Raw genomic sequence first — 288,358 nt, 5'->3', positions numbered from 1 at the left:
ATATCAAACTTATTGGATCAATTGTCGCGAGTTGAGTTAGGTGTGAGGTTACGTAATCACATTGGGAAACTCCTTAGGTTTGTTTAGTCTTCCGCTATGTTATCTAAGCTTTAGATAACTCTAATGTTTCTTAATGTTGTGTCTATTTTTAACACTCTTAATTATTAATTTAAAAAAAATATATTTACACTCCATTTGAGTGTTTTTAACTTAAACCCTTCGGGGTTTCCTAGTGGGGCATTACACTATAGTTGTGATGCTTGAAATCTTATTATTTTGGCCAAAGAAAGGAATCCTATTGAATGCAAGTGGGTATTTAAAAGTAAATTTGGAGTAGATGGTTGATTAGAGTGGTTCAAGGCTAGAGTGGTAGCCAAGGGATGCTCACAAAGAGTGGGAGTATATTTTGGTGAAATTTTATCTCTTGTTGCTAAATTGACTTCTATCAGATTCCTATTATCTATTCCCACTACCTATGATTTTGAGATAGATAAAATGGATGTTAAAACCAATTTATTGCATTAGGATCTTGAGGAGGAAATTTATATATGACAGCCTGATGGTTTTATGGTATAAGGAAAAGAACAATTGGTTTGTAGATATGGAGGTCTTTTTATGGTTTGAAATAGTCATCTAGGATATGATACCATAATTTTGATCCTTTTGCATTGACTTTGAGCTATAGGAGGAGTGATGAGGATCAGTATGTTTATTTAAATTTATTGATGATCAGATGCTAATTATTATCTTGTATGTTGATGACATGTTATTTATTAGCAACCACAAGGTGATGATTAGAGAGATCAAGGCTCAAATTTGGAACATTTAGTGTCATAAATTATAACCCCCTACAATTTCACACACTTTTTTGGGATATTTATTTAGTGTGCATCTTTTTGGGTATTTTTGAGCCTATTTTGGCCTCATCATATCCAAATTATCACCATATGCTCATGAGGTTACCTAATCCAATGTTGTGGGCATGTGCATTCTGCAACCACCTTGCTTTGGTCCCTTTCTGGTTGAACTATGGTGCCTAGCACCTTAGTCCTAGTGGACTATTGCATCTAGAGCCTTATTCCATCCAAAAAGGGACCAAATTTGAACCTTTCAGTTTATTGGTTCCCCAATTTGTGATTCAATCCTGATATTTTGATATGACTACTGGAAGTTGGCTTAAAAGTGAAAATACCTTGAGAACCTTATATAAAGACATCATTTCTAATTCATTTACACATCTAGCAATTTCATTCAAAAACACTCTGTTGGTTAACAAATTTATCACCTAACTCTATATTATCATGCCCACAGAGGTGACAAATGTAACCATAGTTGAACCAGCCTCTAACAAATATTTATTGACTGATTCCGTGCTTATTTTAAAAGGTGGCAACTACCTTCATCATATATTCAAAAAATAATATTTGAATCAAGATTTATTTTAACCATAAAGTAAATTAAGGAAATTCTTTTAACCATAAAAATTTGAAAGGTACACGTGCAACATGAATCAAAATTTTTAACTTTTCAAACTTTTAAAGAAGTAAAATAATCACCACAAAAGAACCATTCATAGATAATCCTTTTTTCAGTGATAGGAACAACCAAAATAGTCACTATCCCAATATCATATAATCTACTGATGAAATATTTAACATAAGAAAAATAAATCCATATACCATAATTCAAAGATTATGAATACTTGGAATCCAACAGTGTCTTTTCTATATTGAGATTAACCAAAAAAATAGAAAACGCTTGAAAATAACATAAGTCTCTTTTTTCTCTTATGAGAAAAAAAAGTTTTCCCAAAAGATCCTAAACTTAGTCTGCATCCAACTATTAAAGAATATAAAAGTAACGGTTTCTTGAAGACAACCATTTTAAAACCAAGTCTTTAAAAATGTCATGAGAGCCAATATTAAGGAAGCAATTAAAATTTTATAAATTAAACAACTTCTCCATCTCCAACATTCTTGTCCTCAATCACCTCCACCTCTTGTTGATCTTGTGCCACCTCTCGTACCTTGATTCTTTTCCGATACTCTCGATATCTGGTGACAATTGTAGTGATGTTTTTGCTCCCTGATGTAGTGGTGATCTGTAGCCTTGGTTTCCATTTTGGAAGCATATTATTTTCTTTGGCAAGTCCATCAATCTTAGCTTCAAATGGCATTGCATAAGTTTGCAAATTACTCAACTTCCTTGTAATGCCCGCCAAAATACCCTAGAGAAAATAAGCATCTAACATAATAAATGGAGATAATTTTTTTTTTTTTAAATATCAACTAATGTAACACTTAGCATCATCTTCTAATTACATTCATTAACTAATTAACCATTATAAACATGCATCATAGCACATTGATTAAATTATGCAAGCGGAAATAAACATAACAATATTAACTTCTCCCTGGGGTACTTCAACGTCATTACTTAATTAACTACCATAATGACATCCTACTCACATGATAATCTCATCTAATAATAATCAACCTTTAATCTCATGTATCACATTCATTTACTAACCATGAGATATGAAACCTACTATATTAATTACCAATTATGATATGCAAGCTAATGTACCATTCACTAGCATGATACTTTTTCTCTTTCAATGCATGACTAATACCCTTAATCCTAAGTTCATTTTATACACCAAATCCAAATGTGTTTTAACCCATCGTTTCTTATCTACATGCTCTTTATCCATTTTGATGATAGTGCGTTACTAATTAACGACATTTTCAATCCTTTCCTAACTAATTACCTGTGCTATACATGCATTTAAATTCTAACATGATCATTCCTTCATCTTGAATCCTAAATACATTAATGGAAGTATCTTAATTCTTTCCTTTAACCTTATATCCTATGCATACTTCCTAACTTCCAATACAACCACATGAGCAACATCTTATCTACATGATATCAGTAATTATCCACAATTCTTACATCATATGCATTCCATTTTCTTAAGGCCTTTTCACATATAAGTCTACTTCTAGATAATAACCATGTAATCTAACTAGTATATTAATAAAATGAAGCCAGTCTATTACAAATATAATTTCCATTACAAATTCTAAGTATGTGAAGGTCATATGTATTCATTATACAAGAACATTACCATAAATCTCCTGGTCACATTCATACAAATCATGTCATAATCCTAAGGTATCAACTACATTACAATTACATTTACGATCATATGAATAATACATCATGAACATGGCTCTTCCTAAACATCTACATTCCTTGCATGATAATACATTGCATAAATCCAAGATATCCATTACATAAATTTGCTACAAGAAACATCCAAAAATGCTGAAGAATCCATATCCACGCATGAATAATCCATAAGAATATCGCAATGGTTGAAAAACACCAACCACATGACCATGTGGAACCAAAGGAACCACCCCTCATGCTAGGAGATGAGAGAAGGTCCCAACACACACTCTAGAACCAAGCTGGCACCTAACAACCAAAGTGACAAACTGTACAAGGACTCTCAAAAAAAGACCAGCCACAAACATTCACAAGAAGAAATTGTTAGGACCAATATGGAAAGCTAATGTACTGAGAGGAGAGGGGTGAATCAGTACTTCGAATCCTTTTATCAACAATATCTTCACTGTTATGCATAAACCACAAACTGCTGTAACATAACATAAAGCTAAAACAAATAAATAACAATCATACATGATTCATTCCATAACACATACAGTTTGGTTACATAGAAACTCTTGGTTAGAGAGAAAAACTGTGGTAGGGATGGCACCCACAACTTCACTACTGCAATAATAAAGGTTGCTCAATTAGAGCTACATGTTCAGCTATTTCTGATAGCTTACCCTATTAGGAGTATCAAGATCATTAGATCTACCTTGCTAAAGGATTTTACAACACTTATTCTAATTGTTGCACCTGGTTAAAGGCTTTACAATTTATAGACTTTGTTAGAGTCTATTACCTTGTTAAAGGTTTCTCTTACAACTTCAAAATATTACAATAAATTTTGTACAAATATCTGCAACTTTACATCTGGAATGTTATAGCAGATTCTATGTGCTCAAAATGAGATTACCTTGGTTATAGCATACCTTGATAACCCATAAAGTAACTCGGTAAACCCTTCTATTTACTCTGTTCTTTGACTGTTCTCTGAAATCCTTCTCGGTGACCTCTGTGTCTCTGACAGTCGCATTACTCAGTGATTCCTTATTTGTCACATGTGTCTTGCTTCACACACATTCATCTCTTCTTTTTTCATATATTTTGATCCTCAATTCATGTTGTATAAATAGATATCTTATGTTGGTGATCAAGTTCATTGCTTCGATCTTAAAGACATGATTTATCGAATGAATAACCATACAAAATATTTCATTGGATGGATGACCTCAAAATCATACAAAATATTTAAGTGCAATTTCCAATGTGATAACGGTTCTATGTTCCTCGATCTTGTAACATGTTTTCCCATGTGTGTCTAGATTCAATGAATCTAGTAACACGATTCACTCGATGTATATCAACTCGGTATATCATTGTTTTTGCTCGGTAGACATGGAATGTTACTCGATAGACAACTCGGTGAATACTGGGCTCTGTGACTACTTTCTTCTATAACCGACTGCTCTATGCATACCGACTGAATGTTTCGGTAGTAGTAACCGACTAGAGTATATAGAATGACTTTGGATATAAAACTAATGGTAACTATAATAAGTAGTAACAATCTCCCCTTTTGACATTAGTTGAGATGTTTGACAAAATGACTTTCAAAGTCGTAACTCAAAAATCTATATACTTACAAAATTTTGACAAAACTGACAACATATACTTTTGTCAATGAAATAGTATATTCAGATATACTACTCTTATCAATATACTTTACAAAACTCTGATTTTGCATGCTCGGTGATCAATATTCTATACTAGGTTCTGTTTGGTGATCATTGCTTGGTATACTCCCCTTGTATACTACATTCCCTCGTATACTTTGATACGATACTCACTCCCCCTTTTTGACAAACATCAAAACTTAGTTACCATTTGGTGGTGGCAACTGGTCAAAAATGGATTTGTACTTCATTTTGGCATCGGCGAGAGTGACAGAGAGGGCATCCTTAACACTATCCATAAGTGAATTCTGAGCTGTAATGTTAGCTAACAGTGAAATTAGTCCATCTAAGGTGCTTCCCTCTTGCTGAGTGGATAGGGAGGTAGCTTTGTTGATCTGTTCTTGGACAGATGAAAGATGAGGAATGAATAATGTTTGAAGTGTCATTATGTCCATCCTTATCTTGTGCTCTTCATTCCTGAGTTCCAATTGTTGAGCCATGAGCTTTTGTAACTTTGTATAAAAATTTTGAATGGAATTTGGCTCAGTGGTCAACTTATTTGAGAGATCGATGATCTCTCTGTCAATCACTTCAGTGACTACTTTCTTCTATAACCGACTGCTCTGTGCATACCGACTGAATGTTTCGGTAGTAGTAACCGACTAGAGTATATAGAATGACTTTGGATATAAAACTAATGGCAACTATAATAAGTAGTTACAATCTCCCCTTTTGACATTAGTTGAGATGTTTAACAAAACGACTTTCAAAGCCATAACTCAAAAATCTATATACTTACAAATTTTGACAAAACTGACAACATATACTTTTGTCAATGAAATACTATATTCAGATATACTCCCCTTATCAATATACTTTACAAAACTCTGATTTTGCATGCTCGGTGATCAATATTTTGTACTGGGTTTTGTTTGGTGATCACTGCTCGGTATACTCCCCCTGTATACTACATTCCCCTGTATACTTTGATATGATACTCACTCTCCCTTTTTGAGAAACATCAAAACTTAGTTACCATTTGGTGGTGGCAACTAGTCAAAAATGGATTTGTACTTCATTCTGGCATCGGCAAGAGCGGCAAAGAGGGCATCCTTAACACTGTCCATAAGTGAATTCTGAGCTGTAATGTCAGCTTATAGTGAAATTAGTCCATCTAAGGTGCTTCCCTCTTGCTGAGTGGATAGGGAGGTGGCTTTCTTGATCTGTTCTTGGACGGATGAAAGATGAGGAATGAATAAGTTTGAATTGTCATTATGTCCATCCTTATCTTGTGCTCTTCATTCCTGAGTTCCAATTGTTGAGCCATGAGCTTTTGTAACTTTGTATAAAAATTTTGAATGGAATTTGGCTCAGTGGTCAACTTATTTGAGAGATCAGTGATCTCTCTCTCAATCACTTCTGTTTTGTTTTTGATATCTTTAATGAATAAAGAAAATGTACAGAGTTTCTGAAATAAATAAAGAATGTGCTTGAGTTGAGGGGTCAACACAGCAATAAATTTGACAAGTTTAACTTTGCCAATAGCAATAGCTTTATGTACCTCTTCAATCATTTTAGTAGTGAGCTCCTTGTCCTTTAACTTGTTCAAATATTCAGATGCATCTACTCCAGATGTCTCTATCTTGGTTAGGAGTTCATCTAGTTGAATGTGGATGGTGACATCTTTTGTCACTATTGCTTCAGGTAGCATATCAGTTAAGAGTGCTTTCACCTTCTGAAGTACTTTATTTTTCTTTTGAATAGCCATTTGCTTCTCCTATTCAGCTTTGGCTTTGCATAGTTCACCAAATTCAATGAGTGTTTGCCCTTTTAATTTGGATATATCAACATTGAGAAACACTATTGGTTTTGACAAATCTAATTTGAAACTATGCTTTTTCATTTTCTTTTCTTTACCTTTCATCGGTTGAACTAAAAAAATGGCTTAGGAGGCTTGTTGACCCTCGGTAGGTTGCTCGGTAGAGGCAACAATTTGGTTGGTTTCTTTAGCCTCTGTAGTGTCTTTTGGTGTCTCTGAGCTTGGTGTCTCGATTGTAACATTTTCAGTGCTAGAGGGAGCTTGAGAGGTCTGTTCTTGAGAAGTACCTTCTCTTGCTATTGACTTGTGACCTTTTGTGCCTTGTTCCGTATTTTGAGGGGCCTCGGTTGAAACAGGCTGATTGACTAGAGGATAGGGTTGAACTTGTTCGAAAACTGATTCAATAGATACAAGTTGGGCATAAGCATTCCCTTCTATCATTTCTTATTCTGGTACCTCAGTGTCCATGATATCCTCATCAACTTATATAGTGTCAGTAGGATCTTGCTCGGTGACATCAACTATTTCAACTTCACCTTGCTCACCAGCATTCTTGATTCAAAAGATTTCCTGCCATTTTTCTTTGGTCTCATTCTCTACATCCAAGTAAAGGCCATTCATCAATTTCAAGGCTCTTTGCTTGACTAGGAATTTTGTGTGGCAGTTTTTAAGATGTTCGGTGATCTCGTCTATCGACATGTCTAGGAAAAGATGTACCAGACTTCTTTCTCTCATCTGTTTCTCTAAGTCCATGGCATACTTCCACCTACTGTCAATATGCAAATATAATTCATTTGGAAGAGATTTAGATACTTCCAATGGGACCAATCGGAATTTCAATAATGTGCAGATGATAACTTCTTCTATTTGTCTCTTTTCATCATCAGATCTCGATTCATATTTTACCTATCTGAATGATCCAAATCCACCATATTGCTTCAGATTAACACAAAAAATTTCAACACTATGTACATTTACCTTTGTACTCTTAACAATTTGAAATTTGTTTTTGTCTTTAGATTCAGTGTCACTAGACTCTTTAGTCAAAATGAGTCTCCGAGTAGATTTCTTGTAAGTTTTTGTTACCTTGGGTGCGACAACATTCTTTGTTTTCTTACTCGGTGATGCTGTATATTCTCTTGTGCTAGGTCGGTTTGCTGGAGGAGTCGGTGATACTTTTGATGTATCTTGTTTCTTTCTTTTCAAAACTTTTCCTTTAGGCAATTCAGTGCTTAGAATTATAGCTACCTCTTGGGCTTAAGATTCCTCTTCGGTGATGGCTAGGGTACCCTTGAAAGGTGTGGAGGAAGAACCTTCTCCAAATTTCTCCATTAATACCTTGATCATTTTTATTGCCTTCCTTGTAGCCTTGGGCACTACAATGCTCATTTTTACTTTTTCCTTCACTTCTTCATATGTTCTATACCTCAGCTCGGTAGCATGCCTTGGTAATGTAAGAAAAGCATCTATCTGCTATTGTGTGATGTCAAAATCAATCTCATAACCCATAGGGGGCAAAGATTGAGTTCTCGGTTCCACAACATTAACATAGCAGTAATCAGTGTCCACTTCAAAACATATGTCATCCTTGTATCTCTCCACTAACTTGGGTGGAATTCTATATTTGTTATGCATCTTCTCCTAAAACTTGCTGAAATAATCATCCATAATATCATTAAAATTATCACCCAGCTTCTTGATGAAGTCATTGATTTGATGGGTGATTGGTCGGTGTAGCTCCCAAACAACTTTACCGACTGATGGAAAGAATTTCTCAAAATAGAAAAACATGCATACCAGAAGTGATCCAAATATTAGTGTATTAGCCGAATTGTTCTTCTTTGGCTTCCTTATGGTATTGAGATTCTCAAATAGGTTTTTCAACAATACCTCACATAAATCAATTTTCATGCCTTTCTTCACAATTTTATATGCTAAGTCGACTGCTACACAGGGTACACTATTTTCCCTTGCTGATTGGAAGAAACAATAACCTATTACTCTAATGGAAAACTTTAGCTCTGCATCTGTGACATCATTCAATTTCAGTCCTCTGCAATCAGATTCTACTCCGGTTAATTTAATCAATTCCTTCTGTGATATCATTTTCTGAGCTTGGGCATGATCATAAATAGGGTAGCCAGTGATCAAATGAATGATTTCCTTGGTGATCTTAAATGATTGCTCTTCTAGCCACATGAAGTCATCATGAACTCTGCTCAGAACAAACTTGACCCATTGGGGTTTGAAGAAACGACGATAGGTTAGGGCTTCGGTCAATCCCTTGATTTTGATATGTTCATATTTGCTATCCATTTTACCATCAGTACACAATTCATCATATGTGTCTTTGATTTCAACATGGCCTTGTTCCTCAACTCAACACTTAGTGAAGAATCTCACATCCTCGACTAATAAAACTCTATCCGGAATGAGTGAAAATGCAGTTTTGTCATCCGGTTCAGATGCAATTTTGGGAGTTAAAGTGTATTTCAGTGAGGGCTTTTCAATGTTCTCAACAACAACGGGCTTCTGGATCTTAGGGCCCATTGCAAGTTTCAGATAAATACTAACAAAAGATCCTTAGGGTTTGAAGACTTTCAAATGGCAGACGCTTTCTACTTAGCAAATAACAACTTGATATGATCGGTAAACTATATTGATAATACATTATGATTGATGTAAATACCTTTGAATTTGCTTCATAGGAGGTTTGATCGCCTTTGATTCACTTTGCTCTGCTTTCTTGAAAACTTGGTGAGTGAAGAATAATCATGCAATAGCTTTAAGTATTCATTGTACCTCATCGGGCTTCATGCAGTTAGGTCAAAAAACATTAAATGCACTCGGTACCACTACTTCTTTTTATGCTTTTATCGGGTAGCCAGACTTCCTGCATTTACCGACTTGACAGGCTTCCAAAAGACTTTGATAAAATTTCAAATTTTCTAATGCATCTTTAATTATGCAGATTTTGAATTAAGTACAAGATGAAATAAGAACTGTTAAGATTTGACCTTTGAGAGAATGTAGTCCCTTCATACCTTTCTTGATTAATTTGGAATAGGTGCACCTAGCTCGGTAGATAAGGTGCTTTCTTCATTTAACACAATTTCCTTCTTTTTCCAAATCATCTGTAATTTTTCTTTTATTTCCTCAGTGTCTCCTCTAGGTTGATCTCTGCAATCTCTGGCCAACTGTCCAACTTTGTGACAATGAAAACATGCCATACTAGGATTTCTCCATGATCTTCCATTGTTCATTCTAAACCTTATAAAGCAGTTGGCACTTATATGTCCATATCTTCCACAACATTCACACCATATCCTTGTATTGTAATCCCATGGTACTGTAGAATACTGTTGGTAATGATCTGTGTGAGTTCGGTAGCCTCTAGTATTTGCTCGGTGTGTAGACCACATATAGTTTTTCTACTTAAACAAACACTCCTCGGTACTATGTCCATATCTATTGCAGTTTTTACAAAACCCTTTGATTTTGCCTTCTTGTAATTGCTAGTAGACTTTGTCCTACATTGGTTAGATGTGTGACCATATTTGTTGCAATTGTGACAATAACCATTAGACCTAGTGACATTCGGTTCCTTACCTTTTCTAATTTGTCACATGTTAGCAATGTGACCTTGTTTTCCATAGTAGTTGCAAACAGGCTCATTTCCCTTGATATTCTTCTTATTTCCAGCTTGCTTTGATGATTCTTCTCTCTCAGTTGTATGAATTCCCTTCTCGGTAGAGTCTTTTCCTTTGTAACTGAGTCCTGCTTCTTTGTTGGGTCTTATTGTATTCAGTTGCTCATCCAACATCTTTGATGCTTCATAACTCTTTTTCAGTGTTTCCTTGGATTTCTTTTCTGTTTCAAGTTCATTGGTCAACCTTGATACTTCAAGTTTCAATGCTTGATTCTCATCATCTTTCAGATTTGCTTCATGATGTGCATAGCCCAATTGATCTGACAAATTTGTTGAATCCCAGTCAACCTTGTGATTTCATCATTCTTTTTAGATACTAATGCTTCAAGCTGTTGTTTTTCTCTTTCTAGATCTCTTACTTTATCTTCAGCTGTCCTCAATGCATCAAGATTCTCAGTCATCTGTGTGCTGAAATGTTCATGTCCTCTTTTCATTGCTTTTAGCTGATCAGTCAGTGCTTTGTTTTTCTCCTTCAGTTTTTCAATCATCTCTTCAGTCTCTTTAGATATGTTGTTCTTAGATGATGTTTCAATTTGTTCCACTAACTCTTGAGAGTCCTGCAAATGATCAGATAATCTCCTTCTAAATTTCAATGATTTTTGCATTTGTCTTTGCATGTCTGCAATCACTTGATTAGCATGATCCAACTCTTGTTGTAGATACAAAATTTTCTGAGATTGTTTATAGCCTTCCATTAATAAGATCTTTCTCTTTAGGCTGTTAAACCCCTTTCCAAGATTCAAACTCTAATACCAATTGTTAGGCCCAATATGGAAAGCTAATGTACTGAGAGGGGAGGGGTGAATCAGTACTTCAAATCCTTTTATCAACAATATCTTCCTTGTGATGCATAAACCACAAACTGTTGTAACATAACATAAAGCTAAAACAAATAAATAACAATCATACATGATTCATTCCATAACACATATATTTTGGTTATGCAAAAACTCTTGGTTAGAGAGAAAAACTATGGTGGGGATGGCACCCACAACTTCACTACTGCAATAATAAAGGTTGCTTAGTTAGAGCTACATGTTCAACTATTTCTAATAGCTTACCCTGTTAGGAGTATCAAGATCGTTAGATCTACCTTGCTAAAGGATTTTACAACACTTATTCTAACTGCTGCACCTGGTTAAAGGCTTTACAATTTATAGACTTTGTTAGAGTCTTTTACCCTGTTAAAGGATTCTCTTACAACTTCAAAATATTACAATAAAATATTTACAAATATCTGCAACTTTACATCTGGAATGTTATAGCAGATTCTATGTGCTCAGAATGAGATTACCTTGCTTATAGCATACCTCGGTAACCCATAAAGTAACTCGGTAAACCCTTCTGTTTACTCTGTTCTTTGACTGTTCTCTGAAATCCTTCTTGGTGACCTCTGTGTCTCTGACAGTCGCATTACTCAGTGCTTCCTTATCTGTCACATGTGTCTTGCTTCACACACATTCATCTCTTCTTTTTTCATATATTTTGATCCTCAATTCATGCTGTATAAATAGATATCTTATGTCGGTGATCAGGTTCATTGTTTCGATCTTACAAATATGATTTATCGAATGAATAACCATACAAAATATTTCATTAGATAGATAACCTCAAAATCATACAAAATCTTTAAATGCAATTTCCAATGTGATAATGGTTCTATGTTTCTCGATCTTGTAACACATTTTCCCATGTGTGTCTAGATTCAATGAATCTGGTAACATGATTCACTTGGTGTATCATTGTTTCTGCTCAGTAGACATGGAATGTTACTCGATAAACATCTCGGTGAATACTGGGCTCTATGACTACTTTCTTCTATAACCGACTGCTCTGTGCATACCGACTGAATGTTTCAGTAGTAGTAACCGACTAGAGTATATAGAATGACTTTGGATATAAAACTAATGGCAACTATAATAAGTAGTAACAGAAACTCCTAGAGGCATGCAAGTCAACAAGATATAAATATAATCCAACAAGGCATAATTACAAATCGCAAGGGGACACATGTAGGGGTGGAGTTTCATCACATTTCATCCTATAACAAATACTATACATAAGGCACAAGCCTAATGGACATCTGGATCCATCTCAACCTATGAGAGACCAAGGGGAATTAACTTACCATCACAATGGCCTTCCCTAGATTATCTTAAAACATCCTCCCTAGGATCAAGTCATGGGGCTCAACTATTAATTATCTTGATTAATAAATCTAATTACCCATCCTATTAATTCATTATTAGTGTTATCACTTGTTTACAATTGTGGTAAACTTCCAATGTGCCCTGGCGACCTAGACTTCATGCATCCTTACAAGGAACCTTATGCAAGCCTATCTCTCATGATCCCAATCATCACAAGGAAGCCCACTCCCTCTAACATGGACCCAAATAATAAATACTCACAAGAGGCTCCAAAACCATATGCAAATCTGAAGTCATAAAAAGTCACCATGAAACCAATAATCTTTCACATGTGCAAGAACATACAAATGACTACAAGAAAATAAAACCAAGTGAGCCTCTTGGCAAATCAATACATGAAGGGCCTTCAAATCTATTGTTAACAATAGATAGTCACAACAAGGCCTTTCACTTGTTGGCTCAAGAATCACAACCCAACACTTCTTTAACATGGCGCTTCAACATGGAAGAGAGCCTATCCAAAACAATTGTTAGACAATTCAAATAATTGGAAGACAACCGAGAGGGGGGTGAATCAGTTATCATAGATTACCAAAACCATTAGAAATTTAAACTTTAATACTGGAACCCAAAACATTAATACCGGAATAGCACATAAACTAATTAAGCATAAACAATAATCATAGAATAAATACCATCCACATAACACCAATATTTGTATGTGGAAAACTTGGTAAAGGGAAAAACCATGGTGGGAAGCCTACCCACAGTCAGATAATACTTCTGCAGTAAGTATGTGAATTATAATTGAGGGGCCTGTACTTGCAGGAAGGCCAACAACCTAGAGCGCACTGCTCATCACAAAAGGAGCCTCACTAACTACATATAAATCCAGACTACAATCCACAGAAGTGTTGAATTGCAAAAGGTAGAATCTCCTATGCCTAAGTACAGTTTCGGTTAAGCTCAATACTGGAGGACTAAATCCTCTTACATAAACCCAATTCGATCTCCAATGTTCAACCAACTCCTCTGCCTAAATGATATTAGATTATTCACACATTATATTCCTTGACCATGACCTCTCACAATGACTATGATGATCTACAATGAGATCTTATATCTATATATACAAACCCTCTACCATAAACAATCAGGTCAGCTATCAGACAATAAACCAATTACATAATTACAAACCATGTTGGCCTTAGACCAAACAGATAATATCAACACATAAGACATACTGAAAATACATTAATAGGTCCTATCCACATATTACATTAAAGTTGGTTCATAACCTAGATCAAATGGGACCAAGTATAGGTCCACACGCCATGACAATGATCTCCATCTGTCAAGTCTCAAACATGATCACCAACAACATCCTGAAACTCCACCAGAAGCTGCACCAACACCACTTATGCAATTCATCAAAGATCTCCACCAAAAGCTCTACCGGTGAAACCCTCGTCGGAACCAGAAACCAATCTTCTAAGAAACTAGGATAGCATCCGATCTCCAGACCAAAACCAACTGATCAAATATAAGTATCATGAACAAGTTGATTCCATCACCAGACTATATCAAAGTCTACTGGATCATGTCGGATCCAAGTTAAGCAGAAACCACTCAACCTATCGGGACAAGAAGGGTGCCGGTAAAGCATCCAAAGAATTAGTGTTGGCATCAATGAAAAAACATCAATCAAACATATAATCAATTCCACCAAATGGCCAACAATATCCCCCTTTGGCATTGATGGCAACACTAGATGTGAAAAACATCTAAGTACCAAGAAATGCCAAACAAGTCACCCCAAATGGAAGACAACCAACAATCTCCCATAGATAGCTCTGAAAATCAATATCTGCCCCTATGAATAATATCTTTGTATTTCTTTCTCCATATTCTTAGAAAATTCTATGCATAACTTATCTTCACCTTCAAAAATAATATCATCAAAAAATAATTTAATAATCAATATATCATCATGAGTGATCTTATAATATAAATTATACTCAGCATTGCCCTTAGTAAAACCAATCTTCAAAAGATATTTATCCAACCTTGCATACCAAGTTCTAGGTGCTTGTTTCAATCCATATAAAGCTTTCCTTAGCCTGGAAACCATATCTGTATCATCTGATTGTGAAAAACCATCAGGTTGCTCAATGCAAACTTCCTCATCAAGATCCCCATTCAAAAATGCATATTTAACCAATATTCATCTTTACATGCCTCAATTACTGATACTGGCTCAACTTGTGAAATTAGACATACCTCATTAGTTTCGAGTCTTTGTGTCATCAATCCATCACTCTTATCCCCAATGATTTGATCTTCATAATGATTCAATCTCACATACGTAGGAGTCTTTTGACTTTCTATTCCTCTTCCCTGTTGTTCAGTTACTATAGAGTTCTCTGATACTGCCAGAGTAACTAGTTCAATCTATTCCAGTAAAGGTGCTACTGATTCAAATATAATCATTTCCACTACTGGTTCCTTCTCATAAACTTTCATTTGACTTTTGTTTAGCTCATCTACTACGACATTAACACTCTCCACAATTCTCTGCAATCTCTTGTTATAACATCCATATGCTTTACTTTCATTAGAGTAACCAAGAAAAATGCCTTCATCACATCTAGGACCAAATTTCCCAATAATATCATCTCTCCTAATATAACATTTACTACCAAAAATTCTGAAATACTTAACTATAGGTGTATTGCCAAACCATAATTCATAAGGTGTCTTACTAGTTTCTCCTTTGATGTGTACTTTGTTGAATGTATAAACTACGGTGCTCACTGCTTCTCTGTAGTAGATATGAGGTAGAATAGCTTCCATAATCATTTTTCTAGCAGCATCCAAGATATTTTTGTTCTTACTTTCCATAACTCCATTCTTCTGAGGTGTCCCGGGAGTAGAAAATTGTCTTCTTATACCATGCTTGTCACAAAAGTTATTAAACTCACCGGATGTGAATTCTCCACCATGACCTGATCTCAAACATTTAATCTTCAATCTTGTCTAAGTTTTAACTTTAGCCTTAAATATTTTAAACTTTTCAAATGCTTCATATTTTTCTTTTAGAAAAGTAACCCACATCATTCTAGAATAATCATCAATGATTAGCATGAAATATCTATCACCTTGAAAACTTTTAACTCTAGTAGGGCCACACAAATCAGTATGAATAAGATCAAGAACATCATTTGATTTATCTTTTATACTCCTAAACGTGGTTCTCACCTATTTACCCATTTGACATACCGGATTATAGGGCTTCATAATCTTAGGTATATCCCTAACTGCCTTAGTTGAACTGATCTTCACAATGCAATCAAAATTCACATGACACAACCTTTTATGCCATAGCCAATTCTCATCAATCTGTGTAATCAAACATGTCTTCTCACTAGAATTCAAATGAAATATATTACCTTTTTTCTATGTATCGATTGTAATCTCCAAGCTAGATCTGTTAATGATTTTTCATTTCCCATCCTTGAACTTTAATTGAAATTCCTTAACTACCAATTATCCTACACTCAAAAGATTATGCCTCAAACCTTCAATATAATAAACATTGTAAGTATTGTTCTTACCGTCCAATGATATAGTTCCTTTTGCTTTAATCATACATGCCTTGTCATCTCCAAATCTAACTAGACCACCATCAAATTCTTTCAAAGACAAAAACTTCCCTTTATCTCCTCTCATATGATGTGAACAACCGCTGTCAATTACCCTTTCATCTTTGTCTTCAATTTTAGCAGCAAGTGCCTTCTCTTTAGGTACATTTTCTTCTAGTGCCAGATCATCTTCCTTGATAGCTAGGAAAACCCATTCCTTCCCATTGTCTGATCCACTAGCAAAGTCTTCTGTCGGTTTATCATTTGAATCAGTAATACCTTCCTCATCCTCTATGTAGCATGATTTGTCTTTTTTTTTCTTGTATTTATGCTTGTTCTGATATCCAGGGTTATGCTTAAATGATCTCCTAACTCTTTATTGAAATATTGAATTCCTTTAAGGACATCTAGATGCAAAATGATGAATCTTATTACATGTAAAACATTTAAAAGGTGCTTTTCCTTTATACTTACTTCCTATTGGTCCTTTAGGTACTCTTCTAGAAAATAGTGTTTCAAGTTTCTCAAACTCATTATCTTCTCTCTTCATCTCTTCTAATTCCTTTGCATACAAAGCTTTCCAGTCTTTCTTTCCGTCTGTAGATGTAGATGCATGAAAAGAAGTTCTAGGCTTCACAACTCCAGAAGGTCCAAATTCTTCAAGCTCAAAAGTAGATAGTTTCCCAACCAAAGTATCTTTGTTAAGAGATGTATTAGCCATTGTTCTCAACTCATTAATAGTTGTAGCCTTCATTTTGTAAGTTGGTGGTAGGGCTCTCAGGACTTTAGAAACAATTTCATCCTCGCTCAGGGTTCCACCACAACATTAAATACCCACAACAATCTCATTTACCCTTTTCATGAATGCAGTAATCCTTTCATCTTCTTCCATCTTTTCATCTCTTCTAATTCCTTTGCATACAAAGCTTTCCAGTCTTTCTTTCCGTCTGTAGATGTAGATGCATGAAAATAAGTTCCAGACTTCACAACTCCAGAAGGTCCAAATTCTTCAAGCTCAAAAGTAGATAGTTTCCCAACCAAAGTATCTTTGTTAAGAGATGTATTAGCCATTGTTCTCAACTCATTAATAGTTGTAGCCTTCATTTTGTAAGTTGGTGGTAGGGCTCTCAGGACTTTAGAAACAATTTCATCCTCGCTCAGGGTTCCACCACAACATTAAATACCCACAACAATCTCATTTACCCTTTTCATGAATGCAGTAATCCTTTCATCTTCTTCCATCTTTAGGTTTTCATATCTCACCTGGTAAATATCAAGTTTAGAAATCTTCACTATAGGGTCACCTTCATTAAGAGTCTGCAACTTATCCCATATAGCCTTTCCAGATGTTTTTTCGGTTTATCCCATTATTTTTATGATTAGAAAGTGCACACAAGAGGGCTTCTCTTTCTCTACAATCATTCTCAAGCTCCTTTTCTAGGTTTTCCAGAGGAGGATTGCCAGATCATGGATTATAGGGTGTGACACCATTCTGTGTGATCTCCCAAATATCTTTGCCAAGACATCTCAGATGAGTCTCCATCAGAATCTTCCATACTATGTAATTTATTCCATCAAGCCTCAGAATATCCCTTCGAAAGATAGCTCCAAAAGAACTGGATGAACTTGAACTGTTAGTCACCATAGGATCTTCCTCAAGTGGTTAAGCTTTCTGCAGAGAGGACCAAAACTCTGATACCAATTGTTAGACAATTCAAATAACCAAAAGACAACTGAGAGGGGGGTGAATAAGTTGTCACAGATTACTAGAACCATTAGCAATTTAAAATTTAATAATGGAACCAAAAACATTAATATCGGAATAGAAGATAAACCAATTAAGCATAAATAATAATCATAGAATAAATACCATCCACGTAACACCAAGATTTGTACGTGGAAAACCTGATAAAGAGAAAAACCATGGTGGGAAGCCTACACATAGTTAGCTAATACTTCTACAGTAAGTATGTGAATTGGAATTGAGGGGCCTGCACTTGCAAGAAGGCCAACAACCTAGAGCTCACTGGTCATCACAAAAGGAGCCTCATTGACTACATAGAAATCAAGACCACAATCCAGAGAAGTGTTGAACTGCAAAAGATAGCATCTCCTATGCCTGAGTACAGTTTTGGTTAATCTCAATACCAAAGGACTAAATCCTCTTACATAAAACCCAATTCAATCTCCAATGATCGACCAACTCCTCTACCTGAATGCTATTACATTATTTGCACATTACATTCCTTGACCATGACTTCTCGCAATAACCATGATGATCTACAATGAGATCTTACATCTATATATACAAACCCTCAACCATAAACAATCAGATCAACCACCAGACAATAAACCAATTACATAATTACAAGCCATGTCGACCTTAGACCAAACAAATAATATCAACACATAAGACATCCCAGAAATACATTAATAGTTCCTATCCACACGTTACATTAAAGCCGATCCATAACCTAGATCAACCGAGACCAAGTATAGGTCCTCACATCACAACAATCATCTCCATCCGCCAAGTCTCGAATATGACCACCAATAGCATCCTGAAACTCCACCAGAAGCTACACCAATGCCACTTATGTAATTCATCAAATATCTCCACCAAAAGCTCTACCGGTGAAACCCTCGTTGGAACCAAAAACCAATCTTCTAAGCAATTAGGATAACATCCAATCTCCAAACCAAAACCAACTAATCAAATATGAGTATAAGTATCATGAACAAGTGGAATCCATCACCATACTATATCAGAGCCTACCGGATCATGCCAGATCCAAGTTAACCAGAAACCACTCAACCTATCGGGCCTATAAAGGTGCCGGTAAATCATCCAAACATCTAGTGTTGGCATCAATGACAAAACATCAATGCAACACATAATCAATTATACCAAATGGGCAACAAAACACCAATCATGAAATGATAACAATACACATGGAAATCCATAAGAAGATATCAAAACCAATCATACAACACTAGAAAATATCAATCAAGCCCTCAAAATTCCTCTGGTACAAGTCCAAACTGAGCAAATATCAATTAGTCTGCTAAACTTGACAAAAAATATTGTAGATTGGCATATATGACCTATCCTGTGGTGCATCCATCAAATCCTATGGTGCATTTACACTATTTTGTTGTGCATTGCACTATTTTGTGGCACATATCCCATTGAAGTGGCACATATGCCAGAAAGATAAAATTTGTAGAAAAGAAACCAAGTACAAAATCCAAAATGGAAAATGCACAGGTAGGGTTAAATGATGAAACCAATACCACTAAGAACACCTTGAAAAGGCCTCCAAGAAGATGGAAACAAATTCAAACAACAAAATTCAAGGCACCAGATCTTTGCCAAAATTATATCACTCCTAGGAACAAAACTCTTTCCAGAATACACAAAAAGGCTATTAATACTTAGAAAATTTTGCATAAAACTTCCACAAAATCCAACAACCTCTTATACAAACTTAAGGCTTCATTCAAAATATAGAATAACATCCCAAAGCATCACATGAAGCATTCATGGAGAAAGGGAAGAGGTTTTGTGTGTTTCCCTCACGACAATACCAGATTGGGAGGCTCACAATAAGCTCTAACCTTACCGAAAACCTCAAATTCACAATGAAACTCACAACAAGAAGATTCAATCTCCAAGGAAATAAGAACTAAATCTATTAATGTGGAAAAAAAAAACCACTGAAAAAACAATACTCAGGCCGTGCATTCACGGTAATGCTCACAAAACAATATTCTTTCCCCAAATCCAAACTAAGTAATATAATCATACACCCATAGATTTCTCTTAAACTATATCAAAACCAAATAAAAGAGAGGTAAATAACATTCCCATCTCCAAAAAACAATGCAAACATGGAGCATACAATCCTAGAAGTCTGAAAAACTAAAACAAAAGCAAAAAGGCTCCAACCTGCACCCTATGTGATTGAAGGAAGCTAATGAAGAGCCCACACACACTCCAACAATCTCCAAAATTCCAAAAGAAAAGAATCAAAATTGCAGAGGAAGCCAAGAGAAAGTAACCTGTGAACCATCACAAGTTTGAAAATAATAAAGCCATGAAACCAAAAACCCTAGCCTCCTCGAGAGCCAATCAAAATATGTTGTCATTTCTGATGATGATGTTGTGATTGCTATTGATGGACACACACTTGCTTTGAGATCACTTTTTGTATGTATGAGTTATGCTCAACTGGTATTTGTTCCCACCGGTATTATGTATTATTGTCTCTAGACTATCGGTGTTTTGCAGAAAGTGTTTACTGATCTCAAGCGGTATGAAGACCCAAGTGGTCTCAAGACCTCAAGCAGTTCGAGGATCCCAAAGCAGTACGAAGGAATAAAGTGGTTGTTATCATTTTCCTAGTCTTCATTTTGACAAACCGGTAATTGGTAAAATGTGTGAACCGGTAATCGATAAATGTATGAACCGGTATTACCCTATGATGAGTTACCAACCGGTATTTTTGTGATGAGCTATCATCCACCGACACTTTACCGATGATTCTATGCCGTGTTACCAAATGTGTCTAGATGTACTGAACTTAGGAACTTGCAATGTAATCCTATTGGACCGACATGAAATCAAATTCCTTTATAACGACATCATGTCTAGGTTTTTAGTGGTTGTTAGGGTTTTAGGTGGTTGATGAGGTTTTTGTATGTGTGATAACAGAAGTAGATTATGTTTGTGTGAAGAAACAGAGTGTGGAAATATTGAAGACATAAGTAATGTTGAAATGCATTAACAATGAGCTATCAAGGATCTAACCAAGCATACTGTGCTAGTATTTAGATCACTCACTTGTTGATTACTCACTCTTCGACAAGTCTAAAACCCTTAACCCGGTAGGCCTGGCAAAGCCTTTGTAAATCCTCTAACAAGGTGGTTCACAACTGTGGATCTGAAATCCTCTCACAAGGTAGTCTTTAATTGGACTTATCTCCTAACAGAGATTGAGATTCCAAACAGGATCTGCTCTCGTGAAGAACATTGTATGACCTTAACCAGTCTGGTTACTATTCTGCAAATAGTTACTTGTGAGTTTCATCTCACCGTGGTTTTTCCCATTTGGGTTTCCATGCCAAAATCTCTTGTTTAATGGTGATTGTGCTCCTATGGGTGAATGCCTTATTTTCTATTTGGTTTGCATTTGTCTTAACCGGTTTGTTAGTAAAACTATTATATCAGTTTACTGCTAAACTGTTTAAGTGTTTGAGTTGAGTAGTTTTTGGTATGCTAATTCACCCCCCCTCTTAGTATTCATCAATTGGTATCAGAGCCAACCTTTCTATAAGTTTAACCACTTGAAAGGAGATATGGGGAATACACTGTGAGGGAGCTTACCCATCATCTCACTCAAACTGAGAAAGCCTTTGATGAACACAAAGTCAAATATAAAGCCTCTCTAGCAAAGAGAAGAGAGTATGCTAAGAAACTAAAATAGTTCTTCTGATGAAGCAGACATAGAAGCCCTAGTTGAAGAAGTTGAAAAATTGAATGAATCTAATGCTAACCTAAGAAGGGAACTGCAAGGACTGACTATCAAAATGTGTCAAGAGCTTGAGAACCGGAGGAAAGCTGAAGATCTGGTAAAAGACAAAGATCATGAGATCTCCAAGCTGAAGCAAGAAATCAATGCACTCACCGCTCATCTCCAAGAGAGTAAAGTGGAAAAAGAAGAAATGCAAGGTGAACTAAAAATGGCTATTTCTGAGAATGCAACCTTGAAGGAATCCAATGCTGCTATTTCCAAAGAGCTCACTGAGTCAAAGGAAATACTTTCCAAATTCAATAAGAGTACTATTAAGCTAGAACAAAAGCTTGAATAAGCAAAACCGGTAAAGAATACCACTGGACTTGGTTTTTCTGGTTATGAGGAAGGTGAGACCTCTGGAACAAAAGATGGAGCATCAAAGAAGCAACCGAAACCAAAGGATAAAGGTAAGAAAAAGTTAAACCTATTTGATTTAATTGTCTCAAGGAAGGACACACTGCCAATGTATGTAGAAGTAAGGCTTATAATAATTTTCCCTAATTTATAAACAATAAGCCTAGATCCAATAGATTCAATAGGAGCTATTATGCATGCAACGAGTTTGGGCATAGAGCATTTGAATGCAGGTCTATTATACACAACACTAGAAGATATCCACAAAGGAGTCAAGGAGTTTTTCCTGAATCCTCTGTGAACTGGAATCCAAACCGGTATAATGCCTATGACCATCAGTCAAGTGGTGGTGACTATCAAGCGGCAACCCGTTGGAGATAAACCTGTTTGATTTGCCATGATATCGGTCACACTGCTGCAACATGTAGGAGGAAGAATGGTAGAATGAATAATGGACCATGGAGAACACCTGGAGTGGTATGCTATCATTGCAACAAACCAGGACACCCTGTCAAAACCTACAGAATGAGAAAGAACATATCAGATGATATACTGGTCACTCTAGAAGGAAAGATTGATGTTGAAACTATTCAAGAAGATATGAAGACAAAATGGAAGAAGAAACTTGAAGAAGTGTCATAAGAAGAACCAGTTTCTACACCTAGTGTGGAAGTCGCTGAACTGACAAACTAAGCTTCAGAAAAGCTTAGGGGGAAGAAATTGGTGAAATGTTTCGAACCCCCAATTTACATCGATAAAAGACCTTAACCGATATGTGTTACTGTCAATTGACAGAAGACCAAAAATGGTAAAAGGCAAAATTAGGGTTTATAACCTAAAGGTGGAGCATTTATTATGGTAGGTGAAGAATTTGTTTAAAAGGGATTTTCAAGTCATTTTCACTTATCAATTTATGAGTGAAGAAATTCTCAAGTGCAGAGCGACCAAAGGTGATTTGTTTTGCGATTTTGAGAGATTTCAAAACTTTGAAGTAGAATCCGAAGATAGTATCAATCAGTCAAGTGAAGAACACTAAGCGGTGTTCCAAGCGACCAAAGTGGTGTGTTGCAAGCTACAGTGTCAAAGCCCTAAATCTCAATTCGTGATGGTATTTTTTGAGCTTCTTTGTTTATCATGGCTTCTGCATCGCACTCTAGTTCAAGTGCACCTAGTGATTCAACAGATTTCATACAAAGGAAGATGAAATACCATGCCCTATCCTAGATACCCACTGGTGTTATAGTTGAGGAAGGTATTTCAGATTATATTGATTGCAAAATAGAAGACCTAGGATCCCTAGTGATCCATTCTCAGTTAGGTTTATTCTGTAGGAATGACAAGAAGGTCAAACTGAAATACAACATCCTGGAAAGAAAGAAACTTCATAATGCAGTCTATTTTCTTGAAGAATTTACAGAAGATCACATCCACATCATCCTAAGTAGAGTGCATGATGACAAAATGTATCTTGAGCGGACACATGACATCACACCAAAAGCGGTTCATGCCGTCACTGATTTCTGTAACATTGGAGAAGTGCCAGCCCTAAGGAAAGTCATTAAGATGGAAATGACCAAGCTCACTGGTTCTGTGAGTGACCAATAGGGACTGACCATTAACACCATCAAGGATGATTTGGTCAAGTATGACTACATGGTGATAGGATACCGGACATTCTATGCTAGCAGAATAAACTTTGTGTCTGCAGCTGCAGTGAATGTAGCCTACAAAATGATCATGGAAGATGCATTATTTGATCTATGCACCTGTATGTAGAGGCAACCTTTGGTAAACCTGAAATCTATCAAACGGGACAATGCCTTAAGATTTAAATTTGGACAACTGTTAGTAGGTTTGTTTTCTATTTTCAAGTCTATTTTCTGAGAGTCAGTGATGTACAATGGTCTGCTGACCAACCAGTTACCAAGCAAATCAGAGAAAGTCTTCAAGCAGAAGGAATCGGTTATCCTGAAGTCTTGAACAAATACTTTGATGAATTCAGACGCAAGATGAGCCAGAGGATGAGAATATCTGGCAATATTGTCAAGAAGTATGAAGAGGATATCTGCTTTATCATCATAGTAGATGAGTGCTTAATGGAGGTGGTTGAGCCCAAAAAGGAAGAAGTTGAGCCCATGGGATATGAGGTGATGTATGACATGCTCGATGGGTATGCTTGTACCTACTTGCCTCGCCTCTTGATCCAAAGATGAAGAGAACCGGCACCTACTTGGAGAGGGTAACACCGGTTGAAGAACCTTCAGTGAAGAAAGGAAAGGCAGTGCCATTGGTATCGACACTGGTTACTTTAGCAATTCCTAAAGTGACCAAGCGGTCACCGGCCAAGAAGAAACCAAAAGTTGCACTTGCCAAGGTCTTTGAAAGAAAGCGGAAAACTAAGAACACCTCACCAGATTTTGAGGATACAAAACCTGAGGTACAACCTAAAAAGACTAGGCAAACGAGGAAGAAGACAAAGATAACCAACAATGAACTGACATCATCAGTACCGGTAAATATCGACATTTCCTCTTACAAACCATTGACACATTGTCAAAGAACTATCAAGAATATTAGGAGAAAAGTGCTAAGTAATTTAATAGATCATTTTGATGATTTTAATGACAATAAAAAGGAGGAAGTTGAATAGGAAGTTATTCAATATTTATGTATTAATGACCGGTTGCCATCAGAAATTAGATCTGTGACACCAGATTCTTTATATAATTCTTTAGATAACAAATGGCACATTGCCATAGAAAAGGAACAGGAAATAAGAGAGGAAATTTTTGCACAATATTTTCTTGATGTGTCAAATTCAGAGCTATATGAAGTTATGGATAAATACAAAGGCCTCTTCTTCATGAGAAGAAGAAGACTCTTGTTACTGGAAGGCAAAGTCCCTGAGTTGGTGAAAGATACACACTCACATGCCAAAGCCACTCTGAGGTTGCACCAAGTGTCTGAAGCTAACAAGAAGGCTGAGCAAGAACCGGAAACTGGAAAACTAGATGAGGTATCTGATAGTGAAGGAGAACTGATCACTGAACAGATGGACACAATTGACGTTGATGCTTTGGATGGTGAAAATATCACTCCGGATGTAGCAAAGGAAAAGGTTGATAAAAAGAGAGTGGACAAAGAAAAACAAGACAAAGAAAAGGCTGATAAAGTGCAAGCAGAGAAAGAGAAAAAGAATCAAGAGGAAGAGAAGAGGAAATAAATAGAAGATGAGAAAAAGAAATAGGAAGAGTAGAAGAAGAAAAAGGAAGAGGAGAAGAAGAAAAAGGAAGAGGAAAAGAAGAAAAAGGAAGAGGAGAAGAAGAAAAAGGAAGAGGAGAAAAAGAAACAGGAAGAGGAGGAGAAGAGAAAAGAAGAAGAGAAAAGGAAATAGGAAGAGGAGAAGAGGAAACATGAAGAGGAGAAGAAGAAAGAAGAAGAGAATCAAAAGGAAGAAGAAAGGAAGAAGGATGAAGAGAAGAAAAAGAAAGAAGCAGAGGAACAAAAGAAGGCAGAAGAGGAAAAGCAAAAAGATGAAGCGAAGAAGGAAGCGGCAAAGAGCACACATGTGGAGACATCAAAGGCAACCGGTAGTCATGCCAAACTAGCTGACATTACTAGTCCCATTGATCTCCAATCTGCAAATGAAATAGAGCTACTCCAAAGCATTAAGCTTGCACAGGAGTGACTGAAAGCTTTAAGGAGGAAAAAGGAGCAAGACGTTATTCAAATTGTGGTGGATACACTTACCAGTTTGATTTGCAATACCAACCTCCCCAGTACCGATTCCTCTTTGGCCTAGCTAAAAATTCTATGCATAGTTGTGTAGGACTAGGTACAAATCCTGGAAGAGGTTGTTGAAGCTAACGTACAAAAGAAGCATCAAAAGGCACTAAAAACTGCCTTAGTGAAGAAATTGAACGAGCTCTGGTGCGAACTTCAAAAAGAGCAGAAAGACATAAGAGATGCTATGGATGAGGGGAAATTACTACTCAGTAAGATAAGTCAACCCCATCTATTCTGTGATGATGTGCTTGCAAAGAAAGAAAAACTGCAATTTGCTTTGTAGGCATTTATAAGCACCTTCAAGACGCCCTATGATTCCTTTACTACATATGGGCAAACTGTTCACCAGTTTCAGCTCCAGTTTGTCAGAATTGAGTTAGAGATCAACAAAGGAACCAGAGATTTGCAGGAACTTCAATTGGTTCTACTACCCAAATTGCAAATACTTCAGAAATGCTATCTCAATCTGGATGCCTTAATGGTTACTCAAGAGATGAGCACAATAGATGCCATGAAGGAACAGGTATCCCAGATGCAAATAGAAAGTGAGGTGGCTACCTCATTAATTGAGTCACGGTCTTTATCCATGAAGACCTTTATGCAGGATTTTAAATCAGTTTTTGATAAGTTTCACTCATTATTGTCATAAACTTATATTATATTAATGCTAATAAGAAATAGGGGTTATTCTACAATACTTTGTCATTGTTGGCAAATGGGGAGTAGTATTTTGTATTTAAAATTTTGGTGTATGCTATGTATTCTTTCATGTTATCTCCTTAAGGGAGAAGTATACATTGTATTTTCTGCAAAAGGGATAGTTTATATGCTTAGGGGGAGTAATTTTGATTATGGCATATTTTTGTTGTAAAACACTTAGATGTAAAATTTTTCCTAAGTGTTGCCATCAATGCCAAAAGGGGAGATTGTTGGTATTTTTGATGATGATGTTGTGATTGTCATTGATGAACACACACTTTCTTTGAGATCACTTTTTGTATGTATGAGTTATGCTCAACCAGTATTTGTTCCAGCCAGTATTATGTATTATAGTCTCTAGACTATCGGTGTTTTGTAGAAAGTGTTTACCGATCTCAAGCGGTTCGAGGATCCCAAAGTGGTACTAATGAACAAAGCGGTTGTTATCATTTTTCCCAGTCTTCATTTTGACAAACCGGTAATTGGTAAAATGTGTGAATTGGTGATCGGTAAATGTATGAACCGGTATTACTCTGTGATGAGTTACCAACCGGTATTTTGGTGATGAGTTATCATCCACCGACACTTTGGCGGTGATTCTGTGCCGTGTTACCAAATGTGTCCAAATGCACTGAACCTAGGAACTTGTAATGTAATCCTATTGGACCGACATGAAATCAAATTCCTTTATAAGGATATCATGTCTAGGGTTTTAGTGGCTGTTAGGGTTTTAGGTGGTTGATGAGGTTTTTGTATGTGTGATCACAGAAGTAGATTAGGTCTGTGTGAAGAAACAGAGTGTGGAAATATTGAAGACTAAAGTAATGCTAAAATGCATTAACAATGAGCTATCAAGGATCTAACAAAGCATACTGTGCTAGTATTTAGATCACTCACTTATTGATTACTCACATCTTCAATAAGTCTGAAACCCTTAACCGGGTAGGCTTGGCAAAGCCTTTGTAAATCCTCTAACAAGGTGGTTCACAACTGTGGATCTGAAATCCTCTCACAAGGTAGTCTTTAATTGGACTTATCTCCTAATAGAGATTGAGATTCCTAATAGGATCTGTTCTGGTGAAGAACATTGTATGACCTTAACCAGACTGGTTACTATTATGTAGATAGTTACTTGTGAGTTTCATCTCACCATGATTTTTCCCATTTGGTTTTCCACGTCAAAATCTCTTGTGTTATGGTGATTGTGCTCCTGTGGGTGAATGCCTTATTTGTTGTTTGGTTTGTATTTGTCTTAACCGATTTGTTAGTAAAACTGTTATACCGGTTTACTACTAAACTGTTTAAGTGTTTGAGTTCAGTATTTTTTGGTATACTAATTCACCCCCCCCTCTTAGTATTCATCAAAATATTCTAATTTGGAATATATTTCACCTACCCGTCATAGTTATAATATTATTTCTCATTTAAAATCCCACCAATGGGAATAGAGGGTAGGTAGGAATAATATGAAAAGCATATGTACTATCATAAGTGGGAATGTAAAAAAAGAGAAGATAAAATACTTTTCTACCCGCACATAATAAATAATAAACTATACAAATAACCATAGACTATAATAAAATAAATCAAATGGGTAATTAATAAATAACCCAAGACTATGAAATAATTAAATATCCTTACTAAAATATTATTCAATATTAAAGCTCAAAACATTAATAAATAATAAATAACAATAAATATAAAATAATAAATAAATAAATAACTATTTAAACAATAAATTCCAAATGAATGATAAATAAATAATAGATTCCAAATAATCAAAATGCCAATAACTCAATAATAAATAAAAGAAATTAAATCACACAAAATAAAATACTCGAATAAAACTATATTAACCAAGCATTAAATTAATCAATCAAGAACCATATAAAATCACACATCAATTAATTAAATAAATCAACAATAAGTAGCATACGCACCAAGCCATAACTCACTAACTGACATGGCGAATTATGCCAAGACATCGACGACTCAAAGTGAACAACTTAGGCCTTGAGTATGTGAAGGGAACTCATGCCATCTCTAAGCCACATGCCATTGGGATTTAAAGACACACTCAGACCTGTGAAGCTAGGTGGAGTCGATGTCTGGTACTTGCAAATCCTGCAACCACAAAGAAATGATACAACATATATATATATATATATATATCATAACAGACAAGTGATAGGGAATCACGACAACGCATCCTATTCATAATGAGTGATGTGACATTGTCCCTCTCACGAAGACAATCATACAATATTCAAACACCTCACACAAACATCTCATCATATGTAATCATGAAATAGGGTTAGTATAATCGTAACAACATCAAATCCATGATCAAGATACATCATCAATAATTCATCACATAGTAATTCATATAAAATCCATCAAACACATATATCCATCAAGTCACATGATCAATAATGATAGCATCATCATCCATATAAAGCATCAGAATAACATATGTCCAAATAATGTCTAGCATCATAATGAGTATCTAAACACATATATAATCATAATCCAAAACATCATAAGGAGTCTAGATAAGTCTATCATGCATGAAATCCTTATGGTATATTGCACTGTATTGCTCCGTCATTTCGTTGAGATCTCACACATTCTCCTCAAACCTATCCATGAGGTCTACTTCCAAGGCATTAAAATTTTCCTTTATTTTTACCAAGATTTTAAAGTATTTTTCCAATATCTTATTGATATCCTTTATATAATCATCATATATTATCACTTTCCATTCCAAGGCTTTGAGCCAGGTGAGATCAATCTCCTTAGGGTTTTCTACCATCTTTTTTGCAGCCAACCCAACATGACTCAATGAGAGAAGTTCCATGATTTCTTTAGGAAGCACATTTGTGTTGCTGTGTTCTTTTCTGACTTGCTGAAGCTCAGTCACCAATTCTCTTCTCTTATTAATTACATTAATGTACAACCATCTAAATTTGGTGAAATAGAGAAGACCAACCTGATACAATTCTTCTATCCATTCACTCGCAACTTTGGCATACTCGAGATTCCTTTAAAATTTTGGAGAGTATCAGGGTCAATTCCTTGAACATTTGAGCTCCAAGCTCTTCTAGTGATAGGGTCTATAATTGATGAAATAAAATATCTTAAAGACTGAACCTGGGATTGCAACTCCAAATTTTTCCTTTTCCATTGGACATAAATTAAATATAAATATATAGAAAACCATAGTCTGTTGGAGGTTTTTCAATTGTTCATTTAAATGGTAGCTAATTGTTGTAGCCCAATTGACAGAATTATTCTGACTACAGATGACCAAGATAAAATGACACATCCATAACTCAAAAGTGTCTGAGCGGATACTTCCCACCACATGGTGCAACAAAGCAATAATGTCCAAAATTCCTTCCCCGAAATGCATTCTTCTAAGTTTGGCAAACAAATGGGACTTACCTCCTATTTCAGACTTCAACCAAGATTTGGCTATATATTTATTGCACCAATCCTCAGTGGATTTGAAATATTCCTCTCCTGCAATCACATACATTTATTTAGGGGCTTCCTTTCCTAGAATACACAACATGTGGGAAATTCTCTCAGGGGTGATTCTCACAATCACCATTGCATCTTCGGCTCAAATTTATTGAGTTGCCAGATTATATCTTTTTGAGCATGCAATTACTAAATCGACACTAAATATAGCAGATGGAAAACCTCATGCATATGCTAAGCCACTCTGAAGAATTTTCTCTTGCAATGTGGTTCTATCACCTTGCTGAATCTATTCCAAAAACCTCTCAACATCAAGGTGTTCAATATAAGTATCCCTTATGCCAACCCAATGATTTTGAATTTCACTTTGCATGAGTGCAAACCATTGAAATATAATATTGCATGAAAAGAATAACTGAAAAATGATATACAGGTTCAAAAGTCTTTCACTAGGTCCCGTCCATTTACTTTTTTAGACATGAAATGCATTTAATTCTGCATTTACTTCGCCCCTTGAAAATTGGTTTTTAATTTGCACGTCCCTATTTGAAAGATAAATAAAGGTTAGTCCGTACATAATACTTTACAAGGTGGCGAAGCCTAAAAGCCTAGGCAACACTCACATATCCCTTGATCGTGAGAAATTAGAACTTCAGAACCAAGAATCAAGACTTTTGGACTTTCAATAACTTCAACGCAAGTGACTAAGACAAAGAGACTAAGGAGACAAGTGGGAAATTGGGAACTTATAGAAACTTATAACTCCATGACATGGTTAAGAAATGGGAGGGACCAGTGATTGGGTTTGAAAATACATAAAAGCCTCAACTTAGGACTTAGATTATGAAAGTGAACAATAAGGTTCACAATTCAAGAACACACAAAGACTCAAAAAGTAAAGGACACAAGACTTGTGGGCTTTTAATACAATTTAGGTTTCATGGATAGCACATTCCTAATTTATTTAAGAGAATATCCAAGTATAAGGAGCATTAAACTACAACAAGCTATCTTCAAGTATGTTTTCATGATGGATTTTGTTATGACTTATCATTTTATTGTATCAACACTTAGATGACTTATCTAAAGATCATGGCATCACCACCATTATCAATCTTGATTCATAATATTGTCAATTAAGTATTTCACTTGAAATTTAGGTTCTATCACACCAAGGGTAAGATCTCTTTTCTAATAAATCATAGTTGTAGTGGAGGTTAATACCTAATCGGAGTTTGACTTAGGAAAACTCCTATACAACACAACATTTTCCCTCTTTTCTATGTGTAGGTTTTTTATCCATCAGTCAAAATTTGCAAAGTTGTGGAGAGAAGACTAAGATATGCATTTCTAGATTTTGAATAGGTGAAAACTCATGGTCTATACTGATTTGTACATGCTGCCAACACTTTTTGACTGAATTTTAGAGGGAGTGATTTATAGGCCATCTTGATCTAGAATCTAAATTCATAGCCAGTGGAAGTATCTCCAAGTCTATAGAGCTTGCCACACAACTGATATTTTTACGTTCATATTTCAATGGCAGGGCCTTCTATATATCTCATTTCCAGTCGTTTATTCTAAGTTGACTTTTAGTTATGTATCTATCTTCTTATGTTGAATCTTGTCATTTTTTCATCATCTAACCTAGTTCTTGAATATTCACATCAAATAATATCAAATCAAAAAGAGGAAATAATCATTTGCAACATCCAACTCTCTGTAGGAATAGAAGTTAGATCTTTTGGATATTTCCCCTAATGAAATTGATATTAGTTCGGGATCTTACTTTATGTCTCTAGGCTATGACCCCATTGCTGGTATTTTGGTATGGTTTTGTCATTGATATCAACACCTACTAAAACTCTAGCACTTTGGAGATCCAACAAACATTCACCGGCAAGGAAGTGACTTTTGCACAGTCACCGGTATATGGTACACCGACAGGATATAATGATCATCGACACTTGGAATGGCATGGAAAACACTTGGTAATGTCGAAAACATCATTTGGACATCTTGTTGTGGAGAATTGGTTATTGGTATATTCATATTTGCATATTTGCTGTTACCGACAAATAGGTCCAGGTTACACCGACAGGTTTATCTTTTCCAGATCAGCACAACACGCTATGGAGATGATTAATTATTGTTGTAAATGTATAAAGCCGACATGTTGCATCAGATATTGTATTGTTTGTAAATTTTTTTTATTGTAATATCTTGTAGAGATGACCTACTAAAATTGGTCTTAGGTTATGGCATAAATGTAAGATCTTATTTGTAAGATCGGATATGGAATGTGAAAAGGAATTGTAAGAAGGTATATGCGAGATTAAGCAGAGCTATACACACAAACATCATTGGAAGGTGAAGCTAGGTTTTTGTGAAAGCATAACAGAACTACACCGGTACTGAATCCAACATATGAAGATTCTATTTTGAGCAGTACATTCTTATTGGATTTAACCATCCAATTGTAGTCAGTGTGACTCCCATTTGTGATTGAGTAGTGAGCTCTAGGAGCTTAGCCTTGCTGCATGTGCAGACCCCATTTATGTACACTTACTATCTGCAATAGTATCATTTGATTGTGGGTAAGGTTTCCCACCATGGTTTTTCCCCTTACAGGGTTTCCACGTACAAATATTGGTGTTATCTGTTGTGGATGACTTTATCCTTTTATTTCATGCATTAATCCTTACCGATATTGCAATTAACTATTAAAATTGTCTACCAGTATATTAGACTGGTTTATCGGTATTAAGCATTAAGTTGGTTAAGTTGTTTTTGGTTTGAATTTACTAGACAACTGATTCACCCCCCCCTCTCAGTTGTCTCTGGGACCTAACACCCATTTCCCATCATTTCATTTTGATAAACCCAATTATTCTTACATTCACTTTACTTTTGATTTTTCAATTTCAAATCTATTTTTTTATATGAAAGTTTGAAATTTAGAAGCATTCAATTTTTAAATTCATTACATACATTACTTGAACATTTCTTTTGGTTACATAATTGTTAATTGATATGACATATGTTATTGAGTGTCTTGTTTAATCATAGTGCATTTGATGATTGAAGTTGTTATCTTCTTTCGCTTATCCAATATCAAGTCTGATCCAAGACATTCACATGAAATTTTATTTTATGAATATGATGATAAGATACATATTCCTTTTATCCATAGCTATATGCAAGATATGAAACATTGTTGAATCATGTTTATCCCTCTCCTAAAGATCCTCCTATTCATAAGGACATTTTGAGGTGAGAGGATGATAATACTAGCATCTTTCTCAATAATCTCTAATTGATGAAGATTTGAGGAATGCTATTGATCCTTATCCTAAAATGTACCTCCCCCATGAGAATATTTTGGTGCAAGTGGATGATACCATTGCTACTTTTCTTAGTGATACCTTACCCTCTATTCACTTCAATGAACTCCCTTCTAGAGATGAAGTATTGATGAATTATGTATGTCCCTCTCTCAAAAATTTCCTACTCATGAGGATCCATTGGTGCAAGAAGATGATATTATTAGTAATATTTCCAATTCTCTCTCTCCCAAAGATGAAGCTTTAGTGAATAAAGAGCCTAGTCAAATCCAAGTCAATAAAATTCATGTTTCCCATCATACAAATTAACATGTGAATCCTACAATTTTTTTTCATCTTCTTCAAGATGCTCCTCAGCCTCAAACGAAATTTGTGGTTGTTTGTAAGAATCCAACAAGATCTCTTGTTACATATTTAACTTCATAAAACCACTTCTTCAAATACATAAGATGAATCAACAAATATCACAACAACCTAGTTATCATGTAGTTTCTGACACATATAATTTCAAAACAATATTCTTCCTACTTCTCAACCTACTTTTCTTCCCATCTTCCCCAACATGTTAGTAGGTAGCCTAGTCTTGTTGAGTAATTTTATGCTACTATAGCTAAGATATCCCTTTGGGATTTTATTCAAACTTCACCTACATACCATGGGTTGATCCAAGAAGCCTTATAGAAGGTAGTTGCCTCTCCTTCTGCTAGACCAAATGATTTAGAAACCTCATTTGATTATACCCATGAAGAGATGGATATTATGTTCTTAAAAGATGAATTGACTTCTTTCAAAGTTCAAAATCAACATGATCCCCTTATGATCATTCCTTGAAATAGTGAATTGATAATGGATTAGGTCTTAATTTTTGTAGCATAAACCTATTACATAAAATTAATATGGATACCTCTCTCATTCAACCTTATTCTCTCTCTATTTGTGGATTTGATATGTTGGTAGAAATGCATTAGGCATAATCACATTATCTATTATGGCAGGACTCGTAACTTTACCCATGGCTATCCATCTCATGCCCAATATTATAACATACAATATTATTTTAGGTAGACTGTGGATTCATGTTATGCAAGTAGTTTCTTCTACCCTTCACTGCACAATCAAATTCATACATGACAGTGAACTCTATATAATCAAGGCTGATCCTAATCCTTATAGTGGTGTCCAAGAAGAAGTAGCATGCATATCTTTCTTTAATACTATAATTCCTTCTACAATACAACCTCCTATCGATGATGATTTCTTAGAGAAAAATTGGGGTCCATTGGAATTTAAACCCTCCTTTAAAGGTATGATACAAATTCCCCCAATCCATGTATGAAGCCTTGTGCTTCATTTTTCCAAGGTTCTTCTAAATCCATTCCAACTTTCTCTTCCAACACATGTCTTGATGATTATTGGGGCTCTCTAGACTTCAACATTTGATTTGGAAAAACAATATCGAGTTGGTTTTTATTTTTTTTCTAAATATGGATACAATGGACATGGTTTAGGAGGTATGGAACAAAGTATTGAGGCTCATGTGAAATCTACATCACACTTTTCTAAAGAAAGTTTAGGTTTCCAACTTCCTCCTTTGTTGAGATCCACTCCCTGATTTTATAATACATCTATGTATTCTTCTCCTAAATTTTTATCTAAACAAAAGAGTATTTTGTTTGACCTTCTTCAAGGAAACTTGATCTCTCTCTTGGCCAAAACAAAGGAGAAAATGTCAAAAAAATAATGAAAATTCTTATGTATATCATGAGAAATATACACCACACTTTTCTAAAGAAAGTTTAGGTTTGCAACACCCTCCTTTGTTGAAATCTCCTCACCATTTTCTAACACATTTATGTCTTCTTCTCCTCAATTTTTATTTAAACAAGAGAGATTTTAATTTGACCTTCTTAAAGTAAAATTGATTACTCTACCTTGGACAAAATAAAGGAGAAAATGTAAGCAAAATCATGAAAATTATTTTGTGTATCATCAAATGTATAGCCACCCCAATAATTACTATAAATATTTAGAGTGTAAAATTCAACAATTCATTGATTCTGGTATTATTCAAATGACAAGAAACAACAAGTGACATATTTGTCATGTCCCTTATAAATAATGTTTATTTCCTATCATATTGCTCCACACTATGTGACATTAGTATATTACCTTTTGAGGGCTCATTGTTATTAATGGTGGTACAATTTTATGTGTAATTATACTTGGATAGTGTTAGGGTTTCAAGCATATCCGAAGCAAATATGAACTAACAATTATATGCAGATCTAAATACAAAAGATAAAGGAATAAAATAGGATATAACACATAGATCTAACGTGGTTCACCCAGAATGGGTTACGTCAACCATACACAATCATCCAATCTTTCTTATTATCCAACAAAAATAGTACATAAACCTCTCAATGCGTTAAGCATCCCAACCGCTTATAACATGCATTTTTAGAGAAACAAACAAAGTTGGCCTTTTAAGGGTTTTATTACAATGTCGGTTTTCATCAACAAAAGTGTCCAAAAATACACGAGAATACGTGTTGAGTGCACAATACTTTTCTGATCAGTCACCACATATCAACAATCTCCCACTTGGAGACTGATCAGGTTCCACACCAAACAATCTCCCACTTGGAGACTGATACTAGATGACACCATTGTACTTGCAGCATCTGTTGGATAAAACACTGGGACTCAACTGGTATAAATTCCACAATTATCAATCAAGAAGACCAACAAAAATGGATGAAGAAATCAACTTCTCCTATGGAACTGCCTTTGTGAACATATCGACCAGATTCTCACTTGTGTGAATCTTCTCAACCCGTAACTGACCCTCCTCCAAAACAGTCTAGATGAAGTGGTACCTGAGCTGAATGTGCTTTGTCCTTGAATGAAAAGCAGAGTTCTTTGCAAGATAAATGACACTCTGGCTATCAGTATACAATGGACGATCCTCTTGTGTTTGACCTAATTCTGCCAGAAAATATTGTAACCAAATCATCTCCTTGCTGGCTTTTGTAGCAGCAACATACTCAGTTTTAGTGGTTGAAAGTGCAACAACCTTTTGCATCCTAGAAATCCAACTAACTGCAGTTACCCCTATAGTAAAAACATACCCTGTAGTACTCCTCCATGAATCAATATCACCTGCCAGATCAGAGTTAATGAATCTACTCAGAACAACATTAGATCCTTTGAAACATAATGCCTTCGTAGTAGTTCCTTTCAAATACCGAAGAATCCATTTCACAGCATTCCAATGTGCAATAGCTGATGAATATGGGATGTTAGACATTTTATTTACCTATTCCTATGTCTTTGGGCACATCTCCTTAGTCAATTTGAAATGACTAGCCAAAGGTGTACTAACTGCTTTTGCATCCTGCATGTTAAATCTTCTCAACACCTTCTTTATATACTCACTTTGGGACAAATTCAAGGTTCTATTTTTCTTGTCCCGTGTAATCCTCATATCGAGAATTTGCTTAGCTACACCCAAATCCTTCATGGCAAACGACCTGGCTAATTTCTGTTTAAGATCATTTATATGTTGCATGTTAGACCCAACAACAAGCATGTCATCGACATAAAGCAACAGGATAATATAACTACCATTATCCAATCTCTTAAAATATACACAATGATCAGAATGACATCTATGATAACCGTGTTCAACCATGAAACTATCAAATTTTAATTACCATTGCCGGGGTGCTTGCTTTAGGCCATACAAACTTTTCTTCAACCTACACACCAAGTTCTCCTTACCTTTGACCTCATATCCCTATGGTTGCAACATTTAAATTTCCTCCTCCAAATCTCCATGGAGAAAGATGTTTTGACATCTAATTGTTCAAGATGTAAATCATCTGCATCCACAAGACTAAGTACAATTCTAATTAAAGTCATTTTTACAACTGGAGAAAATATTTCATCATAATTTATACCCTTTTTCTGTGCAAAATCTTTTACCACAAGTATGGCCTTATATCTTTTCTGACCTCCTTCCTCCTCCTTCAGTCGATAAACCCATTTGTTAGGCAAGGCTCTTTTTTCTGCAGGTAAAGGGACTAAGTCCCAAGTCTTATTTTTCATCAAGGAGTCCATCTCCTTCTTTCATGCCTAGCTCCCATTGTTGTTTGGCATCCACCTGCATTGCTTCTTCATATTCTTATGGTTCACCAAAATCAGTTAATAAAATAGAATACAAAGAAGTAGAAAATATTTCAGGGGGTCTACTTGACCTCATAGAACGTCTAACACTTGCAAGAGTTTGTGGGACAATTTGTTGTTACTGAGCATCAGGTACCTGTGGTATTTCATTTTCAGGAATCTCATCCAACACCACATATTCTTGTTTGTCCTGTTCATGCTTCTTTTCCTACATATGTTCTTTATACATAACCTTCTCATTGAATATAACATCTCTACTTCTAATTATTTTCTTATTTTCAAAATCCCATAACTGATAGCCATATTCAACTATCCCATATCCAATGAAGGTACTTTTTTGAGATTTAACATCAAGCTTGGTTCTATTTTCTTTATCAACATGGACAAAAGCTTCACAACCAAAGCTTTTCAGAAAAGAATAATTTACCTTTTTACCAGTTTATGCCTCTTCTGGAATACCACCATCCAAAGGGGTTGAAGGTCCTCTATTTATCAAATAGACAACAGTATGTACAACATCTGCCTAAAAATGTAAGGGCAATCCAACATGCAATCTCATGCTCCTCGCGCATTCCATGATAGTCCTATTTATTCTCTCTGACACACCATTTTCTTGTGGAGTTCTTGGAATTGTCCTCTGCTTTTGAATCCCATTTAAGGAGTAGTAATCTTCAAATTCTTTGCTACAATACTCACCTCCATTGACCGATTTGAGACACTTCAACTTTTTTCCTGTCTTGTTTTCAACCAAAGATTTCCATTTCTTAAAAGTTTCAAAAACATTTGATTTTTGTTTTGGGAAATATACCCATGTTTTTCTGGTTGAAGCATCAATAAAAATAACATAATAACAAGAGCCACCAAGAGATGATACCCGAGCCGGTCCCCATACATCTGAATGCACAACCTCTAACTTCTCACTCTTCTTCTCTTTCCCAACCTTGAGAAATCTGACTCTTTTATGTTTACCATAAACACAATTTTCACATAACTCTAAATCAATCTTCTTTAGTCCTGGCAATAGATTTTTGGATTGAAGGATTTTCATCCCTTTCTCACTCATGTGCCCAAGCCTATGGTGCCACATTATCGAATCTGTTCTTGCAACATCTATTATTGTTGTCCCTACAGTAACTTTATCTATAGTAGTTAGGGTAGAATAAGTGGTACCAGTACATAGATATAATGTGCCTACCTTCGCACCTTTAGCTACTACTAATGATCCTTTAGTGACCTTCCAGATACTATCTGAGAAGGTAACTATGCAACCTTCACTACCTAGTTGCCCTATAGAAATTAAATTTCTTCTTAAATTAGGAACATGTCTTACCTCCTGCAGAAACTAGTCATTTCCATTCTGCAACTTGATCTTTATCTTTCCTTTTCCAATAATTTGACAGGGCTCATCATCACCCAAATATACCTATCCAAAATCACCTTGATAATAATCTAGAAAATATTTTTTATGGGGTGTAGCATGAAATGAAGCCCCATAATCTATTACCTAGGAATCATTAACATTATCCAAACATAAGATTAAAGCATCTTGTAAAGTATTACTTGCAATATTAGCTTCCTTACTGTCATTTTAATTTTTGTCTCCTTCTTTGTTTTTCCGAGACCAACAGTGTTTCTTTAGATGACTAGGCTTTCCGTAGTACCAGCAATCTTTCTTTGCTCTAGATTGAGAGCGTCATTTCTTTGACTTCCCTCATGAATTCTCATTCCCAGGGCATTTTCCTCTCTCCTTTGATCTTCCTCTGTTCTCCACATTCAAAACACTACTTGATGATGTTGGAGTCTCACCTGTGCTTTTCCTTTGCATTTCCTTGCTTAGGATAACACCAACAATATCATCAAATATCAATGTATTTTTACTAGAGACAGAGTTACTTATAGCCATAACCAAGCTATTCCAGCTTTCTGGCACATAACATGTAATGCCCCGCCAGGAAACCTCGAAGGGATAAAGCTAAAACACTCCAATGGAGTGTAAATATTATTATTATTATTTTTTAATAAGACACAACATTAAGATACATTGGAGTTATCTAATGCTTAGATAACACAACGGAAGACTAAACGAACCTAAGGAGTTTCCCAACATGATTCGTAACTTAACACCTAACTCAACTCACGACATTTGATTCAATTAAGCAGGTTCTCTTAATTACACATTATTACTTAAGACATGGATATAATTTGTTCAGTGAATTAAAATAATAAATGATAGGACACGTTCATTCATTTAGGATGGAGATGATGTTAACATGAGTAAATTTACCCAATGAAGTTAAAACATAGATAACCTGTAGGTTCATCCATTTTAGATACATTATAGCTAATATATCAAAGTTCATTTATAAAGGCTAAGATGTGCATAACCAAATTGGTTCATCCATTATAGTTAAAATATAGTTCATGAGGTGAAGATCATTCATTTAGATTGAAATTTAAATAATAAATGAGTTCACCCATTATAGTTAAAGTATTGCTAAGAAGATGAAGTTCATTTATTTAGAATAAAACATAAATAACTAAATGAGTTCCTACATTGTAATTAAAATATTTCTAAGAAGATGAAGCTCGTTTATTAAGGTTAAAATGTAAATACCTAAATGAGTTCATCCATTATAGTTAGAATGAAGCTAATATGATGAAGTTCATTCATTAGAATTATAATTTAGGAATTATGACGAGTTCATCCAATAATTGTTATCCATTCATTATGTTCAAACTTCTCCTTAACCCTATATCATGCATCTACTTTCATTTCATGCTTTAATTCCATCATAACTTAGTGAGTTCTTTCCATGCTTACTTATTTTCATTAACATTAACAGAATACATTCCTTCATGATCCATTTATTGCATTAAAAGATGACTACATACATGCCTTACGATAAATCTCATCCGATCCACTTATACATTCTATCAAACTATCATCCATACATGCTAGCACCATCCATGAAACATGAGAGACAAAAGCATCACATAACACAGAAATGATCTCGGAGTTCACCCCTAGAGGGCTACATCTCCGGGTCTGCTCAACTGCAAGACCCCTCTGGAAATTAATTAAGTTATAGCTACATAGTTTCTCATCATTTACATTCCTGCCTTTTAGGTGAGCACAATCAATATACAAATGACCACTTTGGACAATAAATCCTAAATGATCCCTACATAGAAAACGGGTCCAACTGAGCATATTAAAAACAATTACATAGGTCTCTTGTCTAACGGTACCCTAACTAGGGATTTGATCCACTATGACCAACCACAAACCAACCAGACGACAGGGTCCAAACAAGCATATCAAGGCCTTGCCATTCATTAAACAAAAGCAAATACATAATTTAAACTTGCCATAGGCAATAACCAAAAGATACAATCTTTTCCAAATTGATTTAAACATTAAATGTCGATCAAGTCTTCTAAATGTTCTAAGTTTGATTGCAGTTATCTACCTCATCTAGATACATGTCATTCTTGGTTTTCTAACTCACTAAGTTCATATGCATCATAACATAACATAATTACTACGTCACGAGTTTTAAACCAAATTCACATTAACATAAAAATTCTTTACGCAGAACACCCAATGATATAAAATCAAATATTCAGATTAATCAACTAACATATGATATTCATTTTCAAAATAAGTCATCATTCTTATTCTTTTTCGAAATAAATAAACCACTCTCATATCTCCCAAAATCAGCATATACTTTCCAATATATATATAAAGGAACGAAAGAAATAGATAAACTTTTCCCATTGAATTATAATTTCCCTTGCTTATATTAAAACAAATACATGATCTAAAGATATTAATTAGTATATATAGCTCTCTCTCTATATATATACCCAAATTAATAAATTAATGACTAAACAATAATTATTATGCATTTGAAAGTATACACCAATCAGAAATCAACAAATAATATATACTTATTAATATATATTAATATAAAATTATCACAATTAACATATATTTAAAACTATACATTAATTAATAATTAATATATAACTAATAAAATGTATTAATTAAATTTTAATAACATTAAAACATTTTATTTTATTTTATTTTTTTTAAAATCAAAATTTAAATTTAATAAAAAAAATAAAATTTGATTTAATAGCCACACAGTTTCTATCATTTCTCAAAAACCCAGAACTTTAATTTTACGAAATTTATACAAAAGTTATAATGAAAAGTTACAAAAAATCTCAAAAAATTTCATAGAAACCCAGTTTGTAAATCTAGAGATATTGTTGACATTCTAAAATAGCATAATAAAAACTTCTACAGGGGTTTCATTCTAGAACAAAATTTGGCAGCATAACAACATGCTAGGAAGAATTTTTAAACCAAAATAACTAAATTTTGACTGCATATCCATGCTAAAAAGAAATTTACTCACAAATTGAAATACAAATTTAAGAAGGAAAATGAATATTTCATTTCCAATCAGACAAACTAACTATCAAACCAGAGAGAATTCAAGAAAATTAGAGAGTTTCAAAATTCAACAATACCAAATCAAAATCAAAATCAACCAACCTGCAAATGCTTTCCTGGAAGATAAATTATAGAAGATCCATCCCAAATTCTTCAAGCAAATCAAAACCCCCCCAAAATTTGTATGCAAATTTCACCTCCAAAATCTAAACTTTTTCCATTCCAAAAAAAAACAACTCTCCAAAAAAAAATCCCCCAATCTTTTCCAAAACCTAGGTTAAATGCAAAGTTTTTTTTTTTTTGCCAAAAATCTCATTTCGAAAATAAAAATACTTTTACACAATTTATTTCTAATTTTGAAAAATCAAAATTCCTCTTCCTCATTTAATTTCTAATTTTTTTCCATTTTAACAAAATTAACCTTTATATTCCAAAATATAATGAGGGTAAAATATATTTTTAATTAAAATAAAATCCCCAAATTAATCTTTCACACTTTATCAAATATATATTAACTTGCTTTTATAATTAAAATTGATTTTCTTTAAATAACTAAAATCAACCTTTCTATTTTTAAAAGGCAAGAGATTAAATTAATTTAAATCTTTCCTTTCCAAAAGTATAACTAACTAAATTAATTCATTAAAATTTACCATTTAATTTAAACTAGCTACTAATTTGCATTGAACAATTCTAAATAACGATTAATTGCATAAAGGAAACCAATTTAATTTAGTCCCTTAATTTTTAATGCATAAACATAACTTAATCAAATAAAATAAAATAAAAAGGATTAATCACTCAATTTAACCACACACACAAAACATGCAATCCAAGAAAGCCAACCAAACAGACGACCTACATACCAAAACGACAAAGGAACCCGACGAACCACACACGACGCTCACTTGATCATGGTTAAGGCAAGACGAGGGTTTTACAACCACCTAATCCAAATTCTAAAGATGAAAGAGGTATACCCAACCTTGCGAATCCTGATGGAGAGAAACCTCGCACCTAGGCGGTACTGTACCTGCAATTGCTTGCAACCATGAGTCACACAAGTATATATATATATATATATATATATATATATATATATATATATATATATATATATATATATATATATATATATATATATATTCAATGAAGGCGTTAGCTCGAGATTTATAACAAGAATTAGGGAAACAATTAAACTTACACAAGAATCGATGCAAAAGCACAATAACAGGTATGCACAATATTCATATATCTAATCTACAACCTTACATAATGGTAATTTAACCATTCAAGAATGCCTCGTAGGAAAAGTCAAGCAAAGTCAAACCGGTTGTACAAGGCTGACTAGGGTAGGGCACTACAGAACATAAAATCAAGAGAGCCCTAACCTCTTCTGCAAAAGTAATTTTTACCGAAGACAATTAATTGGTAATTGTATTAAATTCATTTAAGTGTTTCGCTATAGATCCTCCCTCACTCATTTTCAAATTAAACAAACGCTTCATAAGAAATACCTTATTCGAAGCCGAGGGTTTCTCATACAACTTAGCCAATGTCGCCATCAAATCTACAATCATTTTTGCTTCTGTTATATTGAAAACTATAGATGGTGCAAGGCACAATCGAATGGATCCCAGTGCCTTTTTATTTAAAATGTTCCACTCTTCATCTGACATTGTGGTCTATTTATTTGCCTTTCCTTCCAATGTCCGCCACAAATCTTTTTGATACAGGTAATCCTCCATCTACATTTTCCATAACTAATAATTCTAGCCATTAATCTTTTCGACCTTGATTTTGGAATCCTCCATTGCTCCCACTCAAATCTGAAAGCCCTACCAATTTATAGAAAGCCTCGCTTTGATACCAATTGTTAGGGTTTCAAGCAGATCCGAAGCAAATATGAACTAACAATTATATGCAAATCTAAATACAAAAGATAAAGGAATAAAACAGGACACAGATAACACAAAAATTTAACGTGGTTCACCTAGAATGGGTTACGTCCACCATACACAGTCGTCTAAGCTTTCTTATTATCCAGCAAAAACAATACATAAACCTCTCAATGCCTTAAGCATCCCATCCACTTATAACTTTGCTGATCAGTCACCACATATCAACAGATAGAAACATAATAGCTCAATTATTCCCGTCTCAACACTGGGAGCAAGAATAGTTTTCAAACATTTCACATTTTTAGGATCCACTTTCCCTTTATTGGATTGTATCTTTTCTATGGTTTTCCCTTTCTTGCATGGAATTTTGTCCTTCATATGGATTATATCCTTTCTTGGAGGTGTATATCCTTGATTATAACCTCTTCATTTCTTAAAAGTGTGTATCTTTTAAAATATCTCTCCTTGGTGTGAAAGTGTGTAATCCCTCATTAAAAATTCCCCCTCCTAGCAATTGGGAAGGTGTGTACTCTTGATCTCCTTCCCCTTTTAATTGAAGATGTAATCTTTATTAAAGATCTCATCTCTTTTCAAACGTAGATAGCTTTAGGTAAATATCTCTTCCTTCCCCATTGATAATGATGTATCATTTATAAGGATCCCTTTACATTTGTTGCAAGATATTTCCTTTACAACCTTTTGGGAGTATTTAAAATTGAGTCAAGTTTATAGGCCCATTTCAAAATTTTGCCCTGCATTTCCGAATGATTAAAATAAGTCTATTTGAATGGCCTAGTTAGCAAGGGGGTAAAATGGAGCCAGTTGATTTTCAAAGGGTAAGGCTCGGGATTCATGTCCCACACCTTTCATTTGGCCTATTCAGTGATGTGCAACTTTCAGAATTCAATTTGGATAAGTTTATGAGGTACCTAGTTTGAGGGGTGAGTTGGAAGTGCATTTTAGGCACAAATGCATATTTTATTCAGTAGCCTACTTTGAGCAATTACATCTTTTGCCCTATTGATCATCATGGATAATTTGAAAATGGATTCAATTGTATGCATTAATGTGAGTCATCCTACAAAATTTTAGGTCTTTACGAATCCATTTGCTCAGTTTTCAAAGCCGAATCCGTTTAAAGTTTGTGTGTTTTGACTAGTCCCTGTTTTGACAGCTAGTCGGAGCCCTGTTTCGCATAAGTGTAAAAGTTGCCTCAGTAAGCGTCATGTCAGAATGTTTGTTCTGGGCTAATGTTGGTATAAATGGTGAGCTACGTTTCAAATTTCAAGAATTTATCAATCCGTTTGATCGGTTTTCAAAAGAGCTCATTTTGCCATCATTTTCAGTTATCCGCACTCCAGTGTTATATCAGTTAAATGTAGCCATTTTGGTGAGCGCACCGTTTGCATCCTATCAGTCTGGTGATCGAACTGAGGATTCAAAGATTTAATATGTACTTCAAGGTACCTATGTTTCAAATTTGAGGGCCTACGGAGGTCGTTTGATATTTTTGAGAAAGGCATCATGTGTTCCGAGGACATTGACTTCATTAGGTCTGCAGTGTCGACAAAGCCAGTTGGGCATTTTCGGAAATTAATATCTCTTCGCTCGGGACTCATCTTGAGAAACCGTTTGGTAGAAGTCATCCTTGTATATCAGAGTACATGCCTGTCAGACGGTGAGCTCCAAGAAGGTGTTTTGACCACATTGAAAATTACGTCTTCGCGATTAAATGCGAAAATTGTGGCGTAATTGCCTGAAGGTTGTAAAATGCAGATTAATGATCTGAAAATGATGCCGATTGTTTCCAGAGGTATGTTTGAGGTCCGTGAAGCATTTCAAAGGCCAGTTGCTTGAAATCAAAATTTTTTTTAGTCGGACCCACTTTGGAGCCTGACCTGGCTCATGCTCGCGCATTATTTTATTGGCAACTTGGCTTTATGAGAATTTCTAGAGTAATGTTGACGTCCATTGTTGGAGTCGAATACTTATATGTTTCCCACCAGAGGATAATGCAAAAATGGGAATGCCTCTCTTGATCTATACAACCAAGGTATTTTCCATGCTAGATGTAAGCAATGGAGGGGTGTGGGAATTGGTTGATAAAGATAAGATAGAAGCAGCCATTGACCTTCGCGATGATGTTATTACAAAACTTGAAATCCTGGATAATGCTCGCATTGATCTCACCCTCTCTGCCGCATGTAATGATTTTTGACGATTACATACCAAAGGCTGCCATAAACAAAAAGTATGAAAATGCAAATTGGCTGGTGTATAGCCATCTATCTAAGCTCACATGGTTTATGAATTGGCAATGTAAAATTGTTAAGAAAAGAAGCATAGAAATAGAAAACCATTGCTAGCCTCCTCTCACGTGATGGCTGGTGAAGAGGCTATAGAAACCATCAAGCTAAAACAAGTGCACTTGGCAAGTGAACTTGGCGAATTTTCCCTCTACTGTGGAGTTTAGAAAGGTGTTGATGTTTCCAGCCAATGCAATTTTGGAATTCCTTCCCTCACGTGGTCTGTGAAAAGGAGTTAAACTTCAAAACTAAATTCATATAGCAATTGGCATGACTCCCCTCTTTGCATGACAGCGAAGGTAAAGTAGCAGCTGGAGTCTTTTGAAGAATGCAGTGTGCGTGGAGTTTAGCGTGGTGTTTGGAGTGCTCTAGCAGTGATTTCTTCCTCACGTGCCTCCCCCTTCTCTTTCTCTGCTGCCAATGGATGGCAGATGATAGATGATGTTGAACAGCAGCAGCCACAATAAACTTAAAATAATGCTTTAGTAGAATGCAGAGTATGGGGAAGGCACAAAATACATTCAAGCAAATGCAATTGGCTGTTAAAAGCCATAAACCCCCCTCTGCGTGGAGTGGAAAGAACTAAGGAACCACAACATCCATCCTCCTTTCTCATGTGGCATGCAATGCAATGTGGAATTCAGATCAAATTCATTCAACATCAACTTCCTCCCTGCGTGGAAGCTAGTGGAGGATAAAGAGACTTCAAACCATTTGGAATTTCAAACAGCACTTGGGCATTGATTTATCTGGAGAAAATGTTGGAAATGGTTCTCGTAAACTTTGATGAATGCACATTGCCAGGCATAAAATTCTGTGTGTTTTATGAAGAGCAATGAAAATTATAAGATAAATGCCAGAGTGCTTGCTGGACATGGCGTTGAAGTTGGAAATCGACTGCAGAGGCTTTGTCAGAGCAATGTGGCATTACAAGGCATTGAAACCTTCAGCAAATTGAAACTATTGACAATTCCCCTGCTACATGGAAGTGGCAAGTAATTAGTTTTAAAAGATATAGCAAACAAATGCCAGTGTAAATAAGTTTCTACAGCTCCAGCCAAACCATCCCCTCCTCACATGGATGTTCAGGTCCATTCTCCCTCCTGTGCGTGGTTGAAAAGGCCATCGAAATCCATGCAAATAAAAAAATCTCCATGAAAACTCAGGAAAAGCTTCAAAAAGGCATTCCCAGGCTAAAAGTATTTATCCCACATTGGTTGGGAAGTGTAACTTTTTGGTATTTAAGTATAAGGCTCCATCATACTATAATGTCAAAGCCTTAAAGACTTTTGATGGATGGTGCTTGATGGCACCCAAGGTGGGCCCACGCACGAGCACACATACCGAGGCAACGGAGGAGATGACTTAGCGGCAACCAAGTGGACCCCACACAGGCATGCTTCTCGAGGTAGACAGGCAAAATTTTGTAGAGGAAGGTCGGCTTAACGAGTGAGCAAGTTCGAGATGGATCAACGGTGCGCGCTATTTCGTGAAAGTAAGATGTACGCAAGTTACACCCTACGAAGTTGCGAAAGCTAGATGGCAGGTACAGTCAGATGTCCAATAGGTAGGCCTGGTGAGGTGGCGATGACATGGCGCTGAGGTGGTGTACACGTGGCAGCCAAGTGACGGATGAGCAAGTGAACATGTGGCGGTGATGAAGTGTCATCCTAGGTGGCGCCCGGTCAACCCCATCAGCCAATTAGACCCCACCACATGGCAAAAGCGTCAAGACCAAATGGAGGCAAAAATCAAATTTAAATTGAATAAATGATATAGTTCTGACTATATTAAAATTCGAAAAATTTAAATGATTGAGCACATTGGGGAATTAATTCGCCCAAGGTCTAATTTTTTGCCAAAATATAAAGTGTTATATATTTTCGGAAAGCTCTTAGAGTGAGAAATCCGATTATGGGGTTAATTTTGACAAATGTGGGATATTTTGGAAGCAGTTTCCACGAGAACAAAATTTAGTTAGAGAGGAGACACTTGACAATTCAGTTGCAGATTTGATTTGGTTCCCTCTCCTTTTTATTCCCAATTCTTCTCAGTTGTAGGGGTTCCAGTTTTTGAGAGATTTTCTCTAAGGGAGAAATCCGAAATTGCAGGTTCCAGTGATGGCATCCTTTTATTAATGCAAATGACAGTGTGTTCGTCTATGTTTTCAGTGTTGTCTTTACTGTAGGTTTAGTTTCAGTTTGCAGGTTCACACATATGCAAGGCATGTGTGAGTTTCCATGAAATTGTCTCCAAAATGTACTCAGATTCATATAATTTCATATTATCAAGGATAATTTGAGTTGTCTCTTTTAGATTCCTCTAAGAGTGTAATGTTGTCTTTTGGGTATTCTTCAAGGAAGGATTTAAATCCTAAAACCCAGCATTAATGATTTTTAGAATGCATAGTGGATATCTACATATAAGTATGGTTTTGTGATAGAGCAGAGGATTGTATTAATGTAAGGCATTGATACATGAAAATTTAATGTTGAAAAGAACTTGCATCTGAGATTTCTCTTCCAGTTTTATGCATGACTCTGTGGCCTGGATAAGGCACTGGTCTCTTGTAATATTGAAAGGTTGTCAGGACACCTTTTAAAAATAAAAAATCAGAATATCTTTTTATATTTTATGTTATGTGGAAGTGTCCCTCCATCTCATAATTCAAAATGTTGAGTTGCAAGTGTGGATCTAGCCCATCTACAATTATCTCTTAGTTTTTGAACCTTTCGAGATCCATTTGCTTTTGATTGATGCAGTCTTGTGTGTAATAGGTCTAATTAAATTCATCAAAGGTATACCCGCCTAGGTTTTGAAGAGCCTGAAGTGTAGAAGGATTCATATCCTTGTCATGTTGTCCAAGCCCTGAGGTGTTTCATTGATTGAGATTGGCTATCTCATAGATAGATTTGCAGGTATACTTGGGTTATCACTTTTGGTGAACAACAAAAATGGCGACTCTGCTAGGGAGTTCATGGATCTAAATGTTTGATTGATGAGGTCAGAAGTTGAATGTATCCTTCATTCTATCAATTTCATATCCAGCCAGTCTATCCATTGTGTATGCACAGAGTGTGAAAGTGAATTTATGAGTTAGAAAGTGGTCCCTATTCTGGATCTACAGAATGATATGTGTTTCATATCATATTTTATGAAGGAGTAACAATGAATGCATGGTTGAAAGTTGTAAAAAGTTCTTGTAGCTGTATGCAAATTTTTCCCCAATTCCTTATTTGGTGGCGACTTTGTGGTTCATACCAGTGTTGAATATCCTGGAAGAGTGTTGATTGTAGCAAGATTGAAAGAGAAACAGAGAATTAAATTTGTGATTGAATGGTATTCTACTGTTCAAAATATCCTCTGTGCAAGAGGTGGCGACTCTATGATAAAAGACCATGCTAAAGTGTGAAGTAAATCTCCAGATCTACAAGAGTTTACAACTGCAAATCTCCAGGTATTTTTTCAGAGGTTTCAAATGCAAAGATATCTGCTCTAAAAATTAGAATGTGTAATGTCATTTTCCCATTTAGTGAACAACACTAGTCTAGAGGGAAAGAGAGAATCTCAAAATTGATTTGCATATCTATGCTGCTTAAAATATTCAGTGTATGTTATCCTCCGTAGTATGCAAATGTGGAAGAACATTGTGTCAAGCAATGTTATGAATAGATCAGTATGAGAATATGTGCTTGAAGTTTTTGTCCAAGGTTATATAAATCATTTGTGGGAGTAAAACAAATGAGTAGTGAAGTTTTTCAACCTTGTGTATTTCCACATAGAGCCATGCCTGATGAAGTGTCACAACCATATAATAGGAGAAGTTTCATCATGAACCATTATGCTGCTCTAAACTTTGAAGGTATTCCAGGTTACCCAAATCCCATACCCACAGATTTTAGAAAGTATTTGCCCATATTCAATGGGAAGAAATCAGAATCAACATGTCAACATGTTAAAAGATTTTCAGATTTGATAGGAGAATTTGAAATTTGCCAAGAAGATGTATGCATGAAGTTGTTTATTCAGTCATTAAAAGAGGATGCAAGAGATTGGTTCTCTTTTTTGCCAGTGAATTCTATTACCTCATGGGAAGAATTGGTTTCAGATTTCATGGATCAATTCGATGAGAAGGTGAGTGATTTTGACTTGCTGAAATAATTCACTTGTATACAAATCAGGGAAGATGAATTGGTACCAACGTTTAATATCAGATTTTCACAAGCTTTGTCCACAATTTCTAGAAAGTATAAACTTGATGATAAAGTATGTTTGGATGTTTATATGAGTGCATTTGATGAGAAGATGGGTTTCCTATTGAGAAACAAAGAACCCAAAACCTTGTATGAAGCCTTTAACACAACTAGGGATATGGAAAATAACTTGAAGTTTGGAATAGCCAAGAGATTAGTGTCTGCTGTAGTTTCTTATCAAAGTACCTTCAATGGTGGAATACCATATGAAGTTGAGCAAATCATTCCTTGTCTAGGTGCATCAAGCTCTGCAGTTCCAAATGGCTTTTATGATGCATGTGTTTCAGATTTAAATGAGAGTCAAGAGCGTTTGCTGTTAATGCCGGTCTCCTCTCATAGTAATGATGTAATGATTAGTGGGAAGTGTTGTGAAAATATTGATATAGAGGTAGATATATACAATGGATATGTACCATTTGATTTGTATGCCAATTATGCTGATTATGTGACTGCCAGTTACCAAGTGAATCATGCATCTCTCCAAGATAATATTAATGAAAATAATGATGGTGATGACCATCAATATTTACATGTTGCTGATGTATTTGATGTTGAAATACCAAATACAGAGCGATTACTAAGTGTTGCTGTTTGTGCAAGCGAAAATGTGCCATATGATGAAAATCAGAATTGTTTAGTGCAAACAATAGTTGATCCTCACTTAGATATTGATAATCTTAATTGTGTTGAGGATGAAGTAAATCTATTTTCAGATTTCACTTCAGATTTCACTTCTTGTAATCATGTTGATAATATTTCTATTTTGAAAGTTATGCACAAAGCAAATTCAGAAAATTGTGATGGTATGCGTGATTGCAATGAAGATATAGCACACACGGATGGACAAATTTTTACGGAATCTCAAATGGAACAACAAAGTGCAATGCAAGTCCAAAAGATTGTAGAACTTAACAAAGCTCTTGAGGTTGTGGATAAGAAGGTTCAGATATTGGAGAGCCTTCGAGCTATTGATGAAGACCTTCTGCAATATAGTGAAAGAAATTCTTCGGAAAAGGACTGTGAATTGAATGCTTGTATACTTGATGAACATGCTGATCTAACAGATGGTTTTATGACAGAAAATTTTAGTGAACATGCTAAAAGCTCATCTGATGAAGTAAATGGCAGTGATGTTCATGTTCATTCTTTGGCTGATGACGAGTGTTCAATTGGTGAAGAAGATCAGTTGTGGCAAGATAAGTTTGATTATCTTGATTTTCAGAATGATGGTCATAGAATAAAATCTCATGAATGTGAAGCATGGAACACTGAGGATTGTTCTAGCCAAGTTTCATTTTCTTCTTTGTTTGATGAAGATGATTATGAGGATTGAATGGATGGTGTCTTTAGCAATTTTGTTAATGTTCTATTCAATGCTGATATAGATATGGACCAGCCACTTCAGTTTCATAATGTTCATGAGGGGATTCTTCATTTTGTTTCTAACCCTTTGTATGAAGAGATAACTGATCAGCCAGATGTTATAGATGATGAACCAGTCCATAATACTGATGAAACTCTGAACAACAATAGCATATGTTGTGAAAAATTATTTCATGATGAAAGTAAGAGGCGTGGATTATGTGATAATCATTTAAAACCACAAATGAAAGTGTTTCAGGTGGATATAAGTTTGGATGAAAAAGATTCAGCTGAGGATTTGCTTCTGCCAGAGGTATGCATTCTTTTTCATGAATGGGATGTTGAGAATGCAGAGGTTTTCAGTTTGATAAGCAAGGATAGTATGAGGTGTGATCAACGTAGTCAAGTATCACATCCAAACGGTAATGTTCATGTTCCTTGTTTTCATCAGTTGATTAGTAATGCCCCTCATTCTATAAATTTAAATGGTAATAAGGCATGTGTTGATAGGAACTGCAATGTTGAGAATGAGTGTTTTATTTTTCAAGTTCAACATGTTGATGTCCTTGCAAATGGTAGAATTGATTGGGATAGTGAAAGGTATGTCAGCTTGTGGGAATGCCTCTATGGTGATTTGTCTCATAATTTTACTTGTGCTGAAATAGTGTGTGATCACAAAGTTCAAAATCAGACCAAAGGTATGCACACTAGTTGTTTCAGTAATGGGACAAAAGAGGCGGATTATAAAAGCTATGCTCAATTGTTACTGGAAGATGCCTTTGTTAGGATCATAATACCAAGAGATGAGAATTAGATTTTTGACAGAGGTAAATGTTTGTAGGTGGAGCAGTTGTAATCAGTTGTGAGTTTGTTTGTATATTTTGTACAATCGCTTTGCTTTAGTTGTGTCATTTTCAATAAAGTGCCCTATTGTCTGGGTAGAATAAGGAAGCCCTGTTCTGAGATGAGAAGAGAAGAAAGATCCATTTTTGGGTGGTCTGCTTAACCAAAGATATCTGGATTCTTGTGTTGATCTTGCAATCAACCATCCCCAGTCAGAGCCATTGTTGGGAGTATTTAAAACTGAGTCAAGTTTATAGGGCCATTTCAAAATTTTACCCAACATTTCCAAATGATTAAAATAAGTCTGTTTGAAAGGCCTAGTTAGCAAGGGGGTAAAATGGAGCCAGTTGATTTTTAGAGGGTAAGGCTCGGGATTCATGTCCCATGCCTTTCATTTGGCCTATTCAGTGATGTGCAACTTTCAGAATTCAATTTGGATAAGTTTATGAGGTACCCAGTTTGAGGGGTGAGCTGGAAGTGCATTTTAGGCACAAATGCATATTTTATTGAGTAGCCTACTTTGAGCGATTACATCTTTTGCCCTGTTGATCATCATGGAGAATTTCAAAATGGATTCAATTGTATGCATTAATGTGAGTCAGCTTACAAAATTTTAGGTCTTGATGAATCCATTTTCTTAGTTTTCAAAGCCGAATCCGTTTAAAGTTTGTGTGTTTTGACTAGTCCCTGTTTCGACAGCTAGTCGGAGCCCTGTTTCGCATAAGTGTAAAATTTGCCTCAGTAAGCGTCATGTTAGAATGTTTGTTCCGGGCTAATGTTGGTATAAATGGTGAGCTATGTTTCAAATTTCAAGCCTTTATCAATCCGTTTGATCAATTTTCAAAAGAGCTCATTTTGCCATCATTTTCAGTTATCTGCACTCTAGTGTTATATTAGTTAATGTAGCCATTTTGGTGAGTGCACCATTTGCATCTTGTCAGTCTGGTGATCAAAATAAGGATTCAAAGATTTAATATGTACTTCAAGGTACCTATGTTTCAAATTTGAGGGCCTACGGAGGTCGTTTGATATTTTTGAGAAAGGCATCATGTGTTGCCAGGACATTGACTTCATCAGGTCCGCAGTGTTGACAAAGCTAGTTGGGCATTTTCGGAAATTAATATCTCTTCGCTCGGGACTTGTCTTGAGAAACTGTTTGGTAGAAGTCATCCTTGTATATCAGAGTACACGCCTGTCAGACGACGAGCTCCAGAAACGTGTTTTGACCACATTGAAAATTACGTCTTCGCGATTAAATGCGAAAATTGTGGCATAACTGCCTGAAGGTTGTAAAATGCGGATTAATGATCCGAAAATGATGATGATCATTTCTAGAGGTATGTTTGAGGTCCGTGAAGCATTTCAAAGGCCAGTTGCTTGAAATCAAAATTTTTTTTAGTCGGACCCACTTTGGGGCCCGACCTGGCTCATGCTCGCGCATTATTTTATTGGCGACTTGGCTTTATGAGCATTTCTAGAGTAATGTTGATGTCCATTTTTGGAGTCGAATACTTATATGTTTCCCACCAGAGGATAATGGAAAATTGGGAATGCCTCTCTTGATCTATACAACCAAGGTATTTTGCATGCTAGATGTAAGCAAGGGAGGGGTGTGGGAATTGGTTGATAAAGATAAGATAGAAGCAACCATTGACCTTCGCGATGATGTTATTACAAAACTTGAAATCCTAGATAATGCTCGCATTGATCTCACCCTCTCTGCCACATGTAATGATTTTTGACGATTACATACCAAAGGCTGCCATAAACAAAAAGTATGAAAATGCAAATTGGCTGGTGTATAGCCATCTATCTAAGCTCACGTGGTTTATGAATTGGCAATGTAAAATTGTTAAGAAAAGAAGCATAGAAATAGAAAACCATTACTGGCCTCCTCTCACGTGATGGCTGGTGAAGAGGCTATAGAAACCATCAAGCTACAACAAGTGCACTTGGCAAGTGAACTTGGCGAATTTTCCCTCTACTGTGGAGTTTAGAAAGGTGTTGATTTTTCCAGCCAATGCAATTTTGGCATTCCTTCCCTCACGTGGCTTGTGAAAAGGGGTTAAACTTCAAAACTAAATTCATATAGCAATTGGCATGACTCCCCTCTTTGCATGACAGGGAAGGTAAAGCAGCAGCTGTAGTCTTTTGAAGAATGCAGTGTGCGTGGAGTTTAGCATGGTGTTTGGAGTGCTCTAGCAGTGATTTCTTCCTCATGTACCTCCCCTTCTCTTTCTCTGCTGCCAATGGATGGCAGATGATAGATGGCGTTGAACAGCAGCAACCACAATAAATTTAAAATAATGCTTTAGTAGAATGCAGAGTATGGGGAAGGCACAAAATACATTCAAGCAAATGCAATTGGCTGTTAAAAGCCATAAACCCCCCTCTGTGTGGAGTGGAAATAACTAAGGAACTGCAACATCCATCCTCCTTTCTCACGTGGCATGCAATGCAATGTGGAATTCAGATCAAATTCATTCAACAACAACTTCCTCCCTGCGTGGAAGCCAGTGGAGGATAAAGAGACATCAAACCATTTGGAATTTCAAACAGCACTTGGGCATCGATTTATCTGGAGAAAACGTTGGAAATGGTTCTCATAAACTTTGATGAATGCACATTGCCAGGCATAAAATTCTGTGTGTTTTATGAAGAGCAATGAAAATTATAAGATAAATGCCAGAGTGCTTGCTGGACATGGCGTTGAAGTTGGAAATCGACTACAGAGGCTTTGTCAGAGCAATGTGGCATTACAAGGCATTGAAACCTTTAGTAAATTGAAACTATTGACAATTCCCCTGCTGCGTGGAAGTGGCAAGTAATTAGTTTTAAAAGATATAGCAAACAAATGCCAGTGTAAATAAGTTTCTACAGCTCCAGCCAAACCATCCCCTCCTCACATGGATGTTCAGGTCCATTCTCCCTCCTGTGCATGGTTGAAAGGCCATCGAAATCCATGCAAATAGAAAAATCGCCATTAAAACTCAGGAAAATCTTCAAAAAGGCATTCCCAGGCTAAAAATATTTATACCACATTGGCTGGGAAGTGTAACTTTTTGGTATTTAAGTATAAGGCTCCACCATACTATAATGTCAAAGCCTTAAAGGCTTTTGACGGATGGTGCTTGATGGCACCCAAGGTGGGCCCATGCACGAGCACACATCCCGAGGTGATGGAGGAGATGACTGAGCGGCAACCAGGTGGACCCCACGTAGGCACGCTTCTCGAGGCCGACAGGCAAAATTTTGCAAAAGAACGTCGGCTTAACAAGTGAGCAAGTTCGAGATGGATCAATGGTGTGCGCTATTTCGTGAAAGGAAGATGCATGCAAGTTACACCTTGTGAAGTTGCAAAAGCCAGATGGTAGGTACAGTCAGATGTCCAACAGGCGGGCCCGGTGAGGTGGCGTAGAGGTGGCGCCTAGGTGGTGATGACATGGCACTGAGGTGGTGTACATGTGGCAGCCAAGTGACGGATGAGAAAGCGAACATGTGGTGATGATGAGGTGTCATCCCAGGTGGCGTCCAGTCAACCCCATCAGCCAATCAGACCCCTTCACGTGGCAAAAGCATTAGGACCAAAAGGAGGCAAAAATCAAATTTAAAATGAATAAATGATATAGTTCTGACTATATTAAAATTCAAAAAATTTAAATGATTGAGCACATTGGGGAATTAATTCGCCCAGGGTCTAAATTTTTGCCAAAATATAAAGTGTTATATGTTTTCAGAAATCTCTCGGAGTGAGGAATCTAATTATGGGGTTAATTTGACAAATGTGGGATATTTTTGAAGTAGCTTCCACGAGAACAAAATTCAGTTAGAGAGGAGACACTTGGCAATTCAGTTACAGATTTGATTTGGTTCCCTCTCCTTTTTATTCCCAATTCTTCTCAGTTGTAGGGGTTCCAATTTTTGAGAGATTTGCTCTAAGGGAGAAATCCGAAATTGCAGGTTCCAGTGATGGCATCCTTTTATTAATGCAAATGACAGTGTGTTCGTCTATGTTTTCAGTGTTGTCTTTACTGTAGGTTTAGTTTCAGTTTGCAGGTTCACACATATGCAAGGCATGTGTGAGTTTCCATGAAATTGTCTCCAAAATGTACTCAGATTCATATAATTTCATATTATCAAGGATAATTTGAGTTGTCTCTTTTAGATTCCTCTAAGAGTGTAATGTTGTCTTTTGGGTATTCTTCAAGGAAGGATTTAAATCCTAAAACCTAGCATTAATGATTTTGAATGCATATTGGATATCTACATATAAGTATGGTTTTGTGTTAGAGCAGAGGATTGTATTAATGTAAGGCATTGATACATGAAAATTTAATGTTGAAAAGAACTTGCATCTGAGATTTCTCTTCCAGTTTTATGCATGACTCTGTGGCCTGGATAAGGCACTGGTCTCTTATAATATTGAAAGGTTGTCGGAATAGCTTTTAAAAATAAAAAATCAGAATATCTTTTTATATTTTATGTTATGTGGAAGTGTCCCTCCATCTCATGATTCAAAATGTTGAGTTGCAAGTGTGGATCTAGCCCATCTACAGTTATCTCTTAGTTTTTGAACCTTTCGAGATCCATCTACTTTTTATTGATGCAGTCTTGTGTGTAATAGGTCTGATTAAATGCATCAAAGGTATACCCGCCTAGGTTTTGCAGAGCTTGAAGAGTAGAAGGATTCATATCCTTGTCATGTTGTCCAAGCCCTGAGGTGTTTCATTGATTGAGATTGGCTATCTCATAGATAGATTTGCAGGTATACTTGGGTTATCACTTTTGGTGAACAACACAACCATCTCTTCCTTGCTTAAAAAATTGTATCCTTTAAAGGATCTTCTTCCTAGCCTAGAACACATGAATATTTTGTTGAGGATATCTCCTTGGTGTTGAAGGTGTTTTATCATTGACATGGATCTCTATCTTACTTAAGATATCAACATGAAGATATGTTGACATCTTAAGGGGGGGCATATATGGTATCCTTGTTGCTTTTGGTTGGTGCACACTACACCACCCATTTTGCACTTGTAATTTTATATTACCTAGAAAATAAAGGTTTTGTTTTGTAATCTTTGTGCTTGCTGCATATTGCAACATCTATTATGTAGTATCATTTATATATTATATAACAAATAGAAATTTTTATTTGCAATATTACTTAGTGTGAGTCAACTAGCATAAGACACCTTGCTAGATCTGTTTGACTCTCCCTTCTCTAACATGAATCACCCAACATAACACATCTTGTTGGCTAGTGGAATTCACCTTGGTTTCTTGTCTCATCAATTTGTGCATTTCCTTGTTCTTTCTTCAAGTCCACTTGTTCTCTTGAAATAACACGTCAATAATGATATTAACAATTGATACATTTTTTGATATAAAGGTCTCTTCGACTAGTTGAATTGGAGCCTTTATTTCTTTTCATACTAACATTATTTGCTTTGTATATGCATATTTGAATTTTTTTGCATGGATTTATAGGATGTTGTGCTTGGTGGCTTGATCATTCCTCAAACATAGTGTCATCCTATCCATATGATGTCTTGCTCTTAGTTCCTCCATCTCTTCATATCTACTTTACCATGTGTTTGAGTGTAAGTACATACTCTTGGTAAAGTGATGGTTAAATGTAGTGTTGTAAATTCTAATCCCTTACAATTTCAAACTCCTTTTTGGACCCTTAATTTAGTGTGTCTCCTTTTAGGTGTTTTTGAGCCTATTTTGGTATTATCACATCCAAACTATCATCATATGCTCATGAGGTGACCTGATCCAATCTCTTAGGCTTGAGCACTATACAACCATCTTTCTTTGGTCCCTTGTTTACTATACTATGTTGCATAGCACCCTAGTCCTAGTGGGCTATGACATTGAGGACCCTATTCCTACTAGACTATGATGCCTAACACCTTAGTCCCTCCAAAAGGAGCCCAATTTTGAACTTTTTAGAGTGTCAGTTCCTAACATTTCTGATTTGGTGTTGATATTTTTATATGACCATTGGAAGTTGGCCTAAAGGTGAAAATACCTTGAGAACCCTATATAAAGGCATAATAACTAATTGATTTATACATCTAGCACTTTCATTGATAATAATTCCTAATTCCTTCATGAGCATATCTAAGTAAAAGGAGCATCAAGCTACAACAAATTATCTTCAAGTATGTTTTCACGATGGATTTTATTATGATTTATCATTTTATTGCATCAATTGCTGGAGCACTTGTCCGAGGAGAATTGAATCACCACCATTTTATTGCATCAACTGCTGGAGCACTTGTCCGAGGAGAATTGAATCACCACCATTATCAATATTGATGTTATATTTTGTCAATTTATCATTTCACTTTAGATTTAGCCTATGCCCTACCAAGGGTAAACTCTCTCTTCTAATCAATCATATTTGTAGTGGAGGTTAATACCTAACCAAGGTTTGGTAGGAAAAATCCTATACATTATAACATTTACCCTCTTTGTAATGTTTATGTTTAGATATGTTAGTCAAAAGTTGTAGTGTTTTAGAGAGCAAACCAAGATATACAATTCTAAATTTTGAACATGCTAAAACTCGTGGTCTACGACAATTTGCACATGCGATCGATACTTTTTGTCGAATTTGTGGAGTGAGTCATATGTAGGGCATCTTGATCAAGAATCCAGACTGTTAGCTGAGGGAAGCACCTTTAGGTCTAGGGCATCTAACATACTTCAACATTTTCAAGCTCAAATTTGAGTGACGGTTTCTTCTCTGTGTCTCATTTGTAGATCTGTACATATGAGCTGAAATTCAATTATGTATATATTTGTTTATAGTGAATTTGGTCAATTTAAAATTATTTAACCTTGTTCTTTCATATTCACATTAGATCATATTATCAAATTAAAAATAGGAAATGATCATACACAATATCCAACTCTCCTTTGGGACAAAAGTTGATTCTTGTTAGCTATTTCTCCCAATAAAATTGACATTGATTAGGGAAATTAGTTTATGTCTCTATGCTAGGACCCCATTTACCATCTTTTTTTTCTAATAAAAATAAAATGGAGTCTATTAATATATTCCTGAGATGGAGATCAATAGAGATCGAGTTCATACAAAGTTGTAGTTAATCTAGAGTAACCATGTTGATTCTATTTTGTAGAGATTTAATATGCATGATTATAAGCTATTTAATATTCTATTTTTGGTTGGTAATAATTTGAGTCTAGGTATATGTTCTAATTCAAATGATGATTTTGGGGATATGTCTAAGGTTCCTTATGCTAGTGTTGTTGGGAGTTTTATGTGTGTAACTATTTACACTAGACCAAATATTGCTCATGTACTTGCTACACCCCTCCAAAGAACCCCAGAGGAATAACAACTAATAAACCAAAACACATAGCAAATAATTTTTTTTAAAGGAAACATAATATATCAACCATCTTTTAACTCAATACAACACTAATTAAATTTATTACATAACATATATGAATCATAATAATGTTTAGTGGAAGAATTAATCACATCTCATAACAATCCTCTTATTATTCCCTAATATCACTACTCACTAACATGTATTAAACATCACTAAATTAATCACATGAAGATAATGTTATTCCATTACATTATTACAAATCACATAAACACCTTTAATAGGATACATTAAATTAAATTACTCAAATAAAATCCTAATCTTTAATCATTTAACTCATCATATAAAGGTCTATGCAAAGTCCGTTTTAAAGCATCAAATGAAATATTCCTATGATAACCTTCATCAAGAATAAGAACGTACATATAATCCACATGAGTACATTCACTTACAAGTTATCCATTAATAAAAATGCATCTATCATAATATTCCTATTACTATCCTTCCCAATTGGGGTATCCAATTACAAATATCCTTTCAATTATAAGTACACATTGTTAATCCTATGAGGATCTGGCTAATACTGAGAGGGTGGTGAACCGGTATTAATACCAATTGAAACTATAAACCCAAAATCAAAATTATATCAGATTTAAAACTATTTATCAAATATCTCAACTTCTTAAATCAGATCTAACAACCTCTTAATCAGATTTTCTTATCACATTAATCAAATCATTTACCATATCTATCAATTCTTTCACCACTTAAGCAATCATATAAACTTGATCATTTACCAACTCATTATCCTCATCAATCAGATCAAACACTTTCTCTAACAACTCTTATCAGTACCAGTAACCTCTGATAAAACATCATAACTGGTGTCTCATAAATAATGCATGAAATGTAACATAAACAAGAACATCACATAAAAATCATTCCACACATGAACACCATAATTTTTGACGTGGAAACCCAAATAGGGAAAAACCATGGTGGGAGTTGGAACCCACAAATATTTGTACTCTTTTGAAGTATGCCCTGTTAGAAGATTACAATACGCCCTGTTAGGAGCAGAACTTGTTAGGAGTCACTGGTTAATGGATTTGCCTAGCATCCTAGTTAGGATCTTGATGATCTGTTAGGATCAATGATGTAGAGATAGGAAACCATCTAGGTGATAACCCAATCTCACCCACGACTACTATGTACAAATCAAGTTGTTTTGTTTGTTCAAGGTGTCAAACAACACACCTACCAAGTAATCAACTAACATAACACTTGTGTGAATGGATCCATACCAATTTAGTATCTTCCAGTACCGGTGGGATTAAAAACACTCTACCCTTGTGTGAATGGCATACAACCTTCTGGTATCAGTGGGATGAAAACCTATTGGATTTTGTCTATCCTCTACCAGTGCAGTCATCAGTCTTCAACTGTATCACCTCATCTGCATTAGTTATGCCAAATGCCAACATTCTCCCCCTTTGGCAATGATGGTAACACTACATATATAAAATCAAAGTAACAACATGTTTTGCCACTTGCTTGCTGATATCACACCATCTAACAATTCTCCTCCTTTTGTATTCTCCCTCTTAACCAATGCTTCTCTTAACATGATCTTCTGATCTTCAAATTCTCCCATATCTAATTTCTTTACTTCTCCCCCTTTGACAACAATGCCAAAGGTGTAAATGCATCACTTGTCTTCAATTCAACTGTTGCTTCTTCCATCATCTTTGGTAATCAAATCAGAAAAATTATATCAAAACTTTACATCAGACTTGCTCCCCCAAAGGAGTAGCCTGCACCTTCATGAATCCTTAGTGAAAGATAAGCATGAAATCCACATGATTGATGGATCTCCATAATTATAGTTCTTCTTTTGTAGGGGTCTAACCCCTAGTTTTCTTCTAAGAAAATCAAAGGTAGCGTTCAATAAGGCTTAGTAAAGATATCAACTAGTTGATCTTTACTCTTCACATATTCCACCTTCACCTATTTTTCTTGAACTCTTTCCTGTAGTAAGTGATACTTCAATTCAATGTGCTTGGTTCTATAATAAAGTACATGATCCATAGAAATATTTATTGCACTTGTATTATCACAATAGATAGTCATCGGTTCAGACATATCTATCTTGAATCCTTCTAGCACATGTCTCATCTAGATTGCCTATGTGCAATTCATGGATGCAGCTACTATTGGTATTATGGATATTTTGCATTGGTTTTTTCATTGATGTCAACACTTATCAACACTTATCCTTTTGGAGATCTTTGGTTATGTTCACCGGCAAGTTCAGTAACTTATACATAGTCACCAGTATTTGGTTCACCAATAGGTTATATTGTTCACCGGTACTGAGGATGACTTGATATCATCTAGAGATCACTTGGTTATGTCAAAGACATTGTTTGGACACTTGGTTTTGGTGATTTGGTTATTGGTCTAATCGGGTTGACATATTTGTTGTTATCAGAAAATTGGTCTAGGTTATGGACTAACATGCGTTACCTATTCCAGATCAGCATGACACATTATGGAGATGGTTTAATCAATTGGTATTATTGTTGAGTCGACATGATGCATCACATCTTGACTTACTTGTAATTGATTTTATTGTAATATTCTTAGTGAGCTGACCTACACATTTGGTGTTAGGTTTTTGTATATATGTAAGATCTCATTTATGACATAATGTAAGGAAGAAGTGAAAAAATAAGTAGAAGGTATATGGTTATGGTATTGTAACATGGTATGTGTGAATATTCAAGATCATATGAGCAGACCATAGAGAAGGAGATGATTAGAGCTTAACCAGTACTGAATCTAGCATTGGAGATGCTACTTTGAGTAGTACATTATCATTGGATTTAATCATCCAATTGTAGTCAGTGTAACTTCTATTTGTGATTGAGCAGTGAGCTCTAGGCTGTTGGCCTTTCTGCATGTGCAGACCCCATTTGTACACACATACTATCTGCAGTAGTATCATCTGATTGTGGGTAAGGTTTCCCACTATGGTTTTTCCCCTTATAGGGTTTCCACATACAAATCTCTATGTTATGTGTTGTGGATGTTGTTTCTCTTTCTATTTCATACATTAAGTTTCACTAGTATTGATATTAACTGTTAATCTGTTTACTAACATTAAGTTCTGTTTACCGATATTAAGTATCAAGTTTGATTAAGTTATATTTGGGTTGAAATTATTAGACAACTTATTCACCCCCCCTCTTAGTTGCCTCTGGGTCCTAACAATTGGTATCAGAGCTAAGTCCTCTTTTTGCAAAAGTTTAACAACTTGAGGAGATTCTATGAAAAGTAACTATTTTAGGAAGGACAGTCCGAAACTTGATGGAACTAACTATGGTATATGGAAGATCAGAATGGAGACACATCTGAATTGCATTGGAAAAGACATATGGGATGTTACATAGAATGGATATGTTGGTCCTACACCAAATCAACCTAATCCACCTACATTGGGTAAGGATCAAGAGAATGATTGTAAAGAAAGAGAAGCACTTTTGAGCATCTTGTCAGATCAACAAATCATGAGATTATCAGACCAATCTACTGCTAAAGCTATTTGAGATAAATTAGAAACATTGAATGAAGGATATTCCACTATCAAAATTGCAAAACTGGAATACTTTCGGGTCAGGTATGAAAATATCAAAATGGAAGAAGATGAAAGAAGTTTTTCTTTTATGGAAAGGGTTAATGAAATTGTTTTAGGAATACAATGTTGTGGAGGTTCCTTAAGTGAAGATGAAATTGTTTGTAAATTTTTAAGAGCATTGCCACCAGCATACAAAATGAAAGTAATTGCTATTAATGAGTTAAGAACTATGCCTAATACATCAGTATCTAGAGATACCTTGGTTGGAAAACTTTCCACATTTGAGCTTGAGGAATTTGGTCCTGTTGCTACAATTAAAATAGATTTAGCCTTCAAAGCATCATCATCTACAACATCTTCATCATCAGCTGATAAATCTGATTGGAAAGCACTTTATGCAAGAGAACTTGAAGACATTAGGAGGGAAAATGAAGAACTGGAAGAACTTGAAGCACTATTTGCAAGGAAAATGCCTAAAGGTCATATTGGAAGTAAGTATGAAGGTAAAGCACCTTTTAAATTTTTTAACTACAATAAAATTGGTCATATGGCATCTAGATGTCCTGATAGACATTCAAGATTGAGAGAAGAAGCTAAAATAACATATAAGCCTAACCCTGAATATCAGAGATACAGATTTAAGAAGAATAGAGACAAATCATGTTATTATGCTGATGAAGGAGTTCCTGATGATTCTGATGAAGAACCGACAGACAATGGATGGGCTTTTGTTGCAATAATAGTAGATCAACCGGAACCTACTATTCCACTGGTAGAGCAGGCCCTGGCAGCTAAAATTGAAGAAAAGGATGAATGGATTATAGATTCTGGATGTTCACAACATATGACTAGTGATAAAAGTAAATTCTTATCTTTCTAGGAATACAATGGAGGTCTAGTAAGATTTGCAGATGACAAAGCTTGTTTGATCAGAGGAAAAGGCACTATATCTTTTGATGGCAAGCACAATACTGACAATGTTTATTATGTTGAAGGTTTGAATCATAATCTTTTGAGTGTTGGTCAATTAGTTGAAAAAGGATTTAAGCTACAATTCAAGAATGGTAAATGCAAAATCATGAATAAAACTAGTTTGGAAATTGCAACCAGTAATCAGACTAGAGGTAATATCTTTCATTTGAATAACAATGAAAAGACATGCTTGAGTGCACATATTGATGAAATTTGGTTATGGCATAAAAGACTCTGTCATGTGAATTTTGATTGCATTGCAAAAATTAGTTCATCTATGGCAGTAAGGGATTTACCTAAGATTGTAAAACATCATAATTCGGTATCTAAGGAATGTCAAATGGGAAATCAACTTAGAATAACTTTTAGGAGTATTTCTAAGAAAACCAATGATGTTCTTGATTTAATTCATACTGACTTATGTGGTCCAGAAAGAACAAGAAGTCTACAAGGAGATAGATAATTTATGCTAATCATTGATGATTATTCTAGAATGTGCTGGGTTACTTTTCTCAAGGAGAAATCAGAAGCTTTTGGGAAATTCAAATTATTCAAGGCACTTGTAGAGAATGAAACTGGTAACAAAATCAAATGTTTAAGATCAAATCAAGGAGGTGAATTTACATCTAAGGAGTTCAATACATTTTGTGAAATGAATGGAATTAAAAGACAAGTATCAGCACCACAGACACCTCAGCAAAATGGAGTTGTGGAAAGGAAGAATATAACTATTCTGGATGTAGCTAGAAGCATGATATCAGAAGAAAATCTACCTCATGTGTGTTGGAGAGAAGCAGTGAATACAACAGTTTACACTTTCAACAGAGTTCACATCAAAGGTGAAACCGATAAGACACCCCATGAATTATGGTTTGGTAATATTCCTACTCTTAAGTACTTTAGAATATTTGGAAGCAAATGTTACATTAGGAGAGATGAGTATATTGGTAAATTTGATCCTAGAAATGATGAAGGAATATTTCTTGGTTATTCATCTAAGAGCAAAGCATATAGACATTTCAATAAAAGATTGTAGAAAATCATTAAGAGTGAAAATGTGAAGATAGATGAACACCTTAGAAGAAATTCAAGGTCTATGGATTTTGAACCGACAGTTGAGATAATCAGAAATGAACCTATACAAAGTGCACTGGTAGAGAATATTGATCTAGTCACACCGACATCATCAAAGAATTCCATAGTGACTGAAGAACAACAACAAGTGAACTCACCCAGGTATGTAAGATTGAATCACTCTGAAAGTCAGATAATTGGGAATAAGTATCAAGGAGTTATGACAAGAGGAAGATTGGCAAATGAAGAGGTATGTTTAATTTCTCAAATTGAACTAGCATCTGTCATTGAGGCATGTGAAGATAAACACTAGATTAAAGCTATGGATGATGAATTGGAACAAATTGAAAAGAACAATACATGGACATTAGTTCACCGACCTAAAAATAAAAATGTATTTAGAACTAAATGGGTATTCATAAACAAAATTAATGAAGATGGTAAGGTTATAAAAAACAAAGCAAGATTAGTGTGTAAAGGATATTCACAGAAAGAGGGAATTTATTACAATGAAACCTTTGCACCGGTAGCTAGAATTGAGGTGGTCAGATTATTTTTTACATTTGTAGCACACAAGAACTACAAAGTATATCAAATGGATGTTAAATGTGCATTTCTAAATGGTGATCTTGAAGAGGAAGTTTACATTGAACAACTGATGGATTTTCATTAACAAATGATAAAGATATGCTTTGCAAATTAAAGAAAACTTTACATGGATTGAAGCAAGCTCCTAGAGCTTGGTATGCTAGATTGGACAAATATCTTTTGAAGCTTGGTTACACTAAAGGTAATGCTGACAAAAACTTATATTTGAAATTGACTAATGAAGACATTTTGGTTATTGAATTTTTTGTTGATGACATCATTTTTGGAGGAGAAGATGAATTGTGTAAAGACTTTTCTAATAAGATGCAGGAAGAATTTGAAATGTCTATGATTGGGGAGATAAAATTCTTTTTAGGATTGCAGATTTTACAGACTAATAAAGGTATATTCTTATGTAAATCAAAGTACTTGAAGGAATTACTGAAGAAGTTTGGTATGGAAAACTCTAAACCGATAAGTACTCCTATGACTACAACTGATAAACTATCATTGAAGGATGATTCGGCTCCTGTTAATCTGACAAGATACAAATCTATGATTGGAGGTTTATTATATTTGACACAAACAAGACTTGATATAATGAATGCAATGTGTATTGTTTCAAGATTTTAAAGTAATCCTCGAGAAAATCATGAATCAGTAGTGAAAAGGATTTTCTGGTATTTACAAGGCACAACAAATCTTGGTTTATGGTATCTTAAAGATAAAATTTTTGATTTATGTGCATACACCGATGCTAATTGGGTAGGAGATGTAGATGACAAAAAGAGCACCATCGGTGGGGCATTCTTTCTTGGTAGCATATTGATTTCATGGTTGAGCAAGAAACAGAGTTGTATATCATTATCAATAACAAAATCAAAATATGTTGCAACAACAACTAATTGTACTCAGGTATTATGGATCAAGCAAATGTTGAAGGACATACAGGTAAAATTCAAAGAACCTATAATCATCTATTGGGATAATTCAATAGCAATTGATATATCTAAGAATCTAGTATTTCACTCTAAAACTAAACATGTTTCTATCAAATACAATTTTCTGAAAGAGAATGTTGAAGCAAAAGAAGTAAGATTGGTTTATGTGAATATTAAAGAGCAGATTGTAGACATCTTTACAAAGCCTTTGCCTAAAGAAATCTTTCAATATCTCAGAGAGCAACTTGAGGTTATATCCTCACTGGTAGAGACTTAGACAGTTGATGCTTGACATCAAACCGACAGAATTTACAAAGAAATATTTTTTTCGGCTTTGATGGAGGAGAGCTACTTCTCAAGGGGAGTAGTTGGTATTTGTAATTGGTTTTATGAACTAGTTGTATCTGTTATTTGTATTGCTTTGGAATTTGATGTCAAATGGGGAGAGATATCTATGGAAAAACATTATCCTTTGGGGAGGGATTATCACTAGGGAAGAGATTTTTACTCTCTGTATTTGTATTTTGATTTCTGGTATTGATCTATTCTAGAGATTGTTGGTTTTTGGTTTTTTGGCATTTTTGCTTTGGCACTTAGATGGTTTTTCTATCTTGTGTTGCCATCAATTCCAAAGGGGGAGATTGTTGGTATTATGTATATGTTGCATTGGTTTTGTCATTTATGTCAACACTTATCCTTCTGGAGATCTTTGGTTATGTTCACCGGCAAGCTCAGTGACTTATGCATAGTCACTAGTATTTGGTTCACCGACAGGTTATATTGTTCACCACCATTGAAGATGACTTGTTATCATCTGGAGATCACTTGTTTATGTTGAAGACATGGTTTGGACACTTGGTTTTGGTGATTTGGTTATTGGTCTAATTGGGTTGACATATTTGTTGTTACCGGCAAATTAGTCTAGGTTATGGACTGACATGCATTATCTATTCCAGATCAACATGACATGTTATGGAGATTGTTTAATCAATTGGTATTATTGTTGAGATGACATGATGCGTCACATCTTGACTTACTTGTAATTATTTTATTATAATATTCTTAGTGAGCCAACCTACACATTTGGTATTAGGTTTTTGTATATATGTAAGATCTCATTTGTGAGATAATGTAAGGAAGAAGTGAAAAAATAAGTAGAAGGTATATGGTTATGGTATTGTAACATGGTATGTGAAAATATTGAAGATCATATAAGAAGACCATAGAGAAGGAGATAATCAAAGGTTAGCCAATACTGAATCCAGTATTGGAGATGCTACTTTGAGTAGTACATTATCATTGGATTTAATCATCCAATTGTAGTTAGTGTGACTCCTATTTTGTGATTGAGCAGTGAGCTCTAGGTGGTTGGCCTTTCTGCATGTACAGACCCCATTTGTATACACATACTATCTATAGTAGTATCATCTGATTGTGGTTAAGGTTTCTCACCGTGGTTTTTCCCCTTACAGGGTTTCCATGTACAAATCTCTATGTTATGTGTTGTGGATGTTGTTTCTCTTTCTGTTTCATGCATTAAGTATCATCGGTATTGATATTAACTGTTAATCTGTTTATTGACATTAAGTTTGGTTTACCGATATTAAGTATAAAGTTTGATTAAGTTATATTTGGGTTGAAATTATTAGAAAACTTATTCACCTCCCCCCTCTGAGTTGCCTCCGGGTCCTAACAACTACATACTTTGCTTCAGCTATAGATTGAGAAATACAAGTTTGTTTCTTGCTCGTCTATGCCACTAATCTTCCACCAACTAGAAAAGCTCCACCGATTGTGCTATTATGATCATCCAGATTACCTGCCCAATCAACATCAATAAAGACATCCAAAGTAAAATCTCCTTTATAGGGATATCATAAATCATAGTCTATTGTGCCTTTGAGATACCAAAAAATTATCTTCACAGCCACCATGTGACTCTCCTTAGGTTCCTTTTGAAATCTATCCACTAATCCAACAATATGAGCAATGTCTGGTCTGCTATGAACAACATAATGTAGCTTGCCAATCATAGATCTGTACTCTTTTTCACTAATAGTAGGGGAATCATCTTGCTTTGATAACTTGCAACTTGTCACCATCGGTGTTCCTATCGGTTTGCAATCTTCCATGCTGAAAATCTTCAACACCTCTTTGATATACTTGGTCTGACAAATAAAAATACCACCATCTAGTTGTTGGACCTGTAAGGCAATAAAAAACTTTATTTAACCGATTAGAGACATTTCAAATTTCTTTTTCATTATATTAGCAAAATCCATACACATATCATCATTTCCACCAAAAATTATGTCATCTACAAACACTTCTGCTATGAGAATCTTGTGTCCATCAGTCTTCAAATAAATGTTGTTGTCTTCATTGGTACGTTGGAATCCAATTTTGATCAAATGTGCATGTAATCTCTCATACCATGCTCTTGGTGCCCGCTTTATACCATATATTGCTTTATGCAATTTACACACCATATCCTTATCACCAGTCAAGGAAAATCCATTTGGTTGTTCAATGTATACTTCTTCTTCTAGAATCCCATTCAGAAAGGCTGATTGACATCCATTTGATAAAATTTGAATCCCTTATATGCAACAAATGCTAGTAGCATCCTTACTCCTTCAAATCTAGCAACATGTGCAAATGTTTCACCATAATCCTCACCTTCTTCTTGAGTATACCCTTTTCCGACTAACCTTACCTTGTTTCTTACAATTTTTCCATCTTCATCTAATTTATTCCTAAGGACCCATTTTGTTCCAATTACATTCTTATCCTCTGATATAGGAACAAGTGACCATTTCTGATTCTTCTCAATTTGATCTAATTCTTCATTCATTTCATTAACCCAATCATCATCTTTTAGTGCTTCCTTAACTATCTTGGGTTCTTATGTAGATATCAAACATGAGTTTTCTCAGATCTTTCTCCTGGTTTGCACACCTGCATTCTTATCACCAATTATCTACTCTTGTGAATGGTTCATTCTGGCATATCTAGGCATTCCCTATGCTATTTCTACATCTTCTACATTAGGTTCTTCATTTTCTTCCTCACTATCATCACTTACCAGTTGAGCATCTAATTCTACATTTTCTAGTTCTTCATTATTATTTGCCTCCGATTCAATGATCATAAACTTTTCCTCATTATCATCCTTTCCAGGTTCTGATCTACTTGTACCTTCAGACTTATCAGATATATCATCAACTTTTACATTAACACTTTCAACAATTTTCTTAGTTCTCTTATTGTAACATTTAGATGCCTTCCTCTTAGAAGAGTAACCAAGAAAAATTCCTTCCTTAGATTTTGCATCAAATTTCTCAGTGTAGTTATCTCTCTTAATAAAACATTGGCTTCCAAAAATTTTAAAATAGCTTACACAAGGTGTTTTTCCATACCATAGCTCATAGGGTGTCTTATTGTTCTGATTGATTGAAAAATAGGTTTTAAGGACCCAAAACCATTACAACATAGATAGAAATAAAGCTGAGAAAATAGAGTCCACATATGGAGCGACTGGTCAAAAGACCAGCGAATAGAAAAAATAGCTAAACATCAAAAAACAGCAAAGAGCCCAAGGAGACACTACATTGTAATTTTCTTAAGCAGATCCTCTGGCTTTGTCACTAGCTCATCATAGGTCGCCCTAACTGCTTTTAGCTCCTCCAGGTCCTTATTCACTTTCTTTTCCTTCCTCTTCCCTCGGGTGCGGGTTCTAGGACCTTGGGCTTCCCCTGTTCCTTCTGCATCCAGGTCAATTTCTTGGATTTCCTTTTCGTCATCAAGCTTGCTGATGAGGGTATGAGTGTTGTTGGCTGAGATTTTTAGAATGCTAAGGCTCTGCTCCGCAATGTTCTTGAGGCACTCATTTATCTTGTCCACTTTGGTGACTGTGTCCGAGAGCATTTTGTCACTAGTTTCCTCTAGGGTTTTTCTGTCTTGTATCTCCTTTTCAATTTTCTCAAACCGGGGATTAAAGGCATCTCTGATGTCTTCCACTTTAGAAATTGTGTTCTTCAGATCCTCAATATAATCAGCCATAGTGTTCCCCTCTCCAATGTTAATAGTCTCCAGGATCAGGACTCTGTTGTAGAGTTTTTTGTACTCATCCTTAGTTTTCTTATTCCCATCAATAAGCCATTCTATGGTTTTCATAAAACCATTAAAGGCCTCGGGAGGAGGGCTAGAAGAGGGATTCACTTTTCCAGGGGTTATCTATTCATCCTTAGAGATATGGAGGGTAGAAATAGTGTTTGCGGCCTTGAGAGTCTCCTCCATACTCTCCATATCCAGGCTGTGTTCAACTTCTAGGGTCCTTGTTTGCTTGTCATCTTCCGGTTCCTTGCCAGTCTCCTCCGAATCCTTGCTAGTCTCCTCTGTTTTCTTTTGCTTCTTCCTAGTCTGGGCTTGGTCCTTACTTTTTTTCTTCATCACCCCCTTAGGGTTCTTCTTCTCCTCAGGGAAATCAGAGTACTCTTCTTCCGAAGAAATACTAATCAAGGGTTTGCTTTGAGGTTTTTTGCTCTTAGAAGAAGAGGGTCTTGATTTCCTCTTCTTACTCTCATACTTTGAGTCATCAGAGCTTTCCTCATTATCAGTTGAGGAATCATTGTCTGATTCCTTCTCCTCCGAGAAATCAGAATTAGACATTTCTTCTTTCGAATCCACAAAGAGCTGCTCCGGTTGATTTTACTGGCCTTTAAATGGTCATAAATGAGGACCATAAGTCCCTGGTGCATTGCAGTATCACCCCGAGGATTTTCTTTGTAGGCTTTTAGGGAGGCATTCATAGAACAGAGCAAGAAGTAAGGGAAATTCACCTTATCATTATGCCTAAAATGATTTAACAGGACAAAATGATACCCATATACTTTCGTAAACCTACCATCTAGAGTTATATACCTCATTAAAACAAAGAGAATTTCTCGCTAGGGTTTTGCAAAAGCCCTAGGTGGGTAATAGGTTTTACTCAACTTTACCAGTCTTTTCTTCTCTTTCTCAATGACTGGGTACCTTTCAATGGCTTCCTTGCTGACCTTCCTGTCTCTGTAGAAGTTGTAGCCCTCCCTGTTGAGACCCGTGGCTTTAGCTATTAATTCTTCATCAATTTCCACTAGTTGGTCGCCCATTTTAAGCATGCCCTTCTTCCAATTTTTGCAGAAGAAGCTAGTTATCTTTCCATCACGGGCATGGAGTCTGTCAATGAAGCTCGAAAGACCACCCTTTTGCAAAATTTCCCACACCTCTTCTTTCTGTTTCCACTCCTTGCAACTGCTTGGCTCATATCTTCTCCTATTTCCACCCATGGTGTCATTTCTCACAGCCAAGTTTAGATTACAGAATTGGTGAAATAGAGAACTTTTCAGAGATAAAACAAAAACCTAGAAAGCATGTGTAGCATTAATGATCTAATGGGTTATAAAACACATTCTGCTGGCTTTGATGTTATAATGAGTAATACCGTCATTATAAAAGTAACTCGAAGTGCTTACTTCAGTACTTATCATAATTGCCCTATCAATCAAGAGTTTTTGGGGTACTTCGATATCTTTCATTAATTATGATTTGTTTGACATCTTTGGGGAGACCACTCTCACCTATCCACGTGGTGATAGTCTCATTCTTAACCGCCACATTTGCGGCCCAATCAACAGAACAGTTGGCCTCCCGATAGATATGGGATATGTGACATTTTTTGAAGGTTCTAATGATTTCAATAGCCAAAAAAATTATATTGTGAATAGACCAAGAGGGCTTTGAGGTCCCATTGAGACACTTAATTATATTATTGGAGTCCCCTTCTATCCAGAGATAGGGACAGTTCCATTTATTGGCTAGAATAATGCCTTGAAGGGCTGCCATAGCTTCCACTTTATGATTGGTTTGAGTGCCAATAGGGACATCAATCATACCTTTGCAAATGCCTCTATAGTCTCTGAGAACAGCTCCATAGCCTGAGGGACCTGGGTTTCCTTTGGCTGCTCCATCAAAATTGATTTTAAGCCATCATTGGGGAGGGGTTTGCCATTTAACTTCAAGCCTTTTATTGTAGCTGAGATTATGACCATCAGTGATCTTCATATTCCAGGCTCTTAAGATGTTTGACTCCAAGGAGTTATTAGAGTAACAAGAGACCTCCATGGTTCCCATGTTTTCTTGAATAGCCCTTTGAATTTTTTGAAAAATAATGTCTTGATTTAGGGACACATCCCTGAATATTCGGTTGTTTCTTTCCTTCCAAAGACCCCACAAAATCACATCTTTACATTTAGAAACATGGTTCCAGATATGGGATCCATTTATGCTGAGATCTGAATTAAGAAAAGAAGAAAGAGAAGAGGACAGAAGAGAATACTTACTTCTCCAAATTTTGCACCATTTAGAATCAGAGTGAAACCATCCCCAAGCTTGTTTAGACAAGAGAGCTTCATTTAAAGTGTGAATCCTCTTGAGCCCCAAACCACCTTTGCTTTTTGGCTTGCAAACCTGATCCCATGCCACCAAGGACATTCTTTGCTTTTCCTCAACCCTAGACCATAGAAATCTTCTTTGAATTTTCTCAATAGCTTCAGCATACTTGATTGGAATTCTGAATAGGCTTAGAGCATAAATGGGGATACTTTGAAGAGTAGCCTTAAGGAGAAGGAGGTTAGCAGCTTGACTTAAGAGAGCCCCTTTCCAACCTGCAAGTTTTTTGTGAAATTTATCAACCAGCGAACTCTAATAGGAGTTAGGACGGGCAATCCCCATGGGGAGACCAAGGTAGGTAGCAAGAAGGTCAGCAATCTTACACTCCAGAATTCTGCTGATCCTTTGTTGTCTTCTCTCTAGGGTATTAATGAAAAAGACATCACTTTTGACCCAGTTAATAAGCTGCCCCATAGCAGAAGCATATTTACACAAGGTACTCTTCAGAACTTTAGCTTCTGAGATGCTTGATTCTCCCATAATTATTGTATCATCAACAAACTCCTAGTGTGAACAAATAAGGTCAGCAGAAGAAGGTTGGAGGCCCTTAAAGGATCCTTTTGCACCAAGTTTTCCATGGTCCGACCAAAGCATTCTGCCATAATAATGAAAAGGATGGGGGAGATAGGAGCTCCTTGCCTAGGACCTCTCGAAGATTGGAAAAAGTTGAAGGAGAACCATTGACAAGAATAGCAAAGGACGCAGTAGTGGTAATTTGGGAGAAACATCCAAAACTCTTAGGGCAAACCCAAAGGAAGTGTGAACTTTCTGAAGAAGAGACCAGTCAACCCTATCATAGGCTTTGGAGAGGTCGAGCTTAAGGATGAGACCCTGCTTCTTCGCTTTAATAAGAGAGTGAATATTCTCATGAACAGTAGTAATGGAATCGAGAATTTGTCTTCCAGGAATAAACCCATTCTGCTGGTATTTAATTAAAGCCGGGAGAATAGACAAGAGTCTAGAAGTCAGGACCTTAGAAATGATCTTGTAAAAGGAGTTGCAGAGGCTAATAGGTCTGAACTTGTCCAAAGAATCAGCACCTTGAATCTTGGGGATGAGAGCAATAAAAGTACCATTGATTTCCTTCAAGAGTTTTCTAGCCCCAAAGAATTCCTTAACCCCATTAGCAACATCAGTCCCGATAATGTCCCAAAAATATTGAAAAAAGAGCATTGGGAAACCATTAGGACCAGGAGCTTTGTTTCCATTAAAGGAGAAAACAACATTTTTAATTTCTAAGATGGAAGGAATGGGAGAGAGAAAGACATTATTTTGGGCATCAATGAGATGAGGAATGTTCTGAAGAAAAGAGGACTGAGCTTCAGCATCCAGACTTTGATCCCTCATTAGGAGGTATGAGAAATACCTCTTAGCTTCATTCCTTATTTCATCTTCCTTGACCAGCTCCCCACTGTCCACAACTAACTTGTTCATCCTGTTAGCTGCTTTATGTTTGATGGTTGACATATGGAAGAATCTTGTATTCCTGTCCCCTTCCTTGAGCCAAATGCATCTGGATCTCTGCTTCCAGAACATTTCCTCTTTAGCAATAATGTCATGGTATTTCTTAAGGATCTCATTCTCCTCAGTAATAGAAATAGTGTTGAAACCATCCTTTTGGATCTGGTCCTGTATTTCTTTAAGGTTTTCCTAAATTTTACTCTTGGCCTCAAATATATTCTCAATGTTGTTCTTATTCCAGATTCAAATGTTGTCCTTCACACTTTTGAGCTTCTTAACCAATTTGAACATTGTCGTTCCCTCAACTTGGATACTCCACCATTTTTGAATATATTTTTTAATGTCGAGGTGAAGGGTCCACATTTTTTCAAATCTAAAGGGATAGTTTTTCCTTCTATTGATTAGATCAACATTGAAGGTGATTGGAAAGTGATCGGAACCAACCCCGATATGTGCAAACAAAGAATAGAAATACTGACTGTACCAGTCATCAGAAATAAGAGTTCGGTCAAGGTGCACTTGAATAAGGTCATTACCATTTCTTCTATTTGTCCATGTGAAATTACAACCCTGTATCTCCAAATCATTAAGAGCTTGGGAATTAATAAAATCCATGAGGGCCATCCTACTTTCCAGCTGAGGAGGACTGCCTCCAAATTTTTCCTCCTCTTTCAAAGGCATGTTGAAATCCCCCATAACCATCCAACTAAGATTTTTGAAACTTTCCCTAGCCTGTCTAATCCTTTTCCAAAAAGAGTTTCTAGCCTTTAAGGTATTAGGAGCATAAATGTTTGTGAGAACCCATGAGGAACCATCTTTAAGATGCTCAAATTTAAATAAAGGAAAATTACTTTCCTGAAAAATGACCTGGCCTTTAACAGTGTTAAGATTCCAAATGGTGGCAATGCCTCCAGAAGCACCCTCAGAACTTCCCCCACTAATATTACCATTTTTGAAGAACTTCAAAGATTCAACTTTTTCTCTACTCATTTTGGTTTCTTGAATAAGAAAAATGTCAAGATTGCTATCTCTTATCATATTCCTAATAATATCATGTTTATGGGGATTGTTTAGACCCCTTATGTTCCAATAAATTATCTTCATAGCTACTTACCAATTCCCAGCTTCTTGAGAGTTTTTTGAGTTCCATCTGCTATGTTCTTGCTGGCCTCCATATCTCTAACTTTGTGGTTAGAGGGTCATCTTGGGGAAGAGGAGACATATCCCACATCAACTTGAGCTATTCTGCTAGATTTCCTAATCAGGGATATCGAGGGTGTTGCTGCTTTCTTACTCATGTGTTTAGGCTGCTTCCATTTCATTTCTGACACAGGAGCCACTTCCGGATTGATGAGGATTTTGGAAATTTCATCTTCATTACCCCATTTAGGAGTTCTGGACTGAATTGAAATAATGTTTGCTATTCTTGAGTTTTGATCTGAATCCGAAAGACTCAATCCCAAAATTGCACACTTTTGGGCTTCTTGAATTTCAAAACTAGGTATGGCTACAGAAGAGTCTGTCCTTTCAACTTGTGGATCTGGGATCTCACCTTCCTCAGGTTGATAGTCTCTAGCTTCCACTGCCTTGTTTTCATATGTGTCATCAACCACTTCATCTTTTGCTTTTGGAGGATCATTTTGATTCAAATCCTTTTTCTGAGTTGTTCTTATGGGACTGGCTTTGGTTGTTTCATTTCTATCTGCTTCCTGTACAGTGGGACTGAAGATAGAGTTTGAGGCTTCCTTCTATTCCCCCAAAAGAGAAAAGCGATTGGAATTTTCTTCCTTATTTTCTATGTTTTTAATTTGCCACACCCATTTCTCTAGCATATTCTGGCTTTCAATCTGAGGTTTTAATTGTTTAGGCTTCGCCTTTTGCTTTTTTGGGCAAGATTTTGCCCAATGACCTACCTTTTTACAGTGGAAACATGCAAAAGGAATAGTTTCATATTCTATATGTTGCTTCTAGGTTCCCAGTTTTGAAACCAAGTCAATCTGTTCTGGCATATCTGCCTCAGGGGCTACTCCAACACAGAACCTTGCATGGGTTAATCTTCCTTTTGAAGCAGTGACTGGGTCTATAGAGAGTAGCTCTCCAAAAGAACTTGCTATTCTAGAGAAGATGCTTTCTGCCCAATACTCAAGTGGCAATCCTGGGAGCTTTATCCAAACTAGAACCTGCGCCAGAAGAGAATCATTCATGTTTAATTTCGGATGCCATTTTCTTAGAACTAGGGCTATCTTTCCCACCATCCAGGGACTCCCGCACAAGATCTTAACCTTATCTTCTTCGCACGAAAAAGAGAAAGACAAAAGACCTTTGGGTAGTGCCAAGACCTCAATGTTTCCTTTAAGGGCCCATTTTCATTTAACAAAGGCCCTAACAACTTCAATGTTTGGGCGCGGACCCATAAATTTCCCTACCAAGGAGTTTGACATACTATTGATATTATGGTCCAGAACCTGGTCAGAGATGGAGATAGCAAACTTACCACCAGAAGGGTCAGAAATGTTCTTAACAGGAGGAAGGGAGGATTTACCAGTTGGTCTAGATCCAAAAAGGGAAGACCATTTTTTCCACTCCCTCCCGCTATCCATGGGGTCAACTAGTGGCATGGGCCCCACATTGGACCCTTCCCCCAGATGCCCAAAAGAATCCGCTATCATGGCAAATAGAGTACCATCGGACTGTGAGTCAGCAACAGGAACTGGGAAGTCCGGGGGCTTGTCCTTATCGTCAATAGGACCAACACCATTGATCTGGCCGCTCTCACCATTGGAACCAGGGTTCCCGCCTTGCTGGAAATTTGAAATTTGAGCTCCCGCTTCCGCTCCTGCTCCTCCCATGTTTGGTTCAATCTCAGCACCACTATAGGGTGTCTTATTGTTACCTCTCTTTACCAGTACCCAATTTAAAGTGTATATTGTTTGCTATTTGGTGAAATTAATTATGTGTTGCATTGATGTTTTGTCATTGATGGCAACACTAGTTGTTTGGATGCTTTACTGGCACCCTTCCGGTCTCGGTAGGTTAAGTAGTTATTGGTTAACTTGGATCCGGCATGATCTGGTTGATTCTGGTATAATTTGGTGATGGAATTGACTTGTTCATAATGCTTATATTCATATTTGGTCAGTTGGTTTTGATCTGGTGATTGGATGCTATCCTACTTACTTAGAAGATTGTTTTTTGGTTCCAGCAAGGGTTTCATCGACAGAGCTTTTGGTGTTGGTGCAACTTCTTATGGAGTTTCAGGATGTTTTTGGTGATCATGTTCAGAACTTAGCATTTGGAGATCATTGCTGAAGCATGTGGACCTATACTTGGTCCCGGTTGATCTAGGTTATGGACCAGCATTGATGTAACGGGTGGATAGGACCTATTGTTGTATTTCCAGGATTTCTTATGTGTTGGATATTATTTGTTTTGGTCTAAGGCCAACATGGTTTATAATTATGTAATTGGTTTATTGTCTAGTAGTCAACTTAATTCTTTATGGTCGAGGGTTTGTATAAATAAGATGTTAGATCTCATTGTAGATCATCATGGTTATTGTTAGAGGTCATGGTCAAGGAATGTAATGTGTGAATAATGTAATATCATTTAGGCAGAGGAGTTGGGTGATCATTGGAGATTGAATTCGGTCTAGAAGAGGATTTAGTCCTTCGATATTGAGCTTAACTAGAACTGTACTCAGGCATAGGAGGTGCTATCTTTTGTAGTTTAACACTTCTTCAGATTGTAGTCTGGATTTGTATGTAGCTAGTGAGACTCCTTTTGTGATGAGAAGTGTGTTCTTGGCTGTTGGCCTTCCTGCAAGTGTAGGACCCTTCATTGTAAATTCACATACTTACTATAGAAGTATTATCAGATTGTGGGTAGGCTTCCCACCGTGGTTTTTCCCTTTACAGGGTTTTCCACGTACAAATATTGGTGTTGTGTGGATGGCTTTTATTTTGTGATTATTATTTATGCTTAATTGGATTAACTGCTATTCCAATATTATTTTTTTAAATTGCTAAAGCTTCCGGTAATCTGTGACAACTAATTCACCCCCCCTCTTAGTTGTCCTCTTTGCAAAAAGCTTAACTGCTTGAGGAAGATCCTATGGTGACTAACAGTTCAAGTTCATCTAGTTCTTCTGGAGCTATATTTCGAAGGGATATATCGAGTCTTGAAGGAATAAATTATACAATATGGAAGATTCAGATCGAGACTCATCTGAGATGTCTTGGCAAGGAGATTTGGGAGATCATACATAAAGGTGTCACACCCTATAATCCAGGATCTGGAAATCCTCCTCCAACAAAACTGGACAAGGAGCTTTAGAATGATTGTAGAGCAAGAGAAGCCCTATTGTGTGCACTTTCTGATCAAAAAATTATGTGATTACCCAACAAATCATCTAGAAAGGCTATATGGGATAATTTGCAGACTCTTAATGAAGGTGACCCTATAGTGAAGATTGCTAAACTTGATGGTTACCAGGTGAGATATGAAAACCTAAAGATGGAAGAAGATGAAAGACTACTGCATTAATGGAAAGGGTAAATGATATTATTATGGGAATTCAATGTTGTGGTGGAACTTTGAGTGAAGATGAGATTGTTTCTAAAGTCCTCAAAGCCCTACCACCGGCTTACAAAATGAAGGCTACTATAATTAATGAGTTGAGAACTATGGATAATATATCTGTCAATAGAGATACTTTGGTTGGGAAACTATCTTCTTTTGAGCTTGAGGAATTTGGACCTTCTGGAGCTATGAAAACTGAACCTTCTTTTCATGCATCTACATCTACAACCGATAAGCAAGCTTGGAGAGCTTTATATGAAAAATAATTAGAAGATATGAAGAGAGAAGATGATGAGTTTGAGAAACTTGAAGAACTATTTAATAGAAGAGTACCGAAAGGACTGGTAGGAAGCAAGTATGAAGGAAAATAACCTTTTAAATGTTTTGCATGTAATAAGATTGGTCATTTTGCATCTAGATGTCCTAAAAGGAATTCAAGATTTGAATAAAGAGTTAAGAGATAATTTCAACCTAACCCTGGATATCAGAACAAGTATAGATTCAAGAAAAAAAGAGACAAATCATGCTACACAATGGATGAGGAAGACATTACTGATTCAGATGATGAACTAGCAAAAGACTCTGCTAGTGGATCCGACAATGAGAAAGAATGGGTATTCTTGGCTATCAAGGAAGATGATCTGGTATTGGAAGAGAATGTACCTAAGGAGAAGGCACTTGCTGCTAAAATTGAGGATAATGATGAATGGGTAATTGACAGTGGTTGTTCACATCATATGACTGGAGGTAAAGGGATGTTTTCATCTTTGCAAGAAATTGATGGTGGACTAGTTAGATTTGGAGATGACAAGGCATGTATGATTAAATAAAAAGGAACTATATCATTATATGGTAAGAATGATACTGACAATGTTTATTATGTTGAAGGTTTGAAGCACAATCTTTTGAGTGTAGGACAATTGCTAGATAAGGGATTTCAATTACAGTTCAAGGATGGAAAATGCAAAATCATTAACAGATCTGGCTTGGAGATTGTAACCAGTACGTAGACAAAAGATAACATATTTCATTTGAACTCTGGTGAGAAGACTTGTTTGATTACACAAATTGATGAGAGTTGGTTATGGCATAAAAGGTTGTGTCATGTGAATTTTGATTGCATTGTAAAGATCAGTGCAACTAAGGCTGCTAGATATATACATAAGATTATGAAGCCCTATAATCCGATATGTAAAGAATGTCATATGAGTAAATAGGTCAGAACCTCTTTTAGGAGTATACAAGATAAATGAAATGATGTTCTTGATCTTATTCATACTGATTTGTGTGGCCCTACTAGAGTTAAAGGTTTTCATGCTGATAGATATTTCTTGCTAATCATTGTGATTATTCTAAAATGTTGTGGATTAATTTTTTGAGAGAAAAATATGAAGCATTTGAAAAGTTTAAATCTTTAAAGCTAAAGTGGAAATTGAGAGAGGATTGAAGATTAAATGTTTGAGATCAGAATTCACATCTGGTGAGTTAAATAACTTTTATGACAAGCATGGTATAAGAAGAAATTTTTTTTCTCCCTGGACACCTCAGCAGAATGGAGTTGTGGAAAAAAAAAACTATTTTGGATGCTGCTAGAACAATGATGATGAAAGCTAATTTACCTCATATCTATTAGAGAGAAGTAGTTAGTACAACTGTTTACACATTCAATAAAGTATATATCAAAGGAGAAACCCATAATAAACCCTATGAATTATGAGTTGGCAATACACCTACAATTAAGTATTTTAGAATTTTTGGTAGTAAATATTATATCAAGAGAGATGATACTATTGGGAAATTTGATCCTAGAAGTGATGAAGGCATATTTCTTGGTTATTCTAATGAAAGAAAAGCATAAAGATGTTATAACAAGAGATTGTAGAAAATAGTAGAGAGTGTTAATGCCAAAGTAGATGAGATGAGCAAAAGTCAAATCAGAATTTATGAGAAGGAACCAACAGTGAAAATGATTATATCTGAACTGGTAGCACCTTTATCAAAACAAAAAGGTGAACCAGTTACTCCGACAACATTAGAGAATTCTACAGTAACTGAAGAATAGGGAAGAGGAACAGAGAGTTAGAAGACTCCTAGGTATGTGAGATTGAATCATTTTGAAGATCAAATCATTGGGGATAAGCACAATGGAGTGATGCCAAGAAGAAGACTGGCAACTAATGAGGTATGTTTAATTTCACAAGTTGAACTGGTATCAATAATTGAAGCATGTAAAAATGAATTTTGGTTAAAAGTTATGGAAGAACAATTAGATCAGATTGAGAAAAATAACACATGGACTTTTGTTCCCTGACCTAAAAATAAAAATGTTATTGGAACTGTAAGATTGAAGCTGTAAGATTATTTCTTGCCTATGTTGCTTAGAAAACCTACAAGGTTTATCAGATGGATGTTAAATGTGCATTCTTGAATGGGGATCTTGATGAGGAAGTTTATATTGAGAAAACTTATGGTTTTTCACTATCAGATGATACTGATATGACTTGGAGGTTAAGGAAAGCTTTATATGGACTGAAACAAGAACCTAGAGCTTGGTATGCAAGGTTGGATAAATATCTTTTGAAGCTTGGTTTTACTAAGGGCAATGTTGACAGTAATTTATATTATAAAATCACTGATGATGACATACTAATTGTTGAAGTATTTGTTGATGATATTATTTTTGGAGGTGAAGATAAACTATGCATAAAATTTTCTCAGAATATGGAGAAAGAATTTGAGATGTCTATGATTGGTGAGATGAAATTTTTCTTAGGTTTGCAGATTACTCAGACTGACAAAGGTATTTTTATTTGTCAAACTAAGTATGCTAAGGAATTGTTGAAGAAATTTGGTATGGGAGATTGTAAACAGGTAAGTACACCTATGGTTACAAGTGATAAATTGACAAGGAAAGATGTTTCTGCATCGATAAATCCTACAAGATACAAATCTATGATTGGAGGTATACTTTATTTGACTCAGACTAGGTCTGCCATTATGAATGATGTTTGTATTATTTCTGTTGGCAGTGGGCCACTGTCCCTCGTGGGGATTCATGACATGGTTTAATAGCCTCCTGTGGATTCTATAAGTCTAGTGGTTGCATCCAGCATTGACAGGTTGATCTTTTGGTACAACGACAACCCTAGCTTGTAACAAGTGGTATCAGAGCTTGGTCACAGGTTCGAATCACACAGGCCACGATGAGTGATGCTGGGAGGGGGATTGTTGGCAGTGGGCTAGCATCCCTCCTGGGGATTTGTGACATGTTTTAACAGCCTCCTATCGATTCTATAAGTCTAGTGGTTGTATTGGGCATTGACAGGTCGATCTTTTGGTGCAACAACAACCCTCGCTTGTAACAGTTTCAATATTATAGAGTGATCCTAGAGAAAATCATGAGATGGAGGTGAAAAGGATTTTTAGATACTTGCATGGTACATAAGAATATGGTTTGTGGTATCCTAAGGATGATACATTTACTTTATGTGCATATACAGATGTTGATTGGGCTGGAGATGTTGATGATTGGAAAAGTACTTCTGGTGGAGCTTTCTTTCTTTGAAAGAAGTTGGTTTCATGGATAACCAAGAAATAGTCATGTACTTCTTTATCTACTGCTGAAGCTGAGTATGTTGTTGTTGCTACTAATTGTACACAAGTTTTATGGATGAAGCAAATGTTGAAGGATATAAAGGTGGATTGTGATGCACCAGTAGTTATTCATTGTGATAACTCTCCTACTATTTATATATCAAAGAATCTGGTATTTCACTCTAAGACAAAGCACATATCTATCAAGTATAACTTTTTGAAGGAGAAGGTGGAAGCAAATGAAGTTAAATTGGTTTATGTGAACACTAAAGAATAGATTGTAGATTTTTTCACTAAACCCTTATCCAAGGAATCATTTGAGTACTTGAGAGACAAATTGGGGGTTTCTGCCCCTCTACTAGAGACTTGATTGATGCTGTTTGGAATCAGTCTGGTATGCATTATGAGAGATACTATTCAAGTTGGCACTAATCTGGGATGCTACTACTCAGGGGTAGTAGTCAGCTTTGAGATTCAGAGGGTTATTTTTTTGCTTTGATATTTCTGTCAGATTTCTAGCTTTGATGTCAAAGGGGGAGAGATAGTGATGTGAAAAAGAAATTCAAAACTTTACATAGATATTATTCAAAGGGAGAGAGATATATGTAGGAGATTGTTGGCTATCTTCCACAGGGGAGACTTGTTTGGTATTTCTTGGTACTTCGATGTTTTTTCACATCTAGTGTTGTCATCAATGCCAAAGGGGGAGATTGTTGGATATTTGGTGGAATTGATTATGTGTTGCATTTATGTTTTGTCATTTATGTCAACACTAGTTGTTTTGATGCTTTACCATCACCCTTCTAGTCCCAATAGGTTGAGTAGTTTTTGGTTAACTTGGATCCGACATGATCTGGTTGACTCTGGTATAATCTGGTGATGGAATTGACTTGTTCAGAATGCTTATACTCATATTTGGTTAGTTGGTTTTGGTCTGGTGATTGGATGCTATCCTACTTGCTTAGAAGACTGGTTAATGGTTCCGATGAGGGTTTCATCGGTAGAGCTTTTTTTGTTGGTGCAGCTTCTGATGGAGTTTTAGGATGTTGTTGGTGATCATGTTCAAGAATTGGAATTTGGAGATCATTGCTAAAGTGTGTGGACCTATACTTGGTCCCGGTTGATATATGTTATGGACCGACATTGATGTAAGATGTGGATATGACCCATTGTTGTATTTCTAGAATGTCTTATGTGTTGGATATTATTTGTTTTGGTCTAAGGCTGACATGGTTTGTAATTATGTAATTGGTTTATTGTTTGGTAGCCGACCTGATTGTTCATGGTCGAGGGTTTGTATAAATAAGATGTAAGATCTCATTGTGGATCATCATGGTTATTCTAAGAGGTCATGTTCAAGGAATGTAATGTGTGAATAATTTAATATCATTTAGGTAGAGGAGTTGGTCGATCATTGGAGATCAAGTTGGGTCTAGAAGAGGATTTAGTCCTCCTGTATTGAGCTTAACCAGAAGTGTACTCAGGCATAGGAGATGCTATCTTTTGCAGTTCAACACTTCTCTAGATTGTAGTTTGGATTTTATGTAGTTAGTGAGACTCCTTTTGTGGTGAGCAGTGTGCTCTAAGCTATTGGCCTTCCTGCAAGTGCAGGCCCCTTCATTGTAAATTCACATACTTACTGCATAATTATTATCAGACTATGGGTAGGATTCCCCCATGGTTTTTCCCTTTACCGGGTTTTCCACGTACATATCTTGGTGTTGTGTGGATGGATTTTATTCTGTGATTATTGTTTTTGCTTAATTGGAATAACTGCTATTTCGGTATTATTGTTTTAAATTGCTAAATCTTCCGATAATCTATGACAACTGATTCACCCTCCCCCTCCTGAGTTATCTTTCGGTTATCTGAACTATCTAACATATACAACAGTACTGACCACTTTTCTCCAAAACATTTTGGATACATCACCCTGTAATAACATGGTTCTTGCAACTTTAACTATTGTTCTACTCATCCTTTCTGCTATGCTATTATGTTGTGGTGTCATTTGAGCAGACATCTATCTCTTTATACCCTGTTCATCTCAATACTTAATAAATTCATCAGATGTGAATTCACCTCTTCAGTCTGATCTTAAACAACTCAGGTTCTTATAGGTTTCATTTTCAACCAGAGCTTTAAATAATTTAAATTTACTAAATGCTTTTGATTTTTCCTTCAAAAATTTCACCCACATCATTTTAGAATAATCATCGGTGAAAATCATGAAATACCTATCACCATAATAACTCTTTGTTCTCATAGGGCCACAAAGATCAGTATGTATCAAATCTTAAATATTCTCAGAATTACAATTCTTTCTCTTGAAAGAAATAGAGGTCATCTTACCAATTTGCTAATTAATGCATATCACACTATCCGGTTTGACAAGTTGGGGTGATCTTCTTACAACACTTGACTTGCTTATCTTAACCAGATTATAAAAGTTGACATGACATCTTTTATGCCATAACCATCTATCTTCCATTCTTTCAACCAAACAATTATTAATATTACTATTCAAATGAAATAAGTTACCTCTAGTTTGCTTCCCGGTAGCAATCGGTTAATCATTATCTCCAAGGATTCTACAGACTCCACTTTTAAACTCAAGCAAATAACCTTTATCCTTGAGTTGACCAACACTTGAAAGATTATGCTTTAGACCATCAACCCAAAACACATCATCAACATTATTGTTCCCGTTTAAGAGATTGAACCTTTAGCTTTCACCATGCAAGGAGATTTATTTCCAAATCTAACAACACGTCCATCAAATTCATTAAGGGTTATGAACTTACTTTTATCTCTGGTCATGTGGCATGAGCAACCACTGTCTATAATCCATTCATCACTATTCTCCATATGAGATACTAGTGCCTTTCAATCTGACAGTTCCTTCTTCACGACTACAAACACAATTTCTTCATTGTCATCTTCATCTTTAGACTCCTCATCTGTCACACCTTCATCTACTGGAACATAATAGTGTTTCTTTCCCTTCCCTTTGAATCTTCTAAACTTATCTTTCTTATTGGTGTTAGGTCAGTTAGCATAAACATGAACAATTTTATTACCAGATAGACACTTCAAATGTAGATTTCCTTTATACTTATCGGTGCCTCTTGGAAATCTTTTTGCTAATAATGCCTTCAGTTCCATCACTTGATCTTCATTGTCTTCATTTCCCTGGTTACTTCCATGACTTGACTTGCACTCATTATTTTGACATATATCTTTTCCTTTTATAGGAGATGAACCGGTAACATAAGCTTTAAAGGAAGATTCGATATATTTTATCACACTATTGTCAAAACTATTTAACTCAAAATTTGTAAGCTTACCAATCAATGAATCAACAATTACCTTATCCTTTGAAATAGATCTAACTTCTTGGATTGCAGATACTCTTATAGCATACTAAGGTTGAAGAGTTCTAAGTATTTTACTTACTATTGCATCATCTTCCATTTTACCTCCAACACTCTTTATGTCTCCAACAACTTCTTTGACTCTTTGACCATACTGTGCAATATTTTCTCCTTCAAGCATTCTCATGTCATCGAACTTTCCTCTCAAGCATTCCTCTTTGGCTCTTTGAACATGCTCATTTCCTCCATAGTTTGTATCTAAATTTTTCCAAACCTCACTTGTAGTTTCCAATCCTTGAACATCAATATATTTTAAATCGGATAAAGTACTTACAATAGCTTCTAGGGCTTGCATGCTATCTTGTTGCTCTCTAAGTTCATCTGGTGTCAAGGGAGTAGTGGTAGGAGCAACATATGTTGTTTCAACTTGCTTCCAATTTTGTGCAAGGCCTTTGATGTAGATCTTCATTATGTATTTCCACATCTTGTAGCTATCCTTGTTGAACTTAGGACCCTCTTTCTTCATCATCTTGACTTCCTCAGAATCTTTCCCTCAAGTGGCTAGGCTTTCTGCACATAGAAGACCAAATCTCTAATACCAATTGTTAATCCTATGAGGACCTAGTTAATACTGAGAGGGGGCGGGGGGGGTGAATAAGTATTAATACCAATTGAAACTATAAACCCAAAATAAAATGTATATTAGATCTGAAACCATTTATCAAATATCTCAACTTCTTAAATCAGATCTAACAACCTCTTAATCAAATTTGCTTAACACATTAATCAAATCATTTACCACATCTATCAATTTTTCCACCACGTAAAATATCATATAAACTTGATCATTTACCAACTCATTATCCTCATCAATCAGATCAAACACTTTCTTTAACAACTCTTATCAGTACTGGTAACCTCTGATAAACCTCTAATAAAATATCATAGCCGATATCTCAGAAATAATGCATAAAATGTAACATAAACAAGAAAATCACATGAAAAGCATTCCACACATGAACACCATGATTTTTGCCATGGAAACATAAATAGGGAGAAACTATGGTGGGAGTTGGCACCCACAAATATTTGTACTCTTTTGGAGTATGCCTTGTTAGGAGCTTAGCCTTGTTAGGAGCTTACAATACGCCCTGTTAGGAGCAGACTCTGTCAGGAGTCACCCGGTTAAGGGATTTGCCTAGTAGCGTGATTAGGAGCTTGATGATCTATTAGGATCAACCTCATGAGAGGATTTAACACTCTTTTGAGAGCTTTCCTATTAGGGGACTTAAATTTTTAAGGCCTATTAGGACCTACCCGGTTAAGGGATTTAACCTACTGCAACTATTAGGGAACAACAGTAAGAAAATGATTCGTTACTTGCACTTCTCTACTTTCTTGATTAGATCTAGTTATGCTCAATACTTTGCAACTCTTAGGAACATCTCACACTTCACTTGGATGGCTCAACACATTCTTTAATACCACTTACATCATAAACATCAACTGTGCCATCCTAAATAGCCATCTCAACTAGGTCAACCACTAAACCCTAATTACATCATGAATTTACAATACACATCATAATAGATCATCTTAGATCGATATACAAATCATTACAACAAATTATAATGCAATATCATCCGTTGTTTTATCATAACCCATTCTTGTGGGTTGTGTCGTGTTACCACTTTCATGTAGACTTATCGTCGATCATCTTCATAACACAAATCATTACCGGTTTGATGGTTTCTTCACCGGTCTTAACCCCTACTAAAACCTTAGTAAAACTTCATCAGAAATTTAAAACAAGCCTTCAAGTAATCATCACAAGTTTTGGTTTCAGTCAGATACTCCTTTCCGTGATACAAACTCACATTCCAAACTACAAATCAGCAATCACTACCGATCGTCGGATTCAACCAAAACATCTTTGCTTTACTCATTAAAGTCCTATTTCATAGACTTCAGTTCTCTATCAATAAACCCTATCTTCTGATAAACCAAATCATTTAGATGACAAATAAACATCAAGAAGATCAGTAATCATCATTTGACATCATTTTCCATCAACGACAACACAAATAATAGATCAAGTCATCTAATCACAAAATATCAATCTCTTCATCACAAATAGACTTCTATCCTCTACCGGTGTAGTCACCAGTCTTAAATTGCATCACCTCATTTGCCAAATACCAACACACATATACAATTACATATTATTTTACATCACTTATGGAAGATACATAACAAATACATTATAATAGTAGAACAATATGCATTTAAATATGAAAATAGTGGAATACAAGGTAAGATCCATCTAGATACACACGAATAAGAACTCCAAAACCCCAATGGATGCTAAACACTACCACCCAACCATGTGGATGTTGGAAATTTGGAGGAATTGATTATGTGTTGCATTGATGTTTTATCATTGATGCCAACAATAGCTGTTTGGATGCTTTACCAACACCCTTCTGGTCCTGGTAGATCTTGGTTTGGATCTGATATGATCCAGTAGGCTCCGGTATAGTTTGGTTATGGAATTGGCTTGTTCATGATATTGGTATTATGGATGACTTTGTCATGTATTGCATTGGTTTTGTCATTAATGTCAACAGTTATCTTCTTGGAGGTTTACATTATGTTCATTGGTATAGGGTTAGTGACTTATGCACAGTCACCGATAGTGTTCACCAGCCATTTATATTGTTCATCAACAACAATGATGATTTGTTATCATTTGGAGATCATGTGGCTATGTCAAAGACATGGATTGGAAGTTTGGTTTTGGTGTTTTTCTTATTGGTCTAATTGAGTTGACAGATTTGCCTTTACCAGTAGATAGGTCTAGGTTATGGACTGATACATATTATCTATTCTAGATCAGCACATGTTATGGAGATTTTTTAATGATTGGTAAATACATTGAGCCGATATGTTGTATCACATCAAGACTTATTTGTAATTGATTTAATTGTAATATCTTTAGTGAGCTGACCTATTCATTTGGTCTTAGGTTTTGTATAAATGTCTGTAAGATCTTATTGAAGATCATAATGATGAGTGTGTTCAAATATTGAAGAGCGAAATTAAGTAGATCCTTATGCGAATCACGAAGACATTATTCAAAGGTTGAAGGAAGGTTATGAAGGTGTTTTGACACTCATGTTCAGAGCTTAACCGATACTGAATCTAGCATTGAAGATACTATTTTGAGCAGTACATTATCATTGGATTTAACCATCCAATTGTGTAGTTAGTGTGACTCCTAACTTGTTATTGAGTAGTGAGCTCTAGGCAGTTGGCCTTTCTACATGTGCAGACCCCATTTTGTATACAAATACTATCTGCAGTAGTATCATTTGATTGTGGGTAAGGTTTCCTACCGTGGTTTTTCCCTTACTGGGTTTCCATGTCAAAATCTATGTGTTATGTGTTGTGGATGTTGTTTCTCTTTATGTTTCATGCATTAAGTTACACTGGTATTGCTATATTTGTTAATCTGTTTTACCAAAACTTAAGTTTGGTTTATCGGTATTAAGTTTAAATTGGAATAACTTGCATTTGGATTACAATTTATTGAAAACTAGTTCACAATTGATTCACCCCCTCTCTTAGTTGTCCTTCCCAGGACCTAACAAGTGGTATGAGAGCATAGTCCTCTTTTTGCAGAAGCCTAACAACTTGAGGAGATCCTATGGCAACAAATATTTTCAGGAAGGACAATCTGAAGCTTGATGGAACTAGCTATGGTATATGGAAGGTCGAAATGGAAACACATCTGAACTGCATTGGAAGAGATATATGGGATGTTACAAAGAATGGCTACATTGCTCCTATTTTGAATCAACCTCATCCACCAACATTGGCTAAGGACACGGACAATGATTGCAAAGCAATAGAAGCACTTTTGAGTGCATTATCAGATCAGCAAATCATGGGATTATTAGACTGATCTACTGCTAAAGCTATTTGGGATAAACTAGAGACACCGAATGAAGGAGATACCACTGTCAAAATTGCAAAATTGGAATGTTATTGGGTTAGGTATGAAAACTTAAAAATGGAAGAAGATGAAAGAATTTAGGTATTTATGGAAAGAGTTAATAAAATTGTTTTAGGAATACAATGTTGTGGAGGATCCTTAAGTGAAGATAAAATTGTGTCTAAAGTTTATAGAGCATTGCCACTGGCTTACAAAATGAAAGTAACTGCTATTAATGAAATGAGAACAATGCCTAATACATCAATTTCTAAAGATACTTTGGTTGGAAAACTTTCAGCATTTAAAAATGAGGAATTTGGTCCTGTTGCTGCTATAAAAACTGATTTAGCTTTCAAAGCATCATCATCATTTGACAAAACTGATTGGAAAGCACTTTATGCAAAAGAACTTGAAGATATGAGGAGAGAAAATGAAGAACTTGAAGAACTTGAAGCACTATTTGCAAGGAAGATGCCTAAAGGTCCAACAGGAAGTAAGTATGAAGGTAAAACACCTTTCAAATGTTTTAACTGCAATAACATTGGTCATATAGCATCTAGATGTCCTGATAGACATGCAAGACTAAGGGAGGAAGAAAAAAGATCATATAAGCCTAACCCTCAATATCAGAGATATAGATTCAAGAAAAACAAAGATAAGTCATGTTACTATGTAGATGAAGGTGTTATAGATGACTCAGATGAAGATCTAGCAGATAGCAGATAGGATTTTGGTGCAATAAAGGAAGATCAACCGACACCTATTCTCAAACCGGTAGAGTAGGCACTGGTAGCAAAAATTGAAGAAAAGGATGAATGGATTATAGATAGTGGATGCTCGCATCATATGACTGGTGATAAAAGAAAATTCTTATCATTTCAAGAAATTCATGGAGGTTTAGTACGGTTTGGAGATGATAAAGCTTGTTTAATCAAAGGAAAAGGCACTATATCTTTGGATGGTACGCATAATACTGACAATGTTTATTATGTAGAAGGTTTAAAGAATAATGTTTTGAGTGTTGGTCAGTTAGTTGAAAAAGGATTTCGGTTATAGTTCAAGAATGGTAAATGCAAAATCATAAATAGAATTGGATTGGAGATTGCAGCCGGTAATCAAACTAAAGGTAATATCTTTCACTTGAATACTAGTGATAAGACATGTATAATTGCACACATTGATAAAAGTTGGTTATAGCATAAAAGACTCTGTCATGTGAATTTTAATTGTATTGTAAAGATCAGTTCAACTAAGGAACTAAAGGATTTACCTAAGATTATGAAACCTCATAATCTGGTATGTAAGGAATGTCAAATGGGAAAGCAAGTTAGAACAACATTTAAGAGCATTACTGAGAAATCTAATAATATTCTTGATTTAATTCATACTAATTTATGTGGTCCAGCAAGAACAAGAATTCTACAAGGTGATAGATACTTTATGCTAATAATTGATGATTATTCTAGAATGTGTTGGGTTACTTTTCTCAAGGAGAAATATGAACCTTTTGGAAGATTCAAGATATTCAAGGCAATGGTAGAGAATAAAACCGATAAGAAAATCAAATGTTTGAGATCAGATCAAGGAGGAGAATTTACATCTAGAGAATTTAATGCATTCTGTGAAGTGAATGTTAATTAGAACAAACCTAGGTATGTAAGATTGAATCATTCAGAGAATCAGATAATTGGAAACAAGAATCAAGGTGTTATGACTAGAGGAAGACTGGCAAATGAAGAGGTATGTTTAATTTCTCAAATTGAATCGACATCTGTTATTGAAGCATGTAAGGATGAACATTGGATAAAAGCAATGGAAGATGAATTAGAACAAATTGAAAAGAACAATACTTGGACATTGGTTCCCTGACCTAAAGAAAAAAATAAAATTGGAACTAAATGGGTATATAGGAATAAAATTAATGAAGATGGAGAAGTAATTAGAAACAAAGTAAGATTAGTTTGTAAAGGTTATTCACAGAAAGAAGGAATTGATTATAATGAAACCTTTGCACCGATAGCCAGAATTGAGGCAGTTAGACTATTTCTTGCATTTGCAACTCATAAGAACTATAAAGTTGATCAAATGGATGTAAAATGTGCATTTATAAATGGAGATCTTGATGAGGAAGTTTACATTGAACAACCTAATGGATTCTCTTTGATAGATAATAAGGATATGGTTTGCAGGTTAAGGAAAGATTTAATGGATTGAAGCAAGCTCCGAGAGCTTGGTATGCTAGATTGGATAAATATATTTTGAAGCTTGGTTACAAAAAAGGTAATGCTGACAACAATTTCTATTACAAAGTTACTAATGATGATATCATTTTTGGAGGTGAAGATGGATTGTGTAAGGACTTTTCTAATCATATGCAAAATGAATTTGAAACGCCTATGATTGGAGAGATAAAATTCTTTTTAGGTTTGAAGATTTCACAAACAGATAAAGGTATATTCATATGTCAAACTAAGTACTTGAAGGAACTTTTGAAGAAATTTGGTATGGATAATTCCAAACTGGTAAGTACTCATATGACTACAACTGATAAATTGACATTGAAGGATGATTCAACTCCTATTACTCCAATAAGGTACAAACATATGATTGGAGGTTTACTGTATTTGACACAAACAAGACTTGATATAATGAATGCAATATGTATTGTTTCAAGATTTCAAAACAATCCTAAAGAAAATCATGAATCAACAGTTAAAAGGATTTTCCGGTACCTACAAGGAACAACAAATATTGGTTTATGGTATCCTAAAGATGAAATTTTTTATTTATGTGCATGCATTGATGCAAATTGGGCAGGTGGCGTGGATGACAAAAGGAGTACCATTGGTGGTGCATTCTTTCTTGGTAGAAGATTGATTTCATGGATCAGCAAGAAGTAGACTTGTACATCTTTATCAACAACAAAATCAGAATATGTTGCAACAACAACTAATTGTACTTAGGTATTATGGATAAAGCAAATGTTGAAGTATATAAAGGTAAAATGCAAAGAACCAATAATAATTTATTGTGATAATTCAGCAGCAATTGATATATCAAAGAATCTGGTATTTCACTCTAAGACAAAGCATGTTTCTATTAAGTATAATTTTTTGAAAGAGAATGTTGAAGCAAATGAAGTGAAATTGGTTTATGTGAATACGAAAGAGCAAATTGCAGATATATTTACAAGGCCTTTTCCTAAGGAAACTTTTGAATATCTCAGAGAGAAGCTTGGGGTATTTTCCCCACTGACAGAGACTTAGATGTTAAAGATTGGCATCAAACCGACAGGAACTAAACAAAAAAATCTATTTTCAGCTTTGATGGAGGAGAGCTACTTCTCAGGAGGAGTAGTTGGATGATGTTAAGTTTGAATTCTTAACTGCTTTGGCATTTGATGTCAAAGGGGGAGAGATATCTATGGAAAAATATTATTTCTTGAGGGAGACATTATTGATTGTGGGAGATTTGTTTCTATTTATGTTTCAGAACTTTGTATTGATCTATCTTTGGGAGATTGATTGGTTTACTATTTTTGGCATTCTGTTTTTGGCACTTAGATGTTTTTCCATCTAGTGTTGCCATCAATGCCAAAGGGGGAGATTGTTGGTATTATGCATGAGTTTGTCATGTGTTGCATTGGTTTTTCCATTGATGTCAACACTTGTCTTCTTGGAGGTTTACATTATGTTCACTGGTATATAGTTAGTGACTTATGCATAGTCATCGGTATGTGTTCACTAGTAGGTTATATTTTTCACCGATAACAATGATGATTTGTTATCATCTGGAGATCACGTGGTTATGTCAAAGACATGGATTGGAAGTTTGGTTTTGGTGTTTTTCTTATTGGGCTAATCGGTTTGACAAAATTTCCTTTACTGGTAGATAGGTCTAGGTTATGGACCGGTACATATTATTTATTCTAGATTAGTACGACATGTTATGGAGATTGTTCATTGATTGGTAAATGCATTGAGCTGACATGTTGTATGGTATCAAGACTTATTTGTAATTGATTTAATTGTAATATATTTAGTGAGCTGACCTATTCATTTGGTCTTAGGTTTTGTATAAATGATTGTAAGATCTTATTGAAGATCATAATGATGAGTGTGTTCAAATATTGAAGAGAGAAATTAAGCAGATCCTTGTGCGAATCACGAAGACATTGTTCAAAGGTTGGAGGAAGATTATGAAGGTGTTTTGACACTCATGTTCAGAGCTTAAGTGGTACTTAATCTAGCATTGAAGATGATATTTTGAGTAGTAAATTATCATTGGATTTAACCATCCAATTGTTTAGTTAGTGTGACTCCTAATTTGTGATTCAGCAGTGAGCTATAGGCAGTTGGCCTTTCTACATGTGCAGACCCCATTTTGTATACACATACTATCTGCAGTAGTATCATTTGATTGTAGGTAAGGTTTCCCATCGTGGTTTTTCCCTTACTGAGTTTCCACGTCAAAATCTCTATGTTATGTGTTGTGGATGTTGTTTTTGTTTATGTTTCATGCATTAAGTTACACCAATATTGCTATATCTGTTAATTTGTTTTAGTGGCACTTAAGTTTGGTTTACTGGCATCAAGTTTAAATTGGAATAACTTGCATTTGGATTAAAATTTATTGAAAACTGATTCACCCCCTTCTTAGTTGTCCTTCTCGGGACCTAACACATGATACTCATGTTTATATTCAATAAGTTGGTTTTGGTCTGGTGATCAAATGCTATCCTATTTGCTTAGAAGCTTGGCTTCTAGTTCCGATGAGGGTTTCTCCGGCAGAGCTTTTGATGAAGATCTTTGATGAAATGCATAAGTGGTGTTGTTGTAGCTTATGAGGGAGTTTCAGGATGCTGATGGTGATCATGTTCAAGATTTGGTGGATGAAGTTCATTGATGTAATGTGTGGACCAATACTAGGTCCCAGTTGATCTAGGTTATGGACCAACTTTAATGTAACATGTGAACTGGAGCTCTCGATGTGTTTCTGGGATGTCTAATGTGTTGGATATTATTAGTTTGTTCTAAGGCTGACATGGTTTGTAATTATGTAACTGGTTGATTGTCTGGTGGTCGACCTGATTGTTTATGGTGGAGGGTTTGTATATATAGATGTAAGATCTCATTGTAGATCATATGGCATGGTAGAGATTATGGTTATGGAAAGGGAAGTAATATGTGAATAATGTAATATCATTCAGGAAGGGGATTTGGTTGATCATTGGAGATCGAATTGGGTGTGTGTAAGAGGATTTAGTCCTCCGGTATTGAGATTAACCGAAACTGTACTCAGACATAGGAGATGCTATCTTTTACAGTTCAACACTTCTCTAGATTATAGTTTGGATTTGTATGTAGTCAGTGAGGCTCCTTTTGTGATGTGCAACATGCTCTAGGTTGTTGGCCTTCCTGCAAGTGCAGGACCCTCAATTGTAATTTCACATACTTTTGTAGAAGTATTATCAGATTGTGGGTTGGCTTCCCACCGTGGTTTTTTTCTTTACTGGGTTTCCACATATAAATCTTGGTGTCATATGGATTGTATTTATTCTGTGATTATTGTTTATGCTTAATCATTTTAACTATTATTTCATTATTTGGTTTAAGCATTTTGGTATTAATGTTTTTATTTCCTATATTAAAGTTTTAATTGCTAATAGTTCCGATAATTTGTGACAACTGATTCACCCCCCCCCCCCCTCTCAATTGTCTTTCGGTTATTTGAACTATCTAACAATTGGTATCAAAGCTTTAGTCCTCTCTATAGAAAGCTTAACCATTTGAGGAAGATTGTATGGTGACTAACAGTTCAAGTTCATACTATTCATTTGGAGATATATTTTGGAGAGATATTTCGAGGCTTGATGGAACAAATTACACAATATGGAAGATTTAGATGGAGAGTCATCTGAGATGTCTTGGAAAGGAAATTTGGGAGATCACATAGAATGGTGTCACACCTTATAATTCGACATCAGGCAATCCTCCTCTAAAAAACTTGGACAAGGAGATTGAGAATGATTGTAGAGAAAAAGAAGCCCTCTTTTGTGCACTTTTTGATCAACAAATAATGAGATTAAATGACAAATCATCTGGAAAGACAATATGAGATAAGTTGGAGACTCTTAATTAAGGTGACCCTACAGTAAAGATTGCTAAACTTGATGGTTACCAGGTGAGATATGAAAACCTGAAGATGGAAGAAGATGAAAGGATTACTCCATTAATGGAAAGGGTAAATGAGATTGTTATGAGAATTCAATGTTGTGGTGGAACTCTAAGCGAAGATTAAATTATTTCTAAAGTTCTGAGAGCCCTACCACCGACTTACAAAATGAAGGCTACTTCTATAAATGAGTTAAAAATAATGGATAATACATCTTTCAACAGAGATACCTTGGTTGGGAAACTATCTGCTTTTGAGCTTGAAGAATTTGGACCTTCTAGAGTTGTGAAGGCTGAACTTTCTTTTCATGCATCTACATCTACAACTAGTAAGTAAGATTGGAAAGTTTTATATGCAAAGGAATTAGAAGATACGAAGAGATAAGATGATGATTTTGAGCAACTTGAAGCACTATTTTCTAGAAGAGCACCTAAAGGACCGGTAGGAAGTAAGTATGAAGGTAAAGAACCTTTTAAATGTTTTGCATGTAATAAGATCAGTCATTTGCATCTAGACATCCTGATAGGAATTCAATATTTGAAGAAAGAGTTAGAAGATCATTTAAGCCTAACCCTAGATATCAGAACAAGTATAAGTACAGGAAAAACATAGAAAAATCATGCTACATAGCAGATGAGGAAGGGCTTACTGATTATGATGATGAACCAACAAAAGACTCTGCTAGTGGTTCTGACAATGGGAAGGAATGGGGTTCATGGCTATCAAGGAAGATGTTCTGACACTAGATGAAAATGTACCTAAAGAGAAGGCACTTGCTGCTAAAATTGACGACAAGGATGAATGGGTTATTGACAGTGGTTGTTCACATCATATGACTAGAGATAAAGGAAGGTTTCTATCTTTGCAAGAATTTGATGGAGGTCTAGTTAGATTTGGAGATGACAGAGCATGTATGATCAAAGGAAAAGGAATAATTTCATTGGATGGTAAGAACAATACTGACAATGTTTATTATGTTGAAGGTTTAAGGTATAATCTTTTGAGTGTAGGACAATTGGTGGATAAGGGATTTCAATTATAGTTAAAGGATGGAAAATGCAAAATCAGTACTAGATCTAGATTGGAGATTGCAACCAGTACATAGAAAAAAGGTAATATATTTCATTTGAACTCCGATGAGAGTTGGCTATGGCATAAAAGGTTGTGTCATGTGAATTTTGATTGTATTGTGAAGATAAGTTAAACTAAGGCAATTAGGGATATACCTAAGATTATGAAGCCCTATAATCCGGTATGTAAAGAATATCAAATGGGTAAATAGGTTAGAACCTCTTTTAGGAGCATACAAGATAAATCAAATGATGTTCTTAATCTTATTCATACTGATTTGTGTGGCCATGCTAGAGTTAAAAGTTTTCAAGGTGATAGATATTTCATGCTAATCATTGATGATTATTGTAGAATGATGTGGGCTACTTTTCTAAAAAGAAAAATCTGAGGCATTTGAAAAGTTTAAAATATTTAAGGCTAAGGTGGAAACTGAGACAGGATTGAAGATTAAATGTTTGAGCTCAGATCATGGTGGAAAATTCACATCCGGTGAGTTTAATAATTTTTGTGAGAAGCATGGTACAAAAAGACAATTTTATGCTCCCCAGACACCTCAGTAGAATGGAGTTGTGGAAAGGAAGAACAAAACTATCTTGGATACTGCTAGAACAATGATGATGGAAGCTAGTCTACCTCATATCTACTGGAGAGAAGCAGTGAGCACACCGATTTATACACTCAATAGACTACATATCAAAGGAGAAACCGATAAGACACCTTATAAATTATTGTTTTGAAATACACCTACAGTTAAGTATTTCACAATCTTTTGTAGTAAATGTTATATTAGGAGAGATGATACTATTTGCAAATTTGATCCTAGATGTGATGAAGGCATATTTCTTGGTTATTCTAATGAAAGCAAGGCATATGGATGTTATAACAAGAGATTGCAGAGAATTGTGGAGAGTGCTAATGTCAAAGTAGTTGAGCTCAACATAGGTCAAATTGAAGTTAATGAAAAGGAACCAATAGTGGAAATGATTATATCTAAACCGATAACACCTTTATCAGAATAGAGTGTTGAACCAGTTACTCCAGCAGTATCAGAAAATTCTACAGTAATTGATGAACATGGAAGAGGAACAGAGAGTCAGAGGTCTCCTATGTATGTGAGATTGAATCATTTAGAATATCGGATCATTGGGGATAAGAAAAATTGAGTAATAACAAGAATAAGATTGGAAACTAATGAGGCATGTTTAATTTCACAAGTTGAACCGGTATTTTTAATTGAGGCATGTAAAAATGAATATTGGTTGAAAGCTATGGAAGAAGAATTAAATCAAATTGAGGAAAATAACACATGGAATTTGGTTCTCTAGCCTAAAAATAAAAATGTTATTGGAACTAAATGGGTTCTCAAGAATAAATTGAATGAGGATGGTCAAGTTATAAGGAATAAGGCTAGATTGGTTTGTAAAGAATATTCTCAAAAGGAAGGAATTGATTATGGAGAGACTTTTGCACTTGTAGCTAGGATTGAAGCTGTAAGATTATTTCTTCCCTATCATGCTTATAAGAACTATAAGGTTTATCAGATGGATGTTAAATGTGCATTTTTCAATGGGGATCTTGATGAGGAAGTTTATATTAAGAAACTTGATGGTTTTTCACTATCAGATGATACAAACATGGTTTGCAGGTTAAGGAAAGTTTAATATGAATTGAAACAAGAACCTAGAGCTTGGTATGCAAGGTTGGATAAATATCTTTTGAAGCTTGGTTTTACTAAGAGTAGTGCTAACAATAATTTATATTATAAGATCACTGATGATGATATATTGATTATTGAATTATTTGTCATTATTTTTGGAGGTGAAGATAAGTTGTGCATAGAATTTTCTAAGAATATGGAGAAAGAGTTTGAGATGTCTATGATTGGAGAAATGGAATTTTTCTTAGGTTTGCAGATTACTCAGACTGACAAAGGTATTTTCATCTATCAAACTAAGTATTCTAAGGAATTGTTGAAGAAATTTGGTATGGGAGATTCTAAACCGGCAAGTACTCCTATGGTTACAAGTGAGGAATTGACAAGAACAAATGTTTCTACATTGGTAAAGCCTACAAGATACAAATCTATGATTGGAGGTCTTCTTTATTTGACTTAGACTAGGCCTAACATAATGAATGTTGTTTGTATTTTTTCAAGATTTTAGAGTGATCCTAGAGAAAATCATGAGGGTGCGGTGAAAAAGATTTTTAGATACTTGTAAGGTACATCAGAATATGGTTTGTGGTACCCTAAGAAAGATGATTTTACTTTATGTGCATATACAAATGCTGATTGGGTTGGAGATGTTGATGACTAAAAAAGTACTTATGGTGGAGCTTTCTTTCTTGGAAAGATTGGTTTCATGGATCAACAAGAAACAGTCATGTACTTCTTTATCTATTACTAAAACTGAGTATGTTGTTGCTACTACTAATTGTACACAAGTTATATGGATGAAGAAAATGTTGAAGGATATAAAGGTGGATTGTGATGCACAGGTAGTTAGTTTTTGATGAATAGGCCTTCTCTATCAATATAAAATATTAATGTACATATTCACAAAAAAGGCTAATGGATACAAGATCACCCTGCAAGAGTCACACAACTAGTGGCCAGAATTAAAAAACAAAGCTATTCATCAAAAAAATTTCTCAAGAAATCAAATAAGAGGAAACCAAGGGAGGATGATCAAGATCATCTTTCTTTCCCTATACATTAGTGGGGTCAGGAGTCAGGTTCGACATGTATCACCCATCTTCAAGATCTTTGTCAATTTCTCCTTCCTCCTGCCTAGGAGTTGAAATCGCCAAAGCCAGGCGAGGAAACTTGGAAGGGGTGATAGAACGCCACCCAGAGCCATTACCAGTAGAAGGATAAAAAGTTATAGGAGTAGCAAAAGGCCACCCTGAGGCAGAGCAATGACATGGAGGAGAAGCCAAGCAGAGCCTCCAAGCATCATCTCTCATGCAAGAGGAGTGACGAGGAGCCTCAGACCATGAGGTTTGAGAGCGACGAGTAGAGGAACTATGACTGCAACGATGACCATTGGGTGGAGTGTGATCGGTAGAGTCAAAATTTGACAACACTTTGGAAACTGCACAAGGGGTGTTGCCCAGTGCTGGAGGAGCTCTTATAAGTGGCCCACCTCCAGGGCCACTTTGTCAGATTGTACCTGAATCTGCATTAATTCATTATTACAAATGAAAGCTTAGGCATAAAGTGAGACATTAATATCAAAGAATCTGATATTTCATTATAAGACAAACCAATATCTATCAAGTACAACTTTTTGAAGGAAAAGGTGGAAGCAAATGAAGTTAGACTAGTTTATGTGAACACTAAAGACCAGATTGTAGATATCTTCACTAAAACTTTGCCTAAGGAATCATTTGAGTACATGAGAGATAGATTGGGAGTTTTTGCCCCTCCGATAGAGACTTTCTTGATGCGGTTTGACATCAGTCCGGTATGCATTATCAGAGATACTATTCATTTTGACATTGATGTGGGGATGCGACTGCTCAGTGGGAGTAGTCATCTTTCTGATTCAGTGGTTTATGTTTTTGCTTTGATATTTATGTCAGATTTATGGCATGTTAAAGGGGGAGAGATATTGATGAGAAAAAGAAAAAGTAAAGGGGAGAGATTCAAAGCTTTACAGAGATACCATTCACGGGGGGAATTTGGTCTTTGTTTCAGAACTTCATTGCTACATTTGTAAGTGGGAGATTGTTGGCTATCTTCCATTGGGGGAGACTTGTTTTGCATTTCTTGGTACTTAGATTCTTTTCACATCTAGTGTTGCCATCAATGCCAAAGGGAGAGATTGTTGGCCATTTGGAGGAATTGATTATGTGTTGCATTGATGTTTTGTCATTGATGCCAACAATAGCTGTTTGGATGCTTTGTCGACACCCTTTTGGTCCCGGTAGATTGAGTGGCTTTTGTCTTGGTTTGGATCCGACGTGATCCAGTAGGCTCTGATATAGTTTGGTTATATAATGGGCTTGCTCATGATACTCATGTTCATATTCACTAATTTGGTTTTGGTCTTGTGATCAGATGCTATCTTGTTTTCTTAGAAGCTTGGCTTTTGGTTCTAGCGAGGGTTTCACCAATAGAGCTTTGGATGAAATGCATAAGTGGTGTTGGTGCAGCTTCTGGTGGAGTTTCAAGATGCTGATGGTGATCATGTTCGAGACTTGGTGGATGTAGATCATTGTTGTAATGTGTGGACCTATACTACGTCTCAGTTGATCTAGGTTATGGATCGGCTTTAATTTAACGTGTGGATTGGACCTCTTGATGTGTTTCTTGGATGTCTTATGTGTTGGATATTATTTCTTTGGTCTAAGGCCGACATGGTTTGTAATTATGTAATTGATTTATTGTCTGGTGGCTGACCTGATTGTTATGGTCGAGGGTTTGTATATATAGATGCAAGATCTCATTGTAGATCACATGATATGGTAGAGATCATGATTATGGAAAGGGATGCAATGTGTGAATAATGTAATATCATTCAGGTAGAGGATTTGATCAATCATTTGAGATCAAATTAGATTTATGTAAGAAGATTTAGTTCTCTGGTATTGAGCTTAACCATAACTGTACTCAGGCATAGGAGATGCTATCTTTTGCAGTTCGACACTTCTCTAAATTGTAGTCTAGATTTCTATGTAGTCATTGAGGCTCCTTTTGTGATGAGTAGTGCGTTCTAGGCTATTGGCCTTCCTACAAGTGTAGGCCCCTCAATTGTAATTCACATAATTACTACAGAAGTATTATCTGACTCTGGGTAGGCTTCCCACCGTGGTTTTTACCTTTACCATGTTTCCACATATAAATCTTGGTGTCATGTGGATGGTATTTATTCTGTGATTATTGTTTATGCTTAATTGTTTTAACTATTGTTCTGGTATTTGGTTTAAGTATTCCATTATTAAAGTTTTAATTGCTAATAGTTCTGGTAATATGTGATACCTGATTCACCCCCTCCTCTCAGTTGTCTTCCGGTTATTTGAATTGTCTAACAGTGGAACTCAAAGGTCCACCCCTGTGTTAGAGATAGACATAAGGCCCCATACAACAAATAAGAAGGCTAGGGATAAAAGAATTGAACATACGCTACAACCAAGATACACAAGCCACCACTGCACATGATAGAAAGTAAGGATAATAACCAAATGACTTCCAAAGACTTCCACATAAAATATGACACAATAGTGTTGACAACAACAATGCAGGACAACTGAGAGGGAGGGGGAGTGAATCAGTTTTCACCAAATTTAAACAAATTAACCTCAACTCAAGATCTGATCAAGAACATCAATAAAAAAGATAAACACCACAACAACAACACACATAACACCCAAATTTTTGACATGGAAAACCTGGTTAAGGGAAAACCCATGGTGGGAACCTACCCACAATAAGATAATACTCTATAGTAGTATGTGAAATATGACAATGGGGAATGCACATGCATTCAGGAACACTGCCTAGGGCTCACTGCTCATAAACAACAAAGGGCTACAACCCTGGGAAGGCACACTTCCTTACAAAGATCAAAAAACAATCTGGATTACATGAGCTAAAAGAATAACATCTCCAAATGCCTGATCATAGTTGCAGTTAAGAACACTGCCTTCTCCACAACACTTCTTTCTCTTCTTAACACTTCTGAAAGATCAATTTGCTTGTTCGCACATACAAAACTCTCAAATAATGTAGACACACATCTTACATGATTATTACATTTATTTATACAAATCATCAACCTTAATTCTAAGGTCAGCTCAACTCATAAGACCTAATTACAAAATTACATCACATGATACACAAATCAATATGCAGACCATTAAAATGTTGACAGGGACATAGTGTTCATGCAACACCACTGAATATCTCACCATTATCATTCACAACATGCAAGAATCATCAGGTCAACAAGAAGGTTGTATAACATGAATAATACCACCAAACCAATAAAATATTCAATAATACACACATTGATCAATGCAGACCACCAAAACGCATAGAACACAATTGAAAAACATCAAAAGACAACGTGAATTCCACCACAACAACCGAAACAACTTGGATTACCAAAATCATCATCATCTCCCTCCTAGAGCTCAAGAATACCAGTATAACTTATTGACAAATTGAAAGATATGCTTGTGAAGCTCCAGATAATGAACCACTCGAATGGAGGACACACATGAATGTCCCAAACACTCTCCAAAATCTTCTCAACATAATGAATCAATTCCAGAGCAATACAAACTAGAAATCACAACTCTGTAATATAGAACCAACATAAAAATCAATCATCACACTGAACCACATAACCTAATCAAATCACCTTCTAGAACACAAAAAGTCATGTTGAAATAACTAAAGGTACTAATGTCCGAATCCTTACCGCATCAACATATATGCAATATACCAACCAAACCAACTCTCTGCAACACCGAAGCAAAAAAACATAGGAATATGTTGACATCAATGACAACAACACATTCCAACAACTCTAATATCCAACAATCTCCCCCTTTTCCATTAATGACAATATATGAATGTAAAAAACAAGATGCAATGAAAGAAATGAACTCCAACAATCTCCCCCTGAGATCATGAACACATGACTCTCTACCCTAGATATATAAGACAATTTTTCACATGCTTCTCTCTCCCTTTGTCATCATTGAAAAGAATCTCAAAATAGAATAACTCTTGCTTAAACAATTAGAAACTGAGCCACATATTGACTTCTTCCCCTAAGTAGTAGCACCCACTCGTCAATCTAGATATCAGGATAAGACTATGAATTCCACTTGATTGATGCATCTCAATGCATCTAGTTCAAATCAGGAGGGGAAACCGCCCCTAGCTTATCTCTCAGATATACAAATGTATCTGAAAGCAAAGGCTTCATGAAGATATCTACAATATGTTCCTTTATAGATACATACTCCAATCTGACTTATTTCTCATTCACTTTCTCTCTCAAGAAATGAAACTTGATTGATATATGTTTTGTCTTTGAATGAAACATTGAATTCTTAGAAATATTGATAGCACTTGAATTGTCACAATATATAAGAGTAGGCTCATTATAAACAACTCTAATATTCTTCAGCATTTGCTTCATCCAAATTACCTGAGTACAATTGCTAGAAGCAACAATGTATTCAGCTTCTACAATAGATAAAGAAATAGCATCCAACTTCTTACTTGCCCAAGAAACCAACTTCTTTCCCAAAAAGAATGCACCACCTATAGTGCTCTTCAAGTCATCAACATCACCTACCCAATCAACATCTATATAATAACTTAAAATGAAATCATCATTATTTGGATACCACAAACCATATTCAACTGTTCCCTTCAAATATCTGAATATCCTTTTCACAACCGTAACATGACTTTCCTTAGGATCAACCTGGGATCTTACAATAAGACATACAACATTCATAATGTTTGGTCTAGTCTGAGTCAAATATAGCAGTCCCCTAATCATGGATCTATATAAAGTCTGATAAGCCTTCGGAGATTCATCATCTTTTATCATCTTGCATCCAGTCACCATAGGAGTTCCAATAGGTTTAGAATCACCTAACCCATTTTTTTCAGCAATTCCTTCACATACTTTGAGATATGAATTTGCCTTCATCAATCTATGTAAATTGTAATCCCTAAAATAATTTCATCTCACCTATCATATACATCTCAAACTCTTTTTGCATATCATCAACAAACTTCTTACTCAAATAATCATCTCCTCCAAAAATAATGTCATCGACAAAAAGTTCAACAATCAAAATATTATAATTATCAATCTTAAAATATAAATTACTATCAGCAATACCTTTATAGAATCCCAACTTCATCAAATACCTGTCCAATCTGGTATACCAATCTCTAGGGGCTTGGTTAAGTCCATACAATACTTTTTCAATATGCATACCATGTCTCCTTCATCTATCAATAAAAAATATCTGGTTTTTCAATGTAAGATTCTTCTTCCAACTCACCATTCAAAAAGGTTGACTTCACATCCATCTGATATACTTTGAAATTCTTATAACTAGTGTATGCAAGAAATAATCTAACAACTTCAATTCTAGCTACCGAAGGAAATGTCTCCTCAAAATAAACACCTTCCATCTATGAATATCCTTTACATACCAGTCTTACTTTGTTTTTGACAACTTCTCCATCTTCATTCAATTTATTCTGGAATACCCATTTAGTACCAATTACATTCTAGTCTTTAGGTCTTGGAACAAGTTCCCATGCATTGTTCTTCTCAATATAAATTAACTCTTCTTCCATAGCTTTTACCCAATTTTCATCTTTACAAGCTTCAACAACATCTTTAGGCTCAATCTTGGAAATAAGACATGTCTCTTCAACAAAAAATCTTCTCCTAGTCATCACACCTTTATTTTTATCACCAATAATCTAATTTTCTGAATGATTTAATCTTACATACTTGGGGGTCTTCTGATTGTTCTTATTTTCATTATCTTGAACTTCTTCACCACCAAGAATATCTGGATTTACTGACTCTTCTGGATCACTCTATTTTATGCTTCGAGTTTGTACTTGCTTTGAACTATCATCCTGATCATCAGATTCATATCCATAGGCTCTAATTTGTTTCTCATGGCACTCATCAACCTTCGCATTTGCACTTTCCACTATTTTTCCTAGTCCTTTATTGTAACATTAGTAGGCCTTGCTCTTATTATAATATCACAAAAATATTCCTTCATCACATCTTGCATCAAATTTTCCTATATCCTCATCTCTTTTGAGATAACATTTGCTTCCAGAGATTCTAAAATATCTAACTCTAGGACTATGACCAAAACATAACTCTTAAGGGGTCTACCAGAATCACCTTTTATATGCACTTGGTTGAATGTGTACACAATAGTGCTAACAAATTCTCAGCAATAGATATGTGAAACATTTCCATCAATCATCATAGTCCTACCAGCATCCAAAATAGTTCTATTCTTCCTTTCAACAACTCTATTCTACTAAGGGGTTCGTGAAGCATATAACTGTCTCCTGATTCCATGCTTTTTACAAAAGGAAATAAACTCACCCGAAGTGAATTCTCCTCCTCTATTATATATTAGACACTTTAGTTTCAATCCTATCATTGTCTCCACCGTAGCTTTGAATATTTTGAATTTCTCCATTGCTTCATATTTCTCCATTGGAAAGGTGACCCACATCATTCTGGAATAGTCATCAATCATCAGCATAAAGTATATGTCACCTTGCAAGCTTATCACCCTATAAGGACCACATTAATTAGCATGTGCAAGATCTAATCTCCCATTAGATGTATACTATTTTCTCTTGAATTAAATTCTTGTTTTCTTTCCCAATTGACATTTTTTACATATTAGATTAGTAGGCTTCACTATCTTGGGCAGATCTCTAACAACTTGGATAGAACTTATCTTAACCATGCAGTTAAAATTAATATGACACATTCTCCACATCACAACCAACTTTCATCAATAAGAGTAATCAAACAACATTGCTCACCAACATTGAGATGAAAGATATTAGTTTTACTTTTAGTTACTGATGCAATTTCTATACTGGAACTATTCAAGGTTTTACATTTCCCATTCTTTAATTTTAAATCATATCCTTTATCAACCATCTTTCCAACACTCAAAATATTATGCTTCAATCCCTTAACATATAAAACATCATTAGTATTATGCTTACCATCAAGAGAAATACAACCTCTACCACAGATTACACAAGCTTTGTTGTCTCCAAATCTTACTACACCGCCATCATTCTTCTCCATATTCACAAATTTACCTTTATCGTCTGTCATGTGATGTGAACAACCACTATCAATCACCCATTCATCTTTATCTTCAATCTTAGAAGTCAAGGATTTCTCTTCAACAATGCAGCTTGTACAATCAATAGATACCAGATCATCTTCCTTGATAGAAATGAACACAAAAATATCTTCTGAATTTCCTTTTTCAGACTTATCACCTGTCACACCTTCATTAGCAACATAATAACACTTCTTCAGATATCGATACTTCTATTAGGCATGTAAGGCTTATCATACTTTGACACTCTTTCTAGACACCTAGAAGAAAAATGTCTATGTTATTGCATGAAAAACATTTCAAAGGTAACTTCCCTTCATACTTACCATCTCCCTTAGGCAATATTCTGGCAATAAGTGCTTCAATCTCTTCTAATTTTCTTTTTTGTTCTTCTATTTTTCTCGTTTTCCTTTCATATCTACAAACCCTAATTGAACTCTCTCCCAGATCATACTTCTGCTTCATGGATACAGTAGCTTTAATTGCAGTCTTAGTTTTTCCATGTGATTCTACAAGTTCCCTCAATTCAAAAGTAGCAAGCTTACCAACCAACATGTCTCTTGTCAAAGTTGTCATAGTTCGGATCTCATCAATAGTAGCAGCTTTATGTTTATAAGTAGGAGGCAAGGATCTCAACACTTTAACTACAATCTCATTTTCTTTAATTACTCCACCAACACATTTGATGTTCAGTACAAGATCATTTACTTTATCCATAAAGGATGAGATATTCTCATCTTCTCCCATTCTCAACAACTCATAGTTTCCTTTCAAGCTCTGCAATTTAGCAACTTTCACATGATTGTCTCCTTCATACAATTTTTTAACTTCTCCCAAATCTCATGAGCAGTCTATAATCCCATCACATTAGTCATCTATAAATCAGTTAGGGTGCTCAACAATTCTTCTCTAGCTCTTATGTTATTTTCTACATCCTTGATCTCATCTGTAGTAATAGTACCATTCTAAGGAACATTGTAGACATTCTTTGTGATCTTCCAGTAATATTCTCCAATACATTTCAAGTGACACTCCATTCATTTCTTCCATATGGTGTAATTAGTTCAATCAAATCTTGAATTCTCCTTCTTGAAAAGAATAGTTGGTATCCCAAATCTCCTCAAGTGGTCAAGCTTCTTACAGAGGATCTAGCTCTGATACCAATTGTTGGCATCAACAATGCAAGAAAACATAGAGGGAGAGGTGAATCAGTTTTCACCAAAATTAAACAAATTAACCTGAACTTAAGATCTGATCAAGAACAACAATAACATTGATAAACACCACAAAAACAAGACACGTAACACAAATTTTTGACGTGGAAAACTTGGATAAGGGAAAAACTACGGTGGGAACCTACCTACAATAAGGTAATTCTCTACAGTAGTATGTGAAATATTACAATGAAGAATGTACATGCATTCAAGTACATTGCCTAGAGCTCTCTGCTCAAAAACAACAAAGGTCTACAACCTTGGGAAGGCACACTTCCTTATAAATATCAGACAACAATCCAGATCACATGAACTGGAAGAATAACATCTCTAAATGCCTGATCATAGTTATGGTTAAGCACACTGTCTGCTTTGCAATACTTCTCTACTCTTCTAAAGACTTCCGAAAGATCAATTCACTTGTTCACACATACAAAACTCTCAAATAATGCAAAAACACATCTTACATGATTGTTACACATTTATACAAATCATCAACCTTAATTCCAAGGTTGACTCAAGTCATAACACCTAATTACAAAATTACATCACATGAGACATAAATCAATATGCAAACCAATACAATGTCAGCAAGGACATATCTGTTAGGTCTTGGAGACAACTGAGAGGGGTGGGTGAATCAGTTGCCTAACTAATTCAAACCAAAAACAACTTTACCAACTTAATGCTTAATACCGATAAACCAGTCTTTATTGCCGGTAGACATATTTATCATTTAATTGTAATACCGGTAAAGATTAATGCATGAAACAAAAAGACAAAGTCATCCACAACACATAACACCAATATTTATACATGGAAACCCTATAAGGGGAAAAACCACGATGGGAAACCTTACCCACAATCAGATGATACTAATGCATATAGTATGTGTATACAAATGGGGTCTGCACATGCAGAAAGGCCAAGCACCTAGAGCTCATTGCTCAAACACAATTAGGAGTCACATTGACTACAATTGGATGGTTAAATCCAATAAGGATGTATTTCTCAAATTAGCATCTTTCTATGCTGGATTCAGTACTGGTGTAGTTCTGATTGTCTTCACAAAAAAATTCCTTCAACCTTCAAATGATGTCTGCATGTATAGCTCTTCTTATTCTCACATATATCTTCACACAATTTTTTTTTGCATTCCACATCTGATCTTACAAATAAGATCTTATATTTATATCATAAGCTAAGACCAGTTTTAGTAGGTTGGCTCTAAAGGATATTACAATAAAATCAATTTACAAACAAAACTATGTCCGATGCAATAACCGATTCAACATGTTGGCTTGATGCATTTACAAGAATAATGAGACATCTCCATAGTGTGTTGTGCTGATCTGGAAAAGATAAACCTGTCGGTGTATATCCTAGACCTATTTGCCGGTAACAACAAATATGCAAATACGAAATATGCCAATGACCAAAATACCAAGACAAAGTGTCCAGACAATGTCTTTGACATAACCAGGTGTTTTCCATGCTATTCCAAGTGCTAGTGAACATTATATCCTGCCAGTGTACCAAATACTGGTGACTGTGTATAAGTCGCTTGCCGGTGAATGTTGCTGATTCTCCAAAGTGCCAGAGTTGATAAGTGTTTAGCAGGTGTTGACATCAATGAAAAAACCATACCAAAATACCAATAATATCATGAACCCTTTGGCATTGATGGTAACACAAGATGGAAAAACCATCAAAGTGCCAAAACAGAAATGCCAAATACCAAAAACCAATAATCTCCCCAAAGTAACAATCTCTCCCCCTGGGAGTGACATGAGTTTTCCTTGTGTTTTTCCATACCAATCTCTCCCCCTTTGACATCAAATGCCAAAGTGATATAAAGACCATTTTTCAGATACAAAATACCAACCAATTCACTATACCAACTACTCCCCCAAAGAAGTAGCTTTCTCATCAAAGCCAGAGTAAAAGATTTCTTTGTTATTTCTGTCGGTTGATGACTATCATCAATTGTCTAAGTTTCTATTGGTGGGGGTATGACCCCAAGCTTGTCTCTGAGATATTCAAAAGTCTCCTTAGGTAGAGGTTTAGTGAAAATATCTGCAATATGCTCTTTAGTATTCACATAAACTAGTTTAATTTCTTTTGCTTCAATATTTTCCCTTAGAAAATTTAGTTTGATAGAAACATGTTTGGTTTTAGAATGTAATACCAGATTCTTAGATATATCAATTGCTGTAGTGTTATTACAATAGATAATAATAGGTTCCTTGCATTTTACCTTTATGTCTTTCAACATTTTCTTAAGCCATAGTACTTGTGTACAGTTGGTTGCTGCTGCAACATATTCTGATTCAGCTGTTGATAAAGATGTACAACTTCATTTCTTACTCAACCACGAAATTAATCCGCTTCCAAGAAAAAATGCTCCGTCGGTGGTGCTTTTCTATCATCCACATCTCCTACCCAATTTGCATCTGTGTATGCACAAAATTTAAAGTTTTTATCGCTAGGATACCATAATCCAATATTTGTAGTGCCTTGTAGGTACTGGAAAATCCTTTTTACTGTTGATTCATGATTTTCTCTAGGATTACTCTGAAATCTTGAAACAATACATACAACATTCATGATATCAGGTCTTGTTTGTGGCAAATATAGTAAACCTCCTATCATAGATTTGTACCTAGTTGGATTAACAGGTGTAGATTCATCCCTTAGTGATAGTTTTTCATTTGTAGTCATAGGCGTGCTTACCAATTTAGAGTTCTCCATCCCAAGTTTCTTTAATAACTCCTTCAAGTACATGGATTGACTAAAAAATATACCTTTATCAGTCTGTGAAATCTGCAATCCTAAAAATAATTTTATTTCTCCAATCATAGACATTTCAAATTCTTGCTACATTTCAATAGAAAATTCTTTACATAATCTATCTTCTCCTCCAAAGATTATATCATCAACAAAAACTTCTATAACCAAGATGTCATAATTTGTCACTTTATAATATAAGTTGATGTCAGCATTATCTTTGGAAAAACCAATCTTCAAAAGATACTTATCCAATCTTGCATACCAAGCTCTTGGAGCTTGTTTCAACCCATACAAAGCTTTCCTTAACCTACAAACCATATCTTTGTTATCTGTTAAAGAAAATCGTTCAGGTTGTTCAATGTAAACTTCTTCTTCAAGATCTCCATTCAGAAATTTACATTTAATATCCATTTGATATACATTGTAGTTCTTGTGTGCTGCAAAAGCCAAAAATAATCTGACTACCTTAATTCTAGCTACCGGTGCAAAGGTTTCATTATAATCAATTCCTTCTTTATGAGAATATCCCTTACACACTAGTTTTTCTTTATTCCTAATTACCTTACCATCTTCATTAAGTTTGTTTCTGAATACCCACTTTGTTCCAATCACATTTTTGACTTTAGGCCTAGGAACTAATGTCCATGTGTTATTTTTCTGAATTTGTTCTAGTTCCTCTCCCATAGCTTTAATCCAGTGTTTATCTTCACATGCCTCATTAATTGATGATGGTTCAATTTGAGAAATAAGACATACCTCTTCATTTTCCAATCTTCCTCTTGTCATAACTGCTTTATTCTTGTTCCCAATTATCTGATCTTCAGAGTGATTCAGTCTTACATACCGGGGTGTCTTCATTTGCTGCTGTTCCTTAGTTATTGTGGAATTTTTAGATGATACTGGTGTAACTGGATCTTCATTCTATACCGGTGGGTTCAATATAGGTTCATTTTTTACAATCTTTGTTGCTGGTTTAGAGTCTATATACCTTGAAGTTCCTCTGAATTGTTCATCAATCTTCACATTTGTACTCTCAACAATTTTCTACAATCTCTTGTTAAAACATCTATATGCCTTTCTCTTAGATGAATAACCAAGAAATATTCCTTCATCACTTTTAGGATCAATTTTCCAATATACTCATCCCTTCTAATATAGCATTTACTTCCAAATATTCTGAAATATTTAAGAGTAGGAGTAATACCAAACCATAGTTCATGAGGGGTCTTACCGGTTTCTCCTTTGATGTGAACTTTGTTGGAAGTATAGACCATTGTACTTACTGCCTCTCTCCAACACACATGTGGTAGAATTTCTTCTGATAACATACTTCTTGCTGCATCCAAGATAGTTCTATTTTTCCTTTCAAGGACTCCATTCTGCTGTGGTGTCCAGGGTGCTGATAGCTATCTTCTAATTCCATTCACTGCACATAATGCATTAAATTCCTTAGATGTAAATTATCCTCCTTGATCTGATCATTGACATTTGATTTACTTACCGGTTTCATTCTCTACCATTGCTTTGAACAGTTTGAACTTTCCAAGTGCTTCTGATTTTTCTCTGAGAAAAGTAACCCAACACATTCTAGAGTAGTCCTCAATGATTAGCGTGAAATATCTATCACCTTGCAAACTTTGAGTTCTAGCTAGACCACATAAATCAGTATGAATTAAGTCAAGAGCATTGTTTGATTTTTTTGGAACACTTTTGAAAGTAGTTCTAACTTGTTTTCCAAATTGACATTCCTTACATACTATATTGTAAGGTTTGACAATTTTAGGTAAATCTCTATCTGCCTTAGTAGTACTAATTTTTACCATGCAATCAAAATTTACATGACAGAGTCTCTTATGCCATAGCCAACTTTCATCAATATGTGCAATCAAGCATGTCTTTTCACTATTATTCAAGTGAAAGATATTACCTCTAGTTTGATTACCAGTTTCAATTTCTGAACCAGTTCTATTCATGATTTCACATTTTCCATTTTTGAATTGTAATTGAAATCCCTTCTTAACTAATTGACCAACACTCAAAAGATTGTGCTGTAAACCTTCAACATAGTAAATAGTGTCAGTATTATGCTTACCATCAAGAGATATTGTACCTTTACCTTTGATCAAACAAGCTTTATCATCTCCAAATCTTACTAAGCCTCCATTATATTCCTGAAAGTTCAAGAACTTACTTTTATCACCAATCATACGATGTGAGCATCTTGAATCAATGATCCATTCATCCTTAACTTCAACTTTAGCTACCAGGGCCTACTCTACCGGTTGAATAGTAGGTGCCAATTGATCTTCTGTTATAGCAAGAAAAACCCATCCATTATCTATCGGATCTTCATTAGAATCATTAGTCACTCCTTCATCAGCAAGATAACAAGATTTATCTTTATACTTCTTAAATCTGTATCTCTGATATTCAGGGTTAGGCTTGCAAGTTCTCCTAGCTTCTTCTCTTAGTCTAGCATGTCTATCAGGGCATCTAGAAGCCATATGACCAATATTATTATAGTTAAAGCATTTAAAGGGTGCTTTACCTTCATACTTACTTCCAACTGGACCTTTAGGCATTTTCCTTGCAAATAGTGCTTCAAATTCTTCAAGTTCTTCATTTTCTCTCCTGCTTTCCTCAAGTTCTCTTGCATAAAAGGCTTTCCAATTAGACTTGTCAAATGATGGTGCAAATGATGTTGATGCTTTTAAAGCTAAATCTGTCTTTATTGTAGCAAGAGGGACGAAATTCCTTAATTTCAAAAGCTGAAAGTTTTCCAATCAATGTATCCCTAGTTACTGATGTATTAGGCATTGTTCTTAACTCATTTATAGCAGTAACCTTCATTTTATATGCTGGTGGCAATCCTCTTAAAATTTTTGAAACAATTTCATCTTCACTTAAGGTTCCTCCACACATAAAAGCAGAAATCCTTTCATCTTCTTCCATTTTCAGATTTTCATACCTGACCCAGAAGCTTTCAAGTTTTGCAATTTTGACTGTGGAATCTCCTTCATTCAATATTTCCAAATGATCCCAAATAGCTTTAGCAGTTGATCTATCTGATAATCCCATGATTTGCTGATCTATTAATGTGCTGAAAAGTGGTTCTCTTGCTTTGCAATCATTTTCTTCATCTTTAGCCAAGTTTGGTGGATTAGGCTGACTGGTTGTAGGAGTTGTATAGCCATTCTTTGTAACATCCCAGATGTAGGAGTTGTATAGTTGTAATGCCATTCTTTGTATAGACATTGGATCTCCTCAAGCTGTTAAACTTCTGCAAAAAAGAGGACTAAGCTTTGATACCAAATGTTAGGTCTCGGAGACAACTGAGAGGGGGGGGTGAATTAGTTGTCTAACAAATTCAAACCAAAAACAACTTTACCAACTTAATGCTTAATGCTGATAAACTAGTCTTTAATGCCGGTAGACAGTTTTATCAGTTAATTGTAATACGAGTAAAGATTAATGCATGAAACAAAAAGACAAAGTCATACACAACACATAACACCAATATTTGTACGTGGAAACCCTGTAAGGGGAAAAACCATGATGGGAAACCTTACCAACAATCAGATGATACTACTGCAGATAGTATGTGTATACAAATGGGGTGTGCACATGCAGAAAGGCCAAGCGCCTAGAGCTCACTGCTCAAACACAATTAGGAGTCACACTGACTACAATTGGATGCTTAAATCCAATAAGGATGTACTGCTCAAATTAGTATCTTTCTATGCTGGATTCAGTACTGGTGTAGTTTTGATTGTCTTCACAAAAACCTTCCTTCAACCTTCAAATGATGTCTGCATGTATAGCTCTGCTTATTTTCGCATATATCTTCACACAATTCTTTTTTGCATTCCACATCTGATCTTAGAAATAAGATCTTATATTTATATCATAACCTAAGACCAATTTTAGTAGATCAGCTCTAAAGGATATTACAATAAAATCAATTTACAAGCAAAACAATGTCCGATACAATAACTGATTCAACATGTCGGCTTGATGCATTTACAACAATAATGAGACATCTCCATAGCGTGTTGTGTTGATCTAGAAAAGATAAACCTGTCAGTGTATATCCTGGACCTATTTGTCGGTAAAAGCAAATATGCAAATATGAAATATGCCAATGACCAAAACTCCAAGACAAAGTGTCTAGATGATGTCTTTGACATAACCAGGTGTTTTTCATGCTATTCCAAGTGCCGGTGAATATTATATCCTGTCGGTGTACCAGATACCAATGACTGTGCATAAGTCACTTGCTTGTTGGTGAATGTTGCTGATTCTCCAAAGTGCCAGAGTTGATAAGTGCTTAGTAGGTGTTGACATCAATGACAAACCATACCAAAATTCCAACAATATCATGAACCCAAATAAAAACCTCAAACACGCAACACCATCAAATATTTTTCCAAGATCATCTGCAACATGCAAGAATCATCAGGTTGACTAGAAGGCCGTATAGCGTGAGGAATACCACCAGACCAATAAAATATTCAATAATGTGCACATCGATCAATGTGGAGAACCAAAACATATAGAACATGATGAAAATACATCAACAAGCAATGTGAATTACACCACAACAACAACAACAACAACAACTCAAATTCCCAGAATCATCATCTCCCTCCCTGAGCTCAAGAATACCAATATAAGTTAGTGACAAACTAAAAGATATGCTTGTGAAGTTTCAAATCATGAACCACTTGAATTGAGGACACACATGAACATCCCAAACACTCTCCAAAATCTGCTCAACACAATAAATAAATTTTAGAGCAATATGAACTAGATATCACAACTCTACAATACAAAACCAAAAAAAAAACCAATCATCACACCAGACCACATAACTTAATCAAATCACCTTCTAGAACACTGAAACTCATGCTGAAAAACCTGAAGTTACTAATATTTGAATCCTTAAATCCGCTTAAAGATATATTCAATATACCAACTAAACCAACTTTTTGCAATACCGAAGCACAAGAACACATGAATATGTTGATATCAATGACAACAACGCATTCCAACAACTCTAATATCTAACAAATAGGGTATTAGGATGCATGAAGGAGAGAATGTTATCACATAGCTCAACATGGGTTGTCTTAGAAGCATCTCTAGACCCCCACCCCCATTTGATAACTCATGCAAAACTATAAAATCCTTTAATGAAGAGAAGGTATTACATGATCATGCTAGATCAAAACATCTCTCCAGATGGACAGGCCTTCCAATCTCATCCTCTATCTATATGAGCATACAAGGTCATGAGTGAGGCATAAAATATTATCTTATTAGTGTGTTAACCCAACCCAAATTTTTATTAATGTCATCACTTATTAATCTAATCTCCTATGGGTTATCCTGGTGGCCACTTAGGGCCCCGACCCCCTTAGAGAGTCACTCTCCCTTACTTAACCTGGATAACTTATCCTCTATGGCTCAAAATAAGTATCATGAAACATATGACATACAAATAAGAACATAAAGGATCCATATACATGAATAGATTGAACAATTTGCAAATAGGATTTCCAAATGAAGACCAATCACAAGGTCAAGTCCTAAAATTGAATCAAAACCTCAAAATCATTGTTCCTTTTCACAAGAAAATTTAGAAAAGGGCATATGAACACCAATCCATCCAGATTAAGTCCAAGTAGACATGGAAATCCAAATTGATAGGGTATACAATCACAAATAGCCTCTGGAATTGACTAGGAGTCCAAATTAAATCAAAATTGTTGTGCAGGGGAACACGTGAGACTAAGTGAGTAAACCCTAATCCCACTCTCACATACACACTCATGGAATACGAAAGAGCCTAGGGAGTTAACACACATTGGATACTTCTTGCAAGTAAGATCATGCCAAGGATTATCTCTTAGGTTTTCTATTCCCTTGCTGCAAATGAGAGATAAGAGAGATGCAAAAGTGCAGATTTGATTAACTTAACCTAGAATGCAAGTGTACACAAGTAACCTTATTCTGATAATATGGAACTAAGAACAATTGATATGCTACTAGAAAGTACAGATTGGGAGACAAATTTAGAGGTGTACCTGTGCCAAAAATATGAGCCAAAATGTCTGAGACCAGAGTGTTGTGCCCCTATACTGATTCTACAAACTGAAATTTGTACCTGATAGACTGCGATCTGAGGACTCTGAACTATTGATCTGCTAAATTTTACTGAAAATAGAGAGGATCGGGGTGCCAAACCCCTATCCTAGGTAGGACTAGGGCACCATGCCCTTGTCCCAAGGTTTTCTGTCCAAATCTGACCCTCGAAATAGTTTATGTGTGCTTTGCGGTTCTTGAAACTTGCAGTGACGCTCAAATCGTGAATCTACACATGTAGATGAAAATAGGGTTTTGGATGGCTATATAGGGTTTTTCCTTAGTCAAACCCCCATTTCAGTGAATTCCACCTCAACAAATAGTTTATTTGTACAGTAAAATAGTGTATGCAAGAACCTTGTGTTTGTACAAGATCCTAGGATGAGAGTGAACAATCTAGAGCAACCCTAAAGAGTAAACCCTAATTGCTTATAATTGTTAAAGTAAATTCCTTAAATAAATGATGTAAAATGATCTGAAGAATCAATGCAACTCAAATTGATGTTATGAAGCTCATACAAAGACATGGAAACAATATGAAACCATACCAAACCACAAGGGAGAGGTACAAGCCAATCTTCAGTTGATGATCTCCTATTGCTTTCCTACGTCTTCAAAAGCCCCCCAATTGATGAAAAGATTCTTGATGAATAATTGGTAAGCATTATTTAAGACTCCAAATGTCTTCTCTTTCACTACATAGAAGGATCCTTGTGATCGCTTCAAAATATTTTTCTTAGATTCTTTTCTCTTTCGACCTTCAAATGAAGAAAGAGAGCTCTTATGTACGAAACCCTAGATCTTAATTTCATCTTTAGGCCAACCTAGGATTTGAATTTCCCACCAATCTTTTGGGGTTAAGAATTATAATATCATAGAATGGTGCTCCCAAAATTTTGGGGAAAATGTCGGGGACCAGGTGCAAAGTGTACCCGGTCCGACCAACCTTTCACCAAATTTTTAGGGCAGTTAGATATGATGATATCAGAGCAAATACCAAAGTTACAGCTGATTCTAAGATGTTTTGATATGCGAAATTGAGCCTTAAAGATCAATATAGGACATAATTTGGGTTTATGATTTAATGATTGATTGAAGGAATAAAATGAAAAGGGGCACACTTAGTGTAAAGGGCCCAACTTTATGATGTGTGAAGTGATGAAATATAGATTTATATTTAATTAATTTGATTAATTAAATACTTAAAAAATATTTAGAAATGTAAGATGCAAAATAAACTAAGGCGGGTGCTAAACCAAGCGTGGAATTGTACCACTCTAGCAAGGGTTTAAAATTTATGACACTACACTTAGCCCCCACTTTAGCGGTCATATGACACTATGTGAATATGCAAACTAAAGTACATAAAAGTAAACATTATTTGAAAAAGGATACATTCGTAACTTGTCAGACGAAGCCCCCAACAATATCTGCAGTACACAGTTAGGAACCACACCCTACAAGACCACATGTTAGATCACAAAATCAGCTAATGCTTACTAAGGAAAGTGATGAAATTTTCGGGTAGCTATATGCCCCCCTATTTTGGCTTTCTTATTAGTGAGGTGAAACAGGGTATCATGTTTACCACAATAAATTGTGATGAAGACCTTGATGAAAACATGTTCTCAACAAGGATCAATTGTGCATCCAAGCAATTTATGGAACACATGCAGATAAAGAGAGCGATTTCATGATTCCAATGCCACCGATGGTGCAAAAATCAAAGCTCCCTAGCTCAAGTTATGATAGATTGAGTGAAAAGGGAAAAAATTAGGGTTTTTAACTTAAAATCATAAAATGAAAAAGTGCATACCTCATAAATATGAAAGTGACACTTTTATTTGTCACTTTTAGACTTTTAACACTGTTCATTGCAAAGGAGCCCACTCATCCATCATCATGCCTTATCATCAACCCGAGTGACCCACGAGGATGGAGATCCTGTGCCAGGTCATGTTGATCAGGATACCACTTGACAAGGTGAGTTGACCAACCATTAACTCGTCATTGACTTTTCCTATTTGCTTTATTTTTTGTATCAATAATGTCAACATCTAATCATTTACGTGCCCCCTGTTTGGGAACCACGGTCCCCTAGGGCACCTTGCTCCTCCCTGGGCACCCTAGTTTCACCTGGGCTCCCTGGTCCTCCAAGGGCACTTTGGTCCTAGAGGGGAACCTTGGTCCACTCAGTGCACCCTATTCCTTGCTTGGAGCAACCGAGGGTTGCACGAGATTAGGCATCAAATGCGTAGAATAGATGCGATGATATTTTTGATTAGATGATGATGATCGATGAGCGATTACTGATGATTTGATTATTTTTCTTTGCAGATTCTTCCCTACATTCGTGAGCACACTGCCGACCACACATTTCGGAGCCTCCGAAGTCAGATTGTGATTCTTTTACTATAGGATAGGAATTACTGCATTCAATAGGTTTATGGTACATGATGAACATGTTCGCCATCAGGTTCCATCCCGCGATGCTGATAGCATTGATGGAGATGTTGGGACTGATTAAAATTGAGTCAAGATTAGAGGCCCAATCCAAAAAATTTCTCTGCATACCTAAACGAGTCAGTTTGAAGGGCCTAGTTTGCGAGAGGGTAAAATGGGACCAGTTGATTTTTAGAGGGTAAGGCTCGAGATTCATGTGTCACACCTTTCATTTGGCCTATTCAGTGATGTGCAACTTTCAAAATTCATTTTGGATGAGTTTATGAGGTACCCAGTTTGAGGGGTGAGCTGGAAGTGCATTTTAGGCACAAATGCAGATTTTATGGAGTAGCCTACTTTGAGCGATTACATCTTTTGCCCTGTTGATCATCATGAAGAAATTAAAAGTGGATTCAATTCTATGCATTAATGTGAGTCACCTTGCAAAATTTCATGTCTTGACGAATCCATTTGCTTAGTTTTCAAAACCGAATCCGTTTGCAGTTTGTGTGTTTTGGCAAGTCCCTGTTTCGACAGCTAGTTGGAGCCCTGTTTTGCACAATTGTAAAAATTGCCTCAGTAAGCGTCATGCCAAAGTGTTTCTTCCTGGTTAATGTTGGTATAAATGATGAGCTACGTTCCAAATTTCAAGGCTCTACTAATCCGTTTGCTCAGTTTTCAAAGCTCAATCCGTTTGTAGTTTGTGATGTTTGCACAAGTGTAAAAGTGTCCTGGTGAGCGTCATGTCAGAATGTTTGTTCCGGGATAATGTTGGTATAAATGGTGAGCTACTTTTCAAATTTCAAGCTTTTATCAATCCGTTTGATCGGTTTTCAAAAGGACTCATTTTGCCATCAAATTCAGTTATCCGCACTTCTAGTGTTAGATCAATTAATGTAACCATTTTGGTGAGCGTGCCATTTGTATCCTATCAGTCAGGTGATCGAACTGAGAATTCAAAGATTTAATATGTACTTAAAGGTACCTATGTTCCAAATTTGAGAGTCTACGAAGGTCGTTTGATATTTTTGAGAAAGGCATCATGTGTTGCCAGAACATTGACTTCATCAGGTCCGTAGTGTCGACAAAGCCAGTTGGCCGTTTTCGGAAATTAATATCTCTTCGCTCGGGACTCGTCCTGAGAAACCGTTTGGTAGATGTCATCCTTGTATATCAAAGTACATGCCTATCAGATGGTGAGCTCCAGAAAGGTGTTTTGACAAGTTTGAAAATTACGTCTTCGCGATTAAATGCGAAAAATGTGGCGTAATTGACTGAAAGTTGTAAAATGCAATTTTATGATCTGAAAATGGTGCCGATCGATTCCAGAGGTATGTTTGAGGTTCCTAAGATATTCCAGAGGCCAGTAGCTTGAAAACGAAAATTTTTTAGTCGGACCCACTTTGGGGCCCGACCTGGCTCATGCCTGTGCTTTAATTTTAATGGTGAAATATTCTTTTCTCCTGGCAGTATATGTGTATCCATATTGGATCGATTTGAATTCGCTAGTTGGACATTGAGAGAGAAGAGAAACTCCAATACCAAATGCAAATTGGTATGTGGAAAATTGAAAGATTTTCAAAATAAATAAAGCTGGCATGTTTTAATGCAAATGCACCTGGCAGCCGTGGTGTTGAGAAGACTATTTGAAGTTTTAAACCAAATATATTGGCAAGTGAAAAGCCATTAAATCTTTCAACCAGATGTAATTTGGGAGGTTGAAAGCCAAATTCCACAGCCTTTCGAGCATTCTCCTTCTGCATTGTTTTTGGCTGGAGCAGCTGAAAGCCCAAATTCTATAACCTTTGCCCATCTCCCCTTGCTGTATTTGGAGTGAAATGGGTAAGAATTAAAACTTCAAATTGTAATGCAAAAGCCAGTAGCAACTACAAACCGTTCTTCCCTTCATGTGCCAGTAGAAAATGGAGGGGCATTCAATGAAGTTTCAACAATTTGCAATGTGGCGTTGGAGGCATAGAAATTTCAAATAAAAAATGTTGTGATCCTCTATGTGACGACTGGTAAAGATAATAAAAAAGTTTAAGTCAAACTGCTATTGGCTGGTGTATGCCCAAAACTCAACAACCTTGTAAATCCTCCTCCTTGCCTCCCACGTGACTGGTGAGGATGGCTTTTAAAAGCTTCAAACAAATGTAATTATCAGGTTTGTAGCAGAAAACATAGTGTTTAGGGAGAGGCAGCAAGTGAAAACCCCAAACAATAGCAATGTTCTGGTGTAATTTAAATCCCACAACTTCTGCCAGCATTTTTCCTCCTGGGGGGTAACGTTAAACAATTTTATAAACTTCCAAACAATATGTGGAGTGGCATTAAGAAACATTCAACCAATGCAATGGGCAAGGGTAAAAACATTAACTTTCAAAGCAAAATGAAATGCCCAGTCATCCCCTGTGTGAAGTAAAAGGGCAAATGCAGAAATTTTCAAGAAAATTACAAATTGGCAGGTGTGAAGTGTAGTTGCAGACCCTTTCCAATGTCTTGCATGGTGGAATTAGTTTGAAAGAGGCGATGGGTATGGGCAGCGCCATTAAAAGCTCAAGCAAAAGCTTTAAAATTCAGTCTCAGGCTTAATGTTTTAATCCCACATTGGCTGGGAAGTGGACCATTTTGGTATTTATATGCTAATCCACACCATACTATAATGTCTAAGCCATAAAGGTTTTTGACACAAGGTGCCCATGGGTGCCCAAGGTGGGCCCACATGTGAGCACTCTTCCTGAGGCGATGGAGGAGTTGACTGGACAAAAACCAAGTGGACCCCACGTATGCACGCTTCTCAAGGCAAACAGGCAAAATTTTGCAGACGAAGGTCGGGTTAACGAGCGAGCAAGTTTGAGAGAGATCAACGGTGCGCGCTATTTCGCGAAGGGAAGATGCACGTCGTTTAAACCCCGCGAAATAGCGAAAGTGAACGAGAGCTGTCAACGTGTCGTGATAGGTGGCAGTCCAACAGGCGGGTCCTGGTGAGGTGGTGCACAGGTGGCAGTCCAGTGGCGATGACATGGCGGCCAAGTGGCAGTGACGAAGCAGATGATGTGGCGATGATGAGGTGTCATCCCAGGTGGCATTCGGTCAACCCCATTGACCAATCAGAGGCCGCCACGTGGCAAGGCATCAGAGCACAAATGGAGGCAAAAATCAAATTTAAAATGATTAAATGATATAGTTTAAACTATAGAGAAATTCGAAAAATTTAAATGATGGGTCCATGTTGAGGATTAATTCGCCCAGGGCTCAATTTTTTGCCAAAGTATAAAGTGCTATATGTTTTAGGAAAGCTCTCGGAGTGAGGAATCTGATTGTGAAGTTAATTTTGACAAATGTTGGATATTTTAGAAGCAGTTTCCACGGGAACAAAATTCAGTTAGAGAGGAGACACTTGGCAATTCAGTTGCAGATTTGATTTTCTTCTCTCCTCTTTTATTCCAAATTCTTCTCAGTTGTGAGGGTTCTAGAAATTTGGAAAATGCTCCAGATTTGATGGCTTCCACTTTCTGAATATCATGAACCAGATTTGTGAATGCTTCTATTTGGTTTCAGGGTACAGAGATTGCAGTGTATTGTTGTAAATGTGGTTTTAGTTGCAGGTCTTGCTTGTGTCAGGCATGAGTAAATTCCTCACAGTATTGTCTCTAAGTATGCATTTCATTATCATAAATTGAATCCTCAAGGAGGATAAAGATTTGTCAATTTTAAGGAAATTGTGTGATTGTTTATAGGTATCCTTCAAGGAAGGTTTTAAATTCTGTAGTCAGTCATGAATGATGAAATGTGTATCCAGATCTGATAAATTTGTGAATGAATCAAATAGTGCACTAATATAAGGTATTGGTGCATGAATATTCTGTTTAAGGAAAATAAGCTTGCATCTATGAGTCATATTTGCAGTTTTGTCTGTGACTTTGTTGCCCAATGAACAAGGCACTGGTCTTGCAAGTTTGGGGATGTTTTTAGATATATATTTTAAACGACAAATCTAATTTCCCTTCATGTTTAGGGGTGTTTGTGTTCCATTCTTTCCAAGCTCTATTTCATCCTATTGTTTGTACAAATCTAGCCAATTTGTAATGTTTCTTAACCTGTTGAGCTTGTGAAATGATTTATCTACTTAGTGTCGATGCAGTTATGTGTCTGTAATTGTTGTATTTAATGCATCAAAAGGGTGTCCCCCCCTAGGTCTAGCAGAACCTGAAGTGCAGGAGGATCATTAGGATCCTATGTTATGTTGTCCTAGCCCTAAAGTGTTTCATTGATTGAGATTGGCTATCTCATAGATAGATTTACAGGTGTCTTGGGTTATCACTTTTGGTGAACAACAGGAGAGATGGAACTTGGATACCTCCACCTTTCTTCTACCTGTGGGGGAGATGACAGTCATAGTTGAGGATGTATACCGCATACTTTTTCTTCCTATCAGAGGAGATACAGTGAGATACCGAGCAGACTACACCGCTACTGATTACAGGAGGGATCACATCTACTACATTGGGAGAGAGATTCATGGTGAGATGAAGGGCCAGATCATGATCAATTGGCTCTTGCATCCCACCAACAAGGTTTCGCTAGTGAGACGGTTGATGATTGCTACCATTGCATTAGCCATGTGCCCTAATGGGCATGACACTCATATGCATGGAGGTATCACTTATGTAATTAGAGCTATGGAGAGACATCAAAGGGTATTCTCCTTGGGGAGGAGCATGCTATACCACCTCTTTAAGAACCTAGGAGAATACGTGTTTGGATAGGGATGCAGCCTGATGATATGCACACTACTATAGATCTAGATATTTGAGTACATTACATGTAGTAGACCCGCTAGAGTACCCATTGATTTGGTTCCAGAGAAGCCTAGGGTGTTTGCATATCCTATCACCCGTGAGTGGCGGTTCAAATATTTTCTACATTGGAGAGTGACATTTGACAGATTGATAGCAAAGGTTATCATATGGAGACCCTAACTTAGGATGTACATGTGGGCGGGTATACATAGGAAGTTGTTTTGCATGTAGAGGAACTGTCTACTAGAGGGACAATACAACCACATTGTAGTCCCATTCTACTTCAATCAAGTCCAATGATAGTTTGGGTTTGAGTAGTGTGTCCCTATAGATGTGTCAATCTATATCCAACACTCATGTGTGACTCCTAGGCTGAGAGCCATTCTGAAGCCTACTAGAGATGATATTGACATCACAGATTCAGATGGGTAAGATCGGGATATCATGACCGACTATAGGGATGATGTGGTCACACACTAATGGTACATCACATGGTGGGGTAGGACATACCATGGAGAGATCTTTCTAGCAGACTTCCCTAGAGGGAACCCCAAACCATGGAGACATGCAGGTGATGATGAGGATCCTGATACATCCAAGGACCTTGGTGAGGAGGACACAGATGATCAAGATGATTATATTGGAAAGCATGAGGTTAGTGGTGCAGGAGAGGTAGATCAGGATGGTGATGATGAGGGGAATGGAGAGGAGGAGGATGAGGAGGCTTAGGAGGCTGAGGAGGAAGAGTCATATGTAGTTCCTCATCACTCTGAGGATGACACCATAGCCCTAGATCCACTGAGAATTACATTGTGAGTGGAGAAGGACCCTATAAGGCATCTTGATTCTAGTCCCCACCGTCCTATGACCACTATACAAAGACATTATGAGCGTGGAGAGCGTAGCAAGTCCTAGTCACCAGAGGTCCCTTTCCATGATCCTTATTGGCGAGAGGGAGACCCAGGTAAAGTGTTTTTATGATTATTTAATTTATGCATCTTAATTATTAGATTTGATGATATAGAATGTTACTGATGACAAACTTATTTCTATCTTTATAGTTGGCATCCAGGAGTGGTGCTCCCTTATCCAAAATGCAGTGACAAGTCTCATCATGACTGCACATATTCCTATCTCCTCACAGATAGTGCATAGACCACAGGGGAGAATCGAGTGACATGGGGATCTATTCACCCCCATTCTAGTCAAGATGGAGGTTTGGAGAGAGAGAGAGAGTACTTTGTTAGAGAGGCTACAATGGATAAAGTGAGATCTAGCAGTGGCTCAAGTAGAGGAAACCATATATTGTGGGATCATGATGGAGAGAGATTGTAAGAGCTCCTCATGGAGTCACTCACGCTCCACATCACGATACACACCCATGGGTCCACCCCCATGACCAGATCAAGAGGGGACATCTAGTCACCATCCTCCAGCTGCTAGTCCTAGGGATAGAAGATCACTTTATTGTGATACTTTTTGATGTACAATGATATACATGTTATGACATTGATATATATATGTTTGTGCTTATGTTTTATCTCAAACAAGTTATTTTAATTCTTGAAAATAATGTATGCATTGCCTTGATTAAAAGTAACATATTTGGTAATGAACATGTATGTCTAACTTAATTTCCATGTGATTTATTCTCAATTCTTCATGATTAAATTGATACATGTGTGATTTAATTAAATAGCTAAGTATTTAATTAAATTCTACCTTGATGATGTAGAAAGAAAATTTGTTAAGCTTAAAAATTATATGACTAATGTGATTTAATTAAACCCAATTAAACACAACATGATATAATCCTACTCAACACATATGAAATTGTATAACATGCTAGCACATATAAAAATGTAAATCTATTACAATTTACATAAATGAATCCAAGACAAACTATCAAGTGAAGAAACATGCTTGTCAAGAATGAAGTAATGTAGACTAAATAGTACAATATCATTTAATACCACATACTTTAATGAAAATATGCTAACATATTATCCAATTTGAAGAAAGAAAAGGCACAAGGAGAGAGAATAAACTATAAAGAGAGAGAGAAAAAGATAGAGAGAAGAAGACTAGGCATAGTATCTATGAAGATGCATAGCATTTATGGGTCCTTTTAGAGGCATACCTTCCACATATTCTATCTTGTAAGCACCTAATCCATAGAATTCAATGACTATATATGGTCCAAGCCAATTGGGCCTGAATTTTCCTTTTTTCTCAGGTAAGGCATTCACGTTGCGTTGATTTTTATACAGTAATAAATCATCTACTTAAAAGGAATGTTGAATTATCTTATCATTGTAGCTTCGTTGTAAAGTTTTATGATACACTTGAATATGCTCAAGAGAATTTATATTTTATTCATCGAGCATGTCAAGTTGTTGGAGCCTTTGTTCTGTATGAGAATCATCATCCACTATACCTTTAAGAGAAACCCTTAAAGATGGAATTTCTAACTCCAAAGGAATAATAGCATCAACACCATAAACAAGATTATAAGGAGTACAATCCTTAGCAATATGTATGCTCCTTTGGTAATCCCAAAGAGCATAGGTCAACTAAGTATGCCAATCCTTACCATTCTTGTTCACAGTCTTACGAAGGATTTGTTCGATTATTCTATTTGAAGAATTGACTTGTCCATTTGATTGAGGACAACAAGGTGTAGAAAATTTATGTTGAATATGAAATTTCTCAAGAAAATTCTTCACATATTTGTTTTTAAATGATATTCCATTAATATGAAACCAAAGTGGAAGGTATTCTGAATCGAGAAATAATGTTATCTAAAATGAATTGACAAATTACTTTAGTGGTAGTGGATCAAAGAGGAACTGCTTCTACCCACTTCGTAAAGAAATAAGTGGTGGTTATGATGAAAGTATGTCCTTGAGATGAGGGAGGAAATATTTTACCAATGATCCAAGCCCATGTAGAAAAGGGCCAAGATGCTACTTGAGATCAAAGTTCTTGGGTGAGAGCATGCATCAGTTTTCTATGTTGCTGACACTGATGCTATTTCTTAACAAACACAAAGGAATCCTTTTCCATGGTTTTCCAATAATATCCCATTTGAAGCAATCTATTAACTAAAGATCTACCCCCAAAATGCCCCCCACAAGAATCTAAATGTGCTTCCTCAAGAGCAATATGGATTTCAGCTTTGTTAAGACATCAAAGGAGAAGACCATTTTAACCCCTCCTATAAAGAACATTAGAAAGGATAATGTATCTAGTGACCAACTTGTGAATCTTAGCCCTAGTATTCTTGTTCATAGAGTCGGAAAAGGTACCACCACTTAGATATCTCATGATATGCGAGTACCACTCACCAGAATCTTTAATGCAATAATATGCCATATCACTAGGATTATCAACAATAAATAGTGTAGTAAGGTTAGGAATAGTGAATTTGAGATCTACCAAGGGGTCCTTTAAAGGCACAAGAGAGTCTACACATGCCATCACATCAACATGTCCATTATCTTTTTGAGGAATAGGTTCCATGGTATAAGAATCAAACTTTTTAACAAGGATATAGATAAATCTATATATTGTTATAGTTTATCTTTCTTAGCTTGATAAATTCCTATCACTTTCCTTATGATAGTTGTGAATCTCCATAGATATGTAGATGTTTCACATTTAATGCTAGGGGTGCTTTAATTCTATCTATAAGAGCTTCGTATTCAGCAATGTTATTGGTACACAAGAAATTGAGACGATATGATAAAGGGATAGGTTTTTTTTAAGAGAAATTAAGACAACCCCTGCCCTTGATCCCCTGCCCTCGATCTTGTATGACACCTAGAGCCATTGAAATATAAATACCAAGTCTCAAAAACCTCAGTAGAGAGAATGCATTCATTGGGAAAAGACTCTGGGTTAGGTAGAGAGAAGGGTGAAGGAGCCTTAACTATGTGGTCGGTCAATGCTTGACCCTTTATTACCTTCTGCAAGACAAACTTAAGGTCAAACTCAGTCAACATCATATCCCCCTTGGCTAAGCATCTTGAAAGATAAATTTAGGAGAAAAGATGTTTTAGTGGATCAAATTTAATGATAACATGGACTTTTGCATTCAAAAAATAATGCCTTAATTTCTGGGTTGCAAAGACCAAAGCTAGGCATTGTCTTTCTATCGTAGAATATTAGACTTTGTAATCAAGGAGAGTGAAACCTATATAGTAAACCAAACATTATCTACCATCCTTATTATGTTGTGCCAATAAGTATGCAAGAGCATGAAGGGAAGCAACTATGTATAAAAGAAAGTGTTTAGAAGGGTCACCGGTTTGGAGGATAGTAGGATTGGCCAAATATGTTTTTAAGTCTGCAAATGCTTGACGAAAATCCTCATTCTATTGAAAGGTGATATTATTTTTAAGAAATTGAGTAAAAGGAAAGGTATGATCCACAAGTTGAGAAACAAACCTACGAATAGCTTGAATCTTTCCTTGTAAACTTTTTAATTGGGAAACATTTTTAGGAGGCGGCATGTTAATAATGGAATCTATCTTCTTCGTATCCACCTCAATTCCATGATGCAAAAATATGAATCCTAATAGTTTTCCATTATCCACACTGAAAACACACTTTCAGGGATTCAAGTGCATGTTGTACTTGTGAATTCTCTCAAACACTTGATGAAGGATCTTAACATGATCTATACGAAGGATGGATTTAGCTAAGATATCATCAACACAATCTTCTAAGATTTTATGCATGTAATCATGGAAGATAAGGGTCATAGCACATTGATAGGTAGCGCCTACATTTTTCAATCCAAAAGGCATCATGACCCAACAAAACATGCCCCAAGGGGTGGTGAAAGTAGTTTTAAATTGATCTTGAGGATTAATGAAGACCTGATTATATCCTGAAAACCCATCCATGAAGGATAATAAAGCATGTTCTGCTACAAAATCCACTAACATATCAATATTTGAAAGAGGGAAATCATCTTTCAAAGAGGCTTTGTTAAGATCTTGAAAATCCATAAACATCCTAATCTTGTTATCAGGTTTAGCCACAACCACAATGTTCGAAATCCATGGGGAATAATCGATAGGATAGATGAATCCGACATCCAATAACTTTTAAATCTTAGCCTTAATAAGCAATGCTACCGTAGGATTCATCTTTTGAATTTTTTTCTTCACGAGTTTAACATTAGAAACTAATACAATATTATGAGTGACAATCTTAGGATCAATATCAGGCATGCCAGAATATATCCAAGCAAAGATTTTAGGGAGTTCATGTAACAATTCAGAATATTGTTTTTGTTCTTCTTCATCTAAGAATTTCCCCATCTTAATAAATTTATCTTCGATACAAGGATCCATCTTGATATCAAAAGTGTCACTTACGAGGAGATTAGTTTGTTGAGGAGCATCCTTTAATTGAGGAAATTATTTAACTATCTCATCATTATTTCTTTCTCCCAAAGTAAGCTTTTGTAGTTAAACAAAAGGGAAGACCACGATTATAATGATAATGAGGAAGGTTGTCATAGATGCCTATGAATTCAGCTAAGGAATCATGAGTGGGAAAAACATCCAAATCAAAGGCACTAGAAGGGTCACAGTCAATATGCTCTGGATATTTTAGTGAAAGAGAAGTAGTAATGACATTAACACTAATAGATGGTCTCTTAGAAGCTTTAGTACACTCAAAAGGATCATAGCCAAGTCCAAATGTTGTGTCACATAAGTTATTTTCTAAGGGAACCTTTATCCATTGTTCTTGGGCACCACGACCATTGCCATTATATCCACACCTAGCTAGGATGTGAAAATCGGGACCATAAAGGCTAGCCATTTCTGAAAGAGAAGGAGGATTATCATAAAGTGAAGGATCAAAATCCTATAGATCAGAAACCAAAGGAGACAAAGTCTGAGAAGCTGCCACAAAGTTATTACTCAATGACCTAGATAAAGTAGATTGCTTTTTGGGATCTTATTATTCTTTCTTCTTTTCGACCTTGGGTTCTCTAGGGGGAATTTTATATTCTCCTATGAAAGTAGGATTAAAGTCAAGGGATGCCCAATTATCTTCTGCAAGAATCTTCTCAGGAGAGAAGGTATCTTTAGTGGTAGAATCAGGCTAAGAAGGCTCTTCCTCAAGAATCCTCGGTTCACTTGAGGAATCATTGGGAAACGAACTAGAAATAGGAGATGGATTGGAGGAAAGAGAAACACTGGTAGGAGTAGAGGTTTTGTAAGAATCATCTAAGATAGTTGGGGAACAACCAGTTGAAGAGGATTTAAATGTTGATGTCTACAAACAATCTTGGAGATTAGTATCACCTAGCAAGGTATATGTTTTATTATTGTAAAATAATTTAACTTGCCTATGAAATGCAGAGGGGAAAACTTGCATGCTATGAATCCAAGGTCTCCCTAGTAACACATTATATGTCATATTTATAGGCATGACATTAATAGGTGTGTGTAGAGTAACATGACCTACCTTAATAGGTAAGGTGATGATACTTAATGAAGACTTAACAACATTATCGAAGCCTCAGCTAGTGAGAGAATCAAGCTTAATGAGAGATGTATCGATATTGATTTTATGCAACAAATTATTGCTACAAATATTAAGGCTAGAACCATTGTCCACTAGTGTTCATCTTATTGCACTATCATTTATGATAACCACAATCATTAAAGGATCATATTGATGCTGGATCTTACTAGTGGGTAATTTATCTTGGGTAAACACAATTTGAGCTTTAGGAGATGTGATAGAATCAATCAAGGATGCCATATTATTGGATGTCACTGCAGATGGGATATTCAAAGTTTTCAAGGCATCTTGTAACATTCCATGATGAGTTGAAGAAGTTTGAATCAAATCCCAAAGGGATATCTTGGCATGAGTAGCTTTATGTTGTTCAATAAGATCACGTTCCTTAAAAAGAGCTTGCGAAATGCAAGGTGCTTGAGGAAGAATAGGTTGAGGATCAGGAAGAGAAGTAGGGATAACCAGTGGAGGATTAGGTTGCCTATTGTTTCTTGTGTTATAAGTGTGGGCAATTGCATGATGACTTTCCTTAGTTAGTTGTTTAGCATAACTATAAGGACTCTTAGTGGGATTTCTTCCTTGCACTGTAATGATAGGTTTGTAAGGAGTACTAAAGGAATGATGACTATATACACCTTGAACAATGAAAAGAGGCACCTTGGACTACAAAAAGAGGCTTGCTATTTTCATTCACATTTATCATTTTGATTAACGTTTTAGATTTATTGTTTTTGTTTAAAGTTATAGATAAAGACATAAATTCATCAAGGGCATCATCCAATAAGGCATGGTCATATCGATTGAAGGGTTTATCTTTTGATTTAAAAGGATACATATCCCAATAAAGGGAATTGTTGTAGGAAACCATGCTTCTAGATCTAGTGGAGGATTTGATAGGAACATATCCATGAGAGGAACCATTCAACTTATCTTTCTCATCACCACAAAATGGCATAGTAACAAGGTTGATTAGTTTTTGGTAAAATGAAGGTTTAGAAGGCTTAGGGTTCAAAAAATCATCTAGTCCTTCATCTAATTCATCCTTACTAAACTCATTATCAACATAATTTCACACACAATCAAAAGTATGAACATCTTACGAATAAAAGTTTGACATTTTGAAATGGAAATTGAATAAAATTTAGACACAGAATGTGAGTAAAAGAAAAGCTCTTTTTTTCTTTTTTCTTGAATTTTTTTTTTTTTTTCAAATTTTATGTTTATAAAGAAAAATGAAAAGATACTAAATCTAGATCTAATAATTCAATGCAATGAAAATAAGATTGATTTCACATCAGGTTCACCAAATATGTGCAGGGGAAAAATTGAGACTAAGTGAATAAACCCTAATCCCACTCTCGCATACACACTCGTGGAATACGAAAGAGCCTAGGGAGGTAACACACTTTGGCTATTTCTTGTGAGTAAGATGGAGCCAAGGGTTACCTCTTAAGGTTTCTATTTTCTTGCTACAAATGAGAGATAGGAGAGATGCAAAAGTGCAGATTTGAATAACTTAACCTAGAATGCAAGTGTACACATGTAACCCTAATCTGAGAATACAAAACTGAGAACAACTGATGTGCTACTGGAAAGTATAGATTAGGAGACAAATTCATAGGTGTACCTATGCCAAAAATATAAGCCAAAATGTCTGGGACTAGAGTGCTATGCTTCTGTCTTGATTTTGCAAACTGAAAGTTGTACCTGACGGACTGGGATCTCAGGACTCTAAACTACTAATCTGCCAAATTATGCTGGAAAAAAGGAGGAACGGGGTGCCATGCTCCTATCCTGGGAAAGAATGGGGTGTCACACCCCTGTCCCAAGGATTTCTATCCAATTTTGACCCTAAGAATAGTTTATGTGTTCTCGATCGGTCTTGAAACTTGCAACGACGCTCAAATCCCGAATTCGCACCTATAGCTCAAAATAGGGTTTTTATTTAGTCAAACCCCTATTTTAGTGATTTCCACCTCAACAAATAATTGATTTTTATAGTAAAATAGTGTGTGCAAGAACCTTGTGTGTATGCAAGAACCTAGAATGAGAGTAAACAATCTAGAGCAACCCTAATGAGTAAACCCTAATTGCTTGTAATTGACAAAGTAAATGCCCTAAATCAATGATGCAAAGTGATCTAAAGAATAAATGTAAATCAAATTGATATTATGAAGCTCATAGAAAGACATGTAAATAATACAAAACCATACCAAACCACAAGGGAGAGGTACAAGTAAATCTTTAGTCGGTGATCTCCTATTTCTTTCCTACATCTTCAAAAGCCCCCCAAGTGATGAAAAGATACTTGATTAATGCTTGGTAAGTGTTGTTGAATTTTTTTGAAGACTCCAAAGATATTCTCTTTTACTACATAGAAGGCTCTTTGTGATCATGCCAAAAGAGTTTTCTTAGATTATTTTCTCTTCCGGCCTTCAAATGAAGAAAGAGAGGTCTTTGATGGTATGATGAATCAATAAGGATCTGAAAAACTACTGAGAGGGGGGGTGAATAAGTAGATAGAAAAATGACTAGACTTTCACCAAACTCAAAAACAATATCTCAAGTCAAACTCAGAAATGACTGGTTCAAATACTGAACTATCAAATACAATATCACTGTCAAGTACACCGGTTGACTATCATAACAAAATAACAATACAACTTTGAAACTCTCAAAATATTTTAACAAAAACATCCAAATACTTTATTAATAAAAGTAAAAGCACATTTCAGATTACTGTCAGTCATCATATCATATCTAAGTGGATTTAGCAGTTAAGCAAATTAACCATAGCAAACATAACCACAAAAATATTCACCACTTGACACAATGATTTTGATGAGGAAACCCAAATGGGAAAAACCATGGTGGGGATGAATACCCACAAGTATTATGAACTCTTCTGAATTTTTCCCTATTAGGAGCCAAGCCTATTAAAGCTTTACAATAAGTCCTGTTAAGAACAGATCCTGTCAGGGACCACTCGGTTAAGGGATTGACTATAATGCCCTATTAGAAGCAATACCCTATTAGGAGTAACCTCGATAGAGGATTTGAAATCCAAGATAATGGATCATCTGGTTAGAGGATTTAGATAACACTAAGCCTGTTAGAGCTTACCCAGTTAAGGGATTTGACTATTGTAATTGTTAGAGAACAATAGGGGTTTGTTGATCTGGTGAATAGCACAACTGTGCTTGATCAGATTCCTTTCATGCTCCTATCTGCCTTTCCACATACTGCAGATACATCTCCTAGGTCAACAACCAATCACTCTTACACTTAACCAAAATTGCCAACACTACAACAAAATAACTCATCGACCTTATAAGAAAAACAACAAGTCGGTAACACATCACAAACTTAAGATCTCATAGAGATTACAAACAAATTGGTTCAAGTATGACTGTAGGATTACATAGAAATCATTGCACATCATTCAATATAACCTCAACCACTCCTTGATCATTGCTTCATCAATCCCTGTAAATCATCATGTAGTTTCCTTTCCATGCAATGTACTCGCTCATTCCCAAGATAAAACTATTATCTCTACGCACCAAAAACCATTTGAAAACCTTCACATACAACATGCATACATGGCATAATCATTACCATTATCATTTTATCATAAACCTATACAACCAATTCACCAAGCTCCATTGGTTAGGGTTTGGCACATCAACAGGTAGGGTTATCGGTTGATCTTATTTCTTCTCAAGTAATACCAGTTATCTTCACTAGCTCACCTATCAGTTGCATAACAACATTCTTACAACGTCATTACCAGTTATAATTGACATCGATGACAACATAATATTTCATCAATGCAATATTCATGAAAATGCCAACAATCTCCCCCTTTGGCATTGATGGAAATACAAGTATCAATACCCTTGATTGTTATGATTGTGTATAAGAGTCATGGTTTACATTTTACCATGTACTCTCCTTCAACTAAGTCTCCATATCTTCAGTTGGTAACTGGCTATAGATATTCTCACTGTCAATCATATAGTTCTTCTCCCCCTTTGACAATAATGCTAAAGTGAAAGTAAAACATGCAATGTTATGCTTCACTGCTCTACATCAACAATCTGCAACTTGATGCTACCCCTGTGGAATAACTCCACTCTACACCAATCCTGCTTGAAGATTCTTCAATTATCTCTAGGAGTGATGTATTCCACATCTACTTAATTGACCTCGTGTAGAGGAACAACCCCTAGCTGACCTCTAATGTACTCAAAAGTAGTCTTAGGCAGAGCTTTAGTAAAGATATCTGCTAACTGCTCCTTGATAGATACATGCTCCAATAACACATCTTTACTCTGCAGTTTCTCTCTCAAGAAATGAAATTTCATCTCAATATGCTTGGTTCTAGCATGCAACACCAGGTTCTTTGAAATATTAATTGCACTGGTATTGTCACATAAAATCTCTATTGTATCTGTGATCTTTTGCTTGAATCCTTCCAAAATGTGTTTCATCCAGATTGCCTGGGTACAATTCATATATGTTGCAACATATTCAGCTTCAACAGTGGACTGCAATATACAACTCTGCTTCTTGTTGCTCCAAGATACAAGTATTCTTGCAAGAAAGAATGCACCACTGGTTGTTCTCTTCCTATCATCAACATTACCTACCTAGTTTGCATCTTTTTAAACCTTTAAATCAAAGTTACCTTCATATGGATACCATAATCCATAGTCAATAGTACCTTTCAAATATCTGAATATCCTTTTGGTTACTATCAAGTGTGTTTCCTTTGGATTCTTCTGAAATATGGTAACTAAACCAACTACTTGAGAAATATCCGGTCTGCTATGAACAACATAATGCAATTTCCTTATCATTGATCTCTACTCATTTTCATCAATAGATGTGGCTTCATCCTCCTTAGATGGTTTACAACCTGTAACCATTGGTGTCCCAGTTGGTTTACAATCACTCATTCCAATTGTCTTCAATACCTCTCTCACACATTTAGACTATGCGATAAAAATACCACTCTTCATCTGCTAAATTTCCAAACCTATGAAGAATTTTGTCTCTCCTACTAGAGACATTTCAAATTCACTTTTGATCTCATTTGCAAAGTCATCACTCATGTCATCATTGCCTCCAAATATGAGACCATCGACAAGCACTTCACTAACCAGTATCTTATCTCCTTCTAATTTGAGATACATATTGCTCTCTTCACCGGTTCTCTAAAAACCTATCTTCATCAAGTGTGAATTTAGCCTTTCATACCATGCTCTTGGTGCTTGCTTCAAACCATATAGTTCCTTGTGCAGTTTATACACCATATCCTTCACATTAGTCAAATCATAACCATTTGGTTGCTCAATGTATACTTCTTCTTCTAGTATTCCATTTAGAAATGATGACTTCACATCCATTTAATATACTTTGAATCCCTTATATGCTGCAAATGCAAGTAGAGTCCTAACACCTTCCAATATAGCAACTGGTGAAAATTTCTCACCAGTCTTCTCCTTCTTCATGTGCATAACCTTTGCATACCAATCTAGCTTTGTTTCTGACTACTACTCCATCTTCATTCAGTTTATTCCTAAATACCCATTTAGTACCTATCTCATTTTTATTCAACGGTCTAGGTACTAGGGTCCATGTTATGTTCTTCTCAATTTGGTCAAGATCCTCCTCCATATCTTTAATCCAGTGATCATATCTAAATTCTTCCTTAGCAGTTCTAGGCTCAATAGTAGAGATCATGCAAGAATTATCTCTAATTATTCTTTTGGTTAATACTCTAACATCTTTATCTCCAATAATCTGGTCATGATTATGATTGAGTCTCACATACCTTGGAATGACATGATCATTATCTTCAGGTACTACAACATTCACTTCATCAGCTTTTGGCTTCATCGGTTCTGGTTCCAAAATTAGAATGCAAGGTTCTCCTTCCTTTTTCTCTTCACTGGTTTCTCCTGGGACTTCAGGATACTCATCCACTTAGACATCAACAGTTTCAATGATTCTCTGTGTCTAGTTGTTGTAAAATTTGTAGGCCCTACTCTTGGTGGAGTAACCAAGAAATTGTTGGAAACTAATAACACTGAGAGGGGGGGGGGTAGGGGGCGTGAGTCAATGTTATACCAGAAGTGAAGATTTTAGCCTGAACAAAACATTCATACACCAACCAATATACCGACATAAATAGAATTGAAAGAAGTAGTGCAACCAATAAGCCAAACACATAAATGAGAAACATAACACACAAATTTATATGTGGAAAACCTAAAAGTTGGAAAACCATGGTGGAATTTGTGACCCACAATATCAATTCACTGGCCATATGAAGAGATATTACAATATTTGATGGGCCTACAACCTAAAGCACACTGCTAATCACAATAGGAGCCTCACTGACTACATAACAATCTAGACAACAATTAGAAGAAGTATGAACTGCTTAATATAGCATCTCCTATGCCGGAATACAGTTCCAGTTTAAGCTTTGTATGTTTTGGTCAAAACCCTAAACCTCAGTACCAGAATAACCCTTACAATGAATTCCACACATACATAGTATCTCTGATATATTTTGCATTACATCACATCCATATATCCATCCTCTCATTATTCTCATTGCAAAATGAACTAATCAATCTGCCCTATATATCCTATACAAATTTATGCCTTGTGTCAGCTTACAAGGATATACACAATATCATATTGCATGTCGGCCATATAACATAAATGAATAAGTGTTAAAATAATTTGTTGATGTCAAATCCAAGATGTGTCAGCCTCCAATACCGATGACCTTTTCTATACCTTGCTGTCCTGCATTGCTGGTGACCAAATAAATCTTCTATCCTACCAGTGTCGGTGCCGGTGTAGAGTCTGTGAAGTGCCTGCTGGTACACCATATGAAGCCAGACCCCAAAATCATGTTGCCATAAATGACAACATAATGAAACCTAACCAATAGAGTGTCAATTTCCAACAATCTCCCCCTTTGGCATTGATGGCAACACTCATGTGAAAAATGGTCATGGTTTCAACTACCGATTTCATCCTACCCTGCTTCTCCTAAGCTGAATATGCAAAATACTCCATATCTCCAAAATTCAAAAAACTCTGTAGCTCTCCCTAATGTATGCAAATCTTCATTCTTTTTCACATGTATACTACTCCCCCTTTGACATCAATACCCAAAAAGATGTAAAAAGAATGTCAAAGAATAAGTATTGTACATTGAATACCTCAAAAAGAATGTCTTATCGGAGCTTGACCAATTTCAAGATTTCCAAGTAAGTTTTCTATAATAAATCTACATAAGTATCATAATTGGTTTTGAATGTGTTGGAGATGGATACAATTCCACTCAATAAATATGCAAGTGATTCTTTCTCAGTGACTTCAACCGGTGTGGGCTTACCAAGCATATCCATGCATTCTTTTTTATTTACACCAAGTGAATCCAATCTTGGACTCACCAAACCTCTGAGACTTCTAGCTCTCCGAATGATCTTATCTCTTTCCTTTTCAAGAGAATAAATTTGATTCTTCAAGGCCAAAATTTTTCCATCAATAGATGTGGTCATTGAAGTTATTCCATCAAAAGAGTTAGCAATATTAGCAATCTTTTCTTGTAACTCCTTTATCTTCTTATCTATATTTGTTGTAAGAATCTTTGTATTGCAACATACCCTTTATATGTTAGTACCTTGTTTAAAACAACTTTCAATCAAAATTAGCTTCTCCTCAATCTTTTTCTTCTCTCTCTCAATGATATGATAAAAAATGGCTCTCTTAGCCAAAGTGAATTTTTCAAGTGCTTGCCGGTTAGAGATATGCTTTAATGATTGAAAATATTTAGAGATGTGCTCTATTATTACTTTAAGATTTATGGAAGGGCTCGCTTCATTCTCAATGTTACATTATTGGAGAAATTTGTGCAAAATAGTTATGGATTGATCTATAATTACTTTGTCTATGGTTCCTTCCTTCATCAGTTTTTGAGCAACCATCATCATTAGTTCCATAGGACTCATCTCTATGATTTCTTCTCAACTTGAGAAGTGTCAATTGTCAATAATGATGTGCCAGCAACTCGTTCCCTACCATATTCCCCTATTTTCTCTAGTGATTTAACTTTTATTGCCTCCTCACTTGCACCAGTGGCTTCAAAAATTGGTGCAATCTGTGCAACTGCCAATTCCTCTCTAAGAACATGATAGGGAGATTGAGTGAGAAGTTACTCAATAAGCCTAAATTGGTTTAATTTGTTAAGTGGGCCCAGGGATATGCTTTTTCTTTTGTATTCAATTAGTGTTTGGAAACATCAAACTACAACACTCACACCTCTCCTCAAACAACCACCCTATTGTGTGTTATGCAACTTTGTTCAAGCTTGCTTCCTCAATGTTACTCAAATCCTCCACCATAGGCCCACACCCCAAAATGATGGCTTTTCTATAATTATTGATTTAATTAGGCTCATTAGGTGTATTTAAACTATTCTTCAAGAATTTGGAAGATTCTAACATCAATGAGGCCACTGGGTTCACTTTTTAGCAAAATAGAGCTAAAAGGCTACTAGCCCATGGAGGCCTAATTTGAGTGAAATTTGCTTATATGGTGCAACGATGGCTTAAAAAACCATGGAAAATGATTTGGAAGGTGACTAAAAGGTCCAAACTCAAATATTTTTGAGGTCTTAGCTCCTGAGAAGGTGGTTTAATGACTGTCCACAATTTTAGGCAAGCAAAGAGGGTTTTGAGAGGGTTCTGCTCAAGTAACAAAGGATGTCTCCTCTAAACCACAAACCAAGCTTATAAATTATTGTATAACCTCTACCCCATCATTTAGAACAACTATTCAACTCTTCCCTGCATGACATTACATCAAACATTTGCCATACAACAACAAAATGACTGTTAAAATGCATTGTCACTACTAATTCACTATTTTTGCTGCACTTTGAAAAAGCATGTAACAATATCCAAACACTTTTTAAACACTTGTCACAAGATTCCAAGCATGAATATGTTCATTTATCAACTTTGGATGCAAAAGACATCAAATTTCCCAAAACTAGGCACTTGCTGCCAGCCACAACTCCACACACTTGCAAGGTGAAATACACATTGTTTGGAGTTACAAATACATCTAAAATTCCAAGGAAACTAGTGAAGACCTCTACCTTAATTTTTTTCACTCAATTGACCTTTAAGCACAAACTTGTTTGAGTCTTTGTTCATATTGCTAGCCAAATCCATCTCCAACTTGCCTAGCATGAACTCAAAAACACTTCTTTTGCACAAACCTGGCCAAAAAATGAGTTATTTACACTATACATGAGTAATACAAATTTTATAAGTCCATCCATGGGAGCCGAAACCTGGAATTAGACAAGTTTATGCATTTTGGAGGCCAAAACCCTTGACAGGGCAGCCAAAGAGCAAAAATGGAACAATTTTACAAAACCAACTTCCAAATGCACAACCTACAAAGAAATTACATAAAGTGCATTGAATATACACCAAGATAACTATCCAAAAGGTATAGTATGGAAATTATGAGCTACAATACGGACTATTGTACAAATGAGGCTCAAAACATGAAAAAAATCAGAAAATTGCTGCCCTTTTGAATAATTTTGATAGAAAGTACAAACGTCAACCCTATACCAAGAAGAGGGAGGCATATATATATAATTTGAAAGTGGTTATCAACTCTTGTATAGACATAAGGCATTTTTTTGTCTTCTTTTTACAAAAAGTGTCCAAAATGACAACTTTTACAAGCAAAATAACAACTTTTGTTGCTCCAAATGGCAATTTGAGCAACCTAACACAACCAACCTTCAAAAACCACCTAGAAATTATTAAAAAAACTTTTTAAACATGTTTCAATTCTTTTCAAAGTATGGCTAATCCTATAAGGCAATTTTCCACTTTTTAGCCTTATTTGGCCTGGAAGCACAAAATTGACAGTTCAAGGCCTAAGACGCAAAAATTGACCTCTCAAGCACAAAATGAGATAAAAAACTTATGAAATGACTAAACACAACTTATTACAACATTTAAAAACTAACAAGACACTTAAGCATGAAAAGTACAAAAAAAATGGAGAGTATAAGCAAAACTAGGTGCTCCTGCACCATACTCCCCCAAAGACAAAGAAGTCATGTGACTCCTTGAGGTAGAAAAGAAGAAGGAATTACAGAATTAGATAACTTAGACTCATGTACCCAATTTTCTTCTGAAAGTGGTTTATCTTTCCACTTGATGAGATGCTCCATGTATAGTACTTGATGGCGAGTCTTCTTGTAAACTCTTGAGTCCAACACTTGTTCAGCTTGAGGAATGGATGGAGGAGGAAAAGGTAGGTCTGAAAGTGACTTGTGAACATCTGAAAATCTATCATCCTCCTTAGCAAGCTGACCTTTGAATGCCACCAAATTTGAAACATTGAAAATAGAAGACAAAGAAAGATTAGTAGGCAAATTAATTTTATATGCATTAGAACCATACTTGGCCAATATCTAACAAGGACCTATCTGCCTCATTTGGAGCTTGCAAGGAACTCCCTTTTGCAGTCTAAACCTATTCAAATTCACCATCACAAAGTCCCCAACTTAAATTTGAACATCCCTCTTTGATGCATCCACTCTAGCTTTCACTTTTTGTGAGGTATCTTGAAGAGTCTTTCTCACTTGCTCATGAACTTCCTTCATTGATTGAGTCATGTCATCTATTGTACCACTCATTGCTGCAAGTTACCAAGATCCCTTATTTCCATGACACCCCTTGGGTGCATACCATAAACAATCTCAAAGGGACTCTAACTAGTTGACCTGTTAACACTATCATTGTATGTAAATTCTACTTGATGGATGAGTTGATCCCAACTTTGGCCATATTCCTTTGTCAAACACCTTAAGAGGTTTCCAAGAGCCCTATTGACCACATCAATTTGGCCATCAGTTTGTGGGTGATAAGTTGAACCAAAAGAAAGATTAGTACCCAATCTTTTCCACAATGTCTTCCAAAAATGGCCAAGAAACTTAACATCTCTATCAAAAACAATGCTAGAAGGTAAACCATGGATTCTAATCACTTCCTTGAAAAAAAATAGGCTATATGACTAGCATCATGTGTAGTCTTACAAGGGATGAAGTGTGCCATTTTACTAAATCTATCCACAATCACAAAAATGTTATCAAAACCATCTTGAGTCTTAGGTAATCCTACCACAAATTCCATGCTAACACATTCCTAAGGCCTTGTAGGAATTGGAAGAGGCTAATAAAGACTAGCATTAGAAGCATTACCTTTTTCTTTCTAACAAACCATACATTGATCCACATACCTTCTAATATCTCACTCAATTTTAGGCCAATAATAGAAACGTTGCACCAACTCCAATGTCTTGTTGAGACCAAAATGGCCACTCAAACACCCATTGTGCTTTTCTTGAATTAGATTCTCCCTCATTAAGCTTTTAGGAACACATAGCTGCCCACCTTTAAACAACAAACCATTTTGCAAAGTATAATCAGCATATTCACTATGAAAAGAATTATCAAATGCTTGGCAAACCTTATAGATTGCTGCAAAATCTTCATCATTGGGATACATTCCTTTGAAGCATTCTATGCCAATACTCTGAACCTATACTTCTTACACTATTAGAAGCCTTCTACTCAAAGAATCTACTACTTTATTGCATTACCCTTTCTTGTGCTTAAGAGTAAAAGTGTATGACTGTAAGAACTCAACCCATTTTACATGCCTATGATTTAACTTATCTTGTGAATTCAAGAAACTCAAAGCCTGATTATCTGTATAAACAACAAATTCCTTTGGAAGCAAATAATGTCTCCACTTTCTAAGTGATTGAACTAAAGCATAGAGTTCCAAATCATAGGAAGAGTACTTCTTTTTAGCATCATTCAATTTTTCACTAAAGAAAGCTACAGGTCTATTATCCCAACTCAACACTGCACCTACTGTAATATTACTAGCATCACATTTAATAGTAAATAACTTGTCAAAACTAGGAAGTATAAGCACTGGTTGAGAAGAAATCTTTGTTTTCAAAAGTTCAAACCTGGTATTTGCTACATCTGTCCACTGAAACTTTACCTTAACTCCACCTTTTACAGTATCAAGCATTGGTGCACAAATTTCACTAAACCCCCTGATGAACTTCCTTTAGAACTGTGCCAAGCCATGAAAACTTCGGACATCACTTGTTGTTTTGGGTGTAGGCCAATTTGTGATGGCTTCCACCTTGGTTTTATCCATTTTCAAATCTCCACCTAAGATCACAAAGCCAAGATAAACCAATTCCTGTTTCATAAAATCACACTTTTCCAAATTTATTGTCAGTTGTTCATCATACAATTTGTTCAAAACAATTTCAAGATGGTTCAAATGCTCTTCTTTAGCTTTACTGAATATTAGAATATCATCTAAGTGCACCACTACAAATTTACCAATGAAATCATGCAACACTTTATTCATGAGTCTCATGAATGTATTGGGGGAATTAGAAAGACCAAATGGCATAAATAGCCACTCATAAAGACCCTCATTTGTTTTGATGGTTGTTTTCCATTCATCACCTTCTTTTATACTGATCTGGTGATAACCACTTTTGAGGTCAATTTTTGTGAAATACTTTGCACCTCCCAAATAACCCATGAAATCCTCAATCCTCAGAATAGGAAATCTATACCTGATAGTGATTCTATTAATGGCTCTTGAATCTATGCATAATCTCCATGTACCTCCTTTCTTGGGTGCTAAAACGATAGGTACTACACAAGGACTTATGCTTTTTCTTATCAGATTTTGATCTAGGAGTTCTTGCACTTGTCTTGCCACTTCTTTGTTCTGCTCAGGTGTCATCTTATAGGCTGCTTTGTTTGGTAAAGAGGCTCCTAGTATGAAGTCTATCCAATTGCTAATGGCTCTAGGGGGTCGTAAGGTTGCAGGTGTTCCATCCCTTATAATTTATTTAAAGTTATCAAGTAGTTGTTGCGCTTCTTGTGGTATCTCAACCTTCTTCTCCTTATTTTCTTCCTTAGGTGTCACTATGAGTGAAAATCCCACTCCTTTACCCTCTTCAAGCATGTTAATAAACTCTTTCTCATTTACTATTAAATAATTATGATTCTTTGAACTGCTACCCTCTTTCTCTTCATTTATAGACTGAATTTTGTATGTAACACCACCCTTCTTAAAAGAGTAGGAGTTCTTTTCACCATTGTGTATGGCTTTCCTGTCAAATTGCCAAGGTCTACCAAGAAGTATATGGAAAGCATCCATTGGAAGAATATCACATAAGATCTTATCTTGATACCCTCTGGTGAATTCTACCCATGTTTGTTCATTGACAAGAACATGTTGCTCCCTATTCAACCATGTGACTCTATAGGGATGTGTGTGAGGGATTATTTCTAGCCTGAGTTTCCTCACTGCTTCTTTTGAGACTATGTTATCTGTAGATCCGAAATCAATGACCACCTTGCATACCTTTCCCATGATCTTGCACTTAATTCTAAACAATGACCTTCTTTGAATAGGTTCCTCCTTGATTGGCTCCTTCATCAAGACTCTTCTCATCATCAAACTCTCACCATCTTCTGATGTTAAGCTCACTTCATGAGATTTGTTGCTTGCTGCACTTTCTTGCACATAATTCACTTTTCTTTTACCTCCTTATGATGAAGTGGGTTTATCTGGACATCTGTAGGTAGGGTATCTCAACTTTTGGTAGTTGTAGCATTTCATGGTGGAGAAGTAGGACCCTCTTCCTGGTCCACTAGATCTACCTCTACCTGGGTTTCTAGATCCCCTTCCTCTATAGCTGCTCTTGATATATGAATCCCCACTTTTCTCAATAAGTTTGGATTATCCTCGGGACCTTTGATCTCATCTTCCACCAAAACTTCCTCTATGGCCTCTACCATCTCTACCCCTACCTCTTCCCCTATTGCTTTTCTCTTTCTTTTTCTTAATCTTCTCTTCCACTTTGAGTGCTAGTTGATAACACTTGTGAACTATTTGTGGAGATAGAAAACTCATCACTTCTTGTATGTTCCATCTCAGTCCATTCAAATACCTTTCTACTTTTATACTCTCATCCTCTACTACCTTGGATCTCATGCATAGTTTTTGAAATTATTTTGTGTAGCTACTGACATCTAAGTCTTTTTGCCTCAAGTTTTATCTTTTCCTATGTAGTTGGATTTCATAGTCTTCAGGAAGATAAGTTTCTCTAATTTTGGTTACCATTGCTTTCCAAGTGGCTATTGGTTGCTTACCCTCTTTCACTCTTTCCTCTTGGATGAACTTCCACCAAGTTAAGGCTGCCCCTCTCAACCTTGATTTTGCTAATTTAACCTTTTGTGCTTCAATTATTCCATCACATTCAAAATGGTTTGCCAGGCCTTCAATCCATTCTATAAGAGCATATGGATCCATCTTTCCACTGAAAAGAGCCACTCCCTCTATGGTTTTACCACTCATATCTCTCAAAGCCTTCAAGAATGGTTCTTCCTTAAGAATATGGTTAGGTATGGGAACCTCATCTTCTATTGCCACCATTTTGCCCTTATCTCCAATCTTATCATGGACTTCTTCAATCTTAACTTCAATTTCAACTAGTTTTGTTGCTAGATGCTCCAACCTCTCTCTAAGTGTTCTATTTTATTCTTCTTGGTCTTTTAACTTCTTGGCTAACACCCACACCTCTCCTCAAACAACCACCCTATTGTGTGTTATGCAACTTTGTTCAAGCTTGCTTCCTCAATGTTACTCAAATCCTCCACCATAGGCCCACACCCTAAATGATGTCTTTGCTATAATTATTGATTTAATTAGGCCCATTAGGTGTATTTAAACTATCCTTCAAGAATTTGGAAGATTCTAACATCAATGAGGCAACTGGGTTCACTTTTTAGCAAAACAAAGCTAAAAGGCTACTAGCCCGTGGAGGCCTAATTTGAGTGAAATTTTCTTATATGGTGCAACGGTGGCTAAACCAACCATGGAAAATGATTTGGAAGGTGACTAAAAGGTCCAAACTCAAATATTTTTGAGGTCTTAGCTCCTGAGAAGGTGGTTTAATGACTACCCACAATTTTAGGCAAGAAAAGAGGGTTTTGAGAGGGTTTTGCTCAAGTAACAAAGGATGTATCCTCTCAACCACAAAACAAGCTTCTAAATTCTTGTAGAACCTCTTCCCCATAATTTAGAACAAGCCTCCAACTCTTCCCTTCATGAAATTACATCAAACATTTGCCATACAACAACAAAATGACTGTTAAAATGCATTGTCACTGCTAATTCACTGTTTTTGCTGCACTTTGTAGGGTTAGAACTTCATAGATAACTTCACCAAAGCATGTAACTATCTCCAAAAACTTTTTCAACACTTCTCACAAGATTTCAAGCATTAACATGTTCATTTATCAACTTTGGATGGAAAAGACATTAAATTTCTAAAACTCGGCACTTGCTACCAGCCACAACTCCACACATTTGCAAGGTGAAATACATATTGTTTGGAGTTCCAAATACATCTAAAACTCCAAGGAAACTAGTGCAGAGCTCTGCCTTAAGTTTTTTCACTCAATTTACCTTTGAGCACAAACTTGTTTGAGTCTCTGTTCACATTGCTAGCCAAATCCATCTCCAACTTGCCTAGCATGAACTCAAAAACACTTGTACAATGTTCTTAGCATTAACCGGTGTCTCCATATTTTTCTATACATTTGTGTTAACCAGTGGCTCAATTTACACTATCTTACTATTCTTCAAAACTGAGGGTGGAGTACCCATAATTCCTTTACCTTTCCGTTCAACTGGTATATCTACAGTATCAGTCTTTGTCTCTGGTGAAGTGAAGAATCCTTGATTCTCTCCCAAAACTTTTATCCAAGCCTTTTGTGTTTCATTTATTATCTCATTCATCCTTCCTAACATCAGTCTAGTTATTCTATATTTTCTATTTAATACCTTCCTATTTGTAGCCTCAATTTTCTTTTCCATTTCATCTGGAGTTATAGCAACACATATAGCTAAAATTTCTTGCATCTTAATGCATTTGTCTTCTTGCATTGCAGATAACCTTTAAACATCTAACATGTTGTATAGTTGTGCCGGTATTTGATTTTCTATTTCAATTAATGTTTTCTTACAGATATCTAAATATAGAAGAATTGCTTCCTCTACCTGTCTCTGTTCATCAACTTCTAATGTATCATAATAAGACTTAAGATTTTTTAGCTTCCCATCCTTAGTAATTTCATCAACAATCTTAGCACAAGTCATAGGTGGAATAACAATTACATTACCAGTGTCTAGTGCCAAATCAATGTCACTCTTCCTCCTCCTCCTGGTAGTACTGGATACAGTTGATGGTGTAGCCTTAGGTGCCTACTTTTGTGCTGGCAATTTAATGGTAACCTTCCTAACTATTTTTTTCTTTGCTTCCACCTTAGGTTCTTCTAGTTTATTCCTCACAACCCTTTTGAATGCTAATGGTGTGTCATCCTCAAACTTAGAATCTGCAGTTACAGTTTCAATGTGAACTACCAGATCCTTCATCTTTCTCCCTTTCTCTGGGACAACATCAATAAGAGCCTTAATGTCCTTAGAAACTTCCTCTAAAAACATTTCTTTCCTTACCTTCTTGTTTTTCCTTCTTCTTTCAGTTGAACTCAATTTAAACCTCAAGAGTCTTTTGTTGTGTTGTTCCACAAGGTTTTTCTTCTTCATCTATATCTGCATCAAGTAGAATTTTTGCATATGCATCAAGAATTAATGCTTCCACCTCATAGCCCATTTCAGCAATCCAAATCTTTTGGGGCGTGTCTGCCTCCATGAGGGTCTCATCTTTCTTGACCATGAAACATATGTCGGTTGAATATTTCTCTACTATATGCTCAGGTACTCCTATTCTAGACCTCATAGCTTTCTGAAAATATTTGAAGTAACTCCATACCTTATCATCTCTAAGACTTCCCAATGCAAAAATTGATTATTTTAGTTGTCTTCCTACCGGGATGTCAAAAGCCCATTGCTTCCTTCCAGAACTAGGAGTATCAATCAAAAAGTATAACATTAATCATACCAATAGATTTCCATGCCAGAAGGTGCCCTTCTTCTCACCTTTAATCTTCCCTAAAGTGATCAATAACTCCTCTAGCATCCAGTCACAAAGACCTAACTTGATATTTTCTCTCATTATCCTATATGCGGCCAAAATACATGAACTGCAAACTGAATTCAATCAGTTAGACTGAGTTACCTTGTATCCTATGAACATGCTGCCAAACTTGATATTGGTGTTAATGATGGTGCTCACCTTCATCAATCTCTTATCTGATGTGGCACCAGTGATCTTCCTTACGTAGTCATTTGATACTTTCTTATCTAGATGTGGTCCTGTTGATGACAAGCAAGTAATTGCTTGGATGGCTTCCTTAGTGATTTTGTAGGGCCAGTCTAGCCATATGAATTCCCCATGTACTTTGCTCAGTATATATCTGACTATCTCATCCTTGAACTCTAGAATATCAATGAACCCTACATCTTCGATGTGTTGATATCCTAGTTTGATCTTACCTGATTCTCCCATGAGTTCATTCATATACATCCCCTTGATTTACAAAGTGTCTAAGTCCTTTATATGATAATGAATATAGGCCCTAACATCTTCCACATCAACCACTCTCTTTGAAATGTGAGAAAACAGTCCAACTGAATCTTCCTTGGTAGCCACATTCGGATACCATTTGAAAATTGGTTTGGGGCGGTCCTTAATCTCTACTACAATTGGATTTGCAACAAAAATAGGAGCAGAAGATGATCTCGATTCCATGATTCAAGAAAAATACCTTTAGATCGCTTCCGATGAAAACCTCTAACAAATCCTTCCAGATGCCGGTGTGATTTCTCAAGAAGAAATCTGATCACCTTTGAATAACTTTTGATTGCATGAAGTCACTCTAAATCGCTCTGAAAGATGGTTGATTAACAATGAAGTGTAAACGATGTTTTATCCATCAAGAAAACGCTAATCTTCTATTGACATAAATGACTGCTAGTGAATGATACCAGATCTCTCTCTGAACATATCAATGTCAGATAATCCTCTCCAATATCTGGAACATCTTCTAGAATCTCTTCCTGGGGTATATGCATTATCTTCTATGAAATTTTCCTACCCCTAAGGCATCTACCATAGTTACCGGATGAGTTCAATGACGGTGCAGGAGCAACCTCTTCTACCAAATAGGTAGTCGGGACATTCCCATTTGATGATTGCTCTTCAGTCTTCCTAACCCATCTCTGAGTATGATCATGTTAGATTTCACTATCCTTCTCTTTTCCTTTTTCATTTGATCCTCCATTACCAACTGATGGATTTCTGCTTCTACAAAACTTAGCAATATGTCTAGCATCATTGCATGCATAACATGTAACATTGTTCTTTTGAATTGCCTTGCTAAAACTGGTGAAATTGCTTGACTTGCACTGATTAGCCATTTGTCCAAATTTTCCACAAGCATAGCATTTTACATTCATTCTGCAATGTTTTGTCTTATGACCAATTTTATTGCATTTAAAATATTTACCGGGAGCAAAATCAGGGTTTTGATTTGCTCTGTTTCTATGTTGCATAGCCATGTGTCCAAATTTATTGCAAACAAAACATCTACCATTTAATTTATAAGTGTTGAATTATCTTACCGGTGCCTTATGGTTTTGATCATCATTAGCAGTATCAGAACTTTGTCCTTGCTCAAATCTAAGTCCACCGAAATCTCCAATCCACCTCTGTCTCTTTAGTAACTCATCAATCTATGCTGAGCTGATCTTGAATTTTTCTTTGTACTCACTTGCAACAGTTAAATCATCTCTTAGTATTATCATTTGTCTCTCAATCTCCTTCTTATTGCTCTAGGATTGTACCAAATCATACCTCAACATCTCATTTTCATGAACCAACCTACCACATTCTTCAAATTTGTTCTTCAAGGATACAACAATATTTTCTTCCTTTTTATTTCTATCCTCAAACTCTTTGGACATCCTCATAGTCATATCTTGCATTTCATTCTTCATAAACATGTTCTCCTTACTCAATTTATGACATTGTTCCTTAAATGCATTTTTCTCTTTATCATCCTGATTTTGCAAAAGTTCCTTCCTCCAAGCTTGAATGGATGATAACCTCTCTTGTAGGATAAGAATAAATTCTTTAGAAGAATTCAACTCATCTTGTAGCTTTAATTTCTTCAATCTTTCAACATCATAATCTTCAAGTGTCATCTCACGCTGCTTCTCCAAAGCCATATTCAATGATTTTGGTTTGTGGATCTTCCTCAAGCTGTTAAACTTCCTCCGGGACACAAGGCTCTGATACCAATTGTTGGAAACCAATAACACTGAGAGGGGGGGGGTGTGAATCAGTGTTATACCAAAAATGAAGATTTTAGCCTTAACAAAATATTCATACACCAACCGGTATACGAGTATAAATAGAATTGAAAGAAGTAGTGCAGCCAATAAGCCAAACACATAAATGAGAAACATAACACACAAATTTATATGTGGAAAACCTTAAAGAGGAAAAAACATGGTGGGATTTGTGACCCATAATATCAATTCAATGGCTATATGAAGAGATATTACAATATATGATGGGCCTGAACTTGCAGGAAGACTTACAACCTAGAGCACACTGCTCATCACAATAGGAGCCTCACTAACTACATAATAATCTAGACAATAATTTGGAGAACTATGAACATATAGCATCTCCTATGCGAGAGTACATTTCCATTTTAAGCTCTATCTATTCTAGTTAAAACACTAAACCTTAGTACCAGAATAACCCTTACAATGAATTCCTCACATACATAGTCTCTTTGATATATTTTACATTACATTACATCCGTATATCCATCCTATCAGTATTCTCATTGTAAAATGATCTAATCAATCTTCCCTATATACCCTATACAAATTTATGCCTTATGTCGGCTTACAAGGATATACAGAATATCAATATTACATGTTGTCCATATAACATAAATGAATAAGCATTAAAGCAACTTGCTGATAATGAATGCAAGATGTGTCAGAATCCAATAGTGATGACCTTTTCTATACCATGTCAGCTTGTATTGTTGGTGACCAAAGAAATCTTATATCCTGTCAGTGTTGTTGTCGGTGTAGAGTCTATGAAGTGCCTATCAGTACACCATATGAAGCCAGAACCCAAAATCATGTTGCCATCAATGACAACATAATGAAACCTAACCAATAGAGTGTCAATTGCTAATAGAAATATACCTTCATCACTTTTAGCCTCAACCTTACTAACATAGTCACCTCTCTTGATAAAACATTTACTGCCAAAAATCCTAAAATAACTAACATTAGGTGATCTACCATACAATTGTTCATAAGGAGTTTTGTCCTTACCTCTCTTTACCAATATCCGGTTCATAGTGTAGATAGTTGTGCTAATAGCTTCTCTCCAGAAAGTTTTTGCTACTCCTCCTTGTATAAGCATCATTCTAGAAGCTTCTACAACTGACCGGTTGATCCTCTTTGCAATACCATTCTACTATGGTGTCCTTAGTGCAGAAAGTTGCCTCTTAATTCCATTGTCTTCACAATATCTAGTGAATTCCTCAGAAGTAAATTTACCACCTTGATCAGTCCTCAGACACTTTATCTTCTTACCACTTTCCTTTCCAACTAAAGCTCTGAATACCTTGAACTTACTAAAGAATTTTATTTTGTCATTCAATAATGTGACCCACATCATTCTTGAGCAATCATTAGTGAAGATCATAAAATTTTTGTCACCTTGAATACTTTTAGTCCTTATTGATCCACAAAGATTTGTATGAACCAAATCTAACAAATGTTCTGCTAAGAAGGATTTGTTCTTAAAATTTTAGGATGTCATCCTTTCTAACTGACATTCCTTACACAGATCATTCACCAGTTTGTCCAACTGAGGCAAACCTCTTACAGACTTGGACTTACTAACCTTAACAAAGTTATCAAAATTTATATGAAAAAATCTTCGATGCCAAAGCCAACTATCATCTACTTTGGCAATTAAATAGTTGTTGACTTTAGGACTCAGGTGAGACAGGTTACCTTTTATCTTCTTGTGGGTTACAATTAGTTCACCTTTGCTCCTATAGATTTTGCACATTCCATTCTTAAATTCCAATGGATAACCTCTATCATTGAGTTGAGCTACACTTAAAAGATTGTGCTTTAATCCTTCAACCTAGTAGACATCATATGCACTACTCTTTCCATTAAGAGAAATGGTTCCCTTTCCTTTTACCATGCAGGGTGAGTCATTTCCAAATCTCATAAATCCTCCATCAAATTCCTTCAATGTAAGAAATTTACTCCGGTCACCAGTCATGTGGTGTGAACAACCACTATCTATAATCCAATCATCAGAACTATCCATGTGAGAAACTAATGCCTTCTGATCATATGTCTCCTCTTTAATGGCAACAAAGATAATGTCTTCACTAGCATCTCCCTCAGATTCCTCATCAGTGATACCACCATCAACTGCAATGTGACAATCTCTTTTGCCTTTTCCTTTATACTTCTTGTACTTCTCACGCTTGTGCTCATTGTCACTATTAGGATAGTTAGCTGCAATGTGTCCAATCTTGTTACATGCAAAAGATTTCAAAGGTAATTTACCTTTGTACTTACTGGTACCTCTGGGTAACTGCTTGGCTAGCAATGCTTCAAGCTCAATTAGATTGTCTTCATCATCAACTTCTCTACTCGATCTAGACTCATAACTGTGACTAACATCTCTTCTTTTCCGCATAGGTGGGTTAAAAACTGAAGCTCTAAATGTAGATTTAGATTTTTGAGCACTACCATCATAACCATTTAATTCAAATGCAGTAAGCTTACCAATGATGGAGTCAAGAGTTACCTTAGTTTTATCAATAGACTTTGGCTCCTGAATGGCTGTAACTTGGATAGCATAGACCGGTAGAAGGGTTCTCAACACCTTACTAACCACTATGGCATCCTCAACTTTGCTACCATCACTCTTGATCTCACCAACTATCTCCTTGATCCTCTGACCATACTATTGAATATTCTCACGTTTAGCCATCTGCATGTCATCAAATTTACCACTTAGAATCTCTTCTTTGGCAATCTTCAAATGCTCATCAACACTATAGATTTCCTCAAGTTTCATCCATGCCCCATAAGTAGTCTCCAGACCATGGATATCGACATACTCTTAATCAGACAAAGAACTGATAATAGCCTCCAATGCTTGATTATTCTCTTGTTGCCCTTTCTTTTGATCATCAGACATAGTTCTGCTAGGTGCAACATATTGAGTAACAACATATTCCCAGTATTTACTTCCTAGACTCATGATATATATATGTAGATCAGGAAATTGAAAAGCATCAAAAAAAATAGCAATTAGGACAACCACAAAACCTAAAACTGCAATGAAAGCAATCCTAATCCAATCAATTAAGGCATAAAGACAAGATATTCAAATTGCATTGAATTGAAGCAAATCGACGTAGATATCTCCTTCATGTGGCTCCATTGTTCTCCTTTCACCTTCAAATTTGATGTTGATCTCACCTACAAGTGCAAAATTCAAGTAGAAAGCAAGTTGTTTAGAGATGAAATTCGCAGCATAAGGCTACTCGAAAGTGTGATTGATTGATTCCATTGATTGAAGAAATTCATCCAATTTATAGACAAATTAGAGAGAGGACAAGATTAGCATGAAGAGATTTGAAAGGAAATTCAAATCAAGAATGGCAACATTATGACAAATGACAATTTGCTATGCAAGGAGTATGACAAATTATGCACAAATTATGGCAAGTTGCTATGAAAGATGCATGACAAATTATGACAAATTTGAAGTAAAAATAGAAATTAGGAATTAGGAGAAATTAGCAAATTAGAAAATTGAGGAAAAAGATAAAATAGAAATTAGGAGAGATTAGCAAATTAGAAAATTGAGGAAAAAGATAAAATAGAAATTAGGTGAATTAATTAATAGGTTTTCATCCATTAATTAATTCATGAAAGAGACCTAGGACTAAATAAATAGATTTATTTAACCCACAAAGAATAAGAAAAGGATTAAATGAACAAATCATAAAACCCTAGAAATAAGAGGACAAGGAATTAGGTCAAGACAACAAGAAATTAATGTAGGTTCGATCATGATTCTAATTGACAAAGGACCAATGTTGATAAATGATTGAGATTGGTTGACAAAAATCAATGACAAATTGACCAAGATTGACAAGGAGATCAAATTGATTGGTGCCAATTGACGAGGAACAATGACTAATCGATCCAAATTGACATGATTGAAGAGGACAAGGATTGATGACGAATCGATTGCAAAATGACAAGATTGACAAGGATAAAGATCAATGGCTAATCGATCACAAAATGATGAGATTGACAAGTACAAGGATCGATGATGAATCGATTGCAAAATGACGAGATTGACAAGTTGATAATCGCAAATGATTACTAAAAGATGATTGAAAGATTGACAAGAGGATAAAACCCTAATTCTATCATCAATTAGGATTGACGATGTCCAAAATGATGATAAATGAGCACGCACCATGATGCGACAGGATAAGATCGACCAAAATCATGACTGAAGATTGCTATCGACAAGACCTAATTCAAAAGTGAGAAAAATGAAGAATGTAGAATAAGGACTCGATGCTTGCAAACGATAAAGACCAAGTGCGCAACATAGAAGAAATGTTAATGTGACACAAGAACCCTAAAATAAGGCAATGCACAAAATGTTAAAGTATGACTCCATAGGCATTGACCATTTTTAGACGTCTACATTTTGCCCCTCTTTGAGACAATGCGATTCTAAGCGTTGTTTCAAAGAACAATAATGAAAATGCCCCATACAATAATAATGACATATGCATGCCCCCTCGAGGAATTGGCTGGAAAAATCCAGAAAAGAGGCTAAGTGATTGATAAGAATGACAAAAGATGATAGGTTCGAACGGATCAAAAATCAGAGGTCAGATGCACAAAGAACAAGCATTGGAAGGTGCAAAAGACCACGACCAGACTGATAGAAGAAATGTTAGTAAGAAGAAACTAGACAGAGGACAGTTAGAGATGAAGGAAAACTTGCTTTCACAAATGCACATAAGTAGGTGAGAACCTTTATTTATTGTAGCAAAGCGGATGCAAAGCATCATGGCATTGAAGGCCAGAGCTAGAACGCAACCCCTTTTGCAAAAGACAGACACATCGCACACAAGGAATGAGTGATGCATCCTAGGGTGCATACATCAAGGGTCAAGGTATGTGCGGTGTTCACAAAGAGAACGTACTTATCACAGACACCCAATGATATAGTTGCCCCAGTTTGTAATAAACATTCGACAAATAGCAAACACAACAAAAAAACAAAAGGGACCATGAACCATCCCAGTTACTCTAAATCACTCAGTGACATCATCGAGCAACATAGGAACATGATCGAAGCCAAAGATAAATCAGTAAAAAGATAAGATGCACATCAACCAAGTCAAACAAATAGACTGATCATTGTCAAAAGTGGAAAACAAGAATGATCATGCTTTCTGGTTTCAGGGAATGCGGTACCTCGTCTAAGATAGAACACAGTTTGGTTTCAAGTATACCACACCCTGTATAAGACCCATGATAATGTTGATGTTGAGTGATTGATATGACAATGTTGATCAGTTTGAATGCCTTGTTTGATTGAAAAGTTCATCTATTAATGCATGATTTCATTAAAGCACAATGTTTGATTGATTGTTGTTGGATGTATGCTCAGCGATTTGTCTATGCACAAAGGGGACCATTTATTGACAAAATGCAAAATGCCAAAGAAATTGTTTTTGGATTTTGGTGTTTTTCACTTTGTAGGAATTTCGAGTTTTTTACAATTTTTTTGTTCGTTTTTCAGGACTTCATTTGACTTTTTAGGGATTTTTTCAGGACATTATTTGACTTTTTGGGGATTATTTTCGGACATTTTTGGATTTTTTTTTTTGGATTTTTTTCAGGACATTATTTGATTTTTTTTTTTTTGATTTTTTCAGGACATTTTATGATTTTTAGGGATTTTGACATTTTAGCTGAAAATGAACACATTATTTTTTTGATGTTTTTGAATGTTTTCAGGATTTTTTTCAATTTTTTTGATTATTTCAGGACATTTTTCAATTTTTATGACTTTGCCCCCAGTATCTAGCAAGGAAAGGAATATGACAAGTGAATAAAGGGAAGACAAAGGCCTTTTATCATGGAGACAATATGGATGCAATTTTCAAGGGCTATTGCATGATGGGACAAGAGACTGGATATGACAATGTAAAGTAGTGACATGGCATGAGGGACATGTCAAGAGGTTTTGAAAAACATGTTTTGCATTTCACGTCCTTATGTCAGATCAAGATCAAGGGATAGAAAAAGAGTGTATGGATAGTGATAAGATATGGATAGGATAAGCAAGACCAAGAATGGATAAGGGACATGGACCGAGGGTTGGGGTAGGATACGGGATAGTGGCAAAAAGTTGCAATAAGCTAGGAAATATGGATGAAAAGTTATAATAAGAAAATGGATAAATACCAAAAGCTATGATGGACTAAAAGCTGCAAACCAGATGCGTGATGCTCATGAAGATCCTCAGCCTTGTCAAGATCAAAGGTGGAAAGAGGAATATGTGCATGAGGGACAATAGGATATGAAGGGTAATAGGACATGATAGGATAATGAAGTGTAATAGGACATGATAGGATAATGAAGTGTAATAGGATATGATAGGATAATGAAGGGTAATAGGATATGACAGGATACTGAAGGGTAATAAGACAAAAGGATATGATAGGATAAAACTTGTCCCCAAGTAAGGTATGCAAGAAGTTCATAGATTACACATGATGTCTGTTTGTCAGGTTTTCATCATGATACTTGCCCAAGGTGCCTGCATGCCAGGTTTTCACCAGTGGATGAATTATTTTTGCTTTACTTTTTTCTTTTGTCTTTTTTTTTTCTCACTTTTTTTTTTTTTGGATTTTGACATTTTAGTCGAAAATGGACACATGATAGGGGATGGAAGAAGGACTCAAGCATCTTTTTGTTTGGATAGTAGCCTTGAAAAAAATGGACCATGACCTTTAAAAGTATGCTCAAAGACGTTGGTTGGATAAGGACATGGAAAATGAGATGAAACTAAGGCAAGGATTTATGCAAAGGATGGGATCAAAGGGATTGAAGGATGGAAAATATGCATTGGATAATGGATAGGGTATTGGAAGAACTGTGCTTGAGTGGATAGAAATGTTGGCAAGGTTGACATTGGTACACACCTTGAGGGGTGATGGACTGATGGAGGAAAAATGTATTTTGGATATTGAGATTTTGACGGAGGAAAGGCTATGGATTTTGGGACATAAGGGCCCAAAATGGATGAAGAAGGTGGTGGAGGAATAGACTTGGAATGTTTGGATGGAGGAATAGCAATTTTAGATGCCAATTTTTATGTTTCTTTAGGCTTTTGTGCTTCAAGGAGCCGCTTAGGGATCCACATGGTTTTTGATTTTTCATGCTTTTGTGGTTCCTTGGAGTGCATTTCTTGCACAAGGGATTTAGGAACCCATATAGATTTTGACTTTCCTTTATTTTTGTTAGTGGGCCTTTGTGGCCTTTTGGATATTTCTTTTTCTTTATAGATCAATTTGTTCTTTGTTTTGACATGTCGATTATATTGGACATGTTGATCCTTGAATACATGTGGATTGCTAGACTTATGACGTTTATACTTGGCATCCAAATTGCTTGGAGGGGGAAAGGAATGCATGGATGGATATGAATGAAATGGACTTCTTTTGGATGGATGAAATTTACTCAAGGATTTCTGCCTTTGCTGACCTTGCATAGATGACAAAGGAATATAAGGACCTAAGATGGATGGAAAGTATGATGGGGAAGGTGTATGTTTTGATTTTTATGGGGGGATACCAACATCTTGAGGAATTTCACTGAGGCCATGACCCTTAATATTTTCTTTAACATGAAGGGATTCTTGCTTATGAAGATCTACTCCTTTGCCTTTATGAATATCTTGACTTGTAGGATACTCTTTTCTTTGGGAAGAAGATGTGAGTCCATTATGAGGTGGATATGATATGAGAGAAATAATGAGATCTTGAAGTGGATCGGATTGCACCAAAGTGGAAGAACCCATTATGCATGTCGAGGGTTCATGAACATCTTGCACTGACACGTTAGAATCATGAGGGGGATTAGGATCATGAGGGGGACTAGGATTGTGTAGTGGACATGGTTCAATGACCGGCTTTTCAAGAGATGGAATGGGAGAAATAATGGGATCATCAAAATAAATGTGATCTTGGAGTGTATATGGAGCATTAAGACAAGGAGATGGAGGAACAAGTGGATCTTGTGGAGGATCTAAAGGAAGAATTTGATCTTGACAAGGAGGAAGATCATTGGAATCCTCTTTGAAGGTGCTTTGCTCTTGACTTTTAATGGGATCATTAGAAAGGATGGAAGGGATATCTTGGTCTTTCTTAGGAAGTGGAATGTCAATGGGATTTGAAAGGACATTGTGTTCTTGGATAGAATTGACAGGAATAAGTGAATCATTGCGATTGTTTGGGGAAATGGGATCTTGGTCAACAATTGGATGGGATGATAAGGTTTCAAGATCTTGATCTTCATCAATTTCAAGACACGTTTCTTCATGCTCTAAATTATTCTCTTGATATGGGGTTGGACTTTGGATATGCATAAGGGATTTTGGCAAGGGATCAATGCTTTGGCATGAAGGGGATGGAATTTGAATGGGACTCTCTAAAAGAGAAGCATTTGATGGCATTAAATCTTGCATTTCCAAATAGTACAAGGGATTTGTATAAATGAATTGATTATCTTGGCAATCAATTATGGATAGCCCTTGAATAATTTCATCCTTGGGTGTATTGTTTGATGAGGACAATATGGAAGGTCCTTGTGAAACTTCTAAAGGTGTAGGGATAGATGCCATTGGAGAGTCAATTTGTTTGTGGGGGGATGAGGCATTGCTAGACATAAGTGTATTATCTTCATCTTCCTCAAAGAACTCACTTGGTAATTTCCTTAAGATCCTTGCAATAAAACCACCTTTCTTTCGAGGTTTTGACATAGTTGTATCTGGAATTTGAACTTGTTTTTGGTTTGATGTCATGTTTTGATATTGGACTTGGTTCAATTGTTCTGACATGTTTGAAACTTGGGTTGGTGTGTGCTGCAACTTTTGTTTTTGAATGTTTGGTTGTAGTTGTTGACATTGATATTCCACCATTGGTTGAACTATTTGTGGACATTGTATAGTTGGTTGGACATATTGTTGAAATTGAACCATTGGTTGTGTTGGTTGTATATGTTGGACCATTGGTTGTGTCTGTTGGATATGTTGTTGATTCGAGATTTGATTGAATGAAATTTGACCAAATGAATTTTGATTTGGGACTTGATTGAAATTTGTGCTTGTTTTTTGAAATTGTTTCATCATCTCTATTTGAGAGATGAGAGCTGGTATGTCTAATCATTTGATAAGAGATTTTACATGAATTTGCCCAAATTTTGGGTTTGGACCTTGAAATTTTTAAAATGTTTTGGACATTTGGGATCTAATCTTCTCACTATTTTTCACTTTTTGTTCCAAGATCTCTTTTTGTCGAACTAGTTTTTCCTCTAGTTTTTGTATTTGGAGCCCTGTTTCATCATAAAAAGTTTGACCGATATTTCCTTGTTGTTGGGTTGGATATAATTGTGATTTCCTTGGATTAAAATTTGATTGCATTGTCGGTTGATACGTCAAACTTTGTTGCATCATTGGTGCTTGGAACCTTGTTTCAATAGACATGTCACTATGCAATGTTTTTGGGATTTTTTATTTTAAAAGGATGATGTATGATATGCCACTAAATGCAACCTAAATAGATGAAAATGCAATCTATGGCAAGAATGAAACCTATGTTTTTGTTTTTTTTCAAGATTTGGACAAACTTTTTGGAATGCAAGCCTAAAGACTCAACCTTGGGAAGTTGAAATGAAGCCAAGACCTTAAAGGACAAAGGACCAAATGACAATAGGACAAACTGACAATGTCTCACCTATATGCTTGGATACTAAGCTAGGTTTGACAAAAATGATATTAATAAAAGGACAAATTTTAGACAAGGTCAAGACTCCCTAACAACAACTTAGGGTATCATCCAAAGTTTTGATTTTTTAAGTTTGACAAACCAAATTTTTGAGACTAAATGCAAGAAGGCAATAATTATGACAATGACTTAGGATATGACATAAAAATGATCTAAGGATATGATATGACAAGATGAAGCCAAGACAAGATGACAATACAATGATAAGGATATGCGAAGACCAATGACTTGGAATATGCAAAATGCAACCTATGCAAGACCTAATTTTAGCATGACAAGAATAATGCACGAATGTCACCTAAATGGAAATCTAGCTTGGATATGACAATAAAATACAAACTTAGGGAAATGATTTTGGACCTAAGTGCAAAATGAGGACGCTTGCAATGAAAAGGACTAAAATGAAGGGAGATGACAATATGCCCTAGGACCTAAGTTGGACTATGCAAAACCTAGCCTAAAGTGACATGAATTTTGAAACAAAGATATTTAATGTTTTGACAAGCCATGTTCAAATGTTGGATGAATACTTGGACAAATTTGGACTTTTGTTTGGATTTTGTTTTGAATTGAAGATTGTTGATTTTGAAAACCCAAGTTGATTATGAGCACTTTTGAAAGTTTGTTTTTGATTTAACCTTTGACAATCACGAAAGACAAAATGTTTGTTTGACTTTGACTCAAGACAATCAAGCACATTCACAACAAATCCTATGGCTGGCAAGGGCAATATCTGTTGAATCCTCTAGCCATAAAATACAACACTCAGTTGGATAGCTAGACACTTGGTAGCACTGGCTGCCCCTTACAGTGAACTCACTTCTCGGGCATACCAAGCTTCGAGTTCAAGGGGAATCACTTCCCAAGAACTTGCTATCTCTAACTAAGGAGTACATGAGAGGTGTCTTGGGCATGTGCATATCACAATGCCTGAGCCAACAGATAGAAGGATTTTGGCATCTAAAAATAAGAGATTCTAGTAAGGGCATCCGTTTGGGTGGGTATTGATCCGGCAAATAAATCATCACAATACCATTCTAGCACCCATTGTCTACAACTTTCGTTGCATCCATAGTTATTTAGAGTGGTTCGGAAGAGCTTGGCTTTAGCCCGTCACCACTTAGGGTCGTTCCCTCTCACCAATGCCTGTGCAAAGTGCCAGGCAAATCGGGAGGTAGGCCCAGTTCTAAGGGTTAAAACATGCAACCAAATTAAAAATAGACAAAGCATGCATGGTGTTCATTAACCTTTAAGAAATGAAATGTGCAACTACTTTAAAAATCGCAAGGAAGATGTTTTAATGAGAGTCTTTGATCGCGTCCTGCATAAGATTCGTTAGTAGTTGCATTTTTAGTCTTCCTCACACATAATGCCAAGATGATGCACAGAGAATTAGTACCAAAGAAAAATCAAAATGCAAGAAACAGAATGAAAACAAACAAAATTGCAAGTAACAACAACCGATTTTACCCCTGTTTCTGGCCTTACACAAGCATAAAATGACACAACATAGGCACAGAATGCCTCAACACAGGTGCAGAACCCATCAACACAAGCATAGAATCCATCTACATAGGTGCATAATCCATCTACACAGGCGCAGAACCCATCAACACAGGCGCAGAACCCATCAACACAGGCGCAGAGGTACCCAGAAAGCTCCAAGTCGCTCTGTTTCTTGAGTTTTTCACCTACAAACAACTCAAAAGCACTCAAAACATGGTTAAGGGGTTAGTTCATGTTGGGTTCACCAAAATTTAGATCAGGAAATTGAAAAGAATCAAAACAAATAGCAATTCGGACAACCAAAAAACCTAAAACTGCAATGAAAGCAATCCTAATCCAATCAATGAAGGCATAAAGACAAGATATTCAAATTGCATGAAATTGAAGCAAACCGACATAGATATCTCCTTCATGTGGCTCCATTATTCTTCTTTCACCTTCAAATTTGATGTTGATCTCACCTACAAGTGTAAAATGCAAGTAGAAAGCAAGTTGTTGAGAGATGAAATTCCCAGCATAAGGCTACTCGAAAGTGTGATTGATTGATTCCATTGATTGAAGAAACTCATCCAATTTATAGACAAATTGGAGAGAGGACAAGATTAGCATGAAGAGATTTGAAAGGAAATTCAAATCAAGAATGGCAACATTATGACAAATGACAATTTTCTATGCAAGGAGTATCACAAATTGTGCACAAATTATGGCAAGTTGCTATGAAAGATGCATGACAAATTATGACAAAATTGAAGTAAAAATAGAAATTAGGAATTAGGAGAAATTAGCAAATTAGAAAATTGAGGAAAAAGATAAAATAGAAATTAGGAGAAATTAGCAAATTAGAAAATTGAGGAAAAAGATAAAATAGAAATTAGGTGAATTAATTAATAGGTTTTCATCCATTAATTAATTCATGAAAGAGACCTAGCACTAAATAAATAGATTTATTTAACCCACAAAGAAGAAGAAAAGGATTAAATGAACAAATCATAAAACCATAGAAATAAGAGGACAAGGAATTAGGTCAAGACAACAAGAAATTAATGTAGGTTCGATCATGATTCTAATTGACAAAGGACCAATGTTGATAAATGATTGAGATTGGTTGACAAAAATCAATGACAAATTGACCAAGATTGACAAGGAGATCAAATTGACAGGCGCCAATTGACGAGGAACAATGACTAATTGATCCAAATTGACATCATTGAAGAGGACAAGGATCGATGACGAATCGATCTCAAAATGACAAGATTGAGAAGGACAAAGATCAATGGTGAATTGATCACAAAATGACAAGATTGACAAGTACAAGGATTGATGACGAATCGATCGCAAAATGATGAGATTGACAAGTACAAGGATCGATAATGAATCGATTGCAAAATGACTAGATTGAGAAGTTGATAATATCAAATGATTAAGATGATTGAAATATTGACAAGAGGACAAAACCCTAATTCTATCATCGATTACGATTGATGATGTCCAAAATGATGATAAATGAGCATGCACCATGATGCGATAGGATAAGATCGACCAAAATCATGATTGAAGATTGCTATCGACAAGACCTAATTCAAAAGCGAGAAAAATGAGGAATGCAGAAGGACTCGATGCTTGCAAATGATAAAGACCAAGTGCACAACATAGAAGAAATGTTAATGTGATGCAAGAACCCTAAAATAAGGCAATGCGCAAAATGTTAAAGTATGACTCCACAGGCGTTGACCATTTTTAGACATCTACAATATGTATTTATTCTATCATTCCATATTTTGTAGTTTTCCCTATTAAACTTTGGAGCTTCTTTCTTCATCATGTTCTTCAATATCTTTACCTCAAGTTGTTAGGATTAGACACTAGAGGACCTGAAATGCTTTGATACCAATTGATAGTTTGATGAATCAATAAGGATCCAGACAACTACTGAGAGGGGGGGGGGGGGTGATTCAGTAGATAAAAAACTAACTAGACTTTCACCAAACTCAAAAACAATCTCTCAAGTCAAACTTTGAACTGGCTAGTTCAAACATTGAACTATCAAATACAATATGACTGTCAAGTACATTGGTTGACTGTCATAACAGAATAATAGTATAACAACTCTAAAACACTCAAAATATTTTAACCAAAACATCCAAACACTTAACTGACAAAAGTAAAAGCATATTTTAGATTACAGTCGATCATCATATCATATCTAGGTGGATTTAGCTGTTAAGCAAATTAACCATAGCAAACATAACCACAAAAACATTCACCGCTTAACACAATGATTGTGACGTGGAAACCCAAATGGGAAAAACCATGGTGGGGATGAATACCCATAAGTATTCTAAACTCTTCTGAAGTTTTCCCTGTTAGGAGCCAAGCCTGTTAAAGCCTTACAATAAGTCCTGTTAAGAACAAATCCTATTAGGGACCACTCGGTTAAGGGATTGACTATAATGCCCTATTAGAAGCAATACCTTGTTAGGAGTAACCTTTGTAGAGGATTTGAAATCCAAGCTAATGGATCACCTAGTTAGAGGATTTAGATAACACTAAGCCTATTAGAAATTACTTGGTTAAGGGATTTGACTATTGCAAATTATAGAGAACAATAGGGGTTTGTTGATCTGGTGAATAGCACTACTATGCTTGATTAGATCCTTTTCATGCTCCTATCTGCCTTTACACACACTATAGATATATCTCCTGGTTTGGAAACCAATCACTCTTACACTTAACCAAAATTGCTAACACTACAACAAGACAACTCATCGACCTTATAAGAAAAACAATAGGTTGATAACACATCACAAACCTAAGATCTCATAGAGATTAAAAAAAAATCAGTTCAAGTATGACCGTTGGATTACATAGAAATCATTGCACATCATTCAAGATAACCTCGACTACTCCTTGATCACTACTTCATCGATCCCTATAAATCATCACCCGATTTCCTTTCCATGTAATGTATTCGCTCATTCCCAAGATAAAACCATTATCTCTATGTGCCAAAAACCATTTGAAAACCTTCCCATACAACATGCATATATGTCATAATCGTTACCGTTCATTATTTGATCATAAACCAATACAATCAATTCACCAAGCTCCATCGATTAGGGTTTGGCACATCAACAGGTAGGGTTACTGGTTGATCTCACTGCTTCTCAAGTAATACTAGTTTCCTTCACTAGCTCACCTACTGGTTGCAAAACAACATTATTACAACATCATTACTAGTTATAATTGACATCAATGACAACATAATATTTCATCAATGCAATCTTCATGTAAATACCAACACTCTTATGTATGAAACCCTAGATATTAATTTCATCTTTAGGCTGACCTAGGACTTGAATTTCCCACCAATCTTTTGGGGTTAGGTATTATAATATCATAGTATTGTGCTCTAAAATTTTAGGGATAATGTCGAGGACTGGGTGGAAAGGGCACTCGGTCCAACCAACTTTCATCAATACAATCTTCATGCAATATTTCATCAATGCAATCTTCATGCAAATACCAACACTCTTATGTATGAAACCCTAAATATTAATTTCATCTTTAGGCTGACCTAGGACTTGAATTTTCGGCCAATCTTTTGGGGTTAAGTATTATAATATCATAGAATTATGCTCTGAAATTTTAGGAAAAATGTCGGGGACTGGGTGGAAAGTGGACTCGGTCCAACCAACTTTTCACCAAATTTTTAGTGCCATTAGATATAATGATATTAGAGTGAATCCCAAAGTTACAACTGATTTCAAGATGTTTTGATATGCAAAATCGGGCCTTAAAGATCAAAATAGGACATAATTAGGGTTTATGATTTAATCCGGTAAAGCCAACTCTGGTTGTTCAATCACCTTTCATTTCAACAGTTCAAAACTTTTATTTACTCCATTGGTCCACTTTAATTCCTTCCAATCTCCCCTCATGGTATTAGTCGTAGGGTTACAAACTAAACTAAAATTTCTAATGAACTTCTAGTAGAAACTAGCCAATCCATGAAATGATCTTATCTCTCCAATGCTTTTCGGTGTAGGCTACTCAATAATTGCTTTTACTTTCTTAGGTTCCATCTTCAAACCATCCTCAGATATCACAAATCCCAAATAGACTAATTCTTCCTTCATGATAGTACACTTCTTAAGATTTATCAGCAACTTGTCTTCCCTCAACCTCTGTAAAACTTGTCTCAAATGCAACAAATGCTCTTTTGTCTTACTGAAAATCAGAATGTCATCCAAATATACAATAACAAACTTACCCAATAATTTCTTCTATACCTCATTCATCAACCTCATGAAAGTTCTCAATGTATTAGTTAACCCAAAAGGCATCACAACCATTCATGCAGTCCTTCATTTGTCTTGAATGTTGTCTTCCACTCATCTCCTTCTTTGATCCTAATCTGCTGATATCCACTCTTCAAGTCTATCTTTGTAAAGTATTTGGCTCTACTCAAACAACCCATTATGCCATCCATCTTAGGCAGAGGAAACCAATATTTCACTATGATATTGATTATTGCTATGAAATCGATACACATTCTCCACTCTTCGTTCTTCTTAGGTGCTAATACCACTGGTACTGCATAAGGGCTTAAACTTTCTCTAATCAAAAATTTCTTCAATAACTCCTACACTTGTCTATTCAACTCTTCATTCTTTACCGGTGTCATCTAGTATGCAACTTTGTTAGGAAAACTATCTTCGGGAACTAGGTCTATGCAATGACTGATTCTTCTCATAGGTGGCAATCCATCAGGCACATTATCTGAAATGATGTCTTCATATTCTATCAACAACTCTTTTATCTCTTCTAATTATTCTTCTTCATGCTCTAGATTCTTAGTCTTCTTAGGAACTAAGGCAAAACATACATTCTCATATCTCAATCCATCCAAGAATTTCCTTCCATCCACCAAACAGATTCTAGCATTCATATAGACTTCATTATTCAAAGGTTCCTCCAAGGGAAACAACATTTGCTTCATCCCATTGGCCACAATAGTGTATGTATTCTTCCTCCCATCATGTATTGCCTATCTATCAAACTAACAAGGTCTACCCAACAAAAGATGACAATTATCAATAGGCATAATATCACACAAGACTTCATCATGATAATTCCCAATTTTCAATTTCACCAAACATTTCTCACTTACTAACAACTTATGTTCATCTTGAATCCATGCTATCTGATAAGGCTTAGGGTGCTTCAATCTTTCCAAATTAAACTTATTCACCATCTCTTCTGAAATAAGATTATCTGAACTATCACTATCAATAACAACTTTACAACACTTATCGGATACCTTACATCTGGTCTTGAACAAATTCTTTCTCTGCAAGGGCTCTTCATCTCTCCCAGTATGATACAAAGCTCTCATCATCATCAATAATTCTCCATCTTCTGGTTTATTATTTGATCCAGTGAGGTTTTCTTCCACCACTGCTGCTCTTTTGGTATTCTCTGTCTTCTTACACTCGAAAGAATGATGTTCTTCTCCTCCACACTTATAGAAAGTTCCTCTAAATAACCTCTTGTCTTGTCTTCTATCATCTCTTCCAAAATTCTCATTTTGATAGCTATCTGTTTCTCTCCTCTGATAGAAATTTCTATCATCTTTCTGGTATGAATTATCTTATTTTCACACTTCTTTGTCCTTGTTCAGATTTGTACACGTTCCTCTACCTCTGGTATATCCTCTTCCTCCAGAAATCCTTCCACCTCTGCCTCACTACCTTTGCTCATGTCTTTTGTTTAGCTTCTCTTCCGCCTTCAAGGCATACTGGTAAGCCTCTTCAACACTATGTAATTTGATCAAACTGAGTTCATCTTGTATTGACACCTGCAATCCATTCAAATATCTTGCAACTTGTTCAACTTCATCATCAACATGTCCGGATCTGATATTCAACTTGTAAAATGCTTTGGTGTATTCCTTCACCCTAGATTCTTTATGTCTCAAATTTTGCAACTTCTGGAATAGATTCACTTGATAATTAGCTGGCATAAATTTTGATTTTAACTTAGCAATCATCCGATCCCATGTCTTGATCTTCTTTTTACCTCTTCTCTATCTATCAACCTGCAAATGCTCCCACCAAAGAGATGCATGACCTTTCAACCAGGTACAGGCATATTTCACCTTCCTTTATTCTGCAGTGTTATCAAAATAAAAATATTTTTCCATCTCCAAGATCCAGTCCATCAATTCATTCAAATCCAACTTTCCATGATATTCTAGTGGGGTAAAATAAGGTTTAGTATTTGCCCTACTCAAAACCCTCAAAAACCTTTCCTCATCTCGATCAACCACCTATGGGTTTACTTGTGTCATGTTGGGGCTTCTTCTCCTTCATCTTCACTTACATCTTCAATGTGTTGGCCTCTTCTCTGGGTTGTCTCCATGACTTCCAACCTGGCTGCTATTCCTTGCAACATTTCCATCATAGCACGATCTTCATTCCCACACACTCCACCATTCATAGTTCCTCTTCATGCTATCTTTACGCCAATCCTTTGTAGGTGTAGGTTAGATCCACAGTCTACCACCCTACAATAAAATTCTCAAGGCAACACATTCTCTAGAACAAAAGCTCGCTCTGATACCACTTGAAGCAGTCACTGACTAAGAGGGACCTTAAGGAGATCAAACCAAACTAGTCAACAAGATTAAACACAATGGCAACACAGGTACATGATGGAGGCAATGCAAAACACATTGAATTATATCATGAAAACTGATTACAACCAACCAGTAACAACTGGGGTATAGAAACTGGCTCACAGACCTGCTAAAGCATGCTCAAATAAACATAACAAGTCACAACCAAGACCTCAAATCTTAAGATCTATCTTATATGCTTAATCTAGCTTCTAGATTACATTCTAATGCTCTATTACAATGATTTATAGGATCCAAGGGAATCTGGTTGGCCCAAAAAGGATCAAAACCCAAAGAACAAGACCTAACATGCAAAACCAACAAGGTCAGCCTCTGCCAAATAAATTCCTCCAGAAAATCCAAAGGATGAAGTGTAGACCATGGGAAAAGATCGGCTACACTCTAAGGAACATCAAAATCAATGCTCAAGGCTCCACAAGCTACGAAAGGGATCTAGTAGATCACCAATGCAAATAGGTCTAGGGAACAGGTAACATAAAATTATCACAGAAACTAGAAGTGATAACTTGCCAAAAAATGATCCAAATGCTCCAGAGGTTGGAAATAAGAAAGATGATCAGGTCTTCAAGAAAAATCTAATTCCATAGGTTCCAGTGAGCCAAATCTGGGACACACAGAAAGAGATGCTGAAATTGCAAACAGAAAGAAAAACAAAAAGGAAATATTTTTGGTTGATGCAAGATTGCTATGAACCAGAGATGCTCCTACATCAGAAACTCATGCTGAAACAACTAAGGATACTAATCTTTGGATCTGCATCATAATATTTATAATATACCAACCAAACCAACTCACTACAATACTAAAGCACAAGAGCACAGGAATATGTTGACATCAATGACAACAATACATTCCAACAAATCTAATATCTAACAATCTCCCCTTTTGACATTGATGGCAAAATATGAATGTGAAAAAAAATTAATGCAAAGAAAGAAACCAACTCCAATAATCTCCCCCTGAAATCATGCATGCATAGCTCTCTACCTTAGATAGATAAGATAATTTTTTACATGCTTCTCTCCCCCTTTGACATCAATGAAAAATTCACTCAAAAGAGAATAACTCTTCCTTACACAAAATCACAAACTGAATCACATACTGACTACTCCCCCTAAATAGCAATGTACACTTATCAATCTGGATATCATGATAAGACTATGAAGTCCAATGGATTGATGCATCTGAATGCATCTTGTTCACATCAAGAGAGGAAATTACCCCTAACTTCTCTCTTAGATATAAAAATGTATCTATAGGTAAAGGCTTCGTGAAGATATCCATAATTTGTTCCTTTGTAGATACATACTTAAATCTGACTTCTTTCTCATTCACCTTCTCTCTCAAGAAATTAAACTTGATTGATATATGTTTTGTCTTAGAATGCAACATGAAATTCTTAGAAATATTGATAGGACTTGAAATGGTACAATGTACAACAATAGACTCATTATAAAAAACTCTAATATCCTTCATCATCTACTTCATCCAAATTACCTAAGTATAATTGCTAGTAGCAACAATGTATTCAACTTCTACAGTTGATAAAGAACTAGCATCTTGCTTCTTAATTTCCCAAGAAATCAACTTCTTTCCCAAAAACAATGCACCACCTGCAGTGCTCTTTTTTGGCATTATGGATGAATTCATTATGTGTTGCATTGATGTTTTGTCATTGATGTCAACACTAGCTGTTATGGTTGGTTACCGACATACAAGTTTTGGTTACTGATAGAAGATCTAGTGTTACTGATAGAAGAGACTACCTGTTGGACACTTCTAACATGTTTGGATCAATGGAGTATGTTTGATTTTATGTGTTACATGCTTCTAGAGCATGTTTTGGTCAATTGGTATTGACTTGGTAATTGGATGCTATCATACACTCTTGTATTCCCATATCAACATTGGTTTTAGGTTTAACCGACAAAGCTTTCATTGAGAAATCTTGATAGAATGCATAAGTGGTGTTGGTGCAGATGGATTTTAGGATACTAAAGATGTTCTTTGATTGTGCCTCAACTGAGTGAAGACATTGCTTTGGCATGGTGGACCCAAATTAGGTCTGGTGCCTATCTAGGTTATGGACTGGTATCATGTTAACGTGTTCTCTACACATTACCGAGATGATTTATGAATTGGTTATTGTTGTTTTGGTCTTAAGCCCACATGGCATATCATTGTAAAATGGATGTATGTAATGATCTTATCATAATATATTTTAATTGGTTTAGGCCTTAGGGTTGGTATAAAATGATTTAAGATCTCATTATAGATTATGTGTCGTGCTCTTGCAATGCAATATCATATGCGAAGGAGACTTGGGCGATCATAGGTGATCGAAATTGGGATTAAGGAAGAGGTCAAAGGCCTCCAATATTGAGCTTAACCGGGACTGTAATCAGGCATGGTAGATGCTATCTCTAGCAGTTCATTATTCTAGATTGTTGTCCATTTATCTTGAGGTGATTATAACCTCTTTGTAGTCAGTGAGACTCTTTTTTAATGAGCAGTATGCTCTAGATAGTGTGCCTTCCTGCATGTGCAGGCCCCTCATTGTATCACATACTTTCTACAGAAGTATCATCTGACTATGGGTAGGCTTCCCATTGTGGTTTTTCCCTTTCCAAGTTTTCCATGTACAAATCATGGTGTTATGTGGTATGGTTGCATTGTGTTGATTATTTGTTTCATTGTTAAGTTTTATTGCTTACCGGTATATGTTTTTGATATTCTGATACTTAATGTCTATGTGATTTGGTTAAAGGTTAGTAAGTGGATTAATTGATATAATAAGTCAACAACTGATTCACCCCCGCTCTCAGTTGTTCACCGGTTATCCTAACAATTAGTATAAGAGCTTTGGTCCTCTTTTGCAAAAGCTTAACTGCTTGAGGTAGATCCTAGGACAACTAACACTTCAAATCTACCAACAACTATTTTCAGAAAAGAAATCCCTAAGGTTGATGGAACAAATTATTGGATATGGAAAATCTGAATGGAAACTCATCTTAGATGTCTTGGTAAGGATATTTGGGAGATCACTGAGAAAGGATACACACCTTATGATCCGGCATCTGGCAATCCTGCTCCTACAGACCAGGATTGTTTAAGTCCATACAATGCTTTCTTCAATCTGCATGCCATCTCTCCTTCATCTGTTAATTAAAATCCATCTGGTTGTGCAATGTAGACTTATTCTTGCAACTTACCATTAAAAAAGGATATCTTCACATCCATCTAATACACCTTGAAATTATTATAAGCAAAATATGCAAGAAATAATATAATAGCTTCAATTCTAGCTGCCAGAGAAAAAGTCTACTCAAAATCAATACCTTCCATCTGTGAATATCCTTTACATGCTTGTCTTGCTTTGTTTCTAATAACTTCTCCATATTCATTCAGTTTATTCTGGAATACCCATTTAGTACCAATTACATTCTTATCTTTACGTCTCGGAACAAGTTCCCATGTATTTTTCTTCTCAATTTGATTTAACTCTTCTTCTATAGCGTTTACCCAATTTTCATGTTTACAAGCTTCAACAACATCTTTAGGCTCAATCATGGAAATTAGACATGTCTCTTCAGCAACAATTCTTCTCCTATTCATCACACCTTTATTTTTTTCACCAATAATTTGATTCTCTAAATGATTTAGTCTTACATACCTCGGGTTCTTCTGATTATTCCGGTTTTCAATCTCTTGAACTTCTTCACCGCCAACAACATATGGATTTATTGACTCTTTTAGTTCACTCTGTTTTATTCTCAGTGTCTGCACTTGCTTTGAACTAACATCTTGATCATTAGATTCATATCCACATGCTCTAATTTACTTCTCATGGCACTCATAAACCTTCACATTCACACTTACCACTATTTTTCTCAATCTTTTGTTGTAACATTGGCAGGCCTTACTCAGTAGAATATCCCAAAAAGATTCCTATATCCTCATCTCTTTTTATATAACATTTGCTTCCAAATATTCTAAAATATCTAACTATAGGAACATGACCAAACCATAACTCATAAGGGGTCTTACCAGAATCACCTTTTATATGCACCTAGTTGAATGTGTATACAATAGTGCTAACAAATTCTCTCCAATAGATATGCAGGACATTTCCTTCAATTATCATAGTCCTAGCAACATCCAAAACAATTTTTTTCTTCCTTTCAACGACTTCATTCTGCAGAGGGGTTCGCAGAGAAGATAATTGTATCCTAATTCCATGCTCTTCACAAAATGAATTAAACTCACTGAAACTAAATTCTCATCCTCTTTCAGATCTTAGACACTTCAGCTTCAATCTTGTCTCTATCTCCACCCTAGCTTTGATTATTTTGAATTTCTCTAGTGCTTGAGATTTCTCCCTTACAAAAGTGACTCACATCATTCTAGAATAGTCATCAATCAGCAACATAAAGTATCTATCACCTTGCAAGCTTCTCATCCTAGATGGACCACACAAATCAATACGCACAAGATCTAATATCCCATTAGATTTATATTGTTTTCTCTTGAATTAAATTCTTGTTTTCTTTCCCCATTGACATTATTTACACACCAGATTAGTAGGCTTCACTATCTTAGGAAAATCTCTAATAGCTTGGATAAAAATTATATTAACCTTGCAGTCAAAATTAACATGACACATCCTCCTATGCCACAAGCAACTTTCATTAATTTGAGAAATCAAACAAATTTTCTCACCAACATTCGGATGAAAGATATTACCTTTAATTTTAGTTCCTGATGCAATTTCTATACTGGAGCTATTCAAGATCTTATATTTTCCATGCTTGAATTGAAATTCATATCCCTTATCAACCATCTGTCCAATGCTTAAAAGATTATGCTTGAAACCCTCAACATATAAAGCATCATCAATATTAAGCTTAGCATCAAGAGAAATAGAACTTCTACCATAGATTACACAAGCTTTGTTGTCTCCAAATATTACTACACTGCCATCATACTTCTCCATATTCACAAATTTACCTTTATTGCCTGTCATGTGACGTGAACAACAATTGTCAATCAACTATTCATCTTTCTCTTCAATCTTAATAGCCAAGGATTTCTCTTCAACAATGTTGCTTATAGAATAATCAGGTACTGGATAATCTTCCTTAATAGAAATGAACACAAATTTATCTTTTGAAATCCCTTTTTCAGACTCGTCATCTATCACACCTTCATCAGTAGAATAATAAAACTTCTTGTGATATCTAAACTTGTGTTTAGGCTTGTAAGACTTATCATACTTTGACACTCTTTCCAATCTTTCTAGACACCTAGAAGAAAAATGTCCTATCTTATTGCATGAAAAAAAATTCAAAGGTAACTTTCCTTCATACTTACTGACTCCCTTAGGCAAAATTCCTAGTAATAAGTGCTTCAAGATCTTCCAATTCTATTTCTTGTTCTTCCATCTCTCTCATTTCCCTTTCATATCTATAAATTCTAGTTGAAATCTCTCCTGGACCATACTTCTGCTTCCTAGATATAGTAGTTTTAAATGCAGTCTCAGCTTTGCCATATTATTCTCCAAGTTCACTCAATTCAAAAGTAGCAAGCTTACCAACCAACATGTCTCTTGTCACAGTTGTCACAGTCAGGATCTCATCAATAACAAAACCATTATGTTTATAAGCAGGAGGCACGGATCCGAACACTTTAGTTACGATCTCATCTTGTTCAACAACTCCACCAGCACATCTGATGTTCAGTACAAAATCATTCACTTTAGCCATAAAGGATGAAATATTCACATCTTCTCCTATTCTTAGCAACTCATACTTTCCTTTCAAGCTCTGTAATTTAGCAACTTTCACATGTTTGTCTCCTTCATACAAGGTTTCTAACTTCTCCCAAATCTCATGATCAGTCTGCAATCACATCACATTAGTCATCTCTGAATTAGTCAGGGCACCTAGCAATGCTTCTTTTTCTCTTATGTTATGTTCAACATCTTTGATCTCATTTGCAGTAACATGACCATTCTAAGGAACATTGTAGACATTCTTTGTTATCTTTCAATAATCTTCTCCAAGACATTTCAAGTGACACTCCATTCGGTTCTTCTATATAGTGTTATTAGTTCCATCAAATCTCAGACTCTCCTTCTCAAAAAAAATAGTCTCCATCTCGGATCTCCTCAAGCAATCAAGCCTCTTCCAAAGGATCTATCTCTGATACCAATTATTGGAAACAACAAAACACATAACACACATATTTTTGATATAGAAAACCCGATTAAGGGAAAAACCATGGTGGGAACCTACCCACAATATGATAATACTCTATAGTAGTATTTAAAATATTCTGAAGGGGAATGCACACATATTCAGGCATACTACCTAGAGCTCACTGCTCAAAAACAATAAAGGGATACAACCCTGGGAAGGCACACTACCTTACAAAGATCAAACAACAATCTGGATTACATGAACTAAAAGAATAACATCTCGAAATGCCTAATCATAGTTTCAATTAAGCACATTGTCTTCTTTGCAACACTTCTCTGCTCTTCTCCAAACTTCCAAAAGATCAATTGACTTGTTCACACATACAAAACTCTTAAAGAACGCAAAAACACATCTTACATGACTATTACTCTTATTTATACAAATCATCAACCTTAATTTCAAGGTCGGCTCAATGCATTAGACCTAATTACAAAATTACATCACACGATACATTAATCAATATACAAATGAATACAATATCAGTAAGGACATAGAATGGACCCAAATCAAAACCTTGAACATGCAACACACAAGAATCATCGGGTCTACTAGAAGGTTGTATAACATGAAGAATCCCACCAGACCAATAAAATCTTCAATAACATGCATAAGGATCAATGCAGACCACCAATACGCATAGAAAATGATCACAAAACATCAAAAAGAAGTGTAAATTCCACCTCAACAACCACAACAACTCAAATTAAAAGAATCATCATCATCTCCCTTCCGAAGCTCAATAACACCAACATAACTTACCAACAAACTAAAAGATACAAGTGTGAAGTTCCAAATCATGAACCACTTGAACTGAGGATAGACATGAACATCCCAAATACTCTCCAAAATACAATCAACATAATAAATCAATTATAGAGCAATACAAACCAGAAATGACAACTCTGCAATATAGAACCAAAAGAAAAACCAATCATCACATCGAATCTTAAAACTTGATCAAATCACCTTCCAAAACACTGAAACTCATGTTGAAACAACTAAAGGTACTAATCTTTGAATTTACATTAACATATCTACAATATACCAACCAAACCAACTCAATGCAACACCGAAGCACAAGAATACAAGAATATATTGACATCAATGACAACAACACTTTCCAATAAATCTAATATCCAACAGGCTATGTATTTACATTTTTTGGAGGAGAACTGAGTTGGATTAGTAAGAGGCATCATACAATTATTTTTCCATCACTAAAGAAAATTATATGATTGATATGCATGCCTCTAAGGAGGTATTATAGTTATATAAACTTGGTTTGGTTTTTATTACAAGCTCATGAGGATTGGATGTGAAAATCAGAGTTCTATTTGTTTGGCCAAGAATCCAATGTATCATGTTCATATGAAAAATTTTGATGTTTAGTATCTGTTTATGTGAGAAATGATTGAGAATGGTGAGGTCTTGATAGAGAAGGTTGACACTTTAGATAAAGTTGAAAATTACCTTATGAAGCCAATGACCATGAAAAAGTTCTCTTGGTGAAGGAAGGACATCGACCTTGATCATTGTACTTGATTTTGTTATTTGTATTTGTTGGATGTAATTGCAATGTATAATGTCAAGTGCGAGAATGTTAGGATATGGTGACATTAGCCTTGCATGCTTGTATCATTCATGTGTCTCCATGTTTACTGGAAAGCATTCTCAAGGGTCCATGAGAGAATTTTTTTAAATATTTGAATTATATGTCAAATTGTATTTCATTTTCAAGAGGTGAACATGTGTTAGCAATGGAGATAAGTCAAAATGGGTAATGTAGACACCTAAAATTTTCCTAGCTTAGTTAAATAAATATTTTATTTATTCAATTATTTTATACTAAGTCTTCTATTAATTAAATAAATTTCTATTTATTTAATTAATTCATTTAGCCTCTTCTAGCCTTTTCTTATTTAAATAAATATTTTTATTTATCTAAATTATCCTCTCCCTAAATTAAATAAACATTTTATTTATTTAATTAGTCCCACTTCCTCTATTAATTAAATAAATCTTTATTTATTTAATTAATTCATTAGCTTTTTCTCTTCATGACACATGTTATTTATCTCTTAATTTTCCTCTACCTACCCCTTCCTTATTTTATTATTTCTTTTACCTACTCTTTAATCCTAACTGACCATTTATCTTTTCACCTCTTAGTATTATTCCTCTATTTCCTAAAGTGTCTTCTATATAAGGGGACACTTTCCTCCTTATCAATCGTAACACTTTTATGCAATCAAGCCTTCTTGTGATCAAGTGATTTCACAACCACAATCCATTCTTTGTTGAGCTCTTGTGCACAATACAAATCTGGGAGCAAATACATCAAACAAGATCAATGAAGATAGGAGACAATGAAGATCGAACTCTACTTGGCATGTGAATGGTATTATTACTTCAATTTGTTAATTTGCATGTTATTAGGTTTCTTCATTGGTGTATGGTGAATGTTTTATTGTAGGACTAGGGTTTGTTGTGGTTGGATCTTTATGGTTTTGCAATAGTTTGTCATCATCATTTTCAACTCTCACATGTAAAGATACCACCCAAGTATCCATTTTGGGGAGTGTGAAGGTTCTTACTTTAGGCACCCAAGTTTGGAAGGTGAAAGCTTGTCCATTGAGTGATCTAGAGAGTCATTAGGGAGTTATGAAGCATCTAGGAAGGGGAAGAATTGAGTAACTATGGGTTAGGCACCCATGTTCAAGCCATTTGAAATATATTATTTTATTAGCATGTCTATTGGCTATTTTTTGTTGGCATTGTGTTGTCATTGATGTCAACCGGTATAGAATGTTACTGGTATAGCTTGTCACTGGTAAGAAGAGGATGTTGACTGGTGAGTAAGTATTGGAGACCGGTATGGTATGACAACCAGTAAGTGATATGTTGGCAGTGTGTTGTTGCCAATCGGTAGGCATGAGACTGAAATGCAAGTAAGGTTGAACTCATGAAGAATATGCAGTGCAACCGATATGCAAGATGTGAAACAATAGGACTCCCATAGGATAAAGATGCTATCACTAGAAGAAGAGAAGAATGATAGAAAGTGTGCTACCTCAGATAACAAGGAAGTTCTATTGGTGCAATACCGTAAGAAGATTGAGCACAATATGATGACAACTATTCCCATTAGTCATTGGCCAACAGGTGATAATGATCCACTCCCACTGACAAGTGATAATGTTGTGGGATAAGACAATTAGAGAAGTTAAAGGCAGGTGGTTGAAGACATACACTGGATGAACAATGTAAAACATAATGATGCCTTAGGTGTGTGAAACCAGATATATGCACTAGATCAGTAAGAGTAGGCATGATGAGCTACAAGGACTAAAAATGTAGGATAAGGAGTGATGTGTTTGCCACCTTGGCAAACCAGTTGAGAGGAGAACCAGTCAAACGAAGATGAAGGTGAGGTTTTGTAGTTGCAAACATGGATTTATCGGAATACTAATATCAATAGAGATCCATGTTGATGATTGATGTTTGAGTTGTCATGCAACCAGTATGCAGACAAACAAGTAAGGTATGTTATCGATATGCTAACATAAGTGTAGCCAGCCAGTAAGGATGTTAAGTGTAGCCAACCGATAAGGATGTCAATCGACAATAGACCAAAGAGGCAAAGGTGAAAGGATCTCATGAGATGAAGATGTGTATGGTGACTCACTCTAGACACATGTCTTGTTTTAGTGACTAGGCTAATGTGATCCAACTGACATGACAAAAATCCACATAGTATGAAGGATAACCGATAAGGAAGTTGAAACAATAGGTATAAACCGGTTGTGTGTTGTGGTCAGTAACTAGGCCTAAACCAACATAGTGGAATTAATAGAGGTGGATTCTGATGATGATGACACGTAGGACACAGGTGGCATACGTGCAATGGAGGATAAACGGTGCATCAGTGAGTTTGTTGGTGAGTGGATTGACATTATTGTTGACTATGAAAATCAAGGGTTGAGGACATAGGTTTGCAACTTGATGTAGACCAAATGACAAATATCTATGGAATGCACTGATCGATGCTAGATGTGCGTGTGGTGATTCGAGTTGGAAAAAGTTACAACAAGAGTATTCATGGTGATTGACCAAAAGATATGCTGACAAATTGGATGCAGGTTACTAAAGATAGTAGATGTGCATTGGAAGAATAAAATATGGAAAAGTTGCATGATTTTTTGCACGTTGTCCATCCCTACAAGAAGATCTAATTGGACATGATATGCCTCATGATTGATGGAGAAAACCCTAGTGCACCAAGGTTTGAATGACCATCTAGGTGGGAAAGCTCACATATAAATATGCAGATTAGAGATCATAGAAGATTGATGCTTCCAGATGATTAGGTGTCAGATATTGAAGAGCAGAGTGTGAAAGTGCAGCAAAGAGCCAACCAGTTAGAGAGTTAATCAAAGATCATAGTGACCAAGTGTTGGAAGGTGTAACCGGTAAGAGGGTTTATCATAGGTTTAAGCGGTAAGGTCAGAGTGACTAGTAAGCTGTAAAGTGTGTTGCAGTCAAGTGAATCGATGATGCTAGAACCTGCAAGAAGGTAGTAAAGGGTGTTGCAGTGTAGTGGAAGTGTCAATGAAGATCTGACAAGGCAAGATCAGAGCAGGCATTGACTATTAAGCTAAGAACTGATAGATATTAGAGTGAACATAACCAATAGAGTGAAGAGTATAGGTGGTGACAAGCAACAGTGGATCTGAACTAGTGAGCAAAGAACCAACAGAGAACAAAGCAGAGGAAGAATCATTGAGAATAGTAGAATTGGCAGAGTAAGCTGATTGTGAGAGGTTAAATAATTCATTTGTAACTGGGTAATAACTATTGTGTAATCATTGTGATCACTAAGTTGGAGCTCGGTGCAAGGGTTGGTGCTCCTTGGGTTGGTACCCTAAATCAGGGGTTGGTGATCCTTGAGTTGGTGCCCTAAATCAGGGGTTGGTTCTCCTTGGGTTGGTGCCCTTAAATAAGGGGTTGGTGCTCCCTGGGCTGTTTCCCTAAATTAGGAGTTTGTGCTCCTTAGGTTGGTTCCATAAACTTTGTAATATCATGTTTATTGTGAGGCTGGATTGGAGTAGTAGACTCCAGTAGCATTTCTCACTGAGGTTTTTCCCATATTGACTTTTTCTCGTATATCATATTGTGTGATGTATCTTTGTGTGTGGTTGCATAATGTTCTCTTCTCCTTATCTCACTGGTTTATTCTCTTTGTGTTAGATCTGCTAACTGGTACACAAATTTAGAATTTAAAGGGTTAAGTTTAGAAACCACTAAGTCAATCCCCCTTTGTTCTACAATTATCCTATGTGTTGGTATTTGCATGTGTTTTCTTCCCTCCTATTTCAAGATACCATAATAGTTTCCCTCTCATATTTTTCTTTAAATTGGTACCATGAGATGGTAGTATGGTATAGGATTTTTGTAAGTAATAGGGTCCTATCGAGGTGGAGAGTATTGAATTTTATTGTTGTAGTTATCTCATTGTGAAGATTAATAATATGCTTTCCCTCTTTCTAGTTTGGATTTTTTTTGGCGAAAGGGTTTCTCCACATAAATTTGGTGTCTCTTTGGTTTTCTAATTTTTCTCTTGAGTTTAACATGCAATAACACAAATCAAATTTAGTAATATTTTTTAAATTTTTTTTATAATATACATAAGTTAATTTAATAAAAAATGTTCACCCTGTTTTCAACATCTACAAGCTCATCAAAGGAGTGTGCATGATAGCATAAGGAATAAAATGTGACCATATAAAAGGAAAAATATGTTCCCTCGAGAGCTAATTTCACTAAATACATTCAGATTTATCCAAATATTTAAACTACTAGAAATATCTAATCGCAAATGAATAAAATAAAGTTCTAGTTTATAGATGTCCATGTGGCATACTATAGTCTCATATGGATCATGAATAACAAGACACATAGAGAACATGAAAACCCAACTATGTGCTTGAGATAACCTTTGTGTGGTCGAATATCTCCAATAAACCTACACACACACTAAAGAGGGAATTTTTTGGGGGTTGTTTGGGGACTTTCCTTAGTCAAGTCCCTACTTGGATGTTTTTATCTCCATAATAACCAGATAGATAGATCTAGATAAAAGTGTAATTAGATATTGAAATTATTTAACAAATAAGGGATGCGGTAAATTTCAAGATGTTGAAAGATAAAAGGTAAATAGATTTTACCACAGAGGCTTAAGGAAGCTTGGAGAGCTACAATGACTATTATGAGAGCTTGAGATTTTTGTATCAAGTTGTCGAGAGTTATGAAAGATAGATAGAGAGAGCTATGAGATCCAAGAGAACCCAAGATATTTCAATGGAACATTCAAGAGATATTGTGTGTAGTAAAAAGAGAGATTTAAAAAATAAGAGAATAGGAGGGAAAGAAGGGTCATCGAGACATTACAAATCATCCTGAGTAGATTCCATTTTCCTAGGTAGGTGAAAAGTGGTGAAACAATCATAAATTTCATGTATACATTAAAATATTATGGGACACTAGTGAGGTGTGCAAACATCCACCCTACACACTAGTGCCTAGACAAATCACACTAAAAAATGATGGGAGATGAGAGAAACACATAGTTAACAAAAAATTGATGTAAAAAGGTAGCTACTAAAAAGGACCCTGAGCATCCTAAGAGGGAAAAGGTTTATGAAAGGGTTGAAGTGATCCTACTCAAATTATATGGGAATTAACACTAAATTGGGTACAAAAGTGTAGGTGAACTTGCAAGACTATGCAATTTTTGACTCTATAGATAGAATAGCCCCTTTTAGTTTTTGTTGCCCATTATATGCAAGGAATTAGAGGAGAGGGTAAACACAACATAAATTTTAAGGTAAGAAAAATATTTAAGATAATAAATCATGAAGTAAAATAGTGTCATGAATGCATCATGTAAATATTAGATGCAACATGTAGATGGTAGTTGTAGTATATACATATTCTAAGATAAACATTTCAAAGGAATATAATTTTATCTCTAGTATATGAAAATAGAATAGTTTTGTGGTCCTTAATTATTAGAAACAGTCATGTAAGTACATAAAACACTAGGCTAAGTATAGACCCCATTGTTGCATTGAAGATAGCAAGAACACAATGGTAGGGTAAAATAATAGTAATAAGTACCTAGTGGTAACAAAAATTTAGATTAAAAATCAAGGATGTAAGCATAAAATAGTTCGGGATAAATCATAACGTTTCCAAAATAAAATAATACACAATGAGAGACTAATAGAGAATAGGGAATGAAAGTTTTGCCCAACTTAGTACAATATCTCTATGAGAAAAATATAGTAATGGAAGCATAATATAAAACTGAGGAAGCATGGTGCCCCCAATGTAATAGGGTGATATGATAGATAAAGAACAATATAGAAACATAAGATGTGATTAATGAGCACAAGGGCACACTAGGAATAATATAAGAGCATGAAAAGACATGTAAGCAAGATAGATAAACATGTGATGAATGATATAATATATAGATAATAATATCATGAGTGGATAATTATGGGTAGTAAAAGAAAATAAATATCACGACGAGGAAAAGTACAAGGATGTATATAAGAGTAATAATTAATAAAAGAAAATTATAAATCAACATAGTAAGCATGATAAAAAATAAGAATAAGTAAGAAATTTTTAGACAAAAATAAGGAGATGTAAATAAGCAGAAGAGAAAACATTTCACGTAGGGAGGTGTAGAGTCAAAAGTTGTATAATTTATATCTCTTTCTCTCTACACTACACCCAATTTACTATCCACTCTTTTGAGATGTTTTAGTACCCCATAAGCCTTTTTCCCTCACTAGTTTCCAAATATATATTTATTTACTTTGTTTCAACTTTTTTCCCTTATTTTTATTGATTTGTTTATATACCTATACTTATTTGCAACTATTGATACATCCCTACGATTATGGATTTTGAATTTCTAGGTAACTGAGAGGGGGGGGGGTTAGTTGATAACTTTAAACTATTGCTTTTCTTCTTTTCACCTCTAGATTCAAACTAGTAGAATTAATTAACATAGACATAGCATGAAAATAGAAACATACAACAAATAACACAATGAACACCAGATATGACGTGGAAAAAACAAGAAGGGAAAAAACAAGAATAATGTTGGTTCTCAATAAAAACACTAGTTAAGGTGATTTTTACAAAGGCTAGCTCATTGCCAGAATGCTCACTTCAGGTGGGCTCACTGCCTAGAAAAAGGCTCACTACTGAAGAAAGAGAGAAATAAAGAAAGAATCCACCACTGGATCACAAGGTTAAGGTGAATTTTTGGTGGATTATTTCAATACCAACACACTCTCACATATCACCAACAATCAGATCTTTCCTAAGTTCTAGTCTCGCATATCTTCAAACAATGTCACAATTTTTCTGTCTAACATAATCAGATCACTCTCATATATATGCTATCTTTTGGGAGGCATAGTATTCCAAGTTAGCCAAGAAAAATAATCTAAAATAGGTCAACACTAAACATTCTAGTGGTGGAAAGGAATAAGTAGTAGACCACACTATAACATACATCAACGATTAGATCAACATGTTACAATCATTACAAATTTCAGACCCATAAATCATGATACACACTACACCACAAGATGTTGCACATCTATGAATTATGGACTTAATCCGAACCCAAATGCTATTTCCCAAATAAAAAGTAATAAGATTACACACTAATACCAATTATTAAATCCATATCCAATAGCCTAAAATATCCAAATCACCAACACATCTTTCAAAGTACCAAAGATTTTGGGAACACATATTTTGGATCACTGATTTCAAGAATAATAGAGACATCAATGTCAACCAATAGGTTGACATAAATGACAACCACTTAACAACACCATCTCATTCGCAACAATCATATCCATAACAACGAAGGTATCCCCAATAGTTCATGTTAGTGTGAATGGGGTAATTCTCTGTCTAGTTTCCCTTGTCCTTGTCATATCTAGTTAGTTCATTTTACACAGGGAATTTATTTTTTGTGTCTCAAGTCATAAGATCATTACATATGTTGTAATATCATGTTGTCTTATACCTCATTCTTATTAATATATACAAGGGTTCTTTATGTATATTATATTATATTGCATTGTACACTATTGCAAAGAATGAGTATTGATATTATAGCATTTCATTTCTTCTCTCTCGTGTGGAAGGTTATTTTGGTGTTGTAAATCACTCTTTCTCATGTGAGTCATTTTGGTGATTTCAATACTATAAAAACATACATACGCCAAAAAATCCCAACAACTATTTTATTTCATGTATTTAACCATATTTTCTCAATGGATCTTTTCATTCTAATAAATAACCACCTATTAAGAAAAAAATATTCTTAACGACTCTTTTAGTTACTTCTTGATCATTATTTTTCTCTTTTGAATTCATATTTTATTATTATTACTTTTATGTTGGTGGATTCTCTATAGCTCATTGTAGAGGTGAAAAAGTGAACCACTCTGATAGGTGAGTGACCACCTATCAGGGACTCACTAATTAAAATCTCCAATCAATATGAAATACACAGTCTAGTACTATTAGGTTGCCCTTAGATGACATTGAATGTCTCATAGAGGCTCTCTAACATGACCTGGCTAACTTTGTCTAAGGACGCACATGCGGGTCTAAGACAACAACATGATAAGCTATCGTCATGTACAGACAGAGTCATAGAGTCCATATAGCAAACGAATTGTGATAGAAACATGCCCAGATAATAGAAAGTAAGTGAAATAAAAATGTGTAATTTAAATATGACTGTCTATTAAGTAATAAAGAGGAAATAAGGAAGGAGTATAATGTCACAACCGGGTCATGCTTGAAGTCTCCAGCTAGGTCCCCAAATCCATTTGACAACTTGTACACAAGGAAAACAAGGATGAAAGTGTTGTGTTTATGTTTTAGAGGTTTGCCACAGTCATACCCCCACTTTTGTGTTTCCATATCCACAAACAACCAGAATATACAGATTAAAGATAAAATAATAGACAAAACATACAACAATAATATCTTGATGATGTTAGGTCCCAGAGACAACTGAGAGGGGGAGTGGGGGGGGGGCGAGTGAATCAGTTGTCAAATAAATTCAAACCAAAAACAACTTAACCAATTTAATGCTTAATACCGGTAAACTAGTTCAATATGCTGGTAAACAGTTTTAATAGTTAATTGCTATACCGATAAGGATTAGTGCATGAAACATAAACACAATGTCATCCACAACACATAACACCAATATTTGTACATTGAAACCCTATAAGGGGAAAAACCATGGTGGGAAACCTTACCCACAATCAGATGATACTACTGCAGATAGTAAGTGTACATAAATGGGGTCTGCACATGTAGAAAGGCCAAGCGCCTAGAGCTCACTTCTCAATCACAAAATGGGAGTCACATTGACTATAGTTGGATGGTTAAATACAATAAGAATGTACTGCACAAAATAGCATCTTCATATGCTAGATTTAGTACTGGTGTAGTTCTAATTGTCTTCACAAAAAACCTCCTTCAATCTTCAAATGACGTCTGCATGTATAGCTCTGCTAATTCTCACATATACCTTCACACAATCCTTTTTTGCATTCCACATCTGATCTTACAAATAAGATCTTATATTTATACCATAACCTAAGACCAATTTTAGTAGGTCGGCTCTATAAGATATTACAATAAAAACATTTTCCAAACAATACAATATCCGATGCAATAACTGATTGAACATGTCAGCTTAATGCATTTACAACAATAATTAATCATCTCCATAGCGTGCCATGCTGATCTGGAAAAGATAAACTTGCCGGTGTAACCCTGGACCTATTTGTCGGCAACAACAAATATGCAAATATGAATATACCAATAAACAAAACTCCAGGCCAAGATGTCCAAATGATGTCTTTGACATTACCAAGTGTTTTCCATATCATTCCAAGTGCTGGTGATCATTATATCTTGCCGGTGTACTAGATACCGGTGACTGTGCATGAGTTGCTTGCCGGTGAATGTTGTTGATTCTCCAAAGTGCCAAAGTTGATAAGTGTTTAGTAGGTGTTGACATCAATGACAAAACCATACCAAAATACCAACAGATGAATATGCTATGGAGATAATGAAAGATAGAGGAATACGAAGACTCCTCTTCCACACCCAAAGCAAGAAGCCTAGTAGATGAAGAAGAAAAACAAGTTGATCCTCCTCAAAGCATAATAAAAATGGTAGCAATATGTGAGAGTTCAGGACATGATAAGAGAGCTTTGAAGTGAGACAATTAATGAGCATAGATCAAATAGAATTACAATGAGAGAGTAAGAGAAGCCACTAGAGAGAAAAAAATGAGGCCAAAATGGGAAGCTAAACATGTTGGGATGAAAACAAGTGTCATTGGTCATGGAGAGGCATTAAAAGCATATTCCAGGTGCAAGTGTGATGCTCAAATAGACACCTTCAAATTGTCAGATTCATGGGATGCTAGAGTCGGGCACAAATGTGATGCAAGAGCATCCCTGGTTCTTGGCAATCTTGCATCAACCAAAAATACTTATTTTCAGCTTGTTTCCTATTTTATAGTTTAGCATTTATTTCTGCATTTTCTTGCATTTTCCCACTGAATCTTGCGGAGTTGGGTTTTGATCGAGAACATTATTATCTTCCTTTTCCCAAATCTGCTGAATGTTTGGATCTTTTTCTGGCAAGTTATCGATTCCGAATTCTAAGACAATTTTCTGGCTTAGAACTCTAGAACCGCTTGGACCTATCTTGTTAATGGAAAATCTTGTGGATTCTTTTCATTACTTGTGGAGCCTCAGTGTGTTGTTCTAATGTCCATTGGCATGTGGTCAGCCTTCCTTTTGGTTTGTACTTCATCCTTTTGATTTTTCAGAGGATTCTCATTGGCATGGGATGATTTAGTGGGTTTACACATTTCATCTTGTTCATCATCATTTGATTCTTCTTGGGATGATGTGGAACCCTCTAGACTATACAAATCAATGTAATTTAGCTTCTAGTAATCAGTTTTTGGAACCAGGAAGATCTAATTTGAAATTAAGAGGTCCAGTACTGACCAAGACTATAATTGAGCATGTCTATATTAGGCAAGTGAGCCAAATATTATTTGTAAATAGTTTTCATGATATAATCAATCAGTTCTGCATTACCTCCATAATCTTGTCTCACTTTCATTATGTATTACTCTTGCTACATAGTTTGGATAGATCTCATTGAGGTCCGTCTTAACCTTGACTACACCAGAATATCTCTACGTCATGCTATTGTCTACATGTCAAATAGTTAGGAGAGCGAGGAAAGGGACAAGGTAGAGGTTGACAAGGCAAGCGAAATAGACAAAAGGACAAAATGGTCAAGAGGGTCTCCAATTGACATAAAGCACAAGTGCTTGTGTAGCGTATAATTACATGAGGTGCAGTTTATGACACTGCATTTTTTGCCCCCACTTTAGCAAGCATATTACTATCAATATGCAAGATAAAATAGAGATATTACCAAAACATGAAGGGGTAGTAGAATCCTCTGATTATGTGGAGATGCTCCCAGGAAAGGTTGTTGAACCTTCAAGTGATATTACTAGGTTGTTCCATCAAAGCATGTTAGCTATAGACAAACATGTTAGATGAATAGATAATAAATAATTATCAAATAGATAAATATATTTTGTTGGTATGGGTAGCAAGATGTGCTAGGTATCCATACAATATGGCGAGCTTAGATCATAAGATAAAAAAATATTTCGCTAGTATGGGTAGCAAGTTGTGCTATGGTAGATAGCCATACAATAGTGTGACCGTAGATAGAGTGAATTGACCCCCACAAAAGGCAATAATATCCAATGGTTTGGCACCCACCAAGCTAATAAGATTAAAAAAACATCCAATGGTTTGGCCCCCACCAAGGTGATAAGGTAAAAAGACCATTAGATAACTAAACTAAGATAATCATGATGTGAATGCAGAGATGCATGAAACATGAAATGCAAAGACAAACAAAGATACAGAAAACAAACATGAAAGCCCCCCTTAGAATGGTATGTTTGAAACACATGTCATTCTAAGGAAGAGATATGTTGTGTCACGCCAACATAATGAGATATTTTCATGGAATGTCACCTTTCAACAGATGACACATAGCACCCACAACATAAAAAAACACAAAGGCACAATGGGATCTATTGATTTGATGTAAGAACCCATAGAAATGAAATGAGAAAGTATATAGATACATATGATTGTTTCATAATGGTACCAAAATTTGTTGATCATATGAAGAAGACACATGAAAACAAAGAGAAAAGAAAATTAGAGTCAACATGGAAGAGAGCCTAAATGCCTCTAAATCTTTGCATCGTCCTTGATATCGAAAGCCAAGATATAACAAATAAAATATTTATGCGATTAACAAATAGAAGCATTTTTATGACAAATAATCTCCTATTTTCAAGTACCTATGATGTAACATGAGTTATTCAAGAGAGCACAATAGATAAATATAGATAACCTCATGTTGCCAAGTACCAATAGAATAACTTGGGTCCTCTAGGAGGGAAAAAGCATAAAAAGAAAGAACGAGGGAACACATACAAGCATGACCTAACTAAAAGATAAAGAAAAGGAGGCATTGTCCTATAGATCGCCTACCAATAGGTCATTGTAGACACCTAAAAATTGTCCTGTAAATCATGCACTAATTATTCATCTTATTAATTAAATAATTATTTAATTAAACTAATTAAATTATTCTAAATTAATTTTAATCATCATTTCATCTTTTCTAATTATTCTAATCCTCCTCTAATCACCTAATCAATTAATCCCCTTTCTTACATTAATTAAATATGTATTATTTAATTAATTTTAATTCCTTTAATTAATAATCTTTATTATTTGATTAAATTCAATTTCTAAATGGCTAAATAATTTCATTAAATTATTTAATTAGCTAACTCATTCTTATTCAAATTCTCCCAAATGCTAATTTCACCAAATTTGAATTAATTCCATGTGCATTTCACTTTTCAAAAATCTAAATTCAAATTGAAATAAAAATGAAATGTGAATTTCATCTCAAAATCCTACAACACATGTTTAAATTGTAACTCCCACTAACTTTCAGTCTGACTGGGAAATCAATTTAGTCAATTGAACAATCTATTCAGTCATCTCCCCAGTTAACTCAGTTAACTCCCCAATCACCTTTTTGGAACATAACAATCTAGTTAGTTAACAAATCAATCAACTCAATCATTTTCAATCTAATCAGTTCACTGATCAATCAAACTAGTTGACTCATCAATCAAATGAGTTAAACTCTCAATCAAGTTTGTCTCAAGCAATCTCAACCATTGATCAATTCTCTTCAAGAATGAATCTCAGCCCATCGATTCTAATCCTCCAGAATCTATGAATTCAGTCAATTTCTCCTCAATTTTTTGAAACCACTATCTTCAGAATTATTATGTCTAACTTATGGAGGTACTCAAGCATAGCACTGAGATCCATACCAAAATAATGATGAAGAAGAGAAATGGAAGCTGTGATTCAAATCAGTAGAGGGAATTTTCATTAGATTGTTATTCATTCTATTGATTTTGATTCTATTTCATTGTTATTTATTGGGCTTTCTTAATTAGAATTGAATTCTAGTGGATAATTCATATATTTTGATCAATTATGCATAAAAATCTTGTAAAATATATGGTGAACCTGATGTGAACTAACAACAATGTGATTTGAAATTTTATGTATGCCTACAGGTTTTCATTTTTTTGGTAGGTTTCCATTTTTGGCAGGTTTGCATTTCTAGATTTTTTTGTTTTTTGGTAGGTTTCTATTTCTAGAAATTTTCCATTTTTGGTAGGTTTCCATTTCTGGAAAGTTTCTATTTTTGGCAAGTTTCTATTTCTGTAAAATTTCCATTTTGGCAGGTTCCCATTTCTGGAAGGTTTTCGTTTGAGGCAAGTTTTTGTTTCTAGAAATTTTTCATTTTTGGTAGGTTTCCATTTCTGAAAAGTTTTTGCTTTTGGCAGATTTTTGTTTTTGGAAAGTTTCCATTTTTGGTAGGTTTCCATTTCTAGAAAGTTTTCATTTTTGGTAGGTTTTTATTTCTAGAAAGTTTTCTTTTTTGGCAGGTTTCCATTTCTAGAAAATTTCTATTTTTGGCAGGTTTCCTTTTTGGAAAGTTACCATTTTTAGTAGGTTTCTATTTTTAGCAAGTTCCTCATGTAAAAAAACCAAAAAAAACCTCTCTATTTTGTTATTTTCTTAAATTCTAGTCTTTTAGTGTTTTGTTTTATAAGAGATCATTGACAAATAATGAAGTAGATTTTTGTAACCAAAGGAATAAACTTAGGCTTGTGAGCCCACAATATACTCCAACATTTTAATGGTTTTTGAAGTACAAGTGGACTTAGGGGAAAGGAGCTAGTAGTCGTTATAGGACCAATAATTGTCATCTTTTTGTCAACCTCACCCCCCATTAGTAGACATAGTAGGAGCCAAAAAAATGGTAATGGAATGTCCATTAATAAATATCACATGCACCAATAGTGGTGCATTTTTTAGCTTTTTGACCATAATTAGCTCATTACTGGGACATTTGTGCACCACTACTAAGGTATTTGTCCACTACTACTGGGGCATTTGTCCACTACTACTGGCTATTTTGAGTTATCTACTATTGGTGCAAAGGTGATCATGTATTGGACCACACTTTGAAATGTGTACTTTTTTACCTTTGTGCACATAACAAATTCCACAGCGTGCATCATTACTACACACAAGCCAAAACAATAGCTTTAAGAAGTTAAGTCGCATACGGAGAGAACCAAAAAATATCGTCAAAATCAAATGAACCGTTTAGGAGCTTAAGATGCACGAATTTAGCTATGGTGACTACTGGCTCCTTTCCCCTAGTAAGCTCATATTTCCTTTGGTTTTATTTAAGAATAAAAACAAATCTATTTTATTGCAATTCATTCATCATTGCTATATGGGTTAAAATGAACATCATGTATGTTGAAGCAACATCTCCAAATAGTTTATAGAAAATAGTTCCAATGAAAGATTAAAAAGAACCATCTTGTTTTCCGTGTCTTGAAGGTGATAGGCATATGCTCTCCCCTTAATAGGGTGATCAAAAAGCCAAACCCACCTTTCATGCTTTTTGTCAATTTTTTCAATAGGATAAAACCCTTAGCAGGCCTACCTCCCAAGTATCCCATAAGGCCAAGTGGGAGGGAACGACCTAAGTGGCAATGGTTAAAGCCAAGTAATCCAAGCCACTATAAATAAATGTATTTGTGATGATAATCACAAGCGACAAGTGTTACATGCTATCACAACAATGTTATGCCTCCCTCAGTGTCTTATGGCACGTAAAAATTTGTAGAGCGTGTGCAAACAGGGAGACCTCCTTTAATAGAGTGGAAAACCCTGTTGATTATGACCACTCAAATGAAACCCTCATTAAAAAATTTAGGAATTAGTAGACAAGCCAGGTCAGTAACTAGACACTTGTAATATCATAGTGCAAGGGTGGGGAAGAATCCCCTGAAAAGACACTCACCATATATCTCCCAGGAAAATGAGCCAATTGAGAAGCAATTATCTTTGGTTCAATTTCTAATAAAAGGCAAAAAAATGGGTGCACCCTAGGGTGTGACAAGGTTGTTTGAGCAGACAGAGTATCAAGATGTGGGTTGTGGTATTATTCGTGACCTTTTTACCTTAGGAGAGTCTGCTTGATGTGTTATTGTTTGGCCAAAATCTATCAAAAACATTGGGACTTGAAAAGATCCTACCAAAAACAAAAAAGGATTTGAAAAGATCCTATCAAACATGATTTCTTTTGTTCAGTTTAATGTGTATCTTCTTACTTGCTGATGTGTTGAAATCATTTTCATAAAGTCCTACCTCAAACATCTGAAATACAATTAGAAAAATCAATCAAATTCAACCTCAACTCAAACAAGTTTGTCAAGATCAACAAATCAAACAAAATTGCCACTTTTAGAGAAATGGAGAAAACATCTTATCTGTTGCAATCTTAGTCCAACCAATCAAGAAAACATCATGGAATGATGTTATGCATTTTGTAGGGAAGGTGAAGAATTCATCCCTTCCATTTCTATACCACCATCATCCATAGAAATTTTATCTCAACAAATCAAGACTTTGCAACAACAAATGAGAGACATGACTAGTCCTAACAACAATAGAGATTGGTTAGAAAAAATGATGAGAGAAGTGATAATCAAAAGAGAATCATTATCATGCCTACATTCCCTCTCTTGTGAGACAATTCAAACATGTCAACCTTCATTCTCCAACAAAACCATTCCTACTTTAGTTCAATGAACATTAGAGTCGGGTCAACCTTCTCTTTCTTTCAACCCAACATATCAATTGCATCAACCCAACATTAAAACCCCTTTCAACCAAATTCCAAATCAACCATATATATCCATCATTTCATCATCCTTTGAAGTCTCACAAGAGCAGTCCACACCATCTCTAACCATTAACATAATCTCCCAAGGGGTATCCATAATTTAAATCCAATCTAATCCAAGTAATGATGCTAGTCCTTTCCATGCTTCAGAAATTCAAAATCCAATGCCACCATATATTCCATTACCAGGAAAACCCACTTTAGAGAGTCTCATTCAAAATCATTTCTCATCAGGCCAAAGTATTGAAACCTTCCAAAAATATCCCATGCATATCCAAACTCCTTCCCCGTGTCAAGAGGATAATCCAAAATCAGAAGAAATTAGTCATGAAACAAATCAAGATCAAGAACAAACCTTTCCATCCTACCCAGTTTTTAATCAAGATCCCACCTATAAAGAATCCTATGATGATCCACTCATTCTTTTCTATTCCATTCATAATAACACCCTTTTATATCAAGAGCAAGATGTTCTTTCAAATCCCATCCAACATCCACCTCCTAAGCAAGATCGGGATATCCCTTCTGTCCTTCCTAATAATCCCTTCCCAAGTCAAGATCAAAGTATTCCTTCACCTTCATGTCCTAAGAAAGATCCCATTATTTCTCCTGATCTTGATCAAGATCCCTCCATCCCTTCATTTCCATGTCATAATCCTCCATATTCCTCACAAAATTCCCTCTCAAATGAACTTACCATTTGTCCTAGTCCCCCTCATGATCCCAATCCCTCTATACAAGTTGTTCATGAACCCCTTATCATTGAAATCACCAATCCAGATCATTCTACAAAGAACAATTCATCAATGATTGCATGTGCACCATTTTCACATGCTAATGTGGTGGCAGAAACAAGAACGACACTAACTAATAAAATCAACACCCAAATTGTTCCATCATCTTTTTCAAGCACAAGAATAAGACCAGCTAATGAGATCATCACTTGGTTGGCTTCATCATCCTCTTCAAGTGCATCAATAAAAACAAACATAGCACCTGCCCATGTCACAACTTTGGAACCAGAATCTAATTGCCTCATACACCCACACTTGAAATACTGGGGGCAAGAAGATCTACCACAACTAGATTGGTTTGAAAGTAAGGAGGCTATATCATTAACTATACATGAAATACACCTAATTGAATATCCTATTGAAAAAGAAAGATTTATCCAACTCTTCAAACATAGACCAGTGAGCTACCTACAAAATTCATAGGAACCCAATAACAACATGCACCTAAAAAGATATTACATCTAAAGGATGGGTTCATTTAAATTTTTAGTACTACATTTGTATTTTTTTTACCGCATTGCATCGCATATCTCAATTTCAGAGTGCATCATAGTCACTTGTATTTCACCATTGCACAACATATAATTACATCTCATATAGTTTCTTTTCTAAATGCATCACATTCACAATATTCAAAGCACATAGTCTTTGCTTGCACATATAGTTACATCAATAAAACAAGATGATTGTCTGAGTAATTCACCTATTTACACTAAAAGGAGAGAAGGTGGTCTCATTTCCTAGATATTGGTACATGAAGATTTAGGGAGTCTTAGGTCATTCATCTTCAGTGTCACCTTGTGATTAAGATTTATCCATCGTTGAATAGAGGTTTCACTATTGAGCCTTGTTACCCAAAATCTATCAATTGCTATATCTCACACATTAATCAATAGCTCTAAGTCATTACAAATACCTAGTTGGTCATGTGGCTAGTGAAAAATCCAATATTTTGCTTCCGCGCCACTGTAAATGTCATACCCAAGTAGGGTTCATTACTTACAAGTCAAGGAAAGAAAATTAAAAAGAAAAAGTGTTATATCAAAATCAAAACATCAGGGCAAAAAGAGAAAAGATGTATAACTGAAATATCATGCATACAAGTGCAATAAAAGCTTGACTAAGGGAGCATATGAGTAACTCCATCAAGACTATAGATTCCTATTGGCAATGGAGGAATAATTAAGATATTATGGTGTCTAACCTCATCGGGGCTATAAATGTTTGTCTGGCAATGAGGCTCTATCCAAGATTCTTTCGAAGTCAGAATAACTCATATAGCTAGTTACATAGGATTCCAAGGGTCTCTAATGGTTATAAGAGTCAGAATAAATCCAATTGCACACACATGGGCAAAAGAAGATCAAAGTTTCAAGAATTGATGGAGAAGTTTTTCACACGTCCATTCATAAATCTTGGTTACATAGTATGTTAAGTTGGATGTGTAATACCCAAAAATGGTCATCTAAACCATGGGCCCCTAATTTCGACAACATCTCCAAGGTCCTAACCAAAGGCAATTAAATCAATCTTGAGCACACAATTAATTAATTCTTTAATCACCAAATATCACATGGCAAGTGAATTATTCTATATTAATTAAATATTTATTTAATTAATTGAATCATTCCAAGAATATCATTTTGATCAATTATCCTATTTAATTTATTAAATATCCTAGCATATTTAATTAATTAATAAATTTGCCATTTAATCCTAAAAAAAGGAATTAATTTATTACAAAAGAGGAATTAATCACAAATCAAGAGTTAAATTGAAAATAAAATAAAAGAATTGAATTGAGAGAGAAATCAAACTTGAGATATTATTTCTTTCTTCTAAATTGAGAACTTGAAATAAAATAAAAAACAATTAAAAGAAATTTAATCATTCTCTAAAATTGGAACTCAAAGCTTTTGAGAAAAAGAACTTCAGCTGCATTGAAAAGACTATTTTCTTGAATAAATCAAAGAATTACCTATTTTTATCTCAAGTGCATGGAATTAATTAATTCTTATCACTAATGCAAACTCAAACTTATAATCTGAATGCATTTCAATTAAACTATAATTGGAATCTATCTCAAGGTTAACTGAATCTAGTTTCTCAATTATTTCAATTAATCCTAAATTTTGCTTTTTCTTGATGTCTCTTGTGATTCTCTATAAATTCAGCCTTCAAATCTCATTCAAAACACCCTGGAGATTTATTATTATACACTTTTTTGCTCTGGAGTCATTGAAGATTTTGTGCTTGCTTTTTGAGATTATTGCATCTTAGTTTAATTTCTTTTTGCATATTTTCATGATTGCTTGAATCTATATTGCTTGAATCCATATTGCTTGAATCTATATTTCTTGAATATTTCATCAATCTTGCATCCATTTAGCTTAATATCATGCTCATATAGATTAAATCCTTTGTCTTGGTGTAGTCTAGTCACTGGTATTGCTTATACAAATCTGAGAGCAAACTTATACTCACATCTCTTAGAAGCAATTAGTCAATTTTTTGTGGTTTTCATATTCATGCTTATATCTGTCTAACCATACATGTAATGACTTAATTGAAGTATTGTGTCTTGCAGCTTACAAACTTATTTCACTTTTTCACACACACATTTCCGGCGCCCATAGTGGGGCAGAAGACTACTTTTTTTTCGGCCTCCAAGACCTTTTTATTTTTATTTTTTTTAGATTTTTAACTTTTTGGATTTTTTGTCGTACAGTTGTAGTGAAATATCATACGACATATCCCATATGCATGAATGATAAACTGTAGGTATCGTACGATCTGGTATGGATTATCATACGAGTCGGTAAAAATTGTCATACGAATCTGTATTTTTTGGTAAAAAAGGAGATTTCATTCTTTTGGCTCTCTATTCAATTTTGATTATATTGACACTGACCCTGGCTTGTTATCTATTTATCTGAGAAATTTGTATAGCCTAATCAGTTTTTGCAGAATGCCTATTGAAGAATATGCTTGTCGCACAAAGACAATATGACTACTGATTCATTGTCTTTGCAGGTTGCCTGAGGAGATTCGAGAAAACATTGTGTATTCATTAAATTCATTTTTTTTAGGCACCTAAATTGCTATCTGGTTAAAGAACAAATTTGTATTTTATGTTTTAAGAAAATTTGAGAGGTAGGAGAGTATGCTCTTGTCTTTATAGATAATCAGAAATTCAGACCCTTGAGGCATTTTCTTTGAGTTTGAGATTTGTATATCTTTAGCGGGCCTTACCTCCCGAGGAGCTAATAAGTCTATAGCCATTACATTAGGTGAGAGGGGAACAAACCAAGTGGGAATGGCTAAATGCCAAGTACTCCAACTTACTATATGTAGCATTGTAAATTGTACGCACTTGCTAGGGTGGTAAAATTTCACACCTAGTTTAGCACCCGCCTTGGCGCATTTTGCATTTTGCATTGCATTTCCCCTTTAGCACTTAATTAATTAAATTAATTAGGTCTAAGGTCCTATTTTATCATCTCCCATATCATAAAGTTGGGCCCTTTCATTAAAGTGTGCCCCTTTCATTTTATTCTTCCAATACATCATTTAATCAAAAACCCTAATTAGGTCCTATTTTGAACTTGGGGGCTTGATTTCGGGGGTCAAAACATCTCAAAATCACCTGTAACTTCAGGATTCTCTCTAAAATCATCATATCTGACGGCCCTGAAAATTTGGTGAAAAGTTGTCAGGACCATGGCGCCCGTGCAACATGGTCCCAGACATTTTTCCCAAAATTTTGGGAGCACGATCCAATCATAAAATAAAGCTTAACCCCAAGAAATTGGCAGGATATTCAATCTCTAGGTCAGCCAAAAGTCAAAATTAAGACCTAGGGTTTCATACATAAGAGCTCTCTTTCTTCATTTGAAAGGATCCGATTTTTGTTTCCAGGAACTTCATATGCAGCGAAAGGGCAGATCTTTGAAGACTTCAACAACACTCAACATCATTCTATCAAGCATCTATCAAATTCATTCATTCATCCAATTAGGGCTTGGAAGACATTGAAGAACAATAGGAGATTACCAACTGAAGATTGGCTTGTACTCCTCCCTTGAGGGTTGGGTATGATTTCATATTGTTTTCATGTCCTTACATAAGCTTTGATACATCATTTATTCATGCTTTATATCACATTGCATCTTGATTTAGAGCATTTGCATTATCATTTACAAGCAATTAGGGTTTACTTTCTAGGTTGCTCTAGTTTGCTTTCTTGCATTTTGGACCTTGCACACACACTAGGTCTGCACACACAATACATTTTACAATACAACTTGGCTATTCGTGGAGGTGGAAATCACCGAAGCGGGGGTTTGACTAAGGCAAAACCCTATATAGCCGCCCAAACACCTTTTCAGATATAAGTGTAGGTTTCGGGACTCGGACGACGCCGCAGGTTGCAGATCCGGGAGAAGCAAACTGAGACCGACCTTCCCACCAAATTTCAGGGAAAAAGACCAGGACAGGGGCGTGGGGCGCCCTAGTCCTACCAGGACAGGGGCGCTGGGCACCCTGGTCCCTTCTGGGTGCCCTGGTCCCTACTGGGCGCCCTGGTCCCTGGGACAGGGGCGCTGGGCGCCCTGGTCCGACAACATTTTCAGCATTTTTGACAGCTTTTTCCAAAGTGCAAAAACAGTAGTTTCCGGAGTAGTTTTAGGGGCAGAATCAGGATAGTGGCGCCCGCGCCCCCATCCTGAACATTTTCAGTCAGATTTTAACTCCGGGTACGCACCTGCATTCTTATTTCATCCTTGTATTTACAGCTTTCCATTGTTTAAGTTCAATTCTGCAATCTTATTATTAGTTCATACTTGCACTTTGGGGTTAGGGATTGAACTTGCATCATTTGATCTTCCAATTTCAACAAAGGAATAGAAATCCTAATAGATATCCCGTGGCTCTCTCTTTCACAAAAAGAAGTAGCCAATTGTGCGATATCTCTAGGCTCTTTCGTATTCCGTAATGTGTGTCAAAAGGTAGGATTAGGGCATGTTAACCTAGTCTCACTTTTTCCCCTACATATTTTGGTGAACCCGACGTGAATCTATCATTGCTTCCTCTTGCATTGCATTTGTTAGATCTAGATCTAGATTTAGGGTGTTTTCATTTCATTTTCATTAAAAAGAAAAAAAAAGAAAGAAAAAAAAGTGTGTTTCTTTGCATTGTGTGTTTAAATTTTATGCAATTTCAAAATGTCAGATTTTTATTTGCAAGATGTTCATATTTGTGATGATTATGAGTTAGATGAATTTTTGAAACCTAAATATACCAAACCTTCATTTTACCAAAAACTCATAAACCTTGTTACTATGCCATTTAGATGTGATGAGAAAGATAAGTCAAATGGTTCCTCTCAAGGGTACATTCCTATCAACTCTTCCACTGAATCTAGTAACATGGTTGTGTTCAATAATCCCCTCTATGAGGAATTATCTCCTTTTGAATCAAAAGATAAACCTTTTAATAGATATGATCATGCATTATTGGATGATGACCTTGATGACTGTGTGGCTCTTAAAAAACACTCCCTTCATGAGGATCCTTTTGTGCAAGAAGATGACATTATCCCTACAATCCCTAGTGATGGCATTTCCTTTTCCAACAAAATTCCCACTAGAGATGATGAATTAATGATAAATGCTTACACTTCTCCTAAAGTTGGTCTTACCCATAAGCATCCCTTAGAGAAAGAAGATGAAATAATAAGCAATTTCCTTAATTCTCTCTCCCCTAAAGATCATATTGAACATATTTTGAGGAAAGAGGATGAGTTTAACACATCTATTGATGCTCTCCCTTCTAAGGATGAGGAATTAATAAACAATGTTAGCTCCTCTCCTGAAATTAACAATACTTCAAACATTCCTTTCAACCACTTCACTATTTGGGATGAACCATTAGAATAAGGTGTAGATTATTCTCTCTCCCTTGATAATTTCTCACCTTCCTTGAATCTCAATTATTCTCCCTTTCCTCAACTTGGTTCTACTCATAAGGAAACCCTAGTTCAAAGCAAGATGGTTAACATTTCTTTCAAAGATCTCCCTCTCAAAAGTGAGACATTAGAGAGTAGTGTTGATCCTTCTCCTAGAGAGTTTATTCCCCATGTAGATCCTGTGATGATAGAGGATGATATGACCTTTCCTCTTCCTACTAGAACATCAATGCTTACCCCTTGTCTCTCTCCTAAAATTGATTTAATCCGTGATAAGATTTTAGTGCAAGAGAAGACTATCAATAATTCTTCCAACACTTTTGTTCATTCCTCTAAACCATCCTCAATCAATTTGATACATGTGAATGAGACACCTAACAAACCTCTCTTCACTGTCCAAGGTGCTTGTCCTTCTCAAAATTCTCAACCTTTAAATAAGCCTATCTTAGTGGTTCAAGGTGGTTATGCTAATGATTCATTTTGCACTCCTAAGAAACCTATTATTACTGTGCAAGGAGGTTATTCTTCTAAGAGCCCTTATGAGTATGCTAAGCAACTGACTAGAGAGAGTTATCATGCGGTTGCTCATACCTATAACACAAGAAACAATAGGCAACCTAGTCCTCCTCCAGTTATCCCCACTTCACTTCCTCCTTCCCAACCTATTATTCCTCAAGTGCCTCGTATTTCACAAATGCTTAGTAAGGACTATGATCTCATAGAACAACTTAAAACTACTCCGGCAAAGATATCTCTTTGGGATTTGATACAAACTTCTTCTGTTCATCATGGAATGTTACAAGATGCCTTGAAAGATTTGAATGTTCCTCCACCTAATATATCTAGTAATATAGTGTCTTTGGTTAACTCTGTGATGAATCCTAAAGCTCAAATTGTGTTTACCCAAGATGAGTTGCCTACTAGTGAAATTCAACAACAATATGATCCCTTGATGATTGTGGTTATCATAAATGACACTGCTATAAGACGAACACTGGTAGATAATGGCTCTGGCCTTAATGTGTGTAGCATTAATCTATTGCATAAGATGAATGTGGATACATCCCTTATTGAGCCTGACTCTCATCCCATTCAAGGCTTTGATAATGTGGCTAAGTCTTCATTAGGTATTATCACCTTACCCGTCATAGTGGGACCTGTTACTTTGCCTACTCCTATCCATGTTATGTCTGGAAATCTAACATACAACTTGTTATTAGGGAGACCTTGGATTCACAGTATGCAAGCTGTCCCCTCTACATTGCATAGACAAGTTAAATTCATTTATAACAATAAGACATATACCTTGATAGGTGATACTAAACTTCAGGCTTGTTTGCAAACATCTACTTCCAAAGGGAGTTCTTCTAAGCCTTCCTCTTCTAGTAATGACTCTTTGAACAAGATACCTATGGATAAATCATCACCCTCTAATAATCAAAATTCTTTGGATGAGCCTAAAGCTCCTGAAGAAGATCCTTCTGGACTTGAGTCTACACATGAAAAGGCTTTTGATCCTGAGAAGGTTCTCGCGGAAGACGATTGGGGATCTCTTGATTTTAATCCCATCTTTGTAGGTGAGTATAGGGTTCCTCCTAGAGATCTTAAAGGTAAAAAGAAGGAAGAAACTAGAGATCAATCAGTCTTACCTGAATCTATGAGCAATAATTTTGTGGCCGCTTCTCAAACTTCTCCTCCTCACACCTCTAATTATGAAGAGTTTGATTCTTTCTCTTATGAAAAACCACCTTCTCTTCCTGAAATGGCTGATCGTTATGGTCGTGGTTTTCGCATTTTTGCTAAGCATGGGTATCATGGAAATGGTTGTGGTGCTCATGAACAAGGGATAAAAGTTCCTCTAGAGACTAATTTTCACAATTATGCCTTTGGACTTGGCTACAATTCCTGCAAACGCACTAAAGCATCTAAAAGACCATCTCTCAATGTGAATGCTATATTTAGTAGTGATGATGATCTAACTTCAACTAAATCATCTTCTACTTCTGTCAACTCTCATTCCCCTCATAAGGAAATCTTGGCAATGAACAAATCTCTTTATGAATCCCCTCAAATTTCTAAATCCACTTATGAATCTTTATCTCCTATTCATCATAAAGTCCTTTCCTCTAGGGATAAGGCTCTAATAAATTACACTCATCCCTCTTCTAAGAGTTCTTGTGACTTTTCTTCTTCAATTTTATACATGTTTTTGATCTCACTTATAGTTGAGCATTTAGCATGTCATATTCAAATACCTCATTCAATCTATCATGTCTTTAAATAACATTAATGGCTATTATGTTGCTCATCATTATGTGACATTGGTAGCTCATTTACTGGGGGCTCATTGTCATTCATGATGGTACAATGTCAAGTGCAATCATATATTTTTTGAAGCAACATAATAGCCTAATTTTCTTGTTCCTATGGGGAAAAGAGTGATTTCATACATCTCTTCTTTTGCTTATGTCCAAATCTCTCCCTAGAAGGTTGTGTAAGTCCTTCTCATTGTCCTTATCCTTGGGAGGCAATGATCTTTCCTTATTTTTATCTAAGGATCCACTTTTTCCTATTTTGTGGATGGTGTGGACTTCATTACTTGATGTTATGCCTTGTACGCATTTGTTGTTGTTTGTTCAAGGATTCTCTCTTACAAGAGGTGTAAGTCCTTGACTACAACCTCTTTTGCACTTGGTAAAATACATCTATAATGAATTCACTCTCCCAATTGCGTTAAAAGGAGCGTCATCCTTCATTAAGAATCACTTTCACCTCGCAAAAGAAGGAAGTATTGCATTCTTATTCTCTTCTTTGTCTTATTCTAGAAGATGTTATATTTGTCTAACTCATGGCTCACCAATGTGTGTATTCATGCCTTTTTTTCCTTTCTTTTTCTTCTCTTTGCATTTTGTTTCCATGTACATCCTTCATCTTGTGTTAGAGAACTCTCAAATCCTCACACTCTTTGTTGTGTTGAAATTGAGATTTAGTCCTCTTTCTTACCAAATGATTCTCCATTAGTTTTTGATCTCATATCAAATCTTCTTGTGAGCATTTGTCATCAATATTCTTTAACAATTTGAAGTGGTAAACATGATACCCTGTTTCAACTCACTAAAATTAGCAAGTCAAAACAGGGGGGGGCATATAGCTACCCTCGAATTTTCATCACCTTCCTTAGTAAGCATTAGGTGATTTTGTGATCTAATGTGTGTTTTGTAGGGTGTGGTTCCTAACTGTGTACTGCAGATACCGCTGGGGGCTTCGTTCGACAGACTTATGGATATATCCTTTTTCAAATAATGTTTAGTTTTTTGTACTTTAGCTTGCATATGCACGTAGTGTTCATATGACTGCTAAAGTGGGGGCTAAATGTAGCGTCGTAAATTGTACGCACTTGCTAGGGTGGTACAATTTCACACCTAGTTTAGCACCCGCCTTGGTGCATTTTACATTTTGCATTGCATTTCCCCTTTAGCACTTAATTAATTAAATTAATTTGGTCTAAGGTCCTATTTTATCATCTCCATATCATAAAGTTGGGCCCTTTCATTAAAGTGTGCCCCTTTCATTTTATTCTTCCAATACATCATTTAATCAAAAACCCTAATTAGGTCCTATTTTGAACTTGGGGGCTTGATTTCGGGGGTCAAAACATCTCAAAATCACCTGTAACTTCGGGATTCTCTCTGAAATCATCATATCTGACGGCCCTGAAAATTTGGTGAAAAGTTGTCAGGACCATGGCGCCCGTGCAACATGGTCCCAGACATTTTTCCCGAAATTTTGGGAGCACGATCCAATCATAAAATAAAGCTTAACCCCAAGAAATTGGCGAGATATTCAATCTCTAGGTCGGTCAAAAGTCGAAATTAAGACCTAGGGTTTCATACATAAGAGCTCTCTTTCTTCATTTGAAAGGATCCGATTTTTGTTTCCAGGAACTTCATATGCAGCGAAAGGGCAGATCTTTGAAGACTTCAACAACACTCAACATCATTCTATCAAGCATCTATCAAATTCATTCATTCATCCAATTAGGGATTGGAAGACATTGAAGAACAATAGGAGATTACCGACTGAAGATTGGCTTCTACTCCTCCCTTGAGGGTTGGGTATGATTTCATATTGTTTTCATGTCCTTACATAAGCTTTGATACATCATTTATTCATGCTTTAGATCACATTGCATCTTGATTTAGAGCATTTGCATTATCATTTACAAGCAATTAGGGTTTACTTTCTAGGTTGCTCTAGTTTGCTTTCTTGCATTTTGGACCTTGCACACACACTAGGTCTGCACACACAATACATTTTACAATACAACTTGGCTATTCATGGAGGTGGAAATCACCGAAGCGGGGGTTTGACTAAGGCAAAACCCTATATAGCTGCCCAAACACCTTTTCAGATATAAGTGCAGGTTTCGGGACTCGGACGACGCCGCAGGTTGCAGATCCGGGAGAAGCAAACTGAGACCGACCTTCCCACCAAATTTCAGAGAAAAAGACCAGGACAGGGGCGTGGTGCGCCCTGGTCCTGCCAGGACAGGGGCGCTGGGCGCCCTGGTCCCTTCTGGGCGCCCTAGTCCCTACTGGGCACCCTGGTCCCTTGGACAGGGGCGCTGGGCGCCCTGGTCCGACAGCATTTTCAGCATTTTTGACAGCTTTTTCCAAAGTGCAAAAACAGCAGTTTCCGGAGCAGTTTTAGGGGCAGAATCAAGACAGTGGCACCCGCGCCCCCGTCCCGAACATTTTTAGTCATATTTTAACTCTGGGTACGCACCTGCATTCTTATTTCATCCTTGTATTTACAGCTTTCCATTGTTTAAGTTCAATTCTGCAATCTTGTTATTAGTTCATACTTGCACTTTGGGGTTAGGGATTGAACTTGCATCATATGATCTTCCAATTTCAACAAAGGAATAGAAATCCTAATAGATATCCCGTGGCTCTCTCTTTCACAAAAAGAAGTAGCCAATTGTGCGATATCTCTAGGCTCTTTCGTATTCCGTAATGTGTGTCAAAAGGTAGGATTAGGGCATGTTAACCTAGTCTCGCTTTTTCCCCTACACACTATAAAACAAATGTGATTTGATGAAAATCAAGTTAACGACAATGCTCGGGCATAGCTCTCCTCTGTACCTTTGGGTATATTAAACCTTGGTTTTCAAGGTTGGGAGACCTCTTAATTGAGTTTATACCGGTACATGCCGAACAGATCCCTTACTAGTTCTAATTAAAATTAGAAGCTACCTGGTTCACCTCCGAAAGGGGGGATAATCTTTGTGCAAGAGAGATAGTAACTCTCCCAAGATACTTGTCATTTTGTGCCCCCATTAGCATTTGGAGTTGGCTAATACGGTGTTGAGAATCCATTGCATGAGACTCAGTGGCCATATTCTGATTAGCTATTGGGTGTGTACCTGAGTCTACAAGAAAAAGTTTTCTTCTCTCACCAATTTTCGTAGGGTTCACATGTTGTGATTGGAGTTATTATTCATATTAAGTGTTTTCTATGTTTTCATCCCTAAAACTAAAGCTGGAATACCAAAACTAGAGAAAACAAGAAACAAATGAGTGATCAAAACTCTGTCCGAGTCAAAACTAGTTTATCTTAGTCAAAACTCTATCCATGTAAAAACTAGTCTATCCTAGTTGAAACTCTGTTCGTGTCGAAAACTAGTCTATCCTAGTCGAAACTAGTCTATCCTAGTTGAAACCCTGTTCGTGTCAAAAACTAGTCTATCTTAGCTATCAAAAACTCAATCCACCTCTATACTTGTCATCGTCACTTAGTGAAAACTCAGTTCGCCTCAGAAACCGGTCATACTCAGTCATTGAAAACTTAGAATTTAGCTTTTGTCCAGTAAACTGTCATACGAGTCTTCTGATTTATCGTCCTACTACATACATATTTTCGTATGAGATTCCATCAATCCTAACAGTCCGTTATTTAAGCCTTCATTTTGTGTCGTATGATACTTGATTATCTGTCGTCTTGTTTAGGAAACTGTTGTTTGAGTCTACATCCTGTGTCGTATGATAAACCATTACATTGATCAATTTGTCATTTCAGACTTACCCATCTATCTTATGGTACTAGGAAGCAACTCATATGAAACACTATTGTCATCATCCTAAAGCTATTAAATTATCGTCTAGTCCTATTAAACCTATCATACGAATCTTTGATTTTGTTTGTCCAGAATAGTCGAACTTGCCTAAAATAGTCTACAATGAGCATAAAACCGGTTATCATCATTCTGAGCATAAACAAATCTGAAACAATGCACTTCTACCATTTGTGTTGCATGATTTTGTCGATCATCTTTCAACTAGTTCAATCAACTACTTATAAAACTTAAGTCACTTAGATAAATGCCTTACATAGGATAGATCTTTCCTAAAACTAGACTGAGTCTTAGTCACTTCTCTCGAATCAAACTAGATAAACATCTTACACTAATGAATAATGATGAACAGATAGTAACAAACTAGTACTGAGAGGGGGGGGTGAATCAGTACAGACAAAAACTTTTCCTCAACCAGTTTGACTGCAAAGACTGCACTTAACTAGTAAATAGTAACACCGGTCTAAATCAGGGCACTACTAATTACACACAGTGAAAGTATGAATGACATAAACCGGTAAACACTTAGATCTCTACACAATCTAATATCTCATTTCCACTTCACCCATATGCATAAACAAGTAATATATCATCATAAATATAATGACTTTCGGTTCAACATGCTTTACCACTTGACAGAAAATATTAAAGCATCACATAAAAATCATCACACATGACACATTGATTTTTCACGTGGAAACCCAACTGAAAAAAATCATGGTGGGGATGAATACCCACAAGCTGTTCTTAGAACTCTTTTGAAGTCTGCTATGTTAGGAGCCTAGTCTTGTTAAAGACTTTTACAATAGGTTCTGCTAGGAACCGATCCTGCTAGGGATCACCTGGTTAAGGGATGGCTAAATACCCAGTTAAAGGTTAGAACCCTATTAAAGGTTACCTCACAAGAGGATTTGAAGAACTCATTGAATTGAGTCACCTTGTTAAAGGATTTACACAAAAGCCTATTAAAGCTACTTGGTTAAGGGATTTTCCAAGTGCTGAAATGGTTAGAAGTTAACAGGTAATACACTGATCTGATAACAATACTCAATGCCACGACATATCCACTTTAGCTCCTTTGCTTCGGCAATCACACTCTGTAGGTATCAATACACTTCTCCAATCTGGCAAGGATCAAGTATCTCTTCACTTGGATACACACATAGCATTTGCCAACAACCTCAAAATGAAAAACATCATCGACCTTACAGGAAACAGATAGGTCGGTAGCATAAACCCTAAACCCTAAACATTTAGGTTTAATAATTTAATTGGTTCAATCCTAACCATTAATCATACTCCATTGAATACAATAGTCTTGAACATATCTCAAGATGTTCTCCAACATTCATTCTTTGTTGCTTCAGGAAGTTGATAATCCATCACGTGCTCTCCACCATTTATAGAGACTTTGCACATTCCCGAGGTAGATAGGATCAATCTCCATGCAAGATCCTAAAGGAAATCCTTCACATGCACAAGGCTGACGTGGCAACACTATCTGGTCTTCATTACAATGCTAACTCATCACAAGATGTCATCGGTTGAATCACACAAGCTTGGAATGCATCAACTGAAAACCCTGAAGTTGAGACTACCAACTGGTAGTCATGCCAAATGAAACCCCGATACAAAACTTCCCATACACCGGTTCTTATTCCAAAATACCACTTCACTTTTTCACATATATTGGTTTACACTTCAGCATATTGACATCAATGACAACATACAATATCATCATGTCACCAAGTTTTGCACATATGTCAACAATCTCCCCCTTTGGCATTGATGGCAATATACAAAGATATCTCTCTACTTCACATCTCCTCCCCAATACTGTAGATATCTTCTCCACTTCACATCTTCTCCCCCTTTGACAACAATGCCAAAGTGGAGGTACAAACAACTATGTTTCACTATGCTGCTCCCCCTAAGGAGTAGCATCATTTAGCACACCAATCCTGAAAAAGATTTATCAATTGCAATACCTGGCTGATGTGGAGCACACACCTTTAGTTCACCTCTTGAAGGGGTAGCACCCCTAATTCACCTCTTAAATAGGTAAATGTAGACTTTGATAGAGGCTTGGTGAATATGTCTACTAACTGCTCCTTACTGGAAACATGTTCCAATACAATCTCTTTGTTCTGAACCTTCTCCCTCAAGAAATGATACTTGAGCTCGAAGTGCTTGGTTCTAGCATGTAAAACTGGATTCTTGGAAATGTTAATTGAACTTGTGTTGTCACAAAATATACTTACTGGTTCAGATACAGGAACTTTGAAGCCACTTAATACATGCTTCATCTAGATTGTCTGGGTGCAATTCATAAATATTGCAACATATTCCGCTTCTGCTGTAGACTAAGAGATACAACTCCGCTTCTTACTCATCCATGAGACTAGTCTACCACCAAGAAAGAATGCACCACCAGTTGTGCTTTTGTGGTCATCCACATTACTAGCCCAATCAGCATCTGTAAACACTTTCAGGTTGAAACCATTACTATATGGATACCATAATCCATAGTCAATAATTCCCTTCAGATATCTATGAATCCACTTAACTGCTACCAAGTGGGATTCTCTTGGAGTTTTCTAGAATCGTGCAGTAATGCCTACTACATGTGCAATGTCTGGTCTTCTATGTACTACATAGTGCAACTTACCAATCATTGATCAGTATTCCTTCTCATTCACCAGCACTAAGTCATCCTCTTTTGATAATTTACAACCGGTCACCATCGATGTAGCAACCGGTTTGTTGTCTTCCATGCCAAAGGTCTTAACACCTCTTTGACATACTTGGACTGAGTGATAAAGATACCATCTTTCATTTGTTGAATCTGTAGTCTAATGAAGAACTTAATCTCCCCTATAAGTGACATCTCAAATTCCTTCTTCATCTCATCTACAAAAACATGTCTCATTTTGTCATCTCCACCAAAAATTATGTCATCAAAAATACCTCACAGATCAGAATCTGATCTCCTTCTGACTTCAGATAGATAGCAACCTCCTACTTCTTGACCTACTGTTATTCACAAACTACCGGTTCTGACTTCAGATAGATATTGCTATCTTCACTTGTTCTTCAAATCCAATCTTCACAAGATGGGAGTGCAAGCATTCATACAATGCTCTAGGTGCCTGTTTCAATCCATACAGGTCTTTATGTAGCCTACACAGCATGTCACTATCTTTGATAGGGCAAACCCATCTAGTTTCTCTATATGCACCTCCTCTTCAAGTATTCCATTTAGAAATGCAGATTTTACATCCATTTGATATACTTTGAATCCCTTGAAGGCTGCATATGCAAAAAGCATATGAACTCCTTCCAATCTAGCTACTGGAGAAAAGATTGCTCCATAGTTTTCTCCTTCTTCTTGAGCATATCCCTTACACACCAGTCTGGCTTTGCTTCTTACCACTGTGCCATCTTCATTCAACTTATTTCTGAAAACCCATTTGGTGCCAATGACATTTTTATGCTCAGGTCTGGGTACCAAAGAGCATGTACCATTCTTTTCTATCTAGTCATGTTCCTCTTCCATTTCCTTGATCCAGTCTTCATTTTTATGTGCCTCTTTAAATTTTTTAGGCTCAAATTCAGATATCATGCAATAATTTTCTCTGACCTTTCTTCTTGTAAGAATTCCTGCATCCTTGTCTCCTATGATCTATTTTGGATCATGATTTAGCTTTACACACCTAGGAATGATCTTAGTTGTTTCTTCTTTCTTTTCTTCTTCATCCTCATCTTCATCTTCATCAACATCTACCGGTGTAGGAGCACTATTACTGGTGCTAGGCTATTTTGCAACCAGTTCCCAGAAGGTTACAACCGGTTCATCTACCACTCGCTCATTGTCAGTTTCCTCAGGTTTCTCAGAGGTTTCATCAACTTTGACATTAACACATTCAACAATTTTTTGAGTCCTATTATTGAAACACTTAAGAGCTTTACTCTTGGTGGAATATCCTAGGAATATTCCTTCATCACATTTTGCATCAAACTTGCTTTGATGTTCACTCCTCTTGATATAACATTTTCTACCAAACACTCTAAAGTAGCTTACTACAATAGTCTTACCGGTCCAATACTCATAAGGTGTTTTATCCTTACCTTTCTTGATGAGTACTCGGTTCATACTGTAGGTTGCAGTGCTCACCGCTTCTCTCCAGAAGGTGTGAGCAACCTTCCCTTGAATCAACATTGTTCTCATTGCTTCAACTACAGTCTGGTTGTTCCTCTCTGCTAGGTCATTCTATTGTGGAGTCTGAGGGGTAGACAACTGCCTCTTGATGTCATTCTCTTCATAGTACTTGTTGAATTCACCGAAAGTGAATTCTCCTCCTTGATCAGTTATTAGGCACTTAATCCTCTTACCACTTTCCTTTTTGACTAGTGCTCTGAAAGCTTTGAACTTTCCAAAAGCTTTAGACTTATCTTTCAAGAATGTGACCCACATCATTCTTGAGTAATCATCAGTGAGAATCATAAAGTACCTATCTCCCTACACACTCCTAGTTTTCATAGGACCACATAAATCAGTATGCACAAGATCAAGCAAATTGTCTATAGTGAAAGGTTTACCTTTGAAGGTTGAGGAAGACATTTTCCCAAGTTGACACTCTCTTCACAAAGGATTCTCTAGTTTCCTCAGCATAGGCAATCTTCTAACCACCTTGATCTTACTGGCCTTCACAATATTATCAAAGTTTACATGGCAGAGTCTCCTATGCCATATCCACCTATCATCAAACTTAGCCATTAGACATTTAGCTTAAATAAGTTACCTTTGGTATGCATACTGGTGGCCATTAGTTCACCACTCTTTCCTTTTATTTTGCACACTCCATCTTTGAATTCCAAAGTGAGTCCATTATCATTCAACTGGGCAACACTCAAAACATTGTGCCTGAGACCTTCTACCCAATACACATTATCAACACTGATTTTTGCATTTAGAGAGATGGACCCTCTACCTTTTACCATACATGGTGCATCATTACCAAATTGGACCACACCACCATCATACTCTTCCAGAGACAGAAACTTACTCTAGTCACTAGTCACGTGGTGAGAACAACCACTATCAATAATCCACTCATTGGAATTGTCAAAGCGAGAGACAAGAGCCTTCTTGTCTAACACATCTTCATTAACAGCTACAAACACAATGTCTTCACTTTCTTCATCTTTTGATTCCTCATTAGTGACACCTTCATCAACTGCTACAAAACAATTTCTCCTATTTCCTCCTTTGAACTTCTTGAACTTCTCCGGTTTGTCCTTATTATCACCATTGGGATAGTTTACAACAATATGTCCTATTATATTACAAGAAAAATATTTCAAAGGGACCTTACCTTTGTATTTACTAGTTCCCTTAGGAAGTCTCTTGGCAAGAAGAGCTTCAAATTCCATCAAGATCTCCTCATCATCCATTTCTCTGCTTTGTCTTGGTTCATAACTGGTACTAGCTTCTTTTCCCTTTCTAGATGGTGCAGCAGATGCTCTAAAGGTTGATTCAACTTTCTGAATACTGCCATCATAATTGTTTACCTCATATGCAGTCAACTTAGCAATGATGGAGTCTAGGGATACCTTTGTCTTGTGTATAGACCTCAACTCCTGAATAGTAGCAACCCTTATTGCATAGGCCAGCAATAAGGATCTGAAGACTTTGCTAACAATAGTGGAATCATCTATTTTACCTCCTGCACTCTTGATGTCTCCAACAACAGTTTTGATTCTTATTCCATATTGTTAAATGGTCTCTCCTTCAACCATCCGCATGTCTTCAAACTTTCCCCTAAGGCTTTCTTCCTTAGCTTGTTTCACATGCTCATCACTGCCATAGATATTCTCCAGAGCATTCCATACTTCTTTGGGATTATCTTTGTCCTGAACATAAATAAACTCAATGTCAGATAGACTATTGATTCAGGCTTCCATGACTTGCCCATTCTCCTGAATCTCTCTTTTTTGACCATCAGTGAGAGTACCGATAGGAATAACATAGGAATAGCTCCAATGTTGAGAACCCATGCTTCTAATGTAGATCTTCATTTTGTCCTTCCATATCTTAAAGTTGTCTCTATTGAACTTTGGACCTTCCCTCTTCATCATTAGAGTAGGATCTTTTCCTCAAGTGGTTAAGCTTACAACACAAAGCACCTGGAAGATGCTCTGATACCAATTGATGAATAATGATGAATTGTTAGTACCAAACCGATACTAAGAGGGGGGGGGGTGAATTAGTACAGACAAAAACTTTCCCTCAACCAATTTGACTACAAAGACTGCACTTAACTAGTAAACAATAACACCAGTCTAAATCAGGGCACTACCGGTTACACACAGTGAAAGTATGAATGACATAAACTAGTAAATACTTAGATCTCTACACAATCTAATATCTCATTTCCACTTCACCCATATGCATAAACAAGTAATATATCATCATAAATATAATGACTACCGCTTCAACATGCTTTACCACTTGACAAAAAATATTAAAGCATCACATGAAAAGCATCACACATGACACGTTGATTTTTCACGTGGAAACCCAACTGGGAAAAACCACGGTGGGGATGAATACCCACAAGTTGTTTTCTGAACTCTTTTGAAGTCTGCTATGTTAGGAGCCTATACTAGTTAAAGACTTTTATAATAGGTTCTGCTAGGAACCGATCCTACTAGGGATCACCCAGTTAAGGGATGGCTAAATACCTGGTTAAAGGTTAGAACCCTGTTAAAGGTTACCTCACAAGAGGATTTGAAGAATTTATTGAATTGAGTCACCTTGTTAAAGGATTTACACAAAATCCTATTAAAGCTACCTGGTTAAGGGATTTTCCAATTGCTGAAATGGTTAGAAGTCAACAGGTAATACACTGATCTGATAACAACACTCAATGCCAAGGCAGATGCACTTTAGCTCCTTTGCTTCTGCAATCACACTTTGCAGGTATCAATACACTTCTCCAGTTTGGTAAGAATCAAGTATCTCTTCACTTGGATACACACATAGCATTTGACAACAACCTCAAAATGAAAAACATCATCAACCTTATAGGAAATAGATAGGTCAGTAGCATAAACCCTAAACCCTAAACATTTAGGTTTAACAATTCAATTGGTTCAATCTCGACCGTTAATCATACTGTATTGAATACAACAATCTTGAACATATCTCAAAATTTCCTCCAATGTTCATTCTTTGCCGCTTCAGGAAGTTGATAACCCATCATGTTCTCTCCACTGTTTACAGAGACTTGGCACATTCCTGAGGTAGATAGGATCAATCTCCATGCAAGATCCTCAAGGAAATCCTTCACGCACACAAGGCTGATGTGGCAACACTATCTAGTCTTCATTACAATGCTAACTCATCACAAGATGTCATCGGTTGAATCACACAAGCTTGGAATGCATCTACCAGAAACCTTGAAGTTGAGACTACCAATCGGTAGTCATGCCAAATGAAACCCCGATACAAAACTTCCCATATACCGGTTCTCATTCCAACATACTGCTTCACTTTTTCACATATACCAGTTCACACTTTACCATATTGACATCCATGACAACATACAATATCATCATGCCACCAAGTTTCGCACATATGTCAACATACACATGATAGATCTTTCCTGAAACCAGACTAAATCTTAGTCGCTTCTCTCAATCAATACGTTAACCAAACAACTAGCTTTGAATTTGATCATGACTTCTGCATCACAAACATCTTTAGGTCACACCAATCAATAAAAATGCCTATGCAAACCAAAAGTTCTCGTAAGAAAGATGCCAAAGGCAAAGAGGAATCCTTTTCATATCAAAATAATCCATTTTACATAAATGATCCTCTCACTCATTAACCTTCAACATCAGATGTCCCAGTTTATGATCAGTCATTGTCTCCCACTATATCTGGAACAAAACAAGAAAGACAAGCTTCTAAACATAAAACTTGTGACGATATCAGTATCCACGATACTGACAGTGATTCCTCATCAAGTGAATCTAAAGCCTCTGAACCTCCAGAAATCGATATACATAAATGTCAAAAGAATAAAGATTTCTGAAAAAATGATGAAGGTTATCATGGCTAGAGAAATAGAAGACTATTTTCTAGAGCTAGCAAAACAAGGAGCTAAACTTCCTACTAGTTATGACGTTGAGACTATCATCACTAAAGAGGAAGAGACACCCTTAGAAATGATAAACAAATAGTTACAAGCCTTACAGATTGAGATCATAGAACTAAAAAATAAGGATAAATCACCAAAACAATATTCTCTGGACACAATATTCCCATTTCCATTTGACAAAAATATTTACATGCCTCCATTTCCTTCACGAGTGGAGATCCCGAAATTTGACAAATATGATGGTAACTTAGATGCCCAAGACCATATCAGAGAATTTTGTGCTTTATGTATGGAGTTCATGAACGACCAAACGTATCTCATGCGCCTTTCCCCAAGAAGTTTAGGAGGGCAAGCTATGGAATTCTTCTCAAGCCTACCTATGGGAATAAAAAAATTTGAAGAATTAATCGAACTATTTCTACAACAATACTGCTATAACATTTGTCACCCAGTCACTATGATAGAACTTTTCAATACCAAACAAAAAATAAGAGAGCTCTTTCTCACTTTTCTCCAACGATGGAGAAAGTTGTTCTCTAGATATTCATGGCCTATTCCAGATTCTGAGAAGATGGATATCTTTGTCAATAACTTAATCCTTGAATTGAAATGCAGTATCCAAATGCAAGTGCACCCTTCATTTAACAAAATGGTAGATAATGCCCTCAGGATGGAAGATGTTCTTATAAAGAAGGGAGATATCTCACTTTGGAAAGAAACACAACAAGCTTCTAGCTCTAATGAAAAGAACAAATATTGGAAATATGGCAAAGACAACAACAAAAACATTGTCAATGATGGAGTGGTAGACACTGTTAAAGAAAAAAAAAAATCTGCAACATTTAACTTGGTTAGTGGCATGCAAGAACTCAAAGCACCTGAAACCGCAACAGAAAATCCTCCAAAGAAAGTAAAAGAGTGGTTCAAAGAGAAACCTTGGCTTTCAAAACCTAGACACGAATTCACTCCTCTAGAAGAATCATACAAATCCGCTTTCAAAACTTTAATGGCAAACGATCTGATAACATTACTAGACAATTGTAGGCCACACAATCCCAAAGTCAAATCAAAATGGTGGAGAGAAAATGAATATTGCAAATACCATCAAAACAAAGGTCATAACACAAACAATTGCATGAAGCTCAAACATGAGATTCAATATCTCATAGATGTTGGTAAAATTATTGGCGAGAATCACCCAACAAATGCCGATCACAAAGCTTTTAAGGACCCTTTACCTATTTACGAACAAGGTGATTCCTCAAAGACAAAAGGAGGCACCAAAGTAAATTACACTTATACCAGCAATTACAACATCATCAACATGATTGAGTCTTCCCAACTTGAATATTGCAATGTGATTATAATCAAAGACAAAGAACATGAATCACAACATGCAAATTCTATGACCCATTCTCAAAAGAAAGTCACTCTCCAAGGAGCTAGTTCTTCAACTCCAGCTCAAACAACATCAAACCTACCAACCTCATCAAACAAACAAAAAGATACAACATTTGACAAATTTAAACAGTTAACTTCATCATCATCCTCTAGATATAGCATTGTCGAACAATTGAAAAGAACAAATGCTCAAATCTCCATCTTTGAATTGCTCAAAATATCTTTTGCTCATAAAGAGATCCTGGACAAAGCGTTGCTCACCACTAATTTTCCAAAAGATTTAGATATTGATCGGTTTCAGTCTATGCTGGGTCATTTGACTTCACCTCACTATCTGACCTTCTCTGAAGAAGATGATAACTCGCTAAATCATCCATATAACCAGCCATTGCATATTTAATCCATGATCCATAAACACAGATTTAAACATGTTTTGATAGATGGAGGCACAGGGTTGAATATCTAAACTTACAATCTGCTTACACAACAAGGATTTTCTGAAAATGTCATTGATCCGACCAAAAAAATAACAATTAAAGCCTGGATGAAGAAGAAAGGACCTCTAAAGGTCTGGTATTATTACCAATTAGGGCAGGACCCGTAGAAAGAGATTCCATTTTCTAGGCTTGATCTTCCTCTGTCATACAATATCTTACTGGATAGGTCATGGATTCATGAAATGAAGACAGTTCCATCTACATACCATCAATGCTTAAAATTTCCTTATAACGGAGTTGAAGTTAGTATTCCTGCTGATACAAATATCCCCTGTAATGGATTGACAAAAGGCATTGATACCTTTGTGCCTCATAATAGAGTAGTCTCTACAAATGAAAGTCCAAAAGCTCTGATGAAGGACTTAGAAAAGAAATTGAAGATTACAAATGTTGGCATGGATGGCTACAAGATAGAACTAGTACTTTCATTAGTCTCTCTCCCTCCATCACCGAAACAATTGGGCAAACCATCAAAGGCTATGAGAACATAGACTTTAACTTTGAATATCATATATGATGGTTTTTTTGTATAGTCTTCTACTTCCCTGGTAGATGAAATAGAAGAGGATGATGTTCTTAAGTGGCTTTTAAAGGAAGATAGTAAAAATGAGGAAGTACAACATTGTGAGATTTCCCCAACCCAATATGGTCCCGACTACAAAATGATCCAGTGCATGGGATATTTAGGTACTAGTCCCCTAGGAAAACATCAAGAGGTTATTATTGAACTGATTTAGATGCAAACAAAATCTACAAATGATAAGGTTGGACTAGGATACAATCCAAAAAAGACATTAGACCAAAAACATGCTTCTAAGTCTAAGTGGAAGAAAAGGATATCACTTTCAACATCATAAGAAGTCAACACAACAAACTCAAGCAAAGTGTGGAAAAGAAAAAGACAAACTAGCAATCAAGAGAGAAGAAACAATCAGTACTCAAGTTCTGATGGTGTCAGCTACAACAATACAAGGAGTTGAAGTTTTAGAAGATATGAGAGACGAAGTAGAAAGAATCAGAGAATTGTTTGTACCACTGAAAGTTCTAGTCACATACATTGGTAGGCAACAAGTAGATGATTCAGAAACTGACTCAAATGAATATGAATGGGGTCCAGACCACCTCTCTAATACACCCATTACAAAAACTCTAGAAGAGTCCAGTGATATCACATATGACACTCAAGAGCTTATACATTTAAAGCTAGAAAGGGAGATATAGGAAATCAGACTAAAAAGACAAGAAGACTATGAACAAAGGCTGAAAGAAGGAAGAATACCAGAAAATATTTCATCTATTATATACCCCTCTAATAAGATAGAACAAATCAGATATGGGACTACACAAGAAGAATTGGAAGCTACAGAAGCAGAACCGGTCATTAGTCTAGAGGAAGTTGAATGGAGTAGATGACAGGGACTCACAGAACCATCAAGGTTATGTCAATAGGTCTGTCAGATACAAATAATAAATGAGACAAATCTTGAAGGAACTTGTAGCATTAAAGATGTTGGTGTTGATGCCATACATACATTCACTCAATCACTTGAAGAAGACTCAGAAAATTCATCTGATGACTCTGATGACTCTAACAACAGTCCTATTTATGATAATATCTACTCAGCATCAAACTCTGAATCCTCTGATGTAAATGATGAGAATCTTTCTACTGATCTTGTTACTGTCGAACCATGATATGAAGTCTAGTCTGGCATAGAGAGTGATGCTACAAGTAGGTCTATTGGATTAGGTCAACTAAATATTAACGTGCACTTTAATAATCATGTTCTGACTCTTCCTGGTCTCAAGACACTTACTCAAGGTAGTGTTCTAGAAGTTGACTTGTTAGTTCATAGTTATGATGATAATACTATGAACTCCCTCGAACCTGTGCAAACTCTATCTTTGGTACATCCTAAATTAATTAACTGTAGTCTACAAGACCAACCCATGAATGTACCTACTTTTTCCAATAATTACATGCTAGCCTATTACCTCAATGCAGTTGAACCCATGGACTCTTCTACCAACAAATGGAGTGAGAACATGACTAAACATATATCAAGTATCTTAGTCACAAAAATCAGAAAAGTAAAAATAAAAGATTGGATGGCGAAAACCACATTGTGGTGGTGTTAGAATCTAAAAAAGAAAAAATAAAGGACGTACCTATGGGTGAAAACCTCTCCGAGGCATCTGAAGGTGAGATACTTGATATACTGCCAAGTCATTTCCAAGAAAGGTCTTCTATATTGATTGAGCCAACTCAGCTAGTGAACATTGGGATTCAATAGACACCACACATCATTCACTTAGCTCAATCACTATTTGCATGGATGTACTTTGATATACTAGGCCTGGATCCTAATATAATCATGCACCATCTTTCTATCACACCAGGAGTTAAAGCAGTCAAGAAAAAACTCCATAAGATGCACCCTCATGTGGCACTGCTAGTCAAGGCTGAGCTAGAAAAACTGCTAAAAGTTGGATTTATCAGAGCTATAGACTATGCATAATGGATTTCAAACATAGTGCCTATGTCAAAGGAAGACAAATCTTTTAGGGTTTGCACAGACTTTAGAGATCTCAATAAATCTTGTCCGAAGGATGACTTCTCATTGCCAAACATTGATATGATAGTTGATATGACTGCTAGGTATGAGATGTACTCACTAATGGATGGATTATTTGGCTATAATCAGATCAAAATAGCTCATGGGCATTAGGAAAAGACAACTTTCACTTGTGCATGGGGAACCTTTTGCTATAATGTCATGCCATTTGGGCTAAAGAAGGCGGGAGCAACTTCCCAAAGAGTGGTAACTACTATCTTTCATGATATGATGCATAATAATATGGAAGACTATGTTGATGACACTTTAGTGAAGACTATGAAGAGATCCACACATATTCAAGAGCTAGGCATCATACTAGATAGAATGGAACAATTCAAACTCTGGCTAAATCCAAAAAAGTGTGCATTCGGAGTGACATGTGGGAAATTACTTGGCTACATCATTTCAAAGAAGGGAATCGAGGTTGATCCTGAGAAAGTCCAAGCTATAATGGAAATGCCACCTCTAAATAATATTAGTCAAATGAGAAGTCTACAAGGACATCTCCAATCAATCAGACGCTTTATTTCTTAGCTAACAGATAAAGCTCAACCTTTCACAAAAGTATTAAAGAAAGGGGTAATCTACAACTAGGATCAGGAATGTGAACAACACCTTCATCAAATCAAAGAGTACCTGTCCAATCCACCAATATTGATGCCACCAATTCAGGGTGAACCATTGATCTTATACATATTAGCTACTGATTCATCATTGGGGGCACTTTTGGCGCAACAAGATGAAAATAAAAAAGAGAGAGCTATATATTACATCAGCAGAACATTGGTGTCTTATGAAATGAACTACACTATAATATAAAAAGCATACTTGGCATTAGTCTTTGCATCACAAAAATTGAGACACTACATGTTAGCACATTCCATCAAGCTAGTAGCTAACATTGATCCGCTCAAATATCTTCTTAACAAAGAAACACTTACAGGAAGACTGGCTAAATGGGTCATGGTTCTTACAGAGTTTGATATTGAATATGTAGACCGCAAAGCCATTAAAGGATAGGTGATTGCATATCAACATGCTGATGCTCCACTTGAAGACACTCAACCATTGCATATAGAATTTCTAGATGAATCAATAATGCACCTTACTCAACAATCATGGAAGATGTTCTTTGATGGGTCCTTCACTCAAAATGGTTCTCGTGTTGGAATATTTTTTATTACTCCTCAAAATTATTCAATCCCAAAGGCTTATAAGATTCTTTTCCCTTGTACAAACAACATTGCAAAGTATGAAGCTCTGGTAAATAGGATCAAGCTGGCTATCGAATGGAAGGTTCTAGAATTACATATCTATGGAGACTTAGCTAATCATCAATCAAATCAATAATACATATCATACTCGAGATGAGAAATGGATGCCTTATAAGAGAATGGTGGATGATCTCAAGATATATTTTACTTTGGTATCATTCCTGCAAATTCCAAGATCTGCAAATAGAGCAGTAGATGCTATGGCCACCTTGGCATCCATACCAGAGTTACACGAATCTAATTTTCTCTTTGAATTCTAGGTGGAAGAGTTGCATTACCCTGCCTATGATTCTATTGAGTCCCAGATGGTCTGTTCTATTATCGGACATGACTCATCTCACTACAACCATATTTACTCTTATCTACGAGACCAAATTGTCTGAGAAAATCTCACCTGTAATGAGAAAAGGAACCTAATCTAAAATGCTTCATGATACGTCATCATTGCTAACAACCTATTTAGGCGAGGTTTGGATAGTACTTTTCTTAGGTTTCTAGAAACTGAAGAATCTAAACATGCATTATTGGAATTCCATGAAGGTATTTGTGGATCTCATTCGAATGGTCTTACTTTAGCTCAAAAACTACTAAGGTGTCTACTACTAGCCAAACATGGAGAAAGATTCTATAAAGTTTTCTATAACTTGTGAGAAGTGTCATCTACACGGGAATCTCATACATGCTCCAACAAGGGATCTCATACCCTTCATTACACATTGGCCTTTTCAGCAATGGGTGTTTGATCTCATTTTCCAAATATATCCTTCATCATCCAATGAACACAAGTTTATCATAATTGCCACGAAGTACTTCACTAAGTGGGTAGAAGCAGTTCCACTCAACAAAGCAACTGGTAAACAAGTAGCTCTGTTCATCCTAAACCATATCATTTGCAGGTATGGGATACCTTCATCCATCGTGACTGACAATGGAGGACAATTCAAGAATAAAGATCTAGAAGTGCTCTGTGAGAAATTCAAAATTTAACAAAACTGGTCATCCATAAATTACCCTCATGGTAATGGACAAGCTAAAGCATCCAACAAAAACCTGTTGACTATCTTACATAGAACAATGAACAAATCTGGGAAGGATTGGCATCTGCAGCTCAATCATGCATTATGGGCTTATAGAACAAGTATCAAAACACCTACTGGGGCTACACCTTTTTCTTTGGTATATGGGTCCGAAGTAGTATTACCTATTGAAGTGGAAATTTTTAGGTCCCAGAGACAACTGAGAGGGGGGGGGGGGTGAATCAGTTGTCAAATAAATTCAAACCAAAAACAACCTAACCAACTTAATGCTTAATACCGGTAAACCAGTTAAGTATGCCGGTAGACAGTTTTAATAGTTAATTGCTATACCGGTAGAGATTAATACATGAAACATAAACACAAATTTGTCCACAACACATAACACCAATATTTGTATGTGGAAACCCTATAAGGGGAAAAACCACAATGGGAAACCTTACCCACAATCAGATGATACTACTATAGATAGTAAGTGTACATAAATGGGGTTTGCACATACAGAAAGGCCAACAACCTAGAGCTCACTGCTCAATCACAAAATGGGAGTCACACTGACTACAGTTGGATGGTTAAATCCAATAATAATGTACTACACAAAATAGCATCTTCATATGTTGGATTCAGTACCAGTGTAATGCTGATATGCTTCCACAAAAACCTAGCTTCACCTTCAAATGATGTCTTCATGCATAGCTCTTCTTAATCTCACATATACCTTCACACAATCCTTTTTCGCATTCCACATTTGATCTTACAAATAAGATCTTACATTTATACCATAACCTAAGACCAATTTTAGTAGGTTGGCCCTACAAGATATTACAATAAAAACATTTTACAAACACTAAAATATCCAATACAATAACCGATTGAACATGTTGGCTTAATGCATTTAAAACAAAAATTAATCATCTCCATAGCATGCCATACTGATCTGGAAAAGATAAACCTGCCAGTGTAACCCTGGATAACCTTGGACCTATTTGCCGGTGTAAAGCGAAAAATCGCGATCGAACCCTAGTCATTCTCCCCTCCCCAACTCCGAGGAGAGAGAAGGGAGAGTCACTAGGGTTGATGGTTTTCACTTAGGAGGGACTTTACATTCAAAAGAGGGGTTGAAACCCACAAGATCCAATCCCACGCAATGCAAGATTGGATTCTATATGAGTTTCAAGGGTTGTGATAGCAAGGATACCCTCTTTTGTAAAGAATGTTGATAGAAGAATTAAGCTAGGAATGCATAGAAAGTGACAAAGATTTGCTTATAAACTGAGATAGGGATATAGGATGAAGCTGCGGACCTAGAATTAGCAGTAAAATGTCGATACGGCGCTGTCCTGCAAATTTGAGAAAAAGTTGTCAGGACGATGGCGCCCGACGCCACGGTCCTCCAAAAAATTCAAGAAACGAAGGGGGATCTGTTCGTCTCTGCATAAGGATTCCAGATCTTCAATTTCAGCTGCGTACCTGCAACCTACACACAGAAAAGCGAAGACGATTGGGGGGTTAGGGATTAGGGGTTTGCCTTTAGGTCAAACCCCAGTTTTGGAATTAACCAAGAAATGAGAAATGCTGTAAATGTAAATGTATGTAATGTAAAACAAGTACTAATACCTTGTTGTAAGGATGTTTGTATCCTTATGTGCGAAGGTATAGATATTGTTGTTTGTTGTATGTTGTATGTAGTAATATGTGATCTCCTCTTCAATGGTTGAATCCTTGTCTTGAATGCAACACTTAGCCTTGAATGGAGACTTGAAATGATCAATTACTTGAAGGAATGCTTGAATGCTTGAATGCTTGAGTGCTTGAGTATAGTTTCCACGCTTGTACACCTATGTCCTTCTTACCCAAATGGGAGAGGCAAATGTAGTTTATATACTTGCCAATTAGGGTTAATAGACTGATTTTCCCGACCTTAGGCCGACCAAGAAAGTTTATTTTCCAAATTGCAAACAAAAGGACCCGAAGCCCCATAGGAAACCGGACCCAAAATAGGGCTAGGGACCAGGGCGCTGGGCGCTCTGGTCCCACCTCCCGGGACAACAGGGTGCAAAGGAGGTTCAGGCCAGGGTGCAAGAAAATGCAATTTTTAGTGTCATAATCAGGTTTCGGGGTCTCCATTCAGGTTGCGTGTTGCGTCGCCATCGTGAAAACCGAAATGCAATCAAAATTGCAAGTGTCGCAATTTTAGGACGCTACATTTAGCCCCCACTTTAGCGGGAGTATAGGCGTATGCTCATACTTCCGGTAAAGTACAAGGAAACAACATTGAAAGACTTTCACCATGTCAAGGAGGCAAGATACACCAAGCCCCCAATGGACTAAGGATCTTACGACTTCGATTGACAAAGTAAAAGGGAAGATCACGAGGGAGAACCATGACTGTTAGTAGTAAGGTTCCCTCACTATGAGTCATGCAAGAAAGATATCAAAAATTTTCACGGCAAGGCTAAATTTGCCAAGAAATTTTCAAGTATCTTGAAAAGATATGAACGGGATGTATGCCCCGCTACGTTAAAGCGATCGCACACGCCTCACCGGGGGTGATTGCTTTAAGGTAGTGATACATATAAGAATGAGAAGGGAAAGGAGCACGTTACCACAAGGATTTAGCCCCCAAGTGTAAGGTAAGACCAAGGATAATAGACACAAAACACAAAGCACAAGGTGACTTCGCTTTCCTCGGGGTCAGTATGCTGTATGATAATTCATGTATATCATATGTATGTATGCATAATTGTTCTTCATTCCCCAATCAAGGAAGGTCACCTAGAAGAAGGGAACACATGTGTCTTTTGAGTCAACATGAGAGAGATCGAGAGATCTCAATGCTTTGCATCGTCCTCAAGTAGACAACACTAAGGACAACAAATAGAAGAATGAGAATAACACATAGAGGAAGTAACAAAAGAGAGGAGGAGAGAATCTGCTATGCTAATGAACTAGTCTAGCACATCATCTACCCCTCGATCTTGCTGATCAGTATTTCGAGAAGGTAGGAAACACACTAGAGGAGGAACATCCAACACAGCAGATGGAGCTATCACAAGATCCAAACAAGGGCTATGTTCATATCCCAAGCCGCGGTGTTCTTGTCTAGGAGCTAGGATAAGTGCTTTAGAAAATTCGTTAGATAAATGGTTATCAATATCAACAAGTTCATATTCACTATCAAAATGAACAAGAGAAGTAGCATTTTCATCATGAATAACATTTTCATCTATATCATCATCAAGATTTATAAAAATAGGATCTTTAACTCGCACAGGATCAAGACCATCATGCATCTTATGTTTAGGAGATTTCGGCTCAATCGTCGGCTGAGGAGAAAATGGAATAATGCTTGTTGAAGGTGTTTTTGGAGATTGCAAAGTTTGAGCTCTAAGACGACGCTTTCGCCGACGTTCACGTGCAGAACGATTTCGTCTAGTCTTAGTAGGAAGTTGAGAAGATTGAGGAGGAGGAATGTTCTCATCCTTATCACTTGGGTGTTTAGGTTGTGGTCTCATAGGTTGAATAATAGGAGAAGAGGAAGGTCTCTTCTCTCCATAAGAGGAAGGAGGAGGAACTGCTCCATATAAGGGAGGAATATTTGGTTTAGGAAGGAGACCAAGTCCATCATGACGAGGAGGGATAGGTCTACTTTTACAAGGTTTATTCGGCATAGGCATAGTCACATCCATAGGGATGGGTTGGGAATCTTCTTGAGGAAAGACATTAGTTTTATCTTTCAAAGGAAGAACTTCCTTCTCAAGAATGATAGGAATGTCAAGTTTGGGTGTTCTAGGTTCACTTAGAGATAGGATCATATCTTTTTTCCACTTTTGATAAGATTTGAAAAGATGATCACTTCGCAGAGGAAGAGATTGGAATTGTTTAGGCCAAAAATAATCAATAGGAACGCTAGAAGTTCTTTCAGCTGGTTTAAAGAGACTATGATTGACAGTAACAACTTCACCATTATGGGGAAATTTCAAACACTTATGAATAGGAGAAGCAATAGCTTTCATGGAAGATAGCCAAGGATAGCCTAGCTTCACACGAAATTGTTCAGATAATGGAATAATAGCAAAGTCTACATCAAGGGATTTGTTATGGACCTCAATAGGTAATGTAATAGAACCAATTGCAGGAGAATAAAATGCATCAAATAATTTCACAATCACATCTGTTTTGTCATAGATCACTTGATTCAATTGCAAAGTAAAAAGAAATTCTTCAGTAATAACATTAACCATGCACGAAGGATCAATAAGCACTCCACGGCAAGGTGTATTCTTAACTTTTGCAAATATATATAAAGGACCATCAAGTGCCCTGATAGTTTCACTAGAATCAAAGGTGATGGAAGGTTCTTTAGGGATTTTCTGCTGCTCCACAAAGTTAATCACATTCGGAGTCATAGACATGAGATCATCAGGTGAGACAGAGGAATTAGTAGTATCAATCGCATTAGAAGTATGAGAAGGTAATGGATCAGTAAAAATCTGAAGATTTTAGTTAGGGGGAGCTACAGATGTATTGCCTTTATCATTCACACCAGAAACAGAGATAGTATTATTATCAATCAAATCTTGAATTTTCCCCTTTAAAGCAAGACATTTTTCAGTATCATGCCCAGGTTGACGATGAAATTGACAAAAAGATTTGTTATCAAAATAAGGTGAAGTAATCTTTGCAGGATCAATTTGCCTTATAGGAGGAAGAGTAAGCACATTTTGTTCCAATAACTTGTTCATAATACTATGCTATGATTCATTCAAAGGAGTAAACTTTCTTTCTTTCTTGAAAAACTTAGAAATAGGAGACACACCTGATGCTGCATTCACATTGTTGTTGATGATGTTTTCATTGAATTTAATGGACTCTCTGTTCGGTTTAAACTTCCCAAATGGTTGTTGACTACTATCACCCTTATCACTCGGAGCCATAGGATGTGATTGTTCCATTTGACTCACAGTCAGTTGATAATTGTGAAGAGTTGCACACAACTGTTGGAAAGAAGTAAACTCAGAAAATAGAAGTTTGTCTCGAATATCTTTTTGTAAATTAGAAATAAAGATTCTTTGAATATCATTGTCAGGCACTGGAAAAGAAATTTGAGCATACAAATGCTTATATCTACCAATGAAATCAGTCACTTTTTCTTTAACACCTTGTTTGCAATGCATTAAATCAATCAAAGTAACTTTAGGACTTATATTGTTTTGAAATTGTTGAATGAAAGCATTTGCAAGTTGTTCGAAAGAAGTAATAGAATAGGAAGGCAACGGGCAATACCATTGTAGTGCTTTGTCTCTTAATGTTCTAGTAGACAATTTTGCAAGCAACCTTTGCTCATAAGCAAAATCAGTACATATTGTTTGAAAGGTCTTAACATGTGTTAGAGGATCACCCTTACCATTATAAAGCTCCAAATGCGGAATTTCAACATGTTTAGGGGGAATAGCTTGGACAATGTCAAGAGAAAGTGGGCTCGCGACATCAAATGTGGGCACACTAAACTTAGATTGATTCATAGAGGCAATTTGTTGCTGTAAAGAAGAGATAGTTTGTGCAAGATTGTTAATGGTCACTTCAGTCGAGGAATTCATATTAGACGTGTTAGATTGTGAGGGAGGTGTTATGTTATTGAAAGAAGGTAGAGAGTAAGGTGGTGGGACACTATGATAGTTAGTCATAGGAGATGATTGGACAGGAGGAACACTACAAGGAGGAATGGAAGGGTTAAATGAATTGCCCCCTTGCGTCATGTTCATTTGTGGTGATATAATAGGCACACTCATTGAAGGAATGAATGAAGAAGTTGGATTGAATGAAGGAAGAGGGATAATTGAAGAAGAAGGATTGCCCCCATGACTAGTGATCATAGGAGGAATGTCTTGTGTTGAAGTAGTCATTATGTTTGATGTAAAAGTAGGTATGCTAGCAATAGAAGTCATCAAAGGAATAGAATGATTGACTTGAGTAGGAGGTTGTGTATAACCTAAGGTTTCGGCACAACTTTTCATAGGCATCACATTTGAATCCACAATGTGTGCAATACCACGCAAAATATCAATTCCATTCTTATCACTTTGAAGCATACGTTTTAGACCCTCAATTAAAGGAAGAGCTTGACTATCAAGGTATTCTTGGGACATCCATTGTCGAAAATCGTCAAATTGGTTATCCAATTTTGAAAGTTGTTCTACAGAAACCTCATGGAGAGCTTCTTCATCATTAAGAGGATTACCCATGTCCTCATTAAAAAGACCATTCAAATTAGGTTCCATCTCCTCAGTAATTAAACCTTGGAAGGACTTAATTCTAAGGCTTCGTCTAACGGGAATAGTGTAGGTAGGGCTTATTGTTGTAAAACTCATGCACTAAAGAGAGAGAGAAGATTTTGAATTTTAGAGGTAGCAAATTTCAGTAAAACCAGCCAATCTTCCAGATTTAAGCTGTTAAATACAATCAGGACAATCTCCCAAAATTTTGAAAAAAATGTCCGGGACCGTGGCGCTCGGGGTGCACATGGTCCTCGCAACTTTTTTCGAAATTTATGATGATTTTACAGCTAACCTGAAAAAATTGAGTGATTTTACGATCTGTAGATGGGCCAAATTAAAGTTGCAATTTCAAAATTGAACCCTACCAAGATTGTCGAAAAATGCAAAATTTGAATTTTGAAAAAGAGAGGGAAACTGAAATTTTGAATTTTATGATTTTAGAGGGAATACCAAAAGCAATGCAAGTTTTGAAATTTTAAAGTTGACTCAATTTCACGCAAAATTCAGTTTTGAAAGCGGAAATCAAAGTTGTTGTAATTAAGCACTTAATTTCAAAAGTCACAAATTGCAAAAATTTGAATGAATCACTGAAATTTCAAATGAATGATAACACACTTTTCAGATTTAGGACTGTAAGAAACACAATTTTGACACAAATTTCAATTTCAACAATTTTTGAATGATTAGAAGCCTCAATCCAAGCAATCGCTAGACCAACTTTGACTGTAATTTTGAAGGTGTTAAATTTGATAAAATCAGCCAAAATTCTGGATTTTAGCAGAAAAATACAGTAAGATCTAGCTCCCAAAATTTTGGAAAAAATGTCGGGGACGATGGCGCTCGGGGTGCACATGGTCCTCGCAACTTTTTTCCAAATTTTCAGGGATGAAAGATATTGTGATTTTATTGCGGAATCCAAAGTTACAGCCGATTTGGAGATGTTTTGATCAGTGAAATTGTCGGACAAAGGTTGAATCAAGAGGGTTTTAAAAATTAGGGTTTTGACATTTAACCACTTAATTTTCAAAATTAAAGCACAAATATGAATTGATAATTTGTAATAGAAGGGCAGATCTGAAACAAGCATTAACAATTAAACATTTCACAAGTTTAATTACTTAAAAAGAAAATTTAGGGTTTTTATGCAATTAACCTCTAAAATTTTGCAAAAGATCAAACATGGAAATGTAATCAAAGAATCCAATTTTCAGATCTAATTACGAATAATCAGAAAGGATGTTCACGTCGGGTTCACCAAAATGTAAAGCGGAAAATCGCGATCGAACCCTAGTCGTTCTCCCCTCCCCAACTCCGAGGAGAGAGAAGGGAGAGTCACTAGGGTTGATGGTTTTCACTTAGAAGGGACTTTACATTCAAAAGAGGGGTTGAAACCCACAAGATCCAATCCCACGCAATGCAAGATTGGATTCTATATGAGTTTCAAGGGTTGTGATAGCAAGGATACCCTCTTTTGTAAAGAATGTTGATAGAAGAATTAAGCTAGGAATGCATAGAAAGTGACAAAGATTCGCTTATAAACTGAGATAGGGATATAGGATGAAGCTGCGGACCTGGAATTAGCAGTAAAATGTCGATACGGCACTGTCTTGCAAATTTGAGAAAAAGTTGTTGGGACGATGGCGCCCGGCACCACGGTCCTCCGAAAAATCCGCGAAACGAAGGGGGATCTGTTCGTCTCTGCATAAGGATTCCAGATCTTCAATTTCAGCCGCGTACCTGCAACCTACACACAGAAAAGCGAAGATGATTGGGGGGTTAGGGATTAGGGGTTTGCCTTTAGGTCAAACCCCGATTTTGGAATTAACCAAGAAATGAGAAATGCTGTAAATGTAAATGTATGTAATGTAAAACAAGTACTAATACCTTGTTGTAAGGATGTTTGTATCCTTATGTGCGAAGGTATAGATGTTGTTGTTTGTTGTATGTTGTATGTAGTAATATGTGATCTCCTCTTCAATGGTTGAATCCTTGTCTTGAATGCAACACTTAGCCTTGAATGGAGACTTGAAATGATCAATTACTTGAAGGAATGCTTGAATGCTTGAATGCTTGAGTGCTTGAGTATAGTTTCCACGCTTGTACACCTATGTCCTTCTTACCCAAATGGGAGAGGCAAATGTAGTTTATATACTTGCCAATTAGGGTTAATAGACTGATTTTCCCGACCTTAGGCCGACCAGGAAAGTTTATTTTCCAAATTGCAAACAAAAGGACCCAAAGCCCCATAGGAAACCGGGCCCAAAATAGGGCCAGGGACTAGGGCGCCGGTCCCACCTCCCGGGACAGCAGGGTGCAAAGGACGTTCAGGCCAGGGTGCAAGAAAATGCAGTTTTCAGTGTCATAATCAGGTTTTGGGGTTTCCATTCAGGTTGCATGTTGCGTCGCCATCGTGAAGACCGAAATGCAGTCGAAATTGCAAGTGTCACAATTTTAGGACGCTACAGCTGGTAAAAGAAAATATGCAAATTTGAGTATACCAATGATCAATTCATAAAGACAAGATGTCCACATGATGTCTTTGATATTACCAAGTGTCTTCCATGCCATTCCAAGTGCCGATGATCATTATATCTTGTCGGTGAACCATATACCAGTAATTGTGCAATAGTTACTTGTTTGCCAGTGAATGTTGCTACATCTCCAAAGTGTTAGTGTTTTAGTAGGTGTTGACATCAATGACAAAACCATAACAAAATACCAACAATCTCCCCCTTTGGCATTGATGGAAACACAAGATGGAAAAACCATAAAAGTGCCAAAACAAAAATGCCAAGTATCAAAAACCAACAATCTCCAAAAAGATTATAACCAGAAAGTAATAATCTCTCTTAAGTAACAATCTCTCCTCCTGGGAGGAACATGTGTTTTCCAAAGCTTTTCAATAACAATCTCTCCAAGAGATAATGTGTTTTTCCATAGATATCTCTCCCCCTTTGACATCAAATGCCAAAGTCATATACAAAATACCAATCAATTCAATATACCAACTACTCCCCCTGAGAAGTAGCTTCCTCATCAAAGATCGAAGTAAAAGATTTCTCTGTTAATTCTGTCGGTTGATGACAATCATCAACTATCTAAGTCTCTACCGGTGGTGGTATGACTCCAAGCTGATCTCTAAGATATTCAAAAGTCTCCTTAGGCAAAGGTTTAGTGAAAATATCTGCAATCTACTCTTTAGTATTCACATAAACTAGTTTTATCTCCTTTGCTTCAACTTTTTCCTTTAGAAAATTCAGTTTGATAGAAACATGTTTGGTTTTAGAATGTAATACCAAATTCTTATATATATCAATTGTTGCAGTGTTATCACAATAGATAGTAATAGGTTCCTTGCATTTTACCTTTATGTCTTTCAACATTTGCTTAAGCGATAGTACCTGTGTACGGTTAGTTGCTGCTGCAACATATTCTGATTCTGTTGTTGATAAAGATGTACAACTCTGTTTCTTACTCAAACAAGAAACTAGTCTATTCCCAAGAAAGAATGCTCCGCCGGTGGTGCTTTTTCTATCATCCACATCTCCTGCCCAATTTGCATCTGTGTATGCACATAATTCAAAGCTTTCATCTCTAGGATACCATAATCCAAGATTTATAGTGCCTTGTAAGTACCAGAAAATCCTTTTTACTGCCGATTCATGATTTTCTCTAGGATTACTTTGAAATCTTGAAATAATACATACTGCGTTCAAAATATCATGTCTAGTTTGTGTCAAATATAGTAAACCTCCTATCATAGATTTGTATCTAGTCGGATTAACAGGTGTAGATTCATCCCTTTGAGATAGTTTGTCATTTGTTGTCATAGGTGTGCTTACCGGTTTAGAGTTCTCCATCCCAAATTTCTTTAGTAACTCTTTTAAGTATTTGGATTGACTCAAGAATATACCTGTATCAGTCTGTGAAATTTGCAATCCTAAAAAGAATTTTATTTCTCCAACCATAGACATTTCAAATTCTTGCTGCATTTTAATAGAAAATTCTTTACATAAACCATCTTTTCCTCCAAAGATTATATCGTCAACAAATACTTCTATAATCAAGATGTCATCATTAGTTATTTTGTAATATAAATTGTTGTCCGCATTTCCTTTAGTAAAACCAATCTTTAAAAGATACTTATCCAATCTTGCATACCAAGCTCTTGGAGCTTGTTTTAGTCCATACAGAGCATTCCTTAACCTGCATACCATATAATTGTCATTTGTCAAAGAAAATCCACTAGGTTTTTCAATGTATACTTCCTCTTCAAGATCTCCATTCGAAAATGCAAATTTAATATCCATTTGATAAACTTTGTAGTTCTTGTGTGCTGCAAAAGCCAAGAATAATCTGACTGCCTCAATTCTAGCTACCGATGCAAAGGTTTCATTGTAATCAACTCCTTCTTTATGAGAATATCCCTTACACACTAGTCTTGCTTTATTTCTGACAACCTTACCATCTTCATTAAGTTTGTTTCTAAATACCCATTTGGCTCCAATTACATTTTTATCTTTAGGCTGGGGAACTAATGTCCAAGTGTTGTTTTTCTCAATTTGTTCTAATTCTTCTTCCATAGCTTTAATCCAAAATTTATCTTCACATGTCTCATTAACAGATGATGGTTCAATTTGAGAAATAAGACATACCTCTTCATTTGCCAATCTTCCTCTTGTCATAACTCCTTTAAACTTGTTTCCAATTATCTGATCTTCTGAATGATTCAGTCTTACATATCAGGGTGTCTTAGTTTGTTGTTGTTCCTCAATTACTGTGGAATCCTCAGATGGTATTGGGGTAACTGGATCTTCATTCTGTATCGGTGAATTTAGTGTAGGTTCATTTGTCAAAATTTTTGTTGCCGATTCAGAGTCTATATACCTTGAAGTTCCTCTGAATTGTTCATCAATCTTTACATTTGTACTCTCAACAATTTTCTGCAATCTTTTGTTAAAACATCTATATGCTTTTCTCTTAGATGAATAACCAAGAAATATTCCTTCATCACTTCTAGGATCAAATTTGCCAATATACTCATCTCTTTCGATATAACATTTACTTCCAAAAATTCTGAAATACTTAAGAGTAGGAGTATTACCAAACCATAGTTCATGAGGGGTCTTACCGGTTTCACCTTTGATGTGAACTTTGTGAAATGTATAGATCATTGCGCTAACTGCTTCTCTCCAATATACATGTTGTAGGTTTTCTTCTGATAACATACTTCTTGCTGCATCCAAGATAGTTCTATTTTTCCTTTCAACAACTCCATTCTGTTATGGTGTCTAAGGTGCTAATAGCTGTCTTCTGATTCCATTCACTTCACAGAATGTATTAAATTCCTTAGATGTGAATTCTCCTCCTTGATCTGATCTTAAACATTTGATTTTCTTACCGGTTTCATTTTCTACCATTGCTTTGAATAGTTTGAACTTTCCAACTGCTTCTAATTTTTCTTTGAGAAAAGTAACCCAACACATTCTAGAATAGTCATCAATAATTAGGATGAAATATCTATCACCTTGTAAGCTTTTAGTTCTACCTAGACCACATAAATTAGTGTGAATCAAATCAAGAGCATTATTTGATTTTTCTGGAATACTTTTGAAACTCGCTCTAACTTGTTTTCCAAATTGACATTCCTTACATACTGTATTCTGAGGTTTGACAATTTTAGGCAAATCTCTAACTGCTTCAATATTACTGATCTTTACCATGCAATCAAAGTTTACATGACAGAGTCTCTTATGCCATAACTAACTTTCATCTATATGTGCAATTAAGCATGTCTTTTCACTGTTATTCAAATGAAAGATATTACCTCTAGTCTGATTACCGATTGCAATTTCCAAACCAGTTCTATTCATGATTTTGCATTTTCCATTTTTAAATTGTAATTGAAATCCTTTCTCAACTAATTGACCAACACTCAAAAGATTATGCTTTAATCCTTCAACATAGTAGACATTGTCAGTGTTATGCTTACCATCAAGAGATATTGAGATATTGTACCCTTACCTTTGATTGAACAATTTTTGTCATCTCCAAATCTTACTAAACCGCCATTGTATTCTTGAATAGTTCAAGAATTTACCTTTGTCTCCTGTCATATGATGTGAGCATCCTAAATCAATGATCCATTCATCCTTCAACTTTAGCTGCTAGAGCCTATACTACCAATTGAGCAGTAGGTGTTGGTTGATCTTCTATTATAGCAACAAAAACCCATCCATTGTTTGTTGGATCCTCATCAGAATCATCAGTCACACCTTCATCAGCAATGTAACAAGATTTGTCTTTATTCTTCTTAAATCTGTATCTCTGATATTCAAGATTAGGCTTGTATGTTCTTCTATCTTGTTCTCTTAGTCTAGCATGTCTATCAGGGCATCTCGAAGCCATATGACCAATCTTATTGCAGTTACAACATTTAAAGGGTGCTTTACCTTCATACTTACTTCCAACTAGACCTTTAGGCATTTTTCTTGCAAATAGTGCTTCAAGTTCTTCAAGTTCTTCATTTTCTTTCCTACTTTCTTCAAGTTATCTTGCATAAAAGGCTTTCCAATCAGATTTGTCAAATGATGGAGCAGATGATGTTGATGCCTTAAAGGCCAAATCTGTCTTTATAGTAGCAACAGGACCAAATTCTTCAATTTCAAAAGCTGAAAGTTTTCCAATCAATGTATCCCTAGTTACTGATGTATTAGGCATTGTTCTCACCTCATTTATAGCAATAACCTTCATTTTGTATGTCAGTGGCAATCCTCTTAAAACTTTTGAAACAATTTCATCCTCACCTAAGGTTCCTCCACAACATTTAATACCCAAAACAATTTCATTTACTCTTTCTGTAAAAGCAGAAATCCTTTCATCTTCTTCCATTTTGAGATGTTCATACCTGTCTCAGAAGCTTTCAAGTTTTGCAATTTTGATTGTGGAACCTCCTTCATTCAGTGTTTCCAAATGATCCCAAATAGCTTTAGCAGTACACCTATCTAATAGTCCCATGATTTGTTGATTTGATAATGCACTCAAAAGTGCTTCTCTTGCTTTGCAATCATTTTCCTCGTCTTTTGTCAAGTTAACTGGACTAGGCTAACCAGGTATAGCAGCAGTATAACCATTATCTATAACTTCCCAGATGTCTTTTCCAATGCAATTCAGATGTGTCTCCATTCTGATCTTCCATATGCCATAGTTAGTTCCATCAAGTTTAGGGTTGTCCTTTCTGAAATAGTTAGTAGACAATGATCTCCTCAAGCTGTTAAACTTCTACAAAAGAGGGCTAATATCTAATACCAATTGTTAGGTCCTAGAGACAACTGAGAGGGGGGGTGAATCAATTGTCAAATAAATTCAAACCAAAAACAACTTAACCAACTTAATGCTTAATAACGGTAAACCAGTTAAGTATGTCGGTAGACAGTTTTAACAGTTAATTGCTATACCGGTAAAGATTAATGCATGAAACATAAACACAAATTTGTCCACAACACATAACACCAATATTTGTACGTGGAAACCCTATAAGAGGAAAAACCACGATGGGAAACCTTACCCACAATTAGATGATACTACTATAGATAGTAAGTGTACATAAATGGGGTCTGCACATGCAGAAAGGTCAACAACATAGAGCTCACTACTCAATCACAAAATGGGAGTCACACACTGACTACGATTGGATGGTTAAATCCAATAATAATGTACTACACAAAATATCATCTTCATATGCTAGATTCAGTATTGGTGTAATGCTAATATGCTTCCACAAAAACCTAGCTTCACCTTCAAATGATGTCTTTGTGTATAGCTCTTCTTAATCTCGCATATACCTTCACACAATCCTTTTTTGCATTCCACATTTGACCTTACAAATAAGATCTTACATTTATACCATAACCTAAGAGTAGGTCGGCCCTACAAGATATTACAATAAAAACATTTTACAAACAATATAATATCCGATGCAATAACCGATTGAACATGTTGGCTTAATGCATTTACAATAATAATTAATCATCTCCATAGCATGCCATGCTGATCTGGAAAAGATAAACCTACCCGTGTAACCCTAGATAACCTTGGACCTATTTGCCGGTAAAAGAAAATATGCAAATATGAATATACCAATGATCAATTCATAAAGACAAGATGTCCACATGATGTCTTTGATATTATCAAGTGTCTTCCATGCCATTCCAAGTCCCGGTGATCATTATATCTTGTCAGTGAACCATATACCAGTAACTGTGCAATATTTACTTGTTTGCCGGTGAATGTTGCTAGATCTCCAAAGTGCTAGTGTTTTAGTAGGTGTTGACATTAATGACAAAACCATACCAAAATACCAACAAAAATACCATCTCTAAGAGTTTATTTGCAAGGTCTTGTTACTGATGAAGGCTATAGAATATCTAGATTGCAAGAACTCGAGTTTCTGGATGAACATTGACAAGTGGCATTTGATCATCTAAGAGTGTATCAAAAGAGAATGTCCAGAGGATATAACAAGAAGGTTCGACAATGATAATTTCAGGTTGGTGACCTAGTTCTAAGAGAAAATCCTAAAAATCAACAGTTTCGAGACAACAAAGGGAAGTTTGAACCCAACTGGCTGGGCCCCTACATCGTTATTGCAGTCTTTGGCTCTGATGCCTATCATCTCTCAACATCGAAAGGAGAAAAACTTTGTGAACCGATTAACACCATCCACTTGAAGAAATTATTCACTTAGCATTCTCTGCTCCAACAATCTGTACAGCTAAAACGTCTTGAAAAAAATTAAAAAATCATAAAAAGTCCTTAAAAAAAACAAAAAAACTTTGCCAAGTAGGTGAAAACCTGGAAAAAAGGTGCCTCTTGTACTCAAGTACTCCATCTATTAATGCAATATTGGCAATTCTCGCTTTCATGCATAATTGCTTTCACTTGTACATATTTCAGTCACTTTTTCTAACATCCTGGTTCATTGGAATCCTCATGGCTTGAAACTGATTAATGTCCTAGTCTTAGGTGAATCAATGGAGCACATTACGTGGCCTAAGCATTATGAACTAGGTCAACTTTACATCAATGAAACCTAGTCATCCACTCCGAGTTACTCACCTATCTCCTGACTACTGAAGAGTTTTATCACTAAGTACACAAGCAAACAACATTACTGAAAACAATTAGTAAATAGTTTGGGCTATGAATGGAAATTTTCTTTGTTTGTTGTCTTTTATATTGGTTTCTATTATTATCCCTCTGAGTAACTCGAGGAAGTCTATTTTGACTAAATGGAGCAAGGATTGGGGGCATAATATTTTCTTTATTTTTTGCTTGTAGGAATGATTCTGATGATCTGAAAACATCTAATCACATGGGTATCCGTGATAAGAGCCTTCACATCAAGGTGAAATCGCCACACATACCTCGAATCTACTTATTTGTATGCTACAAGGAGGTTCACATCATTTCTTTGTCTATTTTGAGGGAATTTCTTTATCATGCAATCCAGGTCCCTACGAAATTAGTCCAAGGATATGAATGAAAAAAGGGTCATTGCGGACAAGATAATTAATATTGCACATGAAAAGAAAGGAACTCTAATCTGCCTACTATGTTTGTTAACGCTTAGTGATGAAACTTAAGCATTTCAAATCCAGTGACTAGGGTTAGGTTGCATTTCATTTTGCATCTCATTTTGCATTTCATTCTGCATTTTGTGAATTTAGAGTGATTTTGGTATGATAACAATGATCTCTTTATCTTATGAATGAGAGTTGGAAGCATCATCATTTCTTAGCTAAGTGGTCTCTCTTTTTCATCACTTCTCTGATTGAGTACTTGTGTATTGAGATGTTAGCTACATACATAAGCATTTTATATAGATTCATGCATTCATTTGCATTCATCTTATTGCATAGAAAAATGAAAAATTTGCATTCCTAGATACTGATTTTCATTCATTTTATTTGCATATGAAACGTAACAAAAAATAAACATCCATAATCATTTGCATTACATCCATACTGAAATGATATGTATACATATAGAAAGACATCTCATAAATTGATCAGCATGAGTACAATGAATTCAAATCAAGATCTCGTATATATAATCATCAAAGTCTCAATTTACACAATAATGTCAACTAACATATACAAATTCCCATCGGAGCAAGAATCGTAAGGGCTACAAAAAAATGGGTGTGTCTACCAAAAATATAAGAGCTACACAAAAAAAACTCTCTCTGACTCTCCCTCACCACCAAGTGGTGGAGGAGGTGGAGCCTACTGACCAGGGTCCTGATGAGGTGCCCGAGTTCCCTTAGACTGTGCCATGTACTATGAGTAGGGTACAACTTATTGTGCTAATGGAACTGCTACACTGTAAGCTGGAAAGCATCTCACTCTACCCTCATCTCTACAACTTAATGATCACACTCTGCTCTAACCTCCACCAAGTGACAATCATGTTCTACTATGAGGTTAGCTAAATGATGGTCTCTCTCAGCCCTAAGCTCTGCTAGTTGTTAGTCTCACTCCGCCAGTTGTGTTTGTGCCACTATTAACTATGACTGTAGACCTCCATCTCTACCTCTGACTCCCCACTCCTCATCTCTCCTCTATCTCACCTGCTTGGGAGCTACTCACTCCTACTCTCCTCCACCCTCCATCACCCTAGCTCCACTCAATTTGACACCAATAGCCCCTAGGGATCTGCCCTCTCCTCTCTGCTGCTGCCTACCTCCAACTGGTACCCTGTTGTTACTAGCACTAGGATCATCACCTACTCACCTCAAAGCCTCAGCTCTCTATCCTTGCCTCAGTCTCTATACCTACGCAGGGGCATCATCCTCAATATCCTCTATCAGAGGTGCCTACTTTGCTAGATCTATGAATATAGGGAATGGATGCTGCTGGAACCAATCCCTGTATTGGGGCAATACCCCCGCATCTGCAATATCCTCTAAATAGTCCCATCTGAGCCATTGCAACCCAATCAACTCCTGCATGCCTAGGGTGTATGATAACCTAGGTCCTCACCCCCATCTCTCCTCCTCTGCATAATGCACATATGCAGTAAACTCTTGAGAGATCCCCTAAGGTCTACCATATTGCCTCATCACTCGAGTAACCACAAACCACTCGACCACTGTCACTGATTTGCCAATGAGAGGATGAGTCATGAAAAGGTCTCTGTGCATAGCTCTCCAATCATCCCAAGCCTCAAGACCCCTATAAGGTCTCCATATGACAACTATAAGATCATCTAGATGGCATCTCCAATACTCTATCTTGCCTAGATGGGGCTAAGTAACATATCCAGAGTATCTGTATACGATGGGCTGTTGTGGATCTCTGGCATCATTCACAATCAGTCTGTAAACTAGGAGGTGCTCCTAGGCCCATATCTATAATATCAAAACCTCTGCAGCCATACTCTTCCCCTCTCAGTAAATCACCTCATGTATCTCATGATACATGTGCACCAGAATACAAGAACCCCATCCTAATCTCTGAGGGTGCTCCACAAGCCTCTCTAGCATCCTGCCCCAGCCACATTAGAAACCTTGTTGTCCCCTATCTGGCATAAGGAAACAACCGATGAATCCTGCTAAGATGCATGCTAGTGGAAACTACTCACTGTACTTGGCCATCATGTCATCCCAACTAATAGGCCGTGTCACAATGTCTGCATCATGAAATACCTACCTCAGAACTAGCAGGCTAGGATGTTGTGTTGAATCATAATCCACCTTATCCCTAGTGAATGGAATCCAAAGAATACTATATACATCCTTGGGAGTGATAGTCATCTCCCCAAATAGAAAATGAAATGTGTTATGCTCAGGATGGAACCTCTCTACAAGCGTAGTGAGCATCCCATGATTTACATGGATATGAGGCATGTCAAGAAGATGAGTAAGCCCACATAAATTGATATGTTCCCTATCAATATCAGATAACTCATGAACTAATGTCATAGTCGGTGGATAGACACATTTGAAAAGAATGTGAGGTAGTTGAACCTACAAGAATCAAACATAAGATCATCAAAAAATATTTGAAATTATGCTATAAGACAAGTAAAACATCACACAAATCCAAAACAATCAATTGCAAAATCAAATTTTCAAGTTGCACCCTAAAAAATGCTCATTGTTTTTCAAACGACATAACACAGTAGAGGCAGAAACTCATACGAGTCAGGACTAGGTATAGGATGACAAAAGACTCTGATACGACACAAAACAAGCCTTTGAACGACAAAATGGTCTCTTTTGAACAAGCTTGTATGATACAAGGGTAGGTGTGAAATGACAAAATAATTTTAAGCATTTTTCCATATGACATAGGATGTCGTCTCGCATGACAAATAGACAAAGTTTTTACATGGCTAAAAATTAAAAAAAATCAACAAAAAAATTCAAAAATGAAATGATTAAGAGGCTTAAGATCGATCACTTACCGCTCGCTCATAGTTTCGAGGTCGATTATGTCATCTCTAGTGCTCGAATCGATGCTCCTGTGTGGGAACCACCATTTTTCTTCATAGAAGGATTTTTGAATTTTCAAACTTGGAGGGTTAAAATGAATTGAAAATTACACTTCCACCCCTTATATAGCCAAAACCCTAATTTTTCAACTTGCTCCGATGGACATGAAAATTGTACCCTTAGCTAACTTGCCCATCTTGATTCCATTTTTAGGATCGAAATCAAAATTCAAGATTGTTCTTCTAGTCAATTTTGCACAACTTAGATCACTCAGCACTTTCATTAAAAGCTCATTCTTTCTTCAAATTGAGCTCATTTTCTAATGAATCAATGTTGAATCTCAATGTTACTCTACAAATCAACCTTACGCTAAATTTTTTAAAATTCCTTCAAATCATTTATGCTCAAGTCATTATCATCATCAAAATTTGCCTATAATCATCATGTACCCTCGCTATCTTTCAATTTCGCTCCCGAGGGGGCATACTCGTGACCTTATGACCTCACATCTTCAAATTTGAGAAAATTTTCAAATCTTCATCCAAAGTCGAGCAAAAATCTTTTCAACTAAAGAAAATCAAATTCTTATTGCTAAGGGGCATCTCAGCTTCATCGCTTCATATTGAGTTGAGATTTCTCGTTCATCTGAATCGAATCAATTGCTAGGGGCATATCAATTTCATCGCTTCAAATCAAGCTGATATTTGTCTTCTTCTGAATCAGTCTCTTAACATTAATTAGTTTCATTGCTTTGCACCAAGCTGATTATTCATTTAAACTCAATCAAAAGTTTAAAGAGTATCTTTGATCACACACTAAATCTAAGCAGGTGTTTAGTTTCATCATATCAAATCAAGCTGGATAGTTTATCTTTGCTCATCGAGTCTTGATCCATCAAGTTCAAGATTGATTTTATCTTCTCTCACTATGTCTAGTTCAATCAATTTCTAGATCAGTAAGATTCATTTCTTGATCAATCAAGTTCAAGTTTGGTATCTTTGCTCTTTATCATTCCTAGTTCAATCAATTTTGGGATCGGTATCACTTTAATCAACTCTGTTCAGCTTCATTGCTTCAAATCAAGCTAAACACTTTGCTCTTCGTCTAGTTCATGATCAATCAAGTTCAAAACTAGTATCTCCTAGACATCAACTATTCTTTGAACCAACATGTTGCTCGCACATTAATTCAAAAAGGGGAAAATGTAATACCCTAAAATGGTCATCTAAACCATGGGCCCCTAATTTCAACAACATCACCAAGGTCCTAACCAAAGGCAATTAAATCAATCTTGAGCACATAATTAATTAATTCTTTAATCATCAAATATCATATGGCAAGTGAATTATTCTATATTAATTAAATATTTATTTAATTAATTGAATCATTCCAAGAATATCATTTTGATCAATTATCCTATTTAATTAATTAATAAATTTGCCATTTAATCATAAGAAAAAGGAATTAATCTATTACAAAAGAGGAATTAATCACAAAGCAAGAGATAAATTGAAAAAAAAAAATTGAATTGAGAGAGAAATCAAACTTAAGATATTATTTCTTTCTTCTAAATTGAGAACTTGAAATAAATAATAATAATTAAATAGAATTTAATCATTCTCTAAAATTGGAACTCAAAGCTTTTGAGAAAAAGAAGTTCAGTTGCATTCAAAAGACTCTTTTCTTGAATAAATCAAAGAATTACCTATTTTTATCTCAAGTGCATGGAATTAATTAATTCTTATCACTAATGCAAACTCAAACTTATAATCTGAATGCATTTCAATTAAAGTATAATTGGAATCTATCTCAAGGTTAACTGAAGCTGATTTCTCAATTATTTCAATTAATCCGAAATTGTGCTTTTTCTTGATCTCTGTTGTGATTCTCTATAAATTCAGCCTTCATCTCTCATTCAAAACACCCTAGAGATTTATTATTATACACTTTTTTGCTCTGGAGTCATTGAAGATTTTGTGCTTTCTTTTTGAGATTATTGCATCTTAGTTTAATTTCTTTTTGCATATTTCCATGATTGCTTGAATCTATATTGCTTGAATCTTTCATCAATCTTGCATCCAGTTAGCTTAATCTCATGCTCATATAGATTAAATCCTTCATCTTGGTGTAGTCTAGTCACTGGTATTGCTTATACAAATCTGAGAGCAATCTTATACTCACATCTTTTAGGAGGCAATTAGTCGATTTGTTATGGTTTTCATATTCATGCTTATATCTATCTAACCATACATGTAATGACTTAATTGAAGTGTTGTGTCTTGCAGCTTACAAACTTATTTCACTTTTTCACACACACAAAATGGTCTAAGGTTTTCTGAGAATGGATTGGACTCCTATCTCTGAAACATTTCACACCTTTAATTCAATTAGTGCATTTCAGAATGAAAGACACACACAATCATCCTTGTTTGAATAGGGATTGCATCCTTATTGTGCATCTTGCATTAACATAACTCATATCAAAAATTCATTGTCTCCATATGCATCACCTAGATCATCATATCAAATAGGTCTACATATTGAGGGCATAGCTGAAAAATTCCTATAAATTAAAAAAAGTCCTAAAAAAATCCTACAAATCATAAAAAGTCCTGAAAAATTAGAAAAAGTCCAGAAAAATCCTAAAAATCAAATAATGTCATGAAAAAATCCTAAAAATCAGAAAAAGTCATGAAAAAATCCTAAAAATAGATAAAGTCCTAACAAAAATCACACAAAAACATTCGAAAAACACAAAAATCAACCAAAAACATTTAGATATTATCCCAGAAAATACCAAAAATATAAAAAAGTAGAAAATACCAAAAACATCAAAAAATCCAAAATTACCAAATAAACTTGAAGAAACCTAAAAATAAAAAAGCAATAAAAAACACAAAAATATTCCAAAAATAAAAATTCACAAAAAAAAACATCCTTTGCAAATGACAAGCATTTCAACATACACAAAATGCAAAACAAATCAAAACATTAAGCTTAACAAATCATGTATCAACAGACAAACTACCAAGCTAGTCTACAACATAACCAATCAAATGCCTATCAATTTTCAACATCCTCATCATAAAACATTCCTTTACAGATACATTGTTCCTAAAACAAGTAGTTATCAGATATCATGTCCTAACAGATACATCTTTCCTACAATGGAAATCCTATCAAACGATCATCCTATCAAGAAACACTTATCCTTGGACTCATTTTTCGAAGTTAGTCTTATCTTTTATTGATTTCTTTATCAATTTATGTTGGATCATGTTCCTATGCTACTCAAGGATGTCCACAAGTGACTAGAGGGGTTGTGATGAGCATAATCCTTTTGTTTATTTGTTGTTTGTAGTGTGAACCAATGAAGATCTGGGGCAATGGCTCTAGTGGGTGTTTGTGATAAGAGAATTCAACTTGTGAATACCACACACACCTTGACCCATAGCGTAGTTCCCAGAATGGAGGGATTCACTCCTTGTCTACCATGTGTTTTTTTCTACAATGGGATATCATTTACAACTTGATTCCTTATACCTTGGTGTACAAAGTTCCATTAATACATAAAAAAGGCTCAATGATGAAAATGTTGTGCTAAAAAATGGAGACACAAGAAGTCATGATTATATCTTTTTTAATCTCTTTCTCACATCTATTATTCCATCTCAAATCATTTTCTCACATCAACTACTCTATTTATCAATCAATTCTATTTCCTAGCATTCTTCACTTCTTACTAATATCTTCATTATTCATCCAACTTTTATCAATCATTTGTCTTATACGAGATTTATCTTTCCTGAAACCAGACATGACCATCCATCTTTGTCTTATACGGGATGTATCCTCTCTAAAACTAGACATTTTGATCATCGTTGTCTTATATAGGAGGTTTCCTTTCTGAAACAAGACTTGATCTTTATCTTATCAATCCGATCAATCCTATCAATCTTATCATTCAATCAATCTAAAAATCACTCTAGCCATTTCTTCTATACAATCAAACCCATTCATGTCATCAACTAACCATTCTTCCATTTCTCACATAACATTCTTATTATTTTGAGAGATCATTCACGCCTTTCATGCACAAACAATCTCTCGAATGAGAATCCTACCTCCATTGTCGGGGCATACTGGGGCAATTTTTTTTTCATTTTCTTTGAAACATCATTTCAACATTGTCTCAAAGAGGGGCAAATGTAAAAACCTAAAAATGTCTCGTCAATAATGCACTAATTATTTTTCTTATTAATTAAATAATTCTTTAATTATTTAATTAAACTAATTAAATTTAATTAAATTATTCTTAATTAATTATAATCATCATTTCATCTTTTCTAATTATTCTATTCCTCCTCTAATCACCTAATCAATTAATCCCCTTTCTCACATTAATTAAATATTTATTATTTAATTAATTATGATTCCTTTAATTAAATAATCTTTATTGTTTAATTAAATTCAATTTATAAATGGTTAAATAATTTCTTAAATTATTTAATTAGCTAACTCATTCTTTTTAAAATTCTCCCAAATGTTAATATCACCAAATTTCAATTAATTCCTTGTGCATTTCACTTTTCAAAAATCTAAATTCAAATTGAAATAAAAAAGAAATGTGAATTTCATCTCAAAATCCTACAACACATGTTGAAATTCTAACTCCCACTAACTTTTAGTCTAACTAGGCAATCAATTTAGTCAACTGAGCAATATATTGAGTCATCTCCTCAGTTAACTAATTTAACTCCCCAATCACCTTTTTGGAACATAACAATCTAATTAGTTAACAAATCAATCGACTCAGTCATCTGATCAATCTAATCAGTTCACTGATCAATCAATCTAGTTGACTCATCAATCAAATGAGCTAAACTCTCAGCCATTGATCAATTCTATTCCAGAATGAACCTCGGCCATCCATTCTAATCCTCCAAAATCTATAAACTCAACCCATTTCTCCTCAATTTTCTGAAACCATTATCTTCAGAATTATTGTGTCTAACTTATGTAGGTACTCAAGCGCAACACTGAGAGCCATACCAAAACAATGATGAATAAGAGTAATGGAAGCTATGATTCAAATTAGTAGAGGGAATTTTCATTAGATTGCTATTCATTCTATTAATTTTGATTTTATTTCATTGTTATTTATTGGGTTTTCTTAATTAGAATTGAATTCTAGTTGTTAATTCATATATTATGATTAATTATGCATAAAAATCCTGTAAAACATTTAATTATCCTCCCAATATTGATCATATAGGGAGGGAGGTCAAGAATAAAGATGAAAAATCATGAGACCAACACTGGGCACAACACTTATAGCAAGAGCAAGGGACAAGGTAATTTCCACATTCTTAGCCAAAAGTTCCAAAGAGGAGGGAGGCAATGATCATGTAAAGATTGTAGATAGCACCAAGATATCTTCTAAAGAGTCAAACAAACACCCCTCAATACAAGAAGTGGGTGAATAAACCCAAGGTGATGGAACATGAGTCATATTGCTAACCTTCAAAAGAAGGGCAATAACAAACTATAGAGAAATTAGAACCTCCTCACCAAAGCACACAGAGGTATACAATGAAAGTAAAATAGAAATAGGTAAAGAAAAAAAAACCAAACGCATTTGTGCCAATTTTTGGCCATGAAAACTAGACACGTTGACTTGCTCAAACTTCCAGTTTGGTTTCTACAAAGGTGGAAGCCTCTAATAAATCGTAGTGGGCTTGAGTACCCTAAGGAAGCTCTAATGCAAAGGCAAATAAAAAAAGTGTAGTGGATAGAGTTGAACTAGACACTACCTATGTATGCAAAATATCCACAGGTTGTCAAAATGGGGACATTAGGTAAAGAAGTTATGAGGGAAGGTTCCAAGGAGGGGGTGATAAAAACCTGTACCCTTTTAGGGCAAGGCTCATCAATAGTCCTTAGAGCAGGTGGAAACAACACAAAGGATGAAGTGGGAGTAGGGTTAGCAAGATCAATAGGAGTAAGAGCGAGTACATAAATGACAGAGCTAGGGATGGACACCATCTATTTACTCACAACTCTCACAGTGGCCTCACACTCATGGGCCACTGTCCCTCGATTATTCTTACACTCATGCACTCACTGATTACAACATAGATGGGGTCCAGGAATGAAAGCCTAAGGACACCTCACAACATCATGCTCCATAGGAGAGGCCTTCTGAGTCAAAACTAGCAAAGGAGAAGGCCCAACTAATGAAGTAGAAGGTGTAGCTTATACATGCCTCACATTCATAGCCATGGGTGCCCTTCCTCAGTTTTCTCTAGAATTTTTTTGAGGAATAGGAGGTACTCTTGAAGGTTGTGATGGAGGAGAAAATGAAGATGAGAGAATGAAAGGTGTATGCCTACCCTTATCATAACAAACAAGATGAGAAATATTTGCAAGGATAAGAAGCTCGAAGAGAGGGCGAGACATGAACTATGGCAACACGGATGCCTTTCCTTTGTCTGTATCAGGTATAGATGTAGGAATAGAAGGCACCATTGAAGGTTGTGTGGTCCTAGGTTGGAGAGGAGGTATATCCTTAGGAATAGGTTTAACCTTAGCCCTCGATGAGGAAGAAGTATGAGATACAACCCGCTACAACACAAGAATGGACAAAGCAAAAATAGATGTAGGCGGAGGCAAAGAGACTACATGATGGGCTGATGAAGAAGCTAGCTCCCCTATATTATACTTGTAATACACCTTATATAATAGGTCTCCACTTGGAAGTATAGGTCCAATTGGAGTAGGCCAGAAAGGGTCTAATGTAAAACTCCCATGGGCAATCAACAACTACAATATAGTGTATTAGATTGAATAGATAGTGCCCTTGGGAGGAAACTTGAAACATTTATGCACAACTAAAATGAAGTTCTTGGTGCAGGGGCACCAATAGGTCCAAGGGGCCTAATCACCTTTCATTTTGTTCATGTCATGTTTTGAAATTGTAATAAGGACCATGAGACCATAATGGAGTCCTTTATAAGGCCTCAAGGCCAATTTGTTGCTATGTTGTCATGTAGGACCTAATTGGTCAAAGGTGGTCAACCATTACCCAATGTGTGGGAATGGTACGAAAATTTTTATAACTGCATTGTAAGATATTTTTTCATGTAGGCAAATTTTTAGGAGGCAATTGTGTTATCTAATGTATTAGATGCAAAAAGTGTAAAAGTTGTCAAAGTTGCCTGTGCAACTTGAGAACAAAATTGTCAAACCAATGACAACTTCTCTCCCAATGGCTAGGTGGTTCAAATTATGGTTGGGAATGGTTTAGAAGGTGGTATGAAGGATATTTATGCCTCAGCATGTTGAGGCATGGGTTGGTTGTTGAATTTTATAAGAAACCTAATAAAGTTATCTTTGATTTTCTAAAAACTTTGTGTAATAGTCAATTTGTATGGGCTGGTACGGATTGGTGACAGTCTGAAAGGGTCATGTTTAGATGAAATTGTCAATGATATTTAATTTGCAGGTGATTTGGTGATTTTTATTGTGTTTGGTGCAAGTTAGAGTGTTTTGAAGTGGACTGGGTCTGCAACCCTCATCTTACCTAGGGTTTTGGATAAAAATGGGCAAAATCTAACATTCCTTGATCCAAATTTCCTTATCTCTTGGGGAGTGTTAGATTTGTCAATTTATTTTAGGATTCAAGTGGTTTCAAAGGCATCCATTGTGTTTGGTGAGAATGGAAGATGGTTTTGACTTGGCATCTCCATGTGATAGGTCTACAATAGGACTGAGTTCTTAGGTTGAGGGGAAATTTAAGAGGGTTGGACACTTATAAGTGGTGGATTTGGGTGATTTAATGTTTGGGGAGTTTTTCCAAGTGTTAGACTAGTTATTTGCATCCATTATTTGGTTGATGCTTTGGAAAATAGGCCTAATTAGCCATATTAGATCTCAAAGTGCAACATTGGTTGTCATATCTGCATTAAGGGTCATAAGGTTTGGTTTTGGAAAATGTTAGGAGTCCCAAAAGGGTTTTATAAAGCATATTTGTTTGTGTCCTTGTTTTAGATTTTTGGAAGTTAAGCCTCATTTACTCATTAGGTAGGGCTATAAGGACTAGGAGGGGCTAATGAAGCAAGTGACATTCCAAGAGTAATTTAACCATATCCAATGGTTGTTCTAAGTGTGTTTGAGTGTCAAAACAAGGTAATGTGATGTTTATAAGTGACCATGTAATTTTGGCCTTAAGCTGATGTTCAAACCCCATATTGAGTAATAAGTGCATGTTATAGACTTTGAGCAAGAACCATAGGTTGTGGTCTGGTCATGTTGGTGTTGTCTAGGGGTTGATAGGGAGAGACCCTAGTATTATGAACATACACCTTGTTGTGTCACACTCTCTGCACCAAGTTGTATCAGAGTCTAAAGGCCTAGGCTTGGTTGACAAGAAAGTGTGAGAAAGTGAGAAGTTGGTAAAATGCCTCCAAAGGGTGGAGGAATGGCCAGAAGATTGAAGGCCCTAGATCTTCCTATGTATAGTGGGAAGTTGGATGCTAAGGAAGTTGTGGAGTGGATATATGCATTAAATAATTATTTTTAATGTAGAGAGATACTTGATTATAGGAAGGTGAAATTTGCTAAGACCAAGTTGAAAGGTGTTGCACTAACTTGGTGGAATTACACTCAAGGTGAGAGGGTAAAGAATGGAAGGAGTATGATCACTTCTTGGGATAGGATGGTGGCAAAGATAAAATCCTAATTCATGCTTGTAGATTATAAGGTGCATATTTATAGAAGATTACAAAATTTGAAGCAAAGAGATCTTGATGTGGCTTCATACACAAAGGAATTACACAAATTGAGTCTTAGATCAAGCAATTATGAAGATGAGAAGGAGAAAGTTTCAAGGTACTTGAATGGACTGAAGTTCAACATTCAAGATGAGATAAGTTTGATGACCCCTAGAATAATAGATGAATTCTTTCAGATTGCATTGAGGGCAAAAGAGAAAATGAAGAGGAAAGGAGAACAAAATAACAGAGGTAGAGGTGGAAGGAACTTCAAAGGTAGAGGCAGTTTTGGTGGAAGAAATTAGTCCCAAAGATCACAAGGGGATTCTAGCCACAATGAACAAAGTGGATACTTAGGTAATAAAGGAAATGTTAAGGGATGGTAGAGGTAGATTTGGAGGTACAAATAGAGGTACAAACCCCTTCATTGGTAGGTGTTATAACTATAATAAAATAGGACACCCAATCTGTAAGTGTCCTGAGAAACCTACCTCAAGTTCTCATGTTGGAGAGAGGAGAAATTATTTAGTTGAAGAGGATGAAGAGAGTGTGACCTCACCCTTAGTGAATGCTGGTGCAAAAGTAGGAGAGTCCTTAATGTTTAGGAGGACATTGCTCAAGGTACCAGTTAGCAAGGAGCCACCCCAAAGAAAGACATTCTTTAGAACCAATTGCAAAGTGCAAGGTAAAGTTTGTAAGGTTATCATAGACTCAATCTCTATTGATAATTTGGTTTCAATAGAAATGGTTGAAAAATTGAAGTTGAGGAGGATTCCTCATGCTAACCCATATAAAGTCACATGGTTGAATAAGGGGCATCAGGTGTTGGTTGATGAGAAAAAATGGGTTGAGTTCAACATAGGAGTCTAAAAGGACAAACTTTTGTGTGACATCCTCCCAATGGATGCATACCACATCCTTCTAGGGAGACCTTGGCAGTTTGACAGGAAAGCCAAACATGATGGAGAAAAGAATACCTAAGCCATCCAAAAACATGGGGTCACATATAACTTGTTGCCACACCTAGAAGAGGACAAACCTGCTCATGGGGGTCCTAGTGTGATGATGGTGAGAGAGAAAGAGTTTCTAGAAGTTTTGAAAGAGGAAGGTAATCAAGGATATGCTTTGATTTTGAAGCCAACAAGTGGATCAGATCTACCTGCTAGCAAGAAAGAAGACACTCCCAATGAAGTGTTGAAGTTGTTGGAGAAGTACAAAGGGATATTCGTTGAAGAAATTCCTAATTCCCTACCTCCAATCATGGATATAAGTCTTCAATTGATCTCATACTAGGGGCTACACTACCAAATAAGCCTGCCTACAAAATGAACCCCTCTCAAAATGAAGAGTTTGATAGACAAGTACAAGAACTATTGGATAAGGGGTTAATGAGAAAGAGTCTTAGCCCATGCGATGTACCAATAGTCCTAGAACCTCAGAAAGATGGTAAGTGGAGGCTTTGTACTGATTCTAGGGTAATTAACTAGATCATTATAAGGTATAGGTTCCCAATGCCCTGGATTGAAGATATAATAGATTATTTAGGATAGAGCATGTTACTATTCTAAGATTGATCTCAAAAGTGGCTACCATCAAATCAGGATCAAGCAGAGAGATGAATGGAAGAATGCCTTTAAAACAAATGAAGGACTCTATGAGTGGTTGGTTATTCCCTTTGGGTTGTCCAATGCTCCAAGCACCTTTATGTGCCTTATGAATAAAGTGTTGAAAGATTTTATTTGTAAGTTTGTTGTTGTTTACCTTGATGACATACTTGTTAGTAGGTCAAAGGAGGAGCTCCTAGAACATTTGGACATGGTCCTAAGGAGAATTCATGAGGAAAATTTGATGATCAACATGGAGAAGAGTGTCTTCATGATAGAAGAGCTTGTGTACCTAGGCTTTGTGATCTCAAAGGGGAGTTTGAAGATGGACCCTGGAAAGGTGGAGGCTATTTTGTTATGGCCAACCCCAAGGTCAGTAGGAGATGTAACAAGTTTTCATGGATTAGCCACCTTCTATAGGAAATTCACTAAGAACTTTATTCATATATATGCACCCATCTTGGACACCATCAAGGGACAAAAAAAAGTAAGTTTTCTTGGACTAATGCAGCAGATAGGGGGTTTGAATACTTAAAGAAGAGGGTGTCTCAACAACCCATATTGGTTTTACCCGATTTCAATAAATTGTTTACTGTTGAATGTGATGCTAGTAACTTGGAAATAGGGGTTGTCCTAAGTTAGGAGGGTAGGCTAGTAGTCCTTTTTAGTGAAAAGCTCAATGAAGCCAAAAGGAAGTACTCTACTTATGACTTGGAGTTGTATGCCATGGTGCAAGCCTTAAAGAAGTGGAGTCATTACCTCCTACCTAAATAATTTATTGTGTACACTAAAAATCATTCTTTGAGTCTTTTGAATGGGTAGGAGAAGTTGAACCATAAACACATGAAATGGGTGGATAAATTACAAGCACATACCTTCACCAGTAAACACAAGAAGGGGTAGGCCAATAAGGTGGCAGATGCACTCAGTAGGAAGATATGTGTGGTGCAATAGGTTTAGTTGCAAAGCATGGGGATTGACTCACTCAATAGTATGTACAAATATGATGAAGATTTTCATGAGATATATGAGGTTTGCAAACAATTTTCTAATTCATATCATAGTGAATTCTCTTAATGTATGTTACAAAATTAATTGTTGTTTAAGGGCAGTTAGATATGTGTCCCTAAATGTTCTATGAGGGAGAATATTGTCAAGGGGGGAAATTTGGTCTTGATCAGACCTTAGACCAAGTGAGGAGATTTTATTATTGGCCAAGATTGCGGGTTGATATTAGAAAGTTTGTGGAGAGGTATGGTGTTTTTCAGAAAGAAAAGGGGTCCTTGTCTAATGCAAGGTTGTATCAGTCCCTTCCAATCACTAGCAGACCATGGGAGAGTGTTAGCGTGGACTTTGTATTGGGTTTGAAAAGAACCAAGGTAGGTTATGATAGTGTTTTTGTTTTTGTGGATAGGTTTAGCAAGATGGCCCACTTCCTACCATGCAAATGCACCTATGATGCTTCTCAAATAGGAGGTATATGTTATAATCTCAAATACTGAAGGAAAACTGATAGGGGGGGGTGAATCATTTTTCCATAAATTAAACACTTAATGCAGAGTATAAAGCATTTACCAGAGCACAAAATAAACAACACAAGGAAAGATAAAGCATCAAAGCACATAACACACAACACCAATATTTTTATGTGGAAAACCCGGTAAAGAGAAAAACCAAGGTGGGAAACCCTACCCATAGTTAGATAATACTTATGCATCACAATGTGAAATGATTACAATGGGGATTGAACTTGCAATCAAGCCAACCACCTAGAGCTCACTGCTCATCAAAAAAAGGGAAGTCTCACTAACTTACATAAACATCAGACTATAGTCCAAAGAAAAATGAACTGTGAAAATAACATCTCCTAATGCTTGATACAGTTTTGGTTAAGCACAGATGTTTGCCCTGCAATACGAAAAACTTTCACAACCTTCATTAAATGATATAAACTTGTTCAAACAATTACCTCTCTCTGATAATACAGATTTAATCTTTGATCTATATCGATACCATACCGATACCCAACTTATATGAATATATCGCCTATAAATATAGATCATCAACCTTGATAACAAGGTCGACTAAACCCTAAACCCATAAACCTTAATTACAAAAATTAAATCACATGATACCACCAGACCAATATTATGATTTACATTACATAGCATGGACCTAATTTAAATTTCCAAATAATTATATCCATTAGAAATCCAACTAAGACCTATATCAACATGTTTCACCAACCGGTAGAAACCCTCAGTGTAATAACATATAATAACCAACCGGATCCAAATAGGACCACCAGATCATCATTACAACTAATGCAAAGACACCAAACAACTAGTACATGATCAAGAATGCCTTCAACATGTTAGGAACCATTTCTATAAGTTGAAGCAAAATCACTTAACCAAACCATTGAATATCACCAACTGATAAAGCCAACCGCTACAAAGAAATATCAATTGGTAATCTAGCACATAAGAGATAGCTTTTGGAGCACCAAATCATGAATTGACTAAATGTGACTAACATATGGCCATCCTGAATAACCATCCAAAACTGAAACAACCAATCTGATCATACTAGATCATAAACACTGATAACCAAGTCCAAATGGGATAGCATCAACCAACCAAGATAACAGTAACCAACTGAGACAGAACCAAATCCAACCAAAGCATAGTGTTGACACCAATGATAAAACATAAGCAATTTCAGCATATTTCCAACAATCTCCCCCTTTGGCATTGATGGCAACACTGAATGTGAAAAAAATCCAAGTGCCAAGGAATACCAACAATCTCCCCAAACAATCAAGAACCAACAAAATATCTCTCTCCCTATGATTTTCAGATTTTCACATGAACATCTCTCCCCCTTTGACATCAATGACAAAGGGCTTATGCCAAACCAAAAAGCTGACTACTCCCCCTTAGCAGTAACATCATCCCATCAACCTGGATCAGAAGATGTTTTTGATAAGCTCACCGGATTGATACATCCATGCATCTCCAAGTCTCTTCCAGAGGGGTGGTGACCCCCAACTAATCTCTGAGATATTCAAAAGTATATTTAGGAAATGGTTTAGTTAGAATATCTACAATCCATTTCTTAGTAGGCATATAAACCAATCTGAATTCCTTTGCTTCAACCTTTTCCTTCAAAAAATTATACCTTATAGAAATGTGTTTTGATTTGGAATGAAATACTAGATTCTTTGACATATGAATATAAGTAGTATTATCATAGTGAATAACAATATGCTCATCATAAATCACTCTTATGTCCTTCAACATTTGCTTCATCCATAAAATATGAGTACAATTAGTTGCAACAACTACATATTCAACTTCAACAGTAGATAATGAAGTGCATGGTTGTCTCTTGCTAAGCCATGAAACTAATTTATTCCCAAGAAAGAATGCACCACATGTAGTTCTCTTTTGGTCATCAATATCTCCTACCCAATTTGAGTCTATATAGGCACATAATCTAAAATCATCATCATTTGGATACCATAACCCATACTTTGTTGTTCTTGCCAAATATCTGAATATTCTTTTAATAGCAATATCATGACTTCCTCTCAAATCAGACTAAAATCTAGAAGTAATGCAAAAAAAAATCATTATGTCCAGTCTAGTTTGAGTTAAGTACATCAATCTACCAATCATTCATTTGTATCTAGATGGGTTCACTCTTGGAGATTCATCTTGCTTAAACAATTTGCAACCCATTATCATAGGAGTACCAACAAGTTTTGAATTTTGAAGGCCAAATTTCTTAAGAAATTCCTTCACATACTTAGTTTGCCAAATGAAAATACCTTTATTAGTCTGAGTAATCTGTAAACCTAAGAAAAATTTCATCTCTCCAATCATAGACATTTCAAATTCATTCTTCATATCATCAGTAAATTTCATGCATAAACTTTCTTCTCCTCCAAAAATGATATCATCAATAAAGACTTCAATGATTAGGATTTCATCATGCTCAATCTTATAATATAAGTTACTATCAGCATTACCTTTGCTAAAACTGAGCTTTGAAAGATATTTATCTAATCTAGCATACCATGCTCTAGGGGCTTGTTTCAATCCATATAAAGCTTTCTTCAATCTGCAAACCATGTCCTTGTTCTCTAATAATAAAAATCCATTAGGCTGCTTAATGTAGACTTCCTCTTCAAGATCTTCATTTAGAAATGCACATTTAACATCCATCTAATATACCATGTAGTTCTTGTGTGCAATATATTCACGAAATAGTCTTACATCTTCAATCCTAGCAACCAGAACATAAGTTTCATCATAATCAACTCCTTCTTCCTGTGAATATCCTTTTCAAACCAATCTAGCCTTATTTATTACAACCTATCCTTCCTCATTTAATTTATTCTCTAAAACCCATTTAGTTCCGATAACATTTTTATCTTTAGGGCTAGGAACTAATTCCTATGTTTTATTATTGTCTATCTAATTCAATTCTTCTTCCATAGCTCTCATCTAATTCTCATCTTTACTTGCTTCAATAAAAGATTCCTATTCAATTTGATAAATTAAACATACTTCTTTAGCAACTAACCTTCTTCTTTTCATCACACCTTTCCTCTTGTCTCCAATGATTTGATCTTCAAAATGATTCAACTTCACATACCTGGGAGTTTTTGAATTATCTTAACTTTGTGACTCTTTTTGCTCATTAATAGTTACTATGAAATTTTATGATGTTACCAGAGCAACTAGATCAATGCTTTGAACTTATTCTTGCACAACCGGTTCTAGTCTGACAATCTCATCTTCCAATCCATAATCATATGATCTAATCTAATTATTAGCTTGCTCATCCACTTTGACATTTATGCTTTCTGTTATCATATTCAGTCTTTTGTTATAACATCTATATTCTTTAATCTTATTAGAATAACCCAAATATATTCCTTCATCACATCTAGGATCAAATTTTCCTAATGCATCATCTCTTTTAATATAACATTTACTTCCGAATTGTTTGAAATATCTAACACTAGGAGTATGACCAAACCATAATTCATAAGGAGTCTTACCGGTATCACCTTTTATGTGTACTTTGTTGAAAGTGTATACCGCAATATTGACAACTTCTATCCAATAGATATCAAACAGTTTGGCTTCCATCATCATTGACCTTGCAACATCTAAGATAGTTTTGTTCTTCCTTTCCACTATTCCATTCTAATGTGGAGTTCTAGGTGCAGAAAATTGTCTCCTGATTCCATGCTTCTCACAAAAGTTGCTGAACTCACCGGATGTAAATTCACCACCTTGATCCAATCTTAAACATTTTATCTTCAATCATGTTTCTATCTCTACCATAGCCTTCAAAATTTTGAATTTCTAATGAGCTTCTAATTTATTTTTTTTAAATGCAACCCACATCATTCTAGAGTAATCATCAATAAGCAACATAAAGTATCTATCACCTTGAAAACTTTTAGTCCTTGCCAGTTCACACAGATCAGTATGAATAAGATCAAGAATTTCATTATATTTATCATGTATGCTTCTAAAAGAAGTTCTAACTTTCTTACCTATTTGACATTCTCTACATACCGGATTATGAGGCTTGATATTTTTGGGTAAATCTCTGACAACCTGCATTGAACTAATCTTCACTATGCAATCAAAATTCACGTGACACATCCTCTTATGCCATAACCAACTTTCATCAAGCTGAGAAATCAAACAAGTCTTCTCACCAGAGTTCAAATGAAAGATATTTCCTTTGGTTTGAGTTCCAAAGGCAATTTCCAAACCAAATCTATTGATAATATTGTATTTTCCATCTTTTAATTGCAAATGAAATCCTCTATCCATCATCTAACCTACACTCAAAAGATTATGCCTCAAACCTTCAACATAATAAACATTGTCAGTATTAGTCTCACCATCCAAGGATATTTTTCCTTTTCCTTTGATCCCGCATGCCTTGTTATCTCCAAATCTGACTAGTCCACCATCAATTTCCTCTTGATGCCAATCATTTGATGTGAGCATCCACTGTCTATAACCCATTCATATTTCTCTTCAATTTTAGCAACCAAGGCCTTCTCCCCAGTATGATTTATATCAATGATAGGTTCCAGAGAATCATCCTTAATAGAAATAAAGACCCAATCTTTGTCAGAGCTTCCATTACTACATCCACTCATAGGTTCATCATCATCATCATCATCATCGGTAATACCAAAATAATTATCGCCAATATAGCAACATGATTTATCTTTATTCTTTCTAAATCTAGATCTGCTCTGATATTCCAGTTTAGGTTTATAATTCCTCATAAATATTTATTGATTCCTAGCAGCTCTCTTAGGACATCTAGAAGCAAAATGACCAATCTTATTGCATGAAAAACATTTAAAAGGAACTTTTCCTTCATACTTACTTCCAACTGGTCCTTTAGGGATTCTTCTAGAAATTAGGGCTTCCAACTCTTCAAGTTCTTTGTCTTCTCTCTCAATGTCTTCCAATTCTTTAGCATATAACTCCTTCCAGTCTGTCTTCTTACCAGAGGCAGATGCTTTAAATGAAGTCTTAATTTTAGTAGCATTCTGATCTCCAAGTTCTTCAAGTTCACAAGAAGTCAACTTCCCAAGTAATGTATCTATGGTAATAGGGGTATTTGACATGGTCCGGAGTTCATTTGTTGCATTACCGTTCATCTTTTAAGCCAGCGGTAGAACTCTCAGAATCTTTGACACAACCTCATCCTCATTAACAAATCGACTGCAACATTTGATTCCCATTATAATCTGATTCATTCTATCCATGAAAGAACTTATCTTCTCATATTCTTCCATCTTCAAAGTTTCATATCTCACCTAGTAACCTTCAAGTTTTTCAATCTTTACTACTTTGTCACCTTCATAAAGAGTTTCAATCTTCAACCAGATCTACTTAGAATTTTCTAGCTCTATGACATTCAACAACTTCTTATCTGATAGGGCACTTAACAAAGCTTCTTTCACTCTGACATCATTATCTACATTCTTCTATTCATGAATAGGTACTAGAGTTCCAAAATTAGGATCATGAGGTGTAATACCCTTTCTCTATTATCTCCCAAACTTTAGCTCCAAGACATCTCAGATGAATCTTCATTCACTCCTTCCATATTTTGTAATTTGTACCATCAAATATGGGACTCTTCTTCTGGTAGGGGTTAAATGTAGAATTTAATACCATCGGATCTCCTTAAGCAATTAAGATTATGTAAAGAGGACCTCGCTCTGATACTAACTATTAGAATCTCAGATACCAGAGGAAAACTGAGAGGGGGGTGGTGAATCAATTTTCCACAAATTAAACACTTAATGAAGATTATAAACCATTTACTAGAGCACAATATAAACAACATAGTGAAAGATAAAGCATGAAAGCACAAAACACACAACACCAATATTTTGACATGGAAAACCTGGTAAAGGAAAAAAACACGATGGGAAACCCTACCCACAATTAGATAATTCTTTTGCAGCAGTGTGTGAAATGATTATAAAGGGGATTGTAGTTACAATCAGACCAAATTACTAGAGCTCACTACTCATCAAAAAAAGGGAAGTCTCACTAACTTAGATGAACATTAGACTACAATCCATAGAAAAATGAAATGTGAAAATAGCATCTCCTAATGCTTGATACAGTTCCAGTTAAGCACAGATGTTTGCCCTGCAATACCAAAACCTTCACAACCTCCGTTGAATGATATAACCTTGTTCGTACAATTACCTCTCTCTAATAATGCATAATTAATCTTTAATCTCTATGGATACCATACCGACCCCAAAATTACATGAATATATTGCCTATAAATATAGATCATCAACCTTGATAACAAGGTTGGCTAAGCCCTAAACCCATAAACCTTAATTACAAAAAATACATCACACAATACCACCAGACCAATATTATGATTTACATTACATATCATGGACCTAACTCAAATTTCCAAATAATTATATCCACCAAAAATCTAGCTAAGACCTATATCAACATGTTTCACCAATCGATAGTAACCCTCAGTGTAATAACACAAAATGACCAATCGGATCCAAATAGGACCACCAAATCATCATGCTAGCCAATGCAAATCCACCAAAAAATTAGCACTTGATAAAGAATGCCTTTAGCACGTTAGGAACAATTTCTATAAGCCGGACCAAAATCACTTGACCAAATCATCAAATATCACCAACCGGTAAAGACAACTGGTAATCCAAAACATAAGCGATAGCTTCCAGAGCACCAAATCATGAACCAACTGAATGAGACTAACATATGACCATCCTGAATAACCATCCAAAACCAAAACAACCAATCTAATCATATTGGATCAGAAACTTTGATAACCAAGTCCAATCAGGATAGCAACAATGAACTAGGATAGTAGTAACCAACCGGGTTAGCAATAACCAACCGAGACATAACCAAATCCAACCAGAGCACAATGTTGACATCAATGACAACACATAAGCAATTTTAGCATATTTCAATAGTATAATATTTAAATAAGTTGTAAGAATCCATGGATTGCTTCTTACCATTGTTTCACACAAGGATTCAAAGTTTGTAGGACATTTTTGGAGAACATTGTGGAAGAGACTTGGTACCAATCTATCCTTTAGTTCTACATACCATCTCCAAATGGATGGTCAAACTGAAGTTGTCAATAGGTCATTGGGCAACCTCCTTAGCTATTTAACAAATGAACATGGTCAAGCATGGGACATGATAATCAGTCAAGAAGAATATGCATATAATGACTCGGTGAATAGGATCACAGGGAGAATCCCTTTTGAGGTGGTTTATGGACTACATCTCAGGGGTATTCTTGAACTCAGAGATTTACATGGTGTTGACAAAAGGAGTTCTCAAGGAGAATATTTTGTTGCAGTCATGAATTACATACATCAACAAGTGAAAGAGACCCTTCAAAGAAATGTTGAGAAGTACAAGGATAGGGCAGATAAGAAGAAGACATACTTGAAATTCAAGGTTAGAGATTTGGTGATGGAACACCTAAAGAAGGAGAGGCTTCCCAAGGGGAAGTATACCAAATTAATGATGAAGAAAATAGGACCCTGCCAGATTGTTCACAAGTTTGGCACAAATGCTTATGAAATAGAATTACCACAAGGGGTAGCCATTTCACCCATCTTCAATGTCTCTGGTCTATACTCTTACAAACCTCCTAAGAAGGCAGATTTTGAAGTGAATGAAGAAGACCAAGACACTTCTAATTGGACAAAGGAACTCCCACCAAGCCAACCAGTGAAGTTGGAATGTATTATTGACAATAGGGAAATAAAGAAGACAAGAAGGAAGACTTACAAAGAGTACCTAGACAAAAGGGAGAACATACCAGAGGAAGATGCAACATAGATGATAGAGATGGACATCAAACAACATGGGGTTGCAATAAAATACCTCTTCTCAAAGGGGACTTGAGATTTTCTCACCCCAGGAGTATGGTGCAGGGGCACCAATAGGTCCAAGGGGCCTAATCACCTTTCATTTTGTTCATGTCATGTTTTTAAATTGTAATAAGGACCTTGAGTCCATAATGGAGTCTTTTGGAAGGCCTCAAGGCCATTTTGTTGTTATGTTGTCATGTAGGACCTAATCGGTCAAAGGTGGTCAACCATTACCCAAGGTGTGGGAATGGTAGGGAAATTATTTGTAACCACATTGTAAGCCATTTCTGGCATGTAGGAAAAGTTTCACGAGGCAATTGTGTTATCTAATGTATTAGATGCAAAAAGTGTAAAGTTGTCAAAGTTGATTGTGCAACTTGACAACTAAATTGTCAAACCAATGACAACTTACCTCCCAATAGATAGGTGGTTCAAATTATGGTTGGGATTGGTTTGGAAGGTGGTATGAAGGCTATTTATGTCTCAGGAGGTCAAGGCATGGGTTGGTTGAATTTTTTATGAAACCTAATAAAGCTACCTTTGATTTTCTAAAAATTATATGTAACAATCAATTTGTATGGCCGGGTATAGATTGGTGATAGTTTGAAAGGGTAATGTTTAGATGGCATTATGAATGGTCTTTCATTTTCATGTGATTTGGTGAGTTTTTATTGTGTTTGGTGCAAGTTAGAGTTCTTTGAAGTGGACCAGGTCTGAAACCCTCATCTTACCTAGGGTTTTGGATAAAAATGGACAAAATCTAACATTCCTTGAGCCAAATTTATTAATCTATTGGGGATTGCTATATTTTTCAATGTATTTTAGGATTCAATTAGTTTTAGAGATAGCCATGGTGGTTGGTGAGAATGGAAGATGGTTTTGACCTGGCATCTCCATGTGATAGGTCTACAACAGGACCGAGTTTTTAGGTTGAGGGAAAATTTAAGAGGTTTGGAAACTTAGAAGTGGTTGATTTGGGTGATTTGAGGTTAGGGGAGTCCATTCCAAGTGTTTGATCAGTTATTTGCATCCATTCTTTGGTAGATACTTTGAAAAATAGGCCTAATTAGCCCTATTAGGTCTTGGAGTGCAACATTGGTGGTCATATCTACATTAAGGGTCATAAGGTTTGGTTTTGGAAAATGTTAGGAGTCCCAAAAGGGTGTCAGAAAAGCATCTTTATTTGTGTCCTTGTTTGGGAGTTTTTGAAGTTAGGCCCCGTTTACTCATTAGGCAGAGCTACAAGGACTAGGAGGGGTTAATGAAGCAAGTGAAATTCCAAGAGTATTTGAACCCTATCAAATGAGTGTTTTGAGTGTGTTTGAGTCTCAAAACAAAGTAAATGATGTCGCTAAGTGCCTATGTTATTCTGGCCCTAAGTTGATGTTCAAACACCATATTGAGTAATGAGTGTGTTATTGGCTTTGAACAGGAACCATAGGTTGTGGTCTGATCATGTTGGTGTTGTCTAGGGTTGATAGGGAGACACCCTAGTGCTATGAACATCCACCTTTTTGTGTCACACTCTCTGCACCACTACTCCCATGGCAATTAGCCAAGGAATACCTAACTTAACCCAGAATAGGTACGATTCAAGAATGACAACAAAAGTAGTTGAGACCACTTTGGGTACCACAAGGGATGTCAAATTGATATTGCAGAGAGGTAGAATAGAAATTTAGACATGCATATAGACAAAGTAATGACACTCATCATATCTCATCCTATGCCAACCATTAATGAATAAATCCTCCTCTATAATAACATTGAATCGGTAAGAAGGATATACCATCACAAGTGTGATAGTGTGATTGTTGATCTTGGTAGAGATGTACAATAGGGTAGGCTCCTAAGGAGTGTCTAGAGGTATAAAATATATGTATTTATTTTGTACCATTTAGCTAGGGAGAAAGATAGGAATGATAATGGCCATGTTTACAAATGAGCCACCTTCTAACTCAATGTCTGATTAGGTAGAAATGAAAAATAGGTAAAATAACAAATAAAAGAGATAGGAGATGAAATCGATCTAAAGATATACAACATAAAGTTCACATCAAGTTCACAAAAATGTAGTAGGTAAGAAGTGAACCACTTTGATAGGCAAGTGACCACCTATTATGGACTCACTAATTAACCTACCCACTCAGGATGCGGTATAGAGTCTAGAATTATTAGGTACCCCTTAAATGAAACTAAACATATCATAAAGACTGTATAATGAAACATACTAACACTCTGTCTGAGGATGAACACATGAGTCTAAGACCATAAAGTGATGTGTTGGCGTCTTGTACGAACAAAGTCACAAAGTCTGTATAGAGAAGGGACTATGACAAAAACATGCCTAGATAGAAAAACCTAGGTGAAATAAAAATGCATAAAGTAAATACGATAATCTATTAAGTGATGAAGAGGAAATAATAAAAGGAGTATAATCTCATAGTCAGTCCACACTTGAAGTCTCTAGCTAGCTCCACAAATCCATTCGACAACTTGCACACAAGGTAAAAAACGACAAAAATGTTGTGACCATGTTTTAGAGGCCTACCATAGTGAGATCCTTGATTTTGTGTTTCCACCTCCATGGAAAAACATGATAGATAGATGAAATGGATGATATAATAATATATGAAAGATACAACAATAATATCTTGATGAATATGCTATGGAGATAATGGGAGATAGAGAAAGAAGAATAAACCCCTTCCACATCCAAAGCGACAAGTCTGCCAGATGATGAAGATGAATAAGTTGATACTCTTCAAAGCATAATAAGAATGGTAGAAATACATGAGAGTCAAGAACATGATAAGAGAGATTCGAAGTGAGACAATGAACATGTGTAAATCAAATATAATTCCAGTGAGAGAGTTAGAGAATTGACTAGAGAGTAAAAATGAGGCCAAAATGGGAAAATAAACATGCTAGGATAAAAATGGGCATCGGTGGTCATGAAGAGGAATTACAAGAATCTTCTAGTTATACCTATAATGCTCAAATGGCCACCTTAATATTGTTAGACTCAAGGGATTCTAGTGTGGTACACGAACATGCTATTGTCTACGTGTCAAATAGTCAATAGAGTCAAGCAAAGGACAAGGTAGAGGCTGAATAGGCAAGCAAGATGGACAATAGGAAAAAATGGTCAAGAGGGTCTCCAATCAGCATAAAGTGGAGGTGCTTTTGTAGTGTAGAGCTAGACAAGGTGGAAAATATGATACTTGACTCATACTTTGGGATAACATTCAAATATCTTAAAGTGTCCACTTTGACACTCTCATTTACAAAAAATGAACAATCAGATGGTCAAACTCTAGTCAAACAAATGGTATTGGTGCTTCGCTTGGATCACATTCTTCCTCCACTATGTCCTACATATAACCCCCACCTCTACCCTAAAGCTCTTGCAGGCCAAGGTAATTTGGGATCTCATTGAGGAAAAACGTGCAATAGAGTTTCCTATGAAAATATTGTGGTACCTCATAATTATTGTATGGAAAATGATAGAAAAGCACCCACAAACTAGCCCAAATATTATTCTTTATGCCTTGGTGGTGGAACCAATGGATAGGGAGCATCTTGCATGGTTTCATTGGTATGTGGTTTGGTGAAGAGTGCACATAAATTAGATTTTTAAATTTTATTTTATTTAACTTTCCCATATGATGGTTTGTCTATGCAAAATTATTTTTGGTGTTCCCTCTGATTAGACCAACTATTAATTTTTTCACTCACCAATAGTACATAAGACTCAATAGTTGTAGTGATTCGGTAAGGTTTATCTTATGAGAGTTTGTTGTTGTAAGATTTTTTCTTTGAAATTGACTAATCAACTTCTTTTGTATTGTTTTTCGTTTGCCTGTATCGATAGTGCCCTTGTGAGGGAACTTCAAACATTTATGCAAAACTAAAGGGATTGCATTCATGGTGATTAACCAAGGAATACATAGCTTGACTCAAAACTAATCCAATTTAAGAATGACCATGAAAGTATTTGAAACTATTTTGGGTGCCATAAGTATTGTCAAATTAGTATTACTGAGAGGTGGAATAGAAATTTTATCATGCATACAGACAAAGACATGATGCTCATCATATCTCATCCTATGCCTACCATTAATGAATAAAGCCTCCTCTATAATAACATCTACTCAGCATGAAGATTATACCATCACACTTGTGATAATGTGATTGTTGATCTTGGTTGTGATGTGAAACCGAGTAGGCTCCCCACTATAAAGAGTGTTCAAAGGTGTAAAATATATGCCTTTATTTTGTACCCTCTAGAAAGGGGGCAAGATAGGAGTGATAGTGACCATGTTTACAAATGAGCCACCACCTAACTTGAAGTCTGATGATGTAGAGATGAAAAATATTTAAAATAGAAAATAAAAGAGACAAGAGGTGAAACCAATCTAAATATATGCATAATGAAGCACACATCAAGTTCACCAAAATGTAGAGGGGAAAAAGTGAACCACTCTGATAGGTGAGTGACCACCTATAAGGGACTCACTAATTGACCTCTCCATTAGGTATGTGGTACAAAGTCTAGGACTATTAGGTAACCCTTAGACAATATTTAATTTGTCATAGAGGCTCTCTAACATGACCTAATGACACTCTATTTTCTTTGTTCTTACTTTTCTGAAATCGAAATGGCTTCTGGATCTACTCCGACTTTGGCAGATATGGCTACCCCTATTGTGTTGGATATTAAGGATCATCCACATCCTGAATTCAAGTAATGCCCCCAAATTGTAAAGGTCGATGGCTCAATCAATGCATTTTCTAGGGTTCCTGACAGAGTTCTCTATGTGGAAGATGTGAGAGCATATATTCATTGTACTGTGGAGGATTTGGGATCATTGGAGATTAAATCAATGTACTTATCCACTTTGATGAACAAGGATGAATTGATCAAACCAGAATTTAAAATTCTGAAGGATCAGGGTTTCATTGATATTCTAGAGATGCCCAAGTTTGAGGATGAGATGATTCGGTACGTGCTGAGCCGATTCCATGGTGAGTTCATGTAGCTTGACTGGCCCTACAAAATCACCAAGGAGGCAATTCATGTTATCATCAACTTACCTTAGGTCAAACAGACACCGAGCAAGAGGAAGATTCTAAACAATGAAGTGAACAAGCTAAATGGTGCCAACTTTGACAATTGGTCGATGCAGATTAGCACCATCAAGGATAAAGATATTCAATTTCCAAGCATGATAATCAAATACAAGGTAACTCAATCCAACCAATTGAACTTTGTTTCTAGTTCTTGTATCTTTTATGCACATAAGATGATCAAAGAAAATGTGAAATATGATCTATGCCAGTGGATGTGAAATGAATTGATTTCAAATTTGGGAAAAATTAAGGGAGAAAAGAAAGGTACATTCTAGTATGGAAATATCATTGTCTGTTTAATGCTTTTATTTATAAATGAGATATCAAGATCTAGTAAGAGGAAATGGGCCTTTGATATACCGATGGTAAAAAATATCAAGGATGCCTTGAGGAATTTGAGACTGGACAAAGACTCCATGATGTGGGGTTATTTCAAAGCATTTCAGAAAGAAATGAAGAAGAGGGAAAGGATACCTAAGCATATAGTTGACAAATACTCTACCAACATATGCTTCATGGTCAAAAAAGAAGAAACCTTAATGGAGGCAATGCAACCTATAAAATATGGGTTACTGAAATGGGCTATGAGGATGATGCATAGATCTTGGATCCTTATGCCAAGATGCTTATAGATGCCTTGGTTGATGAGAAGGATAAAACCTTTGGAATTGGAAAGCAAAAAGAATCTGAAGTGAAGATAGGTTTCAACAAGAAGAAAAGGGAAGGACAAATAAAAGAGGTTGTACAAGCTATCCAAAAGATATCCTCTGAGATCAAACAAATCATTGGTTTAGTAGAGACATCTCCTTCGGCAACTGTACAGACTTCTCCAGAAATAGGAACTGGCAAAGGTGTAATGAAGAGGAAGAAACCGGATGCATTCATTGCCCTTGTTGAATCTAGTTTTGAGACTAAGGATGAACCCTCAAAGATTCCTAAGATCTATATGAGAACTTAGAGGAAGAAGCCCAAGGAAGGGAAGCTATAGAAAACCAAAGTCACTCCTTTGGCAGCTCAGAAGAAAATGTTGAAGGTAGAGGAGAAATGGCAGGTTGAATAGACTAAAGTTAGGGTGCTAACACCTTCACCGGTTGTTGGTCCCTCATTGTTGGCACTTGACTCATCTAGTCAAGAAGATTTTGGTCATATTGAGAATAAGAATATTGAGTAGCTGAGTAGTTTTGAATTAATGTTTGTTGTAGCTCAAAAATCGAAGAAGGAAGGATCAGAGTATAAGTAGGTTATTGAGCAGACTATTCCAATTTTGTAGCAGCTTTCACTAGAATGCAAGATAGATCAGGTTGCAAGTCCATCCGGTAAGTTGAAAGGTTTGACTAAGCACATTGCAAAATAGTATAAAAATCTTCAACAAGTGTCAAACTGACAGTTGGTGGAGAGGTATAATGTAGCTAGGAAGGTCACCTATGATAATATGATCACATCCAACAAAGCTAAGCTGACAGAAGAAATAACAAGGATTGATGAAGCTTTTCATCAATGTAGTCATATATACTGGTCTTGCACTAACACAACAAAACTAATAGAAAACCTGGATGATAAATTTAAGGTGGATAAGGACAAGTTGGAACAACTTGTAGTTAGTTTTGATGGTACCGAGTCTTTGACCAGCTCTGTTGATGGTCAAATTTTTCTTTTAGATTCTGAAATTTTAACCCTAGAGAAGGAAAATGACAAGTTAATCTGTCAGGCCAGAGAATTGAGAGGTTTGGTAAGTCCCTGGCTTAATACTTTGTTACTTCATAAGAGATAATGTATGGATCAGATGAATATACTCACATCGATAACCCTAACAAAAGAAGAATTGCACGCTTACATTTTGAACGAGTTTGTATCAATTTTGAGAACTTTAAAGACTGGATGGGATACTTATTTGGAGTTTTTTAAGGGTGCTTATCTGGATATTTTCAAGTACATATAGATTCAGTATTCACAATGTTGATTTGTACAAAATTTCATTGATTTCTTATTTTTTGCCCCGGCCTTTGGCATTGTTGTCAAAGGGGGAGAGGTTGGATGTAAAAAATGTTAAGGGACATAAGAAGTAATGTATAGCTTAGGGGGAGCAACCTTATAAGACCAGTTTTGGGAGATCAGTTTTTGGACAAGAACCAGTACAACACTTCAATATCCATTTTTCACATGAGTGTTGCCATCAATGCCAAAGGAGGAGATTGTTAGCAATTGACACTCATCTGGGTTATAGGTGTTGTCACTGATGGCAATACACTTCATGGGAGATCTAACAATAAAGGTAATCGACATTCACTTCACCAACATTCAGGGAACCGATAGCCATTTAATGAGCAAACTTAGAACCGATATCCTAAGGCTGACATTGGAGATTGATCTAGCAAGCATGGAAGTGACAACGGTCATATTGTTTCATGTTTATATTTTGTTTGGGCCGACATGTGTCTTATCTTTTGAAATATGATTGTAACCTGACATAAGGCATTGTGTTTATTCATGTAAATGGGTATATAAGTCAGTCCGGGTTGGGTAATTTTGGATATATGACAAATAAGAGACACGGTAGGTTATGTGATGTTATGCAAGCAAGATATTGATCAATAGAATGTGAATGTAAAGATCTGTAATCGGTCTTGATTATTGGTCTAGAGGATTGGAAATCAATCTAAGTTATCGGTAAGGGAGGTTACAATATAAATTAGTATAGACAATGCTTAAACCAAAACTCATCTAGCATAACAGATGCACATTCTGAGTTCAATTTTTGTTAGTAATCTAGTACTTTGGATATGTAGTTAGTGAGGCTCCTTTTGTGATGAACAGTGTACTCTAGGCAATGTGTCATCCTACATGTCCAAGCCCCTCTTGTAATATTTATTCATTTATCTAATGGATAGATATTGTGGGTCTCCAATCCCACTGTGGTTTTCTTCTTTGAGGTTTTCCACATATAAATATCCATGTTATGGTTTTGATTCATGTGATTGCATTAATATTACATGTTGTTACTCTTTTTTATGCATACCAGTTAATAAGTGGATTTGTTAATAAGGCTAAAAATATTATAACCGACAAAACACTGATTCACCCCCCCTCTCATTGATCTTGGATTCCAACAAAATCATCATGGTACATGTCATTCCCATCAAATATTTTGAAATAAAAAATTGACTCATCATCTTAGATCTTCTAGCATTGACTTAGTCAATTATTGTTGACCAAACACACCTAATAGTGAAAATTTATCCCTACAATAACAATAAGATGAGCTCATAAATTTTGGTACTATAAACATTAGTTTTGATAACTTAAAGTATTCCAAACTAACTCTTTGAACATATTATTGTCCTTTTCCATCACTACATGCATGCTCCAACAACATACTCCATTGGTGATTTGATAACGAATTCTCAACCTCCTATGATTGATATAATATAAATGATATTTAATAAGACACCTCAATTCCAAATTGTAAAATCTAACTCCACCTCATTCTTGATGCAAAATATTCTAACAATATCTTAATAGTCTATAATCAAACTTATCAACATGAATTTGTATTCCCAAAACCTTCTCTCGATCAAGAACTATCTATATGTGAATATTATATATAATTTATAACAATCAACCTACAAAATGGATAGATATTAAGAAAATTTATGTAACACTCTCCTTGTGTCTCTTGTTTTCTTATCATTTTGTATTATACACATGACGTATAGATTAAATCTTATCATAGAATAATAGTCGAAGAACTAATAAATTAAATCCAAGGTGTTGGTTCCCAAAAATAGGTTTTCATTGCGAGAGGCAGAGACCAACATGATTCCTCTAAATACCTATGGAAAGACACTTCCAATTGTCAATATCCTTCATGCTTGGACCAACTGAGACAAGGATCTACAAATCCTTCTTCACTTTTCTCTGCAAGACCCAGGAGGGTAATCGCTTTAGTGAACTTCTTGATCTCTGTACCACACTCAAAGATTCACTAAAAAAAAGCAGATAATCTTAGGTAAAGGCTCAACAGAAAGGGAGAATTCTCAAGGATGGAAAATCCTTCAGTGATCCTTGACCTAACTAGAGCATGAGATGGGTGGAACAACTCAAACATACACAAAAATGTAAGGTATTCTGATAATCAATAAATTACAGCGATTCATCAATGAAATTGAAACAACAATGATTATTGAAGACAACTACAAGCAGTTATTAGTGTCTTAGTCCATTGGATACCTAAAGATACAAAGTGTAAACTAAAAATGTGACAGAAGTTTATGTAATAGTATAATATCTAAGATAATACTGCCTTATAGTATATCTCATTTGCAATCCCAACCCAAATTTCTTATCTAAGTCCCTGCACAAGCCTTATCATTCTACAACTCTATTTAAGCAATTTAATTGACCCCTTTGGCCAAAGCATTAAAGGAAAGCCACATACATCACAACAACACATTGAATAAAATAAACCCTTGGTTGATTTCACTCAAAAAACTGATAGAGTCATACAATGGAGAGAAATAGGTCAGAATTTTAATTTTATTTAACAAAAATATTACTTCTGTCACATGATGAAATTTACATATAACTCCTTCAAGAACCTGTACAAAGCTTGACACTAAATGCTTCTAAAGAGGGGAAAACATATTAGAAGGTCAAATGATAAAAAACACAATGAAATAAGAAAGAGAACACTAAAAACATCAAATGATCATTTATACCTTGCTATTTTTACCTCTCCCTCGGATTGAGATTGATGAAGTGGATGGATGATGAGGATGTGCCCTTGATGCTCCACTTGATGTGCTCCTTGCTTGATATGGATATGGATTGATCTCCTTTGCTCAACAAGATTGATGGATTTGATAGGATTATTGGATGGATTTTAGATAGATTTGAATTGAAAGATTGAAGAAAGAAGAGAGAGGAGAAAAGAGCAGCATGACAATGTTGATAACTCAATGATGAACAATAAGTACCAAACCAGTACTGAGAGGGGGGGGCGAATCAGTACATTCACAAATTCTTTTCACAAACTGGTTTGACTGCAAACACTACAAATGTCTAATAGACAATAACCTCGGTCTGAAACAGAGTGCAACCGGTAAAGCTAAGAATGACTGTGACAAGAATTAACCTGTTAATCACTTAACTTTCCACTCAACTTAATACTACAGTTCCATTTCACCCTTATGCATGAATAGGTAATCTATCATCAGAAATATAATAACAGCTAGCTCAACATGATTTACCTTTAGACACAAATCACTTAAATCATCACATGAAAAATACTACACATGACACATATTTTTCACGTGGAAACCCAACTGGGAAAAACCACGGTGGGGATGAATACCCACAAGCTGCTTTTGAACTCTTTAGAAGTTCGCTCTATTACGAGCCTAGTCTGGTTAAATACTATTACAACAGGTTCTGCTAGGAATCGATCCTGTTAGGGATCACCCGGTTAAGGGTTAAACCCTATTAGAGGTTACCTTGTTAGAGGATTTCAAGAACTCAATTAGTTTGAGTCACCCTGTTAAAGAATTTACAACAAGCTGATTAAAGCTACCTGGTTAAGGGATTTTCCAACTATTAAAGTGGTTAAAGATCAACAGGTATTACAATGATCTGATAATAGCACTCAATGACTAATGCAGATCCGCTTAAGTTCTTTCTTTTAGCGCACACACAATGTAGGAATCAATCCTCTTATCTCATTTGGTCTGACAAGAATCATGTATCTCTACACTTAGATACACACATACCATTTTCCAACAACCTTAGAAAGAAACACAACATTGACCTTATAGGAAACTGATAGGTCGGTAGCATAAACCCTAAACCCTAAAAAATTTAGATTAAGTAATTCAAATGGTTCAATCCTGGCCATTGAACACATTGCATTGAATCTCAAGACATTCTCCATTGTTCATTCTTCACTGCTTTCATGGCGGCTTGTAACCCATCATGCGTTCTCCACCATTTACAGAGACTTCGCATATTCTTGAGGTGGAGAGCATCAATCTTCTTCATGAAAGATCCTTCACGTGCTCAAGCTGATCTTCATTGCAATTCTAACTCATCATACAATGTCATTGGTTGAATCACATAGGCTTGGAACACTTCAACCGGAAACCCTTAAGCTAAGACTACCAACTAGTTAGTCATATCATGTTAAGTCTTCATAGAGAACATTCCATATGCCGGTTCACATTTCATCATACAGGTTCTCTTGGACAAACATACCACTTCACCTATTGCTCAATATACTGGTTTATACCACTGTACCAGTTCACTTTACCAACTGTTTAGCTTCAATATACCTGTTTACTTCTTTGCAAATATACCGGTTCTCCATATTGTACTAGTTCACTTTTTAGCATATTGTCGGTCCACTCTCCAACATATTGACTTCAATGACAACATACAATGTCATCATGTCTTCATGTCGATTCACATATGCCAACAATCTTCCCCTTTGGCATTGATGGCAATATACAAAGATATCTATCCACTTCATGCCTTCTCTCCCAATACTATAGATATCTTCTTTGTTTCACTTCTTCTCCCCCTTTGACAACAATGCCAAAGTAGAGGCACAAGCTTCCTTGTTCCGTTATCCTGCTCCCCTTGAGGAGTAGCATCTTTCAAAACATCAATCCTGACAAATATTGAACACTGCCATACCTGACTGATGTGGAGCACATATTTTCAGTTCACCTCTTGAAGGGGCAGTACCCCTAATTCACCTCTCAAATAGGTAAATATAGCCTGATAACTCAATGATGAGCAAATAGTACCAAACCAGTACTGAGAGGGGGGGTGAATCAGTACATACAATACAATTTCTCTTAAACCAGTTTGATAGAAAACACTTCAGAAGACTAGTAGATAGTGACACCGGTTTGAAATAGAGTGCAACTGGTAAAGCTAAGAATGTCTAAGGCAAGCATTCACCAATTACTTACTTAGCCTTTCACTCAACTTGTGACTACACTACCAGTTCACTCTTATGCATAAACAGGTAATCTATCATCAGATCATAATAGTAGCTAGTTCAACATGTTTTATTGATAGGCATAAAACACAGAACCATCATTTGCTTGACAAACAATAGCAAAGCATCACAAGATAAAAACATCACACATGACACACATTTTTCACGTGGAAACCCAACTGGGAAAATCCACACTGGGGATGAATACCCACAAGCTATTTTTGAACTCTTCGGAAGTCTGCTCTGTTAGGAGCCTTGTACGGTTAAAGACATTACAATAGGTTCTGTTAGGAACCGATGCTGTTAGAGATCACCCGGTTAAGGGATGGCTACAATACCCGATTAAGTGTTAAACCCTGTTAAAGGTTACCTTGTTAGAGGATTTCAAGAACTCAATAGCCAAAGAACTTCAAACTCAGTAGCTTAGAGTTACCCTGTTAAAGGATTTACAGCAAGTCAGTTAAGGCTACCCTGTTAAGGGATTTTCCAACTATTGAGGTTGTTAGAGATCAACAGGTATTACTATGATCTGGTAATAGCACTCAGTGCCAATGCAAATTCACTTAAGCTCCTCTTCTCCTTCTGCACTTACACTCTACAGGTATCACTTCTCTCCTTCTGGTCTGGCAAGAAACACGTATCCTTTCTCTTGGATACTCACACACAACTTTTGCCAATAACCCTAGAAAGAGTCACAACATTGACCTTATAGAAAACAATTAGGTTGGAAGCATAAACCCTAAACCCTAAACCTAATAGGTTAAGGAATTCAAATGGTTCAATCCTGACCATTGAGCATACTGCATAAATCTCCATCGTTTGTTTTCTGTCGTTTCCATGGTGGCTGATAACCCATCACACATTATCACCGTTTTACAGTCTTCTCATATTCTCGAGGTAGATAGGCAAGATCTTCTTCATGCATGATCCTTCATGTGCACAATGCTTACTTGGCAACACAATCTTATTCTTTGTTATCATGCTAACTCATCGCACAAAGTCACCGGTTGGGCCACACAAGCTTGAAGCACTTCAACCGGAAACCCTAAATTTGAGACTACGAACCGATATGTCGGTTCCCATAACCATATGCTGGTTCACCTTTGAACAAGCACTCTCACTTTGGCACAAATGTTAGTTCACACCTCTTCAACATATTGACATCAATGACAACATACAATGTCATTATGTTATGTGCTGGTTCCCATAACCATATGTCGATTCACCTAATGCCAACAATCTCCCCCTTTGGCATTGATGGCAATATACAAAGATATCTCTTCGCTTCACTTCTTCTCCCCAAATTTTTGCAGATATCTTCTCCGCTTCACATCTTCCCCCACTTTGACAACAATGCCAAAGTGGAGGCACAAGATTCCATGTTCCAATATGTTGCTCCCCCTGTGGAGTAGCATCCTTCAACACATCAATCTAAAATAAATTTGACTATGTAATACCAGACTGATGTGGAGCATATGCTTTTAGTTCATCTCCTGAAGGGGCAGTACCCCTAATTCACCTCTTAAGTGTGTAAATGTAATCTTTGGGAGAGGTTTGGTGAATATGTCTGCTAACTTCTCCTTACTAGACACATGCTCTAGTGCAATCTCTTTGTTCTGAACCTTTTCCCTCAAGAAATGATACTTAAGCTCAAAGTGCTTGGTTCTAGAATGTAAAACTGGATTCTTGGAGATATTAATTGCACTAGTATTGTCACAAAATATACTTACCGGGTCCGATAAAGGAACTTTGAAGCCTTTCAATTCATTCTTCATCCAAATTGTCTGAGTGTAGTTCATGAAAGCTGCAACATACTCCACTTCTGTTGTAGACCTGAGAGATACAACTCTACTTTTTACTCATCCATGAGACTAGTCTACCACCAAGGAAGAATGCACCACTGGTTGTGCTCTTTTGGTCATCTACATTACCAGCCCAATCAACATCTATGAACACTTTCAAGTTGAAGTCCTTGCTATATGGATACCACAATCCATAGTCAGCAATTCCCTTCAGATACCTAAGAATCTGCTTGACTACAACCAAGTGGGATTCTCTTGGACTCTTCTAGAACCTTGCAGTAATGCCAACTACATGTGCAATATCTGGTCTGCTATGCTACATGTGCAATATCTAGTCTGCTATGCTACATGTGCAATATCTGGTCTGCTATGCAATACATAATGCAATTTACCAATCATTGATCAGTATTCCTTCTCATCAACCAATGTTGAGTCATCCTCTTTGGATAGTTTACATCTGGTCACTATCAGTGTACCAACTAGTTTTCTATCTTCCATGCCAAAGGTCTTCAACACCTCTTTGACATACTTGGACTGAGTGATAAAGATTCCATCCTTCATCTACTGGATCTGTAGTCCAATGAAGAACTTAATCTCCCCTATGAGTGACATCTCAAACTCTTTCTTCATCTCATCTGCAAACTCATGACTCATCTTGTCATCTCCACCAAAGATAATATCATCAACAAATACCTCATAGATCAGGATCTGATCTCCTTCAGACTTCAAGTAGATATTGCTATCTTCACTTGTTCTCTCAAATCCAATCTTCACAAGATGGGAATGTAGGTGCTCATACCATGCCCTAGGTGCTTGCTTTAGACCATATAAGGCTTTATGTAGCCTACATACCATGTCACTGTCTTTAGATAGGGCAAACCCATCTGGTTGCTCAATATACACCTCCACTTCAAGTACACCATTTAGGAATGCAGATTTTACATCCATTTGATATACTTTGAAGCCTTTAAAAGCTGCATATGCAAGAAGCATATGAACTCCTTCCAATCTGGCTACAGGAGCAATGGTTTCTCCATAGTCTTCTCCTTCTTCTTGGGCATATCCTTTGCACACCACTCTGGCTTTGTTTCTAATCACTGTGCCATCCTCATTCAGCTTATTTCTAAAGACCCATTTGGTACGAATGACATTTTTGTGCTTTGGTCTGGGTACCAAGGACCATGTACCATTTTTCTCTATCTGGTCAAGTTCCTCTTCCATTACCTTGATCCAGTCTTCATCCTTATGTGCCTCTTTGAATGTTTTAGGCTCGAATTCAGAGATCATGCATGAGTTTTCTTTGAATTTTCTTCTTGTAAGGATTTCTGCATCCTTATCTCCTATGATCTGCTTAGGATCATGATTCAGCGTGACATACCAAGGAATGGTCTTGATAGATTCCTCTTGCTTTTCTTCTTCATCCTCATCTCCATCAGTATCAGCATCTACATTTGCCAGTGTAGGAACACTATTGTTGGGACTCAATTGACTAGCAACCAGTTCCCAGAAGGTTGCAACCGGTTCACTTACCGCTTGCACACTACTGGTCTCCTCAGTTTTCTCAAAGGTTTCATCAACTCTTACATTGATGCTTTCCACAATTCTCTGAGTCTTGTTGTTGAAACACTTGAGAGCTTTGCTCTTGGTGGAATATCCTAGGAATATTCCCTCATCACATTTCGCATCAAATTTGCTCTGGTGTTCACTTCTCTTGATGTAACATTTTCTACCAAACATTCTAAAGTAGCTAACCATAGGTGTCTTATCAATCCAATACTCATAAGGAGTTTTATCCTTACCTTTCTTGATGAGTACCCAGTTCATTGTGTAGACTGCAATGTTCACCGCTTCTCTCCAAAAGGTGTGAGCTACTTTTCCTTGAATCAACATGGTTCTGGCTACTTCAACCATAGTCCGGTTATTCCTCTCTACTAGGCCATTCTGCTATGGAGTTCGGGGGGTAGATAATTGCCTCTTGATGCCATGTTCTTCACAGTACTTGTTGAATTCACCGAAAGTGAATTCCCCTCCTTGATCAGTTCTCAGGCACTTGATCCTTTTACCGGTTTCCTTCCCCACTAATGCTCTGAAAGCTTTAAACTTTACAAAGGCTTTAGACTTGTCTTTCAAGAATGTGATCCACATCATTCTTGAGTAGTCATCAGTGAGAATCATGAAGTACCTATCACCCTGCACACTCCTAGTTTTCATAGGACCACACAAATCAGTATGCACAAGATCAAGCAAGTTGTCATCAGTGAAAGATTTACCTTTAAAGGTTGAGGAAGACATTTTTCCCAATTGACATTCTCTACACAAGGTATTATCCAATTTGCTTAGCACCGGCAACCCTCTAATTGCCTTGATCTTATTGGCCTTTACAATGTTATCAAAGTTTACATGGCAGAGTCTCCTATGCCATATCCAACTATCATCAAATTTAGCCATAAGACATGTACTTATATTTGCATTTAGATGAAATAGGTTACCTTTGGTCTGCATGCCAGTGGCCACCAATTCACCATCTTTTCCTTTGATTCTGCAAACTCCATTCTTGAATTCTAGAGTGAGGTCACTGTCATTCAGCTGGGCAACACTTAGAAGGTTGTGTCTGAGACCATCAACCCAATACACATTGTCAGCACTACTCTTTCCATTTAGATAGATGGACCCTCTACCTTTGACCATGCATGGTGCATCATTGCCAAAGAGAACCACACCACAATCATACTCCTCCAAGGATAGAAACTTGCTCCGGTCACCAGCCATATGGTGAGAATAGCCACTGTCAATGATCCACTCATTGGAATTATCAAACCGGGAGACAAGAGACTTCTTCTCTGACACATCTTCTTTGACAACAACAAACACAATATCTTCATTTTCTTCATCCTCTGATTCTTCATCTGTGACACCTTCATCAACTGCCACAAAACAGTTTCTCTAGTTTCCTCCTTTGGATTTCCTGAACCTTTCTAGTTTGTCCTTGTTATCATCATTAGGACAGTTTATAACAATATGTCCTATCCAGCTACAAGAAAAGCATTTCAAAGGTAGCTTACCTCTATATTTACCAGTTCCTTTAGGAAGCTTCCTGGTAAGGAGAGCTTCAAATGCCATCAGAATCTCCTCATCATCCATTTCTCTACTCTGTCTAGGTTCACCACTAGTGCTAGCTTCTTTTCCTTTTCTGGATGGTATAGCAGAGGCTTTAAATATTGATTCAGTCTTTTGAACACTACCATCAAAAATATTTAGCTCATAGGCTGTCAACTTGGCTATGATGGAGTCCAAGGATACCTTAGTCTTGTCTATTGATCTCAGCTCCTGAATAGCAACAACCCTTATTGCATAGACCGGCAATAGGGATTTTAGGACTTTGCTTACCATAGTGGAATCTTCTATTTAACCACCTGCACTCTTGATATCTCCAATGACTGTTTTGATTCTTATTCCATACTGCTGAATGGTCTCACCTTCAACCATCCGCATATCTTCAAACTTCCATCTTCCTTAGCCTATTTTACATGTTCATCACCACCATAGATATTTTCAAGAGCATCCCATACCTCTTTGGGATTTACCTTGTCCTGAACATCAATAAACTCAATATCAGATAGACTACTAATAAGGGCTTCCATTACTTGCCCATTTTCTTGTATCTCTCTCTTTTGGTCATCGGTGAGAGTACCGGTAGGGGCAACATAGACATTTTCAACATAGCTCCAATGTTGAGCACCCATGCTTCTGATGAATATCTTCATCCTATCTTTCCATATATCAAAATTTTCCCTGTTAAACTTTGGACCTTCCCTCTTCATCATTTGAATGGGATCTTTACCTCAAGTGGTTAAGCTTATAACACAGAGGACTTGGAGGACACTCTGATACCAATTGATAACTCAATGATGAGAAAATAGTACCAAATTGGTACTGAGAGGGGGGGGTGAATCAGTACATATAATACAATTTCTCTTAAACTAGTTTGACAACAAGCACTTTAGAAGACTAGTAGATAGTGACACTGGTTTGAAATAGAGTGCAACCGGCAAAGCCAAGAATGTCTAAGGCAAGCATTCACTGGTTACTTACATAGCCTTTCACTCAACTTGAGACTACACTACCAGTTCACTCTTATGCATAAATAGGTAATCTATCATCAGATCATAATAGCAGCTAGTTCAACATGTTTTATTAATAGGCATAAAACACAGAACCATCATTTTCTTGACAAACAATAGCAAAGCATCACAAGATAAAAACATCACACATGACACACATATTTTTCACATGGAAACCCAACTGGGAAAAACCACAGTGGGGATGAATACCCACAAGCTATTATTGAACTCTTCGGAAGTCCGCTTTGTTAGGATCCTTGTCCAGTTAAAGACATTACAATAGGTTCTGCTAGGAACCAATCCTATTAGAGATCACCCAGTTAAGGGATGGCTACAATACTCGATTAAGGGTTAAACCCTGTTAAAGGTTACCTTATTAGAGGATTTCAAGAGCTCAATAGCTAAAGGACTTCAAACTCAGTAGCTTAGAGTTACCCTGTTAAAGGATTTATAGCAAGCCAGTTAAGGCTACCCTATTAAGGGATTTTCCAACTATTGAGGTGGTTAGAGATCAATAGGTATTACTATGATCTGGTAATAGTACTTAGTGCCAATGCAGATCCGCTTAAGCTCCTCTTCTCCTTCTGTACTTACACTCTGCAGGTATCACTTCTCTCCTTCTAGTCTGGCAAGAAACACATATACTTTCTCTTGGATACTCACACACAACTTTTGCCAACAACCCTAGAAAGAGTCACAACATCGACCTTATAGAAAACAGTTAGGTTGGAAGCATAAACCCTAAACCCTAAACCTAATAGGTTAAAGAATTCAAACGGTTCAATCCTGACTGTTGAGCATACTGCATAAATATCCATCGTTCTTTTTCTGCTATTTCCATGGTGGCTGATAACCCATCACACGCTATCACCATTTTATAGTCTTCTCATATTCTCAAGGTAGATAGGCAAGATCTTCTTCATGCACGATCCTTCATGTGCACAAGGCTTACTTGGCAACACAATCTTGTTGTTTGTTATCATGCTAACTCATTGCACAAAGTCACTGGTTGGGCCACACAGGCTTGAAGCACTTCAACTGGAAACCCTAAAGTTGAGACTATGAACCCATGTGCTGGTTCCCATAACCATATGTCGATTCACCTTTGAACAAGCACACTCACTTTGACACAAATGCCAGTTCACACCTCTACAACATATTGACATCAATGACAACATACAATGTCATTATGTTATGTGTCGGTTCCCATAACCATATGTCAGTTCACCTAATGCCAACATAGCCTTTGGTAGAGGCTTGGTGAATATGTCTGCTAACTGCTCCTTACTGGAAACATGTTCCAACACAACCTCCTTGTTCTGAACCTTCTCCCTCAAGAAATGATACTTGAGCTTAAAGTGCTTGGTTCTAGCATGCAAAACTAGATTCTTGGAAATGTTAATTGCACTTGTATTGTCACAAAATATGCTTACCAGTTTAGATACAAGAACTTTGAAGTCATTCAATGCATGCTTCATCCAAATAGTCTGGGTACAGTTCATAAAAGCTACAACATACTCTTCTTCTGTTGTAGACTGAGAGATACAACTCTGCTTTTTACTCATCCATGAGACAACTCTACCACCGAGAAAGAATGCACCACCAGTTGTGCTCTTCCGATCATCTACATTACCAACCCAATCAGCATTTGTTGACACTTTTAGCTTGAAATCATTATTGTATGGATACCATAAGCCATAGTCAATAGTTCCCTTCAAATATCTAAGAATCTGCTTGACTACTACCAAGTGGGATTCTCTAGGGCTTTGCTGAAACCGAGAGGTAATACCCACTGGATTTATAATGTCCGGTTTGCTATGCACTACATAATGCAACTTATGTGATCGGTAATCCTTCTCATTTACCACCACTGAGTCATCTTGTTTTGATAGCTTACAACCGATCACCATTGGTGTACCAATCGGTTTACTATCTTCCATGCCAAAGGTCTTCAACACCTCTTTGACATACTTGGACTGAGTAATAAAGATTCCATCTTTCATTTGTTGAATCTATAGTCCAATGAAGAACTTAATCTCCCCTATGAGTGACATTTCAAACTCCTTTTTCATCTCATCAGCAAATTCATCACTCATCTTGTCATCACCTCCAAAGATGATGTCATCAACAAATACTTCACATATCAGAATCTGATCTCCTTCTGATTTCAAGTAGATATTGCTATCTTCACTTGTTCTTTCAAATCCAATCTTCACAAGATGGGAGTGCAAGCATTCATACCATGCTCTAGGTGCCTGCTTTAGTCCATACAAGGCTTTATGTACCCTACACACCATGTCACTATCTTCTGATAGGACAAACCCATCTGGTTGCACTATATACACCTCCTCTTCAAGTATTCCATTTAGGAATGCGGATTTTACATCCATTTGGTATACCTTGAATCCTTTAAAGGCATACGAAATCCTTCCAATCTGGCTATTGGGGCAAAGGTTTCTCCATAGTCTTCTCCTTCTCTTGAGCATATCCTTTACATACTAGTCTAGCTTTGTTCCTTACCACTATGCCATCCTCATTCAACTTGTTTCTAAAAACCCATTGGGTACCAATGACATTTCTATGCTCCAGTCTGGATACCAAAGACCATGTACCATTCTTCTCTATCTATTCAAGTTCCTCCTCCATTGCCTTGATCCAGTCTTCATCTTTATGTACCTCTTTGAATGATTTAGGCTCAAATTCAAAGATCATACAAGAATTCTCTCTGACATTTCTTCTTGTAAGGATTGCTGCATCATTATCTCCTATGATCTGCTTTGGATCATGAATCAGTTTGACATATCAAGGAATGCTCTTTATTGATTCATCCTTCTTTTCTTCTTCATCTCATCTTCATCAGCATCAGCATCTACCGATGTAGGAACACTGTTACTAGTACTTGGCTGATTAGCAACCAGTTTCCCAAAAGGTTACTATCGATTCATCTCTTACTTTCTTAATTCCAGTTTCCTTAGGTTTTCTAGAATTTTCATCAACTCTAACATTGATGCTTTCAACAATTGTCTAAGTCCTATTGTTGAAACATTTGAGAGATTTTCTCTTGGTAGAATATCCTAGGAATATTCCTTCATCACATTTTGCATCGAACTTTCTCTGATGTTCACTCCTCTTGATATAACATCTGCTACCAAACATTCTAAAGTTGCTTACCACTGGTGTCTTACCAGTCCAATACTCATAAGGAGTCTTATCCTTTCCTTTCTTGATGAGTACCCGGTTCATTGTGTAGACTGCAGTGCTCACCACTTCTCTCCAAAAGGTGTGAGCAACTTTTCCTTGGATCAACATAGTTCTAGCTGCTTCATCCACAGTCTGGTTGTTTCTCTCTACTAAGCCATTCTGTTGTGGAGTCTAGGGGGCAGATAGTTGCCCTTTGCTACCATTCTCTTCACAATATTTGTTGAATTCATCGGAAGTGAATTCCCCTCCTTGATCAGTTCTAAGGAATTTGATTCTTCTACCACTTTCCTTTTCTACCAATGCTCTCAAAGCTGTGAACTTTCCAAAGGCTTCAGACTTGTCTTCAAGAATTTGACCCACATCATTCTTGAGCAATCATCTGTAAGAATCATAAAATACCTATATCCCTGCACACTCCTAGTTTTCATAGGACCACACAAATCAGTATGCATAAGATCAAGTAAATTTTCTGCTGTGAAAGATTTACCTGTGAAAGTTGAGGAAGACATTTTCCCCAATTGACATTCTCTGCACAAAGGATTTTCTAGTTTTCTCAGCACTGGCAATCCTTTGACTACCTTGGTCTTACTGGCCTTCACAATGTTATCAAAGTTTACATGGCATAGTCTCATATGCCATATCTAGCTATCAACAAATTTAGCCATGAGACATGTACTTACATTTGCATTCAGCTGAAATAACTTACCTTTGGTCTGCATACCGGTGGCCATCAATTCACCATTCTTTCCTTTGATTTTGCACACTCCATTTTTGAATTCCAGCGTGAGTCCACTGTCATTTAGTTGGGCAACACTCAATAGATTGTGTCTAAGACCTTCCACCCAATACACACTGTCAGCACTCCTCTTTCCATTTAGAGAGATGGACCCTCTTCCTCTGACCATACATGGTGCATCATTACCAAAGTGAACCACACCACCATCATATTCTTCCAAAGATAGAAACTTGCTCCGGTCACTAGTCATATGATAGGAACAACCACTGTCAATAATCCACTCATTGGAATTATCAAAGCGGGAGACAAGAGCCTTCTTGTCTGACACATCTTCCTTTACTGCAACAAATACAATATCTTTATTCTCTTCATCTTCTGATTCCTCATCTGTGACACCTTCATCAACTGCAACAAAATAGTTTCTCCAGTTTCCTCCTATGAATTTCTTAAACCTCTCCGGTTTGTCCTTGATGTCACCATTAGGATAGTTTATAGCAATATTTCCTATCCGATTGCAAGAAAAACATTTCAAAGGGATCTTACCTCTGTATTTACTAGTTCCTTTAGGAAGTTTCCTAGCAAGAAGAGCTTAAAATTCCATAAGGATCTCCTCATCATCTATTTCTCTACTCTGTCTTGGTTCACCATTGGTGATTAATTCTTTTCCTTTTTTGGATGGTACAACAAAAGCTCTAAAAGATGATTTAGTCTTTTGAACACTGCCATCAAAACTATTTAGCTCATAGGCTGAAAAATTTGCAATGATGGAGTCTAGGGATACCTTAGTCTTGTCTATTGTTCTCAACTCCTAAATAGCAGAAACCCTTATTGCATAGACCGGTAATAAGGATCTCAAAAAATTTCTTATCATAGTGGAATCTTCCATTTTACCACCTACACTCTTGATATCTCCAACAACAATTTTGATCCTTATTCCATATTGTTGAATGGTCTCACCTTCAACCATCCACATGTCTTAAAAATTCCCTCTAAGGCTTTCTTCCTTAGCTTGTTTTACATGCTCATAACCGCCATAGATATTCTCAAGAGTGTCCCATACTTCTTTGGGATTATCTTTATCCTGGACATCAATAAACTCAATGTCAGATAAGCTGTTGATTAAGGCTTCCATGACTTGCCCATTCTCCCATATTTATCTCTTTTGATCATCGGTGAGAGTACCGGTAGGAATAACAAAAAAATTCTCAACATAGCTCCAGTGTTGAGAACCCATGCTTCTGATGTAAATCTTTATTATGTCCTTCCAAACTTTGAAGGTATCTCTGTTGAACTTTGGACCTTCTCTCTTCATCATTACAATAGGATCTTTCCCTCAAGCGGTTAATATTACAACACAGAGGACCTGAGGACACTTTGATACCAATTGATAACTCAATGATGAACAATAAGTACCAAACTGGTATTGAGAGGGGGGGTGAATCAGTACAATCACAAATTCTTTTCACAAACCGGTTTGACTGCAAACACTGCAAATGTCTAACAGATAGTAACCTTGGTCTGAAACAAAGTGCAATCGGTAAAGCTAAGAATGACTATGACAAGCATTAATCGGTTAATCACTTAACTTTCCACTCAACTTAATACTACAGTTCCATTTCACCCTTATGCATGAATAGGTAATCTATCATCAGAAATATAATAACAGCTAGCTTAGCATGATTTACCTTCAGACACAAATCACTTAAATCATCACATGAAAAATACTACACATGACACACAAATTTTTCACGTGGAAACCCAACTGGGAAAAACCACAGTGGGGATGAATACCCATAAGCTTCTTTTGAACTCTTTAGAAGTTTGATCTGTTAGGAGCCTAGTCCAGTTAAAGATTGTTACAACAGGTTCTACTAGGAACCAATCCTGTTAGGGATCACCCGGTTAAGGGATGGCTAAATACCCAGTTAAGGGTTAAACCCTGTTAGAGGTTACCTTGTTACATGATTTCAAGAACTCAATTAGTTTGAGTCACCCTGTTAAAGGATTTACAACAAACTGATTAAAGCTACCTGGTTAAGGGATTTTCCAACTATTGAAGTGGTTAAAGATCAACAGGTATTACAATGATCTGATAATAGCACTCAATGCCTAATGCAGATCCGCTTAAGTTCCTTCCTTTTGCACACACACAATGCTGGAATCAATCCTCTTATCTCATCTGGTCTGGCAAGAATCATGTATCTCGTCACTTAGATACACACACACCATTTTCCAACAACCTCAGAAAGAAACACAACATTGACCTTATAGGAAACAGATAGGTCGGTAGCATAAACCCTAAACCCTAAAACATTTAGATTAAGTAATTCAAATAGTTCAATCCTGACCATTGAACACATTGCATTGAATCTCAAGACATTCTCCATCATTCATTCTTCACCGCTTTCATGGCGGCTTGTAACCCATCACGCATTCTCCACCATTTATAGAGACTTCGCATATTCTCGAGGTAGCTAGGATCAATCTTCTTCATGCAAGATCCTTCACGTGCTCAAGTTGGTCTTCATTACAATTCTAACTCATCATACGATGTCACCGGTTGAATCACACAGGCTTGGAACACTTCAATAGGAAACCCTTAAGCTAAGACTACCAACTGGTTAGTCATATCATGTTGTATTCATAGAGAAGATTCCATATGTTGGTTCACATTTCATCATACCGATTCTCTTGGACAAACATACCACTTCACCTATTGCTTAATATACCGGTTTATACCACTATACCAGTTCACTTTTCAGCATATTGCCAGTTCACTCTCCAACATATTGACATCAATGACAACATACAATGTCATCATGTCTTCATGTCGATTCTGTTGGGAAAAATGGTGTCTCAACATTGCATTTATGCAAGGTTACTATTTATAGTAATTTTTCATTTGAGCACGAAATGGTGCGAAACTCTCCCTGAAGCTTCTGGTTGGCTAGATAAGCATTCCGGTAAAGTTGCGTCGCAAGGTCACAACTACTTTTGAAGATATTAAAGTTTTTGTCTTGGAAGGGTGCGATAAAATGTTTAAACTTAATTTTGGGGGCTTTAGAGGCTCCGAAATGCCCTGAAAAGTGGCCGTAATCAGTGCAGCGGGTTACGAGGTGATAGAGCACTTCGCGAGCTTTCCGACGCTTCAAACGGTTTGTCAATTGGACACCCGGTTCTCAAGTTATGGCCTCCGGAAGTTTGTACTCCTGAAATAAGAAAAATAATTTGTATCGGATACATAAATGAGCTATAAAAGGGAGCGACACGTGTTGATGTGTGCTTTAACATGTCATAGGGCATCTAGAAGGGAGATAAGGTCGGCTACACCTTATTGGGTGGTTTTAGCCCATGGTTTTGTAATACCGTTTGACGGTTTCTTGTATTGTATCTCCTATTTATGAGGTGTGTGAGATAGAGGTTGGGTGTAAGAGTCTTATGGCTATTGAGTTGCCTCTGAATCTCTGATTAGTGGTACTCCTGCGAAGAGCTTGCTCTGCAAGTATGTTGTAATCTATTTTTGATTGCTGAATAAAATATTGAGCTGCTTTTGGAGTGTGGGGTTTTTCTCCCGAAAGGGTTTTCCCCACGTAAATCACTGTGTTGTGGTATGAATGCTATTATATCTATTTCTATTTTCTATAACTGTTGTAACGATCTGAAAATTTTTTGCATTACCCTCCTCTCAAGGTTAGTGTAGGAAGTTGTTTCCGCTACTTAAGTTCCTTACAAGTGGTATCAGAGCCTGATCACCTTTGGTTTCAATTGTGGGCAGTTGGGTTTTTTGAACTAATCTAGATTTGAGTGGGAGCTTGTGCAGAAGACACTTTTTGATCTTGTTGTAGGAATATTCAGATGGTGAGTTCATCAGGGAGAATAGAGGTGGAGAAATTTAATGGAAGTAATTTTGAGATGTGGAAGCTGAAGATGGAAGATCTGCTAATAGATCAAGATCTTTGGGATGCTGTTGATGCGAATGTCCAAAGGCCCTCAGATCCTACTACGACAACTCAGTATGATGTTATGGACCGAAAAGCCAAGGGTCTAATCAGACTGTGCCTGGCAGACTCTGTTCTAATCAATGTCCATGAAGAGAACTCTGCAAAGAAGCTATGGACTAAGCTTGGTGAGATGTATCAAGCGAAATCTTTATTAAATCAAATTTTCTTAAGAAAGAAATTGTATTCCTTGAAGATGGAAGAGGGTGGACGAATTGCAGACCACCTGGAAGCATTCAATATGTTGGTGGCTCAATTAGTATCCGTCGGTGTTAAGATGGACGAGGAGGAGAAATGTCAGATCTTGCTTTGTTCTTTGCCTGATTCATGGGATTCTCTTGTTATGGCTATCGGTAGTACTTCTATTGTTTTGAAATTTGAAGACGTGGTGGGTGCCCTACTTGATGAAGAGATGCGAAGGAAGGTATCCATCAGTTCAAAGGAAGCCCTAACTATTCATGGAAGACCTAAGGAGAAAGGCAAGAAGAATGAGAAGCGCGATAAGTCCAAATCCAAAGGGAGATCGAAATCTCCTAGAAAGTCCAAAGTCATTTGCTGGAACTGCGGTAAACCGGGTCACATCTGTAAGGACTACAAAGAAGAAAAGAAGAAGAAGAAAAAGAAAAAGTTTGATTCTAATTCTGAGTCCGACAAGGAAGATGGTGATGCTTTTATTGCGGCTTTGGCGACTCATGCAGGTAATGATGCCTGGCTAATTGACTCAGGTGCATCTTTTCATATGACTTCCAATAGAGATTGGTTTTCTGAATATGAAGGATTTAATGGAGGTAAGGTGTACTTGGGTGATGATTCACCTCTAGACATTGTTGGTCAAGGTAAAGTTAGAATCAGGTTTTTTGATGGTAGAATAAAAAGGATTAATGGTGTGCTGCATATCCCTGGATTAAAATGAAACCTGTTATCTGTGAGCAAACTGATAGATGCGGGTGTGCATGTAGTCTTTTCTGAAGCAGGATGTAAGATGATTAAGGGTGCTATGGTAGTTGCTAGAGGTGTCAGGTTTGGCACTTTGTATAAGCTTGAAGCATACACTGTTGAGTGTAATAGTACTTCTGTAAAAAGTAAATTTGTGGATACTTCACTAGAAGATTTGAAGGTTTCACCTTCAGCAGATAGAAATGGTTTTTGGGTACCTAAGGGTGCTCTTTCATCTGAAGCAAAGTTACCTGCAGAGAAGACTATGTTATGGCACCAGAGACTTGGCCACATTGGAGAAAAGGGTCTAAGGACCTTGAAAAATAAAAACCTTGTTGAAGGTTTGAATGATTGTAATCTTGACTTTGATTTTTGTGAGCATTGCATTTATGGAAAACAAAACTGCGTTCAGTTTTACTCTAGTTTTCATAAAACTTGTGGTGTTTTGGATCTTATCCATTCTGATGTGTTTGGTCCAGTAGATGTCTCTTTGATTGGAAAATCCACATATTATGTTTCATTTATTGATGATTTTAGTAGAAGGACATGGGTTTATTTTCTAAAGAGCAAATCTAAAGTTTTTAGTCATTTTAAAGAATTTAAAGCAATGGTTGAGTTGCAGACTGGAAAGAAAATAAAATGTTTGAGAACTGATAATGGCGGTGAGTTTTGCTCTAATGATTTTGATAGATTCTGTAAAGACTGTGGAATTAACAGGTAGAAGACAACTCCGTATTCTCCACAGCAGAATGGAGTTGCAGAAAGAATGAACAGGACACTGATGGAGAAGGCTAGGAGTATGTTGAGTGGTGCTGGTCTTGAACAAAAGTTTTGGGCTGAAGCTGTTGCCACTGCTTGCTACCTGATTAACAGGTCTCCTACATCAGTTCTTGTTGATAAAACGCCTATGGAAGCATGGTCAGGTCACAAGCCTTCATTGAGACATCTTAGAGTTTTTGGTTGCGAGGCATATGCACATGTGCCAAAGGAGAACCAAACAAAGTTGGAGAACAAGGCTGTGAAATATATCTTCATCGGGTATAGTTATGGTGTGAAAGGATACAAGCTTTGGGACCCTATTGCACAAAAGGTAATTCACAGTAGAAGTGTTATTTTTAGAGAAATTAAGTCTCCTTCTGTTACATTGCAGTCAGAACAGACTAAAAAAGAAGATGTGATTCAACTTCCTTCTACACCTGAAAGAGTTGAATCGAGACCCCTAGATAGGCAAGAAGTTGAGGAGAGCTCGTCTAGCTCTGAATCTTCAAAAGAGGAGGAAGAACCTCCAGCTCAGCTTGTTTGAAGGTCTACAAGACATAGACAACCACCTGAAAGGTATTCACCTAATGATTGGAGATGTATTTTTGCTCTGAATACTAGTGTGGATGAACCGAAATCTATAGAAGAGGCATTAGGTATGAATGATGCAGAATCCTGGAAGATTGCTATGGAGGAAGAAATGGCAGCTTTGAAAAAGAATGATACATGGGATCTTGTACCATTGCCTGAAGGATGAAAACCTGTTGGTTGTAAATGGGTGTTCAAGAAAAAGATTGGTTCAGATGGAAGCATTGAGAAGTATAAAGCAAGGTTGGTTGCAAAAGGCTACTTTCAAGTTGAGGGTGTTGATTACGGTGAGATATTTTCTCCTGTTGCAAAAATGATGTCCATTAGATTTTTGCTTTCTATTGCTACTGCTTATGATTTAGAGGTTGAGAAAATGGATGTGAAAACTGCTTTCCTTCATGGTGATTTGG

Source organism: Cryptomeria japonica, chromosome 9, assembly GCF_030272615.1.
Source record: "Cryptomeria japonica chromosome 9, Sugi_1.0, whole genome shotgun sequence".
Classification (NCBI taxonomy): Eukaryota; Viridiplantae; Streptophyta; class Pinopsida; order Cupressales; family Cupressaceae; genus Cryptomeria; species Cryptomeria japonica.
The sequence above is the reverse complement of the archived record's forward strand: the minus strand, read 5'-3'. Positions refer to the sequence as shown.